Source organism: Camelus dromedarius, chromosome 24 (assembly GCF_036321535.1).
Source record: "Camelus dromedarius isolate mCamDro1 chromosome 24, mCamDro1.pat, whole genome shotgun sequence".
NCBI lineage: Eukaryota > Metazoa > Chordata > Mammalia > Artiodactyla > Camelidae > Camelus > Camelus dromedarius.
The window spans coordinates 10,720,118-11,004,241 of record NC_087459.1 but is presented as its reverse complement, the minus strand read 5'-3'; the positions used below and the strand labels follow the sequence as shown (position 1 = coordinate 11,004,241).

At 46.6% G+C, this 284,124-nt stretch overlaps 9 protein-coding genes, 2 long non-coding RNA genes and 1 other non-coding gene across 26 annotated transcripts; 6 read left to right on the top strand and 6 right to left on the bottom strand.

Annotated features, from left to right (window-relative positions):
• The first annotated feature begins 4,003 nt into the window (after window positions 1-4,003).
• Window positions 4,004-5,772, top strand: LOC135319197 (uncharacterized). The gene is made up of 3 exons (XR_010377658.1): window positions 4,004-4,109; window positions 4,506-4,598; window positions 4,986-5,772. It is a non-coding gene; the product is annotated as an uncharacterized LOC135319197 (long non-coding RNA).
• Window positions 5,773-16,049: 10,277 nt separating this feature from the next.
• Window positions 16,050-67,789, bottom strand: SLC17A5 (solute carrier family 17 member 5). Its single transcript, XM_010992692.3, has 11 exons — window positions 67,590-67,789; window positions 54,821-55,017; window positions 52,577-52,810; window positions 49,972-50,059; window positions 47,570-47,656; window positions 45,842-45,960; window positions 39,308-39,466; window positions 35,591-35,723; window positions 33,944-34,091; window positions 21,884-21,974; window positions 16,050-17,367 (listed from the first exon to the last, which is right to left on the bottom strand). The coding sequence occupies exons 1-11, from the start codon at window positions 67,681-67,683 to the stop codon at window positions 17,215-17,217; spliced, it is 1,503 nt and encodes a 500-aa protein (XP_010990994.3). The 5' UTR covers window positions 67,684-67,789; the 3' UTR covers window positions 16,050-17,214.
• TRNAN-AUU (transfer RNA asparagine (anticodon AUU)) lies at window positions 21,231-21,306 on the bottom strand. The gene is given in 2 exon segments: window positions 21,231-21,266; window positions 21,270-21,306. It is a non-coding gene; the product is annotated as a tRNA-Asn (tRNA).
• A 29,769-nt stretch (window positions 67,790-97,558) lies between the features above and the next one.
• Window positions 97,559-186,599, top strand: PPL (periplakin). Of its 6 annotated transcripts, none has more exons than XM_064478430.1 (25): window positions 97,559-97,728; window positions 98,228-99,135; window positions 99,274-99,335; window positions 103,189-103,260; window positions 163,591-163,690; window positions 167,835-167,989; window positions 168,646-168,766; window positions 169,371-169,496; window positions 169,588-169,629; window positions 170,812-170,973; window positions 171,072-171,179; window positions 172,116-172,211; window positions 173,119-173,241; window positions 173,346-173,492; window positions 174,039-174,190; window positions 175,038-175,135; window positions 175,299-175,456; window positions 176,393-176,571; window positions 176,649-176,787; window positions 177,932-178,125; window positions 179,435-179,585; window positions 180,290-180,373; window positions 181,033-181,149; window positions 181,652-181,744; window positions 182,463-186,599. In XM_064478430.1, exons 5-25 carry the CDS (start codon window positions 163,682-163,684, stop codon window positions 185,130-185,132), a joined length of 5,124 nt encoding a protein of 1,707 aa, XP_064334500.1. In that variant the 5' UTR covers window positions 97,559-97,728; window positions 98,228-99,135; window positions 99,274-99,335; window positions 103,189-103,260; window positions 163,591-163,681; the 3' UTR covers window positions 185,133-186,599. The 6 variants fall into 6 exon arrangements, with proteins under 6 accessions (XP_064334500.1, XP_064334502.1, XP_064334499.1 ...); XM_064478432.1 differs by lacking the exon at window positions 97,559-97,728 and having other exon boundaries at window positions 97,829-98,319; window positions 98,691-99,135; XM_064478429.1 differs by lacking the exon at window positions 97,559-97,728 and having other exon boundaries at window positions 97,829-99,135; window positions 163,588-163,690.
• Window positions 105,403-105,957, bottom strand: LOC105099836 (histone H2A, sperm). The gene has a single exon (XM_064478772.1). It carries the CDS (start codon window positions 105,955-105,957, stop codon window positions 105,403-105,405), a length of 555 nt encoding a protein of 184 aa, XP_064334842.1.
• Window positions 180,238-181,037, bottom strand: LOC135319196 (uncharacterized). The gene is made up of 2 exons (XR_010377657.1): window positions 180,744-181,037; window positions 180,238-180,525 (listed from the first exon to the last, which is right to left on the bottom strand). It is a non-coding gene; the product is annotated as an uncharacterized LOC135319196 (long non-coding RNA).
• UBN1 (ubinuclein 1) lies at window positions 186,098-223,402 on the bottom strand. Of its 3 annotated transcripts, XM_010992693.3 has the most exons (18): window positions 222,718-223,401; window positions 218,672-218,959; window positions 215,567-215,653; window positions 214,873-214,968; window positions 214,383-214,517; window positions 213,579-213,682; window positions 212,456-212,894; window positions 206,173-206,243; window positions 204,758-204,887; window positions 203,146-203,264; window positions 202,870-202,998; window positions 202,552-202,695; window positions 196,939-196,989; window positions 196,800-196,842; window positions 194,499-195,716; window positions 190,490-190,733; window positions 190,127-190,216; window positions 186,098-188,236 (listed from the first exon to the last, which is right to left on the bottom strand). In XM_010992693.3, exons 2-18 carry the CDS (start codon window positions 218,918-218,920, stop codon window positions 188,187-188,189), a joined length of 3,399 nt encoding a protein of 1,132 aa, XP_010990995.2. In that variant the 5' UTR covers window positions 218,921-218,959; window positions 222,718-223,401; the 3' UTR covers window positions 186,098-188,186. The 3 variants fall into 3 exon arrangements, with proteins under 3 accessions (XP_010990995.2, XP_031303626.1, XP_064334503.1); XM_031447766.2 differs by lacking the exon at window positions 190,127-190,216 and having other exon boundaries at window positions 222,718-223,402; XM_064478433.1 differs by lacking the exons at window positions 186,098-188,236; window positions 190,127-190,216 and having other exon boundaries at window positions 190,561-190,729; window positions 222,718-223,402.
• Window positions 223,403-223,553: 151 nt separating this feature from the next.
• GLYR1 (glyoxylate reductase 1 homolog) lies at window positions 223,554-253,859 on the top strand. 6 transcript variants are annotated; one of them, XM_010992696.3, is made up of 16 exons: window positions 223,554-223,649; window positions 224,704-224,740; window positions 225,688-225,767; window positions 234,095-234,233; window positions 234,785-235,027; window positions 238,523-238,609; window positions 239,474-239,530; window positions 240,191-240,241; window positions 240,330-240,403; window positions 242,875-242,974; window positions 246,364-246,456; window positions 247,119-247,220; window positions 247,923-248,085; window positions 248,402-248,581; window positions 248,899-249,023; window positions 251,690-253,859. In XM_010992696.3, exons 1-16 carry the CDS (start codon window positions 223,612-223,614, stop codon window positions 251,762-251,764), a joined length of 1,644 nt encoding a protein of 547 aa, XP_010990998.1. In that variant the 5' UTR covers window positions 223,554-223,611; the 3' UTR covers window positions 251,765-253,859. The 6 variants fall into 6 exon arrangements, with proteins under 6 accessions (XP_010990998.1, XP_064334495.1, XP_010990997.1 ...); XM_064478425.1 differs by having other exon boundaries at window positions 246,364-246,458; window positions 247,124-247,220; XM_010992695.3 differs by having other exon boundaries at window positions 246,346-246,456.
• A 405-nt stretch (window positions 253,860-254,264) lies between these two features.
• ROGDI (rogdi atypical leucine zipper) lies at window positions 254,265-260,031 on the top strand. Of its 3 annotated transcripts, XM_031447777.2 has the most exons (11): window positions 254,266-254,411; window positions 254,483-254,554; window positions 255,252-255,334; window positions 255,578-255,632; window positions 256,330-256,410; window positions 256,801-256,896; window positions 258,161-258,259; window positions 258,630-258,743; window positions 258,911-258,960; window positions 259,066-259,192; window positions 259,490-260,031. In XM_031447777.2, exons 1-11 carry the CDS (start codon window positions 254,367-254,369, stop codon window positions 259,529-259,531), a joined length of 864 nt encoding a protein of 287 aa, XP_031303637.2. In that variant the 5' UTR covers window positions 254,266-254,366; the 3' UTR covers window positions 259,532-260,031. The 3 variants fall into 3 exon arrangements, with proteins under 3 accessions (XP_064334496.1, XP_064334497.1, XP_031303637.2); XM_064478426.1 differs by lacking the exon at window positions 256,330-256,410 and having other exon boundaries at window positions 254,265-254,411; XM_064478427.1 differs by lacking the exon at window positions 258,161-258,259 and having other exon boundaries at window positions 254,265-254,411.
• Window positions 259,640-261,166, bottom strand: SMIM22 (small integral membrane protein 22). Its single transcript, XM_064478428.1, has 4 exons — window positions 261,067-261,166; window positions 260,723-260,884; window positions 260,553-260,638; window positions 259,640-260,429 (listed from the first exon to the last, which is right to left on the bottom strand). Exons 1-4 carry the CDS (start codon window positions 261,083-261,085, stop codon window positions 260,388-260,390), a joined length of 309 nt encoding a protein of 102 aa, XP_064334498.1. The 5' UTR covers window positions 261,086-261,166; the 3' UTR covers window positions 259,640-260,387.
• A 5,515-nt stretch (window positions 261,167-266,681) lies between these two features.
• Window positions 266,682-268,937, top strand: LOC135319160 (septin-12-like). The gene is made up of 2 exons (XM_064478154.1): window positions 266,682-266,869; window positions 268,753-268,937. Exons 1-2 carry the CDS (start codon window positions 266,707-266,709, stop codon window positions 268,884-268,886), a joined length of 297 nt encoding a protein of 98 aa, XP_064334224.1. The 5' UTR covers window positions 266,682-266,706; the 3' UTR covers window positions 268,887-268,937.
• Window positions 268,938-270,607: 1,670 nt separating this feature from the next.
• LOC135319159 (septin-12-like) lies at window positions 270,608-275,761 on the top strand. Its single transcript, XM_064478153.1, has 4 exons — window positions 270,608-270,999; window positions 271,097-271,192; window positions 274,314-274,410; window positions 275,266-275,761. Exons 1-4 carry the CDS (start codon window positions 270,814-270,816, stop codon window positions 275,319-275,321), a joined length of 435 nt encoding a protein of 144 aa, XP_064334223.1. The 5' UTR covers window positions 270,608-270,813; the 3' UTR covers window positions 275,322-275,761.
• The last annotated feature ends 8,363 nt before the right edge of the window (window positions 275,762-284,124 follow it).

Below are 284,124 nucleotides of genomic sequence, written 5' to 3'. Positions count from 1 at the left end.
TAACCTAGGCCAAAGAAACAACACTTGTAAAGACAAGGAGATAAGGGAATGGCTTAGCGCGTCTGCCCCCAGGGTGGGGCAAGGGAGTGGCCGAAGACAGGACCGGAAGGGTGAGCCGGACATCAAAATAAGCAACTGCATCTGTAACCAGATAGACCAGCTTTTGTTCTGGATAATATCATTTGGACAATAAATATAAAGTAGGAAAATTTCAGGAAGTGTGAGATAACTAATTGTGGAATTTTTAGCATATTAATTTTAACCTGAAAGACAATTGCCTTTTTTTGTTTGTTTCTTTGGGGGGGATAATTAAGTCTATTTATTTATTAGGTTTTGTGTGTGTGTGTGCAGGTTCTGGGGACTGAAACCAGGACCTTGTGCATGCTAAGCACACTCTCTACCCCTGAGCTACACCCTGCCCCCTCAATTAACTTTATAATGAAACTGAGAACAAATATTCGGTTAAATGTGTATTAGGAAGGGCAGTATAGGTGATCAAAAAAGCTCAGTACTCTGTAAGGGGTGGTGGATAGACTTATTACCTAATTTCAGTCATGCTGTCTGAATATTGCAAGTATAATAAGAAAAAGACAAGAATCTTACCAATAGGAGTTCATTCCCGTGGACCAAACAGTATGAATCTTCTCCTGTTGGTACACCTTTGTCCTCTGAACAGAGGAACCATGCCTTGGAACTGATTTATTGGATTATCAGTGTTAAAAAGTTCTCATATTTTTCGGATTTGTATTTATAGTCTTGAGAGGAAGAGTGATGCTCTAATTGTTTGCCTTTTCTTTGGCATTTTTAGCACATGCATCTTAATCCATTCAGGCCACTATAAGGGAATACCAGAGTCTGAAAGCTTATGAACAATATTTCTCACAGTTCTGGAGGCTGGGAAGTCCAAGACCAAGACACTGGCAGATTTGCTGTCTAGTGAGAGGCTTTTTCCTGGTTCTTAGATAGCCGTTATGTGTCTGAGTCCTCACACAGCTGAAAGGGCAAAGGAGCTTTCTAGGGTCTCTTTTATAAGGGCACTAATACCATTTATGGGCTCTCCCCTCATGACCTAATCACTTCCCAAAGACCCACCTCCAAATACCATCACATTGGGGTTAGGTTCCAAATACACATTTTGGGAGGATACAAACCTTCAGTCTATAGCAATATGTAAATTGATTTTAATCAAAGCACATTTCTTCTCTGATATGTGGCTATCACATTTTTCTGAAGACAGGTAGTAAAAACATTCAGAGGAATTTAGGTCTAGGACAAAAGGGGAGTGGAGAGGAGAAACAGTCTCAAAGAAGAAAGGAAGTTCTGGTTGTTGGTGAAGACTCAGACAGAAACCAGAGTCCTTCATTCATATTAATTTACAGAGTTAACATTTATGAGACATTTATTAAGCCTCACAATGTGCCAGGCATGAGTCTTGATGAGGAGACAGAGATGAAGGGCTTGGTCCTGCCCTCAGAGAGCTCAGAACTTGGTGTGGTGAGAAGTTGAATGAAATGTGACAAGTGATTAAACAGAAGTCACGTCAGAGCATCACAGATACAGAGAAGCAGCATCTAATGTGACGCTGGGGATGGACTGCATGGCGGGGTGGGAGGCAAAAAGAGCCATCCAAGAGAAGATGTTGATACTTGACCGGTGTTTTTAAAAATTATAGTTTTGAAGCAGGAGGGTATATCTCTGTGGTAGAGTGCATGCTTAGCATGCAGGAGGTCCTGGATTCAATCCCCAGTACCCCTCTGTTAAAAATAAATAAATAAATAAACCTAATTACCCCCCCAAAAGATTAAATGTTAAAAAAAATTGTTTTATGAAATGTTTCAAACATTGAAAAGTACAGAAAATACTGACACCCATATGACTGTTAGCCAGATTGAACAGATGGTAATATGGGTATCATATATTTTCTATACTGTTCAATGTTTAAAATGTTTCATAAAACAGGAGTTGGATCCTGCAGCCTGGCAAACTCTTTTGCAATTAGATGCTGTAAATGTTTTGGGGGCGACAGCTGATGCATAAGCTCTAAATCTCAGTAAATCTTTTGGATTTGTAATCTGGCCACTACTCTAGTCCCCGGTAGGACAGGTATTTGCGGTCTTATTTTCTACATTAGGATCCAGAGGTACAGAGGGAATAAGTTCATAGGAATAAATGCTGTAAGAACATAATGATTTTAGTCAGTTACAATGCTGTGTCAGTTTCTGGTGTATGGCATCATGTTTCACACATACGTACACATACTTGTATTCCTTTTCAGATTCTTTTCCATTTTAGGTTACTACAAGATATTGACTATGCTCCCTTGTGCTTATACAGTAGGCCTGTGCTGTTTACTTATTTTATATATAATTTTTACTTTCTTAATGTGGCTACTAGAAAATTTTAAATTACGCAGGAGACCCACTTTATATTTCTACTGGGAAGTACTGGCTGAGAAAAAATAAGTCTATTTCCAGACTAGAAAGAAAAAGATAACTGAATAAAATTATGGTTCTCTTAGGAGGAAGTCTTTTTTTGTTGTTGAAATTTTATATATATGTAGAAATTTGAAAATTTATATATATAAAGTAGATATTTAGCAGAGAGGATGGATGAAGGACAAACAATGTGGGGCTATACATTCAGAAAACTATTTATGTAAAATGTGCTGTGCTAAGTGTTTCGGGAGAAAGAAATTGCTGACCGAGTAGGGAGATAAGATATGTAGGCATGTGAGTGGTGCAGATAATAGAGGCCTTAGCATTTCGGACTTTGGAGAGTTTCTGTCTGCTGTGACAGTGGAATGCCAGTTTGATCTGGGCCTTGAAGGTAGATGGAGATTCAAAAACAGGGGAGTCGTCTGGGGAGACTTGCCTTGGGGGCATTCTAGGTGGAGGGAAAGCGCAGAGAAAACGCTGAGGCAGGAAAGGACCAACAGGAATTTCAGCTCAGCCGAAGCTGAGGGTTAGAGAGAGAGACTGGGTCACACTGCTGAAGGCCTCGCCCTGTCCGGGTGAATCCTTGTCAGCAGCTCTATTCTAGGATGGCTGACGGGAACATTTGTCCAAGAGGTATGGCAGTAGCAGAACACATCTTTGCTAAGGCATCTTTAGCGAAGGAGCTTAACTAAGCCAATTCACAAGTTTCCTACTGCTGTCAAAGGTCGGGTCAGCAGACCTCAGGTGCTTGGGTGTGTGGACACCGGCAGCAGACTGCCTGGGTTTTAATCCCATCTGTGCAATTTATTAGAGGTGAGATTTTGCACAATTTACTTAACCTGTCTTTGTCTCAGTTTCCCTATGTATAAAATGGGAATGATAACAATAAACAGTATGTGCTGTGAGTTTGTTTAAAAAACAACTGGCGGGGAGGGTGTAGCTCAGTGATAGAGCGCATGCTTAGCATGCAGGAGGTCCTGGGTTCAATACCCAATCTTACCATCAAAAATAAATAAATAAACCTAATTACTTACTCCTCTCAAAAAGTTTAAATAATTCAAAAGACAATTGGTTGGCTATTGCTGACTACACATAGGTAGGTAACTAGGATGCTACTGCTAGAAAATAAATATTACTTTCAAAATTTGTATATATGTAAATAATAATTATATGTATATAAAGATATTGCATTGAGACCCCTCTGGGAAGAAATACCATTGTCAGGTTAGTCTGACACAATGAGGCTAGTTCCACATCCCCTCCTACACTTGCCAACCCTGCTTTGCTGATGTCCACAGAAATTCTTGCAGCGTTTACAAATAAATCTCCAAGTATTTAACAAAAGCAGTGCAAACGATACTAACTAGGTCTAAGAGCTGTTAATGAAATGGGATATTTTTTGAAAATGCAGCACCGAATTGGGCTTTCTTTTCTTTTCAAACTGCACCTCCACCTGCTCCCTTCCCTCTTTCCTTTTCACTGGAGCGTTAGGAGTAAAGAGTGTTTTCTGAATTTAGGTAAATTGCTCAAATCCCCCAAGGTGACCCTAGTATTTCGGTTGTCTGGGTGACTCATTAACAGTATTCCTTTCCCTCTCAAAGGTCAGTTGTCTCACCCGCAGGGACAGCAGAGACACCCGCATGTACCTGTGAATCGGGGATTGGGGGTCCCGGTGTACGAGGATTAGGTGTTCTGGGAGGCTGGGAGGGAGATCTGGGGGAGCAGCGTATGAGTTGGGGTGGCACCCTGGGTTTTGGGGCCGGGCAGGAAGCTGTCCGGGGCGGGCTCAGGGTGCGGGCTAGCTGGGGTGGGACGCGGGGGCGACGCCTCCCTCCCTGGGGCACGAGCCCTCCAGAACCTCGCCAGGTCCCGGGGAGGGGACGGAGGAGCCGGGACGCAGCGGGCAGGAGCCGCGCTGACAGCGGAGCGGCCCGGAAGTGGGGGTGGGGTGCGGGGGTGGGGTGCGGGGGTGGGGCGGTACTGTGGGCCTTCTCCCCGACCCCGAAGCCATGCGGACGAGGTGAACCCGGGTGGGAACAAATTCCACTGATTACTGAATCTTGGCTTCAGCCGCCGGGTTCCTCAAGAGTCTGCACCCGGGACAAGAGGGGCAAGTTCGTACTGCGAGGTCTGGGCCCTGGTGGCTTTTCAGGATGGTTTTCCGTGAGTGAAGAAACACTGACAGGGTCCTGCCACCCCTGGGGCGAGGCGGGGGGTCGTTCTGGGCTCCCTGGGGCCTGTGGCCGTGGTGACCCGGGCCTCAGGGAATGAGGTTCCCCGGCTCCTGTGGGTTTTACAAAACATCATCATTATATAGTAATCGTAAAAGCTACTTGTGCATCTCAGCCTAAAAAACAAGAAAAGAGGGTTAAGAAATAGTCACTTTATAATTAAAAAAAATTTTTTAGCTTCCCTGGTGCCCAGAGCGGCGGGCGGGTGTAGACCTTCCATTGTCCCGGCGGCCGGGTGGCTCCTTCTAAATTCTCCTTTGTGTTTCCTCTCCCGGAGCGCGCGGAGATGCTTGCTCTAATAGTCATCTTCTTTCCTCAGACAAAAGAAATCTCGCCTGTTTTGAGTTCTGACTCACGAGTCAGCTCAAACATGAGTCAGACTCCGGTTTCCTGAGAGCTGGAATTATCCGCTCCGCCCACCCTGATGGGAAGGGCCCGCCGTGCCTGATTCGCCACCAAGCGGCTCAAATCTGCAGAATTTCTTTGCTCTTCAGGGCGAACGAGGCGCGGCTGTGAGTGGGTTTTAGCTGAGAGAGACTGCAGAGTGTTCCACGCTCCTTGAGAGGAGTGTGAGTGTGGATGTATGTACGTGCACGTGTGTGTAATCGCTTTAATAACCAGGTCTTTAAAAATATAAAATCCAAAGGGCGCGCGGCGGGGTGGGGGTGTGGGTGGGAAGGGACAGACTGAGATTTCAAAATTTGTAGATACTGACAGGCATATGCAGAATAGATGAACAAGATTATACTGTATAGCACAGGGAAATATATACAAGATCTTGTGGTAGCTCACAGCGAAAATAAATGTGACAATGAATATATGTATGTTCATGTAGAACTGAAAAATTGTGCTCTACACTGGAATTTGACACATTGTAAAATGACTATAACTCAATAAAAAATGTTAAAAAGTAAAAATTAAAAATATATAAAATCCTTTGGTGAGAAGAAGACATATAAATGGCCAATAGGCACACGTGAAAATGCTCAGTATCACCAATTATCAGAGAAATGCAAAGCAAAACTACAATGAGGTATCACCTCACACCAGTCAGAATGGCCACCATTCAAAAGTCCACAAAAGATAAACGCTGGAGAGGCTGTGGAGAAAAGGGAACCCTCCTACACTGCTGGTGGGAATGCAGGTTGGTGCAGCCACTGTGGGAAATAGTATGGAGATTTCTCAAAAGACTAAAAACAGAGTTACCGTATGACCCAGCAATCACACTTCTGGGCATATATCAGGCGGGAACTCTAATTGGAAAAGATACATGCACCCCAGTGTTCATAGCAGTACTGTTTACAGCAGTCAAGACATGGAAACAGCCTAAATGCCCATCGACAGATGATTGGAAAAAGAAGTTGTAATCTATATATATGATGGAACACTACTCAGACATTAAAAAAAAAAAAAAAAAAGCTATTTGAAGCAATATAGATGGCCCTGGAGATTGTCTTACCAAGTGAAGTAAGCCAGAAAGAGAAAGACAAATACCATATGCCATCACTCATATGTGGAATCTTAAAAAAAAACACACATAAATGAACATATCTAGAAAACAGAAACAGACTGACAGACATAGAAGACAAACTTATGGTTACTGGGGGGGGGTAGGCGGGTGGGAAGGGATAAATTGGGAGTTCAAGATTTGCAGATACAAACTACTATATATAAAATAGATAAACAACAAGTTTCTACTGTAGGTACAGGGAACTATATTCAATACCTTATAGTAACCTATAATGAAAAGAATATGAAAAGGAATATATGTATGTATATGTATGACTGAAATATTATACTGTACACCAGAAACTAATAACAACATTGTAAACTGACTACATTTCAATTAAAAATAAACTCCTTTGGTGGGAATGATGGACATTATCCTGGGATAAGGCGATGAAGAAAGTAGCAGAACTGAACTCAGTGTCTGCTTTTTGGCAGATAAATGTGGGTCATTCCACATGGCCTGTGGGTTGATATGAACATCAACAAGGCCACTTTGGAGGCCACAGAAGCCACTTTGTGCCCAGACTGGGGTGTGAAGTTGAAGGTGGTGACCCTGGGGCCCGGGGCGGGGGTAGGGAGAGGAGGGCAGGGGGGGAGGCGGCACTTAGCTGAGAGCTCCAGTGCCAGAGACAGCCCCCTACCCCGCCCCGGTTTGGTGTTGGAAAGACAGGGGACCAGCCAGTTCTGGGGCAGACGCTGAGTTTTTGTATTTTTTTAAATGTGTTTTTTCTTGATTTTAAAAAATAATGTTTTATTTTTGAGAATTTAAAATAAGTAAAAACACCCAAAGGAGAAAAAATTACCTATTATCCCACTATCTTGAAATAGTCACTGTCAACATTTTGGTGTATGTGTTCAGGGTTTTTTTCTATACTTATTTTATTTAATTAAAATTTTTTTGTGGTTTTATTTTGGGGGTAATTAGGTTTATTTTATTTATTTGTTTATTTATTTTAATGGAGCTACTGGGGATTGAATCCAGGACCTCTTGCATGCTAAGCATGCGCTCTACCACTGAGCTACACCCACCCCCCCATGCATATTTTGTTTAAGCAAAAGTGGAATCTCTGTATTCAAGAGAATTGAACACTGATGCCCACACAAAAAACACCTGCACATGAATGTTCATAGCACCATTATTCCTAACTGCCAAAAAGTGGAAACAGTTCACATATGTCCATCAGCTGATGAGTGGATGAGCAAAAAGCAGTCTATCGTTTAATGGAATATTATTTGGGAATTAAAAGAATGAAGTACCAGTACATGCTGCAACATGGATAAACTTTGAAAAGCTTATGCTACTAAAGAAGCCAGACACACAGACAGCATATTATTTGATTCCATTTATGTGAATTGTCCAGAATAGGCACATCTACAGATAAGGGAAGTAAGTTACTGGTGGACTGTGGCTGGGGGTGACGGAGAGTGACTACAATGTCCACGGGGTTTCTTTTTGGGATGATGAAATGTTCTGGAGTTAAATATGTGATAGCTGCACAACCCTGTGAATATACCAAAAATGACTGAATTGCAAGATGGATTTTTGGTTATGTGAATTATATCTGTGTCAATAAAGATGTCATTAAAAAAACCAAACAAATGTAATCATAGTATACCTAGTCATATATTATGAACACTTCCTAATAGCCTAATCACTACTCTTCAGTAACATTTTTATTTTTTATTTGTGTGTGTGTTGGGGGGAGGTAATTTGATTGATTGATTGATTGATTTTTATTAATTTTTTAATGGCAGTACTGGGGATTGAACCCAGGACCTCCTGCATGCTAAGCAGTTGCTCTACCACTGAGCTATACCCACCCCCCATTTTTATTTTAAAATATCAAAGTGATGCACATTCATTGCAAGAAAAAATTAAATAATGCAGAAGAGTGAAAATTAGAAAGTGAAGTATTCCTCCCCTGGCCCAGCTTCAACACCTTGGGAGTACCTGCTTAAAAACTACTCTTCTGGTAATGTTTTATAATAAAGTTCCAAGCTTTCACGACAAATTTCAAAATAAAACAAAAGCAAAAGTGGAAAAAAAAAAAAAAAACTACTCTTCTGGTCACAGAATCTCATGTTCAGTGCAAACCCACTGCCTTGTTTTAGTTTTAACTTCCCCTCCCCCGCAGCTGTTTTCATTCTCCTCCCCTGCGTTGCCCCTCACTGTTTCGTGTTCCTTACATATGCAGGTATCCCTGGAAAAGGTCACGTTCTGTATGGGCTTTTAATTTTCAGAAGTGGTATTGTGCTACAAGTCTTCTTTTGACTCAGTGCTTTCTGAGGTTTCTGCATCTTCCAGGGTGATAAATAAATAAATAAATAAATAAATAAATAAATAAATAAATAAATAAATAAATTTATTTATTTATTTATTTATTTTATTAATTTTGTTTGTGGGTTTTTTTGTTGGTTGTTTGTTTAGTGAGAGGTGATTAGGTTTATTTAAGTTAATTAGTTATTTTAATGGAAGTCTCGGGAATTGAAGCCAGGACCTCGTGCATACTAAATGTGCCCTCTACCACTGTGCTGTGTACTCCCCGCCTTCCCTGGGTAATGTTATTCTGTAGTAAAATCCACCACATTTAACTTACATATTTCCCTGTTAACGGACCCCTGACTCACCTCCAGCTCCCTCACAGTAAACAGTGTAGTCTACGTGCTCCCTTAAGACTTGAGGACAAATACCCAAGAGTGGGGCAGTACACCGGGTCAAAGGATGTGCTCTTATTTAATTTAGATGCAACCATTTGGCTTTCTGAGATGGATACTCCAGTTAATATTCCCGTCTTCTGGTTTGGACAAGAACTTTCATCTCCCCACATTCTTTGCCAACACTTGGTAGCATGAAACTTTCTAATTTTTATTAACTTGATGGGGCGAAAGTAGTATCTCATTTTAGTTTCTGTTTGCATTTCTTTTTGTTTCCGGAATTACTAGGGACTTTGATCATCTCTTTGTCTTCTGTTGGATGAACTGCCTATTCCTTGTTTGCTCATTTATCTATTGGGTTTTCTGACTTTTCCTTGTTGATCTGCAGGAACTCTTTGAATATTCTAGATATTAACCTCTTATACTGGCAAGATGTTCCAATCTCTTCTAGTCAGTCACTCATTAAATTTGTTTGGTATGTTTTATTGAACAGAAGTACTTAATTAAAAAAAATTTTTTTATTTAAGTGTAGTTGATTTACAATGTTAGTTTCAGGTGTACAGCAGAGTGATTCAGTTGTACATATATATATATATATATTTTTTTTTTTTTCTTTTCAGATTCTTTTCCACTATATGTTATTATAAGAAATTGAATATAGTTCCCTATGCTGTATGGTAGGTCCCCATTGTTTATGTTATATATAGTAACATGTGTCTGTTAATCCCCAATCCCTAATTTATCTCTCCCCACCGTTTCCCCTTTGGTAACCATAGTTTGTTTTCTATGTCCGTAACAGAAGTACTTAATTTAATTCAGTGTGGTGAAATCCATTTAATTTCCCCCCTACTCCTAGGCACTATTCACTTTCTAATTTTACATTACAATTATTAACAGATCTTTTCCCACGTACGTATCAACAGACACACAATTTGTTGAACAAAAACAGGATAAAACAATGTATATTGTTAGGTAACTCTTTTCTCGTCCTCCAGCAAAGTATTTTTAGGCTAGATTACTGTAGGTAGACTTGCTGGTTCAATGAATATATTTAATTTTGATTTACTGCCAAATTACTCTCCAAAAATGTTGTGATGATTTGTATTCTCATCAACAGTGTTCAAACAGGATTTGTCATTGTAGTTGTTATGGAAATTCACCCCCTGATTGTGGGCTGACAGTGTTTCCAGTGGTGGTGCTTCTGCTGGTCCTTCAAGTCCTCAGTCTCTGATAGTGACTCCACCGTGAGGGCAGCAGGGGGTGGTGGTCCAGGTACCACCCGCCACGGTTTTCATGCAGGAGCCACAGATTCTCGGAGCCTGCCTGTTCATCCCGGTTTTGCACAGAAGCAGGTGGCCTTGGTGTACAGGCTGATTTCAGTTTTCTTCACCACCTTCCCTCGGGAGGCACCACGTGATATGGTCCCATATGGGGTCCAAGCCCAGAAAGGAAGCAACCATGACTTTTTTGGTTTTTTGTTAGTGGAGGGACTGAGGGTTGAACCAAGGACCTCATGTGTGCTAAGCATGTGCTCTACCCCTGAGCTATACCCTCCCCCACAAACATGATTTTTTAACGGAGACAGCCTAGTTAGGGCTAAAGATATTCTGCTCTGATGTCAGGGAGACTTGGTTTGAATCGTGTCTCTGTCTCTTGGCTGTGTGACTTTCTCAGTTTCCTCATCTGTGAAACGGTACCTCTGAGGGGTAGGGCTGTGGGCAGAATGAAATGTGCATTAAGTGCCCTCATCCACTCCCTGGCACTGACCCTCCTCTCTGGAAAGTGTATAGACATTGTTATTTAGAACATTATGACACTGATGCCACTGCATCTGGTTCTGACCATGTCTTCACTGTTTCCTCCTCTGCTTTAGTTCTTGTCAGCTGACAGTCCCAGGGAGACCTGCCTCCATCCATTGCCCCTTCTTCCTCTTCTTTCCAGCCTCCCCAGACCTGCCGCGAAGGATAGGGACTCGCAAGACCAGATACTGTGCGTCCCCCTCCAGCCTAAACCCCGTGGGGGAAACCAGCCTGTTGGGTTAAAAAGCAAGGGCAGAAAGGAGGACCAGGGTGTGAGGAGGCACCCCCTTGGCAGTGACTGTCGCCTCTGTTCCTGCATCAGCAAAGACGAGGGAGGAGGACCAGTGATGGTTAGAGCCTGCCTGCCACCTCTGAGGGGAGCCTGTCAGAGGTCAGCCATGAGGACCACGTGGGAGGGGAGGCAACCAGAATCCAGGGAAGCCTCCGGACAGATTTCCCCCTGAGTTGTGAACTTTCACTTCCCAGTGGGAACTGAAGTTCTCCCCCGCTTCCCATCCCATGATTTTAAACAAGATTTATGGGTTAAGAATGGAACATCAATGGCTCTCCAAGAGAAAGCTCAGTTTTCAGGGACAGCACAGAGTGAGAGGGTTGGTCTCCTGCCCCACACCGCAGTGTCCTGAGTGGCTGACAGTTTCAAACTGGCACATTAGTAGAAATAATGAGTTAATTTTTTTTCACAGAAGCAACTGAATAGTACTGGCACGTTTAGGTGCATAGAGAGCATGAAAAAGATCCACAGTCCTACAGAATAACCACAGGCTCACTAAGTATTCCCTAACATCACACATGGAGCTAAGATAGCCGTACGACAAATTCCCAACTCAAGGTAATAGTCTGAACTGTGGGCTATTTGGGTGAAGTTGGCCCTGGGAGGTCAAAGTTGCTGGTGGGGTCCCTGCGTGGGCCAAGGACCTCTCCACTAACAAAGCATGTATCTGACCCCAGCTTTACACAGGGCTTGCTCCCTGCATATTCAGGGCTATTTGTGAGTGTTACGTGAGTTAATCTATGTGACGGTGGCATACCTGTGCCATGATCTAAGCACGCCCCTCTGAAGTTGATGAAAATAAGAAGAGAACCCTGCAAACACACTGGCATAAACTTCTGCTACTAGTGGCAGAACAACTCAAACACGACGGGCATCCGAAGGGCCTTTGGTGTGAAAAAAAAAGAGGTGCTTTATAATAGATACGGTATGGGTAATTTATACAATATACACCCTTGAATTTCCTCTGACAGCATCCCAATACTTCACACAAAAGTTTTTTTTCTTTTTTTATTGAAGTATAGTCAGTTTACAACGTGTCAGTTTCTGGTGTACAGCATCATGTTTCAGTCATACGTGTACATACATATATTCCTTTTCACATTCTTTTTCATTATAGGTTACTACAAGATATTGAATATAGTTCCCTGTGCTGCACGGTAGAAACTTGTTGTTTATCTATTTTATATATAGTAGTTAGTATCTGCAAATCTCGAACTCCCAGTTTATCCCTTCCCAACCCTTTTCTCACCCTGGTAACTGTAAGTTTGTTTTCTACGTCAAACCAAACAGTTCTGGAGCATTAAAAAGACCGGAGTGTATATCCTATCCTGATGACTTTCAATCCCAACCAAGCTTCCGCGGGCAGCTCAGGTTTCAGCCTGGGGAGTGAGTGTGAAGTTGTGAAATGCTCAAAACCAGGGGCTGTTCTGTGGCCAGACGGGTCAGTGTACACATTTGATCCCGAGAGGAAGTGACTGTCGGAAATGCTAGCAGATCTCAGCTTTTCTGCCTAAAAGAGCAGTTCAGGAAAAGACTCACTGCGGTACTTAGGACGGAAGGGGGATCGGCCAGCCGTCAGGGCAGGAAGGCTGTGGGGGCGGGGGTGGAACGGGCCGCTGAAACGCGCTTCCAGCTCAGCTGGGCGATAATGGCTTCTCACTCGCAGGCTCAGGACTGCCAGTGACGTGGAAGCTGTAAGTTTCCTCCTCCTCCGGCATCAAGATAAAGTGAAAGTAAACAGGCGCTTGGAAAATTACTAGTGTTCTTCCTCCTCTAGGAAGGTGGAGAAGGGTGGCAGAAAAGCGGGTGACATTTCCTTTGTTTTCAGCACAGCCTGGATCACGGCCTCATAGCAGAGATCCTGGAAGGTGGTGCCTGCGTTACCCTCTTAAAGCACAAACTTTTGTAACTGGCTTTTCTGCTCGTGGTTGCTCTGAAAGGCAGAAGCCTCTGAAAAAGCTCTGTGCACCACCACCATTTACATTTCTGTGAGAAAGAGAATCTATTCTTTACCTAAATTAGACATTCACGCGTGTCTGAGAGGAAGAGGAGCCGGGCCTTTCCTCCAGTGCTCTACCTGCTCTCAAAGTAAATGCCCCATCAGCACAAGGGATTTTTAGGACAAAGGAATTATTCTGTATGATACTATAGTGGTGGCTACATGTCATTATGCATTTGTCCAAACCCAAAGAATGTACATTAAGAGTAAAACCAAATGTAAACTATGGAATTTGGTTGATAATAATGTGCCCATGTTGATTCATCGATTGTACCAAATATGCCACACTGATGAGGGATGTGGAGGGTAGGGGAGTACATATGTGTGAATGGGGAGGGCTATGTGGGAACTCTGTATTTTCTACTCAGTTCTCCTATAAACCTGAAACTGCTCTTAAAAAAAAAAGTCTATTAAAAAAAAGTAAATGCTCCATCAATAGCTTTATGTTGGGGGAATTTTATTTTGAACAATGATAAACTGCCCTCGGAGAGATTAGATTATTTCCTTCACTGTAGGGCCTATGTTCAGACACCTCTATTTCTGATATTTTTGAATATGAAACAAAGGGTGGAGTAAGGAGAAGATGATTATGGTTAATACAGACTGCTGACTTCAGTGTTTGTCCTGGTTTCTTTTGTAACTCTGGCTCTCAAGGTCACTTGGCAGCTCAGTTCCCTGGACTTGATTGTTGGGTGGATAATGACGTCTTAAACAGAGAGTTGCAAAGCCTGGATCCTGTGAAGGAAAAGTTTGTTTGTTTCTTTAAATGGAGGTACTGGGGATTGAACCCAGGACCTCACGTATGCTAAGCATGCTCTGTACTACTGAGCTATATACCCTCTCCCCAAGCAAAAGATTTGATAAATCAGAATGTAAGCCCCATGAGAAAAGGGGTTTGCTTTTTCCCCTGCTGTATCCCAGGTGCAGAGAACCAAGCCTGGCCCGTGATGAACGCTGGGTAAATATTTTTTGCCTAACTTCGAGGAGAAGTCCTTTGCTAATATTGAACTAGGCTATTCTCAAACACTTTCAAAACCATTTACCAATAACTGCCGCTTATAACTTACTTTGAGGTTAGCATGTCATTCTTTTTTTTAATTTTTGTTTTTTGGTGGGGGTGGTAACTATGTTTGTTTATTTATTTATTTTTAGAGGAGGTACTGGGGAGTGAACCCAGGACCTCGCGCAAGCTAAGCATGTGCTCTACCACTGAGCTATACCCTCCCCTCCATTATTTACTTCTTTTTTGAGAAGAAATACCCTATTGAAAAAAACAATATAGGAGATAATGCAAATTATAGCTCATTTAACAAAGAGTTGTTTACTAAATATCTATTAAGCAACTAAAATGTTGAGACATTGCATGTATTGTTATGAGGGGGACCATGCCGAGATTAATCAAACAGGATGCCTGTGGTGAATCTGATGGGGAGACAGAAGCAGACACCAGTCCTGTATATCCTACAGAGAGGGCCGGGTAGGAGCCAGGGGCTCAGGGAGCCTGCCTGAGCCCTTCGGGTGGTGGTGGTGGTGGGGCCTCCAGGAGGGGAAGGATCACGCCAGACACACGTACGTATCCTTACTGCCCAGCAAAGAGTAGATGTTCATATTTGTTGAATGATTGAATAATCTCTTCCTCATAACTGAGCCCGAGTTCTCCAGCTTCAAACAGAGAAAAACCTCACAATTAATAAATCACACAGTGTTTCTGTGGATCAGAGGAAGAGCCCATGTCCAGGGCAGGGAGAGTGGAAGAGATCAAGGGTCTTGGACAAGATGGGGACAAAACACAACCTCAGGGGACCAAGGGATGGAGTTAGCAAAGGTAGGCTGGGGGAGGGGAAGCGGGGAGGGGCTGGAAATGGGGAGCAGGGCTGGGGGGAATCGGAGGGGCAAGTACCCGGATATAGCTGCACCAGGGTGTGGGAGATGAGGCTGGAGCAGGTGGGGCCCAGGCGGGGAGGGCCGACTGCTGAGTAGTGGGTTTCCCGGGGGGCTCACGGTGGACACATCCCGAGTAGGGAGATGGGATGTACTGGGACCAGGAACCCAGCACAGTAGAGAGTCGGATAGAAGAGGGCCAGACTGAAGGCAGTGAGAACACTTAACTGTTCTGTTCCAGGTGGAAACAAAAGCCCTGAAGATGGAATTTAGGGGATGGGCAGAAGGAAAAAAATTTTTTTTTAATTTCCAGAGGCTTTAAAAAACTGGAGTGGAAAAGACAGGTAATTAATCATACACAGGGTTGAGGGTGGGTGGGAGCCCAGGGAGGAGGAAGAATAAAATAGACTCCCAGTCAGAGCCTAGGTGGGGGATGGGGGGGTAGTGGAATGAAACTCTTAGCAGGAGGTGGCAAGAACCACTGGTTTTACCGCGGGTGGATTTAAACAGGGCTCAGGTGCGGTGAAGACACCTTGCTGGGGATGTCCAGGGGGCAGTGGGAAACCTGGTGGTGATTACACAGAAGCTTAAGGAAAAGATTTTGGGGATTTTTTTGGGGGGGTAATTAGGTTTATTTATTTACTTATTTAACAGAGGTACTGGGGATTGAACCCAGGACCTCGTGCGTGCTAAGCGCACACTATACCGAGCTACACCCTCCCCCACACCCCATTTTGTTTTTTTAGTTTTTCTTAGGCTGGGTTACGCTGCCACATTTGGTAAGGTGAATGAATTCTTCCCACCCCTGCTTGCCTGTTTTCTCTCCAGAGGGAACACTGTTTCCCGGCTTCTCAGGTGCCATTCTAGAGATATTCTGTATACATGCGCGTTTTTATGCCCCCCGAAGAATTGTGTATTTTTGTTCATGAAAGGCTATAGAAGGCTCGTGCGTATTTGCGACTTAAGAGAGATAACAGGAAGAGAGAAAGCGCTTCGGGAAGCAAACTGAAGAGGACTTTCTGAAGCGGGGTCCAGAGGAGGTGGAGAGAGGATAACCGGAGATGCAGGTGTGTGCTGTTAGCAGGAAGCGGGAGAGGTTCCTGATGTCGCATCACTCACACGGCCCACGTCTCCCAGCCGGGAGTGGCGGAGGCGCGCGTAGGTTGGCGGTTTGGGGAGGATGGCAGGAACGGTGTGAAACAGCCACCCTGGACACCAGAAGACATCACAGAAATGTCAGATCCAAAAATCGATCCAACAAGGTTTATTGTGATGATTTATAAAAGAAATATCACCATAGCAACGTAAAGCTATTTACAGATTTAAAAATAAATTTATAGAAATGTATACACATCATGTTACATTAAATAGCTTTAGTTAACCTGTTACAGGTAGTGTTGAACAAACACAATGAAACATAAATCAAGTTCTAAATCACATAAATGCCCACAAAAGTGTGCTCAAAACCACTGGAATACGGACGATCCAGGAAAAAAAACCGGACAAAAAGATGATTACACCACTGGTTACAGGCGACGTGGAAGTCAACATCACTTTAATCCTGAACAACAATCAGACACTTACATGTAAGACAGAAGAAACTGTGTTTTTTTTTTTTTAAACTTATTCTGGTGTAGCTCGTAGAACACAGGACTTGAGAACGTAGCCTCTGATCTACGTGACAGCCAGTCTGATCAAGGGCGACGTTATTTCTGGCTAACTGGGTATCACCCTGTCTCTACAGGTTACACACCAGGCGACAACCAGTGTGCTGGGAAGGGGAAGCGTGAGGGCGCGCGGAGGCTGTGGCTGTGGACCGAGCTGCTCCCGGCCGGCCCGGGGCCTCGTCCACCCTGACAGCCCCCGGGGGAGAACACCATCCAAAGCCGTGGCGTCAGCCCCGGCCCTGGACGCCGCCCCTGCGGCCCCGGAGGGCGTGCCGCTCTCTGCGCAGTCGCCGGGCCGAGCGAACCCGTGGCTGGCAGCTCTGTGGAGATGCTCAAATGACAGGGGTCGCTGACGACCAGTAATTTTTGTGAGGAATGTGAACAAAAGTGGGTGTTTGCCAAGACCTGAGAATTATTATCTAGTTTCATTAAGCAAAGGAATAGAGGGTCCATTTCAGCTCATCCCTTTAAGTATAGTCCTTAAAAATAAACAGGACTGCCTGACTTCAGGTGGCCTGACCCGCAGCCAGGTATGTGACCCTAAAGTGCAAGTTCCAGCCAACACGTTATTAATAATTAAAAATTGCTAACTTTACTAATCTGACAACTAGTGACATTTCATGATTACAGCCTTAAAAATTTAATACAGTACAATTTTTTCTTTGTATATAGATTGCTTACACATTAAAATATCAAAGGCACTTTTAGGTTACATGATGAACAAAAATACATGAAAGGAGACAGGATTATTTATTGGTTCCTTCGGTTTTGTGTCCACGGTGATCACTGACAGCCCAGGTCTGTACTTCACCTTTGGCAAACAGTGTGAAGAAAATGGCACCAAATACATTAATAGCAGCAGCGATGCAGAAAACTGTTTGCCATTCTCTGATAGTGTTCTGCAGAGAAGCAAGGAAAAAAAAAAAAAAACGCCAATGAAAAACGATTTAGCTTGTAATCTGCTTTATAAGAAAGGTGGTGTCACAAGACTGTTACACAAGGGCAGCATTCTTCATAAAGGCCTCATGCTGAAAACAACCCGAATGTCCCGCAGCCGTGAGACTGCGGCATATCTGTTCAGTGGAATACTACACAGCAGTTAAGAAGGAGCTACACCAACACAGACAGAGCTCACAGACAACATGTGAAGCCAAAGAAGCCAGACACGAATGAGAACACACCAGACAGTTGATATAAAGCCCTTTTCAGACAAAACTAATCTACAGTGTTAGAGATCAGGGCAGTGGTTGTTCCTGGTTGAGGGTGAGTGAGAAAGGAAGGGGCACCTGGGGGCTTTACAAGGGACATAACATTGTTTTTCAACTAGGAGCTGGTTACATGGATGTATTAACTTAGTGAAAATTTGCCCACTATGTACTCAGAATTTGTGCATTTAAAAAATGTGTGATTGGTGGAATCTAGAAAAATAAAGACACAAATGAATTTATTTACAAAACAGAGACAGACTCATGGACACAGAGAACAAATTTATGGTTATCCAGGAGGAAACAGGGTGGAAGGGATAAATTGGGAGCTCAGGATTTGCAGATACTAACTACTATATATAAAATAGATAAGCAACAAGGTCCTACTGTATAGCATGGTGAACTATATTCAATATCTTGTAATAACCTATACTGAAAAGGAATATGGAAACAAATACATGTATGAATATGCATGAATGAAACACTATGCTGTACACCAGGAATTGATGCAACATTATAAACTGAATATATTTCAATTTAAAAAAAGAAAAAAAAATGCATGTCTGGGTGGCAGGTGTATAGCTCAGTGGTAGAGTCTGTGCTTAGCATGCAGGAGATCCTGAATTCAATCCTCAGTACCTCCACTGAAAACTAAAAAAATAACTAAACCTAATTACCTACACCCCCTCAAAAAATTAAACAGTTGCTTAGTAAACATTAAAAAAAAGGAAAGAAAAACATTTTTTTAAATGCATGTTATACTTCAATAAAAGTTTACTAAAAATAAAGCACTGGCATGTCCTTGAACTGTGTTACCAGGAAAGTATTAGTATTGTGCCCGTATATCATCCCCCAGGTTCTTGGAGTGGGAGGGGTCAGGGGCAGATCAAGGAAGGATGAGTTAAGAAGGACTCTGAAATTCAAGCCTGGGGCCTGGCCAGAAAGACCGGCAGTGCTCCTGAATGGCACACAGCACAGGTGCGGCTGGGACTGGCAGCAGGAGACCCACCAGACACGGCGTGCGATCCACTGGCATAAAAGTTATCAGGCAGTATCGAAAGCTCTGGGTCACGTGACTAACATTAACAACCTTAAAAAAATTAAAAAAAATTTTTTTTTTCTTTTTGGGAGGTAATTAGGTTGGTTGATTGATTGATTGACTGAATGCAGGTACTGGGGATTGAACCCAGGACCCTGTTTATGCTAAGCAGGCCCTCTACCACCTGAGCTATATACCCTTCCCACCCACATTTTTTTTTTAATTAAAAAAATTTTTTTTTACTGTTTCAGCATAACCAGAGTGCTAGACTTGCAGCGCTTAACAAAAGGAAAAAAACCCAGCAGTAGAACTGGTAATAAGGAAGAAAAAAAAGAGAGGCACCTGGAAGCTGGCGTGCGGTCATTTATTTAGGAAAAAGGAAAAACGTGGATGAGAAAGGCACACTCTGTGGTTAATTATACTTAGCTGAGATGAAGGTATTTTGGTGAAAAAAAAAATCTTAGAAATCCATCTTAAACTTTAGGGGCATTTAGATACGTCAACAATGTGTCCCCATCCGGCAGGAGGAATCCGTGGGGAATTACATCATGCACCAGACAGACAGGATCTCAAACAAGGCTGCCCTGTGTGAGGCACAGGGCGAATAAGACCTCGGTGTTATTTGGAGGCAACGGGTGACTTAAAATCAATCAGTTGTACCAGAGATGGCACAGAGCTCCTGGTTTGCATTTTAACAGAAATTCCACCAGTTTTTAGAGAACGCTGTTTTGTTGGTAACAGAGTTGAACCTCAGACACACTTTGCTTTTTATTTCACTCTCTCATTCCACAAAGTTTCTGAGGCCGTGCAGTGAACTTTGTCAATAGTTAACAATTGTAAAGGCAAGCGTGTTTTTGCTTTAAAAAACAAGCGGCCTTTTAATTATTATTATTTTTTAAAACTTTAGTGGGGAGAGTATAACTCAAGTGGCAGAGCATATGCTTAGCACACACAAGGTCCTGGGTTCAGTCCCCAGTTCCTCCTCTAAAAATAAATAAAATAAGTAAACCTAACTACCCTCCCCTAAAAAATAATAAAAATAAAATAAATTTAAAACCTTAAAACTTTGTATTTTCCCCTTTTTCTTGAATTTTTTTGTTTTTAATGGAGGCACTGGGGATTGAACCTAGGACCGTGTGCATGCTAAGCACACGCTCCACCACTGAGCTGTACCCCACCCCCTCCAGTAATGGCCTTTTTAATAACGTATCTGGAATCCAGTTGCTCGCACTGGACAAACGTTCAGGGCTTCAGTTCAGGAGTCCGCCCCTTCCCAGAAGTGCAGTCCCCCATGACAGCACGCTGACTTGGCTTCGGGTCACAAAGCTCCAGGAGGACAAGGCTAACATTCGTGACGTGACCGCACCGGGCCGCAGGGTTTTAGAAGAAAGCTTTCCCTGCCCCCTTGCATGAGGCGAGAGCAAGTCCTAACGCGGGGGTCCTGATTCAGCTGAGCGAGGAATCAGGCATGGGGGGCGCCACCAGCAGCGAGCTCACGCCCCTCGGAAGTCAGTGTATTTGGTAACAAGGAAGTTCGTAAGCCTGCCCTGCCGTGCTGAGGATTAGACAGTGCTAGTTTCATCACAGAACAAACAAAACAGAGAGAAAATCAAGTCTCTTTTGGAAGTTTGACAATGCATTTCACCAGTCTTTCAGATCTTCTTACACAGGAGAAAGCTGGCGCTGCGAAGGGCCTTTGAGGCCACTGAACTTCATTTCTTTTTCTTCCTATTTTTTTTGTGTGTGTGGGGTAATTAAGTTTGTTAATTTATTTACTTATTTTAATGGAGGCACTGGGGATTGAACCCAGGACCTTGTGCGTGCTAGGCATGAGCTCTACCACAGAGCTATACATACCCTCCCTCCTAGAACTCGATTTCTTACATAATAACTCAGTCTCTGCTTGGAGACCTGGCCCCAGCTGCCTCCCAAGGTCAGGCGACCAGCCCTGGGTCCCGCGTCTCTGGGGCCTCTTCCCAGCACTGGCCCTTCCCGCACCCCCAGCTCAGTCCTCCCGGCCCCTGCCACGCAAACCGGCTGTTCCCTCCTCTGTGCCCACAGCACACTGCACACTTTTTTCCTGCAGCTTTTTGTCACACTACACTTTTTACTACCTGTAATCTCTAAACGGCGAGTTTCTCAAAGGTAGGACCCTGTCATTTCACCCCCGAATCCTCAGAACCTGTCAGGTTGATAAGCACTGGAGAAATACCAGTTGAATGCATGTTGGACTATTTCAGGGCTCACTAACTCGTCAGGCAGCCCATTCCACACACTGACAGCTCTAAGCAGAAAACTCGCTGGCTGTCTCCTTGAAACTTCTCTGCATCTGTCTTTGTGGAGCTGCTGAGAAAAAGTCATCATCTTTCAACTACATGAAGACACCCAAATGTCTCCCCAAGTCTTCTCCTGGAAACATTCTCCATTACTCCAACTGGTCCTATTTTTGTTGTTGTTGTTTGTTTGTTTTGTATTTTTGGTGGGGAGGCAGAGTTATTTATTCATTCATTCATTTAAATGGAGGTGCTGGGGATTGAACCCAGGACCTCATGCATGCTAATAAGCAAGCGCTCTACCACTGAGCTATACCCTCCCCACCACTGACTGGTCCTATTCACTCACACATGATTTCCTGGTACCTTCCTGGAACTGCTTCTTGAATAATTCTATATCACCAACTTATATTCCCAATTGGTATTCATTCAAACCAAAGATACAAGTTATTTATTTGGTACAATATTACAATGTTTAAGAACTTGTGTGGTTTCAGCTACAAGGTCTTCATTTAACTTAGTTGTTGTTCTGTCTACAATCCAAAGGGGTGGGAAGGCATAGCTCAGTGGCAGACTGCCTGCTTAGCACGCATGAGGTCCTGGGTTCCATCCCCAGTACTTCCACTAAGAAATAAATAAAATAAACCTAATTACTTCTCCCCTAAAAAAAACACAACAAACAGACAAATAAAAGACAAAATAAAATCCATAGAATGTTCCTTGAAAATATACTTTCCTATCCTGTAAGGTATGGAGATTTTTGGTGCTATAAAGAATTGCATAAGAATAAACATTCAGAATTTTACTCTTAATGGAAAAATTTTACCCTCAACTTTGACACAGCTGAGCACCCTCAAAGGAACTGGTTTTTCAGTTTATAGGCAAACCGTCCACTTACCTCAGGGGTCAGACTTCTGGCGATGATGGGCCCGACCATCCCAGGGACGGTGGCAAATGTGTTTGTGATGCCCAGGAGGACACCAGCGTACCTGCAGATACATTTCACAGACGCTTGTTACTGTCACACATTCAAATAGCTCTGTCAGTAGACAGCTATGCTGCTGCCAGGCTGGATTCCTGTGAGATTTTATGTCTAAATGAAGTATTTCACTGAAATGGGACTAAACATTTAGCTGCTGAAAAACCCGCATTTCAGTGGTTCTGCCATCAAGGGAGGGCATAGCTCAAATGGTACAGCGTGTGCTTAACATGCACGAGGTCGTGGGTTCAATCCCCAGTACCTCCTCTGTAAATAAATAGATAAACCTAGTTACCGCCCTCCCCCCAAAAAGAAATGTCTCTTCAATAGCTCTAACACCATAGAGAGGAGCACTGCCCTGGGGGTGACACCTTTTACAGTGAGATACGATTCTCATGCATGACTGTATCGAGATAGGAAGCCTGATGTGTCTTAAACTTTTTTTAAGTTAAAAAAAGAACTTATTTCTTGATTACAAAATTTATGTCACTGTTAATTTTTTTTAATTACAAAGAAAATAAAATTACTTACAACTCCTCTACACAGATGCTCAACAGTGACATTTTGGTTAAGTATCCTACTTTTTTTCCTGTGTATATTTGTGATAATAATATATTATAGAAATGAGATCATACTGATAACACAATCTCACAACTTACTCGTTCAACTTATTACATATCTTTTTGTACCGAAATCCTTGCACACTGTCCCAGAAATAGGTTGGGTTTATAGTGTGTGTGTGTGACAAAAACCCATTTTTAATAAGCTCAGAAAAAAGTTCTGACATTTTAAGGGTAAATCTTGGGGGAGTAGATTTTTTTTTTTTGCATTCTTTTTTATTGAAGTATAGTCAGTTTACAACTGACTATGTAGTTGTGTCAATTTCTGGTGTAGAGCCTAATGTTTCAGTCATATATATGGGATATTCTTATTTATGTGTAGATGCAAGCCTTTAAAGAATGAACTGCCTGTTTTGGGAAATGCAAATTATCTGTTGATTCCTCCAGTGTGGACTGAGGAAGGAAGGCTACCATAGCCAAGATCTTAGATACTACCCTAAAAAGAATGAAATGCCCATCATTTTCTATAAAGAAATCATACTGGACAAAGGAGGCAAGACTATAATGACAGAGAAAAGACAGTCTCGTCAGTAAGTGGTTGGAGGAAAACCGGACAGCCACATGTAAAAAGATGGAATTAGGACATTCTTTAACACCATATACAAAAATAAACTTGGGGGGAGGTACAGCTCAGTGGTAGAGCACGTGCTTAGCATGCACGAGGTCCTGGGTTCAATCTCAGTACCTCCATAAAGTAAATAAATAATAAAGAAAGAAACTTAATTACCCACCCCCAACAACAACAACAACAAAAAACTCAAAATGGATTAAAGATCTAAATGTAAGACTGATACTCTAAAACTCCTAGAAGAAAATATAGGCAGGACACTCTTTAACATAAATCGTAGCAATATTTTTTTGGATCTGTCTCCTAGAGTAATGGAAATAAAAGCAAAAATGAACAAATATTACCTAATTAAACTTAAAAGCTTTTGCACAGCTAAGGATACCACAACAAGACAAAAAGACAACCTACGGAATGGGAAAAAGTACTTGCAAATGATGTGACTGACAAGGGACTAATTTCCAAAACATACACATAGATTTTACAGCTCAATATCAAAAACCAAACAGCCCAATTGAAAAATGGGCAGAAAACCTAAACAGACATTTCCCCAAAGAAGACATACAAATGGCCAATAGGCACATGAAAAAATGCTTAATATCGCTAATTATCAGAGAAATGCAAATCAAAACTACAATGAGGTATCACCTCATGCCAGTCAGAATGGCCATCATTCAAAAGTCCACAAACGATAAATGCTGGAGAGGCTGTGGAGAAAAGGGAACCTTCCTACACTGTTGGTAAGAATGTAAATTGGTGCAGCCACTGTAGAAAATAGTATGGAGGTTCCTTAAAAAACTAAAAGTAGAGTTACCATATGGTTCAGTAACACCACTCCTGGGCAGATATCTGGAAAAGACAAAAACTCTAATTCAAAAAGATACATGCACCCCAGTGTTCATAGGAGCATTATTTACAATAGCCAAGACATGGAAGCAACCTAAATGTCCATCAACAGATGACTGGATAAAGAAGATGTGGTATATTTATACAATGGAATACTACTCAGCCATAAAAAAGAGTAAAATAATTCCATTTGCAGCAACATGGATGGACCTAGAGATTATCATACTGAGTGAAGTTAAGTCAGACAGAGAAAGTCAAATATCATATGATATCACTTATATGTGGAATCTTAAAAAATGACACAAATGAACTTATTTACAGAACAGACTCGCATAGAAAACGAACTTATCAAAGGGGAGAGAGGGGAGAGATAAATTAAGAATTTGGGATTAACAAATACATACTACTATATATAAAATAGATAAACAACAAAGACCTATTGTATAGTTATTAGAATAACCTATAATGGAAAAGAATCTAAAAAGAATATAAATATATATGTATGTATAACTGAATCTTACTCTGCTGTACACCAAAAACTAACACTGTAAGTTAACTAAACTTCGATTAAAAATTTTTTTAAAAAAAAGTCATATTGGACTGATAATCAGGAGACGTAAAGGTTACTGACCTAGCTTCACCCTCAACCACCTGTGTAGCCTTGGGTAAGTCAGTGATAGTTTATTATTTCCCCTGTCATTCATGGGTTCATGGATGTATACACGGAACATGTCTGGTGGTCCCAGCTAAGCTTCCCCACACCCCACCAAAAAGGTTTACTGAGTGTAGCCTATATATGGAAATGCACACCAATCCTAAGTGTATAGCTTGATGAATTTTGACAAGGCGAACACAACCATGTCATTAGCACTCAATAAGACACGGAATGTACTGGTATAAACATTTTAAAGGACATTTTACACACAGTGGTGCTGCCTTGCAGACTGTATGAACTGTGATTTGAATTCTCACGATTTTGTCGGGCACCCCCCAGCCCGTCCTCAGACATTTCCAGGGTGGTCTCATGCTGGCCCCAGGAAGAATGCAGACCTCTGCCGAGACGGGCCCTGGCCCTGGCCCTGGCCCCTGCCCAGCCTTGCTCCTCGCGGCTGCACGACACGCTGCCTCGGACCCAGACAGCTGCTGCTCACCTTCACTTGGGACTATCCCCACGGCCCCAAATACACGCTCCTTCCAACCAAATCACCCGCCTGGCGCCGCCTTCCTCCGCCCAGTTCGCCCACATTGAGCTCTGTCTTCCCAGCATTTGTATCGTTCTCAAAGCCAGCATTTCGTGTTTTAAGAGGTAATCGTTCTCTAACTCAAGTTTACTGATTCTGACTCCAGGGTCTCCCTGCAAACTCACGTTTTATTCCCCCTTTTTACTGCCAGGAGCCAGTGAAACATATATTCTCCTTCAACCCACACTGACCAGAGAAGTGGCCAGTGACCCGCAGCTGTCAGGCCCCTTGCGCGGCCTGGGGGGCTCTGGCTGCACTGGCTGCTGGGGCTGGTTCCCCCGGAGAGGGGCACTGGCTCAAAGGATCACACAGTGTGCAACCTTTTGGGTGACTTACTAGGGTCGCTGAATTATTCTAAGTCATTGTATCAACGTGTGGGCATCAGCTGAAGCAGCTGCAGTTTTGTCCCGTAGATGGTCCTATATTCGGGATTTTGTAGACTGTGTCCTTGAGGCCTCATGTGAAAGAGTCCGAATGTCCCCTCCGTTTCCTATACACTGGTGTATCTACTTGCCATCCTAGGGGGCTCGTGAGATTTAGGTTTGATATTTTTATCAAGGAAACTTAAAGGTGGTGATGAAGTTAAAAATTAGGTAGCCAATAGTGGTAGAGCACGTGCTTAGCACGCATGAGGTCCTGGGTTCAGTCCCCAGTACCACCATTTAAAAACAAAAAAGCTTAATTACCTTCCTACCAAAATTTTTTTTAAAAATTAGCTAGCTGAGTTAATTTATTAAGTTATTTTATTAATATTATGATTAATTATAGTATATATCATTTATTGTATCACATTAACACTAATATGATTATATTATATACCATTTATTATATATTTATATTAATTAATATGGCTAATTAATATTATACTATTAATATTAGGAGGCATTTATTATTTTTTGTAAAAGTCATCTAGGCATATAGAAAGTCCAATTAGAGTTTTTCATTTTTTTAATGAGATCATCAGTGTTATTATAAAATAAAATTGCAGTCAACATTACAGAAGCTTGATGTTTACCAGCCCATACAGTCTTACTGTGGGATACTGCTATTTCTATCAGGGTTTGGGATACTCGATACCTTGGCTGCAAACGACTGATCTGAAATTCCTCTCCCCACTTCAGACATGGGAAAGTGCCGGCTCCGGACTGAACCGTGTCTTCCCCAAGTCCATACTCCCAGTGTGGCTGCATCCAGAGGGCTTTGAGGAGGCAATTTAGGTTAAATGAGGTCACAAAGGTAGGGCCCAACCCAACAGGATTAGTGGCTCATAAGAAGAGAGATGGCTCACTTGCTCTATCTCTGTGAGCACGTGTGGAGGAGAGGACACATGAGGACACAAGGAGGAGGTGGCCGTCTGCAAACCAGGACGCGAGCACTCATCAGAAACTGACCCTGCTGCCACCCTGAACCTTGGACTTCTAGCTTCCAGAAATGTCAGAAAATCAGCTTCTGTTTTTCAAGCTACTCAGCCACATGGTATTTTGCATGGCAGCCTGAGCTGACTAATAGTGCCAAAATTAAAAAAAAACCCCAAAAACCTATGGAATTGAATTGTTATCTATAAACATCCCAAATTTTCACGTTGAAAACTCGTGAATACAGGGTACATTAACAACACCATGTGGCCCAGATCCTTCTGGCTTATGCCCTCTAGGGAGTGGATCTTAAATTAACCGAGCTTGGCAGAACCTGTCCTTTTTTTTTTTTAAACCATTAACACCTTGGCAGTGGGAGGAACGGACTGCAACGCTGCCAGGCCTTTTCAGGGATAGATATTAAGTGCAGATGAATGCTGTGAGATTCCACATGTCAGCACTGAGAAGCTCATTCAAGTATTTATATTACGCTTGGCCAGAGAGGGCCATGAAAGATTGATGAGTCCTGGAAAAGAAAGACATTGTACAGACTCAGTCTGGATTCTGTGCTGTGGGAGTCCTAGGACTCTGTGGGACTGATGCGGAAAGTCCATCCAAATCCCATGAATCTGGGCAACAAAACTACCCACAGAAAATATTTAATCTACAGAAGAAAAGGCTTAGAAAATACCAGGTAGACATATATTTATATATTATTAGGAATATTATTGAAAAACTTTACGTCAGGCATGGATTCTAAGTATTTTCTATACATTACCCCACTTCAATAGTAAAATGAACCCCAAAAGGTAGGGATTACTATCTTAATCTATAAGTAAGAAAGAAAAACTATACAATGTTACCCGGTTGGCCTGACAGCAAATCAGTACTTAATATTAGAATGTTATCATCTATAATGCGGCCTTACTGGAAATGCAGTCATCACTGAATTCAACCTGTAGGAAAGAGCGATTTTCCCAAGGTTAATTTTTTATCAGAAGCCCTAGTGGTGACTGCTTGAAGGTCTGTGGTCCTCGGTATTCTGGTTCTAACCAGTAGACTGTTATCCACGGCATGGGCACAGTATGGTCACGAGATATGTAACCCCATGGTGAGCCACGACACAGGGACCTAGAAACAACCAGTATGCTTTGAACCAAGACATTCTAGTTGGAAAATAAAAAAACTGAAAGCTCATCTGAAGGGTTGAATCAAAATACAAGGGAGAGAAACAATTCTGACTTTGAGGAGGTGACCTTACATTTCTACTGCTATGTGATTTTTTAAAAGTTAACATATGTTGTTCACAGCCATAAATGTGGGGCCTCGGTCAGCTGAGAGCAGGTAGGCATGGTACATCACCTGTTCATGACCGCATTCTCCTAATTTCTTTTTTTTTAATGGAAGTATTGGGGATTGAACCCAGGACCTCGTGCATGCTAAGCACATGCTCTACCACTGAGCTATACGGCCACCCCCACCCATTTGCCTATCTTCTGCAACTACCTGCTATTCCCATTTATATTACTAAACTGTTTAGCTTCACACCGTATCTAGATAAATGTCTGTTTTGACTTACAAAACTCACAGTTGTCAGGGGGAGGACCAGGGTCTTTAAGGCGTAGAGTTCAAGCATCCAGCTGAGGCTGGAAGCCTAGTTCCAGAGTCTCGACTGCAGGCTGCCCAGTCCACGGTTCAGGACGAGAGGTCCCCACGCTCCGAGCCAGCAGATGCTTACCCAGATGCCAGCAGGGACCAGGCTTCTTTCATGTCTGTGTATTCAGCGTGTGGTACAGCGTGTTTAACGACCAGACCTGTTAATCGGCATGCTCCGACACGGAGATTCAGTAATTACAAATCCAGGTAGTTGTAGATTCATCCTTCCCCACCCTGTCCAAAAGGACACCATGAGAGACCTTGCTGAAATTCTGATCATAACAAATACACTGTGTGTACGAGGCTGAAAATGATGTTGAGAAATTGAGACCGCTTTGCTCTTTAGGGTCTTTGCGCCCCAATGGCGGCTCCTCGGTGATCAGTACTTTCTCTTCTAAGAGCTCACTGATCATCCCTTTAGTATTTCACTTGGATTGGTTCGTGACCCCGTCACAGTCCCTGACTCACAGTTTTCCAGAAAATAATAATAAAGTTTATTGCATTATGTGCAAATGCACTTGCTTCGTTATGACCTAAGTGTTCTGTGTGTGTGTGTGTGTGAGTGTGTGTATGCTTGCTCTATTTAATCCTCACAGCAATTTTATAAGGTAGGTACCAGGGATATTTGTTTTTTTCTTCTCTAGCGTCCACTTCCATCTTCTTTTGACAACAGCTCCCAATTTCTCTTTCATGATAGTTTTCCTTCATTGTCAGCTTAAGAGAGCAGAGTGGGCCAGATGCCAGGGCTCTGAGCAATCTCGAACTCCGTTTCAGCTCCATGAACCGCAGCAGGTGGCGTCCCGCCTTCCTTCTGGCGGGGTGGTGCTGAGCAGATTTTATGCTCCGGATCAGTTTTCACTCCCACGTTGATGTACATCGTTTTAGAATTAAGTCACATTAACTGAGGCAAGCAGAGTACGTATCTGTTCTCAGCAAAGAGTTCTTTCCCCTGAGTTCTCAAAATAACTGTGAGTGCCTCTTTGATGACCAGGGTTTAAGATCTTTAAGTAAGTCGTTGAGGGGCACCCAGGTCTTTCTTCCCAGACCACGGAGCTGGAGGACCAGGGTTCAAGTCTTCCACTTGCCACTTGCTAGCTCTGACTCTGCAAGTCACACAACTCCCGAGTGTCTTTATCTTCCAAATGAGTTCTTTTTTTAATTAAAAAAAATTTAAAGGTCTATTTATTTAATGGAGGTACTGGGGATTGAACCGAGGACCCCGCGCGTGCTAAGGATGCGCTCTACCACTAAGCTATACCTTTCCTCCTCCAAATGAGTTCTTTGTGTTTGTGAATTCACGTCTTGTGTGGATGTTCCCAACGGCTCCTCAGCCTCCACTCCAGGGAGGTTTAGGGGCACTGGCTCCCTCACCTCTAACATTGGGGGTGGGTGCTGATTGTGCTAAAGTCAAATGGTACCCCCTTGGCCAGGGGGGTTGCTACAGGGGTGGATATGTGAGTTGTCAGCCTAGTTCCAAAATGAAGCCCAGGACATATTCCCATGATGGGGAGAGGAAAGACCCTTTTCTTTCTTCCTTGAGGTAAATGAAGGAGCAGGTGATCCCCGTCATTACATCAGTCATTTCACTATGGTTTTACCAGCAGACCCGGCCTCAGGATAACACTGGTCTCATGAAGGCAGAGTAGAGAATGGGGAAGAAATGGGGCTTTGGTGATCTCAGTAGACAGCTGGGTGTCACCTCCTGCCTGAAGCCTCCAGCCTCTGCACTCTGCACTAACAGACTATCTGTTTAGCCAGCTTCAGTAAGGATTTCTATTCCTTCAGCTAAAAGTGTCCAAGAGAGAAGACAGCATAAGCCTCTTTTATGCCAAAGTCTCAATTCCTGTTAGCTCTTTGACTCAATCTTAAATTGGTTAAAATCTCAAGCCTGTATCAGCATATTTTCAGGCCGACACCTGGGCCGCTGAACGCCACTCAAAGAAGTAACAGCTCTGTAGACCAGCGAGAGTACACAATTGCTCTCTGACATCTGCTGGCTGTCCTGATGCCCGGAATCCCTTCGAGGAGTTCTTCGTGACTGCTTTTTTCTCAGGAGCTATGTCGAACCTTTATCATTCTCAAGTTTTTTACTCTCTGTTTTTTTTCTCCCTTAGTCTCAGTGATGAATCTGACCCCCATGTCACAGGGAAACCAAGGACTGACAGTTAAGATTTTTCAGTCGTTTATCTATAGTCACCTAATGCTTCAAAAGGTAGGAGCTTCAGAAAACAGAGATCTGTCATCTCACAGTTTCTGTAGGCTGGGAAGGTGGGAGTGGTGTGGCTGGGTGGTCCTGCTTCGGGGCCTCTCAGGTTGCTGTCAGGCTGGGGCTGCCATCATCTGAAGGCATGACTGGGACTGGGCCTTGTCCTGGGTGCTGAGTGTCCACCCCACACGGCAGCTGGTGCCCCCTCCGTGTGACTCATCTGAGGGATGAGAGCAGGGAGGACCCTGTGTTGCCCCCAGTCAGGCACCATCACTTCCGCCACATTCTACTCCTTGGAAACAGGTCACTGGATCCCGCTCGTGCACAAGGGGTGGGGGGCAGGCTCCCCCATTCGGAGGGAAGGGCGCTGAAGGATCTGTGGTCCTACTTTAAAACCACAATTCTCAGTTCTCATCTCACTTGAAAGCTTTTCACCAGTGGAACCGCCTGACCTCTCGCATCCTCTTCTCAGCTGCAAGCCCGCCCTTCCCTCGGGCCCTGGGTCTCGTCTCATTCCTTCCTGCCTTCTCCCAATCTGTCATTTTTTCCTTCTTTCACTTTTAATCTCTCACCCTTTATTGGCTTCCTCATCTCACATTATTAACACACTTGGGTCTCTTTTTTTTTGATTTAAAAACGTCATTTATTCATAAATATGTCTTTGTCAGGTGTGACTTTCCAGCCTGCCGTGGCCATACTTGCCCATGTCGATCAGGCTCTGCACACTCAGGTCTCTTATCTTAAAAAAAAAATCCTCCATCAATATGCATCCACCTTTAGGTTTTTTCCCTTCCCTTTATGGTTAATAGTTTTTTTTTAATTTATTTTTTATTTTTGTTGTTTTTTTTGGAGGGGTAGGAAATCAGACTTATTAATTATTATTATTTTAATGGAGGTCCTGAGGATTGAACCCAAGACCTTGTGCACGCTAAGCACTCGCTCGACCACTGAGCTATGCCCTCCCCCCTCATCCTGCTGTTTCTAACAAGCAGCACTCCTGATGACTCTGGTGTGGGGGGTAAGGGATTGCGCTCTGAAGCCACGGCTGGAAGCCATCTTCACTTCCTCATCTCTCCATTCCCTCCTTGAGCTGCTGCCGCCTGACTGGCCTCTCCATGGGAGCATCTTCCCCGAGCTCTTTGGTGACCTTCTCCATCTGGTGGTCCGACCCAGGCAACACTTTCATTCTTCTCTGACTTGACTTCTCTGGGGCATCTGATGCTGCTGACCGAGCCCTCGCTCCAGGGGTGGCAATCTCCACGCATTTTCCTTAACTGTCTCCGGTTGCTCCTCAGTTCTCTTTGCATCTGTGGTCTCGTCAGTTTGCGGAGTAGTTTTACCCAATTCCAGGGCTGCATCCCCTACTCATACGTTGGCCACCCCTACGTCTGTGTCTCTTGTCCAGATCTCACTCTTGAACTGAAGACTGGATGGCCTCAGCTTCCTAGTGCGTTCTCGACTTTCCAGGTGGCTCCTTTGTGGTCTCCCCTTCTGGTTATTTCATGTCTTTCTAGCCTCCACGTTTGCCAACATCCAGTCTTGGAACCACCGGCCTTGTCATTTTACCCTGTCTCCCCAGGAAACCTCCTCTTCAAAGCCTCTGAAGCTGGATGACTAGTCCCTAATTTTCATTTCCAGTCAAACCGACTTTCCAAGTTCTAGATCCAAATGTCAAACTGCCTACAACTACACTACTTTCTAGATGTTTTCACGAATTTCTAAAATTTGACGTGTGAAATTTTTTATCTTCCCCCTTCTTCCTCCAGACACCCCAATTTCAGTGGTGGCACAACTCTCCGCCAAGCTGCCCAAACAAAATGCGTGCAAATCATTATCCTTGACACCTTCCTCACTCTTTGGGTCTAATCTAGTGTCAGGTCCCATCTACAGTACTTACAAAAATCTCAAATCTGCCTACTTCTTTACATCTCCTGATCCTGCTCCAAACCATCATCGCCTCCTATCTGGGTTACTGCAACAGCCTCCTAATTAGTTCCCTCTATGTGTATCCTTTTTTGGGGGGTGGGGATGGGGAATTAGGTTTATTTATTTTAATTTTTTTTTTAAAGGGAGGCACTGGAGATTGAACCCAGGACCTCGTGCATGCTAAGCACACGCTCTACCACTAAGCTGTACCCTCCCCCCCGACTTGCATTCTTGTCCACACAAGAGTGACCTCAAAATACAGAGAACGTCACTTCCTACTTGCTTTGGGTACAACAGAAAATGCTTACCATAGGCTCCTGCTAGACTGTGTTACTCCCCAGCGCTCTCCCCTCTGCATCGCAGCCACAGACGACCTTCTCTCAGTTACACGAAATTCACTGTTACGGACTGAATGTTTGTGTGCTTCCAAAACTCTCATGTCAAAGCCCTAACCCTCAATGTGACTGTATTGGGAGACAGGGTCTTTAGGAAGTGCAAAGGTTGGAGGAGATCCTAAGGATGGGCCCTGACCCACCATGGTTGGTGCCCTTATTAAGAGGAGGAAGAAGCACCACAGCCCTGCCTCTCTGCTCACATGCTTGTACGCACACCCAGCGAGGGTTGCACGAACACACAGCAAGAAGACAGCCCTTCTGCAAACCAGGAAGAGAGTCCTTGCCAGAAACCAACCAAGCAGGCACCTTGATCTTGGGCTTCTCGCCTCTAGGGCTGTGAGAAGATACGTTTCTGTCGTGTGAGCCCCCAAGTCTGTGGTATCGTGTCATGGCAGCCCAGGCAGCCCGGGACATGCCCCGATTCCTTCCTCCTCTAGCGTAAATTCTGCCTGGAGTACTACTTCTTTTTTGTGTAATTTCTTATTACTCATTCTTCAGGCTTTAGCTTAAATATCACTTCCTCAGAGAGACTTTCCCTTGTTCCCTGATCTGCACTGTTGTCCCCTATTATAGTCTCTCCTTTTTTCTTCAAAAAGTTGGGTCTCTTTGTGTGATTCTGTCCTCGAATGCACTGGGGTCAGTGTGAGCCCCGAGGATGGTGAGACGGAACCCCTATTCTCGCTGGGTGGACAGACATGAGTTATAATGTGCTGTATGTAATGTTTCCGAGGGAACATTGGGGGCAGAGGTGATGATGGTTAAAAGTTTAAATTAAAAAAAGAACGTCATGCTTTAATGATCGTGCAAACTGAAACTGTGTTTAAGACTTTAAAGTCATTCCTAAAAATTTTTTAAATTGAAAAAAAAATAATAAAGTCATTCCCAGAGTCATCAAATTCAGAGACAGAAAGTAGGGTGGTGGGGGCTGGGGGCCGGGGGCTGGGGACGGGGAGTGAGTGTTGAAGGGGGAAAGAGCTTCAGTTTGGGAAGATGAGAAAGTTCTGGAGCTGAATGGGGGTGATGGCTGCATAACAACGTGAATGTACTTAATGCCACCGACCTGCACACCTACACATGGTTAACGTGGTACATTTCACGTGCTGGGTGCTCCACCACGATGAAAGGAGGTGATTTAGTCAGTCAGAACCAATCTTTATGTCAGTACTCACGAGGGTGCGATGTCCAGGTGGTTGATGCTGAATCCGGAGGAGCAAAAGCCTCCCAGGGTTGTCGATATGGTCAGGAACGCGACGGCCAAGGAATAGTCACAGCCTATAAATCCAGCAGCTACCAGGAATACCGCGGGGCCAATCATCCCTGGAGTTACCAAGTTATTAAAAAAAAAAAAAAAAAAAAGAAGCCCCGGCATTAATATCTGCTTGTACTACTTTATTTAATACAGTACAAATCTGAGAGATTTGATATTACTGCCACCTACCGGAGGAACACTGTACTGCCTAGAAGATGCAATTTAAATCACGTTTCATGAAACAAAACTTGCTGGAAAACATGCAGGATTAAAGCAATTATCATAAAAGTAAAAGGAAAATCTCATTATACAATGTTATTAAGTCTATATAGGTGACTGGGACTCAGCTAAAGTTCTACAATGTTGAAGAAAGAGCAAGAGGATGACAGGAAAATACAGTTCTGGAGAGAAGTAAAGGTTGACACAGAATGTGTGATTCAAAATTCACATAATCCAAGAAGAGAAACCAAAGACAGAACTATTGTCGCATAAAGTGAGGAAAACACTCCAGCTGGGTTTTGACACCTGAAGACGATTCGTGTACTTTACTACAGGCAGTGGAGCATAAAATACAATACAGGAAAGGACTCAGTGAGCGCGGGCTGCCGGTTCTCCTCTGTGATGAGGGAAATGTATTTGCATAGACGGCAACAGAGGAACTCGTTTTAACATTTCAATCACGTTTAAATAGCCACACACGGCTTAGTGGCTGCAGTACTGAATAGGGCAGGTCCACAGAAAGCCGAAAAACAGAAAACCGAATGAAATCCAAAGGGATTTATTTCACTTGCAGACGTGGAAAAATTTCTTTTGCGGGTCAAGGACAGGAAGCAGGGGGCAGAACAGCACATTCTAGGGGACGGTGCTCAGAAGGAGTTTGCAGAATTACACCAAACGGGGCCCTTTCACAATGCGATGACTGAAACACAGCTGCCAGCGACTTAGAGGGTCCCTATTTACTTGAATAACTGTCCTCAATAGTTTTAAAATTTACTTTTCTGAAATCAGAGTCTGAAACACACGACTGTTTAAGGCTCCTTGGAGTTCTTTGATTGATAGCTCCTCACTTGATATAACGATGTTAGTATATAATTTTGATTCAAATTTAAAATGTATTCACTTAGAAAAGGGATGGAGACTTCAAAATCTTATTTTCATTGCAAACTTAGAGCTGAAAACAAAGTGATCTATAAAATTCTGGGGAAGACACTCAGCAAAGCAAGCCATTTGTTATAGTTACAAGAGTATGGGAGAGATAATAGGATATTATCAATCTTTTTTTGTTTTTTGGGGTTTTATTTTGGTGGGGGAAGAAATTCAGTTTATTTATTATTGTTATTACATATTTTTAATGGAGATACCAAATATTATGTAAATCTCAATCCTCAAAAATGCATCGTTCGAAAAGAACCAGATGTATGTACAGAAATGCTCTACATGCATTAAAACATACTGTTTCAATATGGGAACCAAAAAATGACTAATATTATCATTTTAATTTTGCCTTGCATTGTAAACACAGTATATCATTGTAAACCAAAGCAAAACCGTATTCCCCTTCACCTACCTATAAGGGTAAAAAGTCTCCGAACACACAGAGTTGAAAAATTCCACTTTGCCCGTAAGTTGTCGGCGGCTTGGCCAGACAGGATCATACATAACCAACAGCCGAAATAAGGGACTGCAGATAAAACCCCATTCTGGAAGGAATAAGATGATTCAAGGTTAACTAAGGAGGGGGGAAACACCAAACAACACACACATACACACACACACGTTTGAAAGCAAAAGAAATATATAGCAAAATTCTGCTTTTATGTAACTATAGTCAATAAGTCAGGTTTTTAGAAGGATGATGGGATTCAGTTCAATGTGGTCCCAGAGAGCCTGTCTCAGAGGGAACCAGAGCTGTGCTCAAGTGAATCCTGAATGTTACTTTGGGATCTGGGCTGTGGATTCAGTGAGAGAAGACATCTTCCTATCAGCCTATGGATTCTCCCCATTGAGCAGTTTTCACTGATATATTTACAAAAATTTTTTTATTATAAAATAAAAGCCAGATACTGAAAGCCACACAAGTCAAGTGTAGAACTTTATGAACTATTCTAAGGTGAGCACCATGGAGGTCAGGTGCCCGGGACACTAGCTCATGCTTGAGCAGAGGACCGAGGTGGCCAGGTGACAGGTGGCCAGGTGACAGGGGGAGGTGAGGTGACAGGGAGAGCTCTACTTTTTCTCTTTTCCTGTGAGTTACCACCTAAACAAAATGAAAACGCTAGGAGATAGGAAACAGAATTAATCATGGAAATGTGTTACCGGCTTTGTAGGAAATGATTTGACAGCTTTTTAGGAAATCACAAATTCTATAAAATGAAGAAAATATACACAGAAAAAAGAGAAATGCTTTCTATTCATAGCTTTCCTCCACACAAACCTGAAGTGCCAAGACCAAGCGGCCCAGATCTGATAAAAACAAATGATTTTATAGTCTGAGAGAGATGGTGTGCCTGCTAGAGGTTTACAAATACAAAAAAAGGTAGAAGGACATTTTACCAGTGGTATTCAAATCTGGTAATAATTCGACCTAAGCATCACGGATGGTACAGAGCAGCAAAATTTGTCAATATTTTAAATGTTCTCCTTCTGTGGCTGAAGATTTTTGTTTCCCTCTGGTATTAAGCTGAGTAATGTCCCTTTTAAATTTTATTCCACTTCTAATTCTGCATAGTGAGGTCACATCTATCATAATTTGTGGCAAAATCCTAGACACGAATCAACTGCAGCAAACAGGGAAGCGAATTTTCTGATCTTGGCCTCGTTCCCTGGTCGGGTAAGCACGGTAATCCATCAGAGGTACTGAATTTTTCCACTTAGAGTTCTAATGGTTAAAAACTCTGCCAACAACCTGAAACTACTAAAATCTTCAACATTTATACATCCGTGGGCAGCTTCCACAGTTGTTAAGCATTCTGTTCATGGTTATGGTTCATCGTCTTCATTTATTCAAAAAAGTCATTCAAAAATGTAAATATCCAAAACAGGGTAACAGATACCACTGAGCTGTAAGAAATAGGGACAGTAGGGAAATAACTAGGAAAAAAGAAACGTGAACAGTACCTTGTAGCAACCTATAATGAAAAAGAATCTGAAAAGGAATATATGTACGGATATGTATTATGCTGTACACCAGAAACTGACACAACGTTGTAAACTAATAAAAAAGAATGCAAAAAAAAAAAGTGAAGGTAACCAATGAAACTAAGCTTATATAAAAAAGCAAGACTGTAACAAAGGATCAAGAGCTCTAAAACTTTTAATTAATGAGATTACAATTTTAAATACAGTGCTTCTCAAAGCAAACTTTATTTTGAACAAAGGTCATTTCTTGAATGTAATATATTGATTTTCAAGAAAAAAAATCCATTAAAAAAGAAGCTGCTATACAAGAAGATTATTTTCAAACTCTATTCACATTTCTTTTAATTTTGATTCAGAAAGAAAATGCCTTTTTGTGTATGAAAATGCAAGATAAAAGATTTTAGTTTAGGGGGGAGGGTATAGCTCAGTGATAGAGTGTTTGCTTAGCATGCATGAGGTCTTGGGTTCAATCCCCAGTATCTCTACTTAATAAATACATACATGAACCTAATTACCTCCTCCCAACTCTGCAAGAAAAGAAAAAAAAAAGCTTCATATTTAACTTCTTAAAAAAATTTTTGCATTCTTTTTTATTGAAGTATAGTCCGTTTACAATGTTGTGTCAATTTCTGGTGTACAGCATAGTGATTCAGTCATACATATATGTATTCTTTTTCAAATTCTTTTCCATTAAAGGTTATTATAAGATATTGAATATAGTTCCCTGTGCTATACAGTAGGAACTTGTTTATCTATTTTATATGTAATAGTATCTGCAAATCTCGAACTCCCAATTTATCCCTTCCCACCCACTTCTCCCCCTTGGTAACCATAAGTTTGTTTTCTATATCTGAGTCTTTCATGTTTGACTTTTTGAGGGAACTGCCAACTATTTTCCACAGTGGCTGCACCATTTTTCGTTCCCAACAGCAATATATGAGAGTTCCATTTCTTCTACATCCTCACCTACACCTGGTTTTTTTTCTTTTTTTCTTTTTTTACGAGGGGGAGGTAATTGGGTTCATTTAGTTATATTTAGAGGAGGTACTGGGTATTGAACCCAGGACCTCGTGCATGCTAAGCATGCACTCTTAACGCTTGAGCTATACCCTCCCTCCCCCTTTTTTTATTCTAACAGATGTGAAGTGGTATCTTATTATGGTTCTGACTCACATTTCCCTGATGAGTAATGATGTTGAGCATCTTTACATGGGCTTTTGATCATTTGAGTATCTTCAGATGTCTATTCAAATCCTTTGCCCATTTAAAAAATTGGGTTATTTATCTTTTCATTATTGAGTTGTATAAATTCTTTCTATATTCTGAATACGAGACCCTTATCAAACACAGGATTTGCAAATACTTTCTCCCATTCAGTAGGTTTTCAGTCTTGATAGTGTTTCTTGAGGCACAGAAGTTTTCCATTTCGATGAGGTCCAATCTATTTTTTTCTTTGGTCCCTGGTGCCTTTGGTGTCACATGTAAGAAACTGTTGCCTAGTCCAGGGTCCCAAAGATGTACAGCTTCTAAGAGTTTTTATCATTTTAGCTCTTACATTTAGGTCTTGATTTATCCTTCAGTTTGAAAGCAAAAACACTACCGGTTTTTCTTACAAACTCTGCCGCTTTCTCTTTAAAGCTTTTCTTCCATCTCTTTAAAGACAAAATCCATCAACAGAGATAACAGGAACTGTCTCAGTTGGATGAGTTCAAAAGGAACCGGCAGCTTCAGGAAGGCCCGTCGTACCCAGTTTTACAAGCACAGCTCTGCCAACGCCTGGATCACGCTGCAGAGCAACCTCCGATCAAGCACGTTGCGCCTCCCTCTCGGCCGCCAGCAGAATCCCGCTGCCGTCCCTTTAGGAAGGGACTAGGGTGCCACCTGCATTTATCATCTGAGATCCTGACCAGTGACTGGGGATGGGCAAGACCTTTATGGTTAAAGGTGTTACCAGCCAAGACACCCTGAATCAAGACTTGACACACACTGAGGAAAAGAACGAGCCAGGCCCAAAAGAGCAGATTTAGAGATACTAGAATTTAGTGTATCAGAACAGAACGGAGGTTGCAAAGTAACCGAGTTTCACACAGATAAAAAACAAATTCTGTGTAGTTTTGGTGAGAAGAAGATGCTTAATTTTCCTTACCTCTTGAATATTGAACCTTAGGACCTCCTTCATGTAAGTAGGCAATAATGTCAATAAAGTATAAAAAGTCCAGTTGTAAGAAAAATGTGCAACCACAATAGCCCACAGTGGCAGTGACTTTAGCACGGGGATCCACGGCACTGACTTCTGAGACGAGAGCTGGAAAAAAAAAAGGTGTAATTAAGATAAGCTCCAGCCATGTTGATGCTGTGTTCAAATCTGTACCTTATCAGCTGAAATTCCACCTAGAACACATTACCAACCTTGATGAGTAAATGCCAGTTTTAAACAACTCTTTTGAAATATTAAACAGCAAGAGAGAGTCCATGCGGGAGCGTATACTCTAGTGGTAGAGTGCCCGCCTAGCATGCACAAGGTCCTGGGTTCAATCCCCAGCACCTCCACTAAAAAAATAAATGAAAACTTAATTACCTCCTCCTCCAAAATAAAAAATAAAATAGAGAGTCCATGATTCAGATGAGAAGAAAAAACAGACATGACATCTCAGAGCTATCATGTCAAACAAAATATGCCTTCTGAAGGTCAGAGGACACTGCAGTGTTAATTTCTCCACCTCAAAAAATAGAGAACAGTTTAATAATCAAGTTCAGAGGCTGACATAAGAGGGCAAAGGAAAGAGACGGGAAGTCCTATTAGGATTCATCCTTCGCTCTCCAATCTTTATTCAACTACAATGACTTACAGGAACTGTGGAACAGCAGGGTCTTTCTGCCGGCACCCGGAGTGTCTCCAAGGCAGGGTGTCGGCACTCCAGGGGTGTGCAAGAGAATCCACGGTGGTGTGGAAAGGCGGAACAGAGCTTCTGGCTATACTTGCTTTTATTCATTTTTTAAAAAAATTTTTTACTGAAGTGTAGTTGACTTAGAATGTTAGTTTCAGGAGTTACAGCAAAGTGATTCAGTTATACATATACATACATATAAATATTTTCTTTTCAGATTCTTTTCCATTATATGTTATGACAAGAAATTGGATATACAGTTCCCTGTGCTGTACAGTAGGTTACACTCACTTTAATTTTAAAAAAAGAAATTAAGCTGAATCAGTATTTCACACACAGGTCAGCCCTGGAGTGTGCACAGTCACGAACTGTAGGATCTCCCCGACTCCAGGGGGCTAGTGGCACCTCACCTGCTGGCCTGCCCTCAGTGCAGGGCGACAGCATATTCCACTTCACACCTGCCTGCCAGGATGAATGTATGGGTTTGATTAGCCAGTTGGGTTTTTTTTTTTAATTAAAAAAATGTTTGGGGTGGAGGAGGTAATTAGGCTTGCTTGCTTATTTATTTATTTATTTACTTTTATTCAGATTTTTTAATGGAGGTACTGGGGATTGAACCCAGGACCTCGGGCATGCTCAGCATGCACTCTTACCACCTGAGCTATCCTCTCCCCCTTATCATTACTCATTTTTAAGTGATAAAAGGTTTTTCCCAGTAAAATTCAAAACTTCTGTGTACTCTGTTTATTTCATCTTATTCACCTTCCAAAAAGTCTATTTTTATATAAGCTTTAGGATGTACACAGGTACAGTAGTACATGTGGATAACCACAGTAAATCTGCACATATTCGGACGGGCACCCCTCTTCCCTTCCTCCCGCACAGCCCCAGGCCGTGCTGACGCAGGATTAAGGAAAACTGGAGCCCGCCGGTCTGGGCATCAGACCCATGCGTCTCCTACACACTGAGGCTCTGCGGTGTCTTCCTCAAAAGCTGGAGCATCTATGTTTCTGCCTCCAGGGTTCACGGTTATTTCAAAAAGGGGAAGAACCAGCATTCACCTCCTTGTCGCCTTTTTTCCAGGGACTTTTGATCTGACTTGGTAGTGAAGGAGCAGGAGACTAATGAAACGGCTCCCCTGATGCTAAGCTGTCTGCTGATGCGTTCTGGTCTAAAACTCTAGCAGCTGTTTTCTTCTTTTCTCTGACAAACCTACATTTCCTCTTTGCTTGTTCAGCCGCTTTTGTGCTCAACAGCCCCCAACCTTTCCATCACGCTCTAAACTCCCTATACATTCTTTGCCCAGAACAGCTCATCCTTTAACCCAGAAGCTGTGCTCCAGGAAGGTGCTCACCGGCTGACAGCCTCAGAGAATGAACAGACCCTCCGGAGTTTCTCTGTGACACCAGGTGGATTCATCAAGATTAACAAGAATACAGCACCCCCACCCCCAGAAAATGCCCTGATTGTTGTGACCTTTCTGTTCTGTCCACTTTTTCTATAAAACCTCAGGGCCCCAATGCCAAGACGGAGTCACAGTCTCTAAGGTATTATTAGCCTGTGTGACTCCCCTTTGCCTGGCAAAGCAATAAAGCTGTTCTTTTCTGATTCTCCCAAAACTCTGCCTCTGAGCCTCAATTTGGCCATTGGGGTACAGAGGCTCGTTTTTCGGCAACAGTAGCTATGCCCCTAGGTTCTCCACTATCTATCAAAGAGGCAGGGGGTGCGGGGGGAGAGAAGGAGGGGCAACATATATTCTTCTACAGCAGTGGTGGCCTCACTCTACCCTGGACCAAGAGAAACAAAGCCACAGCCATAGTTTGGTGCAGCCACTATAGAACACAGTGTGGAGATTCCTCAAAAAACTAAAAACAGAATTACCATATGACCCAGCCATCCCACTCCCGGGCATATAACCAGAGGGAACTCTTAATTCGAAAAGATACATGCAACTCAATGTTCACAGCAGCACTATTTACAATAACCAAGACATGGAAGCAGCCTAAATGTCCATCCACAGATGACTGCATAAGGAAGTTGTGGTATATTTATACAATGGAATACTACTCAGCCATAAAAAAGAATGAAATAATGCCATTTGCAGTAACATAGATGGACCTAGAGATTATCATATTAAGTGAAGTAAGTCAGACAGAGAAAGACACATACTGAATAACTTATATGTGGAATCAAAAAGAGCTGAACTCAGGCTAAGAGAGTAGAACAGAACGATGGTTGCCAGGGGCTGGAGGGTGGGGGACAAACTCCCAGCTATAAGATGAATAAGTTATAGGGATCTACTGTACAGCACAGTGACTGTACTTAACAATACTCTATTACTTACTTGAATGCTGCTAAGAGAGTAGACAGTAAATGTTCTCACACACACAAAAAATGGTAACTATGTGAGGGGACGGAGGTGCTAAGTAACCCTACTGTGGTCATCATTTTGTAATATGTGAGTGTATCAAATCATCACCATTGTACACCTTAAACTTACACAGTGTAATGTATCAGTTATATCTCAGTAAAGCTGGGGGTGGGTGTTGGAAAGAACAGCCTGACAGTCGGCAGGTTCTCTAGCTATTTATCGAGTATGCGGCCCACGGAGTCAGAGGATTGGAAGGAAGAACGTGATATGTACATGTTAGTGTTCACTTGTAAACTGGGCACAAAGCAACAGTTCTCTTTTCTCCTAATGAGGATTGTGAGATCAATTTATAGTATTGCCACATTATAAGTTATATTTTATTTTATTTTTTAAAATGTCAGTTCAACTGTTATTTTATTTTATTTTTTGTGGGGAGGTAATTAAGTTTGCTTGTTTGTTTCTTTGTTTGTTTCTTTCTTTTTTAACAGAGGTACTGGGGATGGAACCCAGGACCTCGTGCATGCTAGGCATGGGCTCAACCACTGAGCGATACCCTCCCCCATAAGTTATATTTTAGGGAGGAAAGTCTTCATTTGTAAAAACATTCACGTTAAAGATGAATTTTCAAATATTACTAGGAGAAACTATCCAATTATCTGGCAGACATTAAAAAAAATCCTTCCAGGTTTTAAGGTAGCACTGTCTAACAGAACCTTCTAACAGATGACGGAAATGTTCTGCATTCCCCAATTAAGCAATATGACTAGTGTGACCAAGGAACTGAATTTTTAATTAAATTAGTTACAATTAAAATTTATGGGCACAAGGGCTAGTGGCTACCATAAAGGACAACAAATGTTTACGGTAAGACCTTAATAAAGAACAAACTAGCTTTTTCTGATGTTCTAGAAACAGAAGTTACCCTCTTGCTATTGTTTCTAAAACATTATGTCTGAGGTGACTTGTCAATCAAGCAATTTCCACCCTCTCTATGAATTCATTATACCTATATGTTGGCAAAACACACTATAAAAGTTCTTATCCGAGCCCTATATTCTTCTAAAATGCACTGCTGATAAACGAAAATACACTGGGAAGGAACTTTTTTAATTGCTCAGATATTCTTTGCCCAGCTAACATTTTGAAAGCAAATTTTCTTTAGATATCTGAACAAGGCAATTTTTGAAGGAACAATGAATGAGGTCTTGAATCTTATATGGAGGATGAATCATTAAATTAGTAATAATAGCTCAACCAGCTTTTTTTTTTTTTCATACAAGTTGAAGCAGAAAAGGATAAAACAAAAATTTATTTCTTGTCAATTGTGCAAAATCTTCTAGACTATATGAAGGCTAGTCTTGAATGAAGGTCATTTCAACAAATATTTGAGTTATCTTCCATGTATAAATTCACAAAAAAAGACTCCCTGTCAAATGTAAGCAACAGGAATTTGGATAATGGACAGATATGGGGACACACTAAGCTACCTTTCTACAGAATCTGGATACACTGAAAGATTTCATAATTTCATAAAAATAATGGTAAAAATGAAGTAATGGAAGAAGCAAGCTACTGACCATCAATGTTGAGAAAAATGTGAGAAAACATATCAAATTTTTTCTTAAATTGAAGTATGGTTGACTTGCAATATTATATTAGTTTAGGTGTACAATATAGTAACTCAGTATTTTTACAGATTATGCAAAGTTATTATAAAATACTGACTGTATTTCCCCTGTGCTCTACACAACCTACATCCTTGTAATTTATTTAGTTTACATCTAGCACTTTGTACCTCTTAATCCCCTTCACCTGTTTTCCCCACCTCCACCCCTTCTCTACTGGTAACTACTAGTTTGTTCTCTGTATCTCTGAATCTGTTTCTATTTTAATAGTGGCTTGTTTGTTTTATTTTTTAGAGTCCACATATAGATACAGTATTTGTCTTTCTCTGACTTATTTCACTAAGCACAATACCCTACAAATCCATCCATGTTGTCACAAATGACAAAATTTCATTCTTTTTTTATGGGTGCGTAGTATTCCAGGTGCATCAAATTCTTTTTATTTGTTCCTTGGGGGAAAAGGTGGGTGATCTATTTGGTTAACATCACAGAGAACAATGAGATCTCCAAGTAGCTTTCTTTATTATATTCATCAGTGATTTCTCCTAAGCTTTGGCCAGTCTTTGGCAATGACCAAGGGATGCCATATTTCTTAAAGTTCAACAGCATGTAGAGACATTGGTAGCCAAATGTAAAAACTGAAATGTGGGGGGAGGGTATAGCTCAGTGGTAGATCGCATGCCTAGCATGTACAAGATCCTGGGTTCAATCTCCGGTACCTCCATTAAAAATAAATATATGAACAAATAAATAAACCTAATCCCCCCCCCGCAAAAACCCCCACTTCAATGTGTATAAGTAAATGTTTAATTACTGCCTGGTTTACTATATATGAAAATTAATACTATCAATTATAATAACTTAATGGGCAAGAAAAGTTTTACATGAAGTATTTTTTGTTCCTAAACCAATACAGTGACTCTGAAGCCATTAAAATGCTAAAGAAAAGACTATATACATTTAAATTTTTCCTCATGTTCTTATGGTCTTCTGTTAATCCCCACAAAAGGCAAGCATTTTGTTTCCATGGCTTGAGAATTTACTATATTAAATTAGGACAGACTTTTATTTCTGACTTGCCATTGTGCTCAATTAAGTGAAATACATTTTGCTTCAGTAAGCATAAATTTTTTTCTAAAGATCTACTCTAGAGGAGCAGACGGGTGTACGTCATATTATTATATACCAGTAAATGTGCTGTCATTCTTGTTAAATCATGCTCATTTAACATACAGATAAAAATACACTAGTTTTCTAAAAACAAACATTTAATTATTTATTTTATATTTATTTTGTATTTATTATTTATTTATTTTAAAAAAACTTTTGGGGAAGGGGAGATAATTAGGTTTATTTACTTATTATTAGGTTTTGGTTTTTTTTAAATGGATATACTGGGGACTGAACCCAGGACCTCATGCATGCTAAGCACACACTCTACCATTGAGCTATACCCACCCCACTAAAAACTAACATTTAGAATGCAGCTATGATTCCTTTTTAAACAGCACTTTTTATTTTCTACTAATTAAGAAGAAAGACAAGGAAGACTCACTTGATAATCATTACTCTAGAAGGTTTAAAATGACTTAGAAAAGTAATTTTCCATATATTTAATCTAGAAAGTATTAGAATCTCTCAGACAAAACAAACCAATACTTTGTACATTTATTTAATTTGCCTGCTCTACTTTGCCTAAAGTATGCATAACATAAATATCTATTTTAAAATTGGTATCTTAATTCTGAAGAAAAAAAGATTCTGAAATTATTTTTAAAATGTGCCAAAGTCCATACCTGATTTTTCAATGATGAAAGAATGTACTCCTGTTCATAGGGGGAGATTGTCTTGTGAGTTTCTGGTGTATCAGTAACTAACCAGATCCATAAAATAAACCAAATGATTCCAACAATACCTTAAAATAGAAAAGTAACAGTTAAATACAATTCGAATACACCAACAGCAATTTTTACACCTTGGAAAAATAATGTAATTATAAACTCATTGTAATTGGTTTCAGATTAGTTTTCTTTTCTTTTTTTTAGCTTAGTTTTCAAGTTCCTCTCATAATTCAATGAAATAGTTACTATATGTACTATTTTCTAAAAATTTTGAAGAGAACAAGCTTTTTAAAAATTGCAGTAGACTTGACATACATTATATCAGTTTCAGGTATACAACATGATTCTGCATTTATACACACTGCAAAATGCTCACTACAATATGTCAAGTACCACCTGTCAGTGTTCAAAATTACAAAATCTGTTTTTGTAATGAGAACTTTAATGATTTGCTCTCTTGGCAACCTTCAAGTATGCACTACAGTATTATTAACTATAGTCACCTGCTGTACCTTACATTGTTACAGAGAAGAACAAATTTTACTCCATGCTAGATTTGTTCCTTTAGCTCTAACCCTCTGCTCTGTTTCCAGTGCCTAGTCATGCTGGTTCTGCACCTTTGGTAAAACAATGTTGCCTAGAGCCTGAAATAGATGATTCTCATGAAATAGATAGCTCATTCTCAAGGCTCTGACCTTGAAGGGTATAACACTTTTCCATTCATATAGACATAAAAAATTGCACAGCAGAAAATATCATGTGTCTCACTGGAGGTTTATAGAACATCCTGACCTGACCCAAGTGGACAGCTGCAAGAACAAAGGATTCAGACATCAAGAAGTTTTGCAACAATCAACACACCCACCCTCCCCTTTTTAGTATAAGAGCCTTGAATTGACTTGGGGAAGACGGTTCTCCAGGACATTAGTCCCCCATCTTCTCTGTCTGCTTTCTGAATAAAGTCGTTATTCCTTGCCCCAATACCTTGTCTCCCAATTTACTGGCCTGTTGTGTGGCAAGCAGAGTGAGTTTAGACTTGGTAACAACATCCCAGGACTTATTTTATAATTGGAAGTTTGCACCTGAAGAGGTACAACTCTGCCTATCAGGGCCTACCAGACAAATCTTCTTAAAAAAAAAACAAATTTCTACAATCTATTATTTCCACAGGTCTTTGCTTTTGTTTGTTGATTTGTTTTTTGTTTTTTTGACTGCAGACACATTCCCTGCATAAATGTTTATGTGGTAATCTAACTTAATTAAATATGTGTATTATCCTGCTGTTGAGACTGAGAAATAAAAGCCCTGGGACTAAAACAAACACAAAAGATTGAAATTTCCAAGTGAGAGTATCCTACTTTGCTTGAGAAATATCTTCAAAATACACATCTTTATAATAAACATAGTAATCTCCGATAGCAAGCATGGCATTAAGTCCTGGATTCAGCAGCAGCTCCTACTGAACAAACACTCCAATGTTAACATCAGGTCACAACTCAGCTAGATCGTTTTATCCACATAAACTTGAAAAATAGGTTATCCGTATGTGTTTGAGAGCTCTGTGGTTTAGGAGATGGTGACTGCAGTGAATTGGAGTACATGTTTTTAACCAATTTTAGAACACAATTACATTTTGGATCTGTTGCATTATGTCGTAGGTTATACATTTCTGAATAAACTTACCAAAAAGGTAGAAGACGTACGTCCAATTCATATAGAAGCAGATTATACCAGAAAGAGGAAGAGAAACTACTGTCCCAAGCTGTGCTCCTGGAACAAGGACAAAGAGTTTGTAAACTCTGGGGAGAAATGAACAAAGATGGGGCGAGTCGACTGCCTGTAGACGATGGTAACAGACAAGGGGGAAAGAAGGAGCAGGTTAAATCCTACAGGAGCTGAATGAGCCACAAATGTCAACGAACACCCCGCTCTCTTAGGGGATCATTTACTGGAAAACCCACAATAAGTAAAACACATACATTGATGTGTAGTCTCATTAGTTACAACTATGTAGCTACTGATGAATTAGAAGGTGTCCATCAATAGAAGATCTATTACAACATGAGCTAGTCAATGCCACATTACTAGCACATGGGTTAGAAAGCCAGGGGTTTGGGAACAGGCTCAAAGAGGGTCTCTAAACATAACGTGGTTGCAGCATTCCCCAATGAAAATAGGAATGAAGCTAATCTGCCCCCAATATATTATAGACAATTGTTTCAGATAAATAAATAATAAAATACGTTTTTTAATATTATCTTTTTTTAAAATTAACGGAGGTACTGGGGATTGAACCCGGGACCTTGTGCATGCTAAGCACACACTCTACCACCGAGCTGTACCTCCCCCTCAATAAATAATAAAATGCATTTTAATCACCAAATATAAGACATCTTAGTTAAAGCACAGTGGGAGCTAAAATAATCAGACATTGTTTCTGCTCTCAAGTTTTAGTCTTATATAGGAGATAAATACAAATAAATAGTTATTACATGTTAGAAAGTGTTGGATGTCACAGAGCAATGTTCAAGTTCAAATACAGGACAGATGACCTCTGACCTCCAGAGGTCAGGAAAAGATGCAGGAGCAGCTGGAGACTTTGCAAAGACAAAACAAGGAGGTAAGAAAGAAAACAGAGGCAGGTGCGATGGGGAGCAAAGTAATGGATGAAGGGAAACAGAAAGTGGGTCTGGGAACTTCAAGTATGTGAAGGAAAGAAACAGAAGATAAAGGCTGGGAAGGCTTGAAGTTATTGAAGATCTGCTCAGTGCCAGGCACTCTGTCCAGCGACCAGGAGGCTGAAACGGAGTGGTCAAGACGGGAAAAGATCCCGACCCCCAGTCTGAGCTTAGACTTTACTCAATAGGCAAAGGGGAACCACGGGTAACTCCTGCTCTTGAACATCTTGTAAGATTTTTTACGTCCATCTCCACACACCTGCAAGAATCATCTTAAAATGTACATGGGAACATGTCTCTCTCTTGATTGAAAACCTCTGGTGTCTTCCCACCGTATTTTTGGAAAAAAAAGAAAAGACTCTACATCCCTCCCTGTGGCCTGTCAGCCCTGGTCCTTGTCTATTTCTCTAACCCTGAGCCCTTGTGATTTCCTGCCTGAGAGCCCTTGGTCGTGCCATTCTTTTTTTTTTTTTTTCAAAGAGCTTAATGTTTTATTTATTTGTTGTATTATTTAATTATTTTATTGGGGGGGTAATTAGGTTTATTCATTTTTAGAGGAGGCACTGGGGATTGAACCCAGGACCTCATGCATGCTAAGCATTTGCTCTACCACTTGAGCTATACCCTCCCCTGGACATTCCATTTTGACTGGCTCTTCTTGCTCTTCGCATGACTGGTTCCTCCTCAGCCTTCAGATTTTAGCTTAAAAAGCCACAACAGAGAGGCCTTTCTCAACCACCGTATTTAAAAGAAGTCAAGTCAAAAAGTTTTCATTCAGTGTGTGAGCTGGTAAAGTTATAATTCATATATAAATGCTTGAGCTCACACCTATAGATTAAAATGATAGTGAGTAAAAGCACAGAACAAGTGTCTGATGGGAGGGGCTGGGAGTCAGGATATGCTCATTAGATGATCAAATCAGAAGTCACCAGAGCACATGCTTAGCACGCACGAGGTCCTGGGTTCAATCCCCAGGGCCTCCTTCAAAACTAAATAAATATATAAACCTAATTACCTCCCCCTCAAAAAAGACCTAAATAAAATCACTCTTCAAAAAAAAAAGTCACAATTTCAGCACAAAGGTGTTCAATTTTTCAGCTACTGTCCTTTTTCGTTTGTTGTGTTTGTTTTGGTTGTTGTTAAAACATTCTCTATACCAACATCTGAAAGGGCAGCACGTTTTGAAACAAATGATGGCAGATGGGAAACTGACAGTCAGTGAAGCCACACTGCTTTATGTTGTTGAGCCAAAGAGCGAAATTACTGATAAACTGATACCCCTGAAACTTTCTTTTCCCCTCAAAGGAAGTACCTGATGTTGTGTGACTCCAGCGCGCACCTTTCCCCTGAGGCTGATGTGTAGAAAACAAATTGTAGCAAAAATCTGTAAAAGAATAGTTATCTCACCTGCGTATGAAATGCTGAGAAGCTTGCTTCTCTCGAGGGGGGGTGCCCAGGACGACCACATGGAGTGCATGGCTGGGAATGTGACACCCTGGGGAGGGGAGAGAGACTTCTGATCACACACAAGCAGTTTTGTTAATGCTTCAAATTCACCTGAGTATTCTGCGGTCAGAGAAAATTCTGCGTTAAGACTCAAACTCGAATCAGGTTTCATGGAGAGAGCTGGTCTCTATGGTGCTGAGTGAAAATACCTCATAATGAAGTTCTTTCCAGACCTGAACACAGACTTGTGGGTTCTGTCACCTGGTTTGAGGACTGCAAGGTACAGGCTACAATAAATCTAAAGAACGTGCTGAATGATGACACAAGGGATCCCTCTCAAGGCTAATTTTGCTACTGTATTAGTGAATGAAATGGGAACGCCGCCAATAACTAACTTTTAAAAACACTCAGCTCATACTGTGGGACATTGGAAGAATATCCCAGCTGACCTTGATCAACAGGAAAAAGTGGCCTGTCCAAAAAACGATGAATTCAATTGGAGTGTTTATGGATTTTTTTTATTCTTTTCTGGTGATGATCAGCCTAGTAAATGCCAATTAAGGGAGGGGTAAGATACAGGCAGGGGACGAAGGTAGAAACTACTAGGTATAAAATAAATAGGCTACAAGGACATACTGCACATTATGAGGAATACAGCCAATATTTGATAGTAAGTATAAACGGAGTATAACCTTTGAAAACTGTGGATCACCACGTCGTACACCTGAAATATAATACTGTATGTCAACTACACTTCAATTAAACAACATGTCAGTGGCTGATGTGGAGGGGCCACAGAACAGTGGAGGCAGGGAGGCCCGCAGAGACCGTGGGAGAGCAGGATGCGGGGGTGGGGAGGGAACCTACTCCTTCAATAGCTTCTGGTCGAGTCAAAGCAGCGGAGTCACAGGTCCCCTTGGGGCCACTCACTAGCTGTGCAGCCTCAGAAAGATTAGGTAACCTTCTAGGACTGCAGTTTCTTTATCTGTAAAACAGATACTTCACTGAGGTAAGGAAAAGAGGAACCTGGTAATAGGGATGAGTTTATTTTGTAGTCAAGATGGGTTTATTAGGACATCTCTATTTGATAAGGACACAATAAGAACATTCGGATGAGTGATCAAAGCTTAGACTTAAATAGCACCTGGCAATTTCCAAAGTTTTCTAGTAACTGTCATCACGTCTAAGCTGTGACTGAGGATGGCGCAGGTTTATATATTATGTTTATGCTACTTTCTATATTATGTTTATGCTACATGTTATATATACTGTATTTGTATAACCCTTGTACATATTATATTACAACCTAGATTCAGTGGAGTTATTATTCAAACTCTGATTGTATGACTCCAGTCAGTGTTTTTCCAACAAAGCAGGATACAGTGCTATCTAAAATAACCTTCATGCTATACACCAAACCCAGAGCCACTGTCTTGCTTGAGTTAAAGAAATGTTGAAAGAGAGCAAAATAAAGCTATGCTTTGGTTTCAAGGGTAGAAGTTCAAAGTTAGAAATGAAAAGCTACCCTTACTTAAAGATGGAGATATATATGATGAAATGCAAAGAGAAGCAGAAAGGAAAAGAAAAATAAGGACTAAAATTTTTACAATTAAAAAATTTTAAATGGTGGAGGTTTTAGGAGGAGAAGAAAAAACAGAGATAAAAGTTAATAATAACAATATTAAAAGCAGCAGGAAGGCCAGAAGAATCTTGAACTAAAAGAAGATAGTTACAGGGGGAGGGTACAGCTTAAGTGGTAGACAGTGTGCTTAGCATGCACGAGGTCCTGGGTTCAATCCCCGGTACCTTCTCTAAAGAGAAGTAATTAAATAAATAAACCTAATAACCAACCCCCCAAAAAAAAACTAAAAAAAAAAGTTACATAAAATGATAGATTATTTGTCTCTAAGTTAGAGGACCAGAAAAAAGGACAAATGATAAAGAAAAAGTTCTACGAGCAACAACAAATTTAAAAGTTAGGGGGAGGGTATAGCTCAAGTGGTAGAGTGGACACTTATCATGCATGAAGGCCTGGGTTCAATCCCCAGTACCTCCTCTAAAAATAAATAAATAAACCTCATTACCTCCCCCGACAAAAATATATAAAAGTCTTCTGTACTCCCCCCCAAAAAAAGTTAAACAAGAGAATTTGACAATCTATTGTGGACCACGAGTTTCAGACCTGTCCACTCAGTGACTGAGCTGGGGTAAACGGAGGCAAAAGTTCAAGAGACAGGATGGTCTATCTTCATGGTTTTAACAGTGGTTTATTTTCTTAACTCCTAAAGAAAGAGTGGGTAAGGAGCTATGACGTGTCCCCTCGAAAATGGCTTCTCTAGTCTTCCAGTAAAGCTTCTGATTTCGGGGTGCTTCTGCACGAGACCTCACTGACCACATACAAAATCTACTCAGGTTGTTTTACAGTTGATCATTCTTCTAATTAAAAAAAAACTCCTGGTTACCTTCCAGTGGCATTTTTGGGTTCACACTTATACCAAGGAAGACCTTTAAGAAGACAAGAAACTGATGTAGGGTAAGAAGAAAAACAGATGAGAATAAAAATTACCTCTCCAAGTCCCTCCAGCGCCCTGAGGGCGACGAGGGCTCCAACTCCGAGATCGGCAGCGAGGGGGGTGAACAGGGTGAAGACGGCGGTGCCCAGGATCCCGAATCCCAGCAGCAGCTTCCCCCCGACTCTGCTGGCCATGTATCCTCCGGGAATCTGTGTGATGATGTAGCCATAAAAGAAAGACCCAAGAATCCATCCTTGAGTTTCTGCATCCCACTGGTACCTTTTACCCTATGAAGAGTAGGAGGAAAAATAAACCTTTAAAGACCTTGACCGACTGACTCCTTTCTCTCACTAGCATGTAGTACAGATAAATGTTGTTCTGAACCACTTTCAGACTGAAGAATGCCCAGGCTTTCACGGCAGGTGGGTCGCCGTGATACAGACGTGCAGCTTCTAGAAGCGGATGGGAAATCACTGAAAGTCACAGTTTCAGGAGGGCTTGCTGTTTCATGAAACTAGACTAGGGGGTGAGTTGTTGATGTTTCATAACCTGGGCTTTGGAGCCAGGCCTGGGTTCAGGCTCAGGTCTATTACTTCCTGGATTTATGATCTGGGGAGATTACATGGAAAAGGCCCATAAATAAGGCCTTTGGGTATGGTAGAGCTCAGTGGTGGAGCGTGTGCTTAGCACACACGAGGTCTGGGGCTCAATCCCCAGTACCTCTAGTTAAAAACAAACAAACAAATAAACCTAATTACCTCTCCCACCAAAAAATAACTAAAATAAAAAATAAAGTGTGACACACACTAAGTGTTCACTCAGTGTTGGCTACTCGTGTGCATACATGTAGATAATTAATAGCTCTCCATGTCAGACCAAGCACTTGAACAGGGATATCGAGCGACACAAAAGAGCAAGAATTTAGGGGGAGGGCATAGCTCAGTGGTAGAGTACGGGCTTAGCATGCACGAGGTCCTGGGTTCAATCCAGCACCTCCATTAAAAAAACTGAATAAGTAAATAAACCTAATTACCTCCCCCCCAAATAAAAAACAATTTTTTTAAATGAGAAAGAATTTAAACCAAGCCATGTGAGTGGGAAACGTCCTTTAGTGAGTAGCGACACACAGCAGGGTAATAATCTGGTGACTGAGTATGTGACATCTTTTGCACATGCAGCCGTGTAACCTAGACAACATCTAGCCAACGTGTCAGGAACCGCTCAGGATTTCATTTTACTGTCGACACAGGGCAGATGGAGATACGCAGTACCTGGATCATCAGAAGCGCTTACTGAAAGCAAAGATACAAAGCAAACCCCTAGTTATCTGTGTCTAGGCTAGCAGTCTGGAGATTCTCTGCAGAATTTCAGGGCTGCGTGAAGACTCCAGCAGCTACGGGTTTAGGTGGCGCCAGTGGGTGATGTGTACTCAAATACACAGTCAGCAACACTCTCCAAGTCCCGTGTCAGGGTTTCCGCTAAGTCCTAATTCTGTATGTGTGCTTGTTTGGGCAGAAGCCCTCCTTTCTGTTTGAACGCTCGTGTCTATAAATGGGAGAGGGGACTCACCCTGGTTCCTCTGTGAGCACTGAAGATGGATGAAAATATACTCAAAAGAGGACGCCAGCCCTTCCCCCTCCGTATTGTCTCCCCACGTGATGAGCAAAATAAAGTGCGTAAAACTCAGTTCTGAACAAATGATGAACATGCACGTATCAATTCCCCTATAACAGGAAGCAGGTAGAATTTTGGAAAAGAAATTGACCTGTTCTTACGTTCCTGCAGCTGAGATGATCTAAATTCTCTGCAATAGAAACATTGCAAGTAGTCCAGCTATTAAATAATGGGCCCATGAAAACTATTTAGCAACATCTAAAACAATCCAATTTTCTAGGATGGCAGACAGGTTTTCCCCAAATTCTCTTCTAGGAGAGTACGTTTATGGAGGAAACTGAAAAACTGCTTTTTAAACAGATCAAGGCACAGCAGCAGCTCCTATTATAAGACTGGTAAAACACCAAAGGAAGTGACTCAGAGTTTACTTGAAGAAAGCATTTGTGGGTGGGGAGGGTATAGCTCAGTGGTAAGAGGGTGTGCCTAGCATGCGTGAGGTCCTGGGTTCAATCCCCAGTATCTCCATTAAAAACAGAATTTTTAAAAAATAGATAAACCTAATTACCTCTCCCCAGCTCCCCCCAAATAAGGGTGTTCGTGGTCTCTGCAAGATGAATAAATTCCATATTTTTCCTTGGAAGTATTTCAGGATTAAGAGCGTTTGCTTGGAAAAGAGCACTTACCGTTTGGTTGTGAAGAACTTTTATGGGAGCAGAATGCTCTGCACACTCGCTGGAAGTTCTGTTATCTGCTGCCGTTGAGTTTGAATCTACCATGTCCACTAACGCCACACTCAGATTCACCCGCAATGCATAGAGAACGAAGAAACCACAAAAGGCCAAAAACGCAAGGTTGTAACGAGCAGAGCAGCACACTGGAGCTGGAACGAAGATGGTGGGGGGACTCGCGTTACAAGAGTGGCTCCGATATCCTCTAACATCTATACATAAAACTGGCCTCTAGTATATAATATATATACTGCCCACATCACCGAAAGGTCACTTCTTAGGAGCACACAAGTTAATAAATCCTGACTATTGTTTCTGAGAATATGCTCAGATAAAGCATATCTAAAACCATTTATCAAAGAGAATTTGTTCCTGGTATCCGCAGTTTGGATAAATATTTAACACAGGAGAGCCTGAACTCTAAGATGAGTTTCTGGAAACGTGGAGAAGCAACAGTTTTATCGACTTGGCTCAGAAAAATCTCCACACCAAGAGTCAAAACCAAACCCCCAATCTCTGTCAGCTGGCAAGTATGAGAAAAACAGGTAAGAGGGTTTAATGGCATCGTGACTTCTGGAAAGCTCTCTCCAACAGAGCCAAAGAGTGCTTGCGTGCGCAGCGCACCATGTCCATCACTGATCGTGGGTGAGCAGCCACCGTCCCAGCACCAGAGACAACCGCCACGGCTCGGGCGCGAAACGCCTGCTGACCAGCGTCTTACCTTGAACAGTGTCCTCAGAGGCAGGGTCTGAATCAGAAGCCATGATTAGTACCTAAGGCTCTCCTAAGCTACATGTATCTAAGGATCCGGAACTCAATTTGCGGAAACTGTGACAGTTGCAGCGCCTGTGACAGTTGCTGAGTTGATGGTGCTTAAAGGGCCCACAGTGAGCAGGGCAGTGAAGGAATGTACCACAAGGATCAAAAATAAAAAAAATAGAAAAGGGAGGCAGAGTAGGCTGGAGGAGCCAATGAAAGGAGAGCATGTGAGAGGGGGTGTTTGACCTCATTTCTTTTCTAGTCTAATTATAAGTGGATGCACAGATTTTCTCAGTTTTTCTTCTTTCACTGACTTGCAGAACTGGAGAGGGAATGAGAAGCTGACTTAAGCATGAGTGATCCCTTATTGACAATAAGGAAGTGGCTAAGCCAGGGTTGTACACTTTAAGTTTGGTCAACACTTGAGTGTGTGATGAATTTCTGTTGAAAGGTATGAATGTTTATTTCATTTGCTAATGTCAAGTTAAATACATATATTTGAATATATGTGAGCTTTTGTTTGGCAATGACATATTAGCATTGCGTGCGTGTGTGTGTGTGTGTGTGTGTGTGTGTTTTTCCCCTAGTCCTGGTGTTTGCCTTGACCTAATGTCACACAAGAATACTTTTGTTTTTGCTTTTTTTGGCGGCGGGGGGGCGGGCAGATAATTAGGTTTATTTTCATTTTTTTTTAATGCAGGTACTGGGGATTGAACCCAGGACCTCGAGCATGCTAAACATGCACTAATTTTGTATTTTATTTGTTTCCAGCCTTCTTTAAGAATATATATTTTTTAAAACACAATTTAAAAAATACTTTAGTTATTCAGTTTGTGGGCTTGTGTCGGGGGTTGTTTGGGGAGGATAATTAGGTTTATTTATTTAGTTATTTTGATGGAGGGACTGGGGATTGAACCCAGGACCTTGTGCATGCTAGGCATGTCCTCTGTCACTGAGCTATACCCTTCCCCCAACTTATTATTTCTTATTGGAGGTACTGGGGATTGAACCCAGGACATGCTAAGTGTGAATGCTAAGTGTGTGCTCTACCACTGAACTATACGTGGTAAGCGTTAAGAATACATTTTTCAGGGTACAAAGGTCTTGGTACTGATTCGGACTGCCTGATGCAGACAGAAGCACTGCTGACTACAGCACAACAGTCTTTCCAAGCACATTCATACACTGTGATCCAACTCACTTTTCTATAAGCACTTACACACTTAACAGCTGTCAATTTTTCCTCTGTGCAAGATTTACACCTATTAACAGAGGACTTTTTCTTTGACGTTCCTGGTTCCCTTTTCAGGGGTATGGCTGGTATCAGAACCAGGGCGCCACTGCCACAGTTAGGTCCAGACCTGTGGGAACCGTGTTTCTAAGCATTCACACTGCCTCTGCTACCTGAATCCAGACACATTTGCTCTGCTGCAAACAAACGGGCAGCCGTCTAGTTAAGGACAGTCTGCAAACTGCAAAGGCGTGGTTTGTTTGTTTTTTAAATTGAAGTACAGTTTACAGTGCTGTGTCAATTTCTGGTGTATAGCATAATGTTTCAATCACATATATACATATATATTTTCATTCTCATATTCTTTTTCATTATAGGTTACTACAAGATACTGAATAAAATTCCCTAAGGCATGTTTTCTAGGGGAGCACGTTTTCTTTACCATTGCTCTGGGCTGGACAAGAACATACACACAAGTCTGGATGGAAGACTCATAATCTTTTCAATTTTGGGCAATTAAAATGTGTTTCCCTTGAGTCATTTGGAGCAGGAAAAAAATCCAGATTTAATTACCATCTGCTTTGCCAAGGTACTGTTTTACAAAGTTCATGATCTGCTTCAGCAGAGGAGTGACAAGATGTGATTTATGGTTTAAAGAGCTTCTCTAGTTGCCATGTGGCTATCACAAAGTGGGAGAAGTGTGAACCATGTTGGGGGATGTGGACACAGGGAGACCACTTAAGGGACTAGTGTGACTTTCCAGGTAAGAGATGAAGGTGGCTTAAAATAGAGTGGGGCAGGAGGGCATAGCTCAAGTGGTAGAGTGCATGCCTAGCATGTGTGAGGTCCTGGGTTCAACTCCCAGTGCCTCCTCTAAAAGTACATAAATGAATATATCTAATTACATGCCTCCTCTAAAAGTAAATAAATAAGTGAATAAATCTAATTACCTGTCTCTTCCAAAAAACAAAAAAAAGAAAGAAACATAAAACAAAGCGAAGCATGGGCAATGGAGAGAACTGGATGCACTTGGGATAAATTTACAGGCAGAATTGACAACTTCATTTTCTGTTGCTCTGAGCTGTAATGTTGTTACTCTGTTCTATTATTTGAGTTACCTTAATTTCCTGTATTATCACTTTCTCTCCACGTGATAACTGATTTGGACTCTGATGTACATCATCGTGAGAATCAGATGTGGGGCTAGAAGCTTGGGAAGTCAAAGAAAGGTAAGGAAAATAATTTCAGAGTACTAGTGTTGTTACTTGAAAACCTGAGCTAGAAGTTATGGGTCAGGTAACTGTAACTTATGGGGGCACAATCAATAATCCAAAAACAGTGGGGAGGGTATAGCTCAGTGGTAGAACTCATGCCTAGCATGCAAGAGGTCTTGGGTTCAATCCCCAGTGCCTCCATTAAAAATAAATAAATAAGCCTAATTACTCCCACTCCAAAAAAAGACAATAAAAAGCCAACACAGATGTCACAAATTATATAACTATGGAGTTTTAAGAAATATTTTTAAAATAGCTATTAGCTGTATAAAAATTGTTGATTACAAATCCGTCAGAAAAATTTCATGTCAAGAAAGGGTGGCTGTATACTTCAATTAAAAAAACCCCCAAAACTATACGTCAATTGAAAAAAAAAATAAATTGACATATTGCAACTGACTATACTTCAATTTAAAAAAAAGGGTGGCCAAAAAGCAAAATGTGTCCTTGAACTTGGCTCATATTTGAAACTGGTCCAAGAAGAGCATGCTTGTGTGACGAGGAGAGAACAGCCACTGGGCACCCACCACACCGAAATCGAGTTCAAAGCAAAACCAGGCTTGCATAAGGAACAGAGCGCCCATCACAACAAACTCCAGGAATACGGAGTGGGCGTAGCTGAAGGAACACAGGCTAATGATTTAGATCGAAGCTGACCCAGGAATGCATCTCAGTTCTGATTTCCACGGGTGTGTGGCTATGAGGACGCCACCTAATGGCTTTCGTCATCAGGGGTCTCAGCTCCAAAAGGAGGGTCATGTGAGGCTCGGATAAGGTACTGAAGGGCCGTGTTGCAGGCAGTCAGTAAAAGTGAGTTCCTGGGCTGTCCACCCTGGAGAAAGTTACACTGTGAGTTAAGTGCTACAAGATACGTGGCGTGTAACGCGGGACCAAAGAGCCACCTGAATGTGCTGGGTGTGGTGTCGGGGTCAGGGAGGGCCTCTGGGAGAAAGAACAGTGCTCTTCGCCAATAGGCGGGAAGCCACCAGGCAGGTTAGAGGCAGGATGGCGGTGCAACTGGAGTGGCGGCAGGGACAGGTGTGTGGGAATGAGATAGGGGAGCACAGAAGGAGCAGGACACGCCCAAGGACCAGACGTCGCTGGACTGTGGCTCCGCAGTAACTCTGAGTGGGACAGTGGGGGCTGTGCTTAGTAACAGAACACAAGAGCTGACGTCTATTGGGCCCTTACTGTGTACTCAGAATCACCTCAGGGGTTTCCCTGCACAGGTGACAAGGATTAACTGAGCGGGAACGTGTAAAATGCTCAGAACAGTGCTTAGCACATCGTATGTCTTCAATAACTGTGGGCTACTGTTGTTATTGCTGCTTTTCCTGGATATTAGGAATCGAGGTAATTTGTTAGGGAATCGAGTTTATTTCTCTGAGTGAGAAATCAGGATTTAAAAGAAGAAATAAGACGCCGTTGAAAAGAGTAGGGATGTGAAGTTCCCAGAGAAATATACAGGACTGCTGAGGGGGTAGACGCCCACCCCGAACTGGTGGGAGCGACCTGCCCTTGTGCGTGACCTTGAAGCACTACTCACCTGTACTCAGAGGCCAGCTCTGGGACAGCAGAGGGTTGGCGATGAGATGGATGTGGTGACAGAGCAGAGGGCAGGGGAGTTTATAGAGTTTTGGTAAGAAAATAAAGTGTTAGACTGTGATTCTGACCCAAGAAGCAAGTAAAATGGAGAGCGCTAATGGTTTAGGAAAATGTACACTAGAATACAAAATCTCAGTGAGGGTAGGAGCTTTCGCCCCATGTTGCTCACTGCGGTACACTTTCAGTGCCTACAAAATGTCTGGGAGAGTGGACATACAAATATTTGGGGGTTGAGGGACGAAATTAAACTTACAAGCTTTTGCACAGCAAAGCAAACTGTATATAAACTAAACAAAAAGACAACCTATGGAATAGGAGGAAATATTTGCAACTGACAAGAGCTTAATTTCCAGAATATACAAAGAGCTCATACAACTTAATAACAGAGAAACAAACAGCCCAATCCAAAAATGGGCAGAACACCTAAACAAGCAATTCTTCAATGAAGACTACAAGTGGCCAAGAAGCACATGAAAAGATGCTCAGTATCACTAATTATCAGAGAAATGCAAATCAAAACTACAGTAAGGTTATCACCTCACACCAGTCAGAATGGCCATCATTAAAAAGTTCACAAACGATAAATGCTAGAGAGGGTGTGGAGAAAAGGGAACCCTTCTATGCTGTTGGTAGGAATATAATTTGGTGCAGCCGCTATGGAAAACAGTATGGAGATTTCTTAAAAACTGAAAATAGACTTACTCTATAATCCAGCAATCCCACTCCTGGGCATATATCCAGAGGGAATTCTAATTCAAAAAGATACATGCACCTCAATGTTCATAGCAGCACGGTTTACAATAGCCAAGACATGGAAACAACCTAAATGTCCACTGACAGATGACTGGGTAAAGAAGTCGTGGTCTATATATACAATGGAATACTATTCAGCCATAAAAAAGAATGAAATAATGCCATTTGCAGCAACATGGATGAAACTGGAAATTGTCATACTAAGTGAAGTAAGCCAGAAAGAGAAAGAAAAATACCATATGATATCACTTATATGTGGAATTAAAATTTAAAAAGGACACAAATGAACTTACTCACAAAACAGAAACAGACTTACAGACATAGAAAACAAACTTACGATTACCAGGGGGGTAGGCGGGTGGGAAGGGATAAATTGGGAGTTCAAGATTTGCAGATACTAACTACTATATATAAAATAGATAAACAACAAGTTTCTACTGTAGAGAACAAGGAACTATATGCAATATCTTGTAGTAACCTGTAATGAAAAAGAACATGAATAGAAATAAATGTATGTATACGTATGACTGAAACATTATGCTGTACACCAGAAATTGAAACAACATTGTAAACTGACCATACTTCAATTAAAAAAAAAACAGAACAAAACAAATATTTGGGGGGGTTAAAGGCAGAGAGGTGTTTTCTTGATGGAAGTACACAATTCTACCTAGGAAATACTCTTGACAACAGACAAAACAGACAGGTCTTCTCTCTACTTCTGTGTATGTGTTAACTCTTCCATAAAGAAGTGAGGGGTCGGTGGGTGGAAGGTCCAGATGAAACAAGCGCGTGGTCCAAGTGGAGCAGTTACACAGGTGAGGCAGGAGGGGTCCTAGTAGTGGTTAAAGCAGCCACAGGGAGGACAAGGTCCAAAAGGTGACTAAGGAGGGGAGGAAGTCACTAGACAGGCAGGAGTCTGAGAACAGGGGTAGGGTTGTGGGGGGAGACGTGGTGCTGGATGAGAAGTCGCTCAGATAAGGCAGGAGTTAGTGTAGCAGATGTTGGTGTGGCAGGTGGTAAAGCCTGTGATGAAGAAAGCAGAGTGCCGGGAAGCAGGTGGAGGAGGAAAGCCAGGAGGGAAAGTGGTCCAGCCTGATGGCGCTCAGAGCAGGGAGGGCTGACTGTCCAGAAGCATCAATGTGGAGGAAGGAGGAGTCGATCCCACCAACTATGACAAGGCAGAACACCACCGCCCTGAGACAGCAGTGAGGGGCAGTCAGCCTTCGCTCAGGACAGCGAGGTGCCCGGAGTGAGGGAAGGCTGGAGAAAACTGGAGGATGTCCGGCCTTTCTTCACTGGGGAAGCGCCTGGCCATGGAAAGGCATGGGCCTGGCTGAGCAGTGAGGGGCTCAGTCGCAGGTGCAAAGTCCACGGTCAGGGGCATTGAACTGTAAGGGTGGTGACTTTCTCTACAGGAGGGTGGGCAACGGACTAGTGAACCCCCTGGCCAGGGGATGTGCATTTTAAAAAATTTCCTGTATGTATATGTATACCTGAATCACTTTGCTGGAAAACAATACGGCCAAAAAAAAAAGATTTCCTATCCAAAATGGATAAAATACATTTTGCTTTTTTATTTTAAAAGGGTAATATTTAACTGGCCTTGCCCTGCCTTATGAGTAATTAATTCCCAATAAACCTGAACGTATTCCTAGCTCCCAAATTAATCCCCATTTACGAGAGTAACACCAAATTCCATTACAACAGGCTCAGTCACTTGAAAATTAACACTGATGATCACAACACGACCCAAGGTGGTAGCTGTCTACCAGCACTCCAGACCTCACAAATGAGACCATATTTACACATAAATTCTATCTGTGAGTCACAGAGCTGGGTAACTGAACCTTGAATGTAACCATCTCCCTGCCCTCAAAAGAATAGTAGAGGCAAAAAACAAAAAACAGTGAAAGAAAGCATAGGATGGAGTTTCATAAGCTAGAAAGTCACAAGTTCCAATGGCGTGTGACAGGAAGAATGGGCCTTTATTTTGTGATGCCAGGTTCTCTGAGGAAAGCCGGGTCCAAAGTCTCCATCGATGACAAGGAGGAAGACAGGAACACTCACTATGTGCCAAGCCCCAGCCCAAGCACTTTCACAGTAACCCATGAAGCAGGTGCAGTATTCTCCCTGACTCACAGGGTAGGTTAGGCTAGCTAATTGCTAAACCTCATGCAGTGAGTTAGTGGAACTAGGGTTGGCAACTAGGCAGCCCGTCTCCAGATTCATGCTCTGCCTTTAATTTTAATCTAATCTAATTTAATTTTTTTAATGTTCTGCCTTTAAACATGAAAAAATGTCTTAGGAGCCCCAAAGCTGCTTTCTCCTAATGTGAAGGAGCACATTTTTGGTACTTTGAAATTCCATCCACACCTCATTCATACAAAACTAATAAACCTTCCCTGGGTGGGAGGTGTAAGGAGCGAAGAGTTTTTGTTTGTTTTGTTTGTTTTGTTTCTGTTTGGTTTTTATTGGGAGTGAAGAGTTTTTATGTGTGGGAAGGAAGCTTTAATCTTTGCCCAATCCCCTCCCTTCCTCTTCCCTAAATCAGGCAGAAAAATCTATAACTTCCTGTGGTTTATCAGCACTGAGCCACTCTTCCCCCATCACAATGGTGGGCATCTCTTAAATCCACCTGGCAAAGTAAAGCAAATGCTTCAGAGGCTAACCAGTGTCCCATGATTGAGAATTTTGTCACATTCCATCCATCTGAGAGGTATTCATTCTTAACACCACAGAAACTTGGTTGTGGTCTATATATATACAACGGAATACTACTCAGCCATAGAAAAGAATAAAATAATGCCATTTGCAGCAACATGGATGTGGATGGACCTGGAATTAGCTCTCCCATTGGTGGGAATGTAGTTTGGTGCAGCCATTATGGAAAACAGTATGGAGATTCCTCAAAAAAACTAAAAATAGACACCCTATGATCCAGCAATCCCATTCCTGGGCATATATCTGGAGAAAACTCTAATTCAAAAGCTACATGTTCACAGCAGCACTGTTTACAATAGCCAAGACATGGAAACCTAAATGTCCACTGACAGATGACTGGATAAAGAAGTTGTGGTCTATATATATAGCCATAAAAGAGAATAAAATAATGCCATTTGCAGCAACATGGATGGACAGGGAGATTTCTGTACTAAGTGAAGTGAGTCATACAGAGAAAAAAAATACCATATGATATCACTTATATGTGGAATATTTTTTTAAAAAAGCATACAAATGAATTTATTTATAAAACAGAAACAGACTCACAGACATAGAAGACAAACTTACAGTTACCAAAGGGGTTAAGAGTGTGGGAAGGGATAAATTGGGAGTTTGAGATTTACAAATACACGTTACTATATATAAAATAGTTAAACAACAAGTTTCTTCTGTATAGCACAGGGAGCTATATTCAGTCTCTTGTAGTAACCTATAATGAGGAAGAATATGAAAAGGAATATATAGATGTACATGTATGACTGAAACATGATGCTGTGCACCAGAAATTGACACAGTATTGTAACTGACTAGACTTTAATTTAAATAAATGAATGAATGAATGAATGAATAAATGAATAAATAAAAATCAGCTCTCTTATAAGTAGCACTACGCACAATGTAAAGCAACGTCCTCTTATTCCTGATGGAGCGGGGAACTTTCAAATTTTGAAGGATTCAGCAAAAGTGAAGAAGCATTTTGTAAATGGGAATTTCTCAAATGGAATGCAGACATGGCAGCGCTGTGACCAGGAAGGAGGATGTGGCTAAAATCCAAAAGAATGCTGGCTGGGTCTTAATGTGGCTACAGCAATCTTTGGGAACTTAACCTCTTTGGCTCTAAGTTGTTTACACATAAAATGATGCCCACCGGATGGTAGTTAGTCTCTAAGGCCTTTTAACTGCTGTAAAATTTTATGACTGACATTTTATCAGCTTTTCTCTACTAAAAAACAAAACTATACACACAGGCATGGCTAAGGTACAGCTAATTTCATATGGGTTTGTTTCAGAAACAAACATAAAAGATAAATAAAACATATACAAACACTTGGAAAGAGAAGTTTTAAGGTCTGGTAAAGATTTACTCCTTCAGGAACCAAAACTTGAAAAAACTAATTCTGGATAGAAAGTGTTTTGTTTTGTTTATTTTAACACTCACACTTTCTGAAATGTGCTAAATAAACGTACAGAATTTAAATTAAAAATATAACTAAGGGTCATCTTGTTTATCCTATTAGATGTACATGGTAGATATTATCACTGAGAGCAAATGAGTTAACCCCTGGTGCCTCTTATAAATAAAGCTGTTATAACCCATCTTTTGTCTTTTCCATCTCTTTTCTCAGTGCTCCTCTCTTGTTCCCCTGCCCACAGGACCCTAGACACAGAGCTTAATTTAAAATATTGTTGAGGGGAAGGGAGTAGGAAGGGATACATTGGGAGTTGGAGATTTGCAGATTCTAACACTATATATAAAATAGATAAACAAGTTTCCTCTGTATAGCACAGGGAACTATATTCAGTATCTTGTAGTAACCTACAATGAAAAAGAATATGAAAAGGAATATATGTATGTATATGTATGACTGAAACATTACGCTGTACACCAGAAATTGACACAGCATTGTAAACTGTACTTCAATAAAAAAGAGAAAATACTGTTCACTAATGGAATACCCTATAACTATAGGTTCCTCGTCTCTAAAATCTTTATCATATTTCAAATAGCAAAAAAAAAAAATGTGTTGCTGCCATCTTTACTTCACTTCTGCTCACCAGTGGGTATACAAAGAGCAAAACTAAGAAGGGAAATGGTTACAATGAAGACAGCCACTTCAAATCACAGGGAATAGAGCTAAGATCTATACACTCAACCCATGAATCAGGCAGGGACTGTTTTAAAAAGGAATGAGTTAATTTTTTTTTTTCAGTCTGCTTTACTGAAGTATATTGTACCTGCAATAAAATGCACTTATTTCAAGTGTACAGTTCAGTGAATCTTTACAAATGTATACATCTGTGCACCCTAATCAAGATGCAGAACTTTCTCATCACCCCAAAAAGTAGCCAGTGCCCCTCTGTAGTCAATTCCTTCCTGCCTGTAGCTTCCAGGCAACCACTGATCCGCTTCCTGTTACTACAGGTAAGTTTTACTCGTTCAGGACTTCATTCTGATGGAATCATACAGCAATACGGTGGTTTCTTTTGCTCAGCCTGTATCTGAGATTCACCCATGTTGTTATGTGTACCAGCAGTTTCTTTTTTGTTTGTTCGTTTTGTGGGTGGTTTTTGGGGGGTGGGGATTAGGTTTATGTATATATGTATGTATGTATGTATTTTAATGGAGGTACTGGTGGTTGAACCCAAGACTGTCCTGCTTGCTAAGCATGTGCTCTACCACTGAGCTATACCCTCCACCCCCAGCAGTTTCTTTTTATCACTGAGTATGTGTAGATACACTACAATTTGTTTATCCATTCACCTGCTGATGAACTGATGGATAAGTTGTTTCCAGTTCATTTTTTTTACTATTATGAATAAAGCTGCCATAAACATTGTGGTATTATGGTAATATATGTTTACCTATAACGTAAATTGCCAGTTTTCCAAAGAAGTTGTACCATTTCACACTCTCATGAGCAAAATATGAGAGTTCTAGTTACTCCATATGTTTGCCAACATTTGGCATCTTCAGCCTTTTAAATTTTAGCCATTCTAGTAAGTTTGTAATGGCTCACTGCAGTTTTAATCTGCACTTTTCTGACAACTAATGATGTTTAACATTTAAGCTAAAATTTGATTATATTTATATATTTTTCCCTAATTGCAACAGAATATAGTAATCTCTAGTCTTTCTTATGGTATTTGTTTCTGTATTTCTACACTAGGTTACTTTACAGAAGACGGCTATGAACTCTAACACACATGTCACAGGAAAAGGTCAGTTTATGGAACTAAATCTGACTTCCAGATAAAACGTCACCATGGTACAGTGTTTACAGTGAGATCCACAAAAATAAGCTCCCAGCTGCCAGATGGAGCTATAATGTTGCCACCTGTACTGCCACCATCTAGTAATGTTAAAAAACAAATTTAAAAGATAACAACAGGACTATACTGGTTTTGGTCAGGAAAAGTCAAATTTCTAATTCAACTCTGTTTCTCATGTACACATCTTTGAAACTATAGAATGCATGCAAAGTGACTTATTCTTTGGTTTTAATTTCTTTTTAAAAAGTTCCATCACAAAAGGATCAGACAGCAATATTTTAATTTCCCCAAATTCTGGGAAGATGCGTTGTAAGTACCTCCTTTTCTATTTGTTGCAAGACTTTGGGCAAATTACCTTAGACAGCTACAGAGATCCCATCTTGAGGATAACCAAACTATTTCCTAACTTTAATTGTAGACTGCTACGACGTAATCGTAGACAGCTATTCTACGACGGAAAAAAAAATGTGTGCAGTACTTTTAATATCTCATTGCACAATTTCAAGGTATTCGCTGTGTTATCCAATAATTTCCCTCCGCATACTCACAAACCTTAACCTCAGACCGCTTCTGTCTCCCTTCCAAGCCCAGGGAGCTGGCGACCAGGTCACATGCTGGAGGACGAGCAGCTGTGACAGCAACCGGGCAGCGACAGGGAGGGAAGGACTATGGCTCCGCCCGGCCCTCTACCCTTCAGCCGCAGGTTTCCCCCCCGGTCGGCCCTTCCACAGGGTCTCCCGCTCCATACTACCGAAAACCGCCGGGGGCCCAGGGCTGGCAGCGCCCAGCAGCTCCCCGCCTGGGCCCGCGGGCTGCATCTGCCGGGCCCCGTGGCTGCACCTGCTGGGCCTCGGGGGCTACACCTGCCGGAGTCCCCGGGGCTGCACCTGCCGAGGTCCCGTCCGAGCGTCCACCCGGCCACGCCAGGCCTCACGGTCCCGCCCGCCCCCTGGACCCCAGAGCGGCTTCTTGGCACCCAAGCAGGCGCGGCTGAGGGGACCCTGAGTGGGCTTCCAGTCCTCGAGTCCCTTCGCACCTAAGCAGCTCTGCCCACCCCTACCCTGCGACCGCCACCCGCCCGAAAGCCCCCGTTCGCGCCGCTGCTCACCGGCTTCCGCCCGCGGAGCGCGCTGCAGGAGAGGCGTGCGGTCTGAGCCCTCCTCGCCGTCGGTCGGGGCCAGGTCTGCAACCGGGGACTTCATGGTGTCCCCGAGGAGCCGCGGGACCGACCCACCAAAAAGAGAGCTCCGGCCCGACAGCCGAAGCCCCCGGGCCGAGCAGGCCGGGCGGAGCAGGGCCGCTGGCACCGCCCCGCGGCCACGTAGCGTCACGCGGCCCCGCCCAGGGACGGCTGCTCAGACTCCGCCCCGCCGGCTCCACCCCTGTAGGCCCCGCCCCTCCGACTCCGACTCCGCCCCCGCCGCCATCTTGGGCTCGGGCGTCTCCGCGAAGGGTTAGAGGGGACGGTGGAGGTCAAGGGTCCCGGCTCCCGCGGCGCGTAGAGCGCCTACGTAGCTGGCCCGCTGGTTCGAAGCCTTGCCTGGTCGCCGGTGAACTTGACAACCGTGTTCCCTCCCTTGCGCTCCCTTGTAAAGCTCAGAGGCTGCCCCTCTGGGAGCGGGGGTGACCGGGAACCTTGAGACGCGCGGCGGGGGCTTCCATCGCGTCTAAGTAAGGGGAGGGCGTGGATCGAACTTGGAATGGATGGTGTTCCTAGGCGCTCAGTTACTGTAGTAAATTGCCGTGTGTATTAGCAACCCTGGCCCGGTCTACCCGTGACAGCATCTTGTCCCTAGAGTAGCTTTTTTTTTTTTTAACTTTAGTCTTTTGAGGAGGAAAAACAGCCGATAGGAGCATATTGCTGAGTCCTATGAAACTGCCGGTTTTGTAGGGCAGAGTAACCCAATATCAGCATTTTCATGTGGTTTCCCCCTGTGGAATCGTGTGATGTACGTGTTTCTTCTCCACAGGTCTGGTTTGGGCAGGCTCTCCAGCATTTGCTGACCCTGAGGTGGAGGACGGGGAAGATGGCTCCCTGCCTTGCGGGGTGGGGTGAGCAGATCTCTAAGGATCACAGACTAGATAGGCAGATTTTCTGCGTCGTAAAGGCCTGGAGATGAAATGGTAGGTGCCCCTGTGGGCTCACTGTAACTGGGAGGACTCTCAAGTCATCAGTTCGATCTTGGTGAGGGTCACCTTGTCCAACGGGGAGGGTGGCGGTATCTGAAGGCATCGCTAACTTTCAGACCGGTGAATACTAGGAAGGTTATTGGTTAAAGCTAGAACGAATCAAGCCTTGTTTCTGAGTTACTGAAATTATCATGCAGATTTTAGACTCTTAGAGGAGGATTCTGGCCGTTCAGGAGTCTTGAAGTTTCCACTTAAACTTGAATGCTGGAAATCACCAGGCAGTTCCTTTTAAAGTGCAGATTCAGCTTTTTCAGGTGTGGTGTGACAGTTAATTAAAAAAAATTTTTTAATCACCATATGGTTTTTATTTTTAATTTGTTAATAAGGTAAATTACATTGATTTTTTTAAAATTGAGTATAGTTGATTTACAATATATTAGTTTCAGGTATACAACATAGTGTTTAAAAATTTTTATAGATTATACTCCATTTAAAGTTGTTATAATGTACTGCCTATATTCCCTGTGTTGTACAATATACCTTGTGGCTTATTTTATACATAGTTTGTACCTCTTAACCCCCGGCCCTCTCTTGCCCCTCCCCCCCCCCCGTTTTATTCTAGTCATTTGTTTTTTTCTTTAGATTCCACGTATAAGTGATTAACGCAGTATTTGTGATAGTTACGTGTCAATTTGGAGGATGTTTTTGGATGAGGTTAACATTTCAATTGGTGAACTCTGGGTAGAGCAGACTGCCCTCTGTAGTGTGGGTAGACCTTGTTCAGTTAATCCAGGGTCTGAATAGAACTGAGATCTACCCTCTGAGCAAGGGAGAGTTCTCTAGCGGACTGCCTTCAGACTTCATTTCCACCATGGGTCTCTAGGCTGCCCACCCATACTGCAGATTTGGACTTGTCAGCCTTCATAATTGTATAATTGTATGAATTGCAATTCTTTTTTGGACGAGGGAGGCAATTAGATTTATTTACTTACTTTTTTTTTTTTAAATGAAGGTACTGGGGATTGAACCCAGGATCTCATGCATGCTAAACATGCCCTCTACCACTGTACTATATCCTCCCCACTGCAGTTCCTTTTAATAATTGTTCTTACACATACACACTTGCCACCTATTGGTTCTGTTTCTCTGTTTCTCTGGTGGACCCTGACTAGTACACCTGGGTTGGGCTTGAGATTCTGTATTGTTAAGAAGCTCAGAGGTAAACACACTGAATAGAAAGGCTAGAGAGGACTTGAACCTGGGAATAAAGATCCCGACCTACTTGAAAGATTTCAAACCACAGGGGGTCCTTTTTAAAAACAAAAACCAGAAAAATAAACAAAACACACTTTTTATTTTAAAAGTTTTAAGTTTACAGAAAAGTTGTAGAGATAGTCCAGAGAATTTTCCCATACCCTTCGCCTTCTTTGACCCATTAAGAACTTAACATTAGTATAGTACATTGGTCACAGCTAATTAGCTAATATTGATAGATTTTTTTTTTTTAATTGACGTATAGTCAGTTTACAATGTTGTGTCAGTTTCTGGTGTACAGCACATTGCTTCAGTCATACATGAATATATATATTCATTTTCACTGGGAGCTACTACAAGATATTGACTATATTTCCCTGTGCTATACAGTATCAACTTGTTTATCTATTTTATATATACCAGTCAGTATCTGCAAATCTTGAACTCCCAAAGATTATCATTAACTGATTAACACCTTTTTGTGGGGGCAGGTAATTAGGTTTAATTATTTATTTATTTTTTAATGGTGGTATTGGGGATTGAACCCAGGACCCTGTGCATTCTATCACTGAGCTGTACTCTCCTGCCCTGAAGTTCATACTTTATATTCAGTTTTCTTCAGTTTTTACCTAACGTCCTAGGATTCCATCCGGGATGTCACATTATGTTTAAGTCATTGTGTCTCCTGGGGCTTCTCTGGCCTGTGGTCATGTTTGTCAGGTTTTTCCTCCTGGAAAGTTGCTCATTTTCCCCCTCCCTTTCCATTCTTTCCATTCTTTTCTCTCTGGAAGGAAGTCATTATGTGCAGACTCTACTTAAGGGTTAGGACCTTATGCTCCATCTCTTTGAGGAGCAGAATTATTTATTTTACAGTTTCATATTTTTATTTATTTTGGGGGGAGGGGAAGGTAATTAAGTTATTTATTTATTTGTTTTGAGTGGAGGTATTGGGGATGGAACCCAGGACGCTGTGTATGCTAGGCATTCACTCTACCACTGAGCTATACCCTCCCCGTGCAGAATTGTTTGTATCTGCATCATTCTTTATATGGGAAATGTGTCTGTTCGCCCCTATTCATTTATTCATTCAATCATTTATTTATATTAGTATGGACTCATGGCTATTTATTTTATACTTTGGGTTATAACCTAACACATTTGTTTTATTGCTCAAATTGTTCCACCTTTGGTTATTGGGAGCTCTTCAGTTGGCTTCTCTTTTTTTCCTCCCCCAAGCCTTTTTTTTATAGGGGAGGCAGGTAATTAGGCTTATTTATTTATTTTAAATGGAGGTACTGGGGATTGAACCCAGGACCTCATGCTTACACATGCTTTAACCACTGAACTATACCCTCCCCCGATTCCTGTGTCCCTTTCATATGCCCCATTGTGTTTTGTTTTGTTTTTTTTTCGATTTAAGTATAGTCAGTTTACAACGTTGTGTCCATTTCTGGGTACAGCATGATGTTACAGTCATACATGTACACACATATATTCATTTTCATATTCTTTTTCATTATAGGTTACTACAAGAGAGTGAATATAGTTCCCTGCGCTATACAGCAGAAACTTGTTGTTTATCTATTTTATATGTAGTAGTCAGTCTGTTGTGTTTTCCTAGCACTGCCGTACTTCCTGGTGTTGCAAGACGCCCCGGCTTATCCTGTACCATCTCTGCGCCTGCATTTGTCCAAGGTAAATGACATTAGAAACCAAGATGTGTGCTGGGTGTGCTTCTTGTTGCTATGTTGTCATTGATTCTAGGCCCAGAGGAGGTACTTTTGGGTTTTTTTGTTTGTTTTATAATCTTCCTAAGCAGATTTTTTTTTTTAATGAAGATCTTGTTTTTATTTGGGGGAGGGGCGGGAGATAATTAGGTTTGTTTGTTTGTTTGTTTGTTTATTTAATGGCGGTACTGGGGATGGAACCCAGGACCTCCTGCATGCTAAGCACGTGCTCTACCACTGAGCTATATACCCTTCCCCTTGGGATTTTTTTTTATTTAAGTGTAAGATAACACTTTATTCTTCCTTCTGTCTGGCATTTAATTCCTCATGGCTCACGACCATAAAGTATTGTTGTTGATGTTATTTATGTTTTGGTTGGTAGTTCCTTCCTTTAGCGACTCTAAACCAGTGCTGTTCAGTAGAAATATAAGGCAAGCCACATGTGCAATTTTAAATTTTCTAATAGCCACATTTAACATTTAAAAAACAAAAAAGATGGAATTGATTTTATAGTATACATTATTTAACCCAGTATATCAAAAATTTTACCAATTCAACATCTAATCAATATAAAACTCTTAATGAGATCTGTTACATTCTTTTTCTTTGAAATCTGGTGTGTATTTTACACTTACAGCACATCTTCATTAAGACCAGCCACATTTTTTCATTACATATATATGCTGCATCTTCTTTATCCTTTTGTCTATTTATGTGCACTTAGGATACTTCCATGTCTTGACATTTATTAAGAATGTTGCTGTTAATAGCGGGGGTGTATGTATCTTTTTGAATTGATTCTTATTTTGTGGTTGGCTTTTTTCCTTTGATAACTATATAAGTTTAAAAAGCTAAAGCTCTAAACGTTCTTAGAACAATGAACAATACATATATGTAAATTTTAAAAATGTGCAGTATATTGTGTATATGTATTTACATGCAATATGTTGTATATGTGAGTCAAATTATAACAATTCTACCTAATAAAACTGAAAACTGAAAAAAATATATATATAGTTAAATTAAAGGTGCTACATACATACTATGGAAGGAGGTAGGTCCATTCATATTCACATGAAAGGATATCCATGATAGTTTGATAAGTTTAAAAAATTAATTCTCCAATTATAGAGCATAGTGCCAATTTTAGAAAATAAATAATGATTTAAACTACAAAAAAAAAAGTCACATTTTGAGTGTTTAATAACCACATGTGCCTTGGGCTACCATTTTGGACAGCAGAGTGGTAAACCATGTGAGAGGTTGTTTCCACCCCCAATCCTGTCTTTGGATAGGAAAAGAATGTCTCCTGAGCAGAGTGTCTACTTCAAAAGACTAGGTGTTTTCTTCCTCTGAAAAATGAAGATTAATAATAGAAACAACTTTTTTTTTAAACAACTCATTGAGTTGTTGTGAGAAGTAAATAAGATAATGCATGTTAGTCATGGTACATGATGGATAGTAAGTCTCAATATTGGTTCTCTGTTATCGTTTTGTTAAGTTTGTTTCGGAAAATGAGCTTACCCATCTTAGGAAGTCCCTTCTGATTTTCATTCTACTTCTTTTAAAATACAGGTGACATTCGATCTGGAATCATGTAGTTAGTAGTCGGCTGTGCAGCTGTTTCAGTTCCCTTTTGTGACTGTTGGTGTCCTAGGAACAGGTACTAAGTCTCATTTATCTTTGTGAGCTGAGAATTTCCTGACCTTGGTTCTTTCACCATGCTTGTCATGTTGGCCTTGGTGAGGCTACCAGGTGAGAATTTCAAATAGGCAGGAATATCTAGGGAGTAACAAACTGAATGGAGAGATAAATATTGGAACTACTAAATTGACTAATAATAAAATTGGTAAAGGAATTTTTGGATGAAGAATGTGGCCTCATAAAATCATTCTTTCTTTATCCCAGCTTTTCCTCTAAAATAAATAAGTAAAATCACAAATTATAATGATTATTGAGATATAATACATATTGAGATATTTTATTTGATGTTTTAATTAATTAATTTATTAACTTTTGGCCAAACTTGACAGATAATCATCTGAGAGTTGATTTCTTTGGATTAATTTCAAAATTCTTTGTCATTTTCTGGTTTTGAATCTCTAGGGTTTAGTAACTATTTTCTTTAAATTGTATCACATTATTATATGTGAAGTAACCTTTCACCATTTGGAATTCTCATAGAATTCTGTCAGTTAAATTCCACTGATCTTTTTTTTCCTCAAAGTATCTTTGTAATTTATGCAGAGTATTAGTCAAAATATTTGCTGAGATTTTTGCAAAAGAGAAACACTAAATCTTTAAGTACTACGCAGATCAGCCTAACTAAAGCAATGACCTAATGTAATTGTTTGAGGAGGAACATTATAATATTTTTAAAAGATAGGATTGGTAAGAATATTTCCAATAAATCTAAGGTTTCTCTTTAATGTATTTTTCTTGCAATACTTCTTTTCATGCATCACAATTCCTGATTTCAAACTATATTACAAAGCTATAGTAATGAAAACAGTATGGTACTGGCATAAACATAGAGACATAGACCAATGGAACAGAATTGGGAGCCCAGAAATAAACCCACACTTATATAAGGTCAACTAATATTTGACAAGGGTGCCAATAATACTCAGTATGGCAATGATAGCCTCTTCAGTAACTGGTGTTGGGAAAACTCGATAACCACATGCCAGAGAATGAAATTGGACTCTATTTTACATTATTGACAAAAATTATCTCAGAATGCATTAAAGACTTAAATGTGAGACCTGAAACTTTAAAATCCTTCAGAAGAAAACTCCTTGACATTGGTCATGGAAGTGATTTTTTGGGATATGACACCAAAGCACAGACAACAAAATAAAAAATAAATAAATGGAGTTACATCAAACTAAAGAGCTTCTGCATAGCCAAAAAAAAAAAAAAATCAGCAAAATGAAAAGGCAGCCTACAGAATGGGAGAAAATATTTGCAAACCATCTCTCTTATAAGGAATTAATATCCAAAATGTAAGGGACTCATACAGCTCAATAGCACAAAAATAAACAATCTGATTAAAAAATGGATGAAGGACTTGAATAGACCTCTTTTCCAAAGAAAACATATAAATGGGCAAACAGGTGCATGAGAAGAGATGCTCAACATCACTAATCATCAGGGAAATGCAAATCAAAACCAGAATGAGATACCTCCTCACACCTGTTAGAAAGGCTATCATCAAAAAGACAAGTGATAACAAGTGTTGGGGAGGATGTGGAGAAAAGGGAACCCTTGTGCACTGTTGGTGGGAATGCAAATTGTTACAGCCACTATGGAAAACTTTATGGCGTTTCCTCAAAAAATTAGAAATAGAACTACCATACGATCCAGCAACCCCACTTCTGGGCATATATCTGAAGGAAATGGAACCGGTTCTCAAAGAGATCTGCACCTCCAGGTTCACTGCAGCTCTGTCCACAATAGCCGAGACGTGGAAGCAACCTCAGTGTCTGTCAACAGTTGAGTGGATAAAGAAAATGTGATGGAAAATGATTCAGTATTAAAAAGGAAAGTCTTGTGTCTTGGGACAATATATATGGACCTTGAGGACATTATGCTAAGTGAGATAGGTCAGAGAGAGAAAGACAAATACTGTATGTTCTCACTTATATGCAAAGTCTAAAAAAGCTGAACTCAGAAATAGATTAGAATGATGATTGCCAAGGGCTGGGAGTGGGGTGAGGGGAACAAGAAAGATGTAGTCAGATGGTACAAACTCCCAGTTATAAGATAAATAAGTTCTGGGGATATAGTGTACAGCATGGTGACTATAATTAACAATATTCTGTTATACATTTGAAAGTTAAGAGAGTCAATCTTAAATTGATTGCACACAGACATGCAATTATGTGAGGGGATGGAGGTGTTAACTCACCTTATTATGGAATCATTTCACAATATATACATGTGTTAAATCATCACATTGTACACCTTAAACTGACATGTTATATGTCAGTATCTCAATAAATCTGGAAAAAAATTTTCTTCTTTTCTCCGTTAAAGTATCATATACATGTTCCTTATGTTGGTTTTTTTTTAAGTATTTTTTTAAATTGAAGTATAGTGTTTACAATGCTATGTCACTTTCTGGTGTACAGCATCGCGTTTCAGTCATACATACACATATGTATATTCGTTTGGCATATGCTCTCGAGTGAGCGCCCTCCTACTTTGGAAAACTACTTGTCTAGAGGGTAAAATCCAATTCTTTGGTACAGAACACAAGACCCTTAAAAACTGGCCCCAGTTTCATTGCCGTCCACCACTTCCTGCATCTGCTCTGTGCTTTAGACATTGGACCGCACACTGTGTTTTCCTTGTCTGCTTCTTTTATGCATGGTGAGTTCTTATCTGTCCTTAGACTAAAATGTCACCTTTCTGTAAAGGGCTCTTGGCAACCTCCCCATTTTTCGTGAGCTCAAGTATTCTGTACACACCTTTATTACAGCGCACTGTGTTGCAGTTCCCTAAGACGGTTTACCGTGTGTGAGTCATTCCTTGAGAACAGCAGCCTTGGCTTATCTTCCATTCCAGCCCTAAGCAGACGGAACAGCTTATGAAACATTTATAGAGCCTCATGTTTTGTGGGAGGGCCTCTCCTGGTTGCATGGGAGTATAATAGATGGAGAAATATGATTTCTGCCTCCAAGGAGTTTATAAGTAACATGTACCTTTTTGGGGGCAGGTGGGAATTAGGTTTGTTTATTTGTTTGTTTGTTTATTTTTGCTGGAGATACGGGGGATCGATCCCAGGACCTTGTGCATGCTAAGCACACACTCTACCACTGAGTTATACCCTCTCCCCCAGTGACATGTACCCTGAAGGAAATAGTTCTTAACTACTGTCCAAGGGAAGTATAAATATTTCTCTAATGATAATGAAAGAGGTCATATTTCTTTAATTTATGTTTTCTAGAGAGCCAGTGGTATATGATTACTATATTCCAAAGGAAGAGCGACAGTATTTTTAGGAAGGAATTTTAAAAATGTATGATCTGGACATATTTTCGCACATCCTTTTTCCTTCAGGTAGCTGTACTGTCCTCAGACAGTAATCAAAATGTAAACAAAATAAGGTAGGTGATTGTCAAGTTGTCTGTCATGTCTGTGTGACAGTGTATACTCAACGATCTTCATAGCAGAATTTAAATTTCCTCAGTGCTTCACACCGTAACAATTGGGTAATATTGTAATATACTCACAGACACTGTGGGCATTTTAATAATCATTTTAAAGAGGGAAACTTATTTACAGCAATTAAATGAAGTGATTTGTCCAAGATCAATGAGAGCTGCTATTAGAATTCAGATTTATTGCCGTTTCTAGAATTCAAACCCTAGGATGGTGCTTCTTCATGATTCCCTTATTTTCTACACTTCTTATGTTACCTTTGCATCCTGAAACTTTTTAGTACAATTTTGCTTAGTCTTTGAAGTCATTTCCATAATAAGTATATAATGTGTGAAGTTCATTGCTGATTACAATTATATGGCATTTACTTTGTCAATTTCCTTTCATTTGTTTGCTATAGGGAAGCTGAAAAAAAACCCCAGCCACTTAAAAAAAAACACATAATTAATTTTGCCTCTGTGAAAAGCCTGGAAAACACTGATACATAAAATTTAAATACACTGAAAAATTTAGAAGTTTTATCTTTTCAACTTCAGGGAATTTAAAAGAAACCCTTTTCTGCTAAAGTGGTGAAATATCAGTGGAGCAGATAGCAAATCAGCTGGGAAAATCACACAAGAATCACAAGAAACAGAATGACCTTCAGAAATAAGCTGAAAGTGCATGCAAAGCAACTCAAAATTGAATGACTCAAGCAGATTAGAAGATTAAGGTTCAAACCTGTTCTAACTAGCACATGAAGCCGTGGTGCTGTGGAGTCAGCCCGTCCTGATGGTCTGAATTCTCTCCACATATACATTCATGTTTTCTGACTAATGGACCATATACTGGATTAGAAACAAATTGTTGTTGCTTTATAAGAGAAGAGATAATCTTCGATCAGTGGAATGTGGATATTAGAAAGTGTAGCATCATGATAACCTGCCAATAACACACCAAAACCTTGTTTTTCTGATAGATGGATTCCTGAAGTGTCATATAAACTCAACCACATTGAAATTTTATTTTTCAAATGTGTGGCACTTTTTGTTTTTTTTAGGGGTTATGTAATTAGGTTTGTTTATTTATTTACTTTTAGAGGAGGTATTGGGGATTGAACCCAGGACCTTATGTATGCTAAGCACGTGCTCTACCACTGAGCTATACCCTCCCCCTTCAACCATATTTAAGATGACACATCATGACAGTTTGCAGTTTTTTTTAAGAGAAGCTATGATTAATCCTTTTGTAGAGCGATAGCTGAATTTTCACTTTTGAGGTATTCTTTTAATAGGGCACATTTATATTTGTTTTCTCTACCAGTAATTTAAGTAAAAACAAAAATGAAGTTGTGTTCAGCTTATCTTTCTAACTGAGCTCCTCGGGAATAAAAATTGCAATCTTACAAATTATTAGTTATAATACTAGTAAATCAGAACAGTAAAATTCAATCCTTTCTATTTTTTATTGAAATATAGTCAATTTACAATGTTGTGTTAGTCTCTGGTGTACAGCATAGTGATTCATTTATATATATATATATATATATATATATATATATATATATATATATATATATATATATATATTCCTTTTTATATTCTTTTTCATTATAGGCCATTGCTAGGTATTGAATATAGTTCCCTGCTATACAGTAGGACCTTGTTGTTTAATCTATTATATGTATGGTAGCTAGTATCTAAAAATCCCAGGGGGGAGGGTATAGCTCAGTGGTAGAACACATGCTTAGGATGCACAAGGTGCTGAGTTCAATTTCCAGTACCTGCTCTAAAAATAAAGAAATAAATAAACCTAATCACCCCCCCCAAAAAAACCCCCAAATCCCAATTTTTCCCTCCCCACCCCCTTTCCCCACTGGTAACCATAAGTTTGTTTTCTACATCTGTGAGTCTGTTTCTAGTTTATAAATAAGTTCATTTGTGTCTTTTTTTTTTGATTCCACATATAAGCAATATATGGTATGTTTCTCTTTCTGACTTACTTCACTTAGACTGACAATCTCCAGGTCCATCCATGTTGCTGCAAATGGAATTATTTCATTCCTTTTTTATGGCTGAGTTGTATTCCATTGTGTAAATATACTACAACTTTTCTCCACGCCCTCTCTAGCATTTATTGTTTGTGGATTTTTTGATGATGGTCATTCTGACTGGTGTGAGGTGATACCTCACTGTAGTTTTGATTTGCATTTCTCTGATAATTAGCAATATTGAGCATCTTTTTATGTGCCTCTTGGCCATTTGTATGTCTTCACTGGAGAAATGTTTGTTTAGGTCTTCTGCCCATTTTTCATTGGGTGTTTGGTTTTTGTTATTGAGTTGTATGAGCTGTTTATATATTCTGGAAATTAAGCCCTTGTAAGTCAAATGCAAATATTTTCTCCCATTCTGTAGGTTGCCTTTTCATTTTATTTATGGTTTCCTTTGTGGTGCAAAAGCTTATAAGTTTAATTAGGTCCCATTTGTTTATTTCTGCTTTTGTTTCTATTGCCTTGGTAGAATGCCCTAGGAGAATATTGCTATGATTTATATCAGAGAATGTTTTGCCTATGTTCTATTCTATTAGATTTATGGTGTCCTGTTTTATTTAGCCTTTAAGCCATTTTGAGTTTACTTTTGTGTATAGTATGAGGGAGTGTTCTAATTTCATTGACTTATATGCAGCTGTCCAGTGGGAATACACCACCTGTTGAAGAGACTGCCTTTTTTCCATAGTATATTCTTGCCTCCTTTGTCAAAGATTAATTGACCATAGGTGTGTGGGTTTATTCTGGGCTCTCTGTTCTCTTCCATTGATACATATGTCTATTTTTGTGCTGATGCCATGCTGTTTTGATTACTGTAGCTTTGTAGTATTGTCTGAAGTATGGAAGGGTTATTCCTTGAACTTCATTCTTTTTCTTCAGCATTGCTTTGGCAGTTCTGGGTCTTTTGTGATTCTGTATAAAATTTATGATTATTTGTTCTAGTTCTGTGGAAAATGTCCTGGGTAAAGATTGCTTTAGATAGTATGGCCATTTTAACAATATTAATTTTCCAATGCAAGAGCATGGGCTATCTTTCCATTTCTTTAAATCATCTTTAGTTTCCTTAATCAATGTTTTATAGTTCTCTGCATAAAAGTCTCTCACCTCCTTGGTCAGGTTTATTCCTAAGTTTTTTTTTTTATGTGATTTTAACTTTTTTAACTTTCCTTTTCTGATATTTCATTGTTAGTGTAAAGAAATGCAGCATTTCCATATGTTAATCTTTATCCTGCAAGGTTGCTGTATTTATCAGCTCTAATAGTTTTTGTGTGGAGTCTTTAGGGTTTTCTCTATATACTATCATGTTATTTACATAAAGTGACAATTTTACCTCTTCCCGTCCAGTTTGGATCCCTTTTATTTCTTTTTCTTGTTCACATGCTGTGGCCAGGACTTCCAATACTATGTTGAATAGAAGTGAGAGTGGGCATCCTTTCCTTTTTCCAGATTTTAGTAGGAAGGCTAAATTTTCATCATTGACTATTATGTTGGCTGTGAGTTTGTCATAAATAGCTTTTATTACATTAAGATATTTCTCTCTATACCCACTTCGGTAAGATTTTTTATCATAAGTGGGTGTTGAATTTTTTCAGATGATTTTTCTGCATCTATTGAGATGATCATGTCATTTTTATCCTTCAGTCGTTTCTATTTTAAGAAATCCCATCAGAACTGGTTACATCAGTTGGTGAGTTGATTCCAGTGTCCATCAATAGACCCTTTTTTGTTTGTCTGCAAACAACAGCTAAAGCAAAACAAAAACGCAGACTAGAGAATGTAATTGACTAACACCTCCAACTGCAGATAAAGACCAACAGCAAGATACATAATTCATAATGCTAAGCAGTGACATCCTTACATATAAAGGAAAGCACTCAAATAGGTCACAGTTTTAACCTTCAAGATGTGTCTGTAAGATAATGAGGTTGTGTGAAGGAGTGAAGAATTGGCTCTTACCAGAGCTTTAGGAAGAAAGTTCCAAAAGCATTCTGAGGGATAGAGAATTGGAGAAAAGGTATTTAATCTGTTAAAACTTGCATTCTCTTTTACATTACTTTGTGCTTATTTGGGGAAAAAAAATCCCAATAGCCTATTGCTCTGTTGTCACATTATTGTCTTTTCCTGTAGCCAGGCGGACAGCTTGGCCATGGTGACGTCAGCACACACTTCTCATGGAGAAGAGCATCAGTGAATTGACAAGGAGAACATTGTCTTTTATGGGGACTACAGGGTGGGGCCTCTGGGAGGACTTTTACTGGAGGGAGAAGAGATGATCAGATTAAGACCAGAAACTAAGGTTATTAACTTTCTAAAATAGCTGTGCCAACAGTGCTTGCCTGCTGTAACTCATGTGGTAAAACCCACCCGTCACCACTTCAGTCCAATGTCATCTACTCTGGGCTCAGTGCCTGTGTGCTGGGCACCGTGGGAAGCTCTTACACGTGCTATTTGATTCTGAAAGCATCTCCAAGTCTAGGTATCATTATTCTCATCTTATAGCTCAGGAAACCTGAACTCAGAGAGGGTGACCACAAAGATTAGATGTGTCTGTCTCCCATCTGGCCCAACCCTGGTTAGCTTTTGCAGGTTGGTGTGGTGTTGAGAGAACGAGCGTTGGTCTCACTCCAAATCCCGTGTTCTCTGGATGCTGCCTTCCAGTAGATCACCTGTGTAGTTCCTCATTCACAGGTGCTAAAATTTTCTTGGCTTAGGTGTTGGTCTGTCATCTGAACCCACCACCATTATGGGAAGGGTCTGAGGATGAGGGTTGACTGGGGTTAGAGAGTGCAGAGGGCCAGGTTCTGTCAAGTCCAAGGGGCTGGCACAGCGTTGGAAACGGGAACCCAAGAGGGTTAGAAGGCAGGCAGACACAGGATGCCAAAACCAAGTAAATGAGGATCCGGGGAGCATACAGCTCAATGGTAGAGCTTGTGCTTAGCATGCACGATGTCCTGGGCTCAATCCCCACTACCTCCATGACACAAAGAAACAAACCCAATATCTCCCCGAAAAATTATAAAATAAAAATTATTAAAAGACAAAGAAACACGAGTTTATGAAGACACGTTGTCTTAAAATGCACCAAATGGCTCAGGAAGGATAGTTTTGGAGGCAAAACCCAGTCTCCATCCATCCTGGTGGGCTGTCCAGAAGTGGGGCAGGTTCGGATCGGGGCCAGGTGCCCGCCTGCTGGCCTCAGACAGGAGGGGAGAAGGGGGATGAGGGACTGGGCGGGATGTGGGTTTTAGTTTCTCACTTAAAGTTTTTTGGAAGACTCCAGTTTTCTCTGGGTTGATAGGAAGAGGGGCTTGTTTTGTCCACAGGCAGGTTGAGGGGCAGGAGGTCCTGGTGGTGGGATAAAGTGCTGATGGCTGGGCTGCTCCAGGAGGGGAGGCTGCGATGCTAAGGCAGCGATACAAGCAGGTCTCTGACTTCCACACTGGTCCCTCCTGCTGGGTGGCTTCTTCCAGGCTGCTGGGGGGACGGGGTGGGTGGGGGTAACTTTCTTCCCTAAGCCAGCCCAGTCTGTCCTCTGCCAGGCCCCTGCTGCTCCTCTGTCTTTACCACACCTCCAAGAGGAGGGCACCCTTCCAGACGGGCCCTGCGGGGGAGGCCCATGGGCCAGTGCACAGATACACTGCCTGGTCTTGGGTCTGCGTGGCTGGACCAGAGGCAGATGTGTGTTCATGCTGTGACTCCCGCTGTGCCCCTACACAGTCATTGCTGGTCAGTCATGGTCAGAATCCTCACCAGGTCCCTAGGCAGCAGAGACACATGCCCCGGAGGCTCATGAGAAGTGTCTGGGAACTGGTGGATGCTTAGGAGATCTTCCTTTCCAGTCGAGGCCGCAGTACCAAGGTCACGCACTGAGTGTGTGCTGGAACTGGGATTGTCTGTGAACAGAACTTGCTGGACTTTGGAGTGTCATTGTCCCAGGTGACTTGTGTCAGGTGTCCAGGGAATGATGGTGGATGCTGGGGGAGGTGGGTGACGGAAGTATGGCTTCCATGACCCTGTCCTGGACCCTTGGGGGAGTGGTCCTGCAAGTCTGCCGCCCTGGCGGAGAACCTCCAGAGAGCCCAGAGGGAGATGCCGAAGAAGGGAAACGTCCCGTGAGGGTCAGAGGACTCGAGGGTCAGAGGAGAGGGGGCTCTCCTCACCAGGCAGAGGTTTCAAAGTCAAGAGAGGACAGGACTTTCTCCTCCAGTTCTGCCTCCTATTGCCAAGTGGCCTGAAATCCTCTTTTGTGATGACCAGGAGAGGGGCCTGGAAGAGTCAGGTGCAGGATGGATGTTGGAAGGAGCCAAAGATCAATTACCCTGAGATTTGCCAAAGTGCAGGTCTTGGGAGATTAGGAGGCTCCTGGTGCTCTTGGAGGGTGCAGGGAGGGAAAGGGAGGGGAGGCTAACAAGGGTTCTCGGTTGTTTGGTGTGGAAACCTTAGGGGTGGGCCAGGAGGCAGAGGGTGAAGACTTGTTAGGAAGTCCTCACTCTGCAAGGAAGCCTGAGAGCAAGGGCTTCTCCCACCCCACCCTGATGGCACAGAGTGTCGTCCCCTCTCCTGAAACAATCCACATTGACCTCCTGATGCTGGACAGTGTGATGGAGGATGATCTGGAAGTGAGTGAGCCTCGTGGCTGATCAGGGGGGACCAGGATTGAGGCCTGGGAAAAGAGATACCTGGTCCTGAGCCTTGAGCTGTCAAAACATGGCAAACCTTGTCTCATGAAAGCCTCATCGCTGCTCCTGTGAGCTGGGATGTCATGCCCATTTGATTTTTCTTTATTTTTTCACAATTTAAAATGTATTTCTTACTTTGAATAGTCAGAAAAAGATGAAAGCCACTGATATGTTCTATTTTTCTATTGTTTTTGTTTTGTTTTGTTCCTTTTATTTGTTTCTTTTTTTAATTGAAGTATAGTCAGTTTATAATGCTGTGTCAATATCTCATGTACAGCATAATGTTTCAGTCATACATATACATATATGTATCCTTTCCATAGTCTTTCTCATTATAGGTTACTATAAGATACTGAATATAGTTCCCTGTGCTATACAGAAGAAACTTGTTGGTTATCTATTTTATACGTAGTAGTTAGTATCTGCCAATCTCCAACTCCCAATTTATCCCTCCCCACACCCTTTCCCTCCCTGGTAACATAAGGTTTTTTTTTGTATGTATGTGAGTCTGTTTCTGTTTTTTAAATAAGTTCGTTTGTGTCTTTTTTTTAAGGTTCCAGATATGTGATATCATATGGTATTTTTCTTTCTCCTGCTGGCTTACTTCACTTAGAATGATGATCTCCAGGTCCATCCATGTTGCTGCAAGTGGCATTGTTTTATTCTTTTTTATGGTGAGTAGTTTGCCACTGTATAAATATACCACAACTTCTGTCATGCCCATTTTAGAGATAAGTGAATGGAGGCTCCACACAAGACACTGCTCCCAGTTCCCTAGGCTGGTGAAGTAGCCAAGCAGCCTTACTGAAAAGCTGCTGTGAGGTTTTGTCTGAGCTGGACTCAGCCTCTCCCTCAGGTGGTACCTGTGGAACGAGAGTGAAATGAGGTCCCTCCAAGTTAACTGACACATCAGTAATGGCGCAGACCCTTCCTGCCTGAGTCCTCAGCCTCCCTGTGCATCAGCGAAAAGGGTTGTGTTACAAGATCCCTGAGCTTCAGCCCCTCTGTCCCTGTTTCTCTGGGCTGAGACCTTGGTTTAGTTTCAAGTCCTGATTTCTGTGCATGCCCGCCCCCTAGTGGAACCTTGTGGCAGTGCAGCTTGAGAAGAGCTGGGGATAGCGGGCTAGCAAAAACCAGAGGGCTCTTTCTGAAGGACTCTGGCTGTCTGCCTTCCGAGGGAGTGAGATCAACCACCCGGAAGAGGAAGAGGTGAGCAGCTGTGACTCTGCCTGTGGCGGAGGGTCGGGGAGTGGAAACCAGATGACACTGGGCAGAACACTCCTTGGCTCCACCTCCTGCATCTTCTATTTGTTGGGAGAGTTTGACAACGGAGAAGTGGGAGACCATTTCAGCTGGTGGGTGGGGAAAGGGGATGGCATCAGGGAAGCATTTCTGCAGGAGGGACTATTTATTCACATCTCTGAGAACAGGAAGGGCCTGGATGGACTGGAGGCAAAAAAGGTTCTTGTGTGTGCAAGGACGGAGGACCAGTCCCCGGCCCCACTCCTCACCCCCTACAAGGTCCTACATTGTCCCCAGCCCAGGCCCTGTCTGCATCCTCCCTTCCTTCTGGTTCCAGGAACACAGGATGATGACAGAGACCATGCTGCTCCAGGTGGCTGCAGATAATTATAGCCTAGAGCCTGAGGAGAAATTTGGGGTCTGGTTCCAGGACAGGGGTGAGCTTAGCAAGAATGAGAAGTGAGGTAGGACAGGAGATGGGAAAAGACAGGGCTGGACTCTCCCTGCCGGCCAGTCCAGAGAGCCTGCATCCAGCACTATTTACAACAGCTAAGACACTGAAGCAACCTAAGTGTCCACTGACAGATGACTGGATAAAGAAGATGTGGTATATACATAAAATAAAATATTATTACTCAGCCATAAAAAAGAATGAAATATTGCAGCAACATGGATGGACCTGGAGATTGTCACACTAAGTGAAGAAAGCCAGACAGAGAAAGACAAATATCGTATGATGTGGCTTATATGAGAATCTTAAAAAAAATTATAAAAATGAACTTATTTACAAACCAGAAATAGACTCATGGACATAGAAAACAAACTATGATTACCAATGGGGAAAGGGGGCGTGGGGGATTAATTAGGAGTCTGGGATTAGCAGATACACACTACTATATATAAAATAGATAAACAACAAGGCCCTACTGTGTATCACAGGGAACTATATTCAATAACTTGTAATGACCTATAATAAAAAAGAATATGAAAAGGAATATATATGTATAACCGAATCACTTTGCTGTACACCTTAAATGAACACAACACTAAATCAACTACACATCAATTAAAAAAAGTAACTTTATGAAGGTATGATTCACATACAGCAATCTGAGTTTGTTTTAAATACTTTTAGTGTCAACATAATGAGTGTCTACAAATGTTCTTTAACAGCTCATGCTGTAAATTTGAAGGGATTCTGTGAATTTTTTTTAAATAGACTTATTTCTTTTAGAGCAGTTTCAGTTTCACAGCAGAATTGAGCAGAAAATACCAAGAATTCTCACATAGCCCTCCCCACCCACACATACATACTCCCCTACCCTCAACCTCCCTCATCAGTGTGGCATATTTGGTACAATCAATGAACCAACATGGGCACATTATTATCAACCAAAGTCCACAGTTTACACTAGGGTTCACTCTTGATGTTGTACATTCTATAGGTTTTGACAAATGCATAATGACATGTAGCCACCACTATAGTATCATACAGAATAACTTCATTGCCCTGGAAATCGCTTGTGCTCCATCTGTTTATTCCTCCCTCCCTCCCTCTCCCCAAACCCCTGGAAACCACGATCTTTTTATTGTTTCTGTAGCTGTGCCTTTTCCAGAATGTCATTTGGTTGGAATCATATGGTTTGTAGCCTTTTCAGACTGGCTTCTTTCATTTAGTAATACATCTTTTAAGTTTCTTCCATGTCTTTCATGGCTTGATAGATCTTTTTAAATTTTTTTACTGAACATATATTTTAAAACTTACATATATGTACTGTTCATTGTTTCTAAGAATGTATAGCGCTTTAGCTTTTTTAACTTACATAGTTGTCAAAGGAATAAAGCCAACCACAAAATAAGACTTGACTCAAAAAGATACATACACTCTGCTATTAACAGCATCATTATTTATAATTGCCAAGATATGGAAGCATCCTAAGTGCGCATCAATAGTTGAATAGATAATGAAGATGCAGCATATATATATACATACACACACACACACACACGCATACACACACACACATATATATATGTGTAATGGAATACAACTCACCCATAAAAAAGAAGGATATTTTGCCATTTGCATCCCTTCATTCACTTTTTTTTTTCACTTCAAAAACCAGAATTTTACAACTGGCAGAGACATTTCCATTATATCAAAAACAACAAAATACCTAGAAATAAACTTAACCAAGGAAGTTACCTATACTCCCAAAACCGAAATGACACAAAGAAATGGAAAGATTTCTTGTGCTCTTGGATTGGAAGAATCAACACTATCAAAATGGCCACACTACCCAAAAGCAATCCACAGATCCAACGCAACCCCCATCAAAGTATTCCCGACATTCCTCACAGAACTAGAACAAACAATTCCAGAATTTACAAGGAACTACAAAAGACCCTGAACAGCCAAAGCAATTTTTTGTAGGTCTCTTTTTTTTTCCTCTTTCTTCTTTTTGTTCTCTTTTCTTATGGTTTGATGACTAGAGAAGTTCCTTTAACATTTGTTGTAAAGCAGGTTTGGTGGTGCTGAATTCTTTTAGTTTTTGTTTATCTGTGAAGCTTTTGATTTCTCCATCAAGTCTGAACGAGAGCCTTGCTGGATAGAGTATTCTTGGTTGTAAGTTTCCCCCTTGCATCACTTTAAATATATCATGCCACTCCCTTCTGGCTTGTAGAGTTTCTGCTGAAAAGTCAGCTGATAACCTTATGGGAGTTCCCTTGTATGTTCTTTGTTGTTTTTCTCTTGCTAATTTTAATATTTCTCCTTATCCTTAATTGTTGTCAATTTGATGACTGTGTGCCTTGGTGTGCTTCTCTTTGGGTTGATCCTGTGTGGAACTCTCTGCACTGCCTGGACCCGGCTGACTGTTTTCTTTCCCAAGTTGGGGAAGTGTTTGGTTATTATTTCTCCAAAAACTTTCTCAGGTTCTTTCTCTTTCTGGGACCCCTATAATGTGAATATTAGTGCATTTCATGTTGTCCCAGAGTTCTCTTAAACTATCCTCATTTCTTGTCATTTTTTTTTCTTTTTTCTGTTCTGAAGTAGTGATTTCCACTAATCTGTCTTGTAGCTCACTGATCCGTTCTTCTGCCTCATTTAGCCTATTCTTGGTTCCTTCTAGTGTATTGTTCATTTCAGTGATTTTATTCTTCAACTCTGTTTGGGTATTCTTTATATTTTCCAACTCTTTGCTAAAAACGTTGCTCTGTGCATCTGCACTCCTCTTGAGGTCTCCGAACATCTTCACCATCATTACTTTAAACTCTTTCTCAGATAAATGGCCTATCTCCTCATCACTTATTTCTTCTTCTCGGATTTTATCTTGTGCCTTGGCCTGGGAGATATTCCTTTGCCACCTCATATCCTCTATCTTTCTATGTGTTTGTGGATTCCTTCCACAGGCTTTGGGATTATTTTCTTATTTCCAGTATCTTCCCCTAGTGGATGGAGCTGGACTAGAGGCTTATGCAGGTTTCCTGGCAGGAGGAGTTGATGCCTGCCTACTGTTGGGTGAAGCTTGGTTCTGGACCTCTGGTGGGCAGGGCTGTGTCTAGAGGCGGTTGGTGGCTCAGGAAGTCTGCTGTTGGGTGTGGCTGTGTTCCCACCCTGTATGTTGTTTGGCCTGAGGCTTCCCTACAGGCTGTTGGGTGGGGCTAGGTCTTGGTGCTGATGATCCAATCAAGATGTCAGCCTCCAGGAAAGCTCATGTAGATTAACACTCCCGGAATGTCTGTGGCCACCAGCTTTTATGTTCCCTGGGTGAGCCACAGCCGTCCCCCATGTCCCCAGGAGACCCTCCAAATCCAGCAGGCAGGTCTGGCCCAGGTTCCTCTGAACTCACTGCCTCTGCCCTTGGACCTGGTGCACGTGAGTTTCTGTGTACACTTCCCAAGAGAATGAAGTCTCTGTTTCCCCCAGTCCTGTAGGGCTCCTGGAGCCAAGCCCTCCTGGCCTTCAAAACCAGATATCTTGGGGTCTCCTCTTCCCAATGCGGGACCCTGGGCTCAGAGCTCTCACTCCTGCAGGAGGGCCTCTGGGATTTAGCTATTCTTTAGCTTGTGGGTCACCTACCTGAGGGGGTATGGGGCCCAATTATATCACGTGAACGCCCCCTTACCATCCCGCTGTGGTTCCCTCTTTATGTTTCCAGTTGCAGAAGATTTTTTTTGCTAGGTTCCAGTCTTTTATCAATGGTTGTTTAGTGTTCAGTTGTGGTTTTGTTGTAGTCGCGAGGAGAGGCGAGCTCGTGGTCCTTCCACTCTGCCATCTTGACAGGAAATCGGGATTCTGTGGATGTTTGTCACCTTTTACATTTCCCGATTCTGACTCCAAGACTTTTTCACAATCCTGGAAAGCACTGCTCTAGTTCCGTGATCTTAGTTCCAAGTGAGTGGGATTGTTATAAGCCACTATAATGGGAATCACTGATCCGCTCCTGTAAAAGAGACACTTATGGGCAACAAGAAGATGGGAGGAAAACATGAGACAGAGGAAATTCAGCTAAAGTAAGTAAAACAGTTATAGCTTGTGTTATGGACAGAATTATGTCCCCCAAAATTCATCTGTTGAAGTCAGAATGTAACTATTCTTGGAGATCATCTTTAAACTGATGATTAAGTTAAAATAAGGTCATGAGACCATTCCCTAATCCTGTGACTGGTGTCCTTTTAAGAAGAGGAGATTGGAACACAGACGTGCACAGAGGAAAGGTCACTTGAAGACATGGAGAGAAGATGGCCAACCATAGGCCAAGGAGAGAGGGCTTAGAAGAAACCAACCCTGCTGAGATATATATTATTGAGATGCAATTGTCACATAACACTGTTAGTTTTAGGTGTCCAGCATAATGGCTGGATATGTGTACATACTGTGAAATGATCACCGCAGTAAGTTTAGTTAACACCCATCACCACCCATAGTTACAAATTATTTTTCTTGTGATGCAAATGTTTAAGATCTATCCTAAGCAACTTTCAAACACACGATACAGTGTTGGCTACAGTCACCTTGCTGTACATTACACCCCCAGGACTTGTTTATCTTACAGCTGGAAGTTTGTACCTTTTGACCGTCTTCACCCATTTCACCCACTCCCCTCAATACCCCACCCCTGGCAACCACCAACTTGGTCTCTGTTTCTGTGAGTTTGGTTTATTTTTTACATTCCACATATAAGTGAGATCGTGGGTATTTCCCTTTGTCTGTTTGACTTATTTCACTTAACATAATACCCTCAAGGTCCATCCATGTTGGCACAAATGGCAAGGTTTCCTTCTTTTTTGTGGCTGAATAATATTTCATTTTAAGCACATATATACCACATTTTCTTTATTCCATCATGTTGATGGACACATAGGTTGTTTCCATATCTTGGTTATTGTAAATAATGCTGCAGTGTTCCAACCCAAGGGCACGAGATATCTTTCCATTTCTTTGTGTCATCTTCAATTTCCTTCATCAAGGTTTTACAGTTTTCAGAGTATAGGTAACCTCCTTGGTTAAGTTTATTTCTAGGTATTTTGTTGTCTGTGATGCAGTGGAAATGTTTATGCCAGTTATAAAATTCTGGTTTTTGAAGTAAAAAAAAAAAAAGTGAATGAAGAGCCGCAAATGACAAAATATCCTTCTTTCTATGGGTGAGTTGTATTCCATTACATATATATGCTGCATCTTCTTTATCCATTCACCTATGGATGTGCACTTAGGATGCTTCCATATCTTGGCAATTATAAATAATGTTGCTGTTAATAGCGGGGTGTGTGTATTTTTTTAATTAATTCTTATTTTGTGTTGGGCTTTATTCCTTTGATAACTATGTAATTTTAAAAAGCTAAAGCTCTAAATCAATAAAAAATGTTAAAAAAAAAGCTGAAGCTCTAAACATTCTTAGAAGCAATAAACAGTACATATATGTAAATTTAAAAATATGTGCAGTGTATTGTGTATATGTATTTACATGCAATAGATTGTATATGTGCAGTCAGATTGTAACAATTCTACCTAATAAAACTGAAAACTGAAAAAAAATAATTCGGCAATGAACATGGGGGTGCAGTTGTCTTTGACATAGAGATTTCATTTCCTTTTTAAAAAAATGTATCTTTAATTTTTGGGGGGGCAATAGGAAGGTAGTTAGGTTTATTTATTTATTTATTTTTAGAGGAGATACTGGGGATTGAACCCAGGATCTTGTGTATGCTAAGCGTGAGCTCTACCACTTGAGCTATGTGCTTCCCCACCTTTTTAAATTGTTTTGTTGGGGGGAAGTAATTAGGTTTGCTTATATATTTATTTATTTAAATAGTGGTGCTGGGGAATTGAACCCAGGACCTCATGCATGCTAGGTATGCACTCTACCACTGAGCTATGCCCTCCCTCCTCCATTTCCTCTAGGTATTTTCCCAGGAGTGGAATTGCTGGGTCATACTATAGCTCTATTTTTAATTTTTGGAGGACCCTCCGTACTGTTTTCCACAGTGGCAGCACCAGTTCACATTCCTGCCAACAGTGCACAAGTTTCCCTTTTCTCCACACCCTCGCCACTTATCATCTCTTGTATTTTGATGACAGCCATCCTGGCAGGTGTGAGGTGACATCTCACTGCAGTTTTCATTTGCATTTCCCTGGTGATGAGTGACGTTGAGCATCTTTTCATGTGCCTATTGGCCATCTGTGTGTCTTCTTTGGAAAAATGTCTATTCAGTTCCTCTGCCCATTTTTTAACGCAGATTGCTTTTCTTTTTTCTTTTTCTTTTCTTTTTTCTTTTCTAATTTTTTTTTTTTTTTTTAGCTGTTGAGTTGTAGGAGTTCTTTATATGTTTTGGGTGTTAACCCCTTATCAGACGTATGACCTGAAAGTGCTTTGTCCCCTTCTGTTTTTTGTCCTGACCTCTGCTTTATGGGTGCCGGGGATCCAGGCGCTCAGGATCCTCTCCTTCTCACACGTGTTTCCAATAGTGGGTGCAGCTGTGTTCCGATAAAACTGTGCATGGCCGTGGATCACTAACCCCTCTTCTAGGAGTGGGCTCTGAGGAGTGGAGTGGTAGGCGGGCATGATTCCCCTGAAGTCATCAGTTGGATGGTCACGTGCTCTGGAATTCGCCTCTCCCAGCCGGGAAGTGATGGTGCAATTTGTGAAGGGAGGATTTGCAGCTAAACACTGAGCAGGTGCTCTTATGCCTTGTTGAAAGGACCTGGAGACCAGGTTGTGTGAAACAGGGAATCCCGCAGGTCACAAAATTTCAGTTCAGACTTCTGGGATGCTGAGACCTCCACCAAGCCACTGTCACCGAGGAGGGAAAAGGCCTCAGGCAGGAGGGAGGACCTGCTGGATTGCACTTGCCCTGCTTGTCAAGGATCAGCTCTGGTGACGTGTGGCACGTGGGGTTTGCTTGGGGACACATAAGAGGAGTAAGAGGAGAGGTTCTTCTGGGAAGACTGGCTTTTTCCTCTGGTTGAGGGCCTACTGTGTGCCAAGCACAGCAGTCCTCTGAATCAGGGTTCAAAAGCCTGGCACAGAGAGGTCGGGGAATGTTTCGGGGTCGCACAACTGGTAGGGGCAGCACTGGGGTCTGATGCAGACCTGACACCCAGCCCACACTCTATCCTTTCCCAGGAGCCGCATGATCCCATGTCTCAGCATCGCCCCAGGAGGCCTGGATATCGGCCCTCATGGGACCATCTGTACTGGTCTCCTTGTCTTCTCCTCTCCCCTTTTCTGGATGAGGGGGATACCTCGGCGGGGCCGGGCTTATCCCAATTCTCATCCCAACTCAGGGTCCAGCATGGGATGGACTCGGCCCTCTGCCCCTCCCGGGCATCCTCATTCCCCACATCTCTGTTGACTGATCACTATCTTCCAGAGGCCTCTCTGTGCCTCCACCCTGCCCACCCGACACCCCGACCCCAGGGTTTTTCCTGCACCCTCTGGTTCTTGGCCCCACATCTTCTCCATGTTGGGTGGAAATGAGGTGATGGACATGCCGTGCCTCCTGGACAGTTTAGTGGAGCCCGATATCCCTGTCCAGCCCATGGCCCTGAGAGCCCAAGGTGGGGAGAGGATTTGTCTCCATTTATGCATTAATTTGCTTGGAGATTCTTAACACCTATTTTCCTGGGTGGTTACAAGGGACAGAGAGACGAGGTGAACGCAGGAGAGCTGGGCAGAAAGGGGACATCAGCAGAGCATGAGGAGGGAGCCGGAGCTGGTCTGATAACCCCTCTCCACCTTGGTTTTCTCATCTTTAAAGTGGGGATAGACTCTTGTGAGGTGAGCGGCAGCCTGATCCGTGGCCACTGTCCTGTGTGGTTAGAAGTAGGAGGTCACTGGCTTCTCATGGAAATCTGTGTGGCAGGGGCCAGTGTTACCACCCCTTTCCGCAGGTGACAAAACTGAGGCTCTGAGAGGTGAGCCCAGGACATCGGGCTCCAGTGTCCGGGCTTGTGGTCAGTGTCTGCTCTGGGTGTCCTCTCCCTCCCTTCACCCTCCACTGGGACCCAGGCCGCTGCCTCATCTTAGTGTTTGTTTGTGGGGAGCTAGGTAGGGGGTGCTGGGGGCCCATTTCTCTGAGCACTGCTTTCCCAGGAGGCTCAAGGGGCTGCATTGTATTCACTGCTGGACACCCAGGCCCAGGGCCAGGCTGGCCACACTGCAAGGCCTGAGTCGATGTTTGTTGAGTGAATACCTGAACATCCACATGTTTGTGCATCATGCCCACTGTTTCCTCATCTCCACAGCATACCTGGTTGCATGGCTGACACCTCCTGTCATCAGGCCCTTGCCAGGGACCATCAGGGGGACCAGAGCTGCTCAGCTGGGGATAGGGAGCCTCAGGGAGCCTGTGGCCGCTCTAAGGCTCTCCTGGGCTGTCCCAGGCCAATCCACAGGGAGGCCCAGCTAGCTTCCAGGAATAGCAATGAGGTCCCTGTCCCTGGGGGTATGCAAGTAGGTGTTGAGGGGTGTTTCCTGAGAGCGACTCTGCATCTGCTGGGGCCCTGGGGGTCAGGCTAATTTCAACATCCATTCCAGGCCTGCACCCCTGCTGGCAGCATAGAGCTGGTTATAAAGGACACGGGCCATAGGGCCAGAGTTATAGCAGGTTCCCTTCTCCCTCTCTGTGTCTCAGTGTCCTGTCTGTAATAGAGAACTAGTAACGGGGCCCCAGGAGGGCTTACTAAGAGCTCTTCTCATCACCAGGCCCATCATTACCAAGGAAGCAGGGAAAGAGGCCTGCCGCAGGGACAGGGTCGCGTCCCCCCTACTCCCCGCATCTTCTGAGCCATTGTGCATTCTGTTCAACCAAGCACACCTGTCCGCTGTCCCCACTAGATCACATCGTGGTGCTGCTTCAAGAGGCCGCCCCAGTCACTGGCCCTCCTCCCCCATCAGATGTGTCCTCCCTTCTCCTTGAAGCCCTTGACATCACTGCCTTCTCATCTGATTGAATTGGTCTCTAGCGGTCAGATGCCCAGGCTTGCCATAGTCCCTCAAGCTCCCAACCTAGGACCAAGCACACAGCAGGAGCTCAATACAGGTTTATAGCTCCAGGGAAGGCACACTTGCTCTCCTTCACAGGGATGCGTCCCTGGTGGAGGTAATTCCAGATCTTCAGCACGCAGAGCAAACCTAGGCTGGTGCATAGAGGGCTGACTCAATGCTGGGGCGGGGCGGGGGAGGGGTGCGCGGGAACATGTGGGTGGGGCTTTGAAGCTCCAGCTGCCACGGATCCGTTGAAGGAAAGGGCAGCCCCGGAAGTGCCCTGACCCCTCCATAGCCTGACCAAGTATGAGGGCTGGTTCCTGGGGAATGAAGTCGTCCCTTGTTCATCCATGAGGAGGCACCATGTAGGGACATGGGCACCAGGGCTGTGCAGTGACAGAGCATCCAGCCTGGACCCTGCCTCGGGGTGGCCACCCAGCTCACCCTTGGTCTTAAACCAAGGGCCTTGAACTAGGTCCCAGGGGCAAATCTAGATTTTTTAAATTAATTCTAACATTAAAAAACTGGAAGATTTCGGACAAAAACCCAGGCTTCTGGCTTTCTTTGTTTGTTTGTATTGATATGAAGTGAGGAGTTCTGGTCTCCTGGGTGACATTCTCCCAGGACCAAGCCCTTCTGGGGCTGGGTGGGAGCCCTTTTGGATGGAGCTTGTTTCCCCAGCTCGCCATGGATCCGCCCACTCCCTGAGTGTCCCCTGGGCCCAGGCTCTCTGGGGACATCTAAGTCTGCAATCCTCCCTCAGAGTAGAACCTGAGAAGCTTTTCCTACAAGGGCCCATGTCGGGAGAAACAGGGATGGAAGAGCCAGAAACTGATGGACAACAGCCCCCACCAAGCCCCTCCCTCACAGTCAGGCCATTTTGGAACACAAAGGGCCTCATTCCTGGAGGAGGGCATTCCTGAGACCCACATGCATCTCGTGGTTTGGGGCTGGGGACGTGATGGGGGACCCTTCACTCAGCACATGTCTCTGGGTGACATTCTGGCCATCTGACACATCAAAGGCCCCTACAAGGGGACCCTTCCATGAAGACCTCTGAGAATTGGACCTGAGTGGGGTCAAGGAGGCTGGAAGGAGTAGGGACATGTCTTATCAGGGATGCCATCTCTGGTCCCCTCCAAGTGTCAAGATCTTGGGGAGCTCCAGCTTCTGAACCCAATCTGTTCCTCTGCTTACATAGGCCTGGGGTGCTTCTGCCGAAAGTGTCTAGAAACACTGCATGTTCTGGTGAACGGGTGAAGATCTGTAGGCTGCAGGGTACTGCAGAGAAAATAGCTGGGGTGGTAAGGAAACTCTTACTCGATGAAGCAGTGGGAGGCTCAAGGATTATTCCATAACATGGAATCCACAGTTAGATGGCTTTCCAGAGGCCACAGGGACTGGGCCGTGGACGTACGTGGCTCCCTGGGACCCTGTGGCCTTGGGGTAAAATCACCCATTGTAAGGCCCATTTGCTCCCATAGCTTTGATTCTTAATGAGTGTAAATGTCAAGTTTGTAACAACTAGAAGGCCAAAGAATTGCAGGGCCACAGTCTGCGTGTGGTTGTTGTAACCAGGGCCACACTGAACACATGGAGGGTAATTACCTCTCTTGGCAGGTTAAGAGGCTCTGAGGGGGAGGCCCTTTTGACAACCACATGGATATAGAGAATTGAAGCGTCCCAAGGGGATGCTACACTGCCCAGGTGGCTGTTCAGTTGCCCAGCAGCACAGTCATCTCAGTAATTGGTCAGGGGGGCTTAACAGGGTCCACACTGACCTGAGATGGAGGAACACAGATGCCTGTCTGAGTGGTCAGGGGTCAAGGGATATCCTGTCAAAGGCCTGACTGTTAACTGCTGCCTACTTGGATGGGACAAAGGATGCAGCCAGTGCCAGGAAGGACCTTCAAGAAGCCTTCAAAAAGGCAGCACCTGGGGACTGGCAAGTGGCTGCACCCAGTCCTGTACAAATTCACACGTGTCTACTGAGTGCCTGTGTGTGTCAGGGCTATGCTGGACCAGGGGCTGCCCAGAGAGCATAGAACCAACTTCACTTTTGCCAGGGGGGATGGCAGAGGGAAACTCTGACCTCTGAGGCCCTAACAACCCTTGGCTGAAGTTGCGTTGGACTTTAAACAGTCAGAGACCAGGGTGGACACTTCATTCATCTTCTATCAGAGTCCAGGACTAGAGGCCAAAAATCTAATGATCCAACTCAACCCCACACTCATATGTGATCCTGGGAGCCTCCTGTCCATCCTAGAGGCCTCAGAGATGAAGAGGGAAGAGGGGGAAGAGGGCCAGTTATGTTTAAATCTACCCTAACCCTAAGGCCTAATACTTAACTCTGAAGCCCTAATGCGTCTTGCCTTCTTCTTTGCCCTTGCCCTAACCCCTGACCCCCACACCAATCCTGACCCATTACCCTGAATGCGAGTATGACCCTTTAACTCTAACCCTCTAACCCTGATGTGACTCTTGTCGACTTAAAAATGCATAACCTAAAAGTTGAGAGTTATTTTATTCTGCAGACTTTATTCTGAGGACCAGAACCTAAGAGGCAGCCTCTCAGATTGCTCTGAGGGACTGCTCCAAAGAGGGAGGGGAGGAGCCAGGATATATAGGAGTTTTGCCACAAAGACCAGGTAGTCAGAACATCAAAAGATTACTGTTAACTAAAAACAAAAACAAAGGCAGATATCTCAAGTTAAGGAATTTAGCACTTTTTTATTTACGGGACGGTGCAAACATCTGGGCTTATTGAAATCATTCTTTGGATACGCACCTAGCTGTCTAGGGCCAGTATCCTGTTCTTTCCCACCCAGAGTTCCCTCGGGGGCACTACTTGGGTGGCTGCAGAGGCCAGGCTGCCTGCTTGTTTCCATCCTAAGATCTCTCTGCTCACTGTCAAGGGTGGTGGTAGCGGCTGATGACTTGATGGCCACAGTATCCTTTGTTTACTGATATGGCTGGCAGTATTATTCATTCACACTCTGATGCCTAACCCCTGACAACCTTTGACCGTGACCTCTAACCCTAACGCTATACCCTGACCTTGACACTCTTAATTCTAACCCCTAACCCTCTAACTCTGATCCTGTGACCCCGACCCTGACCCAGATGTTGACCTTTACCCTTGACCCTTCCAGAAGATGTGATTTCAATAAAGACAGAGGAACAATCACAGATTATATATGCGTGGATCCCAAGGTTTTAACGTGCAGAGAGAATTCCTTGGTCCAAGCTAAGAGCCGGGTGCAACGGAAAGAACCGAGAGTTGGCGGAGAGGGCCGAGAGGGCCCGAGGGTGGCCTACGTAGGGCACCGTAGTGACGAAGGGAGCCGAGTTGTGACGGAAATGGCCGACAACAGGGCTGACAATGGACGGAAAAAGCCGATGTTGGGCGGGGAGGGCGGCGGATTGAGGGAAAGAACGGTGGGCTTAGGGGAAAGGCTGAGGGGCCCGGTGGAGCGAGAAGGACTGAGAGGGAAACGGGGGACGGTGGGCGAGCGGGGAGCGCCAGGGGCGGCAGGTGGGGACGGGGTAGCGTGACGGAGAGGGGGAGGAGGAGGGTGAAAGGGGGGCGTCACGTCGGGGCGGGGCTCCGATGCAGAGGAGGGGGCGGGGCGACCAGGCCGGGGTCCGCTCCCTGGAGTCCGAGGGCCGGAGGCGCTGACCGCCGGAGGAGCCGGGGCAGTTGCGGAGCTGCTGCCGCGCCAGGCGCGTTAAGCCCCCGGGCAGGGGTCTTTCCGACCCCGCAGGCCGGAAGCTCAGGACCCCCGTCAGTTCTCCGACGCCGTCGGGAGGGAGGGAGCCCGGGGCCCGGGGCCCGGGGCCCTCAGAGGCTCGAGACCCCGCATGGTGCGGGCGAGCTCACAGGCCCGGCCTGGGGAGGTGTGGAGACCCGTCGGGACCCTCCCCGACCTGCGCTAACGTCCCGCTCCGCCGGCCTCGGGACCACAGCGCCAGCTGCCCGATCCCAGTGCGGAGAAGTGACTTATGTTTTCTTTGCTTTCCTTGCGGGGATGCAGGAATCTTCCAGAATGCGTTTGTTTGGAGACTCATGGATTCTGTCCCTCAGTTTCCTGCCGTCCTTTGCTTCTGCAACGTGCTTCTCCACACGGTGGTTCTGAATGGGCCTTGGAGAAGGGGGGTGTGCGCCTTTCCTGTGTGGGGCCAGACGACTGGGGTTCCAGTCTGGGTGATATCTGTGCACTTCTTAGCTGTTTGACAGGCCTCACAACAATCAAAAGGGAGTATAAGTGACCCTTGAACAGCAGGGTTTGAACTGCATGGGTCCATTTATACGTGGGCTTTTGTCAATAAATATATTGGAAATATTTTGAATATTTCTGACAATTTGAGAAACCACACAGACAAACGCAGTAGCCTAAAAATGTCCCAGAAAGTTCGGGGAAAAGCTAGATACGCCATGAAGGCATAAAATATATGTGGATGTGAGTTTATTTTGTCATTTACTACCATCAATTCAAGGGCTAACAGACAGGTTAAGAGAGGATGACTTGATGGAGACGAGTGCCAGATGTTGAGGAAGTCGCAGAAGAAACAGCGCCAGGAAACAGATTGACATCAGACCATCCTACAGAAGCATTCTGAGTTTTCAAAGATTGCTTTTGACGGCTTTTGCAACATGGCTCCTTCAATGATACGGGCACTGAAACTAAAATGAACGGTGGAGGGATTATGGTATACAAACATTTTTAGAGAAATGAATAAAGCAGAAAACTCATACAGAAACGACGATGTGTTTTCATAAAGTTACACCAGGTGTGCCGGCCTCTCTTGCTCCCCCCCCTTCCACATCCTCCACCTCCGCCCCCCAAGACAGCAAGACCCACGCCTCCTCCTCCTCAGCTGACTCAGTGTGAAAACCTGAGGATGAAGACCTTTATGATGATCCACCTCCACTTAGTAAATAGTAAGTAATCATGCCATACAGTTAGTAAACTTACCTGTTGTGAATGTGTGTGTGTGTGTGTGTGTGTGCTCGTGTGAAAATCTATCAATTTTGTGGCAATAACTGGGTAGACATTTTAGTTATCATCATCATCCTTAGGTGTTCATCATGTGGAACATGTGCAGGACTTGAAGTGGATAGAGCCTGTCCATAGGGGCAAGGTGAGTGATGCTTAATATAAAAGTAATGTGATTTCCATCTGGTTTTATAACTTTGCTTTCAAAGAATTACATTACCATACAGTCTTTAAGTCTCGTAATTGGAGAAACTGCTTATCAGCCTATCATCACAGAGAAGTGATTTTTTTAATGTAACAATGTTTCCAGTAGTGTATGATGAATATGACTGTAATATGACATGCCATAAACATTTTATAATGATGTATTTATTAGTGTACCATGAAGCAATCATAGCAATGACGCTAGGCCACCATAAAGAATCATATTGCTGCTGCTTTGTTATGAATGCATGAATTCTTTTTTTTGCTTTTTAAAAAAATTTTATTTATTTATTTAAATTTTATTGAGATATAGTCAGTTTACAATGCTGTGTCAATTTCTGGTGTACAAGCACCATGCTTCAGTCATACATTAATATACAACTATTCATTTTCATATTCCTTTTTCGCCCTGAGCTACTACAAGATATTGAATATATTTTCCTGTGCTATACAGCATAAACTTGTTTATCTATTTTATATATAATGCATGAATTCTGATACCTGTAGACACATATGCATTCTTTCACATCATCTTTTCACTTTTGATGTCTAGTGTTAGTAATACATGTAACATCTACAGTGTTTGTATCACAAGAGACAATATTGACGTACTGACAGACAATTCATCCTGTAAACAGATAAATGTAAACTTACACTATCAATAAATGCACTACAGTACTGTAAATGTTCTTTTCCTTATGATCTTATTAATTTTCTTCTCTCGCTCACTTTTGATAAAAATAGAGTATATAATACATATAACATACAAAATATTTGTTAATTGACTGCTTATATTATCAGTAAGGCTTCCAGGCCACAGTAGGCTATTAGGAGTTGAGTTTTTTGTGGAGACCAAAGTTATGTGTGATTTTCACCTGCGTGGTGTGTGTGATTGGCGGGGTCAATGCCACGAACCCCTGTGTTGTTCAAGGGTCAGCGGTGTTGTTTTCACCTCTTGTGGGTAATTATCTAGCGCAGGGAGAGGAGAAGTATCCACCAGCTTATTTTGTCCCATCAAATGCTTCTGTTTAAACTGCCTCAGCCCACCACTCTCCCTGGGATGTCTCAGGAGCTCAGAGCGCAAAGCACAACAACACAGCCCCGCGCTGGGTCCCCAGGCCCTGGAAGCGTAGCCCACCAAGCAGACCTCTCTGTGGATTCCCTGGGCTGAAGCTCTGAGAGTCATGGAATACACGGAATAGGAGGAGAAAAAGGCTGGCTCTTTTCACAGAAGTAACTCAGGAGAGCTGAAAACTAAAGCTCCAGACTGAAAACATTCTATGATGCTTTACTCACAGGTCTTTCCTGCCTCTGCCACAGACCAACCCCTCTTCCTGCCCTCACACGTACACTCCTTCCAAACACTTGATGATTCTGTCTGTTCACTTGGGGCTCTTCCCATTTTTGACCTAAAAAAATAAAACAGCCTGTTATTTTACCACAAAGTGGGTTCATTCAGGAGCAACAAAGAATTGCAGTTTGGGACAATCAGGCTACAGCAGAAGCTCCAAGCAAATCCAATGAACAAAGGAGAGGAACGTTATTTCATACAGAAAGAGAGTGAGGGGTGCTGTTTTGGGGTCTGATGGAGGGGAGCCCTGAGTAAACAGTGGGGATGGCTTCCCATCAGCTCAGTGGCCGGGGTGGTCAGTGTCCTGCGGGAGGCGCAGGGAACATATTTCCTGGTGAGGCCTGGGATTGAGGATTCTCTCCCGTTGATGATTCTTGCTGGGGTTTGTAATGGACAGTCCTTCCTGTTACTGACTTTGAGTGGCACTGCCCAAGAGCCCTCCTTCCAGCCTCCCCACTCTACCTTAGATGAGGTTTCCCTCAGTAACTTTCATGCCATTCAGGGTGGTGTATGTCCCCTTCTCTAATCTGAACCACATTGAGAACAGCCCCGTCAGCCTGCCTGTCTCAGAACACAGAATTTCTTTCCTGGAGTGTTGTCTACACTCCAGACGGCAGCCTAGTGCCCCAGAGAATCGGTTGGGAAGGATACAGGAGCTGTGTCCAAAGAGGAAGGAGAGGTGGAAGGCCCCATCGCTGACACCACCAGGACTCAGGTCTCCTGGAAACACCCTTCTTGGGGTGGGAACTGGGGCCACACAACTTTTTGAACTTGAACCATTTCTCAAAATTCAGGAGGATCTGGAAGTTCTGGACTCCTGTCAACATCTCGCTCTCTAATGTGAAATGTAGAATCCCCTCCTGTCACCTCCCCAGGATGCTTTTCCGTCTCCATTATCTGTTTCTGGTTGGTGCGCTGCAGTCAAATTTAGGCTAAGGATGGGCCTCTGCCTGGTTCTTAGGGGGTTCTGAACTATATGTGAGTTTTACATGTATGAGTGACCTGTGATCTGTGTGAGAATTTACACACAGGATTATCTGTGGTCTGAGCATGTAGATACACACTTCTGTTGGAATGAACATGAGGGACCCCTGGGTGAGTCTGAGGTTCAGCCACGATAGCGGCCCCTTCATCCTGCCTGGGCCTGAAGGCTCTGAGTGCTGCATTCTCTCCCCGGCTGGGTCTCGTCGCAGCAGTATACCCATGGACCACCTTGACCCTCAGTGTTGTCAGGTGGGCAGAAACCACTCCGCTTCTGAGAAGTCGTTGTAATCAGTATCTTAGAAGCTGGTAACTTAGGGAGAGCCGACACTGAGCTTTCAAAAAGGCCTGTTCCTGTTCTCAGTAGGTCACGTATGTTGACTCATTTTTAAAACTCAGAATGAACCAGTAAGAGGGGTCCTGTTAGGGCAGGTAGAAAGTGGGGGCAGTGGGTTGATACATATGTGTGTGTGTGTCTCTGTCTCTGTGTGGGGGTGATTCCTGCCCCCTGCACAGTACTATTCTGAGGTTCAGAGTGGACAGTAGATAGGTTTATGTACACACACATATATGTTAAGTCTCTATTCCCTGCTAAGTTACCCAAGAAGTCACACCAACCTGTGGCAAAATCTAGATGCAGACCAAGGCATCCAGGTTCAAATATCTACCCACTGAGCCTCTGTCCTTTTGATCTCAGGTCACCCCAGGGACTCCCGACTCCCTGCACCTGTTTAGACTCCCATCCAGCACACAGACACCCTCCTGGCTCATTTGTTGAGTCGTTCTGTACAGGCCGTGAGGAGGACCTAAGGCCCAGGAAAGAAGCCCACTGGGCTGTCCTGGGGCCATAGGAGGCTTCAGGTTTGTGGAGGCTCTGCTTACCTGCACCTGTGAGATCCTGTGCTCACCCCACCTCCTGTTTCCATGGGTCTAAGCTGTCGCTGGAGGGCTAGAAACCCTCCCAGAGACCAGCTGCAGGCTAGGAACTGTTTCAGTTCTGGGATCAGCAACAGGGTTCCCACCACTCACTCTGCCTGACACGTAGCCCCTTTGGTTTAGTCTCATCTGTAGGACAAGGGATGCAGGGAGCTGACAAGGATGCTGCAGCATTCTGAGGTAAAGGTGGATCAGGTGCCCCAACCTCTCCCCTGTGTTCTCCCCTCAAAGACAGTGAAGTGCGGGTTCTAGGCGTCAGCCCTGGTGCACAAAGTCACCTGACTGGGTGCTGTAGTGACCATCAGCCCCCATTTCCCCACTGCACATGCTGCTGTGAAGCAGGACCTGCCTGTGGTGTGCTTGGCTGCCAGAGCGCACTCCACCCGGAATCTGCTGTCGGAATGGACTGACAGATTCTCACTGCCTCTACTGTGCAGGACTGTCCTGTCCTGGGTTTCCAGTGGGGCCGCCTTCTGCTGGGAGCCCAGGATGCTGGAATCACGCTACTTCTTGTCTGTCCTTGCAGGAGACTGGGCTGCACTACAAGAGGCTCCTGGCTTACCCTTGGATCCTGACCATCATGTGACCAGAGAAATTGGTAACATTTTTGTCTTGCATGTTGAAATGTTTCATGACAGAAAGATTTCGTTCAGTTTCCTGATGTGGGTGAAGTGCAGAATCCGATGTTGATTGATTCTCCAAGCAGTGTAAGCCTTAGTCCCTGCACGGGGGTGAGTTTCCTGCCCTAAGATGAGGGACCCATGCATGTGACCTGTGCCTCTTGGGAGAGCAGCCCTAAGCTAGTTTAAACTGACCAAGTTCTGTCTCCATGGTAGATTTAGGTTCCTCTGTATTCTGTCTACACTGAGTACATTTAGACCTGACCATGTTATGCAAACACTAGGACATGTAGACCTGACTAAGACTCAGGCCAGTCCTGGGAACTTTAGGAGGCACATGGAGACCTGGATAAAGACCTGGTCTCAGTAATGGGATCTTCAGGGAGGCCATGGAGACCTGGCTACATAACCGGCCTCAGTACTGGGGAGCTTCAGAGGGGACGTGGGGACCTGGTTAGACACCCAGCCTGGCTCAGTCCTGGGAGCTTTAGTGCGGATGTGGGCTCCAGGGTAGAGGCCTGGCATCTGTCCTGAGAACTTCAGGTGGGACATGGAAACCTGTGTAGAGAAGTAGCCTGCTGTCATCCCACAACGGTGCCCCCTGAGCTCTCTCAGGGTTACACAGGATACTGGCCCTAGATAGCTGGGTGCATGTCAAAAAAATGATTTCAATAAACCCAGATCTTAGCACCTTCCCATACATAGAAAAGCACTCAATTCCTTGGTATCTAGTTTTCTTTATTAACAGCAATCTTTTGATGTTCCAACTACCTGGTATTTATTGCAAAAACTCCTGTACATCCTGTTTCCTCCCCTCTTCTTCAGGGCAGTCCCGCAGAGCAAGCTTAGAGGCCACATCCTGGGCTAGGTCCTCAGAAACGTCCACTGAATAAAACATAACTCCCAACCTTTAGGTTGTGTATGTTTTTGTTGCCATTGATTAAGTTCTTGTCCCACTGTAGAAAGAATGCAGAGACAAGGAGGGACCCTGGCTGGAGGAAGGGGGGATGTTTAAACTCTTGACTCTGCAGGTCCCCATCCAGGGAGGAAGATGAACTAGTTGAGCCTTGGAAGGTGTCTAAGCCTGTTTCAGCTGGGTTGCATTTGCGGACGCCTGCTGAGGTCCAGCTACTAGCAAGAACGGAGCTTAAGTAAAGTGAGGGTTTATTCAGGGATGGATAGGACACTCTAAGGGGAGAGCGGGCAGGCCCAGGTGAGCAGCTGCGCTGAGTTTCTTTGGCAAGCTGGTTACATGGGGTGTAAAAATGAATGGGCGGAATATTCACTGGGGAGGGAAACGTTTGGGGTCTTTGTCCCTGATTTTCATCCCAGCTCCACCTTCCTGAGGGGAGGAGGGATTTTTGTCCATATTTAGTCTCAATCGGAAGTGTCTTGGCCTCGGTGCATGACGGGTACTTCTAATCTGCAAGGCTAATTTTATTGAAATGAGGGCATAATGAGCAAAAGCCTACATTCAGACACTAGAGATTCCTTTCCCCACCTTTCTTTGTCGGCCTCCAGGGCACTTGTCACCCCCAATTGTGTGATTTCTTATCAGTGCCAAGGTACCTGCTTTTTCTGTCTGCCTAGGGTCCCTGTTCTTTTCATGCTGTGTGGGTTCCTGCATTTGGCCCCTTGCCCCTCTCCTGCCATTTGCCCAATTCCTGCTATTTGGCCTGCGTCCCCCTTTCTCTGCTCGTATCTAGCTATCTGCCTGCCCTAACACTAGGACACTGCAGGAGAAGGAACCCTGGCTGGAGGAAGGAGGGATGTTTAAAATCTTGGCTCTGCAGGTCGCCATCCAGGGAGGAAGACTGAGCCTTGGATTGCACCTGCAGATGCCTGCTGAGGTCTGGCTAATAGCAAGAATCTGAAACTCTACAACCAACGAGCACCATTGCCTAGTGATTTGCAGGCAGTCGGTGGTGCTCATTAGTTGAAGAAGCATCGCCCTAAACTCTGCCTTTACCTTCACATGGTGTCCTCTTTGTGTGCATCTGTCTCCAGTTTTTTAAATTGTTACCGAATCCAAGCTCCAAGTTGTACTGCTTGCCAGTAAATCGAGAGATGAGTTGCTGTGAAAAAATACATTTATTCTGAAAGGTCTTTTAGTGAGAGGTTTAAAGGGCCTTTGTGAGGGGCTGAGGAGGGGAGGGTTGGACGGAGGTCGTGATGAAGGGGGTACCCTCATTGCTCCTCTGGGATCTGGGTGGACGTCTTGCCGCCGGTGGTGCCTTCTGCCACCTGGGCATGCTGGTCTTCTTGGGCAGCAGTTCGGGCTGGATGTTGGGCAGGACGCCTCCCTGGGGGATGGCCACGTCTCCCAGCAGTTTGCTGAGCTCTTCATCGCTGTGGATGTCTAGCTGCAGGTGCCGGGGGTTTATCCGCGTCTTCTTCTTGTCCCGGGCCGTGTTCCCCGCCAGCTCCAACATCTCAGCATTGAGGTACTCGAGCACCACAGCCATGTAGATGGGAGCATCTGTGCCCATGTGCTCGGTGCAGCGGCCCCTGTGTAAGTGCGGGTGCACGCGGCCCACCGGGAACTGCAGGCTGGCGCGCAGGGAGCGTGACTTGGGCTTGGTGCTGATCTGGTTGCTGGTCGTGGCGGAGGTGTTGTGTGTGGCCTTGTGGCTAGTCTTATTACGGGCCTTGTGCCCCGTCTTGCCAGAGCCCATCATGCTATGCGGGAGAGGAGCTATGAGGAGAAGGCCTCCCAGGGCCCGGGGACAGCCCACCGGCAGAATAGAGCTGCTGCCCTGAGTGCCCCGGGCTGTCCTCATGAGCCCCCAGGGCACACCCCCACGCCCTCCTGATTGGCTCTTCTCTCCCATACCCACTTCTGGGTGGCTGCGTTAACCCTTTGGTTCACACCTCGGCAGAGGGAATCCGCCCACCAATTGGTTGAATTTGAAAATCCCCCCCCCCCCCGCCCCCGGGAAAGAGATGAGGAGCAGAATGGAGACAGCCAAGCACTCCCAGGTGTAGACAGTCCCTGTGTCTCTCCACAGGGAGATTTGGAGCTCCCCAAACCCAAAACCTGGAGACAGAACTGCAGCCCCGTGCCAGATAAACATCAACAGAGTAAATGAAGGCTGCTTGGAGGCACATCCTCCCCACCTGGGGCACATTCTCTGGCCTGAGGCGGGAGCTTGGGCTGCCTGGGCACAGAGCAGACCCCAGCCAATAGCAGGGGCCAGCCTCAGTGAGAAGTGAGGGCCAGGGGCTGAGAGGTGGGCCAGGGAGTTCCCAAAGGGAAAAGTGGGAGATTCCTGCCTCTTTCTTGACTGAAGGGGTAAGAAAGAGGCAGCTTCAAAAATCACTCCCTTCGGGTTTCCCTTTTTCTCAGTCCTCTCCATGCCCAGGAGAGCACAGAATTATCTTTCCAAAGAGGTACCAGCTGAGAACCCCAAATTCTGGGGAACCCCGTGCCTAGGAGGCAGGGGCCTCCCCTCCATCAGTAGTGTCCCCACACTGGAGTCCTATCTGGAATTGGGGGTGTTGCTGCCTGTCCTGGGGTGGGCAGGTCAGCTCTGGGAGGCAGCTCCTCCCACACCCTCGCAGGAGTGGGTGTTTCGCATCCAATCAGGGCCCAGAGTGTCTTAGGACCTGCCTAAGGGAGAGGGGCTGGAGCTCCTGCTCTAGAGTCCATGCTCTCCCGAAAAGTCTTTGAAAGGCTGTTTGGTAGGGTTCTCATCAAGGGGAGAGGGCAGAGTTCCTACAGGGTGGGTGCAGTTGTGCTGCTCAGGCTCCAGACGTCAGTGCCAGGTGCACACAGCTCAGGGAGTTGCTGTGTTGGGAGCAACCCTTTCCTACTAGGAACTCCGGGGCCAGGCCTCTGCACAGGGCACCCTGTGAGTGAGTGAAGCTAGACTCAGCAGCACGAAGGGGAAAAAAGGGTTAGACTTTTACTACCCAGATTCTATTCTTATTTTCCGGGCTTGTTCCTGGCCGTTGCTGGGACGTGCTGACACTTCCTCTGCCCTGTGGGCACGTCAGTCTGGCAGTGGTGCTCAGACGTGTCAGCCTGGAACAGCAACAGAACAAGTGTCACAGAACCAGTGGATCCTGTAGATGCAGTCCGGCTCTTCCCGGGTGTGTGGGGCCCTAACTGTGGAGTTGGGGGCCTTCTTGTAGCCCAGGGGCTTCAGCCTAGACTTTTAATAGGAACTCCAAGGAGAGGCCCCGACAAGCCTGGTGTTCAGCCACTGTCTGACTCCGGCCCAGATACTGCTCGGTGAACTCTTTTCACTGTGTTTCTGTGGGCTTGCATTTCAGTGCTGGGCCTTGCTGTTGTGTGACCCTGGGCAGTTGCAGGAGGGAAAACGCCTAGCTTGTCCTGGAGCCAAGGAATTTGCGCCCCGCCTGTGACAGGGTGGGGAATACCGCCTCCTACAGGGAGAGACTCCGGTGGTTTTCTTGAGAGGCTGGTAGTAGGGAAGACCGGAGACTCGGGGCTCCTGGGCTGTCCTTGCTCACTTACCTTAAAGAGGGGGTATTTGGGTCTTGCCTCACAGGCCTGCAGGCTATTTCTGGCTTGCCCTGATGGCCAGAGTCTGATACCTTTAAGTCAGACTTGTCCTTGATACTCAAGAATGGTCAAGCAAGTTGTTTCAGAAAAGTACTTATGTCTCCTTCCCTCCAGAATGGGGATATTAATATCAGTGTTGCAGGGCTGTATGAGTTTTTGGTGCAATGATGCATACAGAATTCTTAGTGCATGCCTGGCACATGCTAAGAGCTCAATAAATGGTAGTTTTTGAAGTTACCTTCTGAAACCAGTACCCCAGTGATATGTAGGGAGTTCCCTAAGAGTTTAGACCATGCAGAACTGTCTTCTACCTCTTCCCTGGGACTTTGAAGGAGGAGGAACTCTGGCTGGGGGAAGGGGGAGGGTTGTCTGCAAAATCTTGGCTCTGCAGTTCCCCATCAAGGGAGGAAGATTTACAGGCTGAGCCTTAGAAGGTGTTTAAGCCTATTTCAGCTGGGTTGCATTTGCAGATGCCTGCAGAGGTCTAGCTGATAGAAAGTTTCTAGCTGAAACTCTTTTTAGATGGAAGAGGGTTCTATTAGTTTGCTAGAGCTGCTGCACCAAATTACCATAGACAAAGTGGCCTTAACAACAGACATTTCTTCTTTTTACTTCTGGAAGGTACAAGCCCGAGATCAAGGTGTTTGTAAAGTTGGTTCTTTCTGAGGGCTATGAGGAAAAATCTGTTTCATGCCTCTCCCCTAGCTTCTGATGATCTGCAGGCAATGTTTGGTGTTTCCTGGCTTGAAGAATCATTGCACTGGGGTGGGAGAGGGTATAGCTCAGTGGTAGAGCACGTGACTAGCATGCACAAGGCCCTGGGTTCAATCCATTAAAAATAAATAAATAAAAGCCTAATTACCTCCCCCAACTAAAAAAAAAAAAAAAAAAAAAAAGAAGAAGCATCTCACTTATCTCTTGTCTTTACCTCCCATGTGTTCTTGTGTGCATCTGTCTCTAACTTAAAAAAAAAAAGACACCAGTCTTATTGGATCAGGGGCTTACTCTACTCCAGTATGACCTCATCCTAACTCAACTAATTACGCCTGCAAAGTCCCTATATCCAGAAGTCACATTCTGAGGTACTGGGAGTCAGGGCATATGAATCGGGGGGAACACAAGTGTACTTTAGCAGGACAGCTCCTTAACTATTGACACTTCCCCTGCCAGGTCTTCAAGGACCTACCTACCTACTGTATGCAAGTACCTTGATGGGAGAAGGATGGCTACAAGTGTTTGGATTTAATAATTCTTCAAAGCCCTACCCCAGGGAGACAGCATAGCATAGCGGTTTAGAGCTCAGGCTCCGAGCAGGAGTGTCTAGGTTTGAGTCTGGCCGCCACCAGTTACTAACCATGTGATCTTGGGCAAGTAACTTCATCTCTGTGCTTCAGTTTCCTTATCTGCAAGATAAGGATACTACTACATAACATAAGGCTGCTGAGAAGCTAAAGCAAATTAATTCATAGGAAGAACTTGAATCATTGTCTAGGAAACACCTGATGATGTGAGCAATTCATATTGTTAAAAACAACTTCTAAATCTAAAATGCTGTCATGGAGGGAACCTTCAAATGGTCCATAATCAAGGACTGAATAGGTGGGACGCAGCTTATAGGAGCTCATAGGATGTAGGATGTCCAGAAATGGAAAGGTCTTTCCAGACTGTCTACTCGAGTCTTCTCATTTGGCAGATGGGGAGAGCAGAACAACTTGCCTTTCTGACCCACATCGTGTACCAGCTGCACTTGGACTTGGCTCTGTGCGCAGGTGAAAGGAGCTCTGTCAGTGTCATCAGTCTCATGAGTGGTGTAGACGGCATGTGGTATGGACTGTCCGGTTTTCCCAGTGCTGTTTATAGAGGGGACCGTTCTTTCCCATTTGGGTGCTCTTGACCTCTTTGTCCTACGTTAACTCGCCCCATCCATGTGGGTGAATTTCTGGGCTCTCTGTTCCTCTGGTCTATGTGCCTGTTTTGGCCCCAATTCCACACTCTTTGGGTGACTGTATCTTCGTCATGTAGTGTGACACCAGGAAGCCGGATGCCTCCGGCCTGTTCTCTTTTCTCAGGGTCGCTTTGGCTATGCAGGATCCCTTGCATTTTGGTTCCACACAAAAATTAGGATGATCTGCTCTCTTTCTGTGCAGAATCTATTGCAGGCTTGGTAGGAAATGCATTCGCTGTTTACATTGCTTTGGGTAGAGTGGACATTTTAACAATAATTCTTCCATTTCATGAGAATGAGATACCTTGTTTGGAGATTCTAGCAGGGGAGCACAGCTGCTCATATACCCTTGACTGAGAAGAATGGTCCTCCTCTATCGGGGATGGTTGTCCTCTTCGACCTAGCACACAGCTTTGGGAGAGACACACATGGAGCAGTGAGGGAGGAAGGGGACACCCACCTAGCCAGCCAGATAGCAGAATCAACCCTGGCGATCAATGGGATGACAGATGTCGCAGCCAGATCACCCTCACATCCAAGAATGAGATATTTTGTACCCTTTATTTCTGTCTTTTCCAATTTCTTCATCAATGTCTTTAAGTTTTCAGTGTGTAAGTCTTTCACACCTTTGCTTCTGTTGATTCCTAGTTATTTTGTTTTTTTGCATGCAATCCTATAAAGGTGGTTTTCTTTCTTTTCTTGACAGTTCATTATTAGTGTTTATAAATGCGATTGATTCTGTGTATTGACTGTGTAACTTGCCTGAATTCATTTACTATTTCTTGTAGCTTTCTGGTGAAAAGATACGGAAAATTGGAATTCAGAAATCCCACACTTTTTGCCACATCCAGGTCATCCACAATAGGGAAGACAGTGGCTCCTCATGTGGACTTTCTACAGTGCCTCTAAACGACTTTTGGAGGATGGGTGAACTGAATCTGGGAAAGGCTTGGCCTCTAATTGGAAATTTGATGTTTCCTCTGTGTTTCTGGCGTGATATTGGCATAGAGTTCTGAAAAGTAATTTACTTTCCAGGCATTTCAAGCCTACCGACTACTTTTACCTACATAAAAATAAGTCTTGCATCTTGCTTAAATATATCAGTCAGAATTCTTTCAATAATGATTCCAGTTAAAATGTAGCAATCCTCGCATGAATTGAATGGAAAGTCCTAAGCTATATGCAAATGCAGAAAGGGTGAAACGGTGTCAGCCCCTTTGGGTGATTGTAAACTGTTACTGATGCAGTTAAATGATTGACGAAGGACCGCCATGATCATCAGTCTTATCAGTTTGTATGTTTATTACTGCATCCACGCCGGCACCTCTCACAATATAATTTCTGCTTCTCATAACTTTTCCACTAGTTAATAGAAACCTAGGTATATACTATTCAGAATAGCTTTATGAAGCCCAAGCTATTTATCCACCCTGTCACCTGGGTGAGCCTCAGATTCAGTACACATCCTGTCAGAGCGCTACGGGCAGGCGCACAGACAGTGCCGTACGAAGTGACACTGGCAGTTTTCTCTTCTCAGGCCTGCTGACAGATGTGTCATGTGCACTCTCAGTGGGGATTATCGCACAGGAACACCTATGGCTGATTTTTCCATCTTGACCCTTACCCATAATTTGATTTCCCTCTACACTAGCAAAAGCCAGTGGAGCCTCATTTGATTTAACAGAAGGGAAATCAAAACTTGTATTTGGCTTGAAGTTAGAAAACTGAAGCAGGCCCATTTTTCCTGTTCTTTCTAGCAGAATATATCAATATCGTTGTAATTAATATTTTCACAATGATTCCATTTTTAGAAGCATTTTAAAAGCTCTCATGCCAGAATTATAAACAGATAATTGCAGAGTTTACTGATTACAGAACAGGTCCTCCCGATTAGTATGAGTCACCACCAAGTCCTTTGTTTTTGAGGCTGATGCAAGGAGTATTCCGGTAATTTTGTTGTTATAATTATTTGAATTTAGGGCCAAGTATAGTGGGATATATAACCCCAGTTTAAATCTTTGCTGTAGTATAGCCAGAAATATTAATGTCACTTTTATAGGTTATTTTATTTTAGCTAGGTTTTTTTCAGATTCGTTATGACATTCTTTTGGGCTATTCTTTACGTGCTTTCTGCTGGATTTCTATTAATATGGGTTCATTTCTTGATCATAGTAGCTGGCTCAAAATTTACCAACCGTAATGTGTTAATAAAGCTTACTAAAACAGTCTTTCATGGCTTAATTTTTATCACTGCCATTTCAAATGGAGACATAGTTAAGTGTGTGCTTCTCAGTGTGCCATATGGGTTGCGCCTTTTAATTTTTAATAGTTTAGAGGGTATTCTCAGTGGGATGAGATAGTTGCATTTATAATTTTATTAGAAATTAAAAGAAAGCTTGGGGACACACGTATGTATTTCAGAAATTAATAAAGTCATCTAGGCACATTCAGCACTTTGCTTAAATTATTAGGTTACATCAACAATTTTAGAAGTATTTTGTACATATGGGACTCACGTATTTTAGTGGTATATTGGTGTTCTCTGTAGTAAATAGTATTGTGTTCCAAGTAGTATTAAACTATTATTTTTTAAGACTTAAAATGTACTTTAGTTTTTAAATTTTGTTAGACCTAAAGGGGTGCACTAGGGGACTGTCTTTCTATGTAAAACTTACGTATCTAAGCAGTTGGTTTGTAACATTAGTCAGGTGGTTGGTAATTATCCTGACTTTGCGTTGATGAAGGGCAGTCTGTTAGATGAGTAATGTGAATCCTGTATAGTTACGTGCTTTGCCTTGTTTAGGGAGTTTGGCAGGGCAATGATGGCTTATGTATTGTGATATTTAGTGGGAAGTTGTAGGTTTGATTAAGCAGACTATGTACCTGATACGCATGTGTACGTAACTGTAATGGTTCTAAGTCCTGTGAGCATTGACTCAGTAACATTATGGTTGGTGGTGTTGGTAAATAGTGTTCAGTTTAAGCTGAGCTACAAGTTGCTTGATTGTGTTAAGACCTCTGAAGGCCATAGCTGAGTCATAGCAGCCCCCCAAATTAAAAAATACCAGAATATATTAATATGTGAGCATGAGGTGATTAGTCATGAGTCCATCAAGACGTCTTATTGATATTAGAAGTAGTACTGATGCAGTATTTTCTGTTAGAAATATTTGTTTGGTGCTTCTGTAGCTCTTAGGTTAAATTTTTTTGTTAGAATGAAGATAATAGTAACCAGTATGAGCTTGTTACTACCATGATGATTTCTGAGAGAATGGTCAGTAGAATGATAGTAAAAACAAAAGTGTTTACTGGTACAGAAAGATTATACAACAACATTTTGGGGGCATGGGCCTGATAGCTTATTTAGTGGACCTTACTATTGAGTAGATGGTGTAATGTGGTGTAGCATGAAGAATTTTAAATTCTTAAGAGTAGTTTCAGTTTTTATAATTCAAGGAATAAGAGTATTTAAACATCTCTTACCCACCCTGTCAAGGTGACTCTGTTGTGATGATGGTCAGTGAAACTTGTCATTTTTGTAGAGCTAATGCTACTGGTAAATAATTTTCACAAGAGATGTCTAAGTTGATCCTATCAAAATTGTGGGCAGGATATTCAAAAATCATAGAAAGGAGATTGTTAGGAGGAGTGTTTTAATGGTGAAATTGGCTGATTATAATTCTGGCATGTATATGTTGTTAAATTCTCCTAAAAATGGGATGGTTGTGAAGATATTCATTATAATGATATTGACATACTTTGCTAGGAAGAACAGGGCAAATGGGCCTGCAGTGTTTTCTTCCTCAAGGCCAAAGACAAGTTTTGATTCTCCTTCTGTTAAATCAAATGGGGGCTCCAATAGTTTCTGCTGGCATAGAGAGAAATCAAATTATGGGTAGGCGTCAAGATAGGAAAATTTGCCAGAGGTGTTCTTGTGTAATGATTCTCGCTGAAAGTGTACAGGATCCACTTATTTGTAGGACTGAGAAGAGAAAAATTTTAGTGTTGCTTCATACGAGGTGGTCTGTGCTTCTACCCATAGAGCTCTGATTAGTGCATATTTGGATCGGAAACTCATCCACATCGGTGGGTAGTATAAACAGCTTTGGCTTGATAACAGCTATTATAAATAGTACACCTAGATTTCTATTTCTTCTAGGATATGAGAAGCGAAATTCATATTGTGATAGCCAGGGTGGAGGCTAAAACTGATGCAATAAAAAATAAATAAATTGGTTAGATTGATGACCACAGTGGTTCTTTAATCAGTAGTTTGACTGAATCCGCAGTGGGCTGTAATCACCCATGGGGGTGGGCAGTTTTCCGCCCTTTCCGGATTTGTGTGTAGCCTAGGACTTCAATTCATGGGAAGCATGCTGCATTGAATAAAATTGGAATCATCAGTGAAAAAATTTTGATTGTAAACGTTTACGTCAAGAAGAGGGCTTGAACCTCTATGGATAAAGCTTTAAGTTTTCCTCAGTTACCAGGCTCTGCCACCCTAACAAACCCTGGGGAACATACAGTAGAGGATGTATGAAGTAATTGAATTGCAGTGTCCATTTGAAGTCGTTTTGTAAAATAGACCTCATTTCTCCTGTCCTTTCTTTCTGGGAGAAATGTATACTGGGTGGAAACTGACTGGGGTTACTCCATTCTGAACTTAGACAACACAGAAATTTAATCATTGGACAAACCATTCATTGCAGTTAGAGCAGGACTGGCATGTACTGATCCAGCACCAATGTCATGAACCCTACTGTTGACAGGAATTCCAGAGTAGGATTGTGCTGTTGTTTCTAAAGTAAGCTCCTCCTCTGATCAATATTTCCAATCAGTAAGTGATAAAGCATTCTGAATAGCTGGTCTAAATTTTAATCATTCTGTGTTTGTTTTATTCTTGAGGTCACCCCAATCAAAACTGTTAATCTTTCTTTTTAGAATAACATTTCTTTTCTCTTTTTTTTTAATTTTAATTTTTTGTTTTTGTTTATTTGTTTGCGGGGGAGGTTATTAGGTTTTTTTTGTTTTGTTTTGTTTTCGTTTTTTTTTAATGGAGGTACTGGGGATTGAACCCAGGACCTTATGCATGCTAGGCATGCACTCTACCACTGAGCTATACCCTCCCCCCAATTGTTAATCTTTTAAATGCTATATTACCCCTTTAATTTTGGTTATCCTGTACTTTTTGGATTAATTAAATCTCCATAGGTCCTTCTTTTCTTGGATTATCTCCACCTCTTCACAGGAGGGTCAATTTCACTGATTAAAAGAGATAGTAAAACCCTTGTATGGCCATTTATACAAGTCCTTAGTTAGAGGGAAAAAAAATGACTCTGCTGCCTTTCCACAGTCAGGATACCGTGACCGTTGAACAAATGTCCCTGACCAGGCAGTGCCTTTAATACTAGAAGAGCTGGAGGGTCTATATATATATGTATTTTTTACTTTTTATTTTTTTAAATAAACAGTAAGGATTTGTGATTGCCAAGTTCCTTTTGCATTTTAAAACCTCTTTTTAAATGCTCGCCTGTCTTGGGTGAACAATTGCTTTAATAAATAATTAGATATTTGCTTCAGGTTTATTTTCCTGTTAACTAGCAGTGGGTTATCTGTTGCAATATATGCTTATGCAAGGAGAAATATTTCCTGTTACCCACAAGAACAGTTTTGCTTATATTAAATCACACATTAGTCCAGTATTAAATTAGGAGTTTCTTTACTGACTATTGGTATTGAGATGAATGTGTTCTTGACCTTGAACACTTTCTTAACTGATGGCTGCTTTTAAGCCAACAATGGTGATGTTTCCGCTTATTCTCTAGGAAAAGCGTATCCTGAACAAAAAACTATACCTTTTTAGAAGAACATTTAAAATTACTTGAAAAGATATGTTTTGTAGGTAACATTTTAAGTTGAATTGAAATCTGTTTTTGGACAACCATGTGTTCCTGGCTTCTGAGGAGGGTCACGTTTACTCATAATCTTCTCATTATTCTGCCATATTGATGAGTTTGTTCTTGTAAACTTTACTTGAGAAGCTGCTCTGGTTTCAGGATAATTATCTTAATTCCTCTACATTACTTGTCTAGTTAAATCTTATGCAAAATTTTAAAGGATTAAGCTTTGCTCTTTGGTGCTTTTAATGTTTCTTTCATCTTTCCCTCATGGTACTGTCTCTATATCATTTAAATTTCAACTTTCTCTACTTAAGATGTTGAATGAAAGTTTTTGTTTAATTGAAGTACAGTTGATTTAGTGTGTTGTGTTAGGTTTTGGTGTACAGCAGAGTGATTCCATATAGATCTATCTACCTACCTATATCCTTTTTCAGATCCCTTTCATTAGAGTTTATGATGTCATTGAATATAGTTCCCTGTGCTAGACAGTACATCCTTGTTTTCATCAATTTTATATATAGTTTGTATCTGCTAATTCCAACTCCCAAATTATCCCTCCCACCTTTCCCCTTTAGTGGCCATGAGCTTGTTCTCCATTTCTCTGGGTCATCTTCTGTTCTGTAAATAAGTTCACTTGTACTCTTCGTTAGATCCCGCATAGTAGTGATATCACATATGGTATGTCTTTGTCTTAGTTACTTTAGTGTTAGTCTTCAGGCCCATCCATGTTGCTGCAAATGGGATTATTTCATTCTTGTTGTAAGGCTGAGTAATATTCCATTGCATACAGAGACCCAAACCATTTTATCCAGTTATCTCTTGATGGACATTTAGGCTGCTTTCATGTCTTAGCTCTTGCATGCAGGACTGCTGTGAACATTAGGGTACATGTATCATTTTTAAATTAGACTGTTCTCCAGATATATGCTCAGGAGTGGGATTGCTAGGCCAAATAGTAACTTCATAGTAACTGCACCAATTTACATTCCCACCCGCAGTGTAGGAGTGTTCCCTTTTCTCCACACCCTCTCCAGCTTTTCTCGTTCCTAAAATTTTGATGCAGGCATTAGATGTGTTTGTTTTTTTAATTGAAGTACAGTCAGTTACAATGGTCCGTTTCTGGTAGATATTGAATGAGTGGTTTATTTAATTTACTTATGAAAGTTGAATTTGGTGGGAAGTTTGGGCTAGACTTAGTTCACAGTGTTCATGCGGTATGAAATCTGAGTGAAACTTGGAGCTTTTGGGTAAGCTACACTTTGATTCATCCAAGCACAGTTTCCAGGATGGTTACTTTATTAAGACTTATTTCCTCCTGTATGCTTGCAATGTATTGATAGGTTGCAAAGTTGTCAGTATTTAAAGAGTGTGGCAGGCGGTGTGTGCTTCACAGCCTGATTCAATTAAGCCTTCGATTCTTAATTTACCACTAAATTCCTCTTTGGTTTTTTATTTCATGAAAATTTCATAGAAATTACTTTATGTTCTAGAGTTAGAAAATGTAGCTCATTTCTTCCCATGTGACAGGTAGCACCTGACCTGAGGTTTTCATGTTTGATGATGACGGTCACTAGTGCTCTGTAGCAGGATTTTCTGAGGATGTTGGTGTATTGGGCTTGTGATGTTTATCAGAGTTTATCGGTTATAGAGCAGGCTCCTCCAGAGAAGTGTGAATCACTGCCACGATTTTTGACTTTTAGGCTGTTGCTTGCAGTATTCTGGTGAAATAATTTCATTCTTATGATTATTTGAATTTAGGCTTAAGCATAGTGGGAAATGTAATCCCAGTTTGGACCCTCACTATAGTGTAATCAGAAATATTAATGTGAGGGGAGGGTATAGCTTAGTGGTAGAGTGAGTGCCTAGCATGCACAAGGTCCTGGGTTCAATCCCCAGCACCTCCACTAGAAAAAAAAAAAAAAAAAGATTCCCCAAACAAACAAAAAATTAAAACAAACCAAAAAAAGAAATATTAATGTCACTTTCAGAGCATGTTTTCTTTAGCTATGGCTTTTTTCAGCTTAGCCAGGACTGTATTTTGGGCTATTCTTTAACATGCTTTTTGTTAGATTTCTATTAATATGAATCAATCTATGATCACAGTGGCTATTTCAGAATTTACGAATCGTAATATGTTAATATAACTTAGTCAGACTTCCCTTCACGGCTCAGTTTTTATCACTGCCATTTCGCATGGGGACATAGTTAAGCTGTTGTGTGCTACTTTTTTGGTGTGCTTACTTTAGTTTGCTCCTTGCAATCTTTTATTACTTTTTTTTTTAATTAATAGCCTTAATTTTTTTAGAGAAGTTTCAGGTTCATAGTAGAATTGAGCAGAAAATAGAGTTCGCACATAGCCCTCCCCATGCACACATGTATACTCCCCTACCCTCAACCTCCCTCATCAGTGTGGCATATTTGGTACAATAGATGAACCAGCATGGCACATTATTATCAACCAAAGTCCGTAGTTTACACTAGGGTTCACTCTTGATGTTGTGCGTTCTATGGGTTTTGACAAATGCATAATGACATGTAGCCACCACTATAATATCATACAGAATAATTTCATTGCCCTGGAAATCGCTTGTGCTCCATCTGTTTATTCCTCCCTCCCTCCCTCTCCCCAAACCCCTGGAAACCACGATCTTTTTATTGTTTCTGTAGCTGTGCCTTTTCCAGAATGTCATTTGGTTGGAATCATATGGTTTGTAGCCTTTTCAGACTGGCTTCTTTCATTTACTAATATGTCTTTTAAGTTTCTTCCATGTCTTTCGTGGCTTGATAGATCTTTTCTTTTTCTTTTTTTTTTAACTGCACGTACATTTTAAAATTTACATATATGTACTGTTCATTGTTTCTAAGAATGTTTAGAGCTGTAGCTTTTTAAAGTTACAGTTATCAAAGGAATAAAGCCAACCACAAAATAAGAATTAATTCAAAAGATACATACACCCTGCCATTGACAGCAACATTATTTATAATTGCCAAGATCAGTCTTTCATTATTGAGAGGGCATTCCCAATGAGATGCAGATACTTGCATGTGTAAGTTTATTGGAATCTAATAGAAAGGCTGGGTCCACACCTATGTCTTTATGAAATTAGTAAACACATCTAGGCATTCTCAGTGCTTTACTTAATTTATTAAGTTACATGAAAAATGTGAGTAGGATTTTGTATGTGTAAGACATGTATTCAAGTGACATATTGGTATTCAGTGTTGCAGTGTGGGTTAGGTTACAGTTAGTATTGAACCTTTTTGGAGAGATTGTTAAAATGCAGTATATTTTTTATTTTGGTAGACGTAAGTGGCTGAATTAGCAGAATATTTTTCTGTGTAATACTTACATATATAAGTAATTGATTGGTATCATCAGTCAGCTAGTTTGTAATCATCCTGAGTTTGTGTTGCTTAAATAACGGCAGTCTGTGTATTAGATGAGTTAGTTGAGTCTTATGTAGTTACACGGTTTGCCTTGTTTGGGAGTTTAAACAGGGCAATAATGGCTTATGAACTATGAGATTTAGTGGGAGGTAGGAGGTATTGTTTAAAAAAGCTACATACCTCCAGTCAAGATGGCAGAGTGGTAGGACTGCGAGCTCACCTCTCCTCCTGACTACAGCAAAACCACAACTGACTGCTAAACAACTGTCAAAAAAAAAAGACTGTGCACCTAACAAAAAAGATCCTCTTCAACTTGGAACATAAAGAGGGAACACAGCATGATGGTAGGAGGGGCGTGCTCGCGATAGAATTTGGCGCCAGACCTCCCAGGGTGGACGACCTACAATCTGAAGAATAATTAAGTCACAGACGCCCTCCCCCAGGAGTGACAGTTCTAAGCCCCATGTCAGGCTCCCCAGCCCGGGATTCTAGCATTGAGAGGAGGAGGAGACCCCAGGACATCTGGTTTTGAAGGCCAGGAGGGCTTGGCTCCAGGAGCCCTACAGGACTGGGGGAAACAGACTTCAATCTCTTGATAAGTGTACACAGAATCTCACGAGCACCAGATCCAAGGGCAGAGGCAGCGATTTCATAGGAACCTGGGCCAGACCTGCCTGCTGGATTTGGAGGGTCTCCTGGGGAGGTAAGGGATGCCTGTGGCTCACTCAAGGGCCATAAAAGCTGGTGGCGGACATTCTGGGAATGTTAATCTACATGAGTTTACCCGGAGGCTGACATCTTGATTGGATCATCAGCACCAAGACCTAGCCCCACCCAACAGCCTGTAGGGAAGCCTCAGGCCAAACAACATACAGGGTGGGAACACAGCCACACCCATCAGCAGACTTCCTGAGCCACCAACTGCCTCTAGACACAGCCCTGCCCACCAGAGGTCCAGAACCAAGCTTCACCCAACAGTAGGCAGGCATCAACTCCTCCTGCCGGGAAACCTGCATAAGCCTCTAGTCCAGCTCCATCCACTAGGGGAAGATACTGGAAATAAGAAAATAATCCCAAAGCCTGTGGAAGGAATCCACAAACACATAGAAAGATAGAGGATATGAGGTGGCAAAGGAATATCTCCCAGGCCAAGGCACAAGATAAAATCCGAGAAGAAGAAATAAGTGATGAGGAGATAGGCCATTTATCTGAGAAAGAGTTTAAAGTAATGATGGTGAAGATGTTCGGAGACCTCAAGAGGAGTGCAGATGCACAGAGCAACGTTTTTAGCAAAGAGTTGGAAAATATAAAGAATACCCAAACAGAGTTGAAGAATAAAATCACTGAAATGAACAATACACTAGAAGGAACCGAGAATAGGCTAAATGAGGCAGAAGAACGGATCAGTGAGCTACAAGACAGATTAGTGGAAATCACTACTTCAGAACAGGAAAAAGAAAAAAATGACAAGAAATGAGGATAGTTTAAGAGAACTCTGGGACAACATGAAATGCACTAATATTCACATTATAGGGGTCCCAGAAAAAGAAAGAACCTGAGAAAGTTTTTGGAGAAATAATAACCAAACACTTCCCCAACTTGGGAAAGAAAAAAGTCAGCAGAGTCCAGGAAGCACAGAGTTCCACACAGGATCAACCCAAAGAGAAGAACACCAAGGCACACAGTCATCAAATTGACAACAATTAAGGATAAGGAGAAATATTAAAATTAGCAAGAGAAAAACAACAAAGAACATACAAAGGAGCTCCCATAAGGTTATTAGCTGATTTTTTAGCAGAAACTACAGGCCAGAAAGGAGTGGCATGATATATTTAAAGTGATGCAAGGGGGAAACTTACAACCAAGAATTCTCTATCCAGCAAGGCTGTCGTTCAGACTTGATGGAGAAATCAAAAGCTTCACAGATAAACAAAAACTAAAAGAATTCAGCACCACCAAACCTGCTTTACAACAAATGTTAAAGGAACTTCTATAGTCATCAAACCACAAGAAAAGAGAACAAAAAGAAGAAAGAAAAAGAAAAAAGATTGCTTTTGCAGTTCGGGGTCTCTTATGGTTCCATATAAATTTTGGAATTGTTTGTTCTAGTTCTGTGAAAAATGACCTGAGTATTTTGACAGGGGTTGTGTTGGATCTGTGGATTGCTTTTGGGTAGTGTGGCCATTTTGATAATGTTGATTCTTCCAACCCAAGAGCACAAGATATCTTTCCATTTCTTTGTATCATCTTCAATTTCCTTCATCAGTGTTTTACAGTTTTCAAAGTCTAGGTAACCTCCTTGGTTAAGCTTATTTCTAGGTATTTTATTCTATTTGATGCAATGGAAATGTTTATCCCAGTTATAAGATTCTGGGTTTTGAAGTGAAAAAAAAAGTGAATGAAGGGCTGCAAATGGCAAAATACCATTCTTTCTTATGGGTGATTTGTATTCCATTACATATATATGCTGCGTCTTCTTTATCCATTCGTCTATTGATGTTCTATTTAGGATGCTTCCATATCTTGGCAATTATTAATAGCAGAGTGTATGTATCTTTGTGAATTAATTATTATTTTGTGGTTGGCTTTATTCCTTTGATAATTACGTAAGTTTAAAAAGCTAAAGCTCTAAAAGTTCTTAGAAGCAATGAACAGCACCTACATGTAAATTTTTTAAATATGTGCAGTATATTGTGTATACGTATTCACATGCAATCCATTGTATGTGTGCAATCAGACTATAACAATTGTAGCTTATAAAACTGAAAAATAAAAAAAGATGGGAAAATTATTTATAGGCATTCTTGTGTAATAATTCCTATTGAAACTGTACATGATCCATTTATCAGGAGGACTGAGAAGAGAAAAATTTCTCTTCATAAGAGTGCTACTTCATAAGAGATGGTCTGTGCTCTGATTAGTGCGTACTTGGATCTGAAGCTCATCCCCATCAGTGGATGGAATAAATAGCTTAGGCTTGATATAGCTACAATAAACAGTAGGTTTCTTGTGTTGTTTGTTTGCTGGGGGTGGGGGGAGGTAATTAGGTTTCTTCATTGATTTCTGCTTGGAGGAGGTACCAGGGGTTGAACCTGGGACCTCTTGGGTGCTGAGCATGTGCTCTGCCACTTAAACTATACCCTTTCCCCATAAACAGTAGGTTTCTTTAACTAGCGGAAAAGGGATGAGAAGGGAAATTTATATTGCAAAGGCCAGGGTGGAGGCTGGAAATGACACAATAGTAAATATATAAATTGATAAGAGTGATGATCAACATAGTGGCTCATTCATCAATCATCTGACTGCATCAGCAATGGGTTGTAGTCACCCATAGGGGCTGAGTGTTCCCATCTTTCCAGATTTGTATATAGCCCAGAATTTGACTTTGATTTCATGCGAGGAATGGTATATTGAGTAAAATTGGCATCATTAGTGAAAGAATTCTGATGGTAAACATTTTAGCAAAGAAGAGGGCTTGAACTTCTGGAGATAAAGCTTTGAGATTTACTCAACTTCCGGGCTCTACCACCTTAACAAACACTGCTCTGCAGTAGAGCATGTATAAATCCATTGAATTGTGATGATACTGTCAGGCTGAAGTCGTTTTGCACAGTTGACCTTGTTTCTCTTGTCCTTTGATACCGGGAGAAATGTATAATTGAAAGAAACTGACTCCAGCCTGAGCTCAGACAACACAGAGCTTCAATCATTGAAGAAACCAGTAATCGTAGTTACATGACTCGAGTGGACGGATCCAACATCAAGGTCATAAACCCTATTGTCAATATGAACTCCAGAACAGTGCTGTTGTCCCTAGAGTAACCTGCTCCACTGATCAGTATTTTGGATCAGTAAATGATAAAGCATTCTGAATAGTTTGTCTAAATTTTAACCACTCGGTGTTTTTTTTATTCTATGAGGTTACCCGGGCTAAAATTGTTAATCTTTTAAAAGCTGTATTATCCCTTAACATTTGGTTATCATTTATTTTTTGATTGATTAATTAAAACTCCATGAGGTCTTCTTGTTTTTTTATCCCTGACACCTCCAGGGAGTTTTAATTTCACTAATTAAAACAGATAGTCAAATTGTCATGGGCATTCATACGAGTCCTTATTTAAAGAAGAGATGACAATGCTACCTTTCCGCAGGCAGGATCCAGAGACAGTTTAGCGGATGTCCCTGGGCAGGCAGTGCCTTTAATAACAGAAGTCCTATAGGTCCTTTTTCTTTTTCTATAGACAGTCAGGGTTTGTGATTGTTGAGTTCCTTTTACATTTTAAAATGTTTCCTTAACCCTAAAGAAGCAGTTCTCAAAAAAGACATACAAATGGCCAAGAGGCACAAGAAAAAATACTCAATATCACTAATTATCAGAGAAACGCAAATCAAAACTACAATGAGATATCACCTCACACCAGTCAGAATGGCCATCATTAAAAAGTCTACAAATGACAAATGCTGGAGAGGCTGTGGAGAAAAGGGAACCCTCCTACAATGTTGGTGGGAATGTAGTTTAATGCAGCAATTTTGGAAATCAGTATGGAGACTCCTCAAAAAATTAAAACTAGACTTACCATATGATCCAGCAATTTCAATCCTAAGCATACATCTGGAGGGAAATCTAATTTGAAAAGACACGTGCACCCCAGTGTTCACAGCAGCACTATTTATGATAGCCAAGACATGGAAGCAACCTAAATGTCCATTGACAGATCACTGGATAAAGAAGTTGTGGTCTATATATACACAGTTGCACAGTTTACCTTACAATACAATACAATACAATACAATACAATACAATACAATACAATACAATATGGCTGAATACTACTCAGCCATAAAAAGAATAAAATAATGCCATTGGCAGCAACATGGTTGGACCTGGAGATCATCGTCTAAGTGAAGTAATCCAGAAAGAGGAAGAAAAATACCGTATGATGTCACTCATAAGAGGAATCTAAAAAGGAAAGAAAGAAAGAAAAGAAAAAAGAGGACACTAATGAACTCATCTACAAAACAGAAACAGGCTCGCATACATAGTAAACAATCTTATAGTTACTGGGGGAAAGGGGGCGGGAAAGGAGAAATTTAGGAGTTTGAGATTTGCAAATGTTAACTACTATATATAAAAATAGATTAAAAAACAAATTTCTTCTGTATAGCACAGGGAACTATATTCAATATATTGTAATATCTTTAAGGAAAAAGAATATGAAAATGAATATTTGTATATAAATATATGCATGACTAGGACATTATGCTGTACACCAGAAATGGACACATTGTAACTGACTATACTTCAATTTTAAAAATGTAAAAAAATTTTTTAAAAGATTGTCCTTTTGTGTGGGAAATTTACATTTGAAAGGTTGTCTCCCTCTCCATACTAGGAATGGAAGGATGACTAAATCTCAAAAAACTCTTATCAGAGAAGAAAGCTAAGACTTAAATCTGCACAACACCCTACCCATTCCTTTGTTTTGTTTTTAGATGAAGATGGTATGTAAGGCACCAGGTTGGGCCATTTCAGGGCGTTAACTCAGTTTTTCTGGATATCTCCCTTGCATATAGGAGGTACATATGTTGTTAAACGTCTGACTGTTTTCTCCAGTTCACCTGCCTTTCATTACAGAGGGTATCCCAAAGGACAAAGAAGGGTAGAGGGAAATTTATTTTTTCTCCCATACATATGCAATGGAGTAGTATTCAGAAATGTAGCATAATTGCCCCATCAGCCCATGCAAAAAACATGGATGAAACTTATATGTATATTGCTAATGAAAGAATCCATTCTGAGGAGGCTACATACTATAGAACCCCATTTATGACATTCTGGAATAGGTGAAACAGAGATGGTAAACAGGTCATGTGTGGGGTTTGAAATATTCCATATGATACTTTAGTGATGATTACCTGCAACTATGATTTTGTCTAAACCCATAGATTTTTACAGCCTAACAAATACATTATAATATATTCTAATTTAGTTGCATTACAGAACTTTTAAAAAACTGATTCAGAAATGTATGAATAAAACTCAGGGTTTGTGGTGGGACAAAATGTTCTGCCCTCAGTAAATCTGGAAATAAATTGAATCTGTAGACTAAATGCAAAAGTGGACTGTACTGAAACAGTGGACTCTATTTGATAAAGTTCTTGCCCTGGTGGTTAGGAGCTAAGAATGCTGAAACCGCTATATCTGTAATCTTGGTCTGTTAAAGAGACTTCACTTGGGATCCAAAAGAAGCTTATATGTTCACCTGCTTTATGATGGGTTTTTGTATTCTGTAAACAGACACAGTTTTAATTTTCAGTTCTCACAAGGGTGCCCTTTCTGATTTTCCACAAGACTCTGGAGAGGAATTCCAATTCACTATTGAGTCACAGTAGTTAAGGCCAGCTTTTTGGCTTTTTCTTTTTCTTTCTTTCTTTTTTTTTTTTTTTTTTTTTGAAATCAGGAGTGACTCTGAAAGTCTTATACACCAACCACGATGTTTGCTGTGGCTTTGTATGCTGCTTCCTTCCACACTGAACTAGACCAGGGTCACACAGAGCTCTGGGACTTGAGCTGGACCATTGTGGTTTTGGCCCTCCCTCCCCTGTCCTGGACATAATTTGGTATGGTATCTGTGTATCTTCTTTGGTCAGGTGTCTATTCAGACCTTTCCCTGTTTGGGATGGGTCTTTTTGTGTTAGAGTTCTTTGTATAGTTTGAGACAAAACCTTTCTGGGATATGTGTTTGGAAATATTTTTGCTCCTAGTTTGTACTTGTCTTTTGATTTTCTGAGTAAGGTCTTTCACAGAGTAGAAATATTAAACTTAATGAAGTCCACGATATTCCTTGTTTTTCTTTGTGGGTGGCCTTTTTGTATCGTGTGTTGAAATTTAAAGCTTTGGTTCTACTTGACCAAAACCGAGGTTATGTTGATTTTCTTCTATGTTTCCTTCTGTACTTTTATATAATTTTGCATGTAAAATTTGTCTCTAAAATTTTTTGAGCAAATTTGATGTAAGACAAAGTTTGCTTTTTCATTCATTGCATTACATACAACCTCCAATGAATGGTTTCTTAACTCTTTTGGAGAAGTTATGGGATAGTTGGCTTTATTTCAGTATGAATTTCCAAAGTGTAATGGACTCAGCAGGTGTGCCAGCAGGGAGCATGGTCCCCAATGAAGTGTGACCAAGGCTTGACCTGCAATTCTCCAACTGGCCACAGGGGGACGCTGTGCTGCCTCTGACCCACATCGCTTGTGGGTTCCACCTGGGATCTAACCCTGCCTGCAGCTGAAAGCGGTTTCTTCTCACTCACCGCCTGGGCTTGGGCTTGGGCAACCCAGAATCTCAGCATCTCAGCTGAACGGAGCTCAGTCTTCTTAGGATGGGCGGAGTTTCAGCTTCAGGAAAGCTCCGCTCTGTGACCGTGCTGTCAGGAATCTGTTTTCCTAGGACCCGCTTGCGGATGCCCTGCTGGGAGGAACAGGTGAGGAGGAGGCTGGAAAATGAGGAGAAGCGTACTGTGTGTGGCTGACTGCTGAGGGGTGGCGGTCTGTTTTCTGAAAAGGTCTTTACCAGAGTAGAAATATTTAATTTGATAAAGTCCTCGACATTCCTTGTTTTCTTTCTTCATTGCATTTTTGTGTTATGTGTTGAAAGTCAAAGATCAGGTTCTACATGAACAAATGGAAGGTTATGTTGATTTTCTTCTATGTTTCCTTCTGTACTTTTGCATATAGCATTTGTAGCTTCCGTTGTAGTGTGACATCAGGAAGCCAGAGGCCTCCAGCCTGGTCTCCTTCCTCAGGGTAGCTGTGTCTAACCTCAGGGGAACCTCTGTGGTTTGGTTCCACACAAAACTTAATATGATTGGCTGTCTTTCTGTGAAGAATTCATTGTAGATTTGGTATGGTTTGCATTCTGTATATTTTGGGCAGAATGGACATTTTAACAATTTGTAGTTCTTCCATTCCATGAGAAAATGATCTCTGACCCTTTGTTTGTGCCTTTTTCAATTACTTGATCAATGTCTTCAAGTTTTCAGTGTGCAAGTCTTTCACATTCTTTTTTATATTGATTCCTAGGTATTTTGTCCCTTTAGATAAATTGTAGATAGGATTATATTCTTTATTTTTGATGACTCATTATTAGTATTTAGAAATACAGTTGACTTCTCTGTATTGATTGTGTAATTTTACTGAATTCATTTATTTTTTCTGCTACTTTTTTGGTGGGATGATGTGGAAAATTGGAATTCAAAAAATACCACTCTTCCTTCCACACGTAGGTCATCCACAACACGGAAGGCAGTGGTTCCACATATGATCTCTCCACAGAGCCTCTAAATTTTGTGTGGAGCTTGGACGAACTGGTTCTTGGTGAGCCTTGGCCTCTATATGGAATTCTGCTTTTCTGGCATGGTATTGACGTAGTGTTTTGTTGGCGTTTTTAATTTTTTTTAATTTTTATTTATTTATTTTATTTTTAATTTTTTGGGGGTAATCAGTTATGTACTTATTTGTTTATTTACTTTGATGGAGGTGCAGAGGATTGAACCCAGGACCTCCTCATGCTAAGCGTGTGCTCTGCCACTGCGCTGTACCCTCCCCCCTTGACATAGTGTTTTGAAAAGGAATTTACGGTCCAGTCACTTCAAACATACAGACAACTTTACCTACATAAAAACAAGTCTTGTATCTTGATGAAATATATTCCTGAATAGAAATGTTGATGTTATTGGAAATGAATTGTTTTCATAAATTCTTTTACAGGTTATTTATTGCATATGTATACAAATAAGGTAGATTTTCCTGAATGGGTATTCTGTCCTATATCTTTGCCACATTTGTTGACTACCTCACATAATTTTTTTGTGTAATTACTTAAGGTTTCACATGTAAGGGGATATTTTCTATGTTCTGTAAACAGAGTTTTAATTTTTTGGTTCGCACATGGGTGCCTCTTATGTCTTCCCTCAAGACTCTGGGTGGGAATTCCAGTCCACTACTGAGTCCCAGTAGTCAAGACCAGCTTTCTGGATTTTTCTTTTTTTGAAATCAGGAGTGACTCTGAAAGTCTTGTACACCGACCACGATGTTTGCTGTGGCTTTGTATGATGCTGTTTTCCATGTTGAACTAGACTAGGGTCACACAGAGCTCCTGGACTGGAGCTGGACCGTTGTGTTTCTGGCCCCTCCCTTTCCCATCCTGAGCATAATTTGCTACGGTATCTGTGTATCTTCTTTGGCCAGGTGTCCATTCAGGTCTTTCCTTTTTTGAATGGGTATATTTGTGTTAGAGTTCTTTGTGTATTTTGAGAAAAAAAACCTTTCTGAGACATGTGTTTGCAAATATTTTACTCCTAGTTTGTACTTGTCTTTTGATTTTCTGAATAAGGTCTTTCACAGAGTAGAAATATTTAACTTGATTAAGTCCACAATATTCCTATTTTCCTTTGTGGATTGCCTTTTTATGTTTGTGTGTGGAAACTCAAAGGTCAGGTTCGACACAACCAAACCTGAGGTTATATTGATTTTCTTTTATGTTTCCTTCTATACTTTATATAATTTTGCATGTAAAATTTGTCAAAATTTTTCAGTGAATTTGATGTAAGACAAAGTTTGCGTCTTCATTCTTTGCATTCCATATGCTCTCCCGTAAATGGTTCCTTAAATATTTCGGAGGAGTTATGAAGTAGTTGGCTATATTTCAGCTTGAATTTCCAAAGATGAATGGACTCAGCAGGTGTGCTTAGCAAGGAGCAGAGTCTCCAGTGAAGTTTGAGCAAGCTTGACCTGCACTTTTCCAACTGACCACAAGGGGACGCTGAGCCCGCCTCTCTGTCCCATATCACATGTGGGTTCCACCTGGGATCTAACCCTGCTTGCAGCTAAAAGCAGTTATGTGTCCCCACCCACCGCCTGGGCTTGGGCTTTGGCAACCCAGAGTCTCAGCATCGCAGCTGAACGGAGCTCAGTCTCCTTAGGATTGGCGGGCATTCAGCTCTAGGAAAGCACCGGGCTGTGTCTGTGCTGACAGGAGCTCACTTTTCTTAGGACCCACTCAACTGAACAAGTAAAGAGAAGGCTGGAAAATGAGGAGAAGCTCACTGTGTGTGACTGACTGCTGGTGATGGGGGGGGGGGGGCTTTTTTTCTGAATAAGGCCTCCCACAGAGTAGAAATATTTAATTTGATAAATTCCACGATACTTTTTGTTTTCTTTGCAGACTGCCTTTTTGTGTTGTGTGTTGAAATTCAAAGTTCAGGTTCTACATGACCAAACCCGACTTCATGTTGATTTTCTTGTTTCCTTCTGCGCTTTTATATAGTTTTGCATGTAACATCTGTAGCTTCCTAATGCAGTGTGACATCTGGAAACCAGATGCCTCCAGCCTGGCCTCCCTCCTCAGGATGGCTGTGTCTGTACAGGACCCTCTGGGGTTTGGTTCCACACAAAACTCGGGATGTTTTGCTCCCTTTCTGTGAAGAATCCGCTGCAGGTTTGGTAAGGATTGAGCTCGCTGTGCTCAGTGCTTTAAGTAGAATGGACATTTTAACAATTGTATTTCTTTCATTCCATGAGAACGTGATCTCTGACCCTTTGTGTCTTTTTCAGTTACTTCATCAATGTCTTCAAGTTTGAAGTGTGCAAGTCCTTCACATCCTTGCTGAAATTGACTTCTAGGTGTTTTGTTCCTTTGGATGTAATTGTAGATAAGGTTGTTTTCTTTCTAATTTTTTTTTTGACGGTTCATTATTAGTGTTTAGAAATGCCATTGATTTCTGTGTATTGATTGTGTAACTTTGCTGAATTCATTTATTGCTTCTTGCACTTTTTTCAGTGGGATGATGTGGAAAATTGGAATTCAAAAACAGACCACTCTTCCTTCCTCACCCAGGTCATCCGCAACACGGAAGACAGTGACGCCTCAGATAATCTCTCCACAGGGCCTCGAAACTTCGTGTGGAACTTGGGTGAACTCGATCTGGGTGGGGCTCGGCCTCTGAATGGAAGGCTGGTGTTTTTCCTGCGTTTCCAGGGGTTGCCACGAAGGGGAATTATCGGGGGGGATGGGAGTCTGGGGATGTTTTGCTCTACCTGAGGTTCGCCAAGGAAACTCCCGTGTTCCTCCTGGGCGTTAGTGCAGGGCTATAGTGAGCATTCACACTTTGGGCTGCGGTTACAGCATGAAAGGCTTTGAGATGGCATAAAATAGCCACGGAGCAGGATGTTTATGGCCGGAAGGATGGGAGGGGGCAGTCGACCCCAAGCTCTCTGGCTCCTGAGCCCCCCTTGGCGGGTGCGTGTTGGATTGCAGGTTCCCGGGCGCCTCTCGGAGAGCCTGGGAGTGTGCTTATTTAACAAGCTCCCCAAGTGGTTCTTCTAAGTGGACACGCCTGGCAGGGCTGGCTGGCAGAGCTCAGGTCACTCCCAGCGCTTGGGGGTCCCAGAATCTTGAGTAAACACCGGCCCTGGGAGGGAGGAGGTGCGCTCAGAAGTGGGGGAGGTCTGCTCATAAGAGCTGCTCCCAGATGTGCTCGTGCTCCCACTCCCATTACTCTCTCCCACCCAGGCAGAATCTTCCTGGCCACCCCTACACAGGTCTCCTTTGCCGCAGAAGGTGACAGCTTGGGGGAGCTGGAGCGGGCATGGGAAATGCAGGGAGAGGGGTCCAAGAAAAGACAAGAGGAGCAAAGGAGAGACCCTGAGACTGCGGGGAGGCTTCAGGTCTCCCGGCTACAGTCAGCGCTGCCCCTCCCACAACTGGGGAGGACACTACTGGTTGGGGGAAGGGGTGCGACAGCTGCAGGGGTAGAGAGCTCAAAGTGGAAAATGGGGCCGGGAGGGGAGGGGGAGCCTAACTCCCTCCTCCTCCAGCCAAGGAAAGAGAATTAGTAACAGCACCACCTGCCAGGTGCTTCTGACCAACACTGTCCTACTACCAATCGTTCCTGCCATTTATTGAGCCCTTACTTGGCACAGGCTGTACCAGGCACAGGTCTAAGGCTTTACAAACATTCACACATTTAATCCTCGAAAATAACCCCTGTAGTGATGAAAATGTTTTGGCACTCCTGTGAATGCACTAAATGCCACTTAATTGTACACATTAAAATGGTTAATTTTGTGTTATCTGACTACACCTAAATTAAAGCAAAACAAAAAAACCTTTTAAGGTCAAAACTCTGTTAATCCTTATTTTAAAGACAAAGAAACTAAGGCACAGAGAGGTTGGGTAACTTGCCCTAGGTTACACAGCTACTAAGGAAATCCAACCCAGGACTTCTTCCCCTAGGGCTGCAGCTGGAGTACCAGGAAGATGTGATTTCCCAGCCTGAGCTGCAAAACTATCCAAGCAGGCATCCTGGCTCGGGACTGAGGTACCAAAAAAATGGGCTGATTCCATGGGAACACTAGGGGCACAAAGTCAGTCTCAGGGGCAGGACCTTCAGCCTCTATCTGCTGCTTCCTACATGCCCTGCAGGAATGACTGAGCCACAGCTGCCTTTTGGTAAGTGGGTTTGGAAGACTCCAGAAACCACCCCACATCTTTGAATATCTCCCCTGCAGATGGACCACTGCCACAGGAAATTCAGCCATTAGAAATGCATTTATTTGAGTAAAACACTGGGCCCAATCCAAGCACAGATGCCCCTGGAAGGCAGCCTGCAGGGAAATGTCCTTAGTTGGAAAGCTCAGTGTGACACTGTTGAGATGAGGAGGGGGATGGGAGTGAGAAGGTCCAGGGGTCTAGACCCTGGTGGGGGTACAAGTGGCCCTTGATCTGGGCCCTAGAGTGCATTAAGGCCCTGGGAAGGTGCTGAAGCTAGAGAGAGTGGGGCATTTTTTATTGTGATAAAATACACATCACATAAAAGTTACCAGTTTTAACCACTTTTAAGTGTACAATTCAGTAGCTTTTAATATATTCACAAAGTTGTACATCCATCACCACTGCCTAATTCCAGAACATTTTCATCACCCGGAAAGAAAACTAGTACCCATCAAGCAGTCACTTCTTCCTCCCTCCCCCTGCCCCGGCAACCCTCAGTCTGCTTTCTGCACCACATCTCATTTGTCCCAGGGCCTGCTTCTAATCGTGCTCCTTCTTCCTCCTCCTAAGAGCAGAGCTCAGAGACCTCCTAGATTTGGGAACCTTAAGGGCCAACAGGGTCATTGGCAAGGTGGCCATGTACAGGTGAGCATGCTGTAGCCTGCACAACTCTATGCAGTGGTCCTGGTCATTGGGCAGCTTGGATGGAGGCTGAGTCAGGGGGAGCCTGACTGAGAAAGCCCCACCCTCCTCAGCCCACAGCCCACTCCCAAGTCCAGTCACTTACACACACACACGCACACACGCACACGCACACACACACACACACACACTTTGTGATTCCACTAGACACTGTACATGCAGTCAGGGCTCAAAGGTGAGTTAAAGCCTCTAAGCCCCAGCAGCTCTCAGCAAGGAGGGGAGGGAGCCGGAGCAAAGGTAGGATGCCCGGGGAAGGGGCTGGGTGGCCGAGTGGTGAGTGGTGGGTGCTGGAGTCAGGTCAGCCTGCATGTGAGTTCTGGCCCTGCCACCTTCCAGTGTCCCTGCAGTGTATGTGGCTGTAGCGTCTCCTCCTTTAAAATGGGGATAATGTGGAAATTCTAAAGCCCTAAACAAGATTCATCGTGGTTGAACCTTGAAGATATTCTGAGCGAAGGAAGCCAGACACAAAAGGACGAATGTTGTGATATCCCACTCATACGCAGTAGCTAGAGTCATCAAGTTCACAGAGACAAAAGTGGAAAGGTGGCTGCCGGTGGTGGGGGGAGTTAATGTTTAATGGGTGCAGAGCTTCAGTTTTGGAAGAGGAGAAAGTTGTGGAGATGGATGGTGGTGATGGTTGCACAACAGTTTGAGTATATGTAATGCCACTGAACTGTGCTCTGAAAAAGGGTTAAAATGGTAAATTTTATGTTATGTATACTTGACCATAATAATAAAAAAATCACATTGGAAAAGTAAAACCAAAATAGTGGTAAATAGTGCCAGCTTGGAGAGAGGGACCCTCTCCCATGGGACTCTGCTGAGAGGGTGGCATTGAGATGGTGCAGAGTAGGAAAATGATAACTGTTTATTTATTGAAACGTAATTCTCACATTTACAGTGGTTTTCAGCCTACTTGCAGAATCATGCAATCATCACTGTTAGCAGATGGAGGGACCCCTAAATTAGGAAGCCCACCAAAGTGTAGGTGCTCGCTGCCAGCTGTGAAAGAATTTGCACAGCAGAGACAGAGGGACAAGGTGAACAGCCAGTTTATTGCTCAGAAGGAGAAATGGAAGGCAGGTGCTCGAACAAGGAGAAGGGGAGAAAAAGCACTCGAGTGGGGAGCCGTCTGCCAAGATGGCCAGTAGAGACGTCTCTGGCCCCGATCGGGCCAGGCGGACTTTTATGAGAGGCTCCCACCATCGTGCCCTCGTTCTGGGTGTGATGGAGCCAGTCAGTCCTTGTTCCGAGTTTTTCAGTCCTTGTATGGACTTTTCTGGGTGTTGTCATGGCAATGGTCAACTGTCATGACACTGGTGGGTGTGTCATTTAGCATGCTAATACATTGCAATGAGCGTGTAATGAGGCTGAAGGTCCACTGGAAGGCAGATCCTCCACCCTTTTGGACCCTGTTGGTCCTAACCAGTACTTTCTTCTCTGCAGCTGCCTCCTGGGACTTCGATAAGAGGAAAAGGTCTCTAGTCGGGGGAGGTGCAGGGGTATGATCCTGGGGGCAACAGCTTTGGTAACAATAAGGAAAGTTGCTTTTAACCAGAATGCCTGCAATCTGGTAGACCCAGCATCCCCCCCCCAAAAAATCTCCAAAGATTCTGTTCAGCTCTGGAAGTTCTAAAGGGAAGTGGAGGAGTAATCTCAGACTCCTTGCCATCCCCTAATGCCTGCAGGCTTGTCCTAACCAACTGCTCTTCCAGGACTTAGGGAAGCCTGGATGACTTCAGCTTTTCTATAAACAAGAAGATCCTGTTCCCTTTCATCACCACCATCAGTTTTAGAACATTCATCACCCTAAAAAGAAATCCTGTAACTTCAGCAGTCACTCCCCATTTCCCCCAACCCACTGGCAACCACTAATCGACTCTCCATCTCTATAGATTTACCTATTCTGGATGTTTCCTATAAATGAAGTCATACACTATGTGGCCTTTTGTGACAGGCTTCTTTCACTGCGCATCATGTATTCAAGCGTGTTCACGTGGTAGCAGGCGTCAGAGCTCTGCTCCTTTTTATGACTGAACTGTTTTCACTTATGACACTTCTGACACCAAATGTGTCCTAGGATTCAACTCAGTTCTGACACTAACTCTCCGGAGTTCGTGCACACCCCACAAACACAGGGCCAGGGAGTACGGTGTAAGGATCTTCCCCCCGCCCAGGGCAGCAGCATCTCATTGGCCTTTGGGGGACCATCAGCATGCTGCCCTACCCTTTGGTAACTAAAGTGGGAAGGTGTCCAGGGTGGACATGCTGGGTAGGCTCCCAGGGGCCGGGGCGAGGAAAGGGCAGAGCAGGAAAGGAGACACCCACTCCCCAGCCCCTTACTCTCCCACCTCCGCCCATGACCTTCCTAGGTCCCAAAGTCACCTTAATGGCTTCGGACGAGGTCCCCTGTGGGGCAGTAAGAAGAGACCCTCGTGTGTGAATTTCCCACTACTGCTTAACAGCTTACCATACACTTAGTGGCTTAAAAAAAAAACAAATTTATTATCTTTCATTTCTGAAGGCCAGAACCTGAGGTCTGTCTCGCTGGGTTGCAGTCAAGGTTTCAGCAGAGTTAGCTGCTTCTGGAGGCTCCAAAGGGAGAATCCATTTCCTTGCCTTTTCCAGCTTCCGGATCCTGTGTTCCTTGGCTTGTGGCCCTTTCCTCCATCCTTAAACTGCATCGCTCCATCTCTGCCTCAATGGGGCATCCCATGGCCTTCTGGTGCATCCCTGTCTCCAGTCTCCCTCTGCCTTTCTCTTATTAAGGACCCCTGTCGTTGGATATAGGGCCCACCCTAAATCCAGGATGACGTCATCTTGAGATCTTTCTCTTAATTATATCTTATAGACTCCTTTTCCAAATAAGTTCACATTCCCAGGTTTCAGGGAGTTAGTTCTTGGACTTGTCTTCTTTGGGGGGCCACCATCAGCTCACTGCGGGGCCCAGCTTGCAACTGCACCCTGGGTTGGTTTGCCTCCCCTGGTGTACCCTTCCCATCCCCCATCCCTGTGCCCTGAGGTCACTTCCAAAGGCAAAGACCCTGCACCCAAGCTCTGCATTCAGGGGCACCTGGGCCATGATAGCTATGGCCTCCAACTCCTCTGGGTTGAAGGCAGGACGTGTCACTATTGCCTTTCAGCAGATCAGTTGTAATGTCAGCCCCCCATGTGAGTCCGAATAGTACCAGGGAGTAGGGACGGGCAGAGGGAGAGTCAGGGCTGCGATGCAGTGGTCAGAGGTCCAGGAGGGATGAAGGAGGCTGGAACGGTGCTGCAGCCGGGACTCCGACATCCAGAGGTCACCTCGGGTCCTGACTCTGCCCACCAAGCTGGGGTCAGACCATGGAGTCTGGCAGGTTGAGTTGGGGGCAGCCACAGGCACCAAAAGCTAAGCTTGGCCTCTTCAACAGACCCCCAGGGACCCCCCCCCCCCAGTTCAGTCCCTGAGGCCCTGGCTGCCCAGCCAGCACCATCCCCAAGCTTCCCCTGCCTTGGGGAGAGGCCAGGGTTCTAGGTCATCCACTTCTCCATTCCTGGGCCCAGGCTGACTCTCTGGAGCTACCCAGTGTGCTAGCCACCAGCCACATATGGCTGTTTAAATTAATTAAATGGATCTGAACATGTCATCTATTTGTGTAAATAATAAATATAGTCTGAACAGCGAAATGAAACAACCCACATCACAAGCCACATTTCAAGCGTTCAGTGGCTATGTGTGGCTCGTGCCTCCTTTGAAATACGGACCATTTCTATCATTGCAGGAAGTTCTGTGGGACAGGGCTGTACCGAGTCATCCTTGGACCAGCAGAGGCTGGGCCCTGTCTTGGGAACAGTATGAGCTGGGAGGGAGTGGAGCAGGGACCCCAGGGCCAGGAGGCGGGGGTGTTTGTCCAGAGCTGACTGGCGTTGACTCATCAGTTCCAAGGCCCAGGCCCGGGTGAGGGATTAAGCCAGAGCCGGTGACCGGAGGTTGGCCTGGGAGGGCAGCCTGCCGTGGCTTGGCCTCCTGGGTCCAGGGCAGGAATGTTTGACCTCAGCAGAGAGAGTGGACAAAGGGCCCAGGCAGGCCCAGACCCGGCTAGACCGGCAGAAGGGCAAACTGGCCAAATTAGGGGCAGCTCTACTTTAAACCACAAATGGCAAGAATACAGCACCAACTGCTTCTCTTACTACACCCTGGGCTTTCCTCGCTGTGAGGCCTGCACACTCCTCGCCTTCCTGACCCTAGTCCACCTTTCCAGAGCAAGGCCGTTTCGTCGTTCATCAGCCGCTGCCCCACTGATGGGCATTTAGGTCATTTCATTTCTTTATATGTGGTCGTCCGCTTGCTTTTCTATCACTTTCCCTTCCCAGACTGGGGGCTGCAGGCCGTATCTGGCTAGCTGCTGTGTCCACAGGGTGGGGCATACAGTAGGTGCTCCATAAATGGATGGTGAATGTGTGGGAGGCACTGTGGGGGCAAGAGGTCATGATCCTCCCCTTGGGGCCAGGGGAGCCTGATTCTCGTGGAAATATCAGTGACTCTTGGGAGGGAAGGAGGATGATGAAGGAACCCGGGGTCCCTGCCAGTGAGGATCTCCCCCCTCTTCCTTGCCAGGACTCCAGCCACTCTCAGTCCCACTGGGGTCTGGCCACTTTCCTCACAGTGTCCCCAGTCCCCCCCCTCCGTGACTTTGTCTGCCTGGGGTGCTCCGTCCTTGGGGTCATAGGAGCCATGCCACCACCCACACAGGAACTTCACCCCAGTCCTCTGCCACCAGCTCTCTGAGGGCAGGAACCTATATCCATTGTGCTCACCTTGTATCCTGTTTGCCTAGAACAGAACTTGTCACATAGTAGATGCTCAATAAGTATTGGATGAATGAGCAAACGATTCCCTTCTCTTCCACCATGGTTCTGACTCAGGACCTGCTAGGCCATGGCTGGTCCTCCTCTGGGGACCTCCCCTGGGACCACCACGGTGCCTTGACCCTCTTGTTCATTCATTGATTCTCTCAACATGACCCTGGGCACCTACTCTGTGCCATCCACTGGTGGTGGAGCTGGGGACAAGCGTGCTGGCTCAGAGCGCAGAGTTTAAATCCTGAGGCCCCTCCTGACCCCCTTGAGCAGGTGCTGAATGTCTTGGAGCTTCTGCTTCCACATCTGAAAAATGGGAAGAAGGGGGCAAGTTTGTTGTCTTTGTTCTGGTTATGATTTCACCATTGGGCGCTTATGTCAAAACTCATCAGATGGTAGACTTTAAATATGTGCACTTTGTTGTATTTCTGTCACCCTTCAGTGAGGCTAGAAGACACGGTGCCGACTCCCGAGGCCAAGCACTTAGCCCAGGGCCTGGCGTATAGTAAACATGCAACAAAAGTAGTTATTTTCTATTATTATGTATCTTACTTCACTGAATCCTTTTAAGACCCTAAGCAGCTGGAGTGTCCCCATTTTGCAGGTGGAGAGACTGAGGTTCAGAGAATTGAAGACATTCCTCCAGGGTCACATAGCTAGGAAATGGGGGAGCTGGGATTTGACATCTTAGCTCACTGGCTCTTACCCACTTTACAAATGGAGAATTTGAGGTTCAGAGAGGTTAAGCCACCTGCCTAAGATCACACAGCTGGATGCATGGCAGAGCCAGGATTCCAATCCGGGTTGGCTTCAAGCTAAAATGTGATTTGATTCTGCATTCTGTCCCCGTGGCCTGTCTTGTCCCTCACTCAGGCCCCCAGGCTCAGGAGGGAATGGGGTCCTGACCTCCTGACCTGGGCCATCCCCAGGGGCTGTCACACACTGGTCCCAGAAATGTAGCCCCACCGGTCTGGGCAGCACTGTGAGCCCTGGCAAGCGGGGCAGGGCGGGAGGAAGTCGGCTTGGTCAAGGGGCGGGGAGTTTTGGGGTTGGGTTGAGCAGCCTGTCCTGCGGGGATCCCAGGCCTGGCAGAGCCTGTCTGGCCCCAGGGCCCCACCCAGATCCTCTCTCTGCCCTGACAGTGTGACCTCCTCACTGGGTGGCCCTCAGTGCCTGATCTGAGAGGCACAGGGACAGGCTTGAAAAGAGGTGTCCAGAGACGTGGAGTAGGCTGTGCTGGAAAGCCATCCAGGGTTCAAGATGAGGCCCAGATCTGCAAGATGGGGTGATGGGGCAGTAGGGCTGGGCCACAGTGGATGCCAGTCTGTGGGTGAGGCCAGGTCCCAGGGGCCTCCTGCTGAGCAGAAGGTTAACCCCTCTGTGACTTGGTCCTGGGGCAAGGCCAGGGTGGCCAGGGCACTGGGTGCTCAGAGCAGCCGCTATTCAACCACTGGTCAGGAACTGTTTCAATATTTTGACAGCAGACAGCTGGACAGGTGCACACCTGCATCCAGAGAGGCTGGCAGGAGGGTTATTCCAGCAGTAGCTCCCTGGGGGGTGGGCAGCGGGCTGGGGCTGCCTGGCAGGCAGTAGGGTGGTGGCCAGGATGGGGCAGCCAGCCAGGGGCCCCAGGCGGGTGGGGCCCTGAGGCACATTCTCAGGGGATGACTCAGGGATAGGCAGAGTGGGTGACTCACCATGGACCCTCTCCTGTCCTTGCTACCAGGGCCCAGCCTCTCCTCTGGCCCCAGGGAGGCTGTGGGGAGCTCACTAGGCCCCCAGCCCAGGGCTGAGTGTGAGTCAGCCCATCTGGGCTGGAGGGCCAGCATGATTTTCCATCCCTTGCATTGTTCTGCAAGAAAAGTAAATACATGTTACAAAACATGGGGTGAAACCGGGCCAGCCCCCTCCTTTCCCCTCAGAGAGTGGGGAGTAGAAGGGCCTCCGTGCCAGGTGCTCTGCACACATCACAGAGCCCTAGCTCTTCCCCATTTTACAGATGGGGAAACCAAGATTCAGAGAGGCTAAGCCACCTACCCAAGGCCACACAGCTGAATGTGGCAGAGCCACGATTCAAACCTAGGTTGGCCTCAAGCTACAGCCTGTGGGTTCTTCCCAGGCAGATAGATGTAGACCAGGGCCTAAGCTTTTCTGCATCTCTTTCTGTTCCAGCTGTGTTTCTCAGGATGGCCCAGAAACCCACATGCTTCAGCATCCCAGGGGGTATGTGTTTGTTAACATGCAGATTCCAGGGCCCTACACAGACTCACTCAACCATAATCTCAGAGGAGGGACCCTGGAATCTGCTCCCCAGGTTGGGGTGAGGTGGTACAGCTGGAGATGGGAGTTGGCTACTGTCCACAGGAGGCTGAGCTGGGCCTCCGCCCTGGGAGGAGAAGGCTCTGCAGTAAGGATCAGGCTGCTGGCCTGCACACCCCTCTTTCTGGGGCTGGGGGAATGCCGCCCTTCTTGTTTCAGACTGGTTCACAGAAACACCCAAGCCAGTGAGGGAATGGGTGAGGGCCTCTCCAGCTGCTGGGTAAACAATGACAGCAAACAGGGAGGATGTAGGTGACCCTTTGGAAGGTGCTGGCCTCCTGGGAGCTGGCAGCCCGGCCCAGCTGCTGAGAGGGGACAGGGTTCAGGGGCCAAGTGTGGCCTGGTTGCCAGGGAACTGGATGGCCCAGCAGGTACCATCTCCGAGGGGTTAACCATCAAGTAAACCCCAGGAAAGCAAATACCCTCCCATAGCCCCCAGCCCACGTCACAAGCAGGGCGGATGAGTCACTTGGCATAAGAGGGCTCCGCAGAACCAAACAAATCCCATCTGCCCAGAGGAGGATGCGTGGGGCCAGAACACAGCTCCCACCCCATCCGGCCTGCCCACAGAGTGTCGTGCACACGTGTATGCACACGTGTGTGCACACACACACACACACACATGCACAGCCACACCAACTCAGAAGCCAGATTTTAGAGAATGGAGGCAGGAGGGCTGGTGAAGCACAACTTCAGTTCCTCCCTAAATCTGCTAATTCTTCCCACGCCTGGGCCAGGCTCAGCTGTGTCAGCAGGACTCCCCGCTGCCCGAGAGCGCACAGGAGGGTGGAGCCCTGGAGTGGGTTGCGGGGGCTGGTCTGAGAGCCCGGGGCTGGAGCGGGCTAATCCAGGAACCAGCCTCAGTGCCCTTCCCTGGAACATGAGATAAGACAGCCTCCTCCCAGGTGGGGAGGGCTGGCTCGCTTCACCTGCTGGGGGTCCTCAGGGAGAGTCAATCAGCTGAGGCATGTTGGGCACATGCCATGCTACCTGGCATGGGGCCAGCCCTCAATAAATGAGAAATAGCAGTAATATCACCAGTGTCACAGCTGGTACTCAGCAGCTGCGCTATAAGCCTGCTAACCTGGAGGTCCCTAGTTTGGCTCTCTCCCCAAGCCAGACTTTGGGGAGGTGTGGAGAAGGTAGACTAGGAAATTGGAGAAGTCCAGAGTTCTGACACAGTATGGAGTTCCTGTACTTGCTTGTAACCCTCAGCTCCACAGGCATCGAGCCTCCAGCTACAGGTGTAACCCCTTCCCTTTTGTGGAGCTCTCACTAAGTGGTGGTTGTGTGTGTGGAGGGGGGGGCTGCGAATGCTGTTATGCTCATTTCACAGATGAGGAAAACTGAGGCTCAGAGAGGCAAAATGACATGCCCACAAGCTGTTCATACAGCTGAAAAGGACTGAGCAAGGACTCCATCCCAGGTCCCCCAGGGTGCTCCCCCTCCTCCCCATCTTTGGAGCCCTGATAAGGCTCTACTTCCCAGACTAATCCCAGTAGGCTTTGTAGTTGTTGGATCTTCGTCTCTGCTCTTAGACTATCAGCAACTTGAAGGTAGAGCAGCTTCCTTGTTCAGCATGGGTTCTATTTTACCCATGTCATAGCTTCCATAATCCTTAACAACCAGTATCTTTCAGTCCAGTAAGAAAGTCCGACAAAGAAGGAGGTTAGTTCCATAGAAAATGGTGGCGCTGACAGAGGGGCACGAAGTGGGGAGGGGCCACAGGAGGGGGCAGCAGGGAAGGCTCTGGTAAGAGGGAAAGCCAGGCTTGGGTCATTTTGAAACAAGTTTTTAAAAAGTAACTGGAAGGCAGTGGCTATAGCCCAGTGGTAGAGTGTATGCTTAGCATGCTCAAGGTCCTATGTTCAATCCTCGGTACTTGTGTTTAAAAAATAATAATAAAGCATGAAAAAACTCTTAAAAAAAAGTAACTGGAAAAAGCCATCAAAAAAGCAATCCAAGAACATATAAAAAAAGTCCAAAGGAAAAATTTAAAAGTACAATAAAATCCAAACACTGTAAAAGAGTGTACAATGAAAATTCAGATTTCTCTCCTGAGGGGACTCATGGCTAACAGTTTCTTGTGGATCCTTCCAGAAGTTTTCTGTGCGTATACACGCACATGCTTCCTGCTTCTCCCTTGCACTCTGCTTCTGGTGCGTGACGCTGCCTTCCACATCTTGCTCTTTTCCAGCTGCATGGTCTTCCTGGTGTAGATGTGCCCTGAGTTATTTAACCACCTGAACCCAGTCCCAGCAGCCATCAGGTTGTTTGCAGGGCCACCTCCCCGGCAACAGTGCTGCCATGGCCATCTCCTAAGGTAGGTTTAGCCTCCAAGGGAAAGGTAATAGGGAGAAAGTAAGGAAAGTGTTTCCACTCAGAGTTGTGCCATAAAGCGGGGGTGGACAAGGTTCCCTCCCAAGCCCTTTTCTGTGACCCACTTGGGGTGCAGGAAGGGGTCCTGGGTGAGCAAGCTCTGTGCTGAGTTCAGGCTTCTGCAGACCCCAGGTGCCACCCCCCAACCTGCATTCTGAAGCTTTGGCTCCTCCCTGACACCTGCTCCCCATGTTGGCCAGCTGGACTTGCAGTCTCCAGGTGGCCGCCAGGCCCCATACTAACCTCGGACTTGGGAAGGGAAGTCACTTCAGGATGGAGGGAATTGCTCAAGCCCTCAGCTGCCTCATGGGGACCTCCCCACCCGCCCGGGCAGGGTGCCTGAGAGAGGAGCTGGGCAGAACCAGGTTCAGAGGGGAAAGAGGGGTTAGGTTTGGCTGGAAGGTCTGCTCAGGGCTCCCCACCTGAGCAGCCAGGAGGGTGGGCTGTAGGCAGGGTCTCTAACTCTTGGCTTCTCACAGAGAGGCTAGAGACCACCACTAGGACTTGTGGAAAGTTCAGATTTCTGGGACCCTTCCTACACTCCCCAGTCAGGAGCTAAGGATTGGCAGGGGAAGGGGGTTGGTGTGTGTGGGGGCAGTCAGAGCCCTGGAATCTGCATTTTACAAACTCCCCTGGGGAGCCTGATGCACAGCCCACCCACAGATGCCCTCTTAAAATAAGGTTTTCCTAGAGTCTCTGTAACCCTTTAACACTGAAATCCTTTGGTGACAGGGACAACAGATGGCCTAAAGGACACTGTTTTCAGATGCTCTGGGGTCTGGGGTGGGAAAAGCCTATAGGAATCCACTCCCCCACCAACCTCCTTATTTTATAAATTTAAAAAACAGCTGGGAAGGGACTGGCCTGAGGACTCTGGATGCCCAGTGAGGGACCTTGCCTCCCTCCTCCGCAGACCTCATCACTCCCCATCTGAGCCCTAATAGCCCTTTCAGCTTAACTTATCTCTGATGCCTTCTGACATCTTCCCTGGGGACTGTGTGCTCCCCCTTCCCAGCCGTGCTCAGAACCCCCAGTGCCCTCCAGAGTGGTGCTGAAGTCTCCCGGTTGTCAGGACCCTACTCGGGCTCACCACCAGACTCTATTTACTCTCTCCAACTGCAGCCTTTCCTGCAGGCGCTCTGAGCCACGGTCTAACCTGGCCTCCTGCTGGCAGAGTCTAACTTGGCACATTCCACACGTGCTAAGTGCTTTGTGTGATTATTTGCAGGAATCTCCTCAATACCCTATGGGATGGGGCCTGTTGTTATCATTGACAAATAAGGAAACTGAGGCTGGGAACTGCAAGAAGCCTTACCAAGGAGTCAGCTGACCGTTGTGGCAGCAGGATTTGAACTCAGGCAGGCGCGCTCCAGAGCCCCCTTTTTTCAATTGCCCTCGACGGATGCTACCAGCTGGGTGTAATTCACTAGCTATCCGGAGCACAGAGACCCTTCCGATCTCTGCCACACCTGCCTGGGGGTGGTCAGCCGAAGAGAGGGGAGCCCTGATGCCCAAGAGGGGCAGCGGGGAGCCAGGTGACAGCCCTCAGCCAGGAGGCGCGCCAGGCCAGGGGTTGGGGGTGAGGAGGGTGCTGGGCGTGCTTGGGAAAGCGGCCAGAGCGCCCCCGCCCGCCAGCCCAGCCTCTCGAGTCTCCGGTGTCCCCACCCCTAGCCCCAGCCGGGCGCCCCACTCACTCCACGCGGCCAAGGGCGCTCGCCAGACGCGCCTGGAAGCCCCGCCCACCCGGAGCCCCTCCTCCGGGAAGGTAAGCGCCACCTTCTCGGGAGCGGCCCAGAGAGCCAGTGGCTTGCGGGCGCCCCGCCCCCCGCGGGTAGAGACGGGGAGCCGCTGCCGCGCCACACTAGGGGCTCCCGCGCCGCCGCCCGCTCACCTGCGCCCGCTGCCCGCCCCTCGGTGCGCGCTGGGCCCGCCGCTGCCCTGTACCCAGCCCGGCGCCGCGACCTGGCGCCCCGCCCGCCCACCGCGAGCGCCACCATGAACTCGCTCTTCAGGAAGAGAAACAAAGGCAAATACAGCCCCACGGTTCGGACCCGCAGGTGAGGAGGCGCCCGCACGTCGCGCGCTGAGGGACGCACTGGGCCGGGAAGCATCGTTCAGGGTGTAGGGGAGCAGCCGGCCGCGAGGGCTGCGAGGAGGCCCAAGAAGCACTGCCCTGGGGGTCCCAGAGGGCGAGAAACCCAGCCAGGAGTGTGCGATGCGCGGGAATGCGAGACCCAAGGGCCACTCTTGAGCTGGCAAGCACCGCCAAGGTGGGGATAAGCTGGTGGCGCCCGAGGAGAAACACGCTGTTTGGCGCCGGAGAGTTTTAGGAGTCCAGAGAGCACGGGCTTGGGCGCTTACAGGACGGGGAATTGAGCTGGAGGTACAGGGGACCTCTGTGATCTGGGGTCGCCCTTGCACCGGGGGTCTTCCTGGGCCGGAAGGCACCGCCGGGTGGAGAGGGGTGTGTCCGGAGGGCACTACACCCAAGGCAGGGGTGAAGGCAGGGGTGAGGGCGGGGGAAGCGCAAGGGACCGAGGAAGCATCGTCTAGGGGTGCAATCGGGCAGTGAAACTGAGCTGGGGCGGGGGAAGAGGGAGGCGTTCACCAGCGCTTCTTGGACAGCGCTGGTGCCCCTGGCGTCCAGGAGGCGAGAGGTGGGGGGCGCGTTGTGGGGGCGGGGGGAGGGGCGTGCCACCTGCAGCAGCACTTCCCGGCACCTGCCATACTGCGCTCCAGAGCCTGGTCCAGAGGAACCGGTGGGTGTGGAGTCGGGTTCGAGGAAGCCCGGCTGAGGCACCCCCCAGTCCACCCTCCATCTGGGGTCTGCGCTGCGGCTGGGCGGCGTCGGTGCCGCCTTCTCCCTGCTTGATTTCTCAGGGGCGTGGCTCCCCATCCACCTCCAGCCCTGAAACTGGCGGTGTCTCTGAGCCGCGGGTTCCCAGGGCTGCCTGGGAAGGGAATGACATGTCTTGATATGTTTGCATTGAGATGGCAGCCCACGTCCGTTTTGATAAGCCTAATGTATTCACTTAATAATCGAGTTAGAGGAGCCCCGTGGAGATGCTGAGATAGAGGGAGGGGACAGGACTTCGGACCCTACCTTGTCTCCGCCCCAAGGACAATGGAGTAGAGGCTTCTGGCTGGGAGGGAGCCTTTACCAAGCCATTCCCGACAAGGGGCTTCAGGCAGGTGGGGAATTCAGCAATTGCACAGCCTACCTGCCTGGGAGTATCCACTCCAAGGTGCCCTCACCTGAGACCCTGCCCCCTTCCCTGGAAGCAGTTCCTTGCTCCCTCCCAGGCCCCAGGTGAAGGTGAGAAGACTGGCCAGGGCTCCCACCCTGCCCCTGTGGTCTAGCCCAGGCAGACCAGTCCGACAGGTGTAGGCGGCCTGGGCACTGGCATGGGGAGTGTGGGCCCTCCATTCCTTTGAGTTCCAGCCCTTTCAGGAACTCCCCTGTCCTGTGATCCGCCCCCCGCCCTCCCCTTCTCTCCTTTGCACTGTTTCGAGCTCAGAGGCATTTCTTTCCGTCCCCTCCCAAGATTCTCCCCCCTCACCCCAGCCTCCCTGGTCTTTCACAACCCCAGGGATTGGGCAGGGCCCTGCATGCTGTTCCTCTGTGGCTGGGTCCAGCTGGCTCCCATACCCAGCTGGGGTCCCGTCCAGTCCCGAGCTGTTCTCTCAGATATTGCACAACCGAATGTTCTGTGCCAGCCACGGGGGACTGTTCTGTTCTCCCCCCACCTGGACCTGGGCCCTTCACACATGCACACACCCACACACCGGGAGATGGTCCAGCCTCGCCCTGCTCCCTGCCTTCTCCATCCCTCTAACCGCCCTTCCTCTAGCTCTCCATCTGTCCAGTCCCTCAAGGCCTGGACTTGGACCTAACAAAAGGTTATGATGAATCAAGCCAAGCTAGGAGGGTCTTGGCCTTCCCAGCAGAGGATAGGAAGGAAGGAATTTCCCATCCTTTACAGTTTCGGGGACCCACGGTGACAAGGACACAAGTCTTGCCCCTCTCGATACTTCTGGCCCTTGGCGGCCACCCTCTGCCCCTGACTGAATGACTGATCTGGATGATCCCAGATCTCTTAAAGGTGTCTTTCTCCAGGAAACCTTCCTGATTCTCTCCCCAGGATGGGATGAGAGACTCTTCCTTTGGACCCTGGTGGCCTTGCACAGTCACAGCCCTGGGTAGGTGCCAGATGCTTCCCTGCGTGGTCTTGCCAGCCCAGCATAGCCCTCTGCCCCTTCCCCTTGATGGGTACAGGTTCATGGACCAGACAGGGGTGGCCGATAACCTCTTACCCAGTTTTCTCAACAAGACTCTCTTGAGTGTTACCAGTGCCTAGCCCTGTGCTTACAAGTCTAGGATGTGGTTGCTGGTCACCCTCAGTTTTCTGGGGGCCTCCTCCTCTGTCTGGAGGAGGGCAGGGTTGCCACTGAGAGTGAGCACTGAGGTGGGTAGGAGCTCCTCTCCTCTGGTCCCAGCTTTGCTACGTCTGCTGTGGGCAGATCATGGAATCTCTCTGAGCCCGTTTTCTCATTTGCAAAGCAGGAATGGTGCTAATATCTTCTGTGTGGGGTGGCTGGGAGGAGCCAATGTAACAACGGAGAGAATGCCCCTACCACATAGGAGGTGCCCACACAGGGTCAGCATCCCCCCACCCCTCCCCAGCGAAGGGGAGCTAGGAGCCAGGACTTGTGACCTTCACACCCAGGCAGTCCCGACTTGGACTGTACAAGTAAACAGAAATGGGCGAGTGGAGAGCCCCCCTTGGAGAATACCACCCCTCCCTGTTTGCCAGCAGCTGAAACTGGGTGTGAACCTGCTGCTCCCCTCGCCCTGCTTCCTAGTGACAGGCGTGGGAGCTGGTGTTCACACCTGAGCTAATGGCAGGGTCAGGCCCATTGCTGCAGGTCCCCGAGGGTAGTGTCCAGCTCAGCGGGGAGAGTCTTGAGGGGCCTTGGTCCTACCAGCCTGCTCATGGCTGAGAGTACAGCCCCAGCCAGCCCCCGCTTCCCAGCTGTGTGACCTGGGGAGCTGCTTGGCTTCTCTGAGCCTCTGTTTTCTCACCTGTAGAATGGGCATAAGAATAGTACTTCCCTGGTAATATTGTTGGCATGAGGATTAAATGAAATAATTCAGGGAAAGGGTTGAGAATTATAGGAAGCGTCACTCCACGGCAGCTACGATGAGTATAACTATCGAATAAATGTGAATAGGCGTCTCCTGTGTGTCTGGGATTGAGCTGGATGCCGTGATGGACAGGCGGTGCACTGCACAACTCCAGGGGTGCCATTCCTGGGGGGTGGGGGTGGACGTGGGGGAGACACTGACAGTCTCCCTGCACTTGGTGGAATTATGCTTAATTATGAGTATTGTTACAGGCTGTCGTTGTGGTGGTGCGAGCCCGGCGAGGGTAGTGGCAAGGGGACGTAGAGCTGGACAGACGAGGTCTCCAGCCTGATGGCTCTGGTGCTCCTTGTCTGAAGTGAGGGCTGTCAGGGTTAGGGTGGAGACCTGGGAGGTCAGGGAGGACTTCCTGAGGAGGTGTTTGACCTGGCATGGGGAGAGTGAAGTGGTTAGAGCCATCTCTGAAGTTAGATTGAATTCTGCCTGCATTTGATTTTGGCAAAGAAGTTTGGCCTAGCTGTGAACCTCAGCTTCACCATCTGTAAAATGGGACTAATTTTGCCCCTCCACCCAGACCTGGGTCCCAGTAAGCACCCAGCAGCCTGGCCTCACTTCCCAACCTCACCCGGGCAAAGTGCTGCAAGAATGGCCCAGTCCCAGTGAGGGGACCCTGTGGGGGAGGCAGGGCCCAAGGCTTTGAGGGCTGGTGAAAGGGGCACATGTCCTCCTGGAAGCCGCCTGGGGTACCCTGGGTGGTTAAGAGCTTAAAGTTTGATGTCATCCAGGTGTGAGGTCAAGCCCCAGCTCTGCCTCCTGAACTGTGTGACCTTAGGCAGGTCATGTCACACCTCTGAGCCAGTTTCCTCACCTGTGAAATGGGAGTGATGCGGCAACCCCCAGCTGGTGAGGTCACTAGGGAATGCAGGCAGTGGGCCCAGCTGCAGACCAGGCTCACAGTGAGTGCCCAGAAAGTCATAGCAGCCAATACTGGTAACCACACCCTGCTGTTAAGGGCAAGGAGGATGCTAAGACCAGAGCAGTCCAGGCAGCTGGTCTCCCTCCAGCTGTGGCGGCTGTGGCCCAAGTGGCACAGGACATTCATGCACCCCGGCATTCATGTGGGCCCCCTCTTTCAGAAGACACATGGAGAGACACACATGCACGCATTGCTCAGTGACAGCTGGAAAGCTTGAACAATTTGGGGGAGGGCCCTGCGAGCAAAGCCCATCTCCCATCATGTGGGTGACTAGGACCAGCATGACCCACTCAGCCATTTCTCAACACCTATTGTGTGCCTTGCACAGCCATGGATGTTAGAGCATCTTGTTCTGATCCCGTGCCTGCCAGGCTGGTGGTGGTGTCCCGTTTCACAGAGGGTAACAGTGAGGCCAGGAGTAAAGGCAATCACCTTGGGCTCACAGCTCACCAGTAGCCGATGCTGGGGACCTGGGGGCTCTTGCGGAGGGAAACTAGGTCTCCCCACTTGTACCTGGGGCTGGTGGCAGCTGTCTCTGGGGACTTCCCCAGGCCAGATGGTGGAGTCCTTGGGGTTGGTATCCCTGAGTCCGCCCAGCAACCCTCTCCGCCTCTTCTCTCTGGTTTTGCCCTCACTCTCCCAGTCCTCTTGGCAGAGGGAGTGAGACCTGGTAAATTAGATTCAGAACAGAACGGAGCTGAACCTATAACAATGGCTGCCATGGTGGCATTTCAGGCATTGTCAGGGACAGGAAGTTTGAGGGGAGAGGCTTAGCTCGATTCAAACCATTTAGGTGACACTCTAAGGAGGGTGAGAGACATCAGAAGGGCCCTGGGGGCTGGGGGAGAAGCTGCCTTGGAGAGCATTTCTTTCCCAGGCTCCTCATCAAGGGGTGAGGCCAGGATTCCGAGCTCCTCTCAGCCCCAGGCAGGGCTGTGCAGGGTGGTGCCAGCACTACCTGTCACTCTGCCGGCTGCCTGCCCTGGCCTGTCTCAGGAGAGAGAAGACAGAAATGGCCCATGGTCTTTGTTCTCTCTGCATTTGGTGGGTCTAATGTCTTCCAGCCTTCTGAGCCTGGGGAGGGAGACCCCTGATGCCCCTTCCTGCCTCCAGGCAGGCGAGCGCAGCCCTTTCCTCCACGTCTCCCTGCCTCCAGAGCTAGCAGCCTGGCTGGGCCACCAGGCTGTCCTGTCTGAGCACTTGCAGTAGCCTGTTCACAGTTCCTGCTTCCGCTCCATCACCCCAGTCCCTTCTCCCCATAGCAGCCAGGGAGCTCTTTGTAAGATGTATATCTGGTCCTGTCTCCTGCTGCTTAATCCAGTCCCAGGCTGCCCTTTGCTCTCAGGTCCTGGGAGCAGCCACCTCGCACAACTTGAATGCTTTCCCCTCACTCTCTCCTTTCCATACTGTTTCCAGCCCCTTGGCCTTTACTCATGCTGTTCCTTCTGCCTACAGTGCTCTTCCCACCCCTCTTCACTCATGTCTCTTCCTCAGTTGGTGTCTGTCCCTCATGAAGGACTCCCTAACTTCTCTGCTGGGACAGATCCACCTCCTCCATTGTCTCATCCATCTCCCTTGTCACTTTTATCTCAGTGCCATTTGACTCTGCGTGGTGGCCCACCTGATGGGGATGAAGGTATGTCTCCCCCAGAGACTGGCTGGAGTGGCCCATGTGCTGAATGAGTGAGTGAATTAATGAATGAATGAGGGTGAGCCATGGAGGACCGCTAACATTCTCCCCCTCCCCCACGAAACATGTCACGGGAACACACGCTGGTGCAGACACACACACCCCCACCAAGAAGTGGGGTGGGTGGGTGGGGCTTCTATCTAGTGGAAAGGTATTCGAGGACCTGAGCCAGGAGCCTACCACCCCCTGCCACCATCCCCCATCTTCTGTGTGCTCGGTACACAGGCGGCAACAATGCGGGAGATAAGTGCTGAAATAGTGGAGGCAATGGGGCTTCTGGAGGAGGGGGTGGGTGAAGAGGGAGCACCGAGGGGCTCGAGATGGGCGAGGTGGGCGTCCCCAAGCACAAGCCTGCAAAGGCATCATGTTGCGTGAACAAAGCAGACTGACAAAGGACACAGAGAGCACATTTGTGTGCATTTAAGAAGCATTCATACAAAGGAATTCCATATAGTGTTTCTGGATGCAGACACAGATGTGTACTGAAAGTTTAAAACAGACTTAGGAAGAAACCAGCAGTTCCAAAATTACCCTACCCTGGGGAGGGGCTCAAGGGATAATGAAGGGTAACATTGTATTTTTTTTTTAACAAAATCTGAAGCACATTCGGCCATATGGGAACATCATCTAAGTCCAGGTGGTACAATGTTTTCGGTACTTTCCTGCATGTTTGAGCTAGGTCAAGAGTTTTCAAGTTTTTTACGGTGAGGGGCGGGATGGACGGGGGAGCTGGCAGCGGGAACAGCATGGAGGGAAGCCCACAGTCCTGCATGTGAGTCCAGTCAGTAGGGACAGAAGGGGTCTGAGGGAGGAAGAGGAGCTGGCCTCAGGAGAGGAAGGTGCCCAAGACCTGGGGACAAGGATGTGGGGCCAGCAGGAGGGCTCTGGATGGGGAGGCACACGGAGTCTCAGAAGGGGGGCAGGGGGCAACAGGCGGGGAATGGGGAAAGTTGTGAACACTTGGGAGGCTCTGAGGTTGGGTCCCAGCTCTTAACAACCGTCCTACATTGTGACTGCGTTGTCTTTCTTAGATAATACTACCCTGTAAGCCCCTCCTCACCTCGTCTCTCTGTTCTGGTGAGGCTCGGAGTCTGAGTCTCAGCTGCTCTGAGTGGGGAGCAGGGGAGCAGGCTGGTGGGGTGTCCCAGCTGGATGCCCAGCCCATCCTTCCCTGGGCAGAGGATTTGTCAGGTCTCGTTTATCGTAAGGTAAACACAAACTGCAGACCGGGCTGCTCGCTGGCCAGTAGCTCCACCCCACCCACTGCCCGCCGCCCGCTGCCCCTGGGAGGCTGCGCGGCTGCAGGAAAACAGTCACGTGCAGAATTCTTTGCTGCCCCAGCAGCCTGGGCTCAGATTTCAAACTCATGGCTTTTAGGGTTTTACTTCTCTGTCCTGGGCGTGGGGACTTTTTGGTTCTAGTTGAAGTTTGAGGAAGGATGCTGAGTTGGTGCCACCAAGAGCAGAGAGGACTCCAGCCCTGCTGTCCCGGATAAGGAGCTCGACTCTTCCCAATTATAAACTGAGCAGCCAAACCCCCGTGTTACTGATGGAAGCTGAGGCCACGGACAGGGATGGAGGGCTTGGTGGGTAGAGTAGAAAGAGCCTGGGTGTGGGAGTTGTGGACCTGCCTCCCAGCTGTGCCTCTTGTCAGCTGTGCTGCGGCCACGTTTCTGCCCCTCTTTGGAATTCATGAAGGCAGGGATCTTGCAGGCTTGCAGGTGGCCAATCCCACACCCCCAGATCGGGGCCTGGCACATAGTAGGGGCTCAGTAAGCAGTGGTGGGAGGTCCATTTTGATCTGCAAATTAGAGGCACATAGGATTGTGGAGAGGATTGGAGATGATGTGTGTAAAGCATCAGGCACATAGTAGTTGCTTCATAAATGGAGGCCAGTGCTCCTGGTCCACTGGTCTTGAACCCAGAATGTTGTCCTAATAACCGGGGGTGTCGAGATTGGTTTGAGCCCCACTTAAACCTTGCAAAAATCTTCAAGACATGCCTTGGCGTTCCCTGAGGTGGCTTGAACTTCTGTGAGTGTCAGTAATGGAAGCCCAAAAGCACATGCCTGACTCAAGTCCCCCAAGGCAGGGTGGCCTTCCCTGGGCGGAAATGGTGTAGACCATAAAACAGAGCCTTAGTTTCTACACCAGCAGCCCTCTCAGTTTAGGATCTACTTCCCCAGGATTAGCAGCTGGGCGTGGAGGAGTTTACTGTCTAATTACCAGGGAAGTTCCCAGCAGGGAGCCTCTCAGCCAGTTTACCAGTCAGTCTGGGTGCTTCCTGGGTACTGCTTCCTATAAGACTTCCTTCCTGCAGGGACCTGAAGACTCTTCCTCAATCTGTTCCCCTAACCCTGTACCACAAGACTGTGGTTCCTTTCCTTGTTCCCAGCCTTGCCTGCACATTAGAACATCTCAGCTTTAAAAGTGATGTCCAGTTTCTATTGCAGACCAAGTCAGAACCTTGGGGCAGGTCCAGACTTCAGTCTTCTGATGTGCAGCCAGGGATGTGAATCCCTTGTTTACACTGATTGCCCTGCTCTGTTTCATCCGAGTTACGTGCACTTTGCTTTTCCTTTCCAGCAGCAGTCACCTGGTGTGTCACACTCTATTCCTTTATTCTCAACTTTCCTGTGTTGTTTTGGTTTTGGTACATGCCTTATAAAATGGCATAGAGCTGGTTTTTGTTTTGCTTTTGTGGTCTCACCTGAGAGTCATCTTTTAGCAGGCGAGTTTAACTCGTTTACATTTATTGTAATGACTGATGTGTTTGGACCAACTCCTGCCACATTATTTTGTACTTTCTACTTATTATGCTTTCTCTTTGTTTCCTTTTTTCTCTTTTGCTGGATTATCTTGGACTAAGCTATATTTTCACAATTAAGTTAGGATACAAGACTTGAATGGGGCAGACTGGATGAAAACACTGTGACGCAGGTGATCTGGATCTTTGTAGTCATCGGGGTGCTTTTCTTAATCCTGCCTATTAAGCCATAAACCTTTGGACAATAAGGACTTACTCATCTTTTGGGGGGGACTCTTCCATACCCCTTAGTAGCAGCCCTTGCCCAGGCTTGGGGCTCAATAAATAGGTGTTGAATTGAGCAGACATTTTGAAGCACGTTGACAACTCCCGTCTCCAGGGACGTGGTAATGGAGAAGGGCTTGTCCCCAGGCCCTGTAAGATGGGCAGAGAGATGACAAGGAGTTGGGGGTGGAGGGGGAAATTTATTCAGCAATTATTGAATATCTAGAAATATTGAAGATCTGGAGAACTGGCAGAGGTGGCAGCAGTCACCAGCACAGACACTTACTAACCTTCTGGCCCCAGGCAAGTCTCCCTCCTCCCCAGGCTCAGTTTCTTTATCTTCACAGGAAGCAGTAATAACACCAACCTTGATGATGGCCTGTTTAAGATCAAAGCGGAAGGTGTGTCAGGCATGGCCCAGGGAGGGGCTCCCTCCTGCCAGTTCCTTCCCCTCAATGGCCTGGTCAGAGGGACAGGCTAGGAGGCCCTCATGGTGGCATCTTAGGAGAATGACTCACCCTCAGTTTCCACCACAAATTGTTACCCAACCACTGGGATTAATTGTACTGATGAAGATGCCAACAAGATGTAAATCACTGTGCCTCCCCTGGGTGGTGAACACCTTGCCACTCTGTCCTGTCTCCTGATGTCTCCCTGTCACTTTGTGGAATAGTATTGGCAGCCGCCTTGTTCTGAGGAAGTGGCTCTGGCACCTTTTCAAATCTTGGCATGACCACTTCCCAATGCGTGACCTTGGGTAGGTTTCTTAACCCCTTTGAGCCTCAGTTATCTTCATCTGGAATATGGGGAGACAGGAATCAGTACTTGTTTATGCGCTATAAAGTGTCTGCTCAACTCAACACCTACTTATTGAGCCCCAAGCCTGTGCAAGGACTGGAATTAAGGCCTCCAAAGAAGGCACCCAAAAAGATGAGTAAGTCCTTATTCTCCAAAAGTTTATAGCATAATAGGCAGGATTAAGAAAAGTACCCCGATGACTCAGGCTGCCTTTCTCCCAGGGCTGCGAGGTTTCAGTGGATGATGCAGGAAAGGGCTGAGCGGGTGACGGGCACCTAGGGGTCCTCTCAGGGTGATTTGTTCATATTCGGCTATCACTTCCTGCACGTACTGTGTGTGCCTTTGTGTCAGGGACAGGACAGGTGTCTGGGAGTGACAGCCTTTGCTTTTTCAGCCCAGTCCAGAAGGTGGGGGCTGGGGGCCACCTTGCACCCAGGATGAGCCTCCCCAGGCTTGGAGGTCCCCAGGGAGCTGCTTAGGCCCTGGCTGGCCGTGGAGGCAGGCAGGGCCCACAAGAGGATGACCATGGCCGGCAGAAGGCCAGGCCCCTCCCGGGCTCCAGGAGGGGCGAGGCTGCCTGCTGGTTCCAGGGCAGAGGTGTGGGCTCCTGTGCATTCCAGGCATTCCAAGGCTGATCCTTCTGCTCTCCTGCTCGCACCCTTAGAAACCGAACTAACCCCAAAAGGGAGGAAGTGTAGACGTGATCAAGGGCCAGAACATGACGATTGACTCAGGCCTGGAAGGTGAGGTGGCCCTGGCCAGGGAGGAAGGGCCATCCCCATCAGACACACCTTGTCCCTGCCAGTTCCCATCTCTACACACAGAAAGAGAGCAGGTTGGGCTGTGACCGACGGGGGACAGGACAGGTCGGGGCAGGCAGCGACAGCTGGGGTGGGGCTTATGGTAGGTCTGGGGCCCTTTGTGGTCAGGAAAGAGGCCTTTCTCCCAGGCAGGAGGGAGGGATGGCTGGAGCCAGTACCCCTGGCTCTGCCCCATGGCCACGGGCAAGGATGGTGCAGCTCCAGGGGCAGGGGGAAAGGGTGTGGGGCTGTGGTCTGCATGCCCTGGCACTGCACACCCAGGTACCATGCTCTGTCAGGCACAGGTGGGAGCCCTGGATTGTTTTCAAGTCAGGCAGCCAGAGACCCATAGATGAGACCCAGCCTGGCTGGTGTCTGGCCAGCCTGTGTGGGTCTGGTGGGAGAGTGGTAGGCAGGAAAGGAAATGACCATTTATTAAGTGTCCCTAGGTACTGGGCACTGAACAAGGCAGGTAGATACCCCAGGCATCCATCAGCTTCATCACAGTGGGCTGCAGTCCCTGTGGACTTGGAGCAGAGCAGTCCAGAGGCCCCAGAATCACCCAGAACCATGCCGCCCTATTTGTCCATCACTAGCCACATGAGATGTGCTTAGAACGAACTGAGATGTCCTGTGAGTGTAAACCATGTGCCAAGCTTTGAAGAACTTTGCTGCATCATTGAAAGATCTCTGACAAATGTCCAGAAGCTGGCTGGGGGCAGTGAGAACTGGGGTGCAGGGAGATGGTTGGGGGTGGCTGTTGCATTGGTCCAAGTGAGAGGTGGTGACCTTGATCAAGGTGAAGACCTTAAGGCCAGAGGGTAGAGGGAAGCACAGGGCTCTGTTCCCCGGTGGAACCAGGGAAGGGTAGAGGTGGGGATCTGGGGTGGTTTTCGAGGCTCTGCGTGAACAACCAGGTGGATGGGCCCTCCCTCCCCTCCCCCTCTGTGGTTTCTCTGCTGCAGACAGCAGAGAGTTCTCAGAGCAGCAACCCCCATGGTAGAAACACCTTGAACCCCTCAAATCCCCAATCCTAGTGACCTGATCCTTAGCCCAAACCCAGGCCTGGGATCCGGGTCCTCCCTGCAGCCTCGTCACTCGTACCCAGGCATGGCCTCTCCCTGCAGGAGTTGGAGGAGACATTTCCAAATACTGAGGCTGCTTGTGAATTCCCCACTCCCGGGTGAGGTGACATCTGCAAGGCGGAAGCAGCGTGTGTCTGGGCTTGCACGAGGATCAGTGTGGATGGTATGGGCAGCCTGGAGTCCTTTTTTAGCTTCCTGGTGCCCGTGGGTTCTGACATGCGGCTATGGCTTCTGGCCTTCATCAGTTCCTTAAAAGGAGTCCAAATCCCTGGATGGTGACTCCAGGTGGAAAGAGAGAGACTGGCCTCCCCTGGAGCAGCACTTTGTGTCTGCTTTCTCAATTAACCGCGCCCCAGCCCTGTGGGGTGCAGATGGCCATGACCCCCAGTGACACAAGGGGAACCTGAGGCTCAGAAAGGCTCAATCATTGACAGCTTAATAAGGACTGATTCAGGCTGTGCATCCGGGCTGCCTGCCTTTGGTCTGGATACTTAACCCCTGGTTATGCTGCAACACAGCTACACCATGGGAAAGGGCAAGGGACTCCACACACAAAACCAAAGCAAGAAGAGGTGACTAGCGGCGGGTGGGGTGAGGGTCCCCCGAGACGCCTGTATGCTCCTTCTTTACCATGTGGAGCATCCTCGGAGTCTGGGTGACCAGGGAGCAATGTCTGTCCCTGCCTCTCTGGTCACTGACCAGACCACGGGCTGTCCTGGGCCAGCCCCTTGCGCCCGACATCACAGCACTGGGTTCCAGTCCCAGATCCCCACTTTGTAGCTGACCTCCTGGGCTGTGAGTGGCCACCTGCAAGGCAGGTCGGGCTGTGAGTTGAGTTTCTAACTCCTGGTGACCCAGTGAGGGTACCTGATGCCACTTGAGGCTCCCGAGCCATCTCCTCAAAGTTCCAACACTCAGAGTACATCCTGAGACACAAAGAGATGTCTGTTCCAGGCTGATGCCTGTGGGCTCAGACCCAGAAAGCCATTGTTTGTCCCTGTGTGTCCTCAAACCCAGCCTGGGGCTCCGAGGTGGCCCCAGGCAGCCCCTCGGCCAGACTGCACCCCCTTTTCCCTTCTTGTACCAGGCTTAGTAAACAGGGGCCCTTTTTGTGCCTCGGGTGGGACCTGGGTCCTCCTGGACCTTCCTGGACCCTCGCCAGGCTCCAGCTTCCTCAGGCCTGGAAAAGAAAACAAGGGTGGATTCTCAAGAGAAATAGCCCTAGTCTTCTGGGTGTGACTCTACCCAACTTGTGAAACCCATTCGCGTCCCGTGACCACAGCCTGGGCTGGGGTGAGAGGGCCATTTCTGGGGATGAATCCTGGGTCCCCGTCAGCTTTTACCAGGTGGGCTCTCGGGCCGCAGCTCCCCACCACCCCACCTGTCCACAGGTGGGCATCCTGGACACCCCATCATCACCAAGAAGCATCCACTCCTACAGGGGTTTACTGGGAATCCTGAAAATCTAGATGGAACCTTTAAAAAAAAAAACACTAAACTATGAACTTTATTCTGTCTCCTCAGTCCCCGCAATGTCCTTTTTCTGTTCAGGATGCCAGGTTGTCTTCTGTCCCCTGTCATGTCTCCCTTGTCTCTTCCTGCCTGCCAGTTCCTCAGTCTTGTCTTTTGTGACCTGGACACTTGGTGAAGTCTGGTTAAGTGTTTTGTACAACACCCCTCAGCTTGGGTTTGTCTGCTGGCTTCCAGCCAGGCGGTGGAGGTTGTGCGATACTGGGAGGGTTTTGCAGGAGGGACGTGTTCTCCATGCAGGATTCCACTGCATGGATGTGCCTCCTCCCTGGAAGTGTTCACCTTGCTGCCCTTGGCACTGTGAAGTTACTGTTTTTTAGAAGGAACCTATTTTACAAGACCAGGCGCCGCTGGCAAGCAGGGGTCCGCAGGAGAGAAAGGTGGTCCAAAGCGGAACCCCATGCACAGACCAGGAAGCAACATAAGGGGTCAGCTTTGTTGTGAATGGCAAGCCCTGTGGGGAGTAAAAGCGCAGTGAACATATGTTTTGTGAATGAATGGTCATTGTCACCATTTATGGGGCCCCTACAGTGTGCTAGGTGATTAGAATGAATATTTGTTGGGGGAGGGTATAGCTCAGAGTGGTAGAGCACATGCTTAGCATGCAGGAGGTCCTAGGTTCAATCCCCAGTACCTCCTCTAAAAATAAATAAATAAACCTAATTACCACCCCCCCAAAACACTTATTAAAAAAAAAGAATGAATATTTGTGGAGTGTGTCTGGAGTGCCGTGCACTGTTTTAGGCACTGGTGAAACCAGGGCCACCCCACTCGTGAAGTTACATGATGTCTAATCTGCTTTTGGGTCCCCAGAGGCTGCTCTGAACCTCCAACTCAGTCCTCGAGTCCCAGACTGGTCTTTGAAACCTGATTCTAGTGTTTCTGGAACTGACTCTGACCCTTCCCTGCCCACTTCGCTTACCTACATAAGATGCATCTTGCCCATTTGACAGATGATAAAACTGAGGCCCAGAAATATAAATTAGTTCCTCCAAGGTTACACCAATGGTTGGTGCAGTCAGGATTTGAACCCTGTCTGGCTCCAGACACCAGCTGTCCCCTGTGTGACCTTGGCTGGGTGCCTTTGCTTCCAAGGGCCTCATTCTGCTCATCTGTGTAATGAGCAGGTGGGGCTGCATGACGTTGGAGGCACCTTCCAGTGCCCTCGGCCACTGCCCTCAGCACCTGTGTCCGTGTTAAACTCCTAAGTGGAGGGAAACTGGGTGTGTCTCCCAGCCTGTCACTCTGATCTGCCTCCCTGGTCCCTTCCCTTCTCTTGGGTGGTGGTGGGGGGCACCTCGGCTTCCCTGACTCAGCCAGGAGACTTTCATCTTTGTGGCTGGGACAGAACTGAGAAGAGGTTGATAGGGAAGGGCTGTATCTGGGCCTCCATCTGTTGGGCTGGCGGTCCCCAGGTGCTTCTTCTGGCTGCCTTGGTGTGGCTCACTAGCAAGATGAGAAGCCGGGTGAAAAGCTGGACCAGCCCAGCCAGTTCCCGGCCCTCTTGGGATCTGTGCCCCCTCCCTGCTGGTGCCCGACCTGCCCGCATTCCTGTGCTCCTGGCACAGGGCTCTGCAGCTCTCACGGGGACACAGGTCCGCTCCCGTGGCCAGCTGGACGGCGGCGGGGAATGCAGGACCCTTTGGGGCCTCTCATTCAGGACTCCAAACCCAAAAGGCAGAAGTGCTCCAAAAGGCAGAAGTGCTGAGACTGTGCTCCAGAGGCCTGGATGGGAATCCCAGCTCCACCCCGCTTTCTGGCAGTGGGACCGGGGCCAAGTTATCTAGTTGCTCCGTGCCTCTGTTTCCCCATCTGTAAAGTGGGAAAACAGTGCTACTTCAAGGGGTGTTAGGATTAAATGAGCTAATCTCTCTGTGATTTGCTTGGCACCAGCCGGGCACATGGTCAACCCTCTGTTGAGTGTTAACCAGCATCTTCCAGGCAGCTGGGCATAACCTGGAGCTGTTCCAGCCTCCACGGAAAACAGGATAAAAGGCGGGACCCATTCAAGGGGGTGGGGGTAGAAGGGAAGCCCTATAACTTTTAAATGACACTTGCCAATGTTTTTGGTAACAGCTTTGAGATATAACTCACATACCATAGAATTCACTCATTTAAAGTGTACAATTCAGTGGTTTTTAGTATAGTCACTGAATTATCAACCATCACTATAATCAATTTTAGAGCATTTCATCGCCTTAGAAAGAAACCCACACCCTTTAGCACTCACTCCCCACCTAATCCCCAACCCTACCCCAGCCCCCGGCCACCATGAATCTACTTTTTGCTTCTATGAATTTGCTATTCTAGGCATTTCATGTAAGTGGAATCATTCCATATGTGACCTTTTGTGTCTGGCTTCTTTCACTTAGCATCGTGGTTTCAGGGTTTCCCCATACTGTAGTGTGTATCAGCACTGCATTCATTTTTGGCAGAATTGTATCCCATTCTGTGCATGGTCCACATTGTATCTATTCATTAGTTGACCATGTTGTTTCCACTTTCTGTCTCTTGTAAGTAGCGCTGCTGTGAACATTTGTGTACAAGTCTTTGTGTGGACCTGTGTTTTCATCTCTCTTGGGCAGATGTCAGGTAGAATTGCTGGGTCGTGGGCACCTTGATGTGTAACTTTTTGAGAAACTTTAAGATTGTTTTCCAAAGCGGCTGTACCGTTTTACAGTCCGGCCAGCAGTGTGTGCGAGTTCTGATTTCTCCACATCCTTGCCAACAATTGTTACTGTGTATTTGATTATTGCCATCCTAGTGGGTGAGCAATGGTATCCCATTGGGGTTTGGGGCATGTGGCCTTTAAGTGAATCTGTTGAGCACCTGTGGTGGGGTGGCAGCCCAGCAGGACTGTCACGTGGGGTTGTTAACCAGCCTGTTCTCTGGGGCCTGCCTGGGTTAGAATTCTGGCTCTGACATTTAACTACTGTGTGACTTTGGGAAAGTTACTGAACCTCTCTGGTCCTCGATGTTCACATCAGTAAAGTGGAGATAATTATATGATTGCCCACTTGGCCACCACCTACCTGAGGTTGTAATGAAGATTAAGAAGTGAGCAGGGAGCCTGGCTGTAGAAAGTAAATGTGAGCTCATACTACTGTGGTGATGGTGGTGGTTGCTATACGTTGGCTCACGTAATTTTCTCTGCACCTCTGTGAGTAGCTAGCTGTAACCCAGTGTTTGATCATGTGGCCTCTAGAGCAAGACTGTCTGAGGAGACGATCCTGGCTCCCATTCATAAGCTGTGTGACCCTGGGCAGGTGCCTTGACATCTCTGAGCCTTGGTTGCCTCATCTCTAAAAGGGCAGACAAACCTTCCCCAGGGGTTAGTGTGAGGATGCTGTCAAGGTAGTGCCCATGAACGTGTCTGCTGTCTGGTGAGGTGTGTTCAGTAAGTGTCAAATTACCATGATGACTCAGCTGTCACCCCCAGGTGACAGGTGGAGAGACTGAGGCGTCTTAAGGGTGAGGTGCTTGCCTGGGATGGTCCAAGCAGTAAGTGGCCTAACAGGACTTGGAACCCACGCTTGTCTGACCACAAGCTCCCACTGAGCTGTCCTTTGTTCTCCAGCAGGACTGCCAGGTCCCTGGGGCTGGCTGTCCCCTCACCCCGGGTCCCTTCTGGTGCTGGGCTTCAGCTGGAATAATGGGCGGGCCAGGGAGGAGTCCAGAAGTCACTTTCCTTGAACCTGCCCCACCCAGCCAGTGAGGGGGCTGGTTTGGGAGCTGGCCTTGCCCTGAGGTGGGGCCGGGCTGAGCCCCAAGGGAACAAAGTCCCCCACCTGACCCACCCTGCAGGTTCCCAGTCGTGGCCCAAACCGTCATGGGTTAAATATTTGGGTTGAGACTCACCACGTCTGACTGGTGAGGCCAGGCTGAGGGTGAGTGGCTGGGGTAGGGCTGAGGGGCAGAAGTGCTCACAGTCCCCATGGGGTCTGCCCAGCCAGGGTTGTGGGTGATGGGGGTCGGCCCATGACCTGGCAGCCTTCCCCCTTCTCACCCAGATCCTCCATCAACAGTCTCCTTTTCTGAGCTTTCCTGGACACTCCACTAAATACCAGCTTTCTCCACTGCAGGACTTCTCAGAGCCTTTACTGGCTCATGAATGTATTGAGGTGTTGGGTTTTCCTAACCACCTTGACTGACAAAGCCTTCATTTCAGGAGTAATTTACAGGACTGGGGTTCCTGGGACCCCACTTTGAGAAAGACTCCCTCTTTGGTTGACTTTGCAGAGGGTGTGGCCCGGGTCTTGTTCCCTAAGACTCCCCTCCTTCCCACGTCCCCTCCCCCAGTTCCTGTGTGTCCAGGCCTGGCACATGGCAGATGCTCAGCCAAGTTTTGGGACATGGTTGGACAGACTCATAGCTTCTGTTTGCTGGCCTGTTTCTGCACCCCTCCCCAACTCCCCCAACACCAGTATACCTGCAATGTTGGCCCTGAAACCCTGGAGGGTTCAATTATAAAATTTATAGCAGGAATAATACAGCTTCTTGGGTCATGCTCTGGAGATCCAGATTCAGAGGGTCTGGGTTAGGGTTTGGGAACCTGAATGTTTCACGTCACAATAGGTAGGTCCCAGGCCTTGATTTGAGGAGTTCCACTCTGAAGAGCTGGTAGCCTCTTCTGCTTAAGGGTCAAGAGCCCTGCCCTGGCCCACCCAAGGGACATGCATAGGACCTGCCTCTTCTGTGGCCTCTCCTCATTGGAGCCTTCTGCCCACAAACCCGACTCCTCTTCATCCTTCAGAACCCAGGCACCACCACCTCCTCCAGGAAGCCTTCGTTGACCACCCTTATCCTCACCCAGTCAGTCAGGATGCTCCCCTGGTCATGCCTACCTCAGTCTCATGACTATTTCTGTAAATGCTGTTTTCCTCCCAGTCTGGGGATGAACTCTCAGAGGGCAAGGCTGTGTCTGTGTGCAGTACTGGGCCTGGCACATAGTAAGTGCTTGCGTGTGGGTGGAATGATACTTCTGGGTGCTTAGCTGCTCAGGACCCACTGTGGAATCAGGTATAAAAGGATCTTTGATGGAGACTGGGGTTACTGACTGCTAATCTTGACCATCGCTGGCTGGCTGTGTGACATTGGCCAAGTTGCTTTCCCTCTCTGGTCTTTGTGTCTTCCTTTGTTTAAAAAAAAAAGAACAGTCAGAGTTGGACAATGATCAGTAAGTCTCCTTAAACAACTCTAATCATGAACTTTTGTGAGATTTACCAGGTGCCTGGCTCTGTGCCTGCATAACCTCACTCCCATTCCCAACCCCCTACTGGGAAAGGTGCAGTTATTCTGTCTGACAGAGGGAAGCTGAGGCACAGAGAGGGACAGCAGCTTGGCCAAGTCTCACAGCCAGAACCCACATCTGGTTCCAGAGCCAAGGTCTTCACTCCCACAGTAGCATTTGCCAGAGTGGTCTGTGATGTGATTTCTATGGGTAGGGAGGAGCGATGCTGACAGATATGACCGGAGAGAACACGGAAAGACCAAGTGAGAAAGCTGTTCTGATTTCAGGTCTCTCTCAGAGAGGTCTTAGCACCCAGGAGGTCTTAGCTTGGTGTTAGCTCCGCTCTAAGTTGGCTGCAGTACGTGCCAAGCTCTGCTTTTAAGCAGGAGAGGGCAGGGCTCTGGCTCAACATGTGCAGATGGCCGAGTGTCCAGCTAGAACTTAATGCTGCCATTTTATTTCCATGGAATTTATATTGACAATTACCTCCACTGATGGCAAGGGCTTCTGGATTTCTGTTTGCAAAGGGGAGAGCAAGTTCCCCTTTTTAGTAAATTAATTAAATATAAAGAGTAGTAGACTGAAAGAAAAGTATCAGATATTTCATAACAATGGTGTTTGCATAAAACCTTGTACCTGAATGCTCATAGCAGCCTGATTCATAATGGCCCAAAGGTGGAAACAACCCAGCTGTCCGTCAGTGGATAACTGGATAAAGAAAATGTGGAATATCCACACCATGGAATATTACACAGCCGTAAAGAGGAATGAAGCACTGAGACTCGCTACAACATGGATGACCGCCAAAAACATTATGTTAAGTGAAAGAAGTTAGACACAAAAGGCCTCGTATTATATGATTCCGTTTCCATGAAACGTCCAGAACAGGCAAATCCATAGAGACAGAAAGCAGATTCCTGGTTATAGGGGCTGCTGGGAGGGGAAATGGGGAGTGAGTGCTAAAGGGTACATACGAGGTTTCTTCCTGAGGTTAAGAAAATATTCTGGAGTTACATAGTGAGGATGGTTATACAACCTTGTGAATATGCTAAACACCATTGAATTACACACTTTAAAAGAGTGAGTTTGGGGGAGTGTGTAGAGCTCAGTGACAGAGCGTGTGCTTAGCATGTGCAAGGTCCTGGGTTCAATCCCCAGTGCCTCCATTAGAAAAAAATTCTAAAAGAAAAAAAGGGTGAATTTTATGATATGTGAGTTACATCTTATTAAGTGAGCTCTGCCAACATAGCAAAATAGAAGCATTAGGGTGATGGCCAGAGTAGGGGCTGATTTCCCTACCACGTGCTGCATCGTTTCTGGGAATTTAGTTACATCACCTGGAGGGAAGCCAAGCTCCATCCGAGGCTCCCCGGGCAGCTCCTGCTCCGAGCTGGGGCTGCAGACAGCCTGGGAGGCTGGCCCCCCCTGCCCTCCAGGCCCTCGGCTCACCTCCCCTCTTCTGCCAGCAGCATCTCTAACAAGGAGTTGTCAGAGCTGATCGAGCAGCTGCAGAAGAATGCCGACCAGGTGGAGAGGAACATTGTGGACACAGAGGCCAAGATGCAGAGCGTGAGTGCCCCCACCTCCCACCCCGGTGCTCCCTGTGCTGCCAGCCCCACTCAGGACCCCCTCTGGATCTCTCCTGGGTGTGATTCTGCCCCAGGGGACCTGTGGTCACATCTGGAGACGTTTTTAGCCATCACAGTGCAGTAGAGGAGCATCCCATGGTGGAGGCCAGGGAGGCTGCTACACACCCTCCAGTGCACAGAATGGCCCCACACACGGAATGACCTGGCCCCAAATGTCAGAGGTAGAGGTAGAGACGCACTGAAGAGAGGAGCCTCATGATTGCCGTTAACACCAGCTCCTCCACCCCGGGCACTAAGCTCCTGCAGTTTATGGGCCCGTCTGGAGGAGAGCCAGTCTCAGGAACCAGGCCCTGGTTAGGATCCCAGCTTTGCCACCGACTGTGTGACCTTGAGCAAGTCACCACACCTTTCTGTGCCGGTGATTCCCTCTGAAAGGGTAAGAGTGATCGTCCCTATCTCCTGGGCAGCCGTAAAGATTGGATGAGATTTTGCAGATGCAGCACAGGACTCAATATTATCAGCATCCTTACTTCTTTTTTTTAACATTTTTTATTGATTTATAATCATTTTATAATGTTGTGTCAAATTCCAGCATCCTAACTTCTCATACCACTGCCACTGCTTGGATGTGGGCTGGGCACAACACTTTCCTCTCTCTGTGCCTCAGTTTCCCCTCCTGTAAAATGGGGATGACAACCGCTCTGAGCCCGTAGGTTCCCTGGGGACTCTGCTCCATGCACGACAATGGAGCTGAGCTCACACCTGCGAGGTGCTAAGATGACCACCTCCTCTTTAAACCCTCCACCAGCCAGTGCAGTTGAGTTTTTACCTTTTTTGTAGCTGGAGAAACTGAGGTTTAGAGAGGTCCAGGGTGACCATGTCAGGGATAGAGCTGGTCCTCAAGCCATCCCAGAGGTAGGGGTACCAGATTTAGGAAATAAGAATACAGGATATCCAGTTAAATTTGAGTTTTAGAACACAAATACTTTTTTTTTTTTGGTCTAAGTATGTCCCGTGTACTATTTGGGTTATACTTATATTACAGTATTATCTGTTGTTTACCTGAAATTTGAATTTGACTGGGCGGTCAAATTTCATCTGCATTCCTACCTGGGGTGACAGAGAAGCAGGTCCAGAGGAGTCAGGTGCTGAGGGTGGACAGGTCACAAGGGAGATCAAGATCCAGCTGAACCCAGTGATGTCCCGGGGTCCCAGCCGTGGCTGCCCCTCCTCTGACCACCCAGGTCCACCCACCCGAGGGCCAGTCCACAGACAGCCCGGAGGCTGGAGGGATGGGGGTGGGTTGCGGATGGCACAGCTGGGGGGGAGGTCAGAAGTGGGGGTGTGGGGAGGGGAAAGGCAAGAGGGGACCCTGCTCCCTGCAAGGGCCCCTCCCCTGCCCCCACTTCCCACCTTTCTTTCCAGCTTCAGTGGCATCTTTCCCTCCCCCTCCGCCAGCTCCTCTGGTGATTTTCTATGTCCCCTCTCATGGCTTCAGTGGTGGCGTGTGCTTTCCTAAATGAAGACAGCTTTTCACTGTGGTGGGGTGTGTCCTAATAAAAGTAATATGTGTTCCTTACAAACATTTCGGGACCAAAAAACAAGTATAAAGAAGCAAATTAAGATCGAGTATTAATTCCACCATCAGAACTATCATCACTGAACATTCGGTGCATTTCTGACCTTTTCTCGTGTGTGTGTGTGTGTGTGTGTGTGTGTGTGTGTGTGTGTGCGCGCGCGCGCGCGCACGCGCACGCCTGTGAATAGGGTTCAGCCCTCTCGTTTTATTTGCTTAGAGTAGTGACTCAAAGTAACAAAGATGTCTTTGGGAGATAATTTTGAACTGTTTTTTTTTTCTAATTCACATCAACAAAACTTGACAAAAGAAACCACGCTTTGAAGCCTGCATGGGCTAATCTTTCTGTCTTTTCTCTTCCTTCCTTCCTTCCTTCCTTTTTTCAGAAGAAAACATCATTATTAATTTTATTACCCAAAAGTTCTCTTGAATTTTCCTATTTTTTTTAAACTGAAGTGAGATTCACATAACATGAACTTAGGCAGGTCCTGGGTTCAATCCCCAGTATCTCCATTAAATAAGCAAACAAACAAACCTTATTACCTCCCCCTGCAAGAAAAAAGTACAAAGCTTCTCTATACAAGGTCTATGGAAAGCATCCAGATTTTAAGAGTTCACCCCTGTGAGTTTTTGCATCAGTGGGTACCCATGGAACCACAACTTGGGTGAAGACAGAGGACATTTCCAATCCGTATTCCCCAGAGCTACCACTGTGCTGACCACCGTCCCCGTTGGTCCGTCTGGGCTGGACTCCGGAACACCTACACGCCCCTCTCGGCTGCTTGTTCTCTCGTCTCGGCTGGAGAGCGCTCGCTCTCCCACACAGCATCTGCACCTGCATGGGTCAGGAGATGATTAATTTACTCCCTCCTTTTGCACAATTAATCTTTGACACCATAACTGCCCAGCAGAGCTTCAGATCAGCCAGTGCTGATGGAGCCGATAAAATTCCACCCAAGCCGAGAACCATGACATTTTGTTGTACTTTTTTTCCCTGGCCAGACTCACCCGGAGTGGGGTAATGGTCCAGCACAGGTGGCCTGCAGACACATGGGCCTCGCCTCCAAGCCCCTCAGGGTGCTAGGCCCCCTCCCCGCCCAGCCCTCCCGGAGGGAGCCCAGGAAGGTCGGACTGGATGCCTTCTCTTCCCCTGAGAGACGGTACCAGGCACCGCATACCTCCGTTCACTTTTTTTCTTTCGCTACTTCTTCCTCCTTTCTTCCTTTCTCTGTTTTAACAGCTTTATTGAGGCATGTTCTACGGATCAGGAAAAACCCCCTCAAGTGCGCAGCGCAGCATTTTTACTACCTTCACGAGTGGCACAGCCGTGTCCATGTCGGTTTCGGAACATTTTCGTTCCCTCGCAGGATCTCCTGTGGCCATTTACCGCAGATTCCCCCCCGACCCCCACCAAGCCCCTGGCAACCACCCATCCGCCTTCTGTCTGTGGACTGGCTCCCATAAATGAATCCCACATGGCATGGCCTTCCCGTCCGGCTCCTCTCACTTGCGTGGTTTCGAGGCTCATCCCTGACGGAGCCAGTCTGTGCTCCCTTCTTCTCACTGCCGAGGGAGAGTCCTCAGGTCACCTGAAAGCCTCTTCAAAGCAGGGGTTTCTCTTATTCCCATTGCAGAGATGGGGATTCTGAGACCCAGCGAGGGCAGGGGACTGGCCTCACTAGGCCCCCCGTGTGACCTCCGGTCTGTGCTCAGTCCAGTCTCTGACTTGTGCCCCCTGGGCCCGGGGTCCCTGCACAGTGCCCGGCCGCACTCCCTGAATGTGGACTAAGTGAATTAATAGGCTGTCTCCACTGCCAACTCACCACTCTTCCCTAAATAAGCAGAAACCCTGGACTCATCAGCGACTTATCAACGGTACCTTGCGGACACCCCCCACTTTGTTCATTCTCGCCATTTCTGTTGGCGACACCCCAGCCTGGCCCACCCTCAGCTTTCACCAGGGCCCTGTCACAACCACTGAGTGTCGTCCCAGCTCTACTCTCTTGCCAGCAGAGCTCCTAGAGGAATCTCCTCTAAGGATAGGTGGGGCCGTGTCTCTGCCCTCCAGCCATTCTTTGCTCTGGCCCTGCTCCGCTTTCTCTCCCACTTCCTCCCCCAACACTTCTAGCCTCAATCACTGGCCTCAGTCTCAGCTGTCCTTTCATGCCACAGGGCCTTTGCACAGGCTATTCCCTCTGCCTAGAACACTCTTCCCTTTCTTCTTTTATTCTTGGCCTCAGAGGGTGATGAGCCCTGGCGCTAAAGCCAGTCCCCCTCATTCCCCCTCTGCTGTGTCTCCTTGTAAACACCAGCTTGTATGAACTTGCAGTCACCCTTATGAGGTTTATCTGTCAACCTGCCTTTCTGTGGGGTCCCCACTGGGCTAGGGGGCAGGGCCATGTCTCTCTGTCCATAAGGAGGCCCTTAAGGAGAGGCTGGGCCTGGCCAAGGGAGCCCCTCTCTGACCCCTATCCTCCTGCCCCTCCCATCCCAGCAGTGCCCGCTGAGTCCCTGCTTACTGTCCCCCTCCCCTTTGTGACTCTCACAGGACCTGGCCCGGCTGCAGGAGGGCCAGCAGCCGGAGCACCGGGATGTGGCCCTGCAGAAGGTGTCAGACTCGGAGAAGCTGCTGTATGTGCTGGAGGCGGACGCGGCCATCGCCAAGCACATGAAGCACCCCCAGGGGGACATGATCGCCGAAGAGTAGGTCCAGAGGGAGCTGCGCAGGGCCGGGGCAGCAGGGCTGCAGCCACTCAGCAATCAGAAACCGAGTCAGGGAGAGGGCTGACTGAATTCCAGCACCTACTAAACACTTCCCATCATCCTCACGACAACCCATTCTGCAGTCCAGGAAACTGAGGCTCAGAGCCCTGGTGTCCACTGTTCTGGTCAGAGTGCGGCCGCCACAGCCCCTGCCTGCCGCGCTGCCTAACCTCCTGGCCTGTGAACATGCTGCCCCCTGGCCTGCTGCCCACCTGGCTCCCCAAGCTTGTGGCTCTCGCCTCAGCTCAGGTGTGCAGAAACCGCTGTCCCTGACACAGCCCACAGCACCCAATGGTCCTTCTGGACGGTGGGCTCAGAGAGCAACAGATATGCCTGTTTCTTCTGGAACCTTCTATGGTTCTGGGCACAGAGTAGGCCCTCAGGAAACATTGATAGGGAAGGCAGGATGAAGGAAAGTGGACAGGAGCAAGGTGGGAGTGACTGCCTGGAACCCAAGGCCACTGTGAACCTGTCCTTCCAGACCACCGAGCAGAAAGCTGAGGCCGGGGGTTGGGGTGGGAGGCCCCTCCTTGGGTTGTAGGCAGTGCCCACATCAACCAGCCCCGCTAACCAGGGTGGCTGCTCTCCTCACTCAGCATCCGTCAGCTGAGGGAACGTGTGACCAACCTCCGTGTGAAACACAAGCAGATCTACAACCTGGCAGTGAAGGAGGTGGACCCACAGGTCAACTGGGAGGCGCTGGTGGAGGAAAAGCTGGTACAGCCCAGGTTCATCTGGGAGGGGGCTGCATGTGGGCCGGGAGACCCTCACCATTTAACAGGTGCCACAGTCCTGCTGGGGAGGGAGTCGTGTTCCCAGTGTTTACCAATGTTTGTGTCGATAAGATGAGCAAGACTCAGAAAGGTGCGGCAGCTAGCCCAGGGTCACACAGCAGAAGTGGTGGCAACTGGGAGCCTCTCGGGATCATTGAGGTCCTAGCAGGCTGGAGGGAGCGGCCAGATTTCTGGCTGGCTGCTGCCCTTCCTGTGCCTTCGCTAGCCTGTCTCCACCATGGAGAAGCCTGGCTACTAGTGTGACCCTAAGCAAGTGACTCCCCTGGCTGGTTTCTGTTTCCCCAACTGTGAAATGGAAACGGCAACTGTGAGAGCCTCTGAGGTGGCTGTGGGATAAAACAAGATGAGATGTGGCAGGAGAGGTGACAGCCTGTCCTCGAGTCCCTCCAGGGCCACTCCGCTCACTCCTCGGCCGGTGCTGTGAGGTGGGAAGCCAAGGCTCACGGGGGACGGGGTACCAGTGGGCTGTGAGTCCTGAGCCCCCGGCCCACCCTGTGCGCGTGTGGTCTCTCCACGCGCCCCGCCAGGACAAGCTGAGCAGCCAGGGCTTTGGGACAGACCTGCCGCTGGTGGACCACCAGGTGGAGCAGCACAACATCTTCCACAATGAGGTCAAGGCCATTGGGCCCCACCTGGCCAAGGATGGAGGCAAGGTGTGTGCATGGCAGGTGGAGGGGATCCCTGGGAGGAGGGCCTTCCACCTGCGGCCCCTGCCCTAACCCATGCCCCCCACTCCACCCTCAGGAGCAGAACAGCGAACTCCAGGCCAAGTACCAGAAGCTGCTGGTGAGACGCCCCTGGGAATGGGATGGGGGGATGGGGAGCCCGGCAGTGGGGACAGGAAGCATGTGCTGTAAACATTTCAAACAGCACGGAGGGAGGAGGGAGGGTCTAGCTCAGTGGTAGAGTGCCTACTAGGTATGCAGGAAGCCCTGGGTTCAATCCCCAGCACCTCCATTAAAATAACTAACTAAATAAATCTAATTACCTCCCCCCAGAAAACAAAAATAAGCAAACAAACAGGACGGAGGGAGGTGAAGTGGGAAGAGGTGGTACCCCGAGCCCCTGCCTGAGAGGGGTCCCCGATTGCCCTGTGCTCATGGAAAACCCCAAAAGACCCAAAGGACACAGCTCATCCTATAGTTTGCTTCCTAATTCTTTATTGAGCACCTACTGTGTGTCGAGTATGATGCATGTGCTTAACAGGCAAAAGTTTTCTGTTTCCCTTTTCAAAACCTTCCAAGAAGATCTTCTTTTTAAAACTGCACAAAGGATGCACAGATGCCTCCTTGTGGGCCTTGCAGACACCTCAGCCATGAGAGTCGGGTGCCAACGGTAGGATTGTGAGGAGGCTCTGCAGCCAGGCTGCCTCCACTCCTTTGGTGGGGAGACCTTGCACGCAAGCTCCTCATCTGCAAAATGGAGTTAGTTCGAATCCCTGGCTCATAGGAGTGCTTTGAAGACTGCAGGAGTTAGTACTGGAGAAGTCCCAGCACAGTCCTGGCACGTGGGTGCCCATGTATGTGTTAGCTGCTGTTCTCATTTGCAGAGTGAAACACAGACAGCCCTCCTCCCACCTCTCCCTGCCTGGCTTCTTCTCAGATGTAAAGCAGTAGTTTGCTACCGTCCTCCCAGCCGGCTGTGCAATGACATGTTAAAGACAGAAGTGGAGGCATAGCTGCTGGCATTTATGGAACACCAGGCTTGGGCCCTGTGAGATTAGTGCTGTCATTAGCCCCCTTTTGCAGATGGGTAAACTGAGGCTCCACAAAAATGTTTCAGTTCTGTGAGGGTTTTGTCTGTGCTGCTCACTGCTGTATTTGCAGTGCCTGGAGCCACGCCCAGCACTTAGTAGGTGCTCAATAAATGTTTGCTGAGTGAATGGAGGGGTTCCGGGCAGTCAGCTGACTTATCCAGGGGAGTCCAGCTGAGCAGGAGGCTGCAGCCCTGTCCTCGCCCCACCCGCAGGCGGCGTCCCAGGCGCGGCAGGAGCACCTGAGCTCGCTGCAGGACTACATGCAGCGCTGCACCAACGAGCTGTACTGGCTGGACCAGCAGGCCCGGGGCCGCATGCAGTACGACTGGAGCGACCACAACCTCGACTACCCCAGCCGCCGGCGGCAGTACGAGGTAGGCGCTGGGCTCTGCGGGCCCAGGCGGGGGTGCCGGTGGGAAGCCTGAGGCTGCCAGGCTGGGCTCTGAGCCTCTCCACCACCCCAACCCTGCAGAATTTCATCAACCGGAACCTGGAGGCCAAAGAAGAGAGAATCAACAAGCTGCACAGCGAGGGTGACCAGCTGCTTGCAGCCGAGCATCCCGGGAGGAACTCCATTGAGGTGCGTGAGCCTGGGAGGGGCTGCCTCCTCCAGGCTGGCCTCAGGGTAGCCTCTGCTGTGGGCCGCTTGCACCTGGGCAGCCCCCCACCAAGGTGGGGGGTCCTTCATTCTGTGTCTGTTTGTCCGTCTTTCCATCTTGCCGTCTCCTCTTGCTGTGCCTCCTCTCATTACCTTGATCTTTTGCCATGTCCTGCCCTCGGCCCCTAGACTTCTGAAGCCCATGCGGTGCCCATATTAGTTTGCTATTGTTGCTGTAACAAGTGACCACAAACATGGTGGCTTTAAACAACAAGAAGTTATTCTCTCTTGGTTTTGGAGGCCAGAAGTTGGAAACCAAGGTGTTGGCAGGCTTGCTTCCTCCGAAGGCTCCAGGGGAGAATCCTTCCTTGTCCTTTCTTTGCTTCTTGCTGGCAAGCCTTGGCGTTCCCTGGTTTGGAGCTGCATCATTCCTATATCTGCCTGTGTTTTCACGTGATCTTCTCACCTGGGTGTCATCTCTTCTTCGAAGAATATCAAACATTGGATTTAGGGTCCACCCTAAATCCAGGATGATTTCATCTAGAGATCCTTAACCAACTACATTGGCAAAGACTCTATGTCCAAATAAAGTCTGTGTTCTGGTGGCCATGAATTTGGGGAGTGCCTTTGTGAGAATTTTTTTAAAGCACCACTTTGGGCAGACACAGCCCCTACTTATCCCTTGTGCAGTGCACAACCTGAGCACCCGTACACAGCAGCACTTCTTGGCTCCTCAGCACGTTCTCCTCTCTCCTCCTCCCACTCGTGGGCAGGAGCTGACTGTCTCTGTGGTGGCCACACCCAGGCAGAAGCCAGCTGCCCCTCTCCTCTACCATTTTTTGGTCTGGAATCCTGCCATCTCTCCCCTGGTGTCCCAGGTACCTGGCCAGCAGCAATCTGCCCCCTTTCTCCTGTCAGGCTCACATGGAGGCAGTGCACGCAGACTGGAAGGAGTATCTGAACCTGCTTATCTGTGAGGAGAGCCACCTGAAGTATATGGAAGACTACCACCAGGTAACTGTTAGTCCAGAGCGCCACTTGTGGGAGCACTCAGTGTCTATTTGGCTCATTTGTGGCCTCGGTGCCACTTCCTCCAGGAGCCTTGCAGGGCTGCATCCCCAGGCCTTGCAGTGTCTATGTTTCAAGTAGTGTGCATGGGCACCCCAAGCTTGCCGAGCCCTTGTCCGCCTTCCCTAGGGGCTGGAGCTAGAGAGTCTGACTCACCAGGATAGCACAGGCCCAGGAATAGGTGTGTGGGGTTTTAATTTTGGTAAAATATATATATAATTTACCATTTTATCCATTTTTAAGTGTTCAATCCAGTGGCATTCATTACATTCACAGTGTTGTGCAACCATCACCACTGTCTTTCCAAAACTTTTTCATCACCCCAAATAGAAACACTGTATCCACTAAACAATGGCTCCTCATTCCAACCCCTGGTAACCTCTAACATACTGGGGATTTGAACCCAGGAGCTCTACCCTCCCCTCTGCTTTCTGTTTCTTCGGATTTGCCTCTTCTAGATATTTCATAGATGTGCAGTCACATGGTACGTGGCCTTTTGTGTCTGGCTCTTTCACTGAACCTGATGTTTTTGAGGTTCATCGTTTTGTAGCATGAACCAAAACTTCATTCCTTTTCTTGGCTGAATAATATTCCATCATGCACATGGACCATACTGTTTATCCCTTCCCCTGTTGATGGATACCGTGTTGTTTCCACCAGAATGTGTGTTTTTAACAAGAGGTCCGCACATTAGTCTTACGAGTATGTCGTGTGGGGGCACCTGAACTCAGATGACACTAATGGAACTAACTCCTGTTTGGGTGTCTCAGCCCCACTGGGGAGCTGGCTTAAAGCCATAGCCAGGCATCCTAGTGGTTTCCTGTCCATAATAAGGCCACCTGGTCTCCCCTAGTTCCACAAAGACGTGAAGGACGCCCAGGAGCTGCTGCGCAAGGTGGACTCGGACCTGAACCAGAAGTACAGCCCTGACTTCAAAGACCGATACCAGATTGAGTTGCTGCTGCGGGAGCTGGATGTGAGTGGTGCCCAGGCAGGGCCCTGCCCAGCTCCCTACCTGCCGACCGGGCACTGCCTCCTGCCCCAGGAAGGTCTCACCTAGGCACTCTTCTCCGCATTCAGGACCAAGAGAAGGCTCTGGACAAGTATGAGCATGTGGTGCGGGGCCTGCAGAAGCGAGGGCAGCAGGTGGTGCCCCTCAAGTACCGCCGGGAGACGCCACTGCAACCCATCCCCGTGGAGGCCCTCTGTGACTTTGAGGGTGACCAGGTGAGCCACTGCCCAGACGCCCCAGGTGCCCCAGGCAGGCTGAGCCCAGGTCTGCCTCTTCTCATGTCACTGAAAGGCTTTAGGGGTGGCATGGCTATATGCAGGGCCTTGAATGTTTTCAGGAACCTGTGTTCATCTCTGTCATTGGGGTCACTCTCTGCCAACCCCCCGCACCACCCCAACTGCGACCCTGGCCTGTTCTGCCAGTTTAGCAGCCCCAGTCATTCCAGCAGAACTCCCAGTGGAGGTTCTCACTGGCCCACTCTGAGTCACATGTCCATCCCAAGAAGTCAGGGAAGGAAGGGATAAGAGCACACGGGACTGCAGGGTGTGGGGGTGCACCCAAAGGGAAATCCAGGCAGGTGCTGGGCCGGCAGCCCCAACACATGTTCCCTTGGTGTTGCCCCATCTTGGGAAGGGTCTAGGAGACAGGCTAAGACTCCCCAGGTCTCAGAGTGAGAGGCAGGGATGAGACTGTACTGGGCCCCTGGCCACTGACCGGGGCAGGTTTCTCTGTGCGTTCTGACTGGCCTGTCCCCTTGCCAGGGCCTGATCTCTCGGGGCTACAGCTACACCCTGCAGAGGAACAACGGGGAGAGCTGGGAGCTCACGGACAGCGCAGGGAACAAGCTGACTGCCCCAGCCGTCTGCTTCATGATCCCCCCCACTGACCCCGAGGCCCTGGCTCTGGCCGACAGGTACAGTGTTGGCTGGCCCCACTACCTTGACCCCCCATCTCAGCCTCAGGGTGCCACTAACACCCCACAGCTGCAGATCCCATTGGCCAGGCTGATGTGTGGTGTGTAAGCACAGTTCAGAGAGTAGTTCCTCTGCCAGTGCCTCTGGGCCTTTGCACATGCTGCTCCCTCTACCCGGACACCTACCCACTGCCTTACAGGCTCAGGCCTCTTGGCTTGAAGACCCAGCCCAGGTGTCACCTCTCCTTTGAAGCCTTCCCTGACTGCACCCTCATCCCCCACGCTGGCTCCAGGGAAAGGGGTGCTGCCTCTTGGCTCTCAAGCACCTTCTCCCACCTCTTGTGCTGCTCTCATTAGGGTGCTTTGTGTCTGTGTCAGTCTCACTGGGCAGACGCTCCTTAGGATTTACTATTTCCAGGGCCTTGTTCAGTACCTGGTGCAAAGCAAGTATCCAAGAACTCTTTCTGAATGAGTGATTCAAGGAATTCCTTCATTTATTTATTCAGCAAATATGTGTTGAGCATCTTCTCTGTACTCCCTCAGAGGTAACATCTTGGTGGAGAAAACAAAGGAGTAAACAAGATAATTTTAGATAGTAAGATTTGCTATGAAGTGGAGAGAGAGACACACAGAAAGGAAGGAGGGAAGGGAGGGTCCACTGAACCCAGGAGCAAGGACAGACCAGGGTTTGAGTAAACCCTTCCCATGTGTCATTTTCACTTTCCGACACATTTTGATGAGCCGCCTGACTCCCTGGGGCTGTCTGTCCAGCCACCCTGGGCCCTGCGGCCGTGGGTGGTGGGGGCATGGGCTGCCCCGGGTACCCAGCCCGTTTTTGCTGTCACAGCCTGGGCAGCCAGTACCAGAGCCTGCGGCAGAAGGCGGCCGGGAGCAGAAGCGCACTCCAGCAGCGGCATGAGGTGCTGAAGGCAGAGAGCCTTGGAGGTGGGTGCCCGGGCCACTGCCCAAGGCTCTGGGGAGGGGCCAGGCCCAGGGTCTGTGCTGCAGATGGGATGGCAGGGGTTGGGGAGGCCGAGCTGGCCTCAGTGGCCCCTTCCCTGGCCTCACGCCCCACCACTGCCACCTGATTGTGATTTCCCTCTGGCAGATGCCTCCGACCTCCAGGGGCGGCAGCTGCTGGCTGCTTTGGACAAGGTGGCCAGCGACCTGGACCGGCAGGAGAAGGCCATCACGGGGCTCCTGCGGCCACCGCTGGAGCAGGGCCGGGCCGTGCAGGACAGTGCCGAGCGGGCCAAGCACCTCAAGGTACTGCCGGGCTGGGGGCACGGGCTGGCCCACTGGCTCTCAGGGGCCCCTGCTTGACAGGGACCACCTACCGCATGTATCAGGTAGGCCAAGTCATAGGGTAAGGGGGCTGTTTTAGGCCAAGGATTAAGGAGGTGCCTGAGGCCTGGCACCCCCCACAGACACATCCCCAGGGGAAAGGGCTGGTGGAGCTGAGGCCGCCTCTGCCCAGCTTGTCACCGTGGGCTCGTGGCAGTGCTGACAACAGCAGTGAGTGCGCCCGAGGACCTCAGCACCAATCCAAGAGGCCACGGTGCAGGGCGGCTCACAGGCTCTGGAGCTGCAGAGCCGTCTCACTGGCCACTTGACCGTAGACACACTGTTTAAGCCCAGTCCTCAGTTTCTTCAGTGAAATAGGCTGGTCCCCACTCGCGGGGCGTCAGGATGGGGTGAGTTGAGGCACATGATGCCATCTACTGCTCACCTGTTTCAAGTTTCCTGAGTCCTCCATATCCTCTGTGGTGAGCACGACCGTTCCTGGTTTACAGAAGAGGAACGGGGCTTGGAGGAAGTGCCATGGCCTTGATGGGGCCACATCAGGGCCATTAGGGGCCAAGTCAGGGCCCAGAGGACACCTGGTACAGGGGTGGGGGCGTGACTGGGCCCCATGTCCCCTCCTAAGCTGCTTGGAGTCCTACCTACTTCATAAGGTCACCCCCAGAGATGAAAAAATCATCCATGTAAAGTAGTGGGAGCAGTAAATGCTTGATGATTCCCTATTAGTTTTCATGGCTCATAAGTCACCACCCCCTACATCAGAATTCCCTGGGATGCTCATTACAAATGCAGGCTCCTGGCTGGCTCCCCTGAGCCCTAGTTAGGCTCCCTGGGGAGGAGGTCCCTGGGGGGAGGCAGGCTGACGGCTGTGTTCAATGCGAGGGGCTCTGGTCCCCACAGAACATCACCAACGAGCTGCTGCGGATCGAGCCCGAGAAGGCACGCAGCACAGCCGAGGGCGAGGCGTTCGTGCGGGCCCTCCCGGACGGCGGCAGCGCGGCCCTGCTGAGGACGCGGGTGGAGGACACACACCGCAGATACGAGCACCTGGTGCAGCTGCTGGACGCAGCCCAGGAAAAGTGGGTGCAGCGGGCAGCAGGGAGGCCTGGTGGGTCCAGGGCCAGGTCCCCCCCCAACTGCTGACCTGTGTCCTCAGGGTCGACATTGCCAACCGTCTGGAGAAGAGCCTGCAGCAGGGCCGGGAGGTGCTGGCCATGTACGAGAACCAGCTGGCCCAGGACGACACGGTGCCCGAGAGTGGCCGTGCCCTGGACAGCAAAAGGCAGGAGCTGGCGGTAGGTCTGGGGATCCTGGGCCTTGGGAGCTTTCTCTGAGCTGGGCATGGGCCCCGGACACCCCTAACCCCCACCTCTGGACAGTTGAGAGGCCCGAGGCCCAGGGCAGCAAGTCCCTCCAGCTTTGGAGTCCCAGCTGTGCCGGGGTTTGGGTGGCCTGTGGAAATCAGGTGCTAGTTTCTTCAAGTCAAATATCCACATAATCCCTCCAGACTCCCAGTATCTCTGGGTGAGCAGATCCGGCCACCGGGGCCCGCACGCCCACGGGGCAGGTCAGCCGGGTGGAGGAGCCTCTGCCCCAGCCCAGCAGGTGCTGTCTTCACAGCTGCCACTGGGCCCGCTCCAGGCACCGGAGTCTGTGAGCCTGAGGGAGGCCCCTTATTCACGCCCCATCTCACAAAACCCCGCCACGTGCTGAGAGCCTCACCTCAGAGCCCAGGAAGTGGGCTCCGAAAACAGAGCCTTCGCCGAGGCCACTCTGGGCCCGGGCCGGGTGTCACAGGCACATGCTGCCCGCCGCAGGGTTTTAGAAGTTAGATTCCACATATGAGTGATATGATAGGGTATTTTTCTTTCTCTTTCTGGCTTCCTTCACTTAGAATGATGAACAAAACAGAAACAGACTTGCAGATGTAGTAAACAATCGTATGGTCACCAGGGAAACAGGGTGGGAAGGGATAAATTTGGGAGTTTGAGATTTACAAATGTTAGCCACTATATATAAAAATAGATTTTTAAAAAGAGTTTCTGCTGTATAGCACAGGGAACTATATTCAATATCTTGTAATAACCTTCAAAGAAAAAAATATGAAAACGAATATATGTATGTACCTGCATGACTGGGACACTGCTGTACAGCAGAAATGGACACATTGTCACTGATGGTACTTCAATTAAAAGAAAAAAAAGTTAGTTTTTCTGGGGTATTGTTTATCACAATGAAATGGAAATTGCAGAGATGACCGTAGGTTCGAGGAGAAACTCAGGGGCAAAGCCCCTGTGCCTGCGCAGTCTTCCCACCCTCTCAGAGCTGGCAGCCCCAAGCGCCCTGAGGGGCCACGCATCCGGGGGAGGGGGTGGTCACGCGTCCTGGTCCCTGGAGCTCTGGCCACAGCACCCGCCGTCTGCCTCTCTGCCCCGGCAGGCCATGGCCTCCGAGCTGCAGACCCAGAAGGCCCTCCTCGGGGAGGTGGAGCAGAACCTGCAGGCGGCCAAGCAGTGCTCCAGCTCGCTGGCCAGCCGCTTCCAGGAGCACTGCCCGGACCTGGAGCGCCAGGAGGCCGAGGTGCACAAGCTGGGCCAGCGCTTTAACAACCTCTGCCAGCAGGTTGAGCTCAGGTGAGGGCGCCGCGGTGGGGGCGGTGGCCTTGGCTCAGCTGGTCTGCCTTAAAGCACCAGAGTGGGACCTGTGCGAACACTACCAAAGGCTGTGTTTTCTAAATAATTTCCCCTTTTCGAAAAAAGCAATACATGTACAAAGTATGAAACTCAGGTGATAGTGACCAGCCCCCCAACCAAGACAGGCACTGTTCCCAGTCCCTGTGTCTCTCTCCAAAAAGGTTCTGTATAAGCGAATGACAACATGCCACGTTTTGCTGTATTTTCCCTGTCGTTTATTTTGCCGGCCTCATGAGACACTAACTGTTCCCTCCTACCCTTCTGTTTCCTGGGAGGGTTTCCGTAGACTTGATATTGCTTCCTTAAATCTTCGTAGAATTCACCTTCTGGGACTGCAGTTTGTTTGTTTGTTTGTTTTTTGTGAGGAGGTTTGTAACTACCAATTCAACCTCTGTAAGAGATATTGGACTATTTGAGTCATCTCATTCTTGAGTCAACTTCAGAAATCTGTGTCTTTCAAGGGCACATTGTCCTCATCAAGTAGTTGAGTTTAATTGGCATAAAATTGTTCGTAATGTTCTCTTACGCTTTAACGTCCGCAGAAGCTGAGGGGAGGTCCTCTCCCTCATTCCTGACGTTATGTCTTCTTTTGTTGTATTTGTTTATTCTTTTCTCCCCTGATCATTCTGTCTGAGGTTTATCGATTTATTGACTGTTTCAAAGAACCAGCTCTGGTGTCAGTGACCTCCCTCCTGTCTCCCTGTTTGCTGTTCTGGTGACATCTGCTCAGTGTCATTCCCTACTCTTGCTTAGTTTTAGTTTCTCTTTGCTCGTCTTCTTCTTCCTAAAGGTAGAATCCTAGATTGTTGGTTTGAGAGCTTCCTTTTTGCTAGCCTAAGCACTTAGGTTATTTCCCACTAAGCACTGCTTCACTAAGATACAAATGTGATGGTTTTATTTTTGGTGAGTTCAGATTTCCTCGCCTCCCTTGTGATGTCTCCTTGGCCCTGTGGGTTATTTAGGTTCTAGAACACACAGTGGGCAGCCCCGCGAGTCAGCACATGTGGCCCTCCCTGCCCTTACAGCGGCCGTGCAGTGTTCCAACTCCACAGTCCATCATTTACCTAACTACTCCGTTTCCAGTGACTGGTTAGGCTATTTCTAGTTAAATTACATTTGGTTTCCTGACCCATCCCTCCCCGCTGTTAAAAAATGAGCACAGGTGATTTCTTCAAAAAAGGATGGCGAGCAGCTTTCAGCGAGGCGTCCACTCCCCCATGCCGAGGCCTGACCGGCTTTGTCCCCGCAGGGCCCGGAGCCTGCAGAGCGCCCAGGCTGCCCACGGTGACTTCCGCAGCAGCCGCGACCGCCTGCTCCAGTTCCTGTCCCGCATCCCCAGCTACGAGCCCCAGGAGACAGACAGCCTTGGCCAGATGGAGACCAAGCTCAACAACCAGAAGGTAAGACGGCTGCTTCCACGTTTGTGGGTGGTGGCTGGGGCCGGGCAGCGGTCCGGCAGGGCTGCGTCCTCGCTGGCAGGCTCCCAGCACCTGAGTCTCTGAGAGCAAGGACAGTGTCTCCCTCACCTCTCCCGCCTCTGTGTCCAGCACAGAGTGGACATTCCACACTGGCTAAATCAGCAAAAGCTACAGACACACAAGAGGAGCCCTCATGGGGAAAAACTCCATTTCCAAAGCCCCACGTCTTGGCTCCCCACAAGGCAGCAGGGCCCTGGGGGGAAAGACGAGGAACAGGAAACCCAATAGCCTAGGCTCAGATCCCGCTGCCACCCCTACCGCCCGTGTGCCCAGGGGCCAGTCTCTGAGCCTCGCTTTCCTCATTTATAAACTGGAGCTAAGGTGGTGCTTACCTCACAGGATTAAGTGGGATAATCTAAGATACTGGAATGGTGCGTGACATTTCAAAGCACTCAATAAACATTAGTTTCCTGGCAGAGATAATTATCCTTCTTGGCCCTTCTTCTCAGGGCCTTAGAATTGCCTTTCGTAACAGACAAATGCTACAAAAGTGTCAGCAAGGAAGCCATTCATTATACCTTGTGCTACAGGAGAGTAATTTCAGACTTCAAGGAATCCAGCTACTCTATCAAGGTTTTTTTTGGGGGGTTAAGTTTTTTATTTTTAACGTCTGTGTTGTCTTACAGAACCTGCTAGATGAAATAGCAAGAAGGGAACAGGAAGTCCAGCAAGTCCACGCCCACTCGCAGCAGTACCAGCAGGCCGTCAAGGTGAGAGCTGCACGGCAGGGCCTCCTCCCCCAGCCCAGCCCCCTCAGGCGCGGCTGGCGGCCCCCAAACTGGGAAAGTGAAGGCACTAGGCATCGAGTACCATGAAAGGGCTTTCTACTGTTTGAATGAAGCAGTAACTGGGGGCATTTATCCTAAAGGAAAAAAGACAAAAGAAGAAGAGTGTGGGATAAACAAAGGCATAGTAAAACAGCATTATTTACACTAGCAAAACAGACAAACTAGAACGAACTTAAATTTCGACAGCAGAGGAACAGCTAGCTAAATTATCATCCAAGCACTTGATGGATGGTAAAGTCCCCAAACTGATGCACAGGAGGGCTAGGAGGGGGCAACATGAGAAAAGGCTTACCGTACAGAATTAATAGAAGAAAGCAGAATGTCACATTCTCTAGGCCAGGGAAGGCCTGGAGGGAGCACTTTTTGGGGATGGAGGGAGACTGCACCTACTTTTTCTTGTCTCACATGTTGTTTGGGGACGTAGCTCTGTCGTGTTGATGTAGCGATGGTTCTCAAAACTTCCTGGCAGTCAGAACAGGGTGCCGCTGAGTGGGAGACCTTTGCAGTCAGCTGGAAAGGGTGTAAAAACATTTTGGTCTCAACAGCTCTTGTGTGCCCTCTGTCATGTCTCTCTCACCCAGGACTACGAGTTAGAAGCAGAGAAACTAAGGTCCCTTATCGACTTGGAGAATGGAAGGAGCAGCCACGTGAGCAAGAGGGCCAGGCTCCAATCCCCTGCCACCAAAGTGAGGGAAGAGGTGAGCTCCACGCACCAGGCCTTCTTGGAGCGCCCCGCTCCAGAGCTCAGCATGCAGGCCTCAGAGGCAATACACAATAGGGAAACGGGGCCAAGAGCCCTACTGGATGCGAAGAGGTCCGATAAGAGAGGCTAATGAACTTATTCTGGGGCAGTGACACGGATGTGCCTCGAAAGAGCACGCTGGGGTTATCTGTGCCAGAGCCCCAGACGGGAGGCTCCCCTTTCCCCTGTGAAGCACGCAGGGACGCACGGAGGGCCGACGTTACCAGTTCCTTCTGTACATGAGCGCATTAAGGCTCAGACAGAGACCTGCTCAAGGTCACTGGGGATTCAAACTTCTGACTCTAAATCCAGTTTTCGATCTAGTAGGTGAGGCCGCAGTAGAACTCCAGGTAGGAAGGGGCAAGAACCATACCCTCTGTCCTCAAATGCCAGACTTTCCAAACACCATCCAGCTGACTTCCCGCACAGCCTGCTGACTCCTGGCTGCTCTCCTGCAGGAAGCGGCACTTGCCGCCAAGTTCACTGAAGTTAATGCCATCAGCAGACAGAGGCTGCAGAATCTGGAGTTTGCGCTGAATCTCCTGAGACAGGTAATGGATCTTAGGAAGGAATACTACTCAAACGTGTTCCAACAGGTGGGAAGTAACTCATTCTGCCTCAAACAGCCTGTGAAGCAGGGGGCGTGTGCCCTGCTAACAGGGCTGGGCAGCCCTGGGTGCCCACGCTCCTACTGACATGAGTCTCACCCACGTGTCCCGTCCTACAAGAATTTGCCGAGTACCTAGTAAAAGGTAACTTATTTTTAAAAGTCTGTAACATTTATGACAGCACCCTAATAGTAAGAAACTGGAAGCAACTCCGTGTTCATCAGCAGTGGGTGCCTACCTAGGCCAGGGTCCGTCCACACGATGGAAAAGGATGGAGCCGCCACACGACAGGGCAGCACCCTCTGCACCGCCGCGGATTCTCCTAAGTGCAAGGACCAGGGTGCAGAGCAGGGACCACTGTTAGTGCAGAAAAAATAAATGTATTGCCTGTAAAAATATGTGTCTCACAGATGACAGGTGTCCTGTAGGAACAGGACCAGGGGTGACAGACGGCCTTTGTTTCACACTCTTCTGTGGTTTTAAAATATTTCCCCAAATGCAGTTAAACGAGTTGTTCACTGGAGCCTCAGACTCCAGTGAACCTGGCACTGAGGGAGCCCCTTGAGGGTCTCAGGACAACCATTCCAACCTGTCCGCAGGTGGCCAGGTGGGAGCAGGCCGCGCGAGTCCAGCTAACCATGCACTGTCTTCCCCTTCCCAGCAGCCGGAGGCAGGTGTGAGCCGCGAGGCCCTGCCCGGGAGCAAGCAGGGCTCGGGAGCGGAGGAGACGTGGAAGATTCAGAAGGAGCTGGACGAGGAGACCGAGCGGAGACAGCAGCTGGAGAACGAGGTCGAGAGCGCCCGGGAGGAGATCCGGGCTCTGCAGAACCAGAGCCCCCAGGAAGCGGTGGTGAGGAAGGAGGTGCTCAAGAGGGTGCCAGACCCCGCTCTGGAGGAGAGCTTCCAGCAGACGCAGCGGACCCTGGCGGAGGAGCAGCACAAGAACCGGCTGCTGCAGGAGGAGCTGGAGGCACTGCAGCTGCAGCTGCGCGGCCTGGAGCAGGAGGCCAGGGACGGCGGGCAGGAATACGTGGTCAAGGAGGTTCTGCGCATTGCGCCGGACCGAGCCCAGGCCGACGAGGTCCTGAGGCTGAGGGAGGAGCTGGAGGAGCTGCGGCGGCAGAAGGGCACCCGGGAGGCTGAGGCCCTCCTCCTGCAGCAGCGCATCGCGGCCCTGGCCGAGGAGAAGAACCGGGCGCAGGAGAAGGTCACGGAGAAGGAGGTGGTGAAGCTGCAGAACGACCCCCAGCTGGAGGCGGAGTACCAGCAGCTGCAGGAGGCCCAGCAGCGGGAGAACCAGCTCAGGGAGAAGCAGGAGGAGGAGCTGAGCTTCCTCCAGGACAAGCTGAAGAGGCTGGAGAAGGAGCGGGCCATGGCCGAGGGCAAGATCACCGTCAAGGAGGTGCTCAAGGTGGAAAAGGACGTGGCAACTGAGAGGGAGGTGGGCGACCTCCAACGCCAGTACGAGGATGAGGCCGCCAAGATTCGCGCCAACCAGAGGGAGAAGACGGAGCTGCTCCGAAAGATCTGGGCATTGGAGGAGGAAAACGCCAAAGTGGTCGTGCAGGAGAAAGTGCGGGAGATCATCCGGCCAGACCCCAAGGTGGAGAGCGAGGTGGCCAACCTCCGCCTGGAGCTGGTCGAGCAGGAACGCAAGTACCGGAGGGCCGAGGAGCAGCTGAAGAGCTACCAGAGCGAGCTGGAGGCGCTCCGGAGGCGGGGCCCCCAGGTGGAAGTCAAGGAGGTGACCAAGGAAGTCATCAAGTACAAGACTGACCCCGAGATGGAGAAAGAGCTTCAGAGACTCAGGGAGGAGATTGTCGACAAGACCAGGCTCATCGAGAGGTGCGACCTGGAGATCTACCAGCTGAAGCAAGAGATCCAGTCCCTGAAAGACACCAAACCGCAGGTGCAGACCAAGGAGGTGGTCCAGGAGATCGTGCAGTTCCAGGAAGACCCCCAAACCAAAGAGGAGGTGGAGTCTTTGAGGGCCCGGCTGTCAGAGGAACAGAAGAAGCAAGTGGACCTGAAGAGGGAGAGGGCGTCCCAAGAGGAGAAAATCAAACAGAAGGAGGAGGAGCTTTCCCAGGTGAAGGAGAAGGTGGTCCAACAGGAGGTTGTCAGGTACGAGGAGGAGCCAGGCCTGCGGGCTGACGTGAGCGCCTTCACTGAGAGCATCGATGCCGAGCTGCGGCAGATTGATAGCCTCCGCGGGGAGCTGCGGCGGCTACAGCGCCGGCGCGCCGAGCTGGAGCAGCAGCTGCAGGAGCTGGAGCGCGAGCGGCAGGCGCGCAGGGAGGCCGAGCTGGAGGTGCAGCGCCTGAAGCAGCGGCTGGCCCAGCTGGAGGAGGAGGGCGGGGAGGCCCGGGAGAAGGTGACCCTCAAGCAGAAGGTGGTGCTGCAGCAGGACCCCCAGCAGGCCCGGGAGCACGCCTTGCTGTCGCTGCAGCTGGAGGAGGAGCGGCACCGGCGGCAGGTCCTGGAGAGCGAGCTGGAGACCCTGAGGAGGAAGCTGGAGCAGCTGGAGAAGATGGAGGTCAAGGAGAAGGTGGTCTTCTCCGAGAGCGTCCAGGTGGAGAGAGGGGACACCGAGCAGGAGATCCAGAAGCTCAGGAGCAGCCTGGAGGAGGAGAGCCGGAGCAAGCGGGAGCTGGACGCGGAGGTGAGCCGGCTGGAGGCGAAGCTGTCAGAGCTGGAGTTCTCCAACTCCAAGTCGTCCAAGGAACTGGACTTCCTCAGGGAAGAAAACCACAAACTGCAGCTGGAGCGGCAGAGCCTGCAGCTGGAGACCCACAGGCTGCAGTCGGAAATCGAGATGGCGGCGGTGGAGACTCGGGACCTGTGGAGTGTGACGGGGTCGGCGGTGGACCCCGGGGCGCAGCTCGACTCCAGGCTGTGGTCCCTGGAGCGGGAGCTGGACGACCTCAGGAGGCTCTCCAGAGACAAAGACCTGGAGATCGACGAGCTGCAGAGGCGCCTGGGCTCCGTGGCCGTCAAGCGGGAACAGAGGGAGAACCACCTGCGGCGCTCCATTGTGGTCATCGACCCCGACTCGGGCCGCGAGCTGTCCCCGGGGGAGGCCCACCGGGCTGGCCTCATCGACTGGAACATGTTTGTGAAACTCAGGAGCCAGGAGTGCGACTGGGAAGAAATCTCGGTCAAGGGTCCCACCGGGGAGTCCTCTGTGATCCACGACAGGAAGTCTGGCAAGAAGTTCTCCATCGAAGAGGCCCTGCAGAATGGAAGGCTGAGCCCTGCCCAGTACGACCGCTACGTCAACAAGGACATGTCCATCCAGGAGCTGGCCGTCCTGGTGTCTGGACAGAAGTAGGCACGGCCCTGCCCTCAGCTTCCTGGAAGCAGACGCCGGCTCTCTCCTGCCCAGCAACCTCCTTGGTGTCTCCTCTCCCTGGCCCCATGCAGAGCCCAGCACATCCCCCCCGCCCCCAGCTGTCAAGCTGCTCAGAGCACAGCTCACACGGGCCAAACCATCATCTGACCCAGTGAGTGACCTGCTTCCTCCTCTGATGATTCAAACCCGTGGTGCCCCTCTCTTTTCTCCCTTTTCCCACACACTCCCATCAGCAGACTCTGTGACACCTGGAAGCGACTGAAAACTGCAAAAGCACAAGACAACAGGGGCAGACAGGCCCGCCCCATGCAGCACTGGCCTTCGCGCCCAGCGGGGGAAACTGGAGGGCAGACAGGCCTCCCCTCCACAACTTTCCCTTCAGCAGTGCTGGCCCCCAGGGCTGCCAACCTGCGTGCATGCCCCTCTGGGATGCTAGCTGCGCTGACTTTTCCATCCGAGGCCTCCAGGTGAGACAGATCTTGGCTCTACAGCGTGTGGACCTGGTGCTCGGGTGAAGCCTAACCATCAAGCCAGACTGTCCCAAGAAAACGCGCCATCAGAAGACTGTCCGTGGTTCTGAAATTACTCTCCTAGTGGGCAGTGTTGTTGTTAGTCTTAGCTTCGGTGCCTAAGTCCTGCTTACTATCTCACTGGCGTTTGGTAGACTCCACACTTGATTTTTCATCAAATGAATTTTGGGCTCTCTATATCTCATGTATTATGTAAGAAAATGGCAAGCAATAGGGAACTATTTATAGTGCGAAAATAAACACCTGGTGGCTTGATTCTAATTTCATGTTGTGTTTCTGCCTCTTTTGCATGTGAGGCTTATTCCCCAAACCCCTCCTGGCTTTCAGCCAAAATGGATGCACCCCACATACCAGCTCCTAAGGGAGGAAGAACTGCCTGCAAATATGGTAAAAAGGAATGAATGAGAGACGATGTTTTGGAAATCTTGAAACAATTTATTGAGTTGCTTTATACAAGATTAACAATTTCCACACCGCCCCCAACACCAACATAGTCGCTGCACAAAAGCCACAGCCCTCTCACATCCAAGAAATGCCCCGGCAAGGAAAGCCCTGCAGCGCCGTGGCCGCGAGCCCGCTCCGCCCGCGGACCTGCCTTGCCATGGCTTTTTAAGTCATTCACTCTTTCGTTACCACAAATAAAGCATCAACAAGGAAAAGAAACCTCATAAACTCCCCATCAAAGAAACGTTTCCCTGAGGCAAGAGGCATCACTAGATTCCTAAGGAGGAGGGTGTCCTGCTCCAGCGGCACGCTCAGTGGCACCCGGGAGGAGGGGCACGGCAGGGGAGGGCGCGGGGGCTCCCACGGCTCAGCCTGCACGGACGGCCTCTGCACGGCTCTGAGCTCAGCGATACAAATCTCTTCTTTGGCTCTTTTGCTACTACCTAAGACTATTCTGTAAACAAACTGGAAACCCAAGTTGCAAAAAATATATGTAATAAAGGGATAAGGAATCCACTTAGCCCAATGTGAACACGTGTTGGTTCTTATGTAAAAAAGAAGTTAGAGCAGAGGCCTGGCTGACTAGCTGGCAGAGGTCTTGCTCCCCTGGAAACTGGGCAACCCCTAGGTCAATCGTGAGTTACTGAGCGCTGTACCCTGGGAGTCAGGAACCAAAAGAGCTGCCTGTGTCTCCACACAGGCGTACATTCTGACGAGGCTGTTTACTCTTAACATACTTGAAATCACTCAGCTGCAGCAGTCAGTTCAGACTTCACAGGACAAGCAAGTGCCCTAAAAATCCTAGTGAAGCAGCCACTGGCTGAGTGAGAACAGTGTGACGACTTGAGCTCTGGGTCACTGTCCTAGTCTGTCTCTGACGTCCTCTCAAGCTCATCAGCACGTCACCCTTAAGTCAATGCACAGCCCTGCTGCCTGGAAAGCCAGGACCTCAAGGCCTGTTTCTACACAGCAGACGCTTCACAGAGGCCTGTTCCTGCAGCTCCGCCTGAGAATGGTTTCTAAATAAACTGGAATGTCTACCTGTGACTTGGAACCCCTCGCATCCTCAGCCCTCGAAGAGATGAAGAAGGGCCTTGAGGCTCTGCAGTCTGCCTGCATGAACTGTGGAGAAACCAACGGGGCCCTGGCTGAACTGGGACCTGGGATTTGGGGCCCAGATGACCTTCAAGTCAGGATGGCACAGATTATGATGTGCAACCATAAAAAACCCAATTAAATAAAACTGGCTATGTCTTAAGTACAGCCATATCTTTAAAAAAGGTCTTCATCTGAGATCCACTCAGAGCTGAATGGATGTGTGTCTGATTCTGCTCCACCATAAAGGCACTGGAATTATGTCTTCCTAGGAACAACATGACGTGCGAAGAATAGTCCCATTCTATCCAATGCATTTAATGGTAAGGATGAAAACTGAGCCAAAAATAAGTGTCTTCTAAAAACCCTACCACAGTTGTTGAATCTACAAAGGCCTTTTCTCTAAAAGAGCTTCACGGTCACGTTCAGTGGAGAGACTGGCCCCCACAGTGCAGGGGTCGGGTGTTCGGAGTGCTCTTCAGAGAACAAGGAAAGTCTCCCAGCTGCGGCGTTGGCCAGCTTGGTCCTGTTGGGCACACAGCCTGAGGGTGGAGGGGCACCACGACCATCCAGGGACCCCACGGCAGCCAGAAGGAGCCCCTGACCAGTAGGGCACCATGAGGTACTCTGACCGAATGTGAGGGGTCGGGCCGATCTGAAGCACAGGTGCACCCCCGCCCTGCCTGGCACTAGAGCTCCGAACACGACCTAGCGTGCCCCCAGGCTAGCGCTGCCCCCACAACGATTGTCCGCAGCAGAGCCACGAGGCCCGGAGCACCAGGCCGCTCAGGGCCTCCAGAGAAGCACGGGGCTGCTCCCCACACTGAAGGCACATCACGTGTGCCCAGAGACGCTGCACTCAGCGCTCACGCCCTCTCCGGGAGACAACCAACGGCAGAAGGAGCGTAGTCATTATCCAGCTTCCGAGACCTCCTTGTTCAGCTTCTAGCCTCTCCTCCGAAAGTCACAACTTCCGGGGTACACTGGGCCCTTTCCCATGAAGCTGAGAAGCATCTGGAAAAGAGTAGACAAAAACCGAACACAAGTCTTTCAGGAGCTGTGACTCCCCGAAGGCAGCAGTAACCAAACCTCAAGGAGATGACTTCTTAAATAGCAGGAGCCCCTGAACACTGAGTGTTCTAAGGCTCCAATGCCGCCCGGCTACCTGAGCTCGCTGCTCCTGCGTACCTGCGTGTGCGGCCACCGCAGGGGTGACCACTGGCGGGGTACCCCGGTCACAGGGCCACAGCTCTGCTGCGCACCGGGCCGCGTTCTCAGCTACGGCCACCGACCCGTGGCGGGCAGACTCGGTGGGGACGCCTGAGGAGCACGCTGAGCGCCCACGCCAACAGAAGACCCTCAGGTCCTCTAAGCACTAGCTCAGAAGCACAGGCATTCTTAGTCCAAACAGGAAAGAAGGCGAAGCAGACACCAGTCACAGCTGGGTGGAGCAGACAGCTTTTCTTTACATCCAGGTACTCCTGCAACGTGAGGAACGTCGCAGGGAGAGACGTTCAAATAGCCCATTTCAGCACGGATGCTTTTCTGACGGCTTTTTAATACTCACAGGAAAACCAGGAAGGAAATGCTACATGAAAATGCTTTTCCCTTTTCTGGTAAAGATGCCACAGACCAGTGGTCATGTTTCCAAATGGCTCTTTGATAATTTTCTGTTTGAAAGAGTGTCCCCGAAAGGAAACAGAAGCGGGGCAATCTCTTTCAAAAGCCAAAGCTCCTGCCTGAATGGCGAGAGCTGTGACCACCAGCTTGTGGAGTCATCCCCTGTACCTGACGCTTCTCCAGAGGAAAAGGGAGTGATTGCTGATCCTGGCTCAGCCTCCCAGTTTCTTTCTCTGAAGAAGCAACAATTCTACCTTGGGGATTTATGATCCATTCTTGCACCCAGATGGCCTCTGGCGTTCACTACAAACACATGAGCCTCAGGACACGGGGCCAAAGCTCTCGGTGCGGCACACCCAGCTGGGCAGCTGCCCACGGTCCCAGGCCACCAGGGCTACCCCAGACTCAGCTTCCCGAAGACTGGCTCTCCCCTGACCAGTACAGCCCCCGCTCGTTTCTGGAGCAGGTTGAGAGAAGTAAGAAGAGCACCGGGCTAAACCTAGATCCCTTGAGGGCGCACAGCAGCACTGCCTTAAGCGGGCCTAGGAGCCAAGAAGCCTCGCTCCCAGGACAGAGTGAGGCAAACCGCTCACCACACAGGTGCCGGCCCAGGGCATCTGAACCCTCTTCTCACAGCTGTAAACCCAGGGCTTGCAGAGGGCCCTTTCTGGAGCCACTGTTCTATGGGGAGGAGAGGCAAGGGAAGAAAGGGAAAGCTGCCTCAGTCCAGTCACGTCCCACATCTCTGCGTTCACGTCTGGACTGAACTGAAAGCATCTCCTCTCGTGGATACACGCTGACGTCAGAGGTAAGGGTCCCTCCTGAAGCCACTGTCACCTGTCGCTGCTACGTGGACTTTCCCTTTCACTTTAACTAAGCTGAGAGAGTCTGCTGTTAGCTGGCACCACCTGGAAGGGGAAGCCGTGAGAACTGAAAGGCCTGCAGTGCCCCAGCGAGCCCTCGGGCAATCAGCACCATGACCCTTCTAGTCCTGCTAACTGAAGAGGAAAGGCTGAGCTAAAGGGTGGGAAGTCCTTAGCCTTGCACACAGGCCACCACGACATCCTCTGTGATCACACTGGGTAGGGCGGGCCTGGAAAACGTCAAAAGCTGTAGGAGCCTGTGTCATTCTGAGTACCCACAGAGCCAGAGCCTCAGAGGACAAACCAAGACAACACGGTGATAACAAGGTGCAGACATCGAAATCCTTGGCAGCAGACAAGGCCTCTGCCGGGGGAGGGGCATGGCCCATCGTGCGTGTGGCACCGACCACCTGGGAATTACCTGGCAGGCTCTGCGGGATGTGAGTGGACACGGCGGGGTGTGGGACAGGCGCTGCGCGGGGCGGGCTGGAGTGCAAGCCAGCCAGGAGACCTGAGAGAAAACAGAGGAGGGAGAGAAGGACAAAGCGCACACACTGAGGACGAGGAGGAGAGCAGCCTGGGCGCTGAGCCCCAGACGACCTACTGGACCAGTTCTGGGTGGAAACTCCAAAGGGGCTCAGTACAGTCCCCGGGAAGGCTGCCCATGGTCACACACCAGACAGATACAGGAACCCAGCACGTGACAACAGGACTCGTGGGTCACACACAGACACTGGGGCACGTGGCGTACCTCCAGCGTGAGGGAGGAAGGAGACACACTTACTGTGGCTGAGGCCGTGGTGGAACGTCCCGGGTGCAGGGCCTGTGACGATGGCATCCTTGGAGACCCCTGACTTGGCAGGGGAGTCGGCGCTAAAGGAGAATACGTGGAGGGGAAGCTGGGAGATAATCCCCAGGGGGTTCGAGTTCAAGGTCCCGGGCAGCTTTGGGCTGCCTGCCTTGTAGGACGAAGACAGCAGATTTAAGGGTGAGGAGCTGGTCAGCAGCACAGCCCCACTCGTTCCTTTCTGGGGAAGAAGCACACACAGGGGTCAGAACTGCAGCCCTGCCCACAGCTCACTCACAGACCAAACTGACGGGGGGTGGGACGGGTCAGGGAACACACCCATGGGTACATCAGCTGCCCCTTCTGAAGGCATCCCCTCCACTGCAGCCCCAGAGGAGGGCAGGCTCTGTAAATTGGCACAGAACAGCTCCCAGCACAGAGTTCATTTTAAAAAGCAGGTATTCAAAACCAGACAAGACACTATCTAGACAAAAAAAAGAAAGAAAACTGCAGCCCAGTTTCTTTGATGAATATAGATGCAAAATTTCTCAACAAAGTATCAGCAAACAGAATTCAACACATTAAAAAAAGTTCATACACTACAATCAAGTGGGGTTCATCCCAGGGACACAAGGATGGTTCAGCACATGCAAATCAGTCAAAACGATACACCACATCCACAAAAGGAAGGACAAGAACCATATGACATCTCAATAGACGCAGAAAAAGCTTTTGACAAAATTCAATATCCATTCATGATTAAAAAAAAAAAAAACTCTTACAAAGTGGGCACAGAGGGAACATACCTCAACATAATAAAAGCTGTTTATGACAAACCGACAGCCAACATAATACTCAATGGTGTCAAGTTGAAAGCCTTCCCACTAAAATCTGCAACAGGACAGCGATGCCCACTCTCACCACTGCTATTCAACATAGTACTGCAAGTCTTGGCCACAGCAATCAAACAAGAAAAAGAACTAAAAGGGATCCAAATAGAAGGGAAGAGGTAAAACTGTCACTACATGCAGAATGACATGACACTATATACAGAAAGCCCCAGACTCCATACAAAAACTACTAAAGCTGATAAACAAATTCAGCAGGGTAGCAGGATGCAAGATTAACATACATAAATCTGTTGCATTTCTTTACACTAACAGTGAAATATCAAAAAAGGAAAGTCAAAAAAAAAATCCCTTTTAAAAATTGTATCAAAAAAAAAATACTTAGGAATAAACCTGATCAAGGAGGTGAAAGACTTATAGGCTGAGAGCTATAAAACACTGATAAAGGAAATTAAACATGACTTAAAGAAATGGAAAAATATCCCATGCTCTTGGATAGGAAGAATCAATGTTGTCAGAGTGGCCATACCACCCACAGCAATCTACAGATTTAATACAATCCCTATCAAATTATCCAGGACATTTTTCACAGAACTAGAACAAATAATACTAAAAAAAATTTTTTTTTCAAATGGAGGTGTTAAGGATTGGACCCAGGACCTCAGGCATGCTAAGCATGCACTCTACCACTGAGCTATACCCAGTCCCCAATCCTGAAATTTACATGGAATCACCAAAGATCCAGAATTGCCAAAGCAATACAGAAGAAAAAGAACGAAACCGGAGGCATAACCCTCACAAACTTCAAAAAACACTACAGAATGATAGTAATCAAAACAGTGGGGTATTGGCACAAAAACAGACACATGGATCAATGGAACAGAATGGAGAGCCCAGAAATAAACCCACACACCTATGGTCAATTAATCTTCGACAAAGGAGGCAAGAATATACAATGAAGAAAGACAGTCTCTTCATCAAGTTGTGCTGGGAAAGCTGGACGGCTGTATGTACATCAATGAAATTACAACACTCCCTCCCACCGTACACAAAAATAAACTCAAAATAGCTTAAAGACTTAAACATAAGACAGCACACCATAAACCTCCTAGAAGAGAACATGGGAAAAACATTCTCTGATACAAATACTAGCAAACAAACCAAAGCAACAGAAATAAAAGCAAAAATAAACAAATGGGACCTAATTAAACTTATAAGCTTTTGCACAGCAAAGGAAACTATAAATGAAATGAAAAGACAACCTACGGACTGGGAGAAAATATTTTCAAATGATTCAACTGACAAGGACTTAACTTCCAGAACATACAAACAGCTCATATAACTCAACACAAAAAATAAACAATCCAATCAAAAAATGGGTAGAAGATCTAGACATTTCTCCAGTGAAGACCTACAGATGGCTAATAGGCACATGAAAAGATGTTCAATAGTGCTAATTATTAGAGAAATGCAAATCAAAACTACAGTGAGGTATCACCTCACATTGGTCAGAATTGGCATCGTTAAAAAGTCCACAAAGGATAAACACTGGAGGTGTGGAGAAAAGGGAACCCTCCTACACTGTTGGTGGGAATGTAATTTGGTGCAGCCACTATGGCAAACAGTATGGTGACTCCTTAAATAACTAAAAACAAGAGTTACTATATGATCCAGCAATCCTACTCCTGGGCAAATACCCAGAAGAAACTCTAACTCAAAAAGATATATGCACCCAAGTGTTCAAAGCAGCACCATTTACAATAGCCAAGATGTGGAAGCAGCCTAAATGTCCATGAACAGATGACTGGATAAAGATGTTGTGGTATATATTTATACAATAGAATACTACTCATAAAAAAGAATGAAATACTGCCATTTGTAGCAACAAGGATGGACCTAGAGATTATCATCTGAAGTCAGAAGGAGAAAGACAAATACCATGTATCACTGATATGATGAATCTAAAAAAATGATAGAAATGAACTTATTTACAAAACAGAAACAGACTCACAGACATAGAAAACAAACTTGTGGTTACCAAAGCAGAAGGGGGTGGGGAGGGATAAATTAGGAGTCTGGGATTGGCAGATACAAACTGCTATATATAAAATAAACAACAAGTTCCTACTGTATAGCAGATGGAACTATATTCAATATCTTGTAATAACCTATAATGAAAAAAATTAAGACTATATATATATATATATATATATATATATATATATATATAACTGAATCACTATGCTCTACACCAGAAACACAACATTGTAAATCAACTATACTTCAATTAAAATAAATAAAAAAAAAATGAAAAGCAGGTATTGAATGTGCCTCCTTTGTGCAAGAAAGGGAAGAGTATCATATACAGACACCCACAAATACAGGTAATATGTGAATGTATGCACTAATATACATAAAACATGCACATACATTTGTATGTATTAATCTTTGTTTTAAGAAAGAAATAGGGAAAAAACCTGGAAACTAAGGAATGCAGTTACAGGGGCTGCAGGAGCAGGGCAGAGACAAATGAACCCTTGCTGAACATACCTTTCTATAGTTTTGTCCTTTGCAACCACACAGTTGTCTTATATGTTGGAAAAATAGAGGAAAAAAATCTCTCATTTCCCTAACTGCATCCAAACTTCTTATAATTACCCACAGGCAAGTGAGGCAAGCCTCACTAACCACTGGACTCTGTCAAATCACCTGTGTCTGACCTGCAGAGTCTTTCCAAACCCAATCAAAACAACCACTCTTAGAAGGTACTGATCTTCCTGGGGCAGGAACATCTCCACAGAACTAATGGTCGGAGACACAGTGTTAATCTCACTTAGTTGCTTGGAGAGATGGACAGGTAGGAGGCTATGGAAGGAAAGCTTCCTGGCTCTTTCTACATCACCCACACCCACAGCCTCCCTGCAAACACGGTGCTGACTAGTCCTTTCCCTCCGCTCGTCCTAAGGAGACGTTTGGGGCTCTCCTGGGATTCCTGCCACCAGAACAGTAAAGACTTGAAAACAGGAAGCCCAGTTCTCCTCCCGATTTCCAAGCTCTGTTCCTGACCGCCAGTGTCAGACCTCACTCTCTGACCAGGGCAAGGCAAGCAGCCCTGCCTGTCCTCAGGGCCCCTAGGAGCTGGGCTGCGTGGTACTCACTGGCAAGGAGGTAGACGATGTCACGCTGCTAACTGCACTGGGCTTCAGGGAGGAGGTCAGTAACTTTGCCACTCCCTGGGTCCCACCGCTAGAATCTCCATTTGGACCACCGGGAGGGGCCACCAGGGTCAGCTTCTGGGAAGCAGGTGTTTTTTTCACTCCAGAGCCTGGGGCAGGTCGGCTGGTGGGCTGCCCTGTGGAGGAAGGCTGCACACCAGGGAGCAGGTTCCCGGATGTAGAGCTCTGGACCGGTGTTCCTCCGGAGGAAGAGCTCCCAGAGGAAACCCCATGTTTGGACAGAGAGCCAGCAAAGGGACTGTTTTTGTAAGACGGCCCTGAAGAGCTGGCTGGGTGCTGTTTTGCTGGATGGCTCAGGGCAGCGGAGGACGAAGCTGGCGTCTTGTGAGAACTGCTGCTGGAGGCTGGCGTTCCTCCTGAGCAGGCCGGTGTGGAGGGATGGAAGCTCTGGCCTTTGGTAGCTGTCTTGACAAGCTGGAGGAGGGACCGGTGACACTGAGGAGAGGCAGGCTTTGGGCCCTGGAGCTTACCGACAAATGGCGTTGTGGGGGTGAAGCTCTTCTGCTGAGTGCCTGCATGAAAGACTTTGACCTGGGAGCCAGGCACGGGAGCTACTGCCTGGGCTGCGTGAGACGTCCGTGGCAAACCGTGGTGCTTGGCTTTGGATGGGTGCACTTCTGACAGGCCTTTGCTAAGGGGACCCTGACAGGACAGCTCTTTGTAGCCAGAACTCTCTGGTTTTTTCTCCTGAGAGGACTGCCCCAGTGCCAGAGCCTGTTCAGCCAGAAAATTGAGGGGTGACTGCAAGGAGCTAGAGGGTGGTTGGGCAGAAGGGCTGGGCTTCGGAAAGTTCCTTTTTTCTTCCGTACATAAAACACCTGCAACTTTCTCTGCAGGCACTTTCGAGGGTGCGGGCAGTGTGAACTCAGAGCTCCCGCTGGCTCTGCTATTCAGTGCAGCCAGTTCCTTGGACACAGCCTCCAACGACGAGGCTGAATTACGGATCAAGTCTCCATCCAACGAGTCCTCCAGGTTGATAGGAGCAGGATTAGCAAGGCTGCCAGACACCTGGGACGAGAGCTCCCTGTTCGCAGCTCCAGTACTCAGGCCTCCTCCCAGGTGTTCTGAAGGCAAAGCAAGGGGGCTGCCAATCTGGCCTGATGGGACGGAAACCTTTTTATCAGGCTTAGTAGATGGTTCCTAAAGGAAAGCAGAAAGGCTGTTTAGAAACGTCCAAAGATGCCAACACTGGCCCTGCTGTGAGAACACAAGCGTGAGAATACAAGACAAAGAAGCAGGCCTTCCTGTGCAATCACAGAGCAAGGTAGGAAGAGAGCAGGTGCCAGGCCTGCGTGGATCTGGACCACCTTCTGCACAGGGCTGGGGCTGGGGCTGGGCTGACCCAAGCACGCACACGTACACCAATGGGGAAACTCTTCGTGCTGCTTCTGAAAAAGTACAAAACTCGAAAAAGGAGACGCTCCCCTTACTGGCCCTCACACTAGCTCAGTGCTCCTAGCTGCAAGCACAAAGTGCTGTGTGGCACAGGGACTGCCTTAGTTTCCTTCCCCTCCTTGGTCTTCCCAGCACTCGTCCCCTCAGGGGGCTCAGAAGCGGGGCCTGCCCCATCACTCTCGCTGCCCAAGCAATGCTGCAGGAGTTCAGCATACACTAAGGAAAAACTGATCTGCGTGGTCATTCCCTCAGACTGTTCAGGTATGCTGGAGGGCACTACAAAGCCTCAGGAACAGGCAAAAATTTAGTGAAACAGCAATTTTTCCTGCACGGAGAGATCTCTGCAACATCGAAGTCATTTCAGTCTCTAGTTTCCAAGCATCGCACACACCCCCATGTCTGCCAGGTCTACTCGACAAAGCCTCCCATCCTGCCCAGGGCAGCTCCAGCTTAACCTGCACTTGGCTAGCAGGGTGCTCTTCCATAAGAGATTATGAGAATTCACAGTGCAACGCCTTCACATCTGCAAGGGCTCACTGCTCCTCAGAGGGCTGTCAGGGAGACCTCACTTAGTCCCACAACAGCCCCAGGAACTGGCCAGATGGGTGCTGTTTCCTAGAACTGAGGCTGGAGGGCCCTAGTGGCCCAGCTCAGGTCTCTCCTTCCAACCCAAGGGCCCTCCTATGGGCCAGGATGCCTCTTGGTACAACCTCAAGAGTGCCATCCTGAAGATCTGTGCCCCAGACCAGGAAAGCTCAGTGAGCTTCCAGGAGCATGGCTGCAGAGAGATAAGAACAGATGGCACATGACCTGGGCAGGCTGACTCACCTTCACCTTCATTTTGGAAGAGACCATGACTTTCTTCTTGGCCCTGTTCAAAGGAATGAACACAGGAAAAGTTTAGAGGAGATTCATGAAGGAGATAAAACCCCACAGTCTTGACAAGTGAAAACGCTGAGACACTCACAGGATTGATGTCACGTGCCCGTGGCCTCGTCTGCTCTCCTTAAACAGAGTCCTGGAACAAACAGAACACTAGGAGGTTTGCACAAGTCCCCTGAAAGCAGACTGCCCCCAGAACCTTCCTACCTCCCTAGCAGTGAGTGCCTGTCACTCACTAAATGTCGGCAGGCTAGTGAGAGGGCCCAGAGTAGCTGCAGGGGGCCCCTGAAAGCCAAGGACCTAGGATTCACCAAAAACGCCACGGCTTTGCCCCCAAACCTCTTGTGATGATTATTTTTTCCCCTAAAGGCAGGTATACTTTCCTTATTGCCTATTCTCATCACCCCCAAGAGTAAAATGTGAAGTGACCCATGGCATGTCTTTTCCCCGAGAAACTCAACAGAAGTTTCTTTATGCCCTTCCCTATGTACCTTCAGGAGTCCAGTCTATAAGGTGAGAAGAGCAATTCTATTTAAAGGGACACAGAGACAAGAAAAGGCTCCAAGACTTGTCCAACCCACAGAAGAACCAGGCCCAACCAAGAGCACTAGCCCCAAGAGCAAGATCCTGGGAACATGGCCAAGTAGGAAGCACTAGGAATGGTCTCCCAACCTGGGCAACAACTACCCCGGCAGAAGCTGTCTACTGGAACTATTCTGGAATTCTGTTCAAGTCTGTTTAAGGCTTGTAACTTCTAGGGGATGACCTAGATGGGTAAATGGTGGTTAATTTCAGTCAGTTTCAGCTCTCAGCACAGCAGCAGCTGCCCTTCCCCCACCGGGTGTTCCTGGAGAGCTTGCAGGAAGGAGGGTGAGCAAAAAGGACCCCGTCCTCCAAAGATGAGGGGTTGGTGCTCTGAAGACTGATCGCTGCTTCTGGTCACAGGTGCAGAGAGGCCACCACCATGGTTGCTGCCCCTCCCCAACTGCTGCAGCACCTGCCCCACTAGCTGAAGTGACCAGCCAGGGGATTTAAAGGACTGGGACCCCTTTTTAACCCTCTTCTTCTTCTTTTTTTTTTTTTTTCCACTTTTCCCTTCAGGAGTCAGACATTAAAGACTAAAACATCAAAAAAAAAAAAAAAAGGCAAAAACTGCACACATGGGGAAAATTAGAAAGTGATTGTGTATGCCCAAGCAGAAGCTCAGAAGAGACCTAAGAATAACACATTACGATCACCCCTCAGGCTGAGTGATCCAGAGACAGCCTGCAACATCAAAAACATACAAAAACAATGTAAAAAAAGCAGCAAACCCCAGGGAAGGGAGAGAATCCGATTTCCAGAGTTACCATGTTAGTAGATTCAAATGTGCAGTGTTCAATAAAAAAAATCACAATGCACACGGAGAAACAGTAAATTATGGCCCATTCAAAGGGAAAAAAACCACATTAGCAGAAACTGTCCCTGAAAAAGACCAAACAGCAGACACACTACACAAAAACAATTGTTTTAAAGATGCTCAAAGAACTGCAGGAAGATGTAGAGAAAGTTAAGAAAATAATGTGTGAACGAAATGGAAATATGAATAAAGAGATAGGAAACCTAAAAGGAAATTCTGGAGCTGAAAAGTATAATAACTGAAGTGAAAACTTCACTAGAGGGCTTCAAAGGCAGACTTTAGCAGGCAGAAAAAAGAAACAGTGAACTTGAAACAGAACAATGAAAATCATCAAGTCTGAGGAACAGAAAGAAAAGACTGAAGAAAAGTGAACAGTCTAAGGGACCTGTGGGATACCACCAAGCAGACACCCCCCCCCCTCACATAGCGTGGACGTCTCAGAAGGATGAGAGAAAGAAAGGGGTCCAGAGAAGAGTGGAAGAAATAGTGGCTGAACACTTCTGAAATGTGAAAACAAGTGATACAAATGTGAATACATGAATACGAACAATCCAAGAAGCTCGATGAACTCCCAATAAGATGAACTCAAAGAGACCCACACCAAAACACACTACAATCAAACTTTCAGAAGCCGGAGCCAAAGAGAAAATATTGAAAGTATCAAGAGAGAATTGAATCACCACATACAAGGGATCCCAATAAAATGATCAGCACATTTCTCATTAGAAACTTTGGGGAGGCGGGTGGGAAGGGATAAACTGGGAATTCAAGATTTGCAGACACTGATTGGTATATATAAAATAGATAAACAAGTTTATGATGTATAGAACAGGGAAATATATTCACTATCTTGTAGTAGCTTATAGTGAAAAAGTATGAAAATGAATATATGTATATTCATGTATGACTGAAGAATTGTGCTGTACACCAGATTTTGACACAACATTGTAAACTGACTACACCTCAATTAAAAAAAAAAACTTAAAAAAAAAAGAAAAGAAACTTTGGAGGCCAGAAGACAGTGGACTGATACACTCCAAGTACTTAAGAAAAAAAAAATACTGTCAAGCAAGAATCCTGTATCTGACAAAACTGACCTTCAAGAGTTAGGGAGAAGGGAGAAAAAAAAAAGAGTGAGGGAGAAATTAAGTCATTCTCGGATAAATAAAAGCTGAAGGAGTTCATGATCTAAAAACCTACGGTGTAAGAAATGCTCCAGGATCCTGTGGGTGAGATGAAAGGCCACAGGCAAAGCCGTCTGCACAAAGATCTCAAAAATGTTAGCACGTGGCCATTATAAAAGCTAGTGCCATTGTAACACTGGTTTATAACCACACTTTTTGTCTTCTACATGATTTAAGAAACTAATACATTTAAAGAAAAAAATTAGTTTAAAGCTAATGTTTGGTTTGTGACTCCTAATCTTGTTTTCTACGTAATTTAAGAGGCATTTAAAAAAATTATTAGTTTATGTTTTGGGGACACAATGTATAAAAATGGAGTTTTGTGACAGCAATGGACAGCTGTCAGGGAGCAGAATTCCTGTATGTTAATGAACTTACAGAATTAAGTCCCTCCTTATCAGTCATGACTTTGAATGTAAACGATTCAACACTGTAATCAACTACATGGTGTCTACAAGATCCAAAGACAAGAACAGATTGAAAGTAAAAGGATGGAAAAGATACTCCGTGCAAATAGTTATCAAGAGAGCAGAGGCAGCTATATTAATATCAGACAAAACAGACTTTAAATCAAGGAAAGTTTCCAGGAGATAAAGAAGGTTCAATACAGCAAGAAGATACAACAATTATAAACATGCATGCATTTGACAGACCATTAAAATATATGAAGCAAAAACTGATGGAACTGAAGGAAGAAATAAACAGTTCTACAATAAAAGCTGGAGACTTCAATACCCTTCACAAAAATGGATAGAACAACCAGACAGAAGACAAATAGAGGACTTAACACAATAAACCAATGAATCTACTAGACAGGTATAAAACATTCTATCCAACAACAGAAAATACATTCTTCTCAAGTGCACATAGGACATTTCCCAGGATAGACCACATGTAAGGCCATAAACGAACTCACCATAGATTTCAAAAGACATACAGTATACAAAGCATCTTCTCTGACCACAATGGGATGAATTCAGAAATGAATAACAAAAGGAAAACTAACAAAATCGTGGGGAAATAACAAATGGCAGATTTACTAGACAAAAACAACTTTTAACAACACACTTTTAAACAATCAATGGATCAAAGAAGAAATCACAAGGGAAATTAGAAAACACTTAAAAGATGAATGAAAATGAAAACACAACATACCAAAACCTATGGGACACAGTGAAAAGTAGTGCTAAGGGGGGAAATTTATAGCTATTAATGCTTACATTAAGAAACAAGACTTGCAATAACCAATAATGGAAAAGAATCTGAAAAGGAATATGTATCTATATATACATATTACTGAATCACTTTATTACACACCTGAACCTAATACAACATTGTAAATCAACTATACTTCAGTGAAAAGTTGTTTGTTCTGGGGGAAAGAAAGTTGTTATTAATAAGGTGCATTTTAAAACAAGCAAACAAAAAGAGACAAGAAAGGTATCAAATCAACAATCTAACTTTACAACTTAAGGAACCAAAAAAGAAGAACTAACCCTAAAGCTAGTAGAATCAGGGGTATAATAAAGGTTAGAGCAGAGATGAACAAAACAGAGGATAAACATGGTTACAGGTCTGTTCAAGTTTTCTGTTTCTTTGTGATTTAGACTGTAAGTGTTTTGTTTCTAGGAATTTGCCCATTTCATCTAAGTTGAAAGACACTATCCATAGAGTAAAAAGGTAACCCAGAGAACAGGAGAAAATATTTGGAAATTATGTATCTGGTAAGGGATTAATATCCAGAATATACAGTGAACTCCTAAAACTCAACAACAAAAAACAAGCAAATTGATTCAAAAATGGGTAAAGGACTTGAATATACATTTCAGCAAAGAAGATACACAGATGGCCAGAAAGTACGTGAAAAGATGCTCAACATCTTTAGTGAAGTGCAAATCAAAACTACAGCGAGACACCACCTCATACCCACTAGGGAACCAAAACACAAAATCAAGTGTTGGTGAGGACGTGGAGAAACTGGAAGCCTGTGTACTGCTGGTGGGAATATAAAAAGGTAACAGCCACTGTGAAAAACATTATGGTGGCTCCTCAAAAAATTCAACATAGTATTACCATATGGTCAATACTTCCAGGTCTGGGTATATTAGGTGAAAGAACTAAAAGCAGGGTCTTGAAGAGATATCTGTACGCCCATGTTCAAAACAGCATTACTCACAACAGCTTAAACGGGGAAGCAACACAAGTATCTTCAACTGATGAAATGGTAAGCAAGATGGTGTATATACATACAATGGAGTATCAGTCAGCCTTAAAAAGCTACAGCATGGCTGAACCTTGAAGACATTATGCTAAGTGACTTAAGTAAGCCAGTCACAAAAAGACAAATGCTTTGTATGGTTCCACTTACATGAGGTACTTAGAGCAGTCAAAGTCAGAGACAAAGTAGAATGGTGTCTGTGGTAGAGAGGGAAGTGTGGAGTCACTGTTTAATGGGTACAGAGTTACAGTTTTATAAGATGAAAAGAGTTCTGGAGATGTACGGTAGTGATGGTTGCACAACAATGTGAACGCGTTTACCACCACCGAACCGTACACTTCAAGACACTAAATTTTATGTTAAGTGTATTTCACCACCCCCACACACAAATTTTTCTTTTAAACAACACTAGCTCCAGGTAACTTCCTCTGTGTACTGCAGACGTAGTCTGTTCCTGGGAAGCTACATAACAAAAAATAGCCTGTGAGGGAAAAAAAAGCCTGGCACTTAACTCCAAGAAGTAGTCAGCCCTGCTACTTGCAAATAAGACTTCTGTTTGGAACATTATAATGTTCCCAACGTGGATCTGTCTCTCAGCTTCCGGTAGGAGCCCTTACCTCAGAGGAGGAAAGGGCAGACTAAGGTGGGACGAGCATGCAGCCAATCTGAACTGAAGCAGGACAGAAAAATGACAGACGAAAGAAACCCCACAGATAACTGCCTTCTTCTGGGGAAGATAGAGAAGCACCTGTCCCCCCTCCCCGGCCCGGTTACTCAGGAGAGATCAGTGTTGAGGCCACTAGACAGTGACTCTGAGGGAAGGGCTCTGTTGGACTGGCACAGAAGCAGCACCCAAATGTCTCTTTGCCGCAAGAACATTCCACCGTGGGCCCTCACCTGGCCTGCATCCAGCCTTTGGGCCAGAGAGGTTTGACCTCAGCATCCAGAAACGCCTTCACATAGTCCTCCCAGGACTGGGCCTTGCTCCTCTCCAGGTCATAGCTCTCCAGCTTGATCTTCACCACCTGACAGAGCAGCTCCCTGAGGAGTGGGCAGAAGTCAGAAACTGCAAACTATGCCGAAAGTTTCTTCAAGGTTTCAATCCTGTGCTTTCAGCAGCCCTGACTGAAGTAAATGACTCTAACCTTCATTAGAAATACTCAGACCTTGGCCCCACACGCCCTCCCCTGAGGCAAGCTCCCAGTTTGGGCACACCTGATTTCATCGTTCCACTGGAACTTCTTCCGGGGCCCCATTATCCTCCTGCCCCCCTTTTCTTCATCTTCTTCCTCATCAGAACAAACCCGTTCTCTCTGCTCCTTGTCTTTCTCCTCTTCCAGCATCCTAGGGGGTGGACAGAATAAGTAGGACCCTTAGGTCACCACAGAGCTGCTTCCTCCTGCCCCCAACTCCTGCCCCTCCCCATTCCGGCCTCAGGACTTCTAAGAAAAGGAGGTGAGAATGCTGAAGGGAGCCATGGGACACACTTACTTAGCGACCTTGGCTTGGGTATGTGCCTGGCATTCATCCTGGTACTTGGCCATCTGCTCTGGCATCGCCCTGCCAATGGCTTCCTTAAGCTTCTGGAGAGGCTCCTTCAGACGCCCCCCCTATGCAGAAAGCAGGACATATCACAAGTCTGGTTTATGCATCACATTTTTTGTTTTTGTTTCAAGCTTGTTTTTTTTTTTTTAATTTATACATTTATTTTACAACACCATATTTTTAAAACTGAACTATAGTTGATGTACAATATTATACGTTACAGGAATACAATATAGTGATTCACAAATTTTTAAAGGTTATACTCTATTTATAGTTATTATCAAATATTGGCTATATTCCCCATGTTATACAGTACATCCTTGTAGCTTATTTTTTTAAAACATATTTTTACTGAAGTATAGTCAGTTACAATGTTGTGTCAATTTCTGGTGTACAGCACAGTATTTCAGTCATACATGAACATACATATATTTGTGTTCATATTCTTTTTCACCGTAAGTTACTACAAAATATTGAATATGGTTCCCTTTGCCATACAGTATAAACTTGTTGTTTATCTATTTTATATATATTAGTTAGTATCTGCATATCTCGAACTCCCAATTCATCCCTTCCCACTCCTCCTTGGAGCTTTGTTTCTTTAAGCCTTTTTTTCTGTTTTTAATGGAGGTACTGGGGATTGAACCCAGGACCTCATGCATGCTGAGGATGCGCCCCACCACTGAGCTATGCCCCCACTCCTTGTAGCTGATTTTATACCTGATAGTTTGTACCTCTTAACTTCCACCTCCATCTTGTCCCTCCCTCTCCCCTCCTCACTGGTAACTAATTCCTTCTCTATGTCTGAGTCTGCTTCTTTTCTGTTATATTCACTAGTTTGTTGTATTTTTTTAGATTCCACATGTAAGTGATATCTTACAGTATTTGTCTTTCTCTGTCTGATTTATTTCACTTAGCACAATGCCCTCCAAGTCCATCCATGCTGTACAGCAGAAACTAACACATTTAAAATCAACTTACTTCAATTAAAAAGCAAACACAGAATCAACCAACCCATTTAAAATATGGGCAGAAGAACAGAGCAGACATTTTTCCGAAAGAGGAAATGCAGATGGCCAACAGGAACATGAAAAGCTGCTCAAAATCACTAATAGCAGGGAAATGCAAATCAAAATCACGAGACACCATTTCACACCTGTCAGAATAGCCATCATCAAAAAAAGAGCCAATAACAAATGTTTGGGATGATGTGGAGAAAAGGGAACCCTTTACACTGCTGGTGGGAATGTAAATTGGTGCAGCCATTACGGAAAACAATATGGAGGTTTCTCAAAAATCTAAAAACAGAACCACCATATGGCCCAGCAATTCCACTCCTGGGCAGATATCTGAGAAAAACAAAAATGTTAATTCAAAAAGATACACACACCCTGCTATTAACAGCAGCATTATTTATAACTGCCAGGACTTGGAAGCATCCTAAGTTACACATCTCTTCTTAGACTGAAGACACATGACAGGAATCATTGCAGGAGGCAGTGCAGCAGCACAGGTGGCACCTGCCCAAAGCCAGGGGCTCCACTGCAAAGTCACCCACCTGTTCACAGAGGTGCAGTTTTCGCGCGCGTTTGACCAGGGTGTCCTTGCTGCACGGCAGGAAGGAAGCAAGGTAGGCGTACACCCCGGAACGAATCTGGCTGCTCAGCTCCCGGGTCTGTGCCTCTATGCTGAAGAACAGAGCAGAGTTATTGCAGCTCCTCTCGTCATCAGGGCGCCCCACCACGGAGGGGAAAGCCGGCAGCCAAGAGCAGGCCAAACCTTCTCTCGCTGGTCACACAGCGTAACTGAGCGGCCAATCAACAGACCTCCAGCAGTGACCAAACTCAATGAACTTGGCTAAAGTGGATCAAGACTCTGAGGTCAAAGGCAAGACCAAGTCAAAAGTAGCCAAGAAAACAGAGCCCGAGAAAACAAGCTCTGAAGCCCCGAGTTTCATAAACAAAGAAAACGTAAAAACTTTTTAAACTGGAAAGTAATCAAGTTACTTGGAACCAACAGGAAATACTTTCTAGCAGTTTCCTTTTTCCTAGTTCCCAGTTCTACCCGTGTTTAGGTGGTCAGTGAGATCCCCATGCCTCCTGCGTCCCCCTCTCCACGAGCAGAGCACTGTGTGTCACCAGTCCCCCGAGCTCTCTGCACTTGGCATGCTCCAGCAGACGCTGTGGACACAACCTCTCTCTCATCTGCGCCAACTCTCAGGGGCTCTCTACAGCCCAGGCTTCCTGACCCAAGTGTCCAATCCCCATCCTGGCCAGGCAAAGATCTTTGCTAGAATATTCCCTAGCCTCGACAAGTACATGTGCAAAATCCTCAGCTGTTGAGCAGTAAGTTTCCTCTGCTACATGACACAACCCGGAGAGAAGCTGGCAAAGTTGGAGGGCCAGATACAAAGGATCTGGTTTGGGTTTATATGTGTGGGTTTTCCTTTTTCCTTTTTTCTGCTTTTTAATCCAATTCATACAATGTGGTATCTCAGAGGTTTGGGTGTTTGGGAGAAGTGCTGTAGGATGATGACCTCTGGCCTTGGGAGCAAAACTGTGAACAAGAAGAGAAGGACCAGGTATGCAGAGGAGAGCCCCAGGAGGGCAGGGCCCTTGCTTGCACCAAGCTGTCTCTTACTTTCCTCAGAGATGGGCAAGCAACACCTCTCTCCTCTCATTTCATGCTTACACTTCCCACGGAGTCCTCCTCCCCCGTGCCATGACCATTATACGTACAGCGTTCTAATAACGTCTGCTGCCTAAGATCAGTAAGGTCTGTCGTGTCCTGGAGACAAACATTTGGTGTCCTCTGCCCCCAGCCTTTTTTAAAAGAATAAAACAATAAAAACCAATTTTTTAAATCTCATCAGCGTTTTCTAATCTCACAGTAGTTCAAGCGTACTCCCACTTTCCCCTGGCCTGCTGAACCCAGCATGTTAACAGCAGATACAAAGAAACAAAAGATACTCACTCTAAGAGGACGCCATTAACATCCTGGGTGAAGAACTTCTGTCTGCTCTCCCCCTCAGCAGCTCTGGCAGCCTGGTTCACAGCAGACAGTAACATCTGTTAGTGCGCTTCCCCACGGCCCGCACACTCACCCACAGGCACAAAAGCAGTCAGAACACCTGCTGATAAAATCTCATCACGCCCTTCCTCCCCTACTCAGCCCTAGCACAGATTAAGTTCACCTAATAACTACCTGATCCTGAAATGGTATACCCAGCTCTCTTCATATGCTGCTGAAGCATCTACGGACGGTCCCTTCTTCCCAGGACTTGAAACAGCAGTCACATAAAAGAAAATCAGAGTCAAGGCAATCATGAAGCAACTGGTCCAGCCAGCTAGCTAACTCCTGTGCCCAGCACTCACTTCATCATATAAACTGTCGTGAGTTGGAATTTCTATGTATCTACAGTACAAAACAACCAAGAACGTTAACAAACTTGTAAGATTTGAAGGCCTTTATCCATCAAAATAACAACAACAAGTAATATGCTGCTTTAGCATTTAAGGACTGTAATTCTTTTTAAATTCATAATCTACTTACAGTATATTACAAATTCTACTACTCAGACTACTGGAATAACTAACGTATCTGACTACCTGTTAGCACAAGATAGAGCAGGTTATACTATGCAGTGTTTTGTTTCCCACGAGTACACAGTTAACACCCGGGATCGCAAGGTTGGCGACCTCTACAGCAACCACCGTAGGCACGATGCACAAGGGAGGAACGCAAACTGCAAAAGTCTGAACCAGTGGTTCTCTCTTTGGCTGCACACTGGAAGCACCTGGCAGCTTTCCCCCACGTTAGACCCATCACATCAGAATCTCTGGGGATTACTATTTTCTTTAAAGAGGCCCAAGTGTCAGTACCCTTTAAAAGTGAAACCTAATGCTGCACACCAGAAATTGACCCAACACAGTAAACTGGCTATACTTCAATTAAAAAAAAAAAAAAAGTAACTCTGGTAACGGGCATGCAGAGGATCGAGAACCACTGATCTAAACCTAAGAGTTGCTGGACCAAAGGCTTTAGGCAAAATAAAATTTCAGGCTTGATACATAATAATGATGGCAAACAAAAACATTAAGGTGACTGAAACAAAATGATTAACCCTGATCAACTCGCTGAAGCAGCAGACACTGACAGCCACCCCACGCCTTCCTCTCACCCCATGTGCCTTCCTCTCATGGCATCCTCTGGGTCCTCCGCTGACCTCTGACTCCATCCTGTCTCCTCCACTAGCTCCTCAGCTGCAGGTGGACTGTAAGGTTCTATCTAGAACCCTCTTCACATAAAAGCATCTCCCCCTCAGCCTCAAAATAACACAAATGCATGTAGGTCTCTCAAATCTAAACCTCTACCCTACACCCTTTTTTCTAAGCTCTGGATCAGAACTTCCAATTACTTCTACGAATGAATGACTGACCCTCTAGTTTGCAAACTCAACTTGCCCAAAACCAAAGCCACTAGCTTCTGCTCTTCCTCCTGTGTTCCTACTTCTCGTAACAGTACTCCTTCCCTCTTAAATCCTTCCACTCTTTTTTAAGCCCTTCAGCAGCTCTTCCCAAGCAGAGAATCAACCCAAACTCCTCTACCTGGCATTTAGGGTCCTCTAGGTCCTGGCCCCAGCCATCCACTCCAGCCCGCATCTCCCACATAACCAGGGGTCCCTGTTATCCACCAATTCGCCCATAGTCAGCTCTGTGCCCTGGCTTCTACAGGCCATCTTTCCCAGGAGGCTGGCCAAGCCTGTTGCCTCCAATTTGATTCTCATTCCTCCCTGAGTCTGACTGTCCACCTGGCTACCCAGCAGGCCACCCAAACATCACAGAGCTTATTTCATCCTGCTCTGTCCCACAGTCAGGTGTGGTCCATTTGTACAAGCTCATGAAGAACAAGAAGTGAATGTTACCCATCAATACATTCCCCACCACTGCCTACTAACAAATGTCAGCTGAATGGATAAATGAACAGATACCACTGAAAAAATGAAAACTAGAGGAGGAAAAGCTTAGTACCAAACAAAACCTGCAGAGGATATGCAAAACTCAAATTCCTGCAGATCCCTCAGCTAGAGGCAAACACAGAGGCCTGAGATGACAGGGGGTGAAATGGACAGATGGAAAGGGAACAAAGAAAGGGCGTCACTGTAACCCCTTCACCTGCCACTTCCTACACTGTCAGAGGATATGGAATTCCACCGGGGCACCCTTAATGTATGGGGATTATGATTTTTGTTGTGATGAGAAAACAAAACTGAGTCATTCTTTCACTTGAGCTTACACACTGCTAGTTATAAGATGCAGAAGCACCTCCATGTTAATTAAATCTAATTAATACGTATTTCAAATTCCTGTCAGACCTGTCAACAGCTTAGGTTTCCAATCAAATTTTATCTTTAGGTATCAGCCATTTCAGAAGCTTTCTAGCTATATAATTTTTTAAAGTTTGCTTTTTCTTGATGCCTTTTGAAATGTGTGTGTATGTGTGCGGTTTTTTTTTTTTTTCCTGATGCCTATTGAATCATGCAGACCACTATCTCTGAGGACCTGGTTTCATAATGAAAATAATTAGTCAAGTGCTGCATTTTTAAATAAATCTAATTAAAGGATATATTTTTGATAGTCTTTCAGAAAGAAGTGAGATCTCTCAACCCTAAAGAGACGCACCTTTGCCCAAAGAGTTACATGAATCAATCAATCCTAAATTAACCAGGATATGACATTAAACCAAACCATGCTGACCAGATCATGCTGATTTACAACAGTCCCAGTAGCCTTCTGATGAGCTGTTGCATTCATCATAAGCAGCCACGTGTCACAACCTTACACTGTACCTGTTTTTGCCTAAATAGAATGAAATCTGGCATGACTTTCTTTTTTAAAAAGACCAAACAAGTTGGGGTTTTTTTCTACCTTATTCTCCTTGGATCCATGTCTCCCTGGTTTTGCAATACAGGGTTCTAACTGTAAAGGAGGGTAAGCAGTGAGCAGGTAGAGGGGTGGGTGACGCTGGATGTTTCTTTTCTGTCTTTAGTATCATTTCCATTTTATGTCTGACTAAAGAGGAGCAAAACAGGCCTGGGTCATCTGTACGGAGCAGGCTGAGTAGCTGCCACAACAACAGTAACCTGAAGGGGCGACACACCTGAGCTTTCCAACAACCGAGACAAAAGGTACAAAAGACACAATCAACACACATTAAAAGATAAAGAGGGAAAGGCCATCAAATCAAAGCACCGGGTTGCCTGGGGCCCATAAAAATGTGCACCACGAGGGAGCAAGAAGTGGAAGAGGAGCTTAACCTGAGAAGAGAACAGTACACACTGCTGGGGCACCCAAGGTTGCTCTCTCAGAGCACCTCTTTAATGTATGGAAGTTTTCAAATATATTTTTAAGTTTTAAGTATCACATCTAGTTAGAAGATAAATCTAATTTTTGCTTCCCACAGCAAAACTCTTTCCCTGAGAGATCAATACACATCAGATCAGAATCCGCTTAAGGACTGTGGCGGACTGCAAACAGGACCACAGACTCCTCCCCTCCCAGCACGTGCATTCCTGCACGGAGAGGTGGCCTCTAGTTCCCCAGCCCTCAAATCTGGTTTGCACTGGGGACTCATTTATCAATACAAAGTGGCAGAAGCGAGTGGTACACACTACTTCCAAGGCTAGATCATGAGGGCCTTACAGCTTCTACCTTCGCCCTCTTGAAATGCTGCCCTGAGACCGTCATGCTCTGAAAAGGCCCAGGATGAAAGACAGGAGGAGAGAGAGGCCCTCCCATCCTGGTGGTCCCAGTGCCCAGCCATCTTGCCAGCTGAATGCAGCCCCAAGAGAGAGCCCAAGCAGGACCAGAAAACAAACTGCCTGGCCAACCCACAGAGTCAGGATAAACGAGGTGCTGTTTGAAGCCACCAAGTTGAGGGGGCGGGGAGGCGCAGTTTAGACAGCAGTAAAAACTGATACATGTATCGTCTAGGGCCAAGACTTAAAATCTAAACTATTACAAAAATAAAGGAAATAAGACAGAAAAACAGAAAGGGAAGAGGAGTGAAAAATAAAGTGAGAAACACATAAACACTGCTAATGTTATAGTTATATACATCAAGTTTAATTTAAATATTAAAAATGCAATGAAATGTCCAGTTCAAGATCTAGGACAGGGATTCTTATTGAGGATCCAAACATCCACGCATGGCTTTTGAAATCATACGCAATTTTGTGTACACAGGCATTTCTTTCCCTGGGAGGATTATCTTTCCCAGCAGATTCTCAATAGGGCAGGGTCTGCCCTAGAGCCCTCGTGCACACTATGCGGGAGGCTCCAGGTGCCCCAAGTGCAGGGCCCTGGTGGGAACGGAGCAGCTGGGGATCCTTTGGAGTGTCATTAAGTAAATTTCTAAAATAAGCCTTCTTTTTCATGCAACCATTAAAAGTAATGAGGGCTTTACAATAATATTTATTAAGTGAAAAAAGCAGGAAACAATTATTCACAACTATAATTACAACTGCATAAAAACACATACACAGAGGCTAAAAATGAATATGTAAAGTGAAAATAGTTTTCTGATTGGCGGGGTGATAGGTAATACCCATTTGCCACCCCATTTCTCGAGTTTCTTCATGCTGTTACAGGAGAAGGGCCAGGTGATGACTATCAATTTCACACTTGAACATTACTTTCAAGCCAAAACAGCAATGTCTCCTGGTCACCACCTCCTCACCAGGCCTCAAGTCTACCTTACCTGTGGGATCCTGAACCCTGTCCCCATCATGCCCAAGAGACAGCCGAGACTCAGCAATCGCTGAGGAAGGACAGCTTGCTCAGTGTCCCTAAAAGGACTCCAGAAAGTGGAGATTTTCTGGACTCGCCACCCTATGCCCTTTCACATTAAGCAACTTTGTTTCCACTAGATTTGTCCATCTTTCTCAAGACAAAGAAATGAGTCTAAGTTATCAAACTAGAACACAACCTTTGGTGGGAATAGGGACACATCCAAGAATTTTTGTCTTTTCTCTAAAAAAACGGATGGCTCCTGCCACACATACCTCACTTAGCTCACTCAACAAGGCTTTCAGAAGCTACAAAACAATCTGATTACAAACGGAGCAGTGAGAAGAACAAGGAGTAATGTTTTTCAACATAAATTCTGAGAGCAAGTACAGGACAGTATGCTCAAATGTGCCAAGTTCAGATTAAACTACTTCCACCTTAGTGTCCTGTTCAGATACACTCTGAATCCTGACAGGGCATAATTCATTTAAATTGTCACATCCAAATAGAAGGCTGTGCACGTTCTCCGAGGATGGACTAGAGATCTGAGTTAAGACGTCTCATTTAACTCGTGCTGTATTCACGTATTTTGGGGAAGTGAGAAAATCACTTGTAGTAGTGGTTAACATTTTGCCCTGCGCTAAAACACAAGAGATACTATATGCAACAGTGACTCTGAAACACTATGAGAATCACTGGTTTAAAACTTGAGCTACAGGGTATACATGCCCCCCCCAGAGCTGTGTCACAAGTCATGGTGTCTAAGGTAAAATGTTATTTTAACTAAGAGGTAAATGTCATCATAATGAATGACCTGTGCTTGGTTCAGAGTCAGTATCTGTGTATTACTGAATTGACAGCCCCCAGAGGAGGGGAACACAGGAGCAATGTCTGCTATATTCTGAAGGCTGTCATTGTTTTTAATGGGGCATGGACAGCATTTATGGTTCAGCTCCCTTTTATTTATCACAATTTAGTATTCCTATAATCACTACCTGACACTGGTTGGTGATGTGCAAATCCAGGGAGCAACTAAACCCAGCGACAATTAAGTATATGCCCCGTATCTATCTAACATATGCCTGCAAACTTTTATGAATTTTCAAAACCTTCAAAAGATTACTGAAAAGATGGATCTCTGCCTCAGCTGCCTGCTGCCAACATTGAGTGTCCATCTATTACACAAAAGGAAATATACTCTGACAGGCAGAGAGTGGAAAGAGAAAATCTCTCCAGAAGAAAGTAAGCTTTCCAGGACTGAAGGATCCATGAAAGGCCTAGAAATGATGCCTGACAGGCAGAGCTTACCCTGTTGCCTCACTAGGGATGAGAATAGAGCTTGGGAGAGCTGACACTGGAGCTGCCCACTCACTAAGGGGTGCTCTGGGCTGTGAGCTTCGAGTGGTTCAGGACCAACATCGATCGGCCCAAACCATTTCCAGGAGAGCCCGGCCACTCTGTCACCATACCTGAGCCAGCTCCTTAACGCGCTTCTCCAGGGGCGCAGGCAGGCCTTCGGGAAGGGAAGAGGGCTGCCTGAATTCCTGGTCCAGTCCCACCCCAAGGGAATCGCTTTCATCATCCATATCACGGAAAGGGCTTCCTTCTGGAGATTCACTGAGCAGCTGCTCCAAGTCCAAGTCAGTCAGTGCGTCCATGGCAGTGGCCGCCTGGAGCAAGTCGTTGTCAGAAGTGGAGCCAAAGAGCGAGAGCAAGGGGTCAGAGGTGCCCTCCAGTTCCCGCAGGCCCTGAGCTTCCGCTGCTGAGACCGCTACAGGCTTGTGCTCTTCGTCCCTCTTTCTCTGAGCCTCTTTCTCCTTCTGAAATTTCTTCAGCATCTCTTTAACACTCAAGGCCCCAGAATACTTCTTTTTCTTCTTCTCCTTACTGGCATTGAGGGCTGTGAAGCTGTAAGTAAAGGAGAAACTGGTTACTAAGGCTGCAGTACCCCTGAAAAGGGAAACGCACAGAGGGACTTCAGCCCTGCTCCCAACGCAATGGTCTGGGAACCTCAGTCACAAGTCCACCCTGTTACTCCTCCTCCCTCTTCTTGGCATGTGGAGCTCCTTCTTGCTGAGACCAAAGCTTGAGATTTAATACAGGTTAGCAAAACAGCGTTACAAAACGCTACATATCCGATGGGTTTTTAAAAACCACAGCCAGGCTGAAATAAAAGCGGGGGCAAGAAAGACATTTCAAGGGAGAAAGCGGAGCAGAAGAGAGCGGCAGCAGCTTGAAGGGCAGCTGGGCTGAGACTGAGTGGGGCAGCAGAAGCAGGACCAGAGAAGACACAGGGGAGCACAGAGGAGAACTGGGGCAGAGGAGGGGTGCCCAAGAGAACAAGAAACATCAACAATCACAGTGACAGAAATAGCTGCCAGCACTAACAGTGGGACAGAGAGGACTCAGATGTCTGACACAGAGACGTGAGACTACTGGCCGCCCACGTGGCACTGTGGGAGGTGTGAGGGGGACGGAAGGCCAGGCCCTGCTGCCTCTTCTGAAGCTGTGAGGAGGAGGGCGAGTCAGCTCCCAGGTGTCCTGCCCTAACAGTTCAGATTTCATCCTAGCAAAGAAGCTGCTGCCTCTCACCCGGCTTTGGAAAACTTGGACTTTTTCGATTTCTTCTCCTTGTCATAAGTGTCATCTTTTTTCTTCTTCTTTATCTTCTCACCACCTTCCTTCAACTTCCGCTTCTGAGAATTAAAGACAAGGCACAGTTACACGGCTCCCTAACTCTGGGAGCAAGTGCACTACACAGCACTGGCCTTGCTCCGCCCAGGGTACATCCTGAGAGCTGTCTTACTTCCTTCAGGAACAAAAGCTTTCAGATCGGGCCTTGGACCACAGACCTGCAGGTCAGTGCAGCATCCCCACTGACAGTGGCTCCTGGGAACACCTGGGCCTCAGGCGACAGAGGCTGAAGCCTGAACTGTTTCTGGTTTAAAACGAGCTGTATGAGGGCCTACCTTGAGTTTAAACACACCGGCAGTGGCAGATAGATTTCAAAATAAACTTATCTTAACTTGTTTTCGTTGGGGTGACAGCCCTGGGAACTGAAGTCCTCTACATGTCTGCAGAAAAGGCTAGTGCAAACTCCCCTCACTCCACACCCTTCACTGCCCTCGTCCCCGCCCTGGGACCAACTCAAGAAACAAATCCCTGCCGAGCCTGCTGGGACACAAGTGTGGATATAATGACTGAGACCTCCATGTTCACGGCACCTCGCCACGGCACACGCATGAGAACGGAACTGCCGACCTCGGCACGGCTCATGCCTTTCTGCCAATTTCCTGAGCCATCCTAAATCAGCACGTATCTGGCAAGTCCCCTACAGGTCTTATAAGGTCACAAAATAAAGAACTTCTGAAATCCCAAAGCGAGCAACATTCTAACCTTTGGAGACTTTTTCTTCTTTTCTTTTATGAAGTCATCCTCAGATTCTGATGCTTGTCTAAACTGCAGGGTTCCTGAATTAATGTAAAATCCTCCATACTTTGTAGTCAAAGAAGCAGGAACAAGCTCATCATACTGAAGGGGGGAAAACAAACCGTCAGCTCCAGGGTCTGGCACTACCATCCAAAGGTGCAGAGCTCATCTTGACAGAGCAGCCGTGACTATGTCTCTCTGTCACATTTCAGACGGCATGCTCAGATATGCTTCTGGTCTATCACTAATGTCCGAGTTAGAAGGTGTTTTGGACAAATCTGATCACCATTTTCAGAGCGGGAGCCAAGGCCCAGATCAAGGTGTCACTTCCTCTCCCGTCAGTGAGGCTGCTTCCTCGAGCTAAGGGCAGGTCCACTCTGACTCCACCCCCAGCCTCCGGGCACTGTCGGCCGGCGGGCGCAGTGGTTCCCACTGGGCATCTTCACGAACTACTTACCGCCTCAGAGTTATCGATGAAGGAATCGGACTCATCATAACCATAACCCATATCAATCAAGTCTTGTATTCGGTCTTTTCTACGTTTCTTTCCACCCTAAAATTGAAAATAGATCATATGCTTCTTTTTTCTTGTAATTATGGTAAGACTACCAAGCATGAGCTCTAGGTATTGCTACCATAGTTACCCTTTTAACAAATTTCTAAGTCTAAGGACACAGGCTTCTTTTAATACACAGAATTAATTGTTGCCTTGAACTCCATCAGCTAGTGACGGAAGGGTGTAAAGCCCTGGAACAAGCTCATACTCCACCCCCTCCCAAAACCTCCTTCCTTGAAGACCTTTTAAAATCGAACAGACCTGTAAATAGTGAGAATAAAGTGGCCTAAGACAGAAGAAATAACTAAATGGCTTCATATGCTCTGTATTAAAACATTTATTCTCAGAATAAATTCTAAGGGTAAAAGCCCTTCTCATTTATTTATCCACTTAGCTCCACACACGAGCTGCTCCTGCATGGGTTTTTGTACCTTAATGTATTTGTTTAATAATTACATTCTGTTCTCTCCAAGCTCTACACTTGTTTCCACATCAGTGTTGATTAGATGATAAACCACTAAAGGAATATGGAAACGTCTGTAAATCTCCCCCACTCAACAAGGTTAAGTTCTGTTGTCCAAGAGAGCAATCTTACATATTTTTCTTCAAATTTCCGGGCAAGGGCCTCCACTTTATGCCTTTCCTTTTCTTCATCATTGAAAGGATCTGAGAAATCTTTCTTCTGTAAAGAGACCATTCCCACAAAAATAATAGTCACAAAAGAATTCCCATAATGCTATTCACAGTACCTTCACTGACTACTCAACACCTATAAACTGCATAATAAAAACTGTTTTTCAAAAAAAGACAAAGTAGAAATATGCTACCTTTCCATCAGTGTTTACCTTACTTGTTTAAGAAAGTAAAATTTCCATCCATGAGATTCAACAGAACGTGATTAAAGCCCACCATCGCCCACTGTCGTGCCAGGTCCTGCAGGGCCCCAGACAGGCCTTCAGTCAGGAACGTTCAACCCACGTAGACTGTGTTCCGTTATAACTCGTTTCCTCTGTAATCTTAAAAATTATCTTACGCATTTAAAAACACTATTCTAAGAAGGGGTCCATAGGCTTCACCAGATTTCCAAAGCAGTCAATGGCTCAAAAAGATTAAGAACCCACAGAAGTAGTGTAAGTTCTTGAGAAATACTCTGCCTTATTGGTTAGAACAGTGGTATGAACTTGCACCTCTCTCAGTGCTACCAAAAGTCACACCCAAGTTCATAGCATTGCCTTTCCTTAGAAGGTAAACAGAAGGAGCAATAGAAGGATCAATAATCTCTTCCCTCTCACTCTCAATACTCACTCCAGATACTTTCAAGCAGTTTTCCAAAGTTTATTGATACTCTATAAACCGACTCTTGCATTTTTATGGAGTAAATTTTCCAGAGTTGGATCTTAAGCTTCTTTGGCATGGAATCTTAATTTTAACAAAAGACTCCTGTATCAAACACACTTAAGACTTTGGAGTAGTCTAAAAAATATTGGATGTTTGTTTGAAAACAAAATTCTCTTATCCCACACTTCCATCTCTGCCTACTGAAATCTCACTCAACCATAAAGGATCAGTGAAATGCTTTAGGGTATACATGTAGAATGGAATGCTATACAATGTACATACTATAAATGGTCTTTAAAACAGCTCGTCTGTATATTCTAATTTCTCTACAATGATCGCATATAATCTAAGTGGTTCAAATAATTTTAGGAAATCCCACCAATCTGGAATAGCACTGGATTTAATGTGTATTCCTTAATGCTCTGTGAACAGTAGTCATCCACTACTTCTTGAGTGTATGAGGATCCACTTCTGTCTCAACACAGCATCAAGAACGTGAGCTCTCTCTGTCTAAGCCCTCCAGGACCCACATTTCTACCAGACTTAAACAATTACCACGCTGTAACTCCTGTTACCTGTGTTGTATAATTCTCCTAAAACATCTACAAGATCGCAGAGTTCCTTTGAGGCTGGCACAGCAGCTTCACCACCTTTATACAGTCCTCAGCACAGAGCCTTCACATTGTGAGAAAGACATGCTTAATGAGTTAATACGTGAATGTGTCAGATTACATTGTGCTTTGAACACTGCAGAGTAGACATGATGAGCCAGGAGTTCTGAACCTGAAAGCCAGGAGTGAATCCCCTGAAACTGGATCCAAAGTATTCTGTGTAGGCCCCATGCATTTTTCTGAAATCAAGGAGGGCATCTGAACCCCACAACTGGTGAAATCAGAGCACTGGGGTTCTAATTTCAATTAATCTACTGATTTGGTTTGAGCCCATAAATAAGCACTTTAACCCATCTCTGCTACTTCCTCTTCCTCTCAAGAAAGAAGATACTATTCCTACTTTGGAAAAGCATTTGTGAGTGGATCTGAGATGTCTTTTTCTCACCCCGCCCATTGGCCATCATACAACAGGCTGACCCTTGGCACAGACTCATTTGGCTTCCATTCTGCCAATCAGATCTTTATCAAGGAAACACATTTTTATCTGAGTAAAGAAAAGTGTATAATCCTTCTAACCAAAGGCACTCACCCCACACAGCACACTCATGGATTAGACTGAAGGAGCACTGGCCACTGAGGCAATCTGCCGGAAACTGCACCTGCATGAGCTCATCGACCCTCAGACATGCTGTGAGCCAAGTACTCGTCTAATCCCACTGCACTAAGAGCCACTCTACAGGTAAAAATGCTGTAGGCGCAGGCCCTTACTAACCTTTCCCTCTGAGGCTAGCCTAGTGCATTTATATGAAATACAATAACATGAAAAACTGATCTAAGCTGTTACAAATCAGGGCAGTGGTTACAACTGAGAGCCAAGGTAGTATTTTGGGAGGGCCGGAGGAGGGTTTCTGGTACCCTGGAAAATGCTGTATTTTGTAATCAAGGTGCAGGTTACATGACTGTATGTTGGTGAAAATCCATCAAGTTGTGTATTTATCATACGTGCACTTTTCTTATGTATACAATTCAGTTAAAAAGTTTATAAAAAAATTTTTACAATGTTAATGAGTTGCTGAAACATCAGTAATAACTAAAGCCGGGTGATGGGTACCTGGGGGCTTATTATGCTGTTCTCCCTACTCTATACCAGTTTGAGAAGTTCCACACTAAAAAAAGTAAAACCAATCTGCCAGGAAAATAAATAGATTCAAAGAATCAAACAGATTCTCAAAAGCCCTAAAGGCTACAATTCAATTCTGGTACCAAATAAAAAAAAGTAAAACAAAACCCACAAAAATAGGTTTCTATTCATCCAGATAAAGAAGCTATACAGATTACTGTGTTTAGACGAAATGAGCAGTCGTGTCCTTTCTTGTCTGTCCTTATATTAGGCTGAGTGAGATTCCCTGAGAAGAGCGAAATGCCCAGCATGAAATTCCAGCACCGAAAAGCCAGGGGCTGGGTCACATTTACACGTAACATTTATAGCCTTGGCATTAAAAATCTGTTATTCATATTAATCAGCCATAATTCAAATCACATATTTTCTCTAGCATAAAGCAGGAAAATGGTTCTAAAAAGAATTCTATCCCTTCCTGCCAGAGGCAAAACCCAGCAAACCTTGTGCCTGCTTTGTGCAGAAGGCCAAAGCCTCTCCAGCGTTGCTTCCTTCCACCCTCTGGAAGCCCCATTCGCACGCACTGCCCTGAGTGTTAGATCTGCGGAGTGAGCCTGAGGCCACTGGGACGTACCTTGTCTGTGGGCTGAAGTCCTTTCACCTTCCCTCGTAAGTTCTTCACCAGCTCTGGGTAGAAGAACTCTGGGCAGCGCTTATGATCCGGCTCAAAGAGGGTAAGTGTAATTCGAACGGCTGCTGCAGCCGGTTCGCAGTCCTGATGCTGCTCCGCTCCCCCAACCTCCTCTTTCCGGGATTTCTTCAAAAATGCAGGATTCAGAGAACCTGGGAGAGAGGTGAACTGGACCCTGTGGGGCTCCGACATGGCTACCAACAAGTCTTAGCAGGTGTCACTGCATGGCTTCTGTTAACATTGAAAAGAAGAGCCAGGTCAGAGCAAGATGGTAAAAATGACTTTTTTCTGTTCAGTTATACAGATTTAAGTCAAAAAGAATTTCACTGTCAAGAAGAATCATTATTAAATTTATCTTAATTACCATTTACTGATAAATACTATTTATCTTATACATATAAATTTTCATATAGATATAAAAAGCACCCCAAATCCTATCATCCAGAGATAATCACTGTTTAGCATGCTTCTTTCCAGTCTTTTTTCTATGCACATTCACAAGATCCTTGACATTAGAGAACCTATGCTGACAGAGTCTGAAAGAATCCTCAGAATTGCAAAGAATCCTCGAGAATACTGGGGGTTTTTTCTTTTAATTTATCCAACACCTTTTTTTTCTTCTTGCTGAGAATAATCTTTCTTAAAACTTCTTTATTTTCATTACCAGCAGTTTACTTTCATGTAGGGCCATTCTTCACAATGACAAAGTTTTTATCAGTTTACAGAGGTACTGCCTACTCAGGGGGTAAGTAAGACCAGTGTCTCGGGGCTTCCGGGGCTCACTTCCTAACACCAGCCTCTCACCACCCAAACCTGGGCCTCAGCAAAGTGACAAATTATCACACGCCAAAGACCTTCAAAGTTGCTTGGAAATGGTGAAAGTATACTGTGAACTCCAGAATTCCAAGGGTTTACAAAATAGAAATATGTAAATCACACTGTATGTACTGTGCGTGCTTCATATGTTAATTCAGTGTCCTGCCTTTTAAAACTCACATTCTATCACATCAATAAAAATATTATTTATAAACATTCTTCAATTTACAAAGAATTGTATGTCATTACAGTCTTGTTTATATATGAAAAATGATAGAAGCAACCTGGAGTCCAGCATTAAGGGAATAGTTGAAAAACACAGCTTTTTTTATTGATTTGTAAGGGCTTTTAATATATTACAGATATGTAACATGGATGATAAATATGTAATACCTGTCATACCTCTTTTTTTTCTGCTTTGTTATTTACTGTTTAATTTTACATAGAGTGAGGTATGATGAAAGAAGAAATTTTAACTTTTAATGCAGTTAAAACTAGGCTCTTTTCCCTTATGGCTTCTTCCATTTCTTTTATGCCTAAAATCTCCTCCTCCAACCAAATAATTCTTGTAGAAGAGTTTACCCATTCTTGTTTTACAGACACATTTTTCACATTGAACTCTTTAACCCAAGTTGAATTTACTATAAGGTGAGAGGTGAGGCTCTAATCTGGTTTCTTCCCAGCATCAAAGTCACCAAATAATCCCTCTTTTCCCTGCTGATTTGGCACAAGTCCTATATACCATAAGGTCTATTTCTGAAATCTATCCCACTATACCCATTCAGTATCTAGACTCCTTAACCAGTACAACGTAATTTTAAAAAATTCTATGATTATATTTTAATAACTTAAAGATTCACCTTTATTCTTTTTCTTTTAAAAGTAATACTAGTAACACTTGGCTGTTCTAGTCTATTTATTATTTCATATCAATTTTAAAATAATTTTGACTAGTTCCCACAAAAATCACACTGTATTTTGATTATAAATGAATCGTAAGTGTGAATTACTTAAGGAAGGTTTACATATGTCCTATATATCCACATACATTATGTGTATTCATATACAAGTAATATTGACTCTTCCTATTACAACCAGAAGATTTGTAATCTCTAAGACTAGGTAGGGGAATAAAATATCTAAAAATGAAGAGTTAATTCTAATTAGGAAGGAAAGCAACTGGCAGCAAAACAGGTTGGTGGTGCAAAAGACCATCATGCACTAATATGTCTAAAGAATTTCTCCTAAAAGAAATTTTCAAGGCCCCCAGACACATTTATGATGCACTGGGTTGTGAAAATAAATGCCAGCTGAAAGGTGAAGGCATTCATAAAAGAAGGCGAAGTCTCACTATAAGAAGAGAATCTACAAGTTAACCAACCGATGGGATGCAGGAAGGTCATCTTAGAAGTGGGCAATAGGTTCCTGCCCTGTTCAGGCAGTAATTTTAAAATGTAACCTTATCTTGGCCCAAATTTTAGATAGTGTAACTTCAATCCACCTAGATGGTAAAAATGCTTCTCTTGGTTGTGTGAGTGACTTTGCAGGCCTGAGAAATTATAGAAATAAAGGCTAGAAAACAAGTAAATCAAACCTATAGCATATTAACACTTAGATTTTGAATTAAGTTTTATAGTCATCATGATAATTGCGGTTGACTGGTACTAAGTCATTTGAAACATTTGAGAGAATCAGACATATTAGTGAATATTACTTACAATGCTTAAGGAAATATAACTAAATTTGAAAGTGTGCTTTTAAAAGACCTAACATTTACATATTTATCAGACTTAACAAGAGTTAAGTTCATGGAAAGCTTTTACTTTTAAGTTTACAAGTTCACTGTTTTAGAATTTTGAAGTATCTGAGAGAACAAGCATATAAACTTTAAATGCAGGTTAAAATATTTAAGGGAATTAAATTTCATAAAAAGAGTTCATCGTTTAGGGGAATTTAATCTGTTAAACTGATGCCTTAATTGAAATTCTGTCAAAAATCAAGTATATTAATTTTTCTGTAAACATTCTTAGATTTATAAATAAAACAAGGTTTGTCAATAAAGCTAAAAAAGCTTTAAAAAGCTAAGCATTTAAATACTCAATTTTAATGAGCTGAACATTATTCTAAATAAAAGCACAGTATTCTACAAACAAAAGCATCCTACGTAAAAAACTTAAACCGATGTTATCCAAGAAATACTAGCCTCCTGTTGTATGTCAGATTATTCCCAGGAGTGGTATTTGTTTGTTGTCATGCACCCTCCTTATCATATTTTCAAACTGGTGAAATGTAGGAACACTAACAATTTTATATGCTGATTTTGTAATTAGTCTCTTCAATAAACTCTTATTTTAATAGTTTTCTCTTACCTTTTTCAAAATAGTCTGTCTTATTGTCCACAGAAATGAGAATTTTGCCCCTCCCTTATGAAAAATTATGTTTTATTTTTGTTTCATATCCTATTGCATTGGCTAGAACTACCAAAATAATAATTAGACAATATATTCTTTGCCATGTTCCTGACTAACGGGAATGTCCCCAGGTCCAGTGTGATGTTGATTTAAGATTCATATATTTTATGAAACCCTTAAAATACCTTTCAATTTCTCAAAAATAAAGAGTTTTTAAGTTAGGACAGTATGTTGAATTTTATTACTTCCTGGAAACTTAAATATGCTTTAAATGATCAGTTCATCTTCAAAACAACACAAAACAGTAGATGACAGTTTCTTAAACTAGCTAAGTGTACTTTGGGGAAACTGAACTCCAAAGAAAAATCAGGCTGCGGACAAGCCAGGTCGCTAAAAACACGCTTACAACAAGTCTCCAAATAACAAAACGCCTATGGGAGATGCGTGTGCACCTGCTACCTTTTCAAGCAGGCGATGACTCAAGAGCCCGGTTCTAAGTCAAGTCAATAATTGACTTAAGACTCTTTGTCTACAACTGGGACCTTCACACTTTCTCATTTTCTACCTGAGATACTTACGTTTAGGGAGACGCTGTGCTGAACTACTGTTCACAGTTCCCCATTCAATGGTTTTAGTTCTAACGTACTGAAACTATGCCCGGCATCTGCCTTCCTGTTGTAACAGTCTGCTCCCAACTTCCCTAAAAGTGTCAAACTACAACAAGGCTTACGCGAAGAGCCCGGTCCCGACTAAGACACGAACCTTTGTCCCCGGCGCGACGCAGGCTATGGTCCCGCGGGCCGCACTCGTTCCCCCGTGGCCGTCCTCATGCCGGCCCGGGAGCCCGGGCTGCGGCGCTGCTAGCAGCCGGCCCCCGAGCCATGCCTCCCGGCGGGCGGCCGACCCACCCCGCGGCCCATGGCCGGGTCCCCGCGCGCCCGGGGAAGCCTCGCCGGCCGTGCCGCCGCGCTGACCCAGGAGGAAGTGGAGAGACGCCGGCTCCACGTCCGCCGGGCAACTCGGGACCTCGGAGCGAGCAGCACTTCACCCCGGGAGAACTTGCGGGGCGGACGCAGGCTCAGAGCCGCTCCCCGGACGCCGACCGTTAGAAAGCGCGCTCCGAAGGACCTGTTCGCCCCCCGGGCGCGGCCACGCACAGCCCGCCGAACGCGGGGCCCCGGGCGCGGGCGGAGGCTGGCTTCCAGGCCGCGCCGAGGTCCGTCAGGGCAGCTGCCGGCGCGGCGACGCCGTCAGCCCCGGGGCCCGCGCGGCACTAACCGCCGTAACCGAAGCGCCGAGAGGGAGGGGGCTGGAGACCAGGGTCCGGGGGCGGGGCGGGCCGCAGGACCGACTCCTTCGCTCACTCGGCCCGCCGCACCATCACCGCCGCCTCAGACCGCGGCGCTTCGTTGTCGCGAGCCGGAGGGAGGGGGAAGGAGCCGGGAGTCTCAGGTCCCCGGCGCGCGGAGACCGCGGCGCCCAGGTCACGTGCCGCTCGGTCAGCCAATGAGCCCGGGCGGGCGCAGTGACGTCAGGGCGACGGCGTGGCTGGTTTCGGCCGGCCCCCGTCACGTGGCCGGGCGCACTCCAATGGGCGGCGCCGCGGCGACCTGATGTTCCCGGCGGCCCGTGCGTCGGCGGTGGTTGGGTGGTAAGATGGCGACTGTGAGTCTGCGGCTCGGCGATTTGGTGTGGTGAGTCCGGGCGGCCGGGGCCGAACGAGGTGCGCCGAAGAGCTGCCTCCCTGGGCGTAGGGTTCGCGGCCCGCCCCGGGGCTGCCTTTCTATGCGCTCCAGGTCGCAGATAGAGGGTGAGACGAGGTGCCGGCGCTGGAAACGACGCCGGGCGGAAGGGGCAGCCTGGCCCCGGGGGACTGAGGCCGAGGGTGGCCGCGGCGGGCCCGGCTCTGAGTCCCGAGGCCGCCCGGGGAGGGCTGCGCTCCGGACTCGGACGCCAGCGGCCACTGTGAGAGCAGTGCCCCGCGCCGCGCGGCTCCCGCGGACACCCGGTCCTCGCCTCGGGGTCTCACTGGGGCTCCCGGGAAAGCATGAGAGCCTGGGAGCCCGCGGGACCATCTCGTCCGGGCAAGCCCATCGAAACCCGCGTTGCAGTGGAAGCGACCTGTGCGGGCGGCTTGTTTGGGGCTGTCGAAACCGGACTGTTGGCGCTGCCCTGTGAAGAAATGGAGGGGGGACTTCTCCTTTACTACTGAAGGCTGAGCAGTGACCGGTGCCTCCTTGGTGCCTCTCGTGGTCTGTTTCTGTGTCCCAGACAACCGCCCGAACGAAGACTGACTGTCGTCGCCTCCCTGGAGCTGCGTAGCTCATTTCTCGACCCAGAGGAAAGGCTTCCATTAGCATTTGTCAAAGCCGGGCTGGTGAATTAAACCAGACTTTGTAAGGGGAAGTCTGTGTTTACAGAGCAGACTGCCCCCCACCCCCGTCTTGTCACGAGGACGCTCTGGACAAACGACTCTTGATGGTTTTTTCTTTTTCTGTATTCCTTGTCACCAGAAGAATGCACATACCTTACGCACATAAGTCTACAATTTTGCTTTTTATTTCTGAAGGGTTTCAGCCTCTTGGGTCCAGCTGTGGAAGCCACATTAAGAACTGCTGGTTGCCAGCTTTTGTTCTGGCACTTGAGGGTGCAAGTGGAGATTTAGGAAAATAAATTGCATGTTGAGTGGGTTGAAGGAGATGGACTGGCTTTTCCAGGGCAAATGCTGACTGTTTGTGTTTTCTCTAGGGGGAAACTCGGCCGGTATCCTCCTTGGCCGGGAAAGGTGAGTGTCTTGCACTAAGGGAAGACATCTGAAGTTGGGTTTGAGGAGGCAGAGCGTGTTAAGATGCAATCCTCTCAATTTTTAGCATTGAGTTAAACTGGGCCTTTTCAGATAACACTCAGAATGTTTTTTCTCTCGTATCAGTTTATTTAGAAAATGCAATATAAACCAGGTCATTTAATCTGCAGTAAATTATTTCTCGAATCAGAAATGGCTTGTGGTAGTCTTTTGACCCTTAAAATCCATTCTAACGTGAATTTAGCTTTGCATCTAAATCTAATGGAAGAGAAGAAAATATATTTTCCAGGAAGAAAGAAATCTAAATGTAGGTTAGTGAAAAGTCAAAGTATTTTTGTCCCAACTAAGTTTAAATCTTCTTTCCATTTTACCATATGTGCTGCTCCAGTACATCTTTGCAGAAGTTGGCATTCCACATTTTGCATGAGGCAATCCCTCATAGCTTTCCAAATGTTCTGTTTTTATATTCTTGCTAGGAGCCCAGGAAATGCCTTTAGGCTGTCTCTTTGCATTATGGCATTTTCAGTGCCTCAGTTGTTATTCTTTGTCACTGTTACCTGTTTCGACTCTTCCTGCCCAGGAATATTTTTAAGAGTGTCCTCTACATTTCTTTAGTGATGACAGGGCCATGTTGCAGGGGATAATGAAGTTGGTTTTAGTTTTAACTTTTTAAAATATGGTCATTCTTGTAAAAGGAATATTGTTCCCACTAAACACTGTCGTGGATGATAGATGTAGGACTCTTCTAGAATATTAGCATACATGTATTGCATTATCTCAGTGGAAAAGTACCAGATTTGGACATAAACTAGGCCCTGGGTTTGGTTTTCTTTTGTTATTTAAGATACTCTCCTTTTGTTTTATTTCTCTCTTTTTCTTACCAACTTACAGCTATGGGAAAAAACCTTTCTTTCCCTTTTATTCCCTAGATTGTTAACCCACCCAAGGACTTAAAGAAGCCGCGTGGAAAGAAATGCTTCTTTGTAAAGTTTTTTGGAACAGAAGATCAGTGAGTAGTGCTCACCACGAGTTTCACTGTCCCTTTGTTTGGGTGTTGCCCTGGGTGCAACTGCTTTGTGAATATTCTAGGGATCCTGGTTCACTCTTATTGTAGTCTGTAAGAATGGCATGTCATTCTGGCTTCATACCTAAATAAAAGGAGCTATTCTTATCTCCCACAGATTGTCCTGTGCAGCTGTCCTGGGGCCAATAACAGTGCTAGTCAGGTGGGAACTAGGGCTCACCGCCTTCTAAATATGATAATCTCATCGAGGTAGTTTCTCATATCTCTACCCAACTCTACAGGCAGTTCTTTTTAAAAGGGTCAGATTTGGTTCTTCTAATGGTTCTTTATCGTTATGGCTTAGGCATGAATTATAGAGAGAAAGCTAAAATTTCATTCATCTTAATAAAAGTCATTGTGTAATCTTACTCTTGTAAAGCTAGATGACTTGACCTAACATTGTAACAGTAAAGCTTTTTAACCAGATCCATCCTGGATTGAAATCAGGACTATTAATTTGATATTCTTTGATAGGCCATGTACGAAGTCACAGTGAGGGAAGGAGTGTGAATTTACTTGAGTTTCCAGTGGTGTGTTTAGCTTTCTCATCACTCCAGCAAGTTGATTACCTGGGTCTAGATAGATGGTTTGCTTTCTTAAAGTAGTTGTGTTTCTGTTTATGATTCTTAGGAGAAAATGTAGCTTTGGCTTTGAAAAGTGTCTGTGACTTTTCTGATAAACCTAATACCAATAGTTGAAATACATGTTTCTAGAAAGTGATGTAAAATATTCCATAGGAATATCTCTTACAAACAGTATTCTTCACTGGCAGGTTTACCTGTCAGAGTGCTCATCCTGGCTTAGAGGTGACATGGCATGTCTGCCTTCACCATACACATATACTGATGTACCTAGCCCCAGTTCTCTGTTACATACCAGCTCAGCAGCCTTTTGATGGCTGTATTTCAAGGGAGTCACTGGCCCAGAGCTGTGAGAGCCAGAGACAGTCTGGAAGAGGGAATGTTCTGATAGTGCCATGGATTTCGCAAGACAGGTTGGATGCACAGAACAAGTTCTTGATTGTGCAGCCACACTCCACTTTGCTGGACAGCAGAGGGAACTTCCAGGAGAGCAAATATGGTCCCTGTCTTCCAGGAACTCTGGTGACAAGTATGAACATTTCAAGTGGGATTAGGTGCAGAATAAGCGGTGCGTTTAGTTACTAAAGGGACCTAGAACAAGGAGACATCGGTGGAGAACATCCAGGGTAGAGAGGCCGGTGGGAGAGACAGGGTTTGGATCAAACTCTGGAGGAAAGACAGAAGGTGGATGGCCAGTGGGGAGACTGGAAAGCACTGGGAGTTTAGTTGGATGTGTGGAAGGAGAGAGCCTCCGTGCCTGAGGTAAAGAGCTTGTGCTTGGGGAGAACAGAGCCAACGTGGCTGGCCCAGCTAGGTTACCTAAATGAAGAAGTACACAAGTCTGAAACACCAATGGGAACTCATAGAAAGTAGGGAATTGATTAGATTGCAGGAGGCCTGAAAGCTTTTGCATTTTTATGATAATTTTTTAAGATGCTGGAAGGTTAGAAGAGTAAACTATGTTCCCTGTATATGAGAAGTACTAGATAGGACACAGAAAATTGGAGCTGAGTGAATCTCAGCACTCAACCAGGCAAACCCGTGAAGCCAGTGAAAAGGATACACTTCCTGGAAGCAAAAGTAACCTGGTGGTGATGGTGTGATGTCTAACTAAAGTTCTTTGGGGAGAGCCATAAGCAAGTGGATCCACAGTAACTGCTAGATATAATGTCTTCAGCCTTTAAATCTCTTTGATAGAGTTCCACATAAAAAGCCATAAGTTGCCAGGGGACTAACAACGTGTTATCTTTTTGTGGCTAAGCAGTTGCCTTAGTGAAAGGCAACAAAGATCTACAGCACTTCTCTAAAGGGAGAAGGATTCTTAGTTATCAGTGTTAAGGCAGGTATAATTTTTTTTTTAAATTGAAGTATAGTCAGTTTACAATGTGTCAGTTTCTGGTGTACAGCATCATGTTTCAGTCATGTATGCATATATCCATACATATATCCGTTTTCATATTCTTTTTCGTTGTAGGTTACTACAAGATATTCAGTATAGTTCCCTGTACAATACAATAGAAACTGTTGTTTATCTGTTCTATAAGGCATATTTTATTTAGAATCTTTATATTATCTGAAGGTAAACTCTAGATTATTCAGTAGGAGCCAGTTAAATTGGGGAAAGAGCTTTGGATTTGTGACCGGACTAATGTGCATTCAGATAACCAATTTCACCTGCTGTGTAATTTGGGTATTTCACCTTTCTAAGCCTCTGTGTTCTTAGCCGCATTTGGGGATAACACTCCCCACGTCATAGTTATGAGGAAGTAGCATCACTTATTCATGGTGTTGATTGGCATAGAGCAGGTGTTCAACCAACATCAGGTCAGGGCATAGATCTGTTACAAAAGGAAAAAATATGATAAGAAGCAGGTGGCTTTAAGAGAGGAAAATGTGAGTGAGAGACAGACAGACAGACAGACAGAGACAGACCGACCTTGCCCATGGTGGGGTGGGGTTCCCATGGTGGGACTGTTTGAAAAGAAAGGCATCTGAGAGTTGAAAATTCTTAAGGATGTCAGCTAGTTCTGCTCTTTTGACCATAAAGGCTTTGAACACAAAACCAAACATCGTTCGACCCTTTTTTTGTTTGTTTGTTTGGTTTGGTTTGGTTTTTATTAATATTTTTTGTTTTCTTATTTTTACATTGTTCCACCTTTCTGTAAAAACGCCACGCCTCATCAGGGGTACTATGTGCTGTCTAGCCTATGCTTCCAGCGAGATCTGATGGAAGCAGTCAGGATCAGAAAAGGGGGGACTGAGTCAGGTGGAAGAGTAGGGCTCTTCAGTGTGAAAAAGCAAAGACGGTCAGAAGTGATGAAATAATAAGTGGCCTTCAGGAGATAAACACTGACTTGTTCATAAGTCCTCAGATGTTTTGACAAGGGGCACTGTGAGCAGAATAAATGTTGTGGGACTGTGTTTAGGACATATACAAGGAGCACTCTATGAGGCACAGTTAAGAGGTGGTTTAGGCAGGAAATGCAAGTAGACTTTTTAGGGATGAAAACTACTTTGTGAAGGGCAAAGCCGTAAGTGGCTACAGAAGAGGCTTGATGGCAGGGAGAGAGGCATGTGCTCCTGGCATGTCCTGTGGTAGAGGCTTCACTGGTCACTGGGCCTTGACCTCAGTGGACATGTTCTGACCCAGTGAGGCTGTTCCTCTGTTCCTGAGGAACATAGGATTCAATCAGGGATGTTCAGTTTCAAAACCAACATGCTACTTATGGAAAAATAAAAGTAGGTGTGATTGTTTTTTTAAGCAAGGACCTTTATTAAAGAGTAAAAAAGCTAGCTCCTTAAGATAAACAGTGATTTCAGTCTTCTAGAAACCTGATTTTTCTCTCTCCTCCTCTTCCAAAACATGTAGCAAATTATGTTGAACTTCCACTGTTAGGAAGAGAGGACCAGGGTGATGTCACCAGGGTGGCAACGTAGTTCATTCCCGACTTGGCTCTTCCTCACAAGAAGAAGAGGACTAGACCTTCCCAGCCAGGCCCCCCGAGGGGAAGGTCTTAGTAAGATGGCTAGGTTTAGCTCTCTGAGCCTGGGTGGCTACATGAAGTTGCCCACAGTCATTTTCTATTTCGTGGAAATACAGAGGTGAAAATAACTTCTGTGTAACTTTGCCAAATCCACCATGCGACCACAACCAAGGATTAAGTCCCAGGCACATGAGGGCCCACCTTGGACAGGTGGCTGCCCATAAGAGTAGACATTGAGCTCAGGGTTTACCAGTTTCATCTGTGGCTGTGGATGGCGAATGGAAGGAGTTCATTTAGTTTGCAGGTGCTCAAAAACCACCAGAAACACCAGTTCAAAGAAAACCGTGAGTAAACAGTGGGTAAATCCCACGTAACTGCTGTAGAGTTACTGTAGCAGTCTTCACACCGGATCCTCACAACAGCTCTTTCAGGAAACAGGGTGGTCGTTCTGGTTCTTTTCAACAGATGTAGAAACTGGGAGGCAGGAAACTTAAGAATTTAAGTGATAAGATGTTCAGGGTCCCAGCTGGGGGTACTTGTTACATCAAGCCAAGTACAGAGTTGCACAGGCTGGTCGTGAGGTGTCTGAGTACCAAAGTAACTTCTAGAAAAATCTGTGTCTCATAATTAGCATAGTAGATTGGAACCATCTGAGTGTCCCTTTTTCTTTTCACCTGGCACTTGGTTGACCCACTTTCCCTGCATCCAATACTGTGTAATGGTTGGAGAGTTGAAGCGGAGAGTGAGGGCCACTGCTCCAGCACTTGGACTGAGCCAGCGGTGCCCCTCTGCCAGGGCGGGACAGCAGCTGTCCTAGTTAGCGCTGCAGCCCAGCGCCAGCGGCAGGAGACGCCCTTTGTAACTGTGGCTGTGGGCTCCACGAGCAGGTGTCGTGCACAGGAATCATAGAAACTGGCATGAAAAGCAGTGACCGGCCACGCTGGCGCTGGCAGTACGGCTTGAGAGCTTATCCAGCATTTGGGAATGTTTCCAAGTTTTGGAAACAAAAAGTTTCTAAGTCTGTCTTATTTGCAAGTCTTTGTTGATTTCCGTATTCTAATGATTGCATAAAGTTAACTGAGAAATGCTTAGTTATTTGTTTTGTGACTTTTTTGGTGGTTTTGGTTTTTGATTTGCATTTTTGTTGTGTCTTGATTTCTGAACAGCTTAGACTTGGACCTGTAACACCTCAGTAATCCCCAGCTTCTTTCATTGGTTTAAGGGTGGAGGAGACAAACAAATTACTTACTAGTACTACTCACCAAATCCAGGTGGAGACGCACGTCTCCTGACCCAGTCCTCGTTCTCACCTGTGGGCTTCGCTTGTGTTCTCCCTCCTGTCCAGGTCATTGTGTCTGTGCGAAGTCTAAGTCACATATATAAGGGTGTTTGAGACTGTTCACGTCTATGACATCTACATGGTCTGACTTTAATTTCAGGGGAAAGCAAGTCAGAGTTATGGAAGTGTTTGAAAACGTGAAGTCTCTAAATTCATTCTGAGTGCATAATCTGAGGGTGGCTTAGTGGGAGTTTTATATTCGCAAATGAGAAGCACTGGTAGGAGATGTGTCAGAATACCCGGGTAGGTTTGCTGCTCTTGGCCGAGTTACAGGTGCAGTTACACCAGCAGCCAGGCAGTAGCCATCCACCTTAGCAAACCTACACAAGGAAGTCATGGGGGACAACTTCTGGGCAGTCAGAGTAGCCCATGTGCAACAGCAGAGGCCTTGATTATTGATTTGTTGTTTTAAAAACTAATTAATGTTTATGGTTCCCCCTCAATCAAGCTGTAAACCGTTGAAACAGCTCCCTTCATCCTCATCCCTCAGCGACCCATTCCTGGCCCACAGGCATCCAGTTATACTGGCTTCTTGTGGCGTGTCCTTCCAGAGATGCTCTGTGCATAACCAGGAAGTCAGGTGTTCCTCTCCCTCGTCTTTACACAGGTGCTAGTGTACTATACACACTGCTCTGTATCTTGCTGTTTCCCACTTAGCCACATATATTAAGGGACCTTCCATTTCATTTTTTAGAGTGAGCTCACTGATTGCCAGTTAGCTTATTTTCAGTCATTCACTTCTACAGTGTGTAATTTACTTCCTTGTGTATAGAAGCAAAGCCGTGTTCATTAGACATAACTTGACTAAGCCTGATTTTTCTGTCTTCGCAGCCTACGGCAAGTTGGTTGGAAAAAGTACAGCTCTATCTAGGCATTGGGAGCACGTTAAGAGGGAAGTCACAAGTTACAGCTTATATCAAGGAAAGAAACAGAACAGTCACTTTAAAAAGACATACAAACAACAGCAATAACCACAAAAAACCACTACAACCATACAATGTTTAACCCAGAGTTGGGCAATCCAGCCCTCATCCCCGCCCCGCCGCGCCCGAAGGTGCCTGGAAGGTGTCGTTTACTCAGTGATTACTTATTGAGCACCAGTCGCATGCCAGGCCTAGCTGATGGGCCTGAGTGGATGGGGAACGGGACATTATTGAAGCTCCAGCTGAAAAGCATACCATTTGTAAGGATAGAGGGTTTTGCAATATAATCTTAGGAGAAGAAATTATTGAGATGGTCAAAGTGGATTTCAGTTTGTCTTGCTTTCAAGAGGTCATTCTCCTAGGGCTCTGGTGGGCTTGCTGTTTATTTATTGTTTTTCTGATGTGATAGGATGTTTCTCCAACAATAGGTTGATTTCTTAAGTAGATTAACATTTCTTGCATTTATATTCTTGAAGTCCTGTTTATACCATCAGTTCTTTTAGCAAACTGTTTTCACTCTTCAAAGGTGGTCGTAAGAGAAGAAAATTTCATTTTCACATCTGAAATGCCAGTCTTTGGGGTGAATGAGTTTTGACTATTGTTCTCTGGGCAGAAGTTAGTAATCCACTTAAAATCCTTCAGTGAAAAGATAGGCATGGGTTTATTGGTGCTTCATCCACAGATGTCCTCACCTTTCCACTGACTCTGAATCAGGTCAGTGTGAGGGGGTGAGGAAGAGGGAGGCAGGGATCAGGGTTCTTAGTCTCTCGTCCCATCTCAAGGGGCTCCATAAAAACCACCCTGTCTGTTTTGTTCTGGGGTCTTGTGCAGGCCTCAGCTTCGGACCTGAAGCTCAGAGACGGAAGAGGCCTCTCCTAAGGGCTGTGGGTCTTTCAGCTTCATCACTGATACTGCGTCACCTCGGAGCTGCCAGTTAATCTGAAAGTTTGACTTATTTTCAGGGCATGTCTGGCATTTTATCTGATTGCTCTTGTGGTTTTTCCTTAGAAATACTGTAAATGCACTTGCTAAATAACCTGGGGTGAGAATTTAATTCCATTTTTCCTCCCTGTAGACTGGACCCATTGGGTCTATTGTGTCAAATTTCAGACTTTAAGATGAGTTGGTCACTAGAAGAACTTGCTTACCTCATATCACTGGAGCTCTGTGCAGTGAGACCAGCATCTGAGTCCCTGTTCGTTGCTTCGTTCTCTCTGGTGCTGTTTACCTAGGGGTAGCATGCCTAGTCCTGGTGTGCAGTCACATTTGCAGACTGATGGTTCCAGAGGTTGTGTTTGTACAGACCCATCGTCACAAACATTAGCACACCAGTTGAACCACAGGTGAATGTTGCTGGGTCTGTAGCACTATTTTCTTATGCACAGAAGTTAGCTCTTTTACTATTATTAGTGAATATTCTCCATCTTTGTCTAAAAGAAGAAACTCTAAGTTAGTGTGATAGCTAATTTCTATGTCCTTGACCTGACCCACTTTTCCTGAAGGTTATGCTGTGAAACCTCTGAGTATTACAGACTAAAACTTGTAAATTAACTGTTACCTTGCCAAGCCAATAAAATTCTCCCCTTTATGCTGGTGTTCTGGAAACTAAATGTCGTTTAGGGAGACCACAGAAGCCAACAGGGGCAGATTTGTGCAGGTTAGTATGGGAGGCTAGATATCCCAGAATTGACAGCTGATGGCTTTTTTTAAATTTTTGTGTGTTATGCATTGATGGTCAGAATTAAAAATTGGAAGAGTGTGTTCCTCTACCTTCAATCACAAGCAGAAGCTTATTTTTAAAAATCTCCTTTAGTGGCTGCTGCCCTTGTTCCAAACCACGTGTCACATGTTCTGTGTGGTTCAGTAGCCATGGATACAGTCATTTATGAACAAATGTAGGCTCCGAGGCCGCAGATGTCTGTTAAGAGCAGCAGGATTTACAGTGCTGTCGCCCTCAGCCCTGGTAGCATCGCAGACTCTCAGTGATGGACAGGATGTCAGGCTTGGGCTGCAGGCGGGCAGCGATGCTGCTGTGGTTGCTGTGCTTCCAGGTGCCCTGACCGATCCCCAGGGATCCACATGGGGCAGGTGTGCTGTGTGGTAAGAGTGGGAGCACACCTGCAGGTTCCCTCTGCCCTGAGCAAGTGGAAGGGGGCATGTGGCCCAGCGTGGGAGGCTGGTGGATGAGAGCAGAAATAACCTGCAATGCAGTGATCTTATTGGGACGTTGCTGGTTTTGGTGGTGGTTGTCTTGACTTGTTTCAGGAAAACATACTTTAGGTTCAAGAGTTTAGGGTGGTCAGTAGCATGTTTTGAGAAAAATGGGAGGCCTGTTTCAAAGTTCAGTGAAGCCAAATGGGTGTTTGCATTCTGCGGGGGTGAGGCCTTTGATACTTTTTGGCGCAGGCAGTGTGGACATATCCTCTCTCTGTGTGTTTTCTGCCAGTGCCTGGATCAAAGTGGAACAGCTAAAGCCGTATCATGCGCATAAGGAGGAAATGATAAAGATTAACAAGGGGAAGCGATTCCAGCAAGCTGTGGACGCCGTAGAAGAGTTCCTCAGAAGAGCCAAAGGGAAAGACCAGGTAAGAAACCCCGCGGTTCTCACCTCATGCCGACTCCAGCCCGGTTATTTTTGCATAGTAACTAATGGATTAAATGTCGCCCGAACCGGAAACTATTCTTACCAAGTGCCAGTGGAGAGAGAGCTACTTCAGTTCTAAGGTATCAGTGTTTTGCTAATCAACTTGAAACTCCATGCATGTGGCTGACCTTTATGGAATAAATTGTTGCTCTTAGGAAAGTCGCTTGGACCCAGGAGAAGTATCTTAGCTTTTGAGTACGGCACAGGCCCTCTCCCTTTTACAGCATGGAGATCAGGAGCACAGGCTCTGGGACAGACCCATCGCCTGGGTGTAAATCCAGCTTTGGGACTGTGGGCGAGTGATTTGATTTTTTCTTTTTTTTAAAATCTGCTTCCCCAAATGTAAGTGAGGTGACAGCAGCGCCTACTTCCTAGGGTTGTTGTGTGGATAATGCATGTAAAGCACTTCTCACAGGGCGTGGCTCGTGTAAATAGCGGTAGTCACGGTGGCGGCTGTTGTGGTGGTTATCATTATTATTGTTAAACTTTCAGACATCTTCCCACAATTCTGCTGATGACAAGAATCGGCGTAATTCCAGTGAGGAGAGAAGTAGGCCGAGCTCAGGTGATGAGAAGCGCAAGCTTAGCCTGTCTGAAGGGAAGGTGAAGAAGAACGTGGGAGAAGGAAAGAAGCGGGTGTCTTCAGGCTCCTCAGAGAGAGGCTCCAAGTCCCCTCTAAAAAGAGCCCAGGAGCAAAGTCCCCGGAAGCGGGGTCGGCCCCCAAAGGATGAGAAGGTTTGTTTTATCTCTGTAGCTTCTGGGACTAGTGACTTTCCTTTGTATACGGCAGAGCTGAGCTCTGCGATATGCCTCAGCTCACTGAGTAGATTCAAGGCCTGTGCCGAGCGCTGCCCTAGAGAATTCTGCAGACCAGGGGAGGGGCACGGCCTGGACACACGGGCATGAAGCAGGAGCGCGAGGCTCGGGCATTCGGCCAGATGGTCAGGGCAGAAGGGTCCTTGTGAGCCAGCATTGCAAGGGCCGGCACTGGAAGGGACTGAGCAAGGAAGGAGGGAAGGCATTCCACAGACAAAGGGCACAGCCCACGTGGGCTTATTGTTGGCGTGCGCAGTCTCTTCCTCGGAGAGGACAGGAGGGAGAGTGGGCAGAGAAAAGTAGGTTGTCACTAGATGGTGAAGAGCCTTGAGGTCTATTTAAGCAGTGTTATACCATCATGGAGCCGATATGGGGCCATGCAGGGATTTGAGCTGGTTGTGGAGGTGGCAGTGTGTGTGCCAAGCTGTGTGTTTGGAGTCATGGAGGGCAGAGAAGAGAGGCTCGAAGCCAATGAGGAGGGTAACCTCAGTGAGCATTCATAAGGAGCTGTCCTTGGGGGGTGGTAGCAGAAATTGAAAGAAACCGTGTGAGAGGCACTTCAGAGGAAGAGTTTATAAGATTTGGTAACTGGTTACATATGGGAGATGAATGAGCAGTTTGTCCCTGGGGAAATGGTGCTACCTTTCTTCCGCACAGATGTGTAAGGAGAGGAGCTGGCATACAGGGTGAGAGGACCAGTTCTGTTTCGGGTGTGATGCATTTGGAGTGATGTCTAGACTGCCAGGGAGACCTCCAGTAACATTGGGATGGAAATGTGGATGTAGGGGTGAGTATTTGGAGAGGATGTTGGATCCATGAGACCCGATGAGCTTTGTCTTTCAGGAAAGCAAGAAGAGAGAAGATTGAAGGGCAGGAGGTGGCGTTGCAGAGAGAATGCCATAGCTCAGGGTTGGGCAGAGCCAGGAAAGGAAAGGAAAGCAGGAACAACATGCCTCTCACCCTCTTCCTGAAAAGATTTGTGTCTTAGAAGCCAAGGGAAGAAAATTTGAGATGGAAGGGTTAGTCTGTCAAAACACGGGCGAAGGTTGTTAGAGGAGGATCAGAGGGTTAGAAGCCAGATGGCTGGCACAGACAGTTGGGTGATGAGGCCATGATGAAACGCTAGGCATCAGATCAGGACTTGCAAGTTCAGACACCAGCAAGATCAGGCAGGTGAGGGAAGAGAGTGCTGAAGCTGGAGGTTGAGCTGAGAGCATTAGGGGAGGCAGCGACTGGACATCTGGGGAGGCCGCGCTCCTCCCTCGGGGTTCCAGCCAACTTTTGCGAAATTGTCTGGTTTTTCTCAAGAGAAGCTGGAAGTACGGATTTTTTAAGTGAAGTGGTTTAATTTTAAATGTTAGACACTAATTCAAATTTTTAAAACACTTTTAGGTCCAAAGGATCACCTCTCTGGACTAGATTCAGCCTGTCAGCTGCCACTGTGCAACCACTGCGTTAGAAAAGGTCCTTCTCGCTGTTAGATGACCTAAGACAGGGTGCAGACGAGAGCAAACGTAGTGGTGGGGACAGCCCGGTCCCTGTGAGCGCAGGGAACCTCCAGCCAAAGGGCAAGAAAGTTTAGAAACTGCCCGGTGCAGTGCAGGAAAGCTTTTCAGGGGATTTGATCTGATTCGATTTGATTGAATTGATCTCCTGGGGACTCACAGGAATCTAGGCTGTCAGGTTTTATACTGTTTTCCCAGTGTGTATTGTCTGGTATCTTAAACCATGGATCCCACCAACTCCTGTGCTTGCCCTGGAGAGAAACCACTTCTTTCTGGATAAAGGGAAGTATAAAGGAGAGGTTAGGGGGAGGGCCTTGAGTTTTGAGTCATGAACCCATGACAATACTGCTGTGTGACCTTGGCCAGCTACCTTTGACTCAGTTTCCTTGTCTGATCATTGCCTCTTAGGTTGTTCTAAGAACTAAATGAGTAACACAAGCAAAGCACGTAAGACAGTGCCTGCAACAATACATGTTGGACGAATGTTGAGCATTTATAGTTTTCGGCAGGAGCCCGTTGTGCAGTGAGTGTGGTGGTTTCAGTGCGCCCCCAGGGGCCACTGCCGGGCTTACCGTTAGAGACTCTTCTCGTAAAGAGTGTGTGTGTTGCTGTGGTAACTGTCATCTGGCTGGTGAGCTCCTCTCTGAAGCAGAGTGCAGTAGCCTGGTTGATAACTGGACAGAGCCCTAGGTGATTGCCTTTCTGGGCTGTAATCCCCTGTCCTGTGAGGATTACCAGACAAGGCTGACCTTGACGGCAAGGGTGTTGATTACATGCGGGAAGGCAAAGGCTGGGTTTGTGTCTAGACTGTGTGGGAGCAGTGCCACTCTGGACATCAATCACCTGGGCAGAACTTCCGTGGCTCTCCTAAAATCCAGATTTGTGCAGAGAGCAAGGACTCAGGAGTCAAGGCCTGTGGTTAGTGCTGGATGGAGAGCTGTCTTCTCCCCTTACTCTCATTTTGTTGTTGTGGCCTTAGTCACTAGAGTGGTGACCATTTACATTTAAATTACCTTACATTAAATCTGATTTAAAATCCGGCTTCTCATTCATACTGGCCACACAGCAGGTGCTCCGTAGTGACTTGACTAGTGGCCACTGCGTCAGAACAGACACAGAGCATGTCCATCCTGCCAGAAACTTCTCTGGGGCAGTACTCGCTAGGCCTCTTCGTATTTCTGAGCATCTCTACATGGGCCAGGTGTCTAGAGAGAAAGCTCCAAATCTGCCCTTCTGCCGCAGATTTGGCCTCGTGGCCCTCTCCGCATTTGCTGTCTTCCAGCCTCCGTGGCCCTCCTGACACTAATACTTGGCTGTCTATTGGAGATCTCAACATGCCCCACTGAGCTCTTGACTCTCCTGCCCAAACAGTTCATTCCTTCTTTCTGGGGAGACATTGGGCTCTTGGCTCCTGACCACCCCAGGTTCTAAGTCTGGTTTTGTCACTTCACAGCTATAAAATATTGGGCAGTTCTTCTTCTTGCACCATGTGGCTTTCTTAGCTTTTTTTTCTCGAGATAACCGTGGATACCTTCTGAAGCCAGTACTGGTTTCTTAATGTTCATTATTTGCCAAAAGGAACTTTCTCTGTGACCTGCTGACCACACTACAGACCACAGTTGGGCTTTCTGGTTACCTCCATCCTTGTGAAATTTGGCACAAGAACACATTTGTTGTTTCAGGATCAGAGAAGAGCAAGGCTCACTCTGCTGATTAGGACTTGCCCTGTTTCTCCCGATGGACAGTATCAGGGCTGTGCCTGGGAGACCATGGAGCTGGCTAGGGCTAGTTTGGGGTGGAGTGTGACCAAAGGAAGCAAAACGGTGAGGAGGTGCTCCCCAATTGAGGCAGGAAGACATCTGCCCCTGAGGTGCCACAGCGTGTTGACGATCTGCATTTTTCTCTGTAGGATCTCACCATCCCCGAGTCTAGTACCGTGAAGGGGATGATGGCTGGACCCATGGCCGCATTTAAATGGCAGCCAACCGTGAGCGAGGTAATGAGCTCTCCCGTGGGCCAGGACAAGCCTGCCTCGGAGCTGGTTTCCTGGCCTGACTGTGTGCTTTCCCTTTTCTCCCTTTTCATGTGTATGGAGTAAAAAGCACAGATCCCACCCTTGGGGTACTCACCATTAAGTTTGATACAATTCACCCCAGACCCTTCAGCGCACCCACTTAACCATCATTCATATAAACACACTCGTGCAGTTTTTACTATTGGGAACAGTGTTGGTTTTCACAAGAGTGGGATCATTCTGCAGATTTTTTTCACTTGATACTTTATAAACACCTTTTCACTGTGTATTCAGCTTTGGTGGTGGCTGCACACTGTCCTATCCTTGGTGTGGATACGCTGTTCCCCTGTGCTAGGCATGCTTATGAAAAGCCCTTGAAGGTCCTGCAGTCATTCCCACCTCATCTCTGTCAGTATCAATCCTCAGTAAGTCTAGACACTCAAGGGTCTAACACCAAGCACAAGTGGGCCAAAAACCCGAGAGTGGGGAAGAGTCCTGAGAATTTGGCTTGGTCTACTGGGTCATCTGAAGGAACTGGTGAATGCTGAATTTCAAAAATACTAGTAGGCTTTTAAAATATTTTTACACAGTATTTAGGAGTAATTTATATACCAACCTGGCAGAAACATCCATTCTTTTCCACTTGAAGCTAGTTTTCCTCTAGTTGGACTGGGCGTTGTTTATAAAAGGCTTAGACCAACAATAGGAGATGAGTTTCCAGGCAGTTTGAAGAATGAGCCTAGCTCCCAGAGGTATTTCAGCCAGAGGAGAGGCCAGTTGTCAGGTCGAAGGAAATAACCTTTGGTGGAAGATAACTTGTTTATTTAAGCATTTTTCTGGTTTCAGCCTGTAAAAGATGCAGACCCTCATTTCCATCACTTCCTGCTCAGCCAAACCGAGAAGGTGAGTTGTTCTTTGAGGTTCTTGATCCTTGGTCAGGGGTTGGCCTGAGTGCAGGGTACTGATCTGTTCAAACCTTACTCTCCTAGTCTGAAAAGTTAGACTCCACCTGTACCGCTGCCCAGAGCAAGACACATAGAGGACCACTCGTGAATCAGCCATTGTTAAGATTAAAAACGAACCCCAAAAAACTTAAAACTCAGTGGCTGTGTGATTGAGACATTGGTGGTTGCCTTGAGATATTTAGGACAGAAACCAAACCTCAAGAGCTGTGGGCCATCCACGAGGCAGCCAGTGCTGCCTGGTGGAGGCAGTTCCCATGAGCCCTGGAGAGGTGTCTGCCAGGTGAGGCTGAGCCCTGGTAGAATCTGCTGATAATCTGTGACTCTGGAGTTGGACAGATCTGGGCTCCAAGCCCGGTTATGCTGACCAGCTCTGTAATTCCAGACTCAAGACTTGAAGAACCTTGCAGAGCTGCATGAGAACTGAATGAGGTGATGCATGTTACCTTCTAATGTGTCACTTGGAGTTGAGTATAATTGGACACCAAATAAGTTTTTGATGTTAACATCCACGTTAGGCCTAACCTTAATAGGGAGATTGTAATGAAGACTGATTAAATGGTCAGTTTAGTAAGTGGTTTTTTCCCTCCCTCTTTAATAGCCAGCTGTCTGTTACCAGGCAATCACAAAGAAGTTGAAAATATGTGAAGAGGTATGTAGGTTCCTTACCTTCCCGTTTTTATTTTCACTGGGGCCTCACACGTCAGGGTGACCTGACGACTTGTGCTTGCTATCCCTAGGAGACTGGGTCCACCTCCATCCAGGCAGCAGACAGCACGGCCGTGAATGGCAGCATCACACCCACAGACAAAAAGTAGGACCTTTGATGAAAAGGCTTCTGTAGCTCTGGTTCTGCTGGGGCTGAGCGGGGTGGGGTGACCTCAGGGGGGCTTGCTAAGAGTATGTCCCAGCCATTGCTGGGACTGAATGAAAAGAGGGGGGGATAGTTGTAATTCTTAGTGATTTGCCTGGGAGTAATTTGACTTGCAGGAGACAGGAGCTGCCCTGTAAATGTATGGTGTAGTTGGCTTCATGCTCACTGTTGAGTCTTCAAGCAGGAGACACTTGAGTCAGTGGTTCTCAGGCTTTGCTGTGCCGCAGAATCGCCTGGAAGTTTCCTCCTTTATAAAGCACCAGTTGCTGGACTCCACTCAACAGGGTTTCTTGGTCAGTAGGTCTGGGGCGAACAAATTCCCAGATACGCTGTTGCTGCTAGTCAGGAGACCACACTTTAAGAACCACTGGTTTGTAGAACTATGATGAAAACCCTGACCTTGGCCCTGGTGGGGACAGGTGCGGGTAAGAGATGAAGAAAGCCAATTGTCCTGCCTTCCCCTCGTCTCCCTGCTGTGGCCTCCCAGGCCTTCCTGTGTACCTGCCTGCTGCCATCTGCCCCACCCAAGCAGGTGGGGGAGCCTCGCCTGTGGTCCCCAGGCCTTAGCTTGCCTCCGCACTCGCCTTTGCCTTGCCTCTGACAGCCAGTTGTGTTGCACAGTCATGTTGATGGAAAGGGTTCTTAAAGAAGGAGCATTCTCCTGAGCAACATAGCTAAGTCTGAATTTCCCATCTGTGTCTTCTGTACAGTTATTTCTCAGGCTAAAAACAGTGTGTCTTTTACTTTATACATAATTTTTTGTGCTGTTGAAATCACTGGTTCTACCTGTTACATTTAGTGAACTTCCTTTGTAGAGTGAGGAAGATAAAGGCATGTATGTGCTAATAAAAGAAAGGTAGGGGGAGGGTATAGCTCAGTGGTAGAGCGTGTGCCCAGCATGCACAAGGTTCTGGGTTCAGTCCCCAGTACCTCCATTAAAAATAAATAAATAAAAACCTAATTATCTCCTCCCCCTGCCAAAACAATTTTTTTTTAGTAACAAATAAAATTTAAAAAAAGAGGATGGGTGTCGCTCGTTAAATTAATGAGGATTGTGTTGGTTTAAAAAAAAGTTCAGCTCTGGGCTGAGGACAGAGTCCCAGTGCTTTCTCCCAGGTTTTGTCGCCCATTAGTCAAACCCTGTTTTAACATAAGTGAGACGTCAACTGTGAAGCAAACCAGCGACACTGTACCCAGTCCACCTGGTCCACGTTGTCCATCTTGCCTCAAGGATACCACAAGGCGCTGTCAGCTGCCATGTTAAAAATGCATCAGCTTCATCCCCAGGTCTGCTGGGCTCCTGGAACACCAAGAAAAGGGAAGAGAATTGGTCTGTCATGATTTAGAATCACAGGGAAAACTTGCACTACCCAGGTAACGATGAATGAACCTGCTTATTTTTAAGCTTTGGCTTAAAACTTAATGGCCAAGGGTGCCATTTGGTGGGGAAGGTGGTAGGTTCCATTGTCAACATTTGATTCAGACGACCTAGAGCCGGCTGGGACAGAAAGTGAGAGTGCGTCTTACAACAGGGATTAAGGGAGCCTCCAAGTGCACGAGCCAGTTTGCAAAGGTGGCTGGGGATGTGACTCCCGGGAGACTGAAAATACTGAAGGAATAACACAGGTCAGAGTGGAGCAGCTGCGGAGGATATTGTTGCTGAGAGAAACCCAAGAACATGATGAACAAGGACACGATGTAATAAATGAAGAAAGAGGCATTGTTTAGCCATGTCACGTGAAAGGAGAGATGAAGAAGTGCAAAAGCCAAGAAAGGCTTGGGCAAGATAAACTCATCTATAGAAGTGTGTAGAAATAGCAGAAGCAGCTCTTAGCTCCCAGGTTCTGGAGGCTACAGGAAGGGGCAAGCTGTAGGAGGTGGAGGTAAGCAGATGTACTGTCCACCCAAGAGCATTGGTCACAAGGATCATAACAGGCCTGCAGTGAGAACAGGGAAAGATTGGTTTCAGAGCTCAGTCTGGTTTGAAGATGAGGAGCAAGACCCACCCCTGCTGACAGCAGGAAGGGTGCAAAGGTGGTGTGGGGTGTGGAGGCAGGAAGGGGAGGTGAGTGCTGGGATCCTGGCTCCGCACACTGCTCCCATTTCTTGTCTTGGATCCCGATGTCCTTTAAATGGGCATCTGAAGGCCTAGCGCTCAAGGTGGCTGATCGGGAACCACTGCAGCAGCTGAAGATAATGTAACACTGGTAAACAGTGGTGGAATAATGAGAAGCTGCACCCTGCGTTACCACTGGCTCTGCAGTTGTGGGGTCCGCATACTGGGGAGTGGGGTTCCTGGTGGTCTGCAGTGAGATCCCGGACCCTGGGTTTATGAGGAAGCAGAGCCTGTGTATCACTCAGGCTCTTAGCCTGTCCCTGCCACTTTGAACTGATCAGTCTCTCTTTTTCAGGATAGGATTTTTGGGTCTTGGCCTCATGGGAAGTGGCATCGTCTCCAACTTGCTAAAAATGGGTCACACGGTGACTGTCTGGAACCGGACTGCCGAGAAAGTAAGCATTCAGGGCGGTGCTCGTCGGGTGGGGCGGCTGGAGCCTTGACCCTTGGGGTTGGGGTAACTGAGGACAGGAATCTCCCTGTTGTCTCTGATCCGCATTCTGCTCCAGAGAGTAGAAGCCAAGCTCTTAGCTCAGGCAGGTAGGGATGTAGATAAACCAGTAAAGGATGTTTTAAACATTTAAAAACACCCAGAGATACAGAATAAAATGGAAGTTTCCCCCTCTCTGCTGTTGCCTGAGATATGTAATGGAAAAGAAAACCTGTTAGGTTTCTCCTTGCACATGCAAATGTGTGTGTGTGTGTGTGTGAGTGTGTGTGTTATGAATTCATTGATAGGGAGTATATATCAATAGGTCTGCTTCGTCCTTGTTAACGGCTGCACCATGTTCTGTCATTTGCGTCGTGTCAGCAGCACTGTGCAGTCGCGCGTCCTGCAGTGATGGAGATGTTCTTTACCTGCACTGGCCTTACGTGGTACCCACTAGCCACGTGTGGCTCTTGAACACTTGATTCATGGCTAGTAAACTAAAGAGTTGAATTTTAAGTTTTATTTCATTTCAATTTAAACAGTCCCCTGTGGCTAGTGGCTACCATATTGGACAGGACAGGTTTAGAAATTCTTAACCTAAGGTGATCCATGGCTTCAAGGGGTCTATGGATGCCCTGAAATGGAATTCCAAGTCTGCAAATGTTCAAATCTTTGTAATGGAGAGAGGCCATGGCTCCCATTAAGTTCTCATCCAAGAAAAGGTGAAGAACTGTAGTCTGAGTACCAGAAACTAAAGAACTGAACTTGCCAGGAACAAAGAAAGAGACCAAGAAAAGACCAGCCTCTTGAGGAACAAGGTGTGGCTGAGCATATATTTGTGAATGACAGGGTGAGCGTCCCGTGTGTGCAGGGAGGTGACAGCCGAAATGAGGTGTAACTGCTTATGGGAGGTAGCAGAGCTGGTGGGTTTGAATTAACAAAAATGTTCTGAACAAAGTAAGAAATTCACTTTGCTGAAACAGTCCTTTTCAAGAATAAGGAGCTGGTTGGAGAGCTGAGAGGGCCTAGGGGAAGGGGCTTCAGGTGCTGGGCATTGGGTAGGCACTGCAGGGACCTCGGTCAGGAGTGAGATCTTGGAGCAGGATGTTTTGTGATTCGGGGCCAGAGTAACCAGGACGTGTAGGCATGCACAGTTGCAAAACACCGGGAGGATCCAAGGGTTTGCATTATAAGTACATTTCCCGTTGGTAGACATGCCCTTGGTTATTCTGTTTTCTTGATTGAAAAGCCTAATTGTAATAAATATTGCCATTCTTTCTGCATTAATTGACTGGAAGGCAGTAGAGCGAAGCAATTACAAACTTGGGATTTTGGAGTCAGATAGCTCTACTGCTTTACCTTCTTTTTTTCTTTTTCAAAACAAAAAACCAGAAGAAAACAAAATTAAATATTAACATAGATCTTAGCCTAAAACCAATCAAAGTCACTGAAGAAAAGGATGAAGAGTTTTTAATAATACTCCCCACAACAAAAAATAAAAAAATAAAGTTGAAAGGTACGTCAACTAGTTTTTTATTTTTTTAGAATTTAAAATTTTTTGTATTTTTAAAAATTTCTTGAAATCTCACTACCCTAACACAATTTTTGTGTATTTTTCTATTTTTTTTTTTTTATTGAAGTATCGATTTACAATAGTACATTAGTTTCAGGTGTACAGCATAATGATTCAATATTTTTATTGGTTATACTCCATTTAAAGTTACTATAAAAGAATGACTGTGCTATACAATATATCTTTGTAGCTGATTTATTTTATAATAGTAGTTTGTACCTCTTAATCCCCTACTCCTATCTTGCCCCTCCCCCCTCCTTCTCACTGATTACCACTGATTTGTTCTGTGAGTCTGTTTCTGTTTTGGCATATTCATTTGTTTTATTTTTTAGATTCCACATATAAATGATAGCATAGAGTATTAGTCTTTCTCTGACTTACTTCACTAAGCATAATAAAACCCTCTGAGTCCATCCATGTTGTTGCAAATGACAGAATTTCATCCTTTTTTGTGGCTAATACTGCATTGTGTGTGTGTGTGTGTGTGTGTGTGTGTGAACACCATCTCTTTCTTTAACCATTCGTTTATTGATAGACACTTAGATCACCTCCATATTTTGGCTTTTGTAATGCTGCTATGAACATTTGGTTTGCGTATATCTTTTCAATTTAGTCTTTTTGTGTTCTTCAGATACATAACCCAGGAGTGAATTTTCTTACTAAACACATAGTTTAATAACACTAAGATTTAAAAATAGCTCACAAAGAGGAAACAGTTCATAAATAAAGAAATTAAAGAGGTTCAGTAATCAGGAGTAATCAAAATATAGTAAGCAAATTTGCAATTATTGAGTGGCTAAATCAAGTAGAACAAAATTTTAATGTATTTTTGGGTACTTATTTTTAAATGAGGTGCCCAGTGCTGGTGATTTGAGACCTTGCCAGTGATCACTGTAATTGACACAATCCCGTTGGAAAGCTTTCTGTCTACATTTTTTTAAATCATTTTTTGGAGCCTGTTTTGTTCTACTTACAGAGACCTAAATTCAAAACATAGAGGAGAAGTATTGTACATAAAGATACTTGTTGGGGTCATTTATGACTAAAAGCGGGCCAGATAATGAACTACAGGGGAGCCATTAGGTAAATTAAGGTATATCTCTTGATGGAATATTCTGCAGCCATCCATTATAAATAATAATTATTAAAGACTACAATATTAATCAATGTAAGTCATATAAAATATTAAAAATTGATACAAAAGAATAGGTCCAAATTATTCTAAATACTTTTTTTAAATGCCTTTAGAAAAAGGAAATACACCAAAATATTAATAATATGTTTTGTTATGGGATGTTCTAGGTGATTTTAGTTTTCAGAAAAGAAAAGTTAGTGCCGTTAGACCCCCTGGAAACATTTCGGTAAGGGATGGCAGCTTCTCAGGCCCAGCCCTGCCTCCCAGCACACAGGGTGCTGGGAGGGTTTTGCCACAGCCAAGACAGCCACAGGGCTAAGGACAAGTACTATCCACATTCTGTTCTTCCTTCAGGAAGCCTTCAGCAGACACTTGTTTTGTGCTTAACTGTGAAGTAGAGCCTTGAACATTGTCCTAGGCATCAAGTATGCAAAAACACAAGATTGCCCTTAAGGGGCCCCCATCCACTTTCCTCACAGTCATACTGCCTGCTGATTTCCCCAGCTCCCAGCCTCAACCTCCTGCTTTGGAAGACCAACCAGGAGGACTGGGCACCGCATCTCTGGCCTGGCTGGTGTGTGTGTTGTGCCCTGCCTGCGGCTCACGTTAGGATCTGTGACTTTTGCAGTGTGATTTGTTCATCCAGGAGGGGGCCCGCCTAGGAAGAACCCCCGCTGAAGTCGTTTCAACTTGTGACATCACCTTTGCCTGTGTGTCGGATCCAAAGGCAGCCAAGGACGTAAGGATCCCCTCCCTCCCCTCAGCGTCTCAGGTTGTGGCCAGAAAAGCTGGCTGGCCTCCTCCCCTTCTCCCCTGCTAACTGAGTGAGTGTCTGCATGTAGGGGGGTTGAATTTCCCATTTGGGGACCATCCCCTATTGTGAAGGGTATTTGCATAAACAGAATGCAGGTGTCCTAATTCAGAACAAAGGGTGAAATTGACTAGGGTCCCTGAGGTCTATGCTGAGATGGTTCCTGACTGGCGCATGTATTCTTGTTGAGCTGGAAGTTGTGGGGCTGAGTGTGCCTTTGGTCCATGTGCCAAGTTCCTATGTTTAGCTATCGCTGTATTTGTATGTTTAGAAGCTCAAATGCAGTAGTCATCTTGTTAAACTCATGTCTAGACTAATCCAAGTCAATCCAAAGAAGCCAAAAGAATAAATAAATACTGAGGTCCCATCTTTTAAATGGGAGATTTTTAATGAAGATAAATGGGAACATACCATAAATACTCCTCTTTCCCTTGCTTATTTACACGTTCTTCCCTTTTCAGCCTTAGTATTTAGCTTCCGTTTGAGAAATGAGTTAAAAAAAATCAACAGGACACTGACCTGAGGTCTAAGGGGCTCCTGGGTTTCTGGCTGGGAGCCTGGGCTATTGCTTCTCCCTTGTGTCTCCACAGCTGGTGCTGGGCCCCAGTGGTGTGCTGCAGGGGATCCGCCCTGGGAAGTGCTACGTGGATATGTCGACAGTGGATGCTGACACAGTCACCGAGCTCGCCCAGGTAGCAGCCTCGTTCAGGCTGGCCCTCCAGCTTCCTTTCAGTTGGAGCCCAGGACCCAGGTTGACCACACTCAAGTGTGGGCAATTTGGTTACTCCAGAGCCAAAGCCAGAGAGGAGAGGAGAGCCCAGTAGCCTTGGGACTAACCTATCCTCACTCTTTACCTTCAAAGCTACAGCTAGTCTGAGTGGCTATAAAAGGAGAGATGTTTCCTGGCTGGGACAGGCGTCGGGTCCCTGTAGCTGCCAGCAGGGCTCTTTAGGGTTCAGCACCTTTCTGCAGTTGACAGTAGCAGAGTATTCCGCCCTCCTGAGCTGCTGGGCCCAGGTGAAGGGGCAGTGACTTGTGGCCCATGTGTGTTCTGAGGGTGGCTGAAGTTGAAGAAGGGTAGTGTTTGTAGGAGGTGTGGTCAGCCAAGCCATTGGCATGGTCATGTTTGGGTATATCTTGGGTCTTTGTAAGAAACTCCACGTAAACGGGAGCCTGCGAGGACACCCCAGCTTCTCTCTGTTTACTGCATGTGATGCAGGTGTCCTTTGGAGGACAGTCTGCTGACCCCCTCACAGTGTTAGTCCAGCACCTTGGCACAAGTGGCAGCTTTTGGGTCTTGGTGTGGACAGCCAGCTGCACCCACCCCAGTATGCTCCCTGCCCAAGACTCTTGTGAGAGGCAAGGGCTCCAGAAGCTGTGACTTTCCTTTCTAGGTGATTGTATCCAGGGGGGGCCGCTTTCTGGAAGCCCCGGTCTCAGGGAATCAGCAGCTATCTAATGATGGGATGTTGGTGATCTTAGCGGCCGGAGACAGGGGCTTGTATGAGGACTGCAGCAGCTGCTTCCAGGCAATGGGGAAGACCTCCTTCTTCCTAGGTAACATGCGTGCCCACCTGTTGGTCCACTTCAGGCCTGGAGGCTGGGTGGGCTACATCCCCTCTAGACTGCACTGATGACAGCGTCAGTCCCGGACGGCCTCTGCCTGGGGCCCCTGTGGGAAGGTTTCCTTTGACTTGCACAGTCAGTGCCTGGAAGGAGGAAGAGCCAGAAGGGTCAGAGCCAGTTCTGTCAGGGGCAGGTGAACGGGGCCTCCCCTGGGTGTAGAGGTGGGTCCGAGCAGGAGTGAGGGTGGGCAGAAAGTCCCTCTCCACGGGATTCCTAGGAAGTGACCGTGATGCTTTGCCCTGGGCAGGCGAGGTTGGCAATGCAGCCAAGATGATGCTGATCGTGAACATGGTCCAGGGAAGCTTCATGGCCACCATCGCTGAGGGGCTCACCCTGGCCCAAGTGACAGGCCAGTCCCAGCAGACGCTCTTGGACATCCTCAATCAGGGACAGTTGGCCAGCATCTTCCTGGACCAGAAGTGCCAAAGTAAGTTGGCTTTGGCTCTCGCTTTGTGTTGTGTTTTTGATTGGAGCTGGGAAACTGGGACAGGCAGCTGTCACAGAACAGTGTCTTCTTGGGAGGCTCATTGTATGTGACACATGCACGGTCTCCAGTCAGTCCAGACCCCTGGTCAAAGAGGGTCCAGGGAAATGGCAGATGGCATCGCAGAGTACAGGCCGAGAACTTATCTCTTGGGTGTCCAAGGGGGAAGAAATGGTAGGTGTTGTGCCCTGACAGTACTGTAGGTAGTTTCTTATTTAGGATCCTTTAACTTCTTCTGATAAATGACTTTCCCTCCTCAGATATCCTACAAGGCAATTTTAAGCCTGATTTCTACCTGAAATACATTCAGAAGGATCTCCGTTTAGCCATTGCGCTGGGTGATGCCGTTAACCATCCGACTCCTATGGCAGCTGCAGCCAATGAGGTAACTGCAGGAGGCTGTGGTGCAAGTCCCGGCAGTCCTCCCTTTGTTTTCCTTGTATCCTTGCTTTGGCTTTTCTTGCTCTGCACCTAGTCTCTCAAGGTGGAACCTTAGGTCATTGATTTAGACCTTCTCCAACGTTGTACATTTCCTTCTGAGCCATGCTTACTTCCCTGTGAGTTCTTTGCCCTGTAGATTACTTAAAAGTGTATCAAATATAAATAAAAACCGTGAAGGGTTCTCCTAGGCATCTAATGTTTATTGATTTATAATATATCTCATGGTCAAAACACATTATGTATGGCTTTTAACTCTGCATTGATTCAGACTTGTTTTGTGGTCCAGCAGATGGTCTGTCTTGGTGGGTGTGTCATGTTCACTTAAGAAGACTGCGTGTCCTACAGTTGGGTGCAGTGTTCCGCACACATCGCTTAGGTCGAGATGGTTGGTAGTGTTTTTACAGATCGTCTTTACTGACCTTTGTCTCTGATTCTTCCCATTATGAGAGAGGGCTGTTAAAATCTCCAACTACGATTGTGGGATTATCTGTTTTGCCCTTTAATCCTGTCCATTGCACATAATGTCTTTGAAACTCTTAGCCATTTATGAGTGTTATGTCTTCCTCATGAATTTGCCCTTTTCTTGGTATGAAATGTCCATCTTGATCTTTATTTTGAAATCTGTTGTCTGATTTTCATAGCCTTCTCATGCTTACTGTTTCCATGTGGTACATCTTTTTTTAATCCATTTACTTTCAGCCTGTATTTTTAAAGTGTGTTTGTTGTAGACAGTCTACAATTGGGGCTTGTCTGTGAGGTGATTTCCACTTGCCTCTGTCCTGACTCTACAGGATTTGTTGGCTTGGAAACAGACATTTTGGTTATTAATTTATCTGTGGAGCGTGGCGCCTTCTGGCCCTTTGGATGGTGTGAGTTTAGACTCTCCACTGTTTGGAGCTCAGGATCTTAAGGTTAACTGGTCTGTTGACATTAGTCTTTGTCTTGAAGTCTATTGATATGTGATTGGATTTGGAGCTACTGTTTTTTATCATTTGATTGCCATTTGTCCTCTCTGGCTTTTATTTGTCTATTCCTCCTTTCTTTTGGGATATTTGAATATTTTTTAGAATTTCATTTTATCTATTGGTTTTTGAACAATGTGTTATTTTTCTTTTATCTTTGCTCTAGGGATTGCTGTATTCATCCTTAACTTCACATGCTAGATTGGACCTCTTTACATAAAATGTAGATCCATTTACCCCTCCCTTGTCCTATAAGGCAGAATTTCTCAACCTGGGCACCTTTGACATTTTGTCGTGGGAGCCGTACGTACATTGCAGGATGTTTAGCAGCATCCCTGTCTTCTACCCTCTAGATACTGGTTGCACCCCCTCAGTTGGTAGCAAATGTCCCCAGGCATTACCAAATGCCCTTCGGGGGCGGGTGCAGAATAACCCCAGGTTGAGAACCACTGTTTTAGGGTACAGATGTCCTGTGTGTTACATTTGCTTTTGTTTTAACCCACCAGTGTTGGAATGTCTTGCTTTAAGTCGCCACATGTAATTTAAAGAAATTAAGGGGGAAAAAACTTTATATTTCTCTAATTTACCATTTCCAGTGCTTTTCATTACTTTATGAAGAATTGAATTTCTGTCTGGTATTGTTTCCTTTCAGCTGGAAGAACCTGCTTTAGCATTTTTTGAATGCAGGTCTGCTGGCAATGACTGAGTTTTTTTTAATCCAAAAAGGTCTTTTCTTAGCCTTCATTCTGAGTTGACAGCTTCACCTGAGCTGTAGTAGACATCAATTATGGTAGCTCCAACTGAGCTATGTTTAAAAAAAGAGGGAAATGCAGCTTTTTAATTCTTCTCACACTCTTTCATATTCACCTAGTACTTCTGGGTAGCTGTAATTATAATTCTAGGCTCTGGGGACATGGGGTATAGCCCCTTCTCTTCCTTGTGGAGCTTACATAAATGGAAGGGGCACAAAGTAAGCACAGAAATGTTTAAACAAAAATTGCAGGGGGGAGGGTATAGCTCAGTGGTAGAGCACATGCTTAGCATGCATGAGGTCCTGGGTTCGATCCCCAGTACTTCCATTTAAAATAAATAAACCTAATTACCTTCTCCTGAAAAAAAAATCCAATAAAAATTTTAAAATAAATAAAAAAAAAAGAATTGCAGAAGGTTAGAATTAAAGTAAAAGTAAAAGGAAAGAGATGGCCGGGTGAAGTGGTGCAGCCGCTGCTTTAGGTGGGAGAGGCAGGTAAGGCCTCGGAGCTGATTGGGAAGGAGCCAGCCATGCTGAGAGAAGGGCAGGGAAGCAGCCCAAAGAATAACATGGGAAGCCCTCGGAGTGTCTTCAGCAGGAAGAGACATGATTGATTGTCACTACTAACAATGCTGAGTTTACATCCCTGCCTCTGAACAGTTTACATCCCTCACTCCATTTAATCCTCACAGTAACACCCCTGTAAAATCAAGAAGCGCTGGCAGAGGCACTTTGTCCAAAGTTAGGCGAGTTAGTGGAGGATCCAGGATTCACAGCCAGACAGCCTGAGCTCCAGAACCTATCTACCTAACAACGTCTAGGACTGCCTCCAGGAAGCAGATCTGTGTCTGTGAGTCAGCTCTGTGACTAGACTGAGCCCATGTCATTTTTTTCCAGGTGTACAAAAGAGCCAAGGCACTGGACCAGTCTGACAACGACATGTCTGCCGTGTACCGAGCCTATATACACTAAGCCTGAGCCCCACCCCACCCCACCCCCTAGTCTTCCCTCTGACCTCCTCTTCCTCACACGGGGTTGGGGTCCTGGAACTTACCTCTGGACCAGTCCGCCTGTCTCCATCTCCTTTTATACAGACTTTGAGACTTGCCATCAGCACAGCACACGGCATCACTCCTCCCCTGGAGGTCCTGGAGAGGGGACAGATGTCAGCAGGATTGGCCTGTGGGAAAGCTCTTGAGCTGGGCACTGGCCCTGGACTAGGTGGCTGTGTGTTCACACACACACACACCCCCCACACACACCCCACACACCCCACACCCCGGGATAGAAGCTGCCCAGAAACTGCTGCCTGGCTTTTTTTTTCCTTCTTCCAAGTTGTCTTATCTCAGACCCCTTCCAGTTGAAGGCACTAGAATCAGCAGTGAGAACTGGAAGCTTTCCCACTGCTTCCCTCGGAGCGAAGAGGCTGTGGTTCTGTCAACCATGCCCCACTGGATCCCACACAGAGAGAGGCTATGGGCCAAGATGAGCCAGCACAGACTCTAAACAGAGGGTTCCATGGGCCCTCCAACCTCAGGTGACCAGCTGATGAGGACTGTCTGTTTAAGCTACCAGTGTGCAACCAACTTTCCATAAATGCCTTTGTGAGCTGAAAAAAGATTGGCAAAGTCAAGCAAAGACAGGGCTCTGACTTTCCAGGGAGAGCAGCAGCCAGCCCGCCTCTAGGTGAGCCTCACAGGAACCCACTCTCGCTGCTGTTCAGCACCTGTCCCAGAAGTCACCGTCACTGTGGAGCCCTGGGCTGGGATCAGACTTCCTCACTTTGGTGTAGGGAGCTCACTCCTCACCAGGCTGTTGTATCTGGATTTGCATTCCAGCCCTTGGGAAAGGGGATCCTGAGGGCCACAAGTGAGGAGTGAAGAGGGAGGGGGAGTGGGGCTCCCTCCTGTTTCCGTTACAGACACTTCAACTGGCTCTGAAGAGCCACTCTGACCCAGGTCCCCTCACATCAGTCCCATCTTCTCCAGCCTGCCCCTGCACAAGTCCCCTGCATGCCCACCTTTCTCCATTCTCCACTCTCCCCCTTTTCTTCCCTTGGAGACAGTATTTCTTTCTGTCTGTTCCTTCTTTGGCCCAGACCCAGCCTGACCAACGATGACCATTTCTTAGGCTCAGCTCTTGAAACAGGAATGAGTGTCTTCACTTCAGCCAGCAGCATGGTCTTCGGTGCTTCCAGGGCCCCAGGGTCTGTCGGGAGGGAAGAGGAGAGCTAGGCCTGACCAAATCTGAGCTAACTGACCCTCAGAGGTGGACCTAAGACATCCTCGAGACCCTAGCATTTCTCCTTGGATGGGGGACCAGAGGGGCTTGGAATGTGGCGTAAGAACAAGGAGAAGTCACCTAAAGGATGTCAGTGTTCTCATCCTCTGCATGGGTTGAATTTTCCAAAGTTAACACTGTGCAGAAGGTCAGCATTTATAGTGAATATACAATGTTAATAGAATGAGGTGGCCACGCTGGTGTGGGCCCCTCCCCCTCACAGCTTTGGCCCTTTTCTGCTGATCAGAACCCAGGTTAGGGGATCTCAGAAGACATAGGGGGCGGGGGAGATGCCAGTGGTTTTTGGCACAGTTGTTAATTTCACTGGGATGTTGGATTCTTTTCTGTCTGAATATAAAGCCTGTTCTCGTCCTAGCCGGACATGGGGGGTGGGGGTGGGGGAAGATGCTGTAATGAAACTGGGTAGTCAATGTTGTCTTAATATTGTTGACAATTCTGTAAAGTTCCTTTCTATGACTATTTCTGTTTAAGCTATTTCACCCTTGTTTTGAAAGCCTTCCCTTTTAAGGAGAAAATGTGACACTTGTGAAAAAGCTTGTATGAAAGCTCTCCACCACTACCCCTTTTTTTTTCCTTTAAACCTTTAAGTGACAAATCTTCTAGGTAATTAAGGTTGTGAATTTTTATTTTTGCTTTGTTTATAATGGACATTTGTCTTTCAGAATAGGATTGTGTGATAATGTTTAAATGGCAAAAACAAAACATGATTTTGTGCAATTAACAAAAAGCTACTGCAAGCAAAATAAAACGTTTCTTGGTAACACAACTGTGACCTTGGCAGTGGTTCGCGCCCCGGCTCCACGCGGTCGAGGGAAAAGTAGGGACTGGCGCGGAGCGACAGCTTCATCGGCACAGCGCCAGACTGTCTGGTGGCCCCTCCCGGACCAGCGGAATTAGCGGGCTGGTGGCGAGTCCCGGCGGAAGCAAGCTGCCCCGTCCACCAATCGCCGGACGCGGCGAGAGCAAGCCATCCTGCCGACCAATCGATGAGTGCAAGCGGAGCACGGCGCCCTATAAGAGCAGGAAAGGGGCGGGACGAGCGGCCACAGCGCTCCAGCTTAGAGAGCAGCCTTGGAAGCGGCGCACGACGCTGCTGCTCCGGCCGGCCGGTGCCGGCGGGTTCCAGGGCGCTCGCGGCGTCGCGGGCTGGGGGTGGGGCGGGCGCCGGCGCAGCCAATCGGCGGCGGGGGGTGGGCCCGGGCTCCGCCTGCGGACCGAGTGGCGAGCGGACGGCGGGCAGGTGACGACCGTCGCTGGGCAGCGAGTGGCGGCGATGGCGACCGTGATGGCAGCGACGACGGCGGAGCGGGCGGTGCTGGTGAGGCCCGTGGGCGGGGCAGGGTGGGGGTCGGCGGGCCGGGACAGCTGACAGCGAGGCTGTCCCCGCAGGAGGAGGAGTTCCGCTGGCTGTTGCACGACGAGGTGCACGCCGTGCTGAGGCAGCTGCAGGACATCCTCAAGGTAACGCGTCTGTCGGGCCTCTGAGGGCCCCCACCCTCCCCATCCTCCCCCAGCGTGGCTCCTGCCCCGGCCTCCCGTGCCTGCCGCCCGAGCGCCGGCTGTGAACGCAATGCGTTGTGTTTAGACCAGGCCCAGCCCTCTGTGGACTTAGAATCTAGCCGGGGGCACCAGCAGATAATTACCCAATTCTACAAGCAGCTTTATGAGCGCTGTGGGCTTGGGTTGAGCCCGGGGTCGGGGAAGGCTTCCTTTGGAACTGTGACATTTAGCCTCAGATCTGAAGGACTCAGCATTTCGACCTCAGCCAAGTACTCCATTTCTCTGGGTCTCCACTTTGCAAAAAGGAGATATCAGTACTAGCCTCAGGGCTGTCGTGAAGATAAGATAGCCCGTCAAGTCACCCAAAATGTCCAGGCAATGCCTGGTAAGGCCAGAATTGTGGGTTGCCATGACTACTGTCATTTCTGACTTTGCTTCCCACATCCAAGCACCTTAACCAAGCTAGGAGGGTATCTCTCGGCTCTATATCCCATGTTGGGCACACAGTAGGCTCCCAGGGAATGTGGAAGGAGCCAAGTATCAGCTCAGGTAGGACCTGAAACTCAGGCTGTGGGGGAGGGGCCCTGGGAGTGGGGCTTCTGGAAGAAGCGCTGGGCTGGTGTGGGTGAACTTTACCCCACTCCTCTCTGTCCCCCAGGAGGCCTCTCTCCGCTTCACTCTGCCAGGTTCAGGCACCGAGGGGCCCACCAAGCAGGAGAACTTCATCCTGGGCAGCTGTGGGTGAGCCCCGGCTGGGTGGAAATGGGAGGATGGGCTCTTTGCGAAGGGAATCACCTGAGATACCCTCTAGGTCAAGTGGCACGGCCAAAGCCCTGCCCTGCAGACTGACTTCAGCTCTGATGTCCAGAGGGTGTGCAGTGGGACAGGCTGGACCATCCTGTGACAGCCAGGGGCAGCCTGGTGGGAGGGTTGGTAGTAGGAGGGGGCAGCCGCAGGCCCTGCTCTGACCCACACATATTGCAGCACAGACCAGGTGAAGGGCGTGCTGACTCTACAAGGGGATGCACTGAGCCAGGCGGTGAGTTCCCCGGCCCCTCTCCCCTTCTCATGCTGTCACAGGAGCCTGTGGGGAAGAGCATGGGGGTCCTCCTGCTTATCTCAGCTCTGCCACCAGCTTGCTGCGTGACTCTGGGCAAGATCCTTAATCTCTGTGGGCTTCAGTTTCCTTATTTGTTAAAATGACAATGACCCCCCCTAACTTGCTCATGGGATTTGGTGTGTGGCTTCAGTGAGAGGTGCAGGAAGGGGCAGATGCTCTGCAGACAACCCTACCTGGAGTCTGGGCCCAGGGATTAGGCTGGCCCCAGATCAAAGTGGAATCAGCCAACATCTGAGTTCTGTCTGCACCTGACCCTGTGCCAGATGCCAAGGCATGGAGGAAGTTCCTTCTCCTCCTCGGGTGGGCGGTTTGTCCCTTGGCATGTACAAATGTTCCCTATTTGCGCACAACCACACACCTCCTCCCAGCCAAGGCCACCTTCCCCTTTCTTTTTTCCCTTTCATTTCTTTGTGGTTCCTCTTGGGCCTGGGTTCCTGTTTCCTGACCTCCCTGTTCACCCTTCAGTTGGCCAAAGTGTTGAGACCCTCTGCCCCAGGAAGTGGCTGAGGCCTGAGCTGCGGCGCACACCTGGTTTCTGCGCCTGGCTCAAGGGCTCAGAGTGGCCAAAAGCAGGAGGGCGTCCCTCTGGCCAGCTTATCCCGCTCTTGCCCAGCAGGACGTGAACCTGAAGACGCCCCGTAACAACCAGCTGCTGCACTTCGCCTTCCGGGAGGACAAGCAGTGGAAGCTGCAGCAGGTGACCTGGCCCTTCATTGTCCAGGGCTCAGGCCACAAGGGCAGGCAGGGGCAGACCGCTGTGGGGACTGGCAGCCATAGCAAGCCTGGGAGGGTGTTTTTTCCAGCAGGGCAGCTGGGGTGGGCAGTGCCTGATCTCCAAAGCCTAGCCTGTCCTCTGTGTAGGACACCCTGAACAAATCACTCCCTGCTGAGAGCCTCCAGGGGCTTCTCATGGCTCTTGGGGACCAAGTCTATGCTCTCTAGCAGCTCCTATGTGACTGTGCCTGGCCTCTGCCCCCTCCCTCTCACTGGCAACCAGCTTTTTCCACCTCAAGGCCTTTGCTCTGAAGGCAGCACCTCTCCCTGCCGAGGCCCAGCCCTCTGACCACCCATTGGGTGCTGTTTTCAGATCCAGGATGCCAGGAACCACGTGAGCCAAGCCATTTACCTCCTCACCAACCGGGATGAGAGCTACCAGTTCCGGACGGGAGCAGAGGTCCTCAAGGTGAGCTGCCCCGAGGGACAGGAGAGCCAGGTTCCCTGACCAGGCCCCTGGAGAGCTCTGCCCCTACATTCTCAGGTGGAGCTGATGGTTGACCCCTCAGCTCTCAGTGTACCCACATCCATCCAGCCAGTCGAATGGCTCACAGTCCAGACTCCAGAGTCAGACCTCGGATATGATCCCAGGGCCTCCACAATGAGCTGTGCAACCTCAAGTCACTTACTTAGCCACTCTTTGCCTCAGTAGCCTCACCTGTAAAAGGGGAACAAGCTATAGTGACTACCAATTGTGACAACGCAGGTAAAGTGGCCCCTAGTAAGTGCTCAGTCAACAGTAGCTGCAGGTGTTAGTATGGACAACAGAAAACCTTTGTTATTAACAAAGTAAATTCATATGGTGTGGAGGGACAAGGTGAGCCCAGATGCCCTGGGTTCATTTCTTAGCTCTGCCCCTGACTTGCTGTGTGTCCTCAGGTGATTCACCTTACCCTCTCTGGACCTCTGGGTCCACATATGAACACTTGGAATCAGATGGACTAAGATCCCTCTCAGAACTATGACTGCCTTGTGGGGTGTAAGGTGCAGCCCCTGCACCTCCACCCAGTAATTCTGCCTTTCCTGGGAGCCAGGTGACCCCAGCACCACAGCAACAGCTGGATGAACAGCTGGAAGCAGTGGAAACTAGGGCTCTGAATTTGAGCAAGAGCTTTGCTCCATGGCAGAAGGAAGGGCTGAGTTCCAGATGGCTCCACTGTTCCTAGCTGTGTGACCTTAGCCCTTTGGAGCCTCAGTTTCCTCACCTGTGAAAACGGTGCTGCTGCCCACCTTAAGGCTCCAAATCAGAGTCCCAGTGCTTCCTCCAGGAAGCCTTCCCTGGCTCCTTGCACCCAAGCTGAATTAGATTTTTTTCTTCTAAGTTCCTTCATTGCCTGTACCCCCATCCACAAAGCCCTCATGCCCCTGGGACTAACTTCCGGGATCTTTCCATTCACCATTGGATCAGCACCCAGGATCCCATGCAGTAGGACCTTCCAAATGGGTGGTCAGCAGTGCAGATGTCCTGCCCCCCACCCCCAGCTAGAGCCCAATTACCTGAATCTTTAACGAGCCTCCTGCTTATTCAGGCCCTGAGACCCCCAGGGAAGAAGCTGGGAGCTACGGTAACTTTGTCGCTCTCTGATGTGGGGGCTGGGGAGTGGGGAAGAGGTTGGAATCAGGACTAGGCTCCACTGCCTTCACAGCCACTGTGACAAGTCCCCTTTCCCCAGCTGATGGACGCTGTGATGCTGCAGCTGACTAGAGCCCGAAACCGGCTCACCACCCCAGCCACCCTCACTCTGCCTGAGATCGCTGCCAGCGGCCTCACGGTCAGTGCCTCAGACCAGCCACTGCTCCAGGAGAAGGGGTCCCCACAGAGGGACCCAGCTTGCCCCTGGGAGGGACACGGGTGCCAGAGGGGCCTGGAAGCCCCAAACTGTCGACAGAGTTCTATGTCTGTGCACAGTTTTCTGGGATAGGGTCCTTGGCTTCCATCCTGCATCCCCCAGATATGTCACCCCTGATCTGGGTCAGTGATGCCCAAGCCCAGTGGTGCAGGAAGATACCTGGGGCACCTGGGGAGAGTCTAGAAGCCCCAGTCCATGGGATGGGGGCTGAGATTCCCCCATGTGGTTGTTGGAGGGGTGGTGACTGCCCGGACCTTATCCCACCTGCTTGCCCGCCCCCTGCTGCCTACAGAGGATGTTCGCCCCAGCCCTGCCCTCCGACCTGCTGGTCAACGTCTACATCAACCTCAACAAGCTCTGTCTCACCGTGTATCAGCTGCATGCTCTGCAGCCCAATTCCAGCAAGGTGAGCACCCCGCCCCACCTGCCCGCTCTGTCGCAGCCTGCCCCAGCCCTAGCCTCAGGCCACCCTGCAGGCCCTGCCCCTGCCCCTTCCCCAGCCCCTGCCCCCGCCCCCGCCCTAGCCCACCCTGCAGCCTGGGGCCTGACTTGGTTTGATGCTCTTCTACCTAGAACTTCCGCCCATCTGGAGGCGCAGTGCTCCACAGCCCCGGGGCCATGTTGTAAGTAGGCTGCCTGGGAGGGGTCCCTGGAGCTCCCCCTGCACCTCGGGGGATGGAGTCCGGACTGGCCCAGCCGCCCTCAGGGACCCTCCCATCTTCCCCCAGTGAGTGGGGTACACAGCGTCTGGAGGTGAGTCACGTGCACAAGGTGGAGTGTGTGATCCCGTGGCTCAATGATGCCCTCGTCTTCTTCACCGTCTCCCTGCAGCTGTGCCAGCAGCTCAAGGATAAGGTGGGCACATGGGAGGAGGAGGGGTGTCACTCAGGTTAGGCTAGCCAAACAGCAGGTTGTTTAGCCCATTTGGGGGGGATTCCAAGGGCTCCTGTCACACCTCCAGAGCACCCCCAAATCTTAAGGTCTGTTGTGCTCTCCGCACACCCCAGACATGGTGTTGCTAGGCAACGGTATCATCTCCTGGACATGGCCCTTGGATGACCTTGAACTCTCTCCTGAGTCACAGAAGGTGCAGCAGGGGCCAGACCCCCAGCACCACCCCTCACCATGTCTCCCATCTCCCTCCCCGTCTAGATCTCCGTGTTCTCCAGCTACTGGAGCTACAGGCCTTTCTGAGCAGAGCACCCAACAGCCTGTACCCCTGGGAATGGCCCCTGCCTGAGGATCCCCGTCCTCCCCCAACCCCCTCTCCCCGCCCAGAGTGCCAGCCAGCGCTGCACACTATTTGTTTCCAGCGGGCTGTTTATTTCTCTCTTCACCCTGTCCTGCCTGTCACATCTGCACAGATGGGATTGAACACTGGGCCCACTGGGAGGGACACTACCTTGCTTTTTTGTTTTGGATGGGGGAAGTCAGAAAGGCAGGGCCCCGTTCCAAGACCTGCCCTCCCTACAAGGCCAGAACCTTTGGACTCAGGGTGGGGCCAGGCCCAGAGCTCTCCTTCCTCCCCTCTTAGCTGCCTGCCAAGCTTCCCCAGGATGGCGAGGGTGGTGGCTCTGAGCTGTGAGTTGGGAGGGAAGGAGGACAGGGGCCGCCCCCCGTGAGCTGTCGTGCCCTTGACCATGTCTGCTCTAGCAGGGCCTCTGAGAAATAAAGATCATCCGACATTGCCTGGAGCCTGTCTGTCTGTCTGTCTGTCTGAATGGGGGCCTGGCCAGGGGGTCCCTGATGGCCAGGAGCCGGGCTCAGGATTCAGTGACTGAGCCCCTGGCCTCCCGGTGCAGAGGAGCCCAGTGGGATGGCCACACAGGCAGTTGCTGGGTGGCTCCAGCACATCACCTGAGGCCTCCTGGTGACAGTCATGCCAGCTGCGGGCTGTTGAGGGACCCAAGGGGCATCTAGATGAAGCAGTGAGGGCCTGCACTGCCCACCCCGATGGGAGGGTCGGAACATGCTCCACACTCAGGCTGCAAATGAACAAGGCGTTGTTTCTCCTTCCCGGGGGACCAGAGCAGGGGGCAGGGACTCTGCGCTAAGGTTCCAGGGCCAAGTTATCAAATCCCTGGGAGTTTTTCTGCAAGAGAGGCACAGAGAGGGCGAGTGGCTTCACTCCTCAGTCCGCTCCAACCCCTCTCCACAGTAAGCCCAGCACCCACCCCAGCGCAGGTCCATGCTGCCCCTGGTGCCCGGGGCTCACCTTCTGGGACCTGGGGGAGTGGTGTTGGCAGCAGTCAGGGCAGCAGCAGTGGAAGCAGACGAGCAGCAGCAGGAGCAGCACGATTCCTGGGGGCGGGACGGGTGTCTAGATATGGCCCTCGGCCTGGGAGGCAGACGAGGTGGGAGGGCGAGAGGCTGAGCCACACTCACCGAGAAAGATGAGGAAGATGAGGAACGCAGCGGTGTCCCACTTGGACTGGAACAGCTGGCCACTCCTTAGTTTCCCCAGCACTTGCTGGACTGTAGCATTCAGCTCCTGCTTCAGGTCCTCCGTCGACAAGGCCATCTCAGCAGGAAGGTCCTGGGTGCCACCTGCTCCAGCCCCCCAGAGGGCCATCTCAGAACCCTGGGCTCCTCTGGGGCTGCCACATCCGGCCTCCACAGTCCAGCCCTGGCCCTGCCCGCCCACACCACCTCTCTGGGGCCCAGCCCCTACCCCTGCCCGTCTTCCTTTCCTGACCCCGACCCTGGCCAGGGCAGCCCCCTCCCCTTACCCTTTCCCGGTAGCCCCATCCCCAGACCTGCCTCTGGGCTCCCCCAGCCAGACCGGTCCTGGGTCCTGGGAGCACAGACTACTTCCTGCTTCCGGATCTGCATCACCTGGGGCCTGGGCAGCCAGCCCCTCCCACCCTGCTCCCCCAGGGCCAGCCCGGGGCTGCAGAGCTCGGTGGGGCGGGGCCTGTGTCCCACAGGTGTGCTTCCTGCCTCCTAACAGCAGCAAATGCTGCGGGACCCAGAGAGGCGGCCACCAGCCGGTCTACCTCTTCATTCTGGGCATTTTTTCACTTCTTCTCATAAACCAGGCCAGCAGCCGGGAACACAGTGGGCGCTCAGCCTCTGTTGATTTCACAGATGAAGATAAAAAAAATGGCGGGAGGTGAGAGGGAGGGAGAAGCTGGTTCCATTTCCCAGCCCTTCCCTGGCCAGCGGCCATGTGCCTGGCATCCCACTTGCAGCCTTTTGGGGTCTTCCTCCTCTATTCTAATCCTCACAGTGACCCTTACAAGACAATGGTTTTCGCTACTCAAATGAGCTCTATCCCTGGAACTTGGGGCCTGGGGCTCCCTATGTACCATCTGGAGGCAGCTCTAACTCCTGCCTTACTCTGACCAGGCCCACCAAGGGCCAGGACTGCTGGGCGCTTGGGACTGTGGGTAAACCAGGTGGACATGCCTTCTTGTCCTTGTGGGGCTTATGGTCTAGCAGGGAAAGCTTACTGGCTAATGTTAGGCTCTGTGCCTGTCATCATACAGACACACCTTTCTGTACTGCACTTCACAGTAAAGAAAGTTTTTGACAAATTGTAGCAACCCTGGGTGGAGCAAATCTACTGGGGACATTTTCCAACAGCATTTAGAAACTTTCATTGCTATTATTGTGGCGATCTGTGATCAGTGATCTTTGATGTTACTAACTGTAATCATTTTGGCAATTTTAGCAAAGTATTTTTAATTAAGATCTGTACATTGTTTTTTTTAGACACAGTGCTATTGAACACTTAATAGACTACAGTATAATGTAAACATAACTTTTTTATTGAAGTATAGTCAGTTTACAGTGCTGTGTCCATTTCTAGTGCACAGCATCATGTTTCAGTCATACATATATTCCTATTCATACTCTTTTTCATTATAGGTTACCACAAGATATTGAATATAGTTCCCCGTGCTATACAGTATGAACTCGTTGTTTATCTTATATGTAGTAGCTAGTATATGCAAATCTTGAACTTCCATTTTATCCCTTCCTACCTGCTTTCTCCCTGGTAACCATGAGTTTTGTTTTTTATGTCTGTGAGTCTTTTTAAAGAGTTTTATAAATAAGTTTATTTGTGTCTTTTTTTTTTTTTTTTTTTTTAGATTCCACGTATGAGTGATACCATATGGTATTTTTCTTTCTCTTTCTGGCTTGCTTCACTTAGAATGACAATCTCCAGGTCCATCCACATTGCTGCAAATGGCATTTTATTCTTTTTTATGGCTGAGTAGTATTCCATTGTATAAATATACCACAACTTCTTAAGTGCACTGGGAAACTAAAAAATCTGTGACTTCCTTTATTGTAATATTTGCTTTATGGTGGTGGTCTGGAACTGAACCCGCAGTACTGAAGTATGTTATTACCTACTGTATTCCTCATGGCAATCTTACAGTGGGTATTATTGCTATTCCCATTTTACAGATGTGAAAACTGAGGCCTTGTGAAGTTCAGCAACTAGCTCAAGTCACACATCTAATGTATTCATTTCCTGTTGTTGCTGTAACATACTACCATAAACTTGGTGGCTTAAAACAATGCAGGTTTACTATCTTATAGCTCTGGAGGTCAGAGTCTAAAAAGGGTGGACAGGACTGCGTTCCTCCTGAAGGGTCTAGTGGGGAATCCATTCCTTGCTTTTTCCAGCTTCTAGAAGCCACCCACATTCCTGGGTTCATGCCCCACCCTCATCACTTCAACTTCTGCTCCCATCCTCACATCTCTGACTCTACCCCTTTTGTCTCCCTCTTATAAGGACCCCTGTGATTACACTGGCCCACAGGACAATTTCCCCATCAAAACCTTAATCACATCTCCTAAGTCCCTTTTGCCATGTAAGGTATCATATTCACAGGTTTCAGGAATTCAGATGGGGACATCTTTGGGGACCACAATTATGCCAAGCACACCCAGTGAGCAGAGAAAGCAGAGCTGGGACCCACATGTTCAGATTCCAGAGCCCTTGACCATCATGTCATAAACACTCCTGTGCTGGGATCCCCGCCTTACACCTGATCTCCCCTCCATCCCATTCTGAGACCTCAGATTCCTGTTGCCAAGGGAGGATAGTTTGGAAATGACTGGAGTGTTCTGTTGTGAAAGGGGGTAGGGTTGCATCCACTGTGGAGAATGGTCTGGCATTTCCTTGGAAAGTTACACACAGTTTTGTCATAGGACACAGCCCTTCCGCTGCTGGGTATATACTAAGAGATGAAAACATATTCACACGGAAACTTGTTCAGAAATGTCCACAGCAGTATTTTTTCATAATAGCCAAAAAGCAGCAAGGCCCCAAATTGTCCATCACATGATGAATGAATAAACACAATGCTGTCAATCTGTGCAGTGGAATATTATTCAGCCATGAAAAGGAAGGGTTACTGAGAGACATGCTACAAAGTGGATGTACCTTGAAAACATGATGCTCCATCAAAGAAGCCAGACACAAAAGGCCACATGTTGTATAATTCCACGTGTATGAAATGTCCAGCAGGGGCAGATCCACAGAGACAGAGAACAGTTATTGTTTCATAGGGGCTGGGGTCACTTAGTGGTGATGGGGTCTCCTTTTGGGGTGATGTGCTTGTCTCAGAACTAGACAGAGGTGATGGTTTTGCAACATTAGGAATGGACTCAATGCCACTGATCTGTTCACCTTAATAAAATGGCTAGCAGTTAATTTTACGTTATGTGAATTTTACCTCAATGGAGAAAAGAAAACACGGAAAGAGGCTGACAACTGTGGCCCCTGCCCACCCCTTGGCCTGGCTGTGTGGGCAGGAGGCCCATGGACCCCTCCTCTCCCCACTGACCCAAAGTCTTCCTGCCCAGACCCCCGGCTGCCTCGTTTCTTGTTTCTTCTCTTTAAAGAAAATGTGGGCTACTCTGAGTCATTAGAAGACAAAACTACTCGTAGAGCACCCCCCACCCTGAGACCCAAGCAGAGCAATGATGGGGGAAAAGCCACGGCTGGACACGTTTTAGATGCGTCAGACCCCAGACTGGGGTCCTGCTCCCAGCCCTTAACACCCACCAGGGTGGGACCAGGCGCCTGGACCCTGACCCTTCTCCCCTCAGTTTTCTCACCCTTAAAGTGGGTGTGTAAAGAGTACGCCCCCGCCTTGGGTTGTTGTACAGATTGAATGGAATAATCAATGCAAATGCTCCCTTAGCTCAGCGAACGCACTGGAAAACGTGCATCAGATGGCCATGCACCTCACTCAGCCTGTGGGTGGATTCCCTCTGGTCTGGTTGTTTGGGTACCTGCGGGCTCACCGGCCATCCTCACACTGCTCTGATCCCTTTACCCTTGGCTTTCCCCAGTCAGCACGGCCAAGGGCGCCTTGAATGGTCCTGCCTTCTGTAGACATGGTCCTCCTGTCCACAGTCCCGGTGGGTGTCCACTCAGGCTTTCTTCCCCGCAAGTTTCCAGAATCCTACATCACTCCTGTGGGATGCTTCTCCTAGAGAAAATGTTTTCTCGGCAGAGAAGCTTATATCCATAGGGGACATCCCCAGAGGCAAGAATCCCCTCCTGTGCAAGGTCGGTCCCCGTGTTAGTCACCTGTGCTGCTCGGCCATCCACACAGAACGTTCTCATCTGTGTTGACGATGAGACCACAGCCTCTCCAAGTCCTTCAGGGGCTGTGGCGTCATAGCTTGAGAGAGTTCTCTGGCGGGATGAGCATCATGTTCAGGTGGGCTCTGTCCCGGGCCCTGCCCAGCCTAACTCCTGGCTTCCAAGCCTTGAAAGTAAAGTGTAAGCCTCTGTCCTCAGATGTGTAGAAGGTAAGGGAGTAGAAGGACACAGGCAGGGAGAGACAGAGGCTGCTGGGCTCAGGGCAATTGAGGTGAATGGACTAGTGAGTCCCGGGGGCAGAGCGGGGGCGGCAAGCCACCGCCTGCTTCTATGAATGGCCTGAGTGGCACAAGCCACTCCCATGCCTCCACCTGCTTTCACACCACAAGGGCAGAGCTGGAGTGTGCAACAGAGATCTTAGGATGGGCAAAACTTAATATGTGTTCTATCGGGCCTTTTACAGAGAACATTGGCCAACGTCTGAGACGCGGATTGCTTAGGGCTTGCAAACTCAGGTGCCAGGAAACAGGTGAGAAAGGACAAGCCAAGTGAGATGGACTTGGTTTAAGAAACATCAGAGAGACATTAGGGGGAGGTGAGGACTATGGCAAACTGGAGAGCACGTAGCCCAACTTAACAGGGCAGCTCGAGTCAGCTGTGGGCTGGGCCGGGACTTGCCAGGGCTTACAGTCTCCACGAAGCAGCAGAAATCTAGGTGTTCCTGTAAACAAGAAAGGAGGCTGTAGAGGGTGAGCACGTGGACTCGGATCCCAGCCCTGCCTCTTCCTTACTGTGTGACCTTGAACCACTCTCCGGACACTCTCTTATCTGTAAACTGGTGGCAGTTACAGCACTTACGTCATAGGGCTGTGATGATTACTACGTTAACATCCTGGGGCTCTTAGAACCGTGTCATGCACAAACAAAACACGGGGTATGTTGGCAATTTAAAACCCTGTGGCACTGGCAACTGACAGACTAAAGAAAACACGTGGATGTTTTGCCTTCCAGCTGTGGGTCACAAGTCTGCTTCCCCGCAGAGTGCTTAAGGGGCATGAACTTGGAAGCCCGAGGGACTGGCTGAAGCCCAGCTCTGCCACTTAGCAGCCAGGTGACCTTGGGCAAGGGAGCCGCCTTGGGGGCCTGGGTTCCTGTCTGTAGAGCTAGGATCATTGTGAGGGTTACAGGGCAGGGACCTGAAAGGGCCTGGAGGAGTGGCTTAGCTGTCGCAGTCCTTGGCCCCCTGCTGCAGAGAAGCTCCCCCAGGACCAGGGTCACAGGAAGAGGGTGGAACTCAGATTCTTCAGTTAACTGTCACCCTCCCCCCGCCCGCACCACACACACCAGGGTCTGCCAGGACAGGGCAGCCCCCAAAGCTCCCACAGGGACCCAGGGCCACCAGGTGCTACACGAGGCTGCTTCTCTCGCTCTCCGTCCCCCACAGGTCCAGCCCCTGGGTTTTGCCAGGCCAGCCACAGTCTGCTGGGGAAGTGTCTGAGCAGGGAGCCTGCCTGGGCCAAGGGTGTAGGAGGGACATATCCCTGGGGCTGGTGCACCTCAGAAAGGGAGTTCAGTCTCCCCTGAGATGCAGCTCCCCCAGACACCCCTCACCAAACCCCACGGGCCGTGGGACTTGGGGAACACATAGATCAGGGGGCATGAAGTATGGGAGTGCCTGTGAGCAGGGCTCAGGAGTCAAGGCTCAGAAACGAGACCTTGGGTGGTCCTCCACTGGAGCCCTAGCAACCCCCTTCTCCCCACCCAACCCTGATGACAGGCATCATTGTTCCTCAGCCCCATGGACCCCCTGAGGCAGCCCCCCTCCCCCTGCTCACCAAGGCCTTCCAGCCCCAGGACACCATCCTGCGAGATGCTTGGTTACGTGGGCATCGAGGCCGTGCTGGACCAACTGAAGATCAAGGCCATGAAGATGGGGTTTGAGTTCAACATCATGGTGGTGGGTGAGTGAGGGCAGGGGCTTTTACGGGAGGACAGACCAGTGGATGCCACCCCGTGGGCCTGGATGTGTCGCCTCTCGGAGCCTCAGTGTCCCCATCTGTAAGGTGGGCCTGACAGTTATACCTCACAGGGGGGCTATAGCTGAAAATCTGGGAAACACTGAGTCGCTGAAAGACAAAAACCACCCATGAAGCCCCAACCCGAACAGAGCAATAAAGGAGAGACCATGGCAGGGAGTGGGGAACTCTCAGACTCAGATCCTGGTCCCAGGCCTTAACGCCCACCAGTGTGTGATCTGGGGCACGTCCCCTGACCCCTCTTTGCCTCAGTTTCCTCATCTGACCTGGCACAGTGCCTGGCATCAGGGAGGTTCTCCAAGGGTCGGTTTATCTGGAATCGCATTTTCATATATGCAGAATTAATGTTGTAACTCAAAAACTACACTTCTAAAAAAATGAACTGGATACCATAGAACAGAAAATGTCAGAGTGTGTTGCCCCAGCTAAGAGCATTATTCTAAGGCAGGGCTACCCAGTAGAAAGGTACTAGGAGCCACATCCATAATTTTAAGTTTCCTAGTAGCCTCCTTTTAAAAAAAAGTAAAGAGAAACAGGAAAAATTAATTTTAACTGTCTTTTTTATTTAACTCAACACATTTCTAAATACTGTCATCTTGACATGTAATCCATATAAAACATTATTCATGAGATCCTTTTTGTTCTTTATGTCATACCAAGCCTGCAAAATATGGTTTGTTCTTGTCCACCGATGGCACACCTCAATTCACGTTGGCCAGGTGGCCATATTGCCGCTGGCAATAGCCAGGCAATATCACCTATATTGGATAGCACAGCCCAAAGGACAGTTTCAGTCAGACACACAGAGGTGTGTCCAGCCATGATGTAGGATGTGTCCTACTGCGGGGCGTGGTCTGCAGAGTTTGAGAAGCCCCCAGGGCAGGGAGAATGGACCATCTACAAGCCCAGGCAGCCTGGGGGAAACTTGCCTAGTAGCTCTGAGCAAAATAAGCCAGATATGAAAGATGTCGAGGATGGGCAGCAACTGCACCCCGCTGATAAAGTCAGGAGAGCGGCTGTCCCTGTCCCTGGAGCTGTGTTAATAGTTACTGAGACGAGGCAGGAGTGGGCTTGGGGTAGCTGTGTGTTGTGTCTCTTGATCTGGCGCTGCACGCACAGGTTGTTTTATATGTAAAAATGCTTTGACCTGCCCATCCACGGATAAATGGATAAACACAGCATGGTCCACCCATTTGGTGGAGTATTATTCAGTCATGAAAAGGAATGAAGTACCAGTCCATGCTACAATGTGGGTGAATCTTGAAAGCATTATGCTGAGAGGGAGGAGCCACAGACAAAAGGACAATATTGCAGGATTCCATTTATATGAAATGTCCAGAAAACAGATGTGTGGTTGCCTGGGGCTGGCAGGAGGGGGCGTGGGGAGGAAGTGCTTAATGAGTATAGAGTTTCTTTTTGGGCTGATGAAAATGTTTTGGAGCTAGATAGAGGTGGTAGTTGCACAACACTGTGAACGTACTCAATGCCACTGAATTGTACACTTTAAGTGGTTAATGTTAATTTTTTATTATATGAATCTTGCTTCAATTAAAAAATGAGGGAGGAGGATAATATCTCAGTGGTAGAGCACATGCTTAGCATGCACGTGGTCGTGGGTTCAATCCTCAGCATCTCCATTAAAAAAAAAGTAGGGGGAGGCGTTGAGCTGGAGACGTATGATAATACACACTTTTCCGTAAGTGTGTGATACTTAGCAAACAGTTCACTTTCCAGAACAGCTTATTTAAGAGCTTCCAAAACACTGCCTAACCCATTCACCATTGTTGGTGCCATGTGGTTCCTCACAGGGCAGAGCGGGCTTGGCAAGTCCACGATGGTGAACACGCTCTTTAAGTCCAAGATGTGGAAGTCCACCCTGCCAGGCCTGGGGGTGCCCACGCCCAAAACGCTGCAGCTGCAGTCGGTGACCCACGGTGAGTGAGACCCGCCTCCCTCCACCCCACCCACCCAGGCCCAGCCTCTGCCCCTTCACTCTCCCCCCCAGTCATCGAGGAGAAGGGCGTGAAGCTTAAGCTGACCGTGACTGACACACCCGGCTTCGGGGACCAGATCAACAATGACAAATGGTGGGTCCTCAGCAGGGGTGGGGGGTGAGGGAAGACCAAGCCCTGGCTGCCCCTGCCCCTCCGGTCTCTGGGAGCCACCTGGCTGTGGCACCTTTGAGGCTCAGTTTATTTGTCTATGCAATGGGTTTGTGCAACCATCCCTCCCAGATCCAAGGGAGTCAAGTAACTTGAAGGTCTTAGCTCACTGCCTGGCACACAGTAAGTGCTCAATAAAGGCTGTGGTGTGGCAGGGGGTTAGAAGCTCACAGTCCAGAGTCAGGACCCCTGGGTAGACTGCTTCCCAGTTGCATCACCTCGGACTGGCCACCAAAGCTCTCTGAGCCTCAGCTTCCTTCTTTGTAACTTGGAACTGATGACACGCCCCTTGCAAAGTTGTTCAAGGCTCTCAATGTAAGACACACACACACACATATATATGCATAATCAGGACTGGCTGCACAACTTGTGGGACCCAGTGCAATGAAAATGGGAGGGCCCTATTTAAAAAGCACTGAGAATTTTAAGACTACGTCCGCAGAGTGTTCAGACCTGCGTGGGCCCTTCTAAGCCCAGACCCCTGTGTAATGGCTCCATTCACATTCCCACAAAGCCAGCCCTGCACACAATGCCTCACATAGCACTTACCACGTGCAAGCTCTGTCCTAGACACAGGGATACAGCAACGAACAGAGCCGAAGAACATCCTTGTCTCCACGGAATGTACATTGTAGTGGGGGTGGGGGCAATCGATGAACAAAATTAGTCAGCTGTATGGAGGCTGAACCTGAACTCTACCACCCACACGGTACACTTCTGGGAGTGAAAGTACAGAGCTGTAATGGGCAGGGGTAGGGGTGTGCAATTTTAAGCGGAGTGATCAAGGAAGACCTCACAGAAAAGGTGACATCTGGGCAAAGACTTCCAGGAGAAGAATTAGCTATGTGCACACGCAGGGGAAGAGTGTTCAAGGCATGTGCCTAGAAGGTGGCATGTGCAAAGGCCCTGAGGTGGGGTGGCTGGGGGAACCTGAGTGATAGGGAGAGGAGGAGGGGCAGGCAGGCAGGATCAGTAGTGGGATCCAATAGGGCCTTGAAGGGCAACATAAGGGACTTGAGCTTTTTTTTTTTTCTGACCACTGGAGGCTGAGCAGAAAGGGGAGGTGATCTGACTCCTGGTTTTAAAAGAATGTTTTTGGCTGCTGTGTTGACAGTAGTCCTGCAGGGAAAGGGACCCAGGGAGAGGAGGCTGGAGACCATTGCAACAGTCAGGCAAGAGTCCCTGGTGGTTTGAACCAGGTTCAGCATTTCTCTCCTTTAATGCTCACTCCTCCCTTACAAAGTAGCTGCTCTTATCGTCCCCATTTTACAGAAGAGGAAGCTGAGGCCTCAGCTGGAGAAGGGCAGGGGCCTCTCTGATGATGCAGAGGAGTTGGTGGAGGGTACTCAGGTAAACAAAGGCCTCAGGTTGTGCAAAACTGAAATTCCTGTATCCTGGGCAAACTGGGCGATTGGTCATCCTAACAGGAGATTCCCCAGAGGACCCGGGGTGGGGGCTTCTGGCAAGGTTCTGAGGTTGGGCATCTCCTGCCCCAGCTGGGACCCAATCCTGGGCTACATCAATGAGCAGTACGAGCGGTACCTGCAGGAGGAGATTCTCATCACCCGCCAGCGCCACATCCCTGACACCCGGGTGCACTGCTGCGTGTACTTCGTGCCACCCACCGGACACTGGTGAGGTGGCTGGGCCCACAGGTGGAGGGCCATCTGCGTGGGGTGGACAGGAGAAGGAGGAGGAGTCCGTGGCATGGGCTGCGAACTGGCATCGCCTCACTCACTCACACACTCGCCACCGTCACTGTCCTGCCTAAGCAGCCTGCGGCCCCTGGACATTGAATTCCTGCAGCGCCTCTGCCAGACTGTGAATGTGGTGCCCGTGATTGCCCGGGCTGACAGCTTGACCATTGAGGAACGAGAGGCCTTCAGGCGCAGGGTGATCTGGGCGCCTGGGGCCAAGCTGGGGGTCGCTGGGGTTGGGGAGCAGGCAAAGTATACAGGGTGGGCTGAGGTTACCCAGGTGCTGTCTGCAGATCCAGCATAACCTGAGGACCCACTGCATCGAGGTGTACCCCCAGAAGTGCTTCGATGAGGACGTCAATGACAGGATCCTCAATAGCAAGATCCGGGTAGGAGGCTGTGGGAGGTGGGGAGGCTGGTGGGACCGAGCCTGGGCGATTTGCTTTCCACTCATGCTTTCCATCTGAAGATTCGTCTCTCTTCACAACTTGGGGAAAGTTCATGTATTTCTAGCAGGTGTGAATCTCCATCCATCCACAAACTCAAGAAGTAGGTCATATCAACAACCCCCAGAAAGGGAGAAAGTGTTTGCAAAGGAGATATCTGATAAGGGATTTGTACCCTGAATATATAAAGAACTCTTACAAATCAACAATAAAAGGCAAGTAAGCCAATTTAAAAATGGGCAAAGGCGGGGTTATAGCTCAGTGGTAGAGTGTATGCTTAGCATGCACGAGGTCCTGGTTCAATCCCCAGTACCGCCATTTAAAAAAGGAAAAAGAAAAATAGAAATGATCAATGAGAAAGAAAAAATTTCATAGAAAAAAATTCATATGGCTATATGGTCAACCTCATTAACAACCAGGAGAATGCAAAATAAAGGGTGTATATGTATAAAAAAAATGGGCAAAGGATTTGAATGGACATTTCCCCAAAGATTTTACACACATGGTTAGTAAGAATATGAAAAAGATGTTCGCGGTCATCAGTCATGAGGGAAATGCAAATCAAAGCCGCAATAAGATACCACTCCACGCCCACTAGGGTGGCGATTATCAAAATGACAGACAATGACAAGTGTTAGTAAGGAATTGGACAAACTGGAACTTTCATGCGCTGCTGGTGGGAATGTCAAATGGTGCATCCGCTTTAGAAAACAGTCTGGCAGTTCTTCAAAGGTTAGACACTAGCCTAGTGACCTAGCATTTCCACTCTAATAAGAAATGAAGCCTGTGTTGGGAAGAGGGTGAAGCTCAGTGGTAGAGTGCATGCCTAGCATGCACGAGGTCCTGGGTTCAATCTCCAGTACCTCCATTTAAAAAAAAAACCCTAATTACCTCCCCCCGCAAAAGAGAAGAGACAAGTAAACAATAAATAAATCAAAATTTTAAAAAACATGACTATGTGAATTGTATCTCAATAAAGCTATTTAAAAAAAGAAAACCTATGTCAACATAAAAACTCATATACAAGTGTGCCTAGTAGAATTATTCATAATGGTTAAAAAGTGAAACAGTCCAAATGTCCATTAATTTATAAATAGATGAACAGGGTGCTGGGTATAGCTCAGTGGTAGAGCACATGCTTAGCATGAGCGAGGTCCTGGGTTTAATGTCATACCTCCATTTAAAAAAAAATAGATAAATAAATGTGGTCCATCCATCTGATGGAATAGCCATAAAAAGAAATAAAATTCTGATAGACGCTATAGTGTGGATAAACCTTGAAAATGTAAAAGCCAGACCCAAAAAGCCAAATATTATATGACTCCGTTACATGATGTCCAGAATAGGCAAATGTATTGAGACAGAAAATAGATTCGTGGTTGCCAGGGGCTAGGAGGTTTGGGGGAAACGGGGAGCGAATGCTAAAGTGTAGGGGTTTTCACTTGGGGGCGATGAAAGCGCTCTGCAATTAGATTGTGGTGTTGGTTGCACAATCTTGTGAACATATTAAAAACCACTGAACTGTACCTCTAAATGGGCAAGTTTTATGGTATGTAAATAATATCTCGGTAAAGCTGTTACAAGGAAGAAAGGAAAAAAGAAGGGGAAAGAAAGAAAGAGAGGAAGAGAGGAGGCGAGGGAAAATAGTATTTTCTCTGAATCAACTGAACTCCAACTGCAAGTCCCCATATTGTTGTCCTTGTGGTACATTCTGTCAGTCTGTCTGGATCCTGCAAAGCACTTGGGTGAGGCATCCACCTCCCCCAGGGACCCTGTTAGCCTACACAGCACTTCTGCTTGGATTAGAAAAAGGCAGTAGCTTCCTTCACAGACGGGGCCTTGCATGGGATTTCAGCCCTACACAGCCTCATAGCCAGATGCCTTTGTGCAGTGCACAAACTGCACATTTGTACTTGGAAGCCCTGCTTCCCAGTTGGCACCAAATTTCTTTTCACATTCCCTCTTTCCACTCCCCGCTGGAGCAATGAACAGCATTTCCTGTGAAAGATTCAAAGAACCTTGACCTCCTGCTTTCTGTCCTGAGGCCGGCAAAGACAGCAGCGTGGCCACAGCTGGAACAGAACTAGGGGGAAATGAAGGAGAATATATTCAAATTAACACTTCAATAAATCATCCAGATGTGTAACATTGATTGAAGGTTGACAACGGGCTGGTATATAATAAGTATGCAACAGATAGTTGTTATTAGCATCAATTTATTCCCCATCACAACCTAATTCTTAGAGACAAAAACAAACCACATGCAGCACTTGGGGGGTTTTGTTTGTTTGCTTGCTTTGTTTTGGCATGGGAGGTAATTAGGTTTTTATTTATTCACTTATTATTTTTTTTAAATGGAGGTACTCGGATTAAACCCAGGACCTCATGCATGCTAAGCACACGCTTTACCACTGAGCTCTACCCTCCCCGCTCAGCACTTGGGAGTTTAATCTCCACTTCCTTTCTGGCCATGAACAAGTAAACAACTGGAATTTCCACAGGGCTTAGCAAACTTTTGTGAAGGGCTAGACGATGGTAAATATTTTAGACTTTGTGGGCTACGAGTCTGTGTTGGAATTATGCAACTCTGCGGTAGTAGCAGGAAAGAGTCAATGAATGGGCGGGACTGAATGAACTTGAATGTTTCGGCCAAGGAGCCATAGGTTGCTAACCACTGGTTTATAAATTCTCTCTCTTAACCCTCATGACAATGGTTGATGGTTTCACAGGTAAGAGATAGGGACAAGAGCAGGATTATATCATTAATACGACTCTGAGTAGTACTGGGTTTCCAAGATTTACTCTACGTACCTCTTAATCTTGCTAAGCCCTTCCCAGAGAGTCGCAAAGCCCTGCGTGGGTTCTGTTGTGACTCCCATTTTACAGATGAGGAAACTGAGGCGCCGATTAGACTTTGTGTCTTCTGACTTTAGATGTCTGTGCTCCTTCTCCCACTTTCTCTCCCCACAAAGGACAGCACCTTTCAAGTTCCTACCTTGGTGTCCTCTCTCTCCACTTCCCCAGTGGGACCAGCCCTCCCTCACATCTTGTCCCCTCCCCACAGGAACGGATCCCCTTTGCTGTGGTCGGGGCCGACCGAGAGCACCTGGTGAATGGGAGATGTGTCCTGGGCCGGAAGACGAAGTGGGGCATCATTGAAGGTCAGTGCAGGGACTCTGGGGACGGCCCAGGGAGAACGGACTGAAAAGCCGCGCATGCCTTTGGCATCCTTACACCCACCATAGAGCCCCGTGTAGTTAAGCCCAGAGCCAAGAAACAGAGCCCTGGGGTCAATCTCCTTCGTGCAGCTGAGAGGCCCTAGGGAGGTAACCTGACTCTCTGGGCCTCAGTTTCCTTACCGTCAGGTGGGCATCACTGTAACATCAACCTCATAGGGCAGTCAGAGGGGTCAGAGCCACTCCTTTGCACGATGTCCGGCACCCAGAAGGTGCCCTATTTGCTCACCAGAATTGATTGTGGGCCTACCAAGTGCCGGGCACACGATGTGTGGTTCCTGAGGGGTACAGTGAAAGGGGGACCAGCAAGGTTTCTGTGCCCACAGAGCTGATGAGACAAGGACAGGTGGGAAAAGTAGAGTGAAGAAAATGTGCAGGGTAGGAGGGGGAGGTACCCAAGGGAGCAGAGGATGGGCCTGCTGAGGGCCAGGCCAGAAAGTGGAGGAGACGCAGCCCCGGCCTGAGTCCCTGACTTACCGATACAACTGTTAAAGGCAGGAAGTAGCACATATTATATGTGGCATAATAAACATCCTACACTCATTATTAAATGTATAATGATAAATGATCAGTGGGTTCCTTGGTTCAACAACTATTTGTAGAAGCCACCTGTACCAGGGCTGGGGGCGCTGGAATGAATGAAAGAATGGAGAAGGGAAGTGGGCTAACACGGGAGGTGCGGGGAGGGGCGGGGCGGCTGGCAGGTGGCAGTGTGCTCGCTGAGGCCAAGGGCAGGGCTGCAGGCAGAGCCGTGCTCAGGGGCTCGGTGGTGTCTTGCAGTGGAGAACATGGCTCATTGTGAGTTCCCCCTCCTGAGAGACTTGCTCATCCGGTGAGCGAATGGGGAGCCCGGGGGGCTACGGGGGGCCCTGGAGGATTCTGTGGTCAATCCAGCCGTCCTGCCGCCCATCTCCCAGCACCCACCTCCAAGACCTGAAGGACATCACCCATAACATCCACTACGAGAACTACCGTGTCTTCAGACTGAACAAAAGCCACGTGCTGCCCCGTGGGCCCGGCTGGGTGAACCTGGCCCCGGGCCCGGCCCCCAGCCCTGCCAGTCCCCAGGCCACCCCCCGGACCATGAAGGTCTGCCGGTGGACCCAGGACAACTCGGACGATGAATGCTAAGCACTGGAGCACCCTGGGCCCAGGGTCTCCCAGACGCCATGGCACCCCCCAACCCCCCGCACACACCTGTATACTAGAGCGTGTATTAAAGGTGAACATTGCTTTTTGGGAAAAGCTGTGCTTTGAAAACAAAAGGTGTTTTGTAAATGTCTTCTTTGAGCTATCCTCAAATAAAATTGTGTTTCTTTTTAAAGTAACAGTATGAGACCCCAGGCCCTCAGGAGTCGTGAAGACCTGGGAGGGCCTCCCTTGGACAACCAGCCCCTTTCTGCCCCAGAACCAGAGTCAAGTTCCAAATCAGGCTCTGCGGTCCCAGTCCCTACCTCCTGGCACATGGCGTCATAAACACTTAAAACTTTCCATCTTCCCAAAACTGTGTGTTCCGCACCCCCCACCCCCTCACTCCTGCCTCCCCCTCTGCCTCAACCCCCCCGGCAGACCAGAAGGAGGGAAACCAGCTCCAGCTTTGGAGTCTGGTGAAGCTATGTGATAATCCCCACCCTGCCACTGACTTTGTGCGATTCAACCTTAGGCAAGTCACTTACTCTTCTGGGCCTCAGTTTCCTCATCTATAAAACGGGGATGGGGTGGGGTGTAGCTCAGTGGTAGAGAGCATGCTTAGCATGCACGAGGTACTGTTTCAAACCCCAGTACACCTCCATTAAAATAAATAAATAAATAAACCTAGTTACCTACCTTCCCACCTGCTGCAAAAAAAAAAAGGGAGGTAGGGGTGATACTATGGCTCTCACAGCATTGCTGTGTGGACAAAATTGAGGAATTCACAGAATGTGCCTGCCACCCCTGGAGAAACAGCTCTCAGGGATGAGTAACAAGAGAGCACAGGTCCAGGGTGGAGGCTGTGCCTGCAGGGTGTGTGCCCTCCCCGGGACTCTCTGGAACCCTGGAAAGGAAATGGACTTCACGGAAGCCCATGCGGTACATGCAAGCTCCTGGAGGGCACGAGCAGGTGGGGAGCATTCAGTGAGTGACTGTGGGGTGTACTAGTCAGGGTTCTCCGGAGAAACAGAAGCAGTGGGGCGTGTGTAAGGAGATATATTACAGGAATTGGCTCCTTAGGTGAAGGTGGCGAGAAGTCCTGCTATCTGCCGTCTACAAGCTGGAGACCCAGGAAAGTTGGTGGTGTAATTCAGGGCAAGTTTAAAGGCGTGAGAATCGGGGGGTGGGGGGACAATGGTGTGAGTCACAGCCTGAGTCAAAACATCCAAGAACTAGGAGCTCTGATGGTCGAGGGCAGAGGGTGGATGTCTCAGCTCAAGCACACAGTAAAGTCACCTTTCCACCACCTCTTTTGTTCTATTCAAGCCCTCAGTGGACCAGACGGTGCTCACTTGCCTTGGGGAGGGGACTCTTTTTGCTTTAGTCTACTGAATCAAATGCTAACCTCTTCCGGAGACACCCTCACAGGCACACCCAGGAATAATGTTTTACCAGCCATCTGGGCATCCTTTAGCCCATGCAAGTAGACACATAAAATTAATCATCACATCAGCTCAAAGTCACCTCTGCCCTGAAACCCTCCTTGACTTCTCTAAGCCTATGTACTCGCTGCCCTCTCTGTGTACACGTCATGTGGTTTTCTGGTTAATCTCCCTATTGTCCAGTGGGACCTCTGTAAGGGCAGGGATACACAAGCTTCATACACGTGACAGGCACTCAGGACCTGGTGATTAAGTGAGTGAATCCTGCAATACCTGCCCCATAGTTATTTACCCACTGAATTTACAAACCTGCTGACTCCAGGTCTGGGGAACTCCCAGGGCCAGTGCGGACCCACACTATCCACAGCACAACATCTCACAGTTGGAGTATTACTGTGGATGAGCTGAACTCATTTCCAAGGTTAAGGTTATGGCCCCATCTACCTTTCAAAATCACATGCCCTTTGGTTCAGCAATTGCATTTCTAGGAATGGATCCCACGAATAGACTAGGATTTCACAGCCTTGGCACTATTGACATCTGGGGCCGGGTCAGCCCTTGTGGTGGGTGGTGGGGGCTGTTCTGTCCTTTGTAAGACAACCAGCAGCATCCCTGGCCTCACCCACTAGGTGCCAGTAGCACCGCCCCTCCTGTTGTGACAATCAAAGATGTCCCCTGTGGGCACAATCTCCCCAGTTGAGAACCACTGACAGTGGTACCTACTGCAGGAAAGAACACCGGTGGGGAATGGAAAGTAAATGCCATGTATTCGTTTCCTACAGCTGCTGTAACAAATTAGCACCAACTAGGAGGCTTCAGCAACACAGATTTTTATCCTCTCATAGCTCTAGAGGTCAGAAGTACGAAATTAATGTCCCTGAGCCAGAATCAAGGTGTCAACAGGCTTGCACTGCCTCTGAAGGCTCTAAGGGAGAATCCATATCCTTGCTCTTACCTGCTTCTAGAGGCCACTGTCATTCCTTGTTTCATGGTCCCTTCCTCAGTCTTGCTTCTGAAAGATCCTTGTGGCTACATTGGGCCCAGGGGGATAACCCAGGATCCCGTCCCCAACTCCAAATCATTAGCTTAATCCTTAATCACATCTGCAGAGTCCCTCTTATCATATAAGGTAAGAACATGTGTTCAGGGTCTGGAGTGGGAACAGGGGATATTTGGGGGCGGTTCTTCAGCCCACAACATCATGAAATATAAGGAACAAGGTCCTTAAAAAGAGTAAGGCAGCTCTGTGTTCATGCTAGGAATAGACTCCCAGGGCCCACCAGGTGCTGCTGCAGAGGCTGGGGGATGAGCAGAGAACAAAACCAATGGGCCGCCCTCAGAAGCTTGAACCTGAGTAGGGCAAGATGACAAAAGACAAAGCAAATACATAACATGTGAGGAGGCTGGATTGTGATGGGTACTCTGGCACCAAGTCAGGCACTGAAGAGGGATAGGACTGTCTGGGGTTGAGGGGGTTGCAATGTTAAGAAGGGGGTCTGGGGGCTCACTAAGAAGAAGATTTTGAATAAAAACATGAAGAAATAAAGGCATATCTGGGGACAGAGCATTCCAGACAGAGGGAAAAGAGGACACTGCAAGTGCAAAGGCCCTGGGGCAGGAGTATGCTGGCAGTATTCAGGGAATAGAAGGCCTGTGTGGCTGAAGCAGCATGAACCAGAAGAGAGAATGGGAGGAAATGAGGACAGAGAGGTAGGGAAGGGCAGACCCACAGTTGTTGCATTTGAACTGAACCCAGGACCTCGTGCTTACTAAGCATATGCTGTATCACTGAGCTACTAGCCTGTTAGGTGCTGCATTTGAATTCCTTATCATGACTCTTTGTACAGACAGATTGATTGCCTAAAAGTGTTGATGAGAGGAGAACAAGGAGCAATAGAAGTAGGCAGCACAGGGACAGAAATATCTGGAAGGGCACTGAAGACCCTGGGACCCACGGCTGCTTCCAGGGAGGGCAACGGGATTGGGGGTCAAGAGTGGGAAGGAGACCTAATTCTCACTCTGTCTCCTTTTGTGCTGCATGAATGGCTTGTTAGCCAGAAGCATGTATTCCCTATTCAGAAAACATTACTACATTTAAAATATGAGCTGTACACCAGAAACTAACACAACATTGTAAATCAACTAGATTTCAATTAAAAAAAAAATTAGCTCAGTCCCTTCCCTGAAAGGATCTCCTCCCTCTAGGGTCACCTGGAGACACAAATAGAAAGCCACTGGCCTACCTCTCCCTTCCTGGTTCCTGGTCACCCTGCTTTGGCCCTCCCCCAGGCTCCAGTAGCCTCCTCTCACCGTGTTCAGACCCGGACTGCCCCTTTCTGATCACTAGGGCGATCTTTTCTTTTCCTTTTTTTTTTTTTTTTTTTTTTTCTGGCTGTTGTGGGTGGTAATCCAGGGACAACTGGTCCTGCTCTCCGCTGCTGGCTTTCCTTACAGTCTGGAAGCTCTTGCCTTGCCTACGGGGACTGCAGCCCATACTTGGCACAGAGTCAGGTGTGTACCCAGAAATGGCTGTGCCCAGATTCCTCCTGCATCTCCTGACCCACATCAGCTGGGTGAGGGCAGAGGTCTCAGCTGGCGCATCTTGGGTTTCCCCAGGCCCAGCAGGCGCGATTACAAGTCCAGCTCTGCCCCTTTAAAACTGCTGGACTTTAGACAAGTCATCTGACATCTCGGAATCCACTTCCTCATGCAGAAAACAGGGGAAGCGCTCCAACCTCCTACCTCAGGTCTGTGTGTTCACAGATGCCCAGGTTCTTTGAGGAGCCTTTTTTTTTTTTTTTTTTTTTTTTTTTTTTTTTCTGATCGTTTTGTTCCTTTTTGTAGGTGTTGAGGGATTTCCTTTGTGTCATACATTAAGCAAGTTCATGTTGTGATGACACAGTCATTGTATTAACTAACAATGGTGGGCAGTTTTTAAATGAGTGAATTCCCACATGCCTGGTACAATAAAACCTTCCCCAGATTTCACGGACAAGAATGTTCTAGCAGCCTTATTTATGGTTGCCCATAACTGGAAACTCCAAATGTCAGATGACAGGAGAGTGGATAAATTGTGGCAGAGTCGCACAACAGGCTGCTCTTTGGCAATCAAAATGAACCTACCACCGCTGATACACACAACAGTATGGATGAGTCTCACAGACCTAATGGTGAATGTAGAAGCCAGACAGCAAAGAGAACACATTCTGTGGATGCCTTCCACAGAGCTCAGAACCAGGAAAAAATCCATCGAAGGTGATGGAAATCAGATCTGTGTTTTGGGGCAAGGGCTGGAGGTACTGACTAGGGTGGGGCGTGCGGGAGCCTTCTAAAGTATTGATAATAACCTATATCTTGATCTGAGACTACACAGGGGTACAGATTTGTCAGTCTTTGAGCCATACCCTTAAGATTTGTGCACGTTACCATAGCTATGTTATAGCTCAAGTAAAAATCTTAGATGACGAAGAGAAATTTATAAAAATTAAAATAGAGAGGGGAGGGTAATAGCTCAGTGCTAGAGCACCTGCTTAGCATGCGCGAGGTCCTGGGTTCAATTCCCAGAACCTCCATTAAAAAAAAAAACAGATTTAAAGATGACCTCTTTTAAAAAATTAAAATAACTATATATAAAATAAACAACACGGACCTAGTGTTTAGCACAGGGAACTATACTCAATTTCTTGTAATAACATATAATGGAAAAGAATCTGAAAAAATATTATATGTATGTATATGTATGATTGAATCACTTTGCTGTACACCTGAAACTAACACTGTAAATCAATTACACTTCAATACAAAATTAAAATTAAAATTAAAATTAAAATAGAAACAGTATACAATCAATATTACCTGCTTTAAAATTAGCACTGCATTTATTTTAAATTATTTCTGAAAACATTTGCTAGGTTTCAATGCTTCAAGAATGCAAATTCCCAATAATGGTTATTTTGTTATTATTGCTGCTGTTAAAAAAAAAAGAAAAACCACATTAAGACTTGCAGTTTATGCCCCCTGTACTCCTGCCCAATCACATCTCTCTCCAACCCCTGCCCCACTACAGTGGGTAATCATCACCTTGAATTAGGTGTTTATCCAAATCCCAAGTACTTCTTTACATTTCTATTGCATATGCATGTATCCCTCAATTATATGTAGCATTGTTCTGCCTGTTCTTATAATTTATGGAAATGGTTTCATTCTGCCACTTGTTTTTTTGCTTAATACACTCTCTGTGAGATTTCTCCATCCATCATTCTGTTGACTGACATTTAGATTGTTTTTAGGTTTTATCGTTACAAACAACACTGCTCTGTACACAGAGGCAGTCTTTATTACTTACAAAATTAGCATATATTAAGCCTTTATTATGTGTCAGGCATTCTGTTGTCTCTTTAAGTCACAATGGCACCTAATCCAGATGTTAGTATCCTCATTTTATTAATGAATTATCCTTTTTTCTGTTGTTGTTAGTGGAGGTATGGGGGATTGAATCCAGGACCTCATGCATGCTAAGCACACGCTCTACCACTGAGCTATACTCCACCCCCATGAGTTATTCTTGCCTTCTCTTTTCTTCACCACAATCCAATTAGCCATAGGGCCCTGCTGATTCTGCTTCAGGACTCTGGGTCAGATCCATCCCTCAGTGACTACCGCCATCACTAGTATTACATCAACTCTGGATCCTGGCAGCTTCCAGCTGATCTGACTGATCCCCTCTCTTCTCCCTGAGATCTGTACTCCAGAAAGCTTCCTCTCCTATCACAACCTATCCTGCTCGGACTCCTAAACTCTGCTGGTCTCCCGTTGCCCTTGGGATATAACCCTCAATCTTCACCAGAGCCTCTGAGGCCCTCTTGCATGGTCCCACCTCTCCAGCCTCGTCTCCCACACTTGGCTCCCTGCACCGGGTCACACTGGTCTCCTTTCTGTTTCTCAAATGCACCCTGATCCCTCCGGCCTCAGGACCTTCACACCTGCGGTTCTTTCTGTGTAAAACCCTCTCCCCTAGTTCCCCAGGCTACTCTAAGCTACCTTCACACTCCTTCACTCAACTGTCACTTCCATCCTCAGGGAGTCAGGGTTCCTCTTTCCTACCCCTTTTGTTACCAGCCTGAATTCTTGGCCTCCTTAATCAATAGAAATTGATAAGAGGGAAGAAGACAAATTCAGCCAAGGCTTTACTGGGACTCATGCAGCACAAGGGAGCAAAAACAAGTAATAGGTTCCCTTGCTCACTCCCTGAGGAGGGGGAGAGCTGGTGTCTTAAATGGGGTGAGGGTAGGGGCAGGTCCAGGGGTTGGGCTGGAGGGGGCACGTAGGTGATCTGCCCACCCCCATGGTGGTGCTGTGTGCAGGGATAATGCACAGAATCCTGCTTTTGCTCTGGACACCTCAGAAGTGGCAGTTGGGTTTTTGGCCCTTTTGTATCTTATTGCTTATATCTGGTCCCAACTGTGCATGAACACAGTTATTTTTAGTTCTTCATAATTTCTTTGTATCCTGTTGTTCCCTCTGGTGCAGACATTGCAGCCCAGGGTCCCAGGGTCCCACGGTCCCAGTTCCCAGGTCCCAGCCTGGGCATGCTCTGCAGCAAAGGGCCCAAGTCCCAGGTCCTGGCATGTTTCTCTTCACCAGCATTCACCAAAGAAACGACTAACCAACTATTTGTGCAATTTTTTGTCCACTGTATGCCTTGCTTGGTAGAATGTAAGTTCCACGAAAGAAAGCACCTGTTCATCACCATGGTAACCCCAGCCTGGCAGAGCTGACAAACGGGATTGCTCAAAATACGGCTCTACGCAGCATGCCAATCAATGAAGTCAGAACACTCCCTCACTCCATACACAAAAATAAACTCAAAATGGCTTAAAGACTTAAATATAAGAAAAGACACGATAAATCTCCTAGAAGAAAACATAGGCAAAATATTCTCTGACATCAATCTTAGCAAGTTTCTCCTAGGGCAGTCTACCCAGGCAATGGAAATAAGCGCAAAAATAAACAAATGGGACCTAATTAAACTCATAAGCTTTTGCACAGCAAAGGAAACCATAAGCAAAACAAACCGACAGCCTACGGAATGGGAGAAAATATTTGCAAATGATGCAACTGGCAAAGGCTTAATTTCCAGAATATATAATCAGCTCATACAACTTAATAACAACCCAATCCAAAAATGGGCAGAAGACCTAAACAAGCAATTCTCCAGTGAAGACACACAAATGGTCAATAGGCACATGAAAAAATGCTCAATATCACTAATTATCAAAGAAAGGCAAATCAAAACTACAATGAGGTATCACCTCACACCACTCAGAATGACCATCATTCAGAAGTCCATGAATGATAAATGCTGGAGAGGTTGTGGAAAAAAGGGAACCCTCCTACACTGCTGGTGGCAATGCAGGTTGGTGCAGCCAGTGTGGAAAACAGTATGGAGATTCCTCAAAAGACTAAAAATAGACTTACCATATGATCCAGCAACCCCACTCCTAGGCATATATCCTGAGGGAACTCTAATGTGAAAAGATACATGCACCCCAGTGTTCATAGCAGCACTATTTACAACAGCCAAGACATGGAAGCAACTTAAATGTCCATTGATAAAGAAGCTATGGTATATTTATACAGTGGAATACTACTCAAAGAGAATAAAATAATGCCTTTTGCAGCAACATGGATGGACCTAGAGATCGTCATTCTAAGTAAAGTAAGCCAGAAAGAGAAAGAAAAATACCATATGAGATCACTCATATGTGGAATCCCCCCCTCAAAAAGAGGACACTATGAACCCATCTACAAAACAGAAACAGATTTGCAGACTTAGTAAACAATCTTATGGTTAACCAGGAAAGGGGGTGGGAAGGGATAAATTTGGTAGCTTGAGATTTACAAATGTTAGTCTCTATATATAAAAATAGTTTTAAAAAAATTTCTTCCGTATAGCACAGGGAATTCTGTTCAATATCTTGTAATAACCTTTAATAAAAAAATGTGAAAATGAATATATGTATGTATATGCATGACTGAGACATTGACACATTGTAATTGATTGTAC

Bases quoted from the DNA above. Each gene is read 5' to 3' on its own strand.
- SLC17A5 (XM_010992692.3), bottom strand. From the start codon at position 67,683: ATGAAGTCCCCGGTTGCAGACCTGGCCCCGACCGACGGCGAGGAGGGC. The intron at 50,060-52,576 runs GTAATTTTTATT...TCCCCTCCCCAG, and splicing joins CGCTGGAGGGACTTGGAGAG to GGTGTCACATTCCCAGCCAT. The intron at 17,368-21,883 runs GTAAGTGGACGG...GCTTCTCTGCAG, and splicing joins CCAGAAGTCTGACCCCTGAG to AACACTATCAGAGAATGGCA.
- LOC105099836 (XM_064478772.1), bottom strand. From the start codon at position 105,957: ATGGGCTCTGGCAAGACGGGGCACAAGGCCCGTAATAAGACTAGCCAC.
- PPL (XM_031447764.2), top strand. From the start codon at position 143,836: ATGAACTCGCTCTTCAGGAAGAGAAACAAAGGCAAATACAGCCCCACG. The intron at 169,497-169,587 runs GTGTGTGCATGG...CTCCACCCTCAG, and splicing joins TGGCCAAGGATGGAGGCAAG to GAGCAGAACAGCGAACTCCA. The intron at 173,493-174,038 runs GTGAGCCACTGC...TCCCCTTGCCAG, and splicing joins GTGACTTTGAGGGTGACCAG to GGCCTGATCTCTCGGGGCTA.
- UBN1 (XM_010992693.3), bottom strand. From the start codon at position 218,920: ATGTCGGAGCCCCACAGGGTCCAGTTCACCTCTCTCCCAGGTTCTCTG. The intron at 196,843-196,938 runs GTGAGTGTCTCA...TCCTTTGAACAG, and splicing joins GGGCACGTGACATCAATCCT to GGCCAAGAAGAAAGTCATGG. The intron at 188,237-190,126 runs GTAATTCCCAGG...ACTCTTTTCCAG, and splicing joins CATCCCGCAGAGCCTGCCAG to ATGCTTCTCAGCTTCATGGG.
- GLYR1 (XM_010992695.3), top strand. From the start codon at position 223,612: ATGGCGACTGTGAGTCTGCGGCTCGGCGATTTGGTGTG. The intron at 234,234-234,784 runs GTAAGAAACCCC...TTAAACTTTCAG, and splicing joins GAGCCAAAGGGAAAGACCAG to ACATCTTCCCACAATTCTGC. The intron at 249,024-251,689 runs GTAACTGCAGGA...ATTTTTTTCCAG, and splicing joins TGGCAGCTGCAGCCAATGAG to GTGTACAAAAGAGCCAAGGC.
- ROGDI (XM_031447777.2), top strand. From the start codon at position 254,367: ATGGCGACCGTGATGGCAGCGACGACGGCGGAGCGGGCGGTGCTG. The intron at 254,412-254,482 runs GTGAGGCCCGTG...CTGTCCCCGCAG, and splicing joins CGGCGGAGCGGGCGGTGCTG to GAGGAGGAGTTCCGCTGGCT. The intron at 259,193-259,489 runs GTGGGCACATGG...CTCCCCGTCTAG, and splicing joins GCCAGCAGCTCAAGGATAAG to ATCTCCGTGTTCTCCAGCTA.
- SMIM22 (XM_064478428.1), bottom strand. The intron at 260,639-260,722 runs GTGAGTGTGGCT...TCCCGCCCCCAG, and splicing joins CATCTTCCTCATCTTTCTCG to GAATCGTGCTGCTCCTGCTG. The intron at 260,430-260,552 runs GTGAGCCCCGGG...CCTCTCTTGCAG, and splicing joins ACTCCCCCAGGTCCCAGAAG to AAAAACTCCCAGGGATTTGA.
- LOC135319160 (XM_064478154.1), top strand. From the start codon at position 266,707: ATGGACCCCCTGAGGCAGCCCCCCTCCCCCTGCTCACCAAGGCCTTCC. The intron at 266,870-268,752 runs GTGAGTGAGGGC...GGTTCCTCACAG, and splicing joins GTTCAACATCATGGTGGTGG to GGCAGAGCGGGCTTGGCAAG.
- LOC135319159 (XM_064478153.1), top strand. From the start codon at position 270,814: ATGGGCTGCGAACTGGCATCGCCTCACTCACTCACACACTCGCCACCG. The intron at 271,000-271,096 runs GTGATCTGGGCG...TGCTGTCTGCAG, and splicing joins GAGAGGCCTTCAGGCGCAGG to ATCCAGCATAACCTGAGGAC. The intron at 274,411-275,265 runs GTCAGTGCAGGG...GGTGTCTTGCAG, and splicing joins GAAGTGGGGCATCATTGAAG to TGGAGAACATGGCTCATTGT.